Genomic DNA, 228,791 nt, shown 5'->3' on the forward strand with positions numbered 1-228,791 from the left:
TCCGTATTCCTAATGTATTCCACAAGTCTTTGTTGAAGGAATTTATTCCCCCTGTTCTGTCTCCCTTGCCCCCGCCTCCTCCGGTGTCTATTGAGGGAAGCTTAGAATATGAGGTACAAAAGATCATTGATTCCCATATGGTCCGGAATTCCCTTCAATATCTTGTACACTAGAAGGGGTATGGACCTGAAGAATGGTCCTGGGTTCCGGCTTATTCTGTGAGGGCTGATCGGTTGGTCCGGGCCTTTCATCTGCGGTTTCCTGGGAGACCTGGGGGTCCAGTGGCCCCCCCCCTTGAAGAGGGGGTACTGTCACGGTCTCCACACTTTCCTTGTCTGCTATGTTACTATTGTGTGGAGGCTGTCAGTCTGTTTTGGTTTTGCTGGGTTGTTTCTGCAATCATCTGTGTTCACTTCCCTTGATTAGTCTTCTACTTAAGCATGCTAGCTCCTTCACCCAGTGTCAATTGTACACTTGCTATTGCCTGCGTAGGACTGATCTCTCTGTGCTCTGTGCCTGACCCAGCCTGACTATTTTCCCTTACCTGGATTTTGACCATTTGCCTGTTATCTGACTACTCTTTTGTCTGCTCCCTTTGTACTGCACCATCTTCCTGGACTTGACTTTGGATTGTTTGACCTCCCTCTATTTATCCAGTAAGTAGCACTTATATAATATTTCTTTCAGTAATATTAGTCTCTTCTCTCCTCTTCTGAGACTGTTATTTCTGTAGTGACTCGCGTCACAACTGTTATGATCTGCAACATGAACTAAGGAAAGATAGGGGAAAGTTGTCCCTACAGTAAGACTAAGCTGAATCCCTACGATGTAGCGGGCTGCCTGTTCCTAGTGAACAGACCCGCCTTAGTCCTCGGCTAGTCTGAACGAAGACCTACAGTGCTGGCCAAAAGTATTGGCACCCCTGCAATTCTGTCAGATAATACTGTTTCTTCCTGAAAATGATTGCAATCACAAATTCTTTGGTATTATTCTCTTCATTTAATTTGCTTGCAAGGATTCAGGTCTGGACTCATTGCTGGCCACCTTAGAAGTCTCCAGTGCTTTCTCTCAAACCATTTTATAGTGCTTTTGCAAGTGTGTTTTGGGTCATTGTCCAGCTGGAAGACCCATGACCTCTGAGGGAGACCCAGCTTTCTCACACTGGGCCCTACATTATGCTGCAAAATTTGTTGGTAGTCTTCAGACTTCATAATGCCATGCACACGGTCAAGCAGTCCAGTGCCAGAGGCAGCAAAGCAACCCCAAAACATCAGGGAACCTCCGCCATGTTTGACTGTAGGGACCGTGTTCTAGGCCAGAGCAAGATACCAACCAGAAATCCGATGTATGTTTGCCATAAGTATTTGACTAATTCATGTTTATGGCTAGCTGCATTCTAAATTTTCTAAAGACTGATAGATGTACTGTGCTTCTGAATGTATCAAATCAGTGAACGCAACAAAAGCCCAATAGCCAGGCCGGCCCCGCTTCAGATGCACACTGATTCATAATGAATCATTTAGTGCAGTGGTCCCCAACCTTTTTTGCACCAGGGACCGGCTTGAAGCAAGATCATTTTTCCATGGCCCAGCAAGGAGGGGGTGGGGTGGGCGGGGCTTTGGTCATATGGGGGCGGGGTAATGGAGGGATTTGTAGTTTAGTGCATACTTATCATATAGTGTAGACCAGGTCCCCGCCAGGAGCTATGCCAGGAGCCCCACATAATGTGCTGTGCCAGGAGCCGCATCACTGAGGCCCCATCACGCCCTGCAGCAGGACAGGGCAGCTGTCCTGACAGCTGCTGTTCAGCTGCATTTACTTCATCCCAGGGGCGGACACAGACTGTAGTGGGCCCCTGTGCAAGAAATTTTTGGGGGCCCCCCCGCCCTTCATAAGGCAACAAAGTTATGTAAACATAACCCCCCCATGTGCATCTCTCACCCCCCCATGTGCAGCTCACCCCCGTGCATCTCTCATCCCCCTCCGTGCATCTCTCACCCCCCCGTGCATCTCTCATCTCTCCCCTCCCTCCCATGTGCATCTCTCATCTCTCCCCTCCCCCCATGTGCATCTCTCATCTCTCCCCTCCCTCCCATGTGCATCTCTCATCTCTCCCCTCCCCCCATGTGGATCTCTCATCTCTCCCCTCCCCCATGTGCATCTCTCATCTCTCCCCTCCCCCCCATGTGGATCTCTCATCTCTCCCCTCCCCCATGTGCATCTCTCATCTCTCCCCTCCCCCCCATGTGGATCTCTCATCTCTCCCCTCCCCCATGTGCATCTCTCATCTCTCCCCTCCCCCCATGTGCATCTCCCATTCCCCCCACTCCTAGTTAATTGTATTTAAAAAAAAATAAAACTTGTTATACTTACCCCCATGCGATCCCTGCAGAATCCTGGCGCTCGTCCAAATCGCTGACACCAGGTTCTCCTGACTTCCGGCCATGTGACGGCGCCGTCACATGACCGGAAGTCAGGGGAATCATGAAGGTGCTGCCGCAGCAGCGCAGCGCTAAGATGTCCCGGACCCGGCGCTTAGCATGCGGCCGGGGGCCCCATGAGGAGAGAGACGCACAAGAGGGGGGCTCCGAGGGGGCTCCTACCGGCCGGGCCCCATACTGGAGTCAGGGTAGTCATGCCCTGATGGCGGCCCTGCTGGAGGCTGGAGGGGCCCCCTCTCCCCGCGGACCGGCTGAAAAACCCCAACGGCCCGGTCCTGGTCCGCGGACCGGCGGTTGGGGACCTCTGATTTAGTGTACATAGGTTGCTGTTCTTCTCGGCAATGCAGGTCCTGCTTCTGCTGCAGAGAATGATGAACTTTTAGGTTATCCAAAAGATCATTTCACCCGACGAGCAAGCGTTTTGTTCGTTCTTCAGGGGATCCACAGCTTGTTTAAACTGCATTTTTATTTGGAAAAGAGAATTCCTATGAATGCCTGTTCCCGGTAATTGTGCACTGTAAATGCGCCTTAAGTGTTATTTTATTTGACTGCTGTTGTAATATACAGGTTATTATCTTTCTGCTTGTGCACAGTTAGTCTATGTTCACTTACAACAGATTTTTGCAGATATTCTTTTGACTTCCTCAGTCATTTTAATAGGGCTTAAATAAACCCATCTGCTTGCCATCAACACAACTGTATCCAAATTTTGGATAAAAAAATTTGGTGCATGTATAACAATATGTACAATTTAAATTTCATGCTCAGCACAATGATATTGTAGCGTTGATGCAGTCATTTTTAATTTGGCTTAATAATCATCAAAAATATTATATTTTAATTAATTTCATACATTAAAAATAGGATTTTTTTTAAATTAAAACCTGCTGCCAGATGTGAGTGGTGAGGAAATATGGAAGTATGCTACACAGTACAAACATTACAAACAGTCTAAACAAATTGGGCTTTCAGCATATTTTTGTTTTAGTCTATATTCCAAAGGGAAAAAAAACGTGTAAAAGAATCTGTGAATAAAAAAAACTGTACAAAAAATGCATGAAAAACATGCAAAAAAAACTGTGTGTGAAGGAAGCCATTGGGTGGTTTCACATAAAGTGATCTGTAAAAACACACCACAATTTTTGTGGCCGTTTTTCAGCCAAGGGCATGACTCAGGAGTGAATTGTAAAAGAATTCAGAATGCAAATTCCACTTCTGAATTTGCTTCAAAAACTGTAGTGTGTGTATTCATCTGCTGGTTTTGTTTTATTGCTGTGGTTTTTCCATAAATTAAATAAAGAAAGACAAAAAAGTGCAAGTGTGACTTAGTAAGTAATTTATGTCCTTTGCCGCATGGTGGTCTTTGGGGTGCATTTCAGTGGCAATCAGTAACAACTCCTTCATAACGGAAGAAATCTTGCTTACCTGGATGTTGTCTCTGCATTTAGTATTTTCCAGTAACCAATTTTCATTTTATTCTCCAGTCTTTATGCACATACCGACTTGCTTCTAATTACATCATGCTGTATGCAAACAAGATTAATATAATCTGACGTTTGTTTTGCAATTTCTTAGCACACCTGCCTTGTACAGGTGGTATAATGCAGAAAAAAGGATTAGAAAATGGTTCAGTAAGTAAGTAATTGTTCTAAGCAGTGCTGATGTTTAGAGATAAGCCACATACATGTGTTCAAGGTCCATGAAAATGCATTATTGGCTATACTTAAGCCACCAATGTGGATGGTGAAAATATTAAAGTGTAACTCCACCCTTGACTCACCTAGGCAATGTGAAAGGCAAATGTAAAAACTAAATTTTCTCACGCCTTCTATGTATGTGATATTCTGTTTTAATCATTGTATCTCTAAAGGAGCATTCCCATGACTATTTTTCTTCATTAATTGTGTGTATATGTGTATGTAATGTAGTGTGAGTGTATTATAGGGAACCTGTCGCCAGAAACAATGCTATTAACCTGGAGATATGGGGTTAATCTGCAAGATAATAGCGTTATTAACCTGCTCGGCGCTCGCTCTTAGCCGAACGCAGCCGAGAGAAAATGAACTTTATTCACCTGGCAGCGTTCCGGTTTCAGTCACAGGGTGGTGCCGACGCAGGTAATAGTGTTTTTTTCTGGTGACAGGTTCCCTTTAATATCTTCACTACTGCAACTTTCTTCAGTGTCCAGCGCCGTTCTTCTCCTCTTCTCAGTGACATTACCACAATTGCGACTACCCGGCTCACTTTATGCTCTATCTGTGAGCTGGAAGTCTCTTTTAGGCCTACTTCACATGTCCTGATATTTCCTGTACTGGAAAAAACAGTACCGGTGTTATCCGTGTCCTTATATACGTGTGCACATGAGTGTCGTCCGTGTGCACATACTGGAAAAAAAAGCAGAATAGAAATGATAGATGTTTAGGTGTTAAAGATGTGCAAAGATATAGTTAGATATGAGGTAAATAGATGATAGATATGGGGTAGATAGCTAGCTAGATATCCGTGAGATATATAATTCGTACCTTGCGTGTGTATTTTAGTGTACATGTACAGTCATGGCCAAAGTGTTGGCACCCTTAAAATTGTTCCAGAAAATTAAGTATTTCTCCCAGAAAATTATTGCAATTATGTAGCGCCGGCGTCCCTGCCCTCTGCTAGGCAGGGACGCTGTTCCCCTCACCTCCCTGCTCCGTGCCCGGCGTCCTCCTCCCGCTCCTTCCCGGCCACTGTGCTTAGGGCGCGCGCGCGCGCTCTCCCTCCCTCTTAAAGGGGCCGCGCGCGCCGTCCTAAGGAGTCCCCGGCCAATGGCCGGAGGACTTCACCATATATAAGGCACCTCCTCCAAAATGGAGGTGCCCGAGCAATGTTGTTGCACTGTTCACTACTCTGCTTCAGCCCTCAGGTCCCGTTGCCAGTTACCTGCCTGATTCCTGCCAGAGTCCTGCCAGTTTGCTGTCTGTTTCCTGCCTGATATTCCTGCTACCTGCTTGTTAGCCTGAGGTCCGACGGTCTGCCTTCCTACTCCTGTCAGTCTGTCTATGGACCAGCTTGCCCGCTCACCTGGGAGCGCTCCTCTGCTACCTGCCTGTTAGCCTGCCTGGAGGCTCCGCCGTCACGTGCTGTGACCACCTGCTATTCCAGAGACTCTTGCCCGTTCACCTGGGAGCGCTCCTCTGCTACCTGCCTGCTAGCCTGCCTGGAGGCTCCGCCGTCACGTGCTGTGACCACCTGCTATTCCAGAGACTCTTGCCCGCTCACCTGGGAGCGCTCCTCCGCTACCTGCCTGCTTGCCTACCAGGAGGCTCCGCCGTCACGTGCTGTGACCACCTGCTATTCCAGAGACTCTTGCCCGCTCACCTGGGAGCGCTCCTCCGCTACCTGCCTGCCTGCCTACCTGGAGGCTCTGCCGTCACGTGCTGTGACCACCTGCTTTTCCAGAGACTCTCGCCTGCTCACCTGGGAGCACTCATCTGTCATCCGCCTGCTAGCCTACCTGGAGGCTCAGCCGTCACAGGTCGTACCTACCCTATACTCAGAGACTGTCCCGGTCACTTGCTGTGACCTCCTGCCCGTTCACCCAGAGACTGCCCCGGTCACTTGCTGTGACCTCCTGCCCGTTCACCCAGAGACTGCCCCAGTCACTTGCTGTGACCTCCTGCCCATTCACCCAGAGACTGCCCCGGTCACTTGCTGTGACCTCCTGCCCGTTCACCCAGAGACTGCCCCGGTCACTTGCTGTGACCTCCTGCCCGTTTACCCAGAGACTGTCCCGGTCACTTGCCGTGACCTCCTGCCCGTTCACCCAGAGACTGTCCCGGTCACCTGCTGTGACTGCCTACCCGTCTTCCCTGGTCGCCACCCGCTCCCTTACAAGGACCGCCCCCTTGTATAGTAGCTCAGAGGTTCCGCCTCCCAGACCCGTTACAGTTTGCTCGGGCCATGGAACCCGGTGGCACCCAAGCTCCCTCGCTCTCGGACCTCTGTCATGAACTGTCCCGTCAGAGGTCCCAACAGGAGTCCATCCTGGGTCACCTGCGGAATGTCAATTCTCGCCTGGACACTCTGACTGCTCCACCAGCAACCACCGCCAGTGCCATGACTCGCAACCCGGCAGCTCCGCTGCCCACCAATACCATGGTATCCTACCCCGGACCCCGGCTTTCTGCACCTCCTCGCTTCGGAGGCGACTCCGCCCAGGCTCGGGGCTTCATTAATCAGTGCACCCTGCACTTTGAACTATTGTCCCACCAGTTTAACTCCGACCGGGCCAAAATTGCCTTCATCATGTCCCATCTCACCGGGGAGGCCCTGGCCTGGCTAAATCCTCTATGGGAGAGAGGAGACCCCCTGGTGTCCGACTTGCCTGCCTTCCTCACGGCTTTCCGGAAAGTCTTCGACGAACCCGGACGGAAGACCTCATCCGCATCATCTCTGCTACGCCTCCGTCAGGGAAGTCTCACCGTGGGCCAATATGCCATACGGTTCCGTACCCTTGCCTCGGAGCTGGCCTGGGATAACGACGCTCTGGTATCCGTCTTCTGGGAGGGTCTGTCCGGCCGTATTAAAGATGAACTTGCCGGTCGGGACGTTCCTACCACTCTCGATGACCTAATATCTCTTGCCACCCGGATTGACCTACGGTTCCAGGAGCGTGCCAAAGAGGTCACCCGTGAGAGGAGGTTTCCACGTCTAGCTCCTACTTTTCAGAAACCCGTCACTCCCTCCGTCTCTCCCCAGGTACACTCTCCTGAGCCTATGCAGGTCGACCAGACCAAGATGGTCAAAACCCGTCAGGACTTACGCCGTGCCGAGGGGAGCTGCTTCTACTGTGGCAGTAAGGAGCACCGGATCCGTGCCTGCCCAGAGAGGTCGGGAAACGCCTGTGTCTAGGTTCGCTCAGAGAGGTCGACCTAGGCAAGAATAAATCCTCTCCATCTCTGCTGCTGTCAGTTTCAATCGTCTGCGGGGAGAACCGTTATTTCGAACTAGCCCAACTGGACTCTGGAGCAGCCGGGAATCTTATTTCACAGTCCCTGGTAGAGAAATACCGCATCCCCACCAAACCTCTGGCTGTACCCTTGTCTGTTGCTGCCGTGGATGGGGGCCTCTTACCACGCCCCATCCAACTCATCACCGAATCCATTACTCTGCAGGTGGGAATGCTGCATTCTGAGAGTATCTCCTTTCATGTTCTGCCTGGACTCTCTCATGCCCTCTTGCTAGGTCTACCTTGGCTCCAGAGACATGCACCCGTGCTTGACTGGCAGACCGGAGAAGTCCTTCGCTGGGGACAGGACTGCCATAAGACCTGTCTGGTTCCCGTCCATCCCGTCCGTCCTTCTCCTACCCCAGCTAATCTACCTGGACTTCCGATTCCTTATTGGTCTTATGCTGATGTCTTTAATAAAAAGGAAGCAGAGACACTACCCCCTCATAGACCATACGACTGCCCTATCGACTTGTTACCCGGTACTACTCCTCCCCGTGGGCGTATTTATCCATTATCCGCTGCTGAGACCCGGTCAATGTCCGAATATATTGAGAAGAATCTGGCCAGGAGATTCATCCGGAAATCTACCTCCCCGGCGGGAGCAGGCTTCTTCTTCGTAAAAAAGAAGGACGGCTCTCTCCGTCCCTGTATAGACTATAGAGGCCTTAATCAGATCACGGTGAAGAATAAGTACCCCCTTCCGCTCATTCCGGAGTTATTTGATCGTCTGAGAGGGGCTAGAATCTTCACCAAACTGGACCTCCGTGGGGCGTACAACCTGGTTCGTATCCGTCAGGGGGATGAATGGAAGACGGCATTCAACACCCGGGACGGCCACTATGAATATCTGGTAATGCCCTTTGGTCTCTGTAACGCTCCTGCTGTCTTTCAAGAGTTGGTCAATGACATCTTCCGGGACCTTCTCTACTCCTGCGTAGTGGTGTACCTGGACGACATCTTGGTCTTCTCTCCGGATCTCCAGACTCACCGGAGGGACGTTCGTCAGGTCCTGCTCAGGCTCAGGCAGAATCACCTCTTCGCTAAATACGAGAAGTGCCTCTTTGAGCAGACCTCGCTTCCGTTTTTGGGCTACATTATTTCTCAGACCGGCCTACGAATGGATCCAGAGAAACTGTCTGCCATCGAGAAATGGCCTCGACCGGAGGGGTTGAAGGCCATTCAGCGGTTCCTGGGCTTCGCCAACTACTACCGCCTCTTCATACCACACTTCTCTTCCCGGACTGCCCCAATTTCCGCGCTCACCCGTAAGGGTACTAATCCCAAAGAGTGGCCGCCCGAAGCAGAGGAGGCCTTTCTTTCCTTAAAACAGGCCTTCTCTTCCGCCCCGGTGCTGCATCGCCCGGACGGCAACAAGCAGTTCTTCCTGGAAGTTGACGCCTCCTCCTCTGGAGCCGGAGCAGTACTTACTCAAAAATCATCTTCCGGGAGGATGGTAACTTGCGGCTTCTTCTCTAAACTCTTCTCCTCCTCAGAGCGCAATTATTCCATAGGAGACCGAGAGTTATTGGCCATCAAACTGGCATTGGAGGAGTGGCGTTACCTGCTCGAGGGGGCTCTTCACCCGGTAATAATTTACACTGACCACAAGAACTTGGCTTACCTCCAGCATGCCCAGAGACTTAACCTGCGCCAAGCCCGGTGGTCCTTGTTTTTTGCTCGCTTTGATTTTGTTCTTCATTTTCGCCCGGCTGACAAAAACGTCAAGGCGGACGCCCTGTCTCGATCCTTTCTGGTGTCTGATCTCGAGGAAGATCCGAAACACATCATCGATCCCGCCAGAGTAATGCAGGTGGCTCCCGTGAGTCTAAATCGTCTCCCTCCCGGAAAGACGTTCGTATCAGTACCTGATCGGGAGAAGATCCTTCACTGGGGTCACTCGTCTAAACTGGCTGGCCATGCCGGTCAGAAAAAGACCCTCCAGCTTATTACCCGGCACTACTGGTGGCCTACCCTGCACAAGGACGTAATAGACTTTGTTTCTGCCTGTGTGTCCTGCGCCCGCAACAAGGTTCCGAGACATCTGCCAGCCGGTCGCCTCCTTCCGCTCCCAGTACCTGCTGCCCCCTGGCAGCATATAGCTATGGACTTTATAACTGACCTCCCAGTCTCTGCCGGTTGTACGGTCATTTGGGTGGTTGCTGACCGCTTCTCCAAGATGGCTCATTTCGTTCCCCTGCCAGGCCTCCCGTCTGCACCCGAGCTAGCTAAAGACTTTATTCATCACATCTTTCGTCTTCATGGCCTGCCCCTCCATATCGTGTCGGATCGTGGGGTACAGTTCACCTCACGCTTCTGGAGAGCCACTTGTAAACTGCTAGATGTCACCCTGGACTTCTCTTCCGCTTACCACCCACAGTCCAATGGTCAAGTGGAGCGGATCAATCAGAACCTGACCAGTTACCTCCGGCACTTCGTTAATGCCCATCATTCAGACTGGGTGGATCTCCTACCATGGGCCGAGTTCTCTTATAACAATCACGAGAGCGAATCCTCCTCCAAATCCCCGTTTTTTGTAGTCTTCGGTCAGCATCCTCGGATTCCTTTTCCTGTCTCCACCTCTGTGGACAACCCGGCTGCGGAATCTCTCGTTAGCAAATTTTCCTCCATTTGGGAGAGTACCCGATCCGCACTCCTTCAGTCGTCTGAACGGATGAAAAGACACGCTGACAAAAAACGCCTGGATCCTCCACAATTTCGTCCCGGAGATAAAGTCTGGCTCTCATCTAAATATGTCCGACTCAAGATACCTTCTTACAAGTTAGGGCCTCGGTTCATCGGCCCCCTGGAGGTCATCAGCCAGATCAACCCGGTGGCCTATAAATTGAAACTCCCGGCCAACTTACGGATCCCTAACTCCTTCCATGTATCTCTCCTCAAACCTGTGGTACTTAACTCTTTTTCCAAGTCTACAGGTACGCCTCCTGCTCCGGTTTCTGCTGAGGACGAGTTTGAGGTAGAGAACATTCTTGCCACCAAAAGGGTAAGAGGAAAGACCTTTTTTCTAGTAGATTGGAAGGGGTTTGGTCCTGAGGAGAGAACGTGGGAGCCCCGGGAGAACATCCATGCCCCTCTTATCCTTGCTAAATTTCTGTCTGGCCTAAAAAAGGGGGGGCCTAAAGGGGGGGGTACTGTAGCGCCGGCGTCCCTGCCCTCTGCTAGGCAGGGACGCTGTTCCCCTCACCTCCCTGCTCCGTGCCCGGCGTCCTCCTCCCGCTCTGCTGGCAGCGCGCACTCCTTCCCGGCCACTGTGCTTAGGGCGCGCGCGCTCTCCCTCCCTCTTAAAGGGGCCGCGCGCGCCGTCCTAAGGAGTCCCCGGCCAATGGCCGGAGGACTTCACCATATATAAGGCACCTCCTCCAAAATGGAGGTGCCCGAGCAATGTTGTTGCACTGTTCACTACTCTGCTTCAGCCCTCAGGTCCCGTTGCCAGTTACCTGCCAGTTACCTGCCTGATTCCTGCCAGAGTCCTGCCAGTTTGCTGTCTGTTTCCTGCCTGATATTCCTGCTACCTGCTTGCTAGCCTGAGGTCCGACGGTCTGCCTTCCTACTCCTGTCAGTCTGTCTATGGACCAGCTTGCCCGCTCACCTGGGAGCGCTCCTCTGCTACCTGCCTGCTAGCCTGCCTGGAGGCTCCGCCGTCACATGCTGTGACCACCTGCTATTCCAGAGACTCTTGCCCGTTCACCTGGGAGCGCTCCTCTGCTACCTGCCTGCTAGCCTGCCTGGAGGCTCCGCCGTCACGTGCTGTGACCACCTGCTATTCCAGAGACTCTTGCCCGCTCACCTGGGAGCGCTCCTCCGCTACCTGCCTGCTTGCCTACCAGGAGGCTCCGCCGTCACGTGCTGTGACCACCTGCTATTCCAGAGACTCTTGCCCGCTCACCTGGGAGCGCTCCTCCGCTACCTGCCTGCCTGCCTACCTGGAGGCTCTGCCGTCACATGCTGTGACCACCTGCTTTTCCAGAGACTCTCGCCTGCTCACCTGGGAGCACTCATCTGTCATCCGCCTGCTAGCCTACCTGGAGGCTCAGCCGTCACAGGTCGTACCTACCCTATACTCAGAGACTGTCCCGGTCACTTGCTGTGACCTCCTGCCCGTTCACCCAGAGACTGCCCCGGTCACTTGCTGTGACCTCCTGCCCGTTCACCCAGAGACTGCCCCGGTCACTTGCTGTGACCTCCTGCCCGTTCACCCAGAGACTGCCCCAGTCACTTGCTGTGACCTCCTGCCCGTTTACCCAGAGACTGTCCCGGTCACTTGCCGTGACCTCCTGCCCGTTCACCCAGAGACTGTCCCGGTCACCTGCTGTGACTGCCTACCCGTCTTCCCTGGTCGCCACCCGCTCCCTTACAAGGACCGCCCCCTTGTATAGTAGCTCAGAGGTTCCGCCTCCCAGACCCGTTACAAATTACACATGTTTTGTTATACACATGTTTATTTCCTTTGTGTGTATTGGAACAACACACAAAAAAACCTGAGAAATTAAAGGCAAGTTGAACATAATTTCACAGAAAACCCAAAAATGAACAAAATTGTTGCTACCTTTCCAAAATTGTGGGTAAACAACTTTATTTCAAACATGTGATGCTCGTTCAAACTCACCTGTGGCAAATAACAGGTATGGGCAATATGAAAATCACACCTGAAACCAGATAAAAAGGGAAGAAGTTGACTCAATCTTTGCATTGTGTGTCTTTGTGTGCCAGACTAAGCATGGAGAACAGAAAGAGGAGAAGAGAACTGTCTGAGGAGAGGACTTGACAACCAAAATTTTTGAAAAATATTAACAATATCAAGGTTACAAGTCCATCTCCAGAGATCTTGATGATTGTTTGTCCATGGTGCGCAACATAATCAAGACGTTTACAACTAGTGTTGAGCGAATGTGCTCGGCATTTCAAATTCGGGTTCGTGTTCGGGGTTCCGGCTTGTTCGCGCAAAAAAATTGGCTCCGCCCACGAACATCCCTGATTTGGCACGCTGTCACCCAGATGTTAACTACGTGACACCGTGGCAAATCAGCGATGTTCGTGGGCGGAGCCAATTTTTTGGCACGAACAAGCCGGAACCCCGAACACGAACCTGAATTTGAAATGCCGAACAAATTCGCTCAACACCATTTACAACCCATGGCACAGTAACAAATCTCCCTGGATGTGGACGGCAGAGAAAAATTGCTGAAAGGTTGCAGCGCAGGATTGTCTGGATGGTACATAAGCAGCCCCAACCAAGTTCCATAGAAATTCAAGCTGTCCTACAGGCTCAGCATGCTTCTATGTCAGCGTGAACTATCTGTCGATATTTGAATGAAATGAAACGCTATGGCAGGAGACCCAGGAGGACCCCACAGCTGACAAGAGAGACATTAAAAAGCTAGACTGCAGTTTGACAAAATGTACGTGAGTAAAGCAAAATCCTTCTGGGAAAGCGTCTTGTGGACAGATGAGACCAAGATAGAGCTTTTTGGTAAAGCACATCATTCTACTGTTTACCGAAAATGTAATGAGGCCTACAAAGAAAAGAACACAGTACAGTCAAACATGGAGGAGGTTCAAAGATATTTTGGGGTTGTGTTGCTGCCTCTGGCACTGGGTGCCTTGGATTTGTGCAAGTCATAATGAAATCTGAAGATCACCAACGGATTTAGGGTCACAATGTAGTGCCCAGTGTCAGAAAGCTGGATTTGCGTCCTAGGTCATGGGTCTTCCAGCTGGTCAATGACCCTTAACATTCTTCAAGAAGTACCCAGAAATGGATGGAAGCAAAGCACTGGAGAGTTCTGAAGTGGCCATCAATGAGTCCGGATCTTAATCCCATTGAACACCTGTGGAGAGATCTTAAATATGCTGTTGGGAGAAGGCACCCTTCAAATATGAGAGACCTGGGACAGTTTTCAAAAGATGAGTGGTCCAAAATTCCAGTTGACAGGTGTAACAAGTTTGTTGATGGTTATAGGAAGCGATTGATTGCAGTTATTTATTCCAAAGGGTGTGCAACCAAATATTAAGTTGAGGGTTCCAAGAATTTACTCTGGCCCATTTTCGGGGTTTTGTGCGAAATGATGTCCAATTCGCCTTTATTCTCTGCTTTTTTTGTGTTGCTCCAATACACACAAAGGAAATAAATGTGTGTATAACAAAACGTGTACCGTATGTTTCGGACTATAAGATGCACAAAATTTTGGAGGAAAGTGGGGGGGGGTGTCTTATAGTCCGATATACATAAAATACTGTGGCTGTGGGGGATGTGGGGGAAGTGACAGTGGAGGAGTAGTGGTGCACAGGAGGCAGCAGCCGCCTGCTGCAGCCTACACTGTGCCTGCTACTAAAGAAAATGAGGCGGGCGTGGGGAGCAGTGAATATTAATTCTCCTTAATAACCGGCACAGAGTCCCAGCGTGGGGAGCAAAGACTATTCTGGCACAGAGCGTGACACAGTGCTGGAGGAGAGAGGAGGTGAGTATGAGTGTTTATTTTTTTTCTGTGCAGCGTGATTGGGATCAGGGGGTGCCAAGCATACCAGGATGAGGGGGCCATGCATTCAAGGATGAATGGAGGCCATACATACAGGGATAAGGCATGAGGGGGGCCATACATAAAGGGATGAAGCATGAGGGGGGCCATACATAACAGGATGAAGGGTGCCATACATAAAAGGAAGAGGGATGAGGGGGCTGTGCATACCAGGATGGGGAATTGGGGTGTCATGCATATCAGGATAGGGATGAGGGCCACGTATAACAGGAAAGAGGGGGCCATATATACCAGGATGGGGGATATTAACAGAATTAGGGGACATTACCTCTATAACAGTGTCAACAGCAGACCCCCTCCCCCTTAACAGGGCATCATGACCACATTTTTTGCTTAATTTTTTTTTCTATTTTCCTCCTCTAAAACCTAGGTGCGTCTTATGGTCCGGTGCGTCTTATTGTCTGAAAAATACGGTAATTGCAATAATTTTCTGGGAAAAATACTTCATTTTCTGGAACAATTTCAAGGGTGGCAATACTTTTGGCCATGACTTTATTAAGATAATAAATAAGTGAAAAAAATGATGTGAGGTCCCCCCTATTTTTGATATCCAGCAAAGGAAATGCAGACAGCTGTGAGCTGATATTATCAGGCTGGGAATGTCTATGGATATTTTGCCCTCCCCAGTCTAAAAATAACAGGCCGCACCTGCCCCAGGTTTGGCACATCACATTAGATGGCCTATTCTGGCTCTTTGCCTTCACTCTTCCTTATTGCTCTGGTGCGGTGGCAATCAGGATAATGATAGTTAGTGTTGATGTCAACTGTGATTTGTCCAAAAATACAGCTGGCATCAAGCTTTGGGAGTTAGTAATAGAGAGGTGTCTATCAGACACCTCCATTACTAACCCAGTAATCAAAAAAGAAACACATACACAAAAAAAATACTTTATTTGAAAAAAACAGTCACCCACACTTCCCTGGTTCACCAATTTATTTAAAAAAAAAAAAACCAATGCAGGTCTGACGTAGTCCTGGGAACCTGCTGTAGTTCACCGAATTCAACATAGTCCAAAAATGGATACCTGAAAAACATAAAAGGAAGGGAATAAAATCAATATACTGTCCCTCATTCACCAATTTATTTAAAAAAATGTTCCCACGCAGGTCCACCGAGTCCAGCGTTCCCTGAATCCAGCCCCGGCGACTGTGAATAGCAGTGATGTTACTGCTATGTCACTTGCCGGATACTGATGTCACCGCTCATCAGAGTCGCCGGCTCACGCTGCGCTCTGTGAGACCCTGCTGCTCTGAACAGCGGTGACATCAGTAACGATAACGCTCATCAGAGTCGCCGGGTCTGTGTGTATTTTTTTTAACATGCGTTTTAATCGCGTTTTTGACCCTGCGGTTTTTGTCTCTATTTGGTGTGTCATTCTTTAAATAAAGTTGGCTTGCTTTTTATACGTTCTGGTATTTTGATTTCACTGAACTTTATTGATATACTTAAGTGCGGATTACATGTGTTTTTGATGCGTTTCTGCCACAGAAATGCACTAAAAACGCATGTGCGTTTTTTACCTGCAGATTTTCCGCATCTAATGCAAGTTTATGGGAAAAATCTGCCTAGAAAACTCAGCATACCCCCAAGAGAGATGGACATGTTGCATATACAAAACATGCATCATAGATGAGTTTACTCAGTGTAAATAGGAAGCACAGTGAGTATGAGATTTGTATAAATCCCATCCACTTTACTGGAAGATGCTGCGTTTTTGATGTAGGGAAAACACGTAGCATCAAAAACGCAATAAAAGCTCATAGTGGGAACATAGCCTTAGTGCCAAAAGTTGCACGTTTCACAAAATGCTGCAAAAATTACACCAAACTACTGGCGTACTCAAAAATACACAGGGGAGGACTGGAGAGGACTTTTCACAAGTTTAGCCACTTTTTAAAAAGTCGCAGTTAATGAATCAGGCTAAAACATCGTTAACTACGCCCAGAAAGTGGAAAACGAAAAAAAATATGAGCACATATAAAATAGACTTTAAAAAAGATGCAAATACAATGATCAATGCAATAAAAAAATATGCAAAACACACAAAACTACACAATAAAACAGGCGTAAAGTCAATCATGAATTGGGTCCATATTATACTCGCCTCGCCGCTCATTTTTCTTGCCACCGCAGCTCTTTTCCTCTGTCCTCTGCTGACCTCAGATGGCTTTGGTCTCTCCATGTTCTGTCTTGACATTATGACATGCGCCCCATGAGGTCAGTGCATATTGAGGACAGATGTGGAACAGGACGTTGTCTGCCATGAAGACCAGAAGAGACGGAGTTGGTGGGAGCCGATGGAGAACCAGATGGTGGGTTGCGAGGAAAGGTGAGTATATAATTTTTTAGCTCCTTTCCTGACCACCATTTTGCTGTATTTGCATGAAGCTAATCACCAAAAAATCGGATTTGGGTGAATCCAAATTTTCTTTTTCTGTAAAATTCTTGCTGAATCTTCTCTAATTAGATAATACATGCAATGGATCTGTTGGCAAACAGTGATGAAATGTTGGATCTCCACCTGTTGTCCATAAGTGTAATTGCATCCCCACATTTTAGTAATTTATTTTTCAGTTTCCAATCATTCCTAATTATTATGAGAACAAAACAGCTCTGCATACTGGGCATGAAAGGCTTAAATGTGTTAAGGCAGGTTCGGCTTATGACATACAGCTAATTAGTTGAAAAAATACAAACCAGAATGTTTAACCTCTGACCCCATTACTGCTAAGTGCCAAACTAAGGTACACAATAGACAACTTATGAGGATGACATGAGTCATTCAGTCGGTCAATTCTAAAACAACATTAAAGGGAACCTGTCAGGATGATTTTACTACTGAAACTAGCCATTTGGCTAGCACAAAAATAAAAATGATACCAGTTTTGTAGTGCTACCACTGAGAAATCAAGCTTTGTGCCACATGCACATTAGCTTGGAAGTGCATTGGGAGCGTGATCATGCACTTCCAGGTTTTTGTTAATATTATACAATTGAGGTGAATTTCTATCTGAAAGTGCCAACATTTAGTGTGCAAGAACATGGGAATTAGTTCTGACTCCAAGCCGCTGTTTGTGGAACACTGACTCAGGAGGAGTGATCAGGAAGAGCAGCGGTTTGGACGCAGCTAACCTTCGCTGCATCCAAAACTCTGCGTTCTACATTGGAAGCACAGTAGATGGATTTATAGAAATCCCATGCTCCCTGTGCTTTTATTTATTGCTGCGTAAACTCACTCGCGGCGCAGTATTACGAGCCGCAGCATGTCAATTTCTGTTGCAAAGACGTTAGTCACTGCAACTGAAATTTCCCCATTAGAATGTATTGGATGCAGTAAATCTGCATTGTTTAACCCCTTAATAGCCTATGACGTATTAGTACGCTATAGGTTATTACCCCCGGGTCAGTGCGGGCTCCGGCGCTGAGCCCGCACTGAACTAGGTACATGTCAGCTGATTATTACAGCTGACATGTGTCCGCAACAGCCTCGGGTGGAATCGCAATCCACCTGCGGCTGTTAACCAGTTAAACGGCGCTGTCAATTTCTGACAGCGGCATTTAACAGCGCAACGCCAAAAGCGCGGCCTTAGCCCCGCCCATCGGTGACTCCATCACGTGATCGCGGGTCACCGATGGGTCGGCATGACAACCCAGTGTGTGCAGCAGACCCCTGTGGTTGTCATGCCTCACTAGCTATGAGCGCCACCTAGTAGTCGGCACTCATAGCACAGGAGCATTTCCCCTGCATACAGGCGATCTGCTCATCGCTTGTATGCAGTAGAAACGATCAGGAAACTGCAGATTCTAGTCTCCTATGGAGACTATTGAAGCATGCAGAAAGTGTAAAAAAAATGGTTTTAAAAATATAAGAAAAAAAATATATAAAAGTTTAAATCACCCCCCTTTCGCCCCAGTCAAAATAAAATAAAATAAAAAATTCCCACATACACATATTTGGTATCACCGCATTCAGAATCACCCGATCTATCAATATAAAAAAATAATTAATCCGATCGGTAAACGGCGTAACGAGAAAAAAATTCTAAACGCCAGGATTACCTTTTTTTTAGTCATCGCAACATTGCAATAAAATGCAATAACGGGCGATCAAAACATCCCAAACATTTATCCCTAAATGGTATCAATAAAAACATTAGCTCGGCACGCAAAAAATAAGCCCTCACCCAGCCCCCAGATCCCGAAAAATGGAGACGCTACGGATCTCGGAAAATGGCGCCATTTTTTTTTTTGTAGCAAATTTTGGATTTTTTTTTCACCACTTAAATAAAAAATAACCTATACATGTTTGGTGTCTACGAACTCGTAATGACCTGGAGAATAATAATGGCAGGTCAGTTTTAGCATTCAATGGACGTGGTAAAAAAAACAAGCAAAAAAAACAACTGTGGAATTGCATTTTTTTTTGCAATTTCACCGCACTTGGATTTTTTTTCCCATTTTCCAGTACACGATATGGTAAAACCAGTGATGGCATTTAAAAGTACCTCTCCTGGGAAAAAATACTGACTGAATACTGACTACATGCTGATAATAGGGCCGTGGCCTTAGAATACCCTTTTAACATGATGTGAAAGGGTCACTCAGTGGTAACTTAACCAACAGATATTTATTTGATTAAACACAGATATGTGATGCCTATGACACAATCAAAGGGTAAAGCAAATTGTGGAATTGCAGTAAATCATTATAGAGTGCGAATACAACAATTCGGCTATACTGGGTATTAAGACAATTCTATTAACACACTATTGTTCTGTTATTACAAGTAAAAAACTGTTATCGTTAGTGGTGTCTTGGACCTAACATCTCCACCCGAAGTGCATCACAGTACTATCGGGTCCGTCGCCGTCGTCAATGGGTCACTTTGCACACCCGTCACATTGGCCACCTTCATCCCCTGAAGCACAGCCCCAATCCCCTTTGTACTGTACATTTACACTGGAAGATACGGCTCACATGAACTTCCATCTTCTGCGGCCTGGTCGTGTCTCTCAGCCCTGGCCCTGTCTCTGCTCACTCAGCACCCAGCTCTGGTCTCCCATTTCCGGTTCTGGTCACTCTGCCTGGGATCTGGTTTCTTGGTTCTTCACTCTGGTCCTCACTCGGATCTGGTTACTCGATTCCTCACTCGGGTCTGGTTACTTGGTTAGTCACTCGGATCTGGTTACTTGGTTCTTCACTTGTAATGGCAGCTGTAAGCCAACTCCACTGCACCGCACGTCCGACCTGCCACAGGTCCAGGCGCCGACTCCCCCCCTTGCTGCCCTCCTGAGCCTTTTATAATTATTACATATGGCACCACAGCTATCACCTGACACGCTGTCTCCTCCAATCTCTTCCCTCAGGGAACATTCGCTTCACTCTTCAGTCCCTACTAATGTATTCCTCTCTGCTTTCTCTTTTCAGCAGATAGCGGTGCTTGCTTGCAGACACTCGATTTAGTCATTAATTGTGTGAATATTCTCTCTTGTCCATCTCCCTACAGGGCCACAACTGGGCCTAAGCAGGAGTGTGGCCCACCGACGCCAGCGCATATTTCAGCTGGATGTCTGTCCGAGGATGCACATTCATCTGAATGCATTGTGGTGAAGGGGATCCGCTGGCCAGTCAGAGGCCTGCAGCTGAGATCGGCGTGCAAGTTACTGGTGGCGCATGGCAGTGACGTCATGCGCTGCCTGTCGCTTGCACGCTGAAGTCAGATGCCGGATACAGAAGAGGACACCGCACTTTGTTGGAGTGGGAGAAGGTGAGTAGAATCGGGTTATTTTTTTATGAGTTAAAGAAAAGCAGCAGAATGGGGGACATATATACCAGGCAGGGAGACATATATACTAGGATGGGCCCAGGAACAAAGACATATATAACAGGATGGGGGACATATATACCAGGATGGAGGGTATATACTAGGAAGGGGCCTAGGATGTGGTACATATATAACAGGATAAGCTTAGGATGGGAGATATATATTCCAGAATGGGGGACATTACTACATAATAGGGATTGCGAGGGCGGGCAACATGTATGTCCTTATAGGATTTGGAACGCTACAAGGGTCCATACATCTGACCAACATTCAGGGGGTAAAGGGGGCAGGTCCAAATTTTGCACCAGGTCCCATTGAACTCTAATTACATCACTGGCTCTCCTATAGAAAGTACGGAAGTGCTCGGGTGTGCCAAGTGTCCCTGTGTACGGGGGAGATAGTTGCCCGTTGAACGATTGTTCGATCAACAGCTAGCTAATGTGTGTGTGGGCCTTAAAGGGGTAGTCTACTTAAGGCTATTTATCACCTATCCATGTCATAGGTCATAACTTTCTGATCAGTAAGTGTCCACTGCTAGGGCACGCACCAATCGGTAGACTGCCTGTCAGCAGCTCCACTCATTCTCCATGGGGAGGCCAGAAAAAGTTGAGCGCAGCACTCAACAGCCAAAGAGAGAATGATTGTAGCGCAGGTAGAGTATTTGCACTGCCGCTCCATTATTACCATGAACAAAATGCCCTGTTTTGCTAATTGATGCTGGTCCCACAGGTCAGATCCCCACCGAACTATAAGTCATCATCTATCCTATTAATAGGTGATAACTTGTTTTAATACAGCACTCTTAGAATATACAAGTGCTTTGATAAGATCATATTCTATAAGAATCAAGGGATGAAAGAATCTGGCACTCTATATAGATGCTGAAGATATTATTTATTCATCCCAATCAGTGTAATTGTGGCGCCCCTGAGGGTTCGGTCGCCACAGAGGTGTTGCATCTCAGCCAGAGATGTGGCATCTCACTCTCAGGTAAGGAAGGAGTACAGCTCAGGACCCTAACACCTGCATCCAGCACACACCACTCCAAGCAAGCAGGAGGGGCAAGATGCCTCTGATGCTTGCTGAGCCCCTTTCCTGGCTGGAGTGGGGGGAACCCAGAGAGGGGGGGACCATGTGGTGGGTGTGGGTGGAGGAAGTAGCTTAGGGGAGCACATGAGAGGAAGATATAAAATGGGAAGCCATCATAGAAAGTCAGATTAGTCAGAGGAGGAGAAGTGAAAGAAGCAGACGCTCTGCAGGAGCTCTGCTCCAGAGGCAGGCCTAGCTAGTGAGGGCCAAGTCTGAGAGTAAGGAGAGAAGAGAGGAGAGGGAGCAGAGAGGCTCCAGGAACAGAAGAAAGGACCCTAGGGGTATGGGCCGTGCAGAAGGCCACCCGTACGCCCACATCTGCCCCGTGGTGGAGGGGTCAGGCCATCTAAGGGGAACCGGTCCCTCAACTAGTAGAAGATTGCAAGTCTCAGCTAGAAACCGGAGGCTGCAGTACTTTTCTGTCGTGTAGCCACAAGTCTCACCGAGAAGGTAGCCATATAGGACCCAGGGGACGGAACAGACGTCGCCCGCCAAGGCCCGCGGGTACCGAATTGGAGATACTAGGTGTGAGGTGCAGGGAAAAGGCCAGGGAGAGGACACAGAAGGGGGTCCTGCTAAGTACTCCGGAGCTATCTGGGGGTGGACTGAACCCCTCACTGAGTAAGCACAGCACGACGAGGGAGATTACTTTGGTGCCTGTAATCTGGACTGCGTTAACTGTGAGTAAAGACCCTGGGACTGCACTTCCTTGTCTCTGTGTTTCTTGCTGCGCCATCAACCCCTGCACTACAGCGCCCAGCACAACCTGCAATATCCACACTGCCCTGGAGCTAGCTCTTCCTGTGGAGAGCCACACCATCCCTGCTGCAGCAACATCAGCTTCAGAGGACCTGCTACGCAGCGGCGGCTTCCTTTAGCCGCATTCCACAGGTGGCGTCACAAACTCTATAAAAACACTATAAATCCCCTATCCATAACTCCTTTTATTGACCGCCCTGGGTCACGGACCGTGTCACCGCCGCTGTGACATTCCCCAGCATCCACCGGCCCGGCACCAGGTACCCCACGGCCCAGGGGGCGCGTCATAATCACTTGATAACTTGCTTTAACCAGACAAGCTTTTTAGGTTCCATAACAAAGTACCATAGGAGCTGTTGCCATTACAGTGTGCATGAGGATGAACGTTGTGCTTACACCGCAGAAGAAAACAAGAGTTGAGCGCTTTGAGCATTTGAGCGTCCTTGTTATCATATATGTCAACAGATAATACCTACATCATATTACAGGCTCCCTGTGACATTGTATAGGATAAAGGAACACATCAGATCATTTATCTGAATAAATATTGTGTATTGTACATATAGTGGAGCCTGAAAAATCCAACCAATACCGCTCATTATTTGATCAGGTGTCTCAATATAAATGGCTTTGCGGTTTGCTATTATTATCGATGTCTTGTACATTTTGAGCATCATTTCCTGGAGGGCAGATGCAGACGCCAGAGCTTCAGATACATGGAGGATTGCCCTTGTTAAGAAGATATAAAATTCTTCAGAAGAGGAGGACTAGCAGCCAAAATTCATGTGAGTAACACAGAAAAGGATTGTTTAATGCCAAAGGCTCCTTCTGTTTTAGACATTATCTATTCTTCTAGTGTAGATGTTCCTCGGTGGGGTATGTATCTTAGAAGTGCCACAGTTTCAGCTACAATCAACAATGAATTGAAGTAGCTATCCCCTCTTATAGCGTCCCCCAAATTTTCAATTACTCACTTTCCCCCACCAAGGTGGAATGATTACAAGTTTTTTGTTGCATTTTCTTATTTTAACACTGTCCTAGTGAAATGCTCACTTGCAAATACATTTCTATATAGTTTTAGGGGATTTTGGGTTAATAGAAGGGTTTCCCGGTGACACGGACAACCCACTGATATGAATGGGCACAATGTAAATTCTGTATTTTCCCTGTGGTCGTGGTGCAATGAAATTCAACTTTTACTGTTGGGCTAAGTTCTCATGGTGCAGATTTGGTGCCTTTGAGATGCTGGATATGGAGCAGCACTTATGCACCGATTAGCTAATTTAGGCTATTTGTGGTTTTATTGTGTTTTTTTTAACATGCATTTTTATCCCATTTTCAGCTGTGGTGTTCATCTCTTAGGTCAAGTTTTAAATAAAACTAGTTTGTTTTGGAAACTTCCTGTTTGCTCAGTAACCTAGTTTTTATGAAACTTAATTGATAAAGTTATGTGCTGATCACATGCATTTTTACTCTGTTTCTACAGCAGTAACACTATAAGAACTATATGGGGTCAATTTATCAAATCTTTTATGCCCCTTTTGTGGCATAAAAGCTTTGAAAACTCACAATTTTTTTGCTTAACACGAAGTTGAGAAAATGAGAAAAAGTTTAGCAAATTTTCACACCAGTTTGTATCAGCTCTACCGAAATGGACGAAGATGGGAAGGAGCCGGAACGGGGCACAGCCACACTTGCCCATCCAAATCATCAAACCTGCCAGCACTTTGTACAGCAGAAATGTTACTCCAGTCCTTGACTGGAGTAGCATTTCTGGTGTGGCGCACGTGACCCAGAAGCAGCGCGGAATTCATTGATTGGCATGTACAGTACAGACCAAAAGTTTGGACACACCTTTTCATTTAAAGATTTTTCTGTATTTTCATGACTATGAAAATTGTACATTCACACTGAATGCATCAAAACTATGAATTAACACATGTGGAATTATATACTTAACAAAAAAGTGTGAAACAACTGAAAATATGTCTTATATTCTAGGTACTTCAAAGTAGCCACCTTTTGCTTTGATGACTGCTTTGCACACTCTTAGCATTCTCTTGATGAAGTTCAAGTGGTAGTCACCGGAAATGGTTTTCACTTCACAGGTGTGCCCTGTCAGGTTTAATAAGTGGGATTTCTTGCCTTATAAATGGGGTTAGGACCATCAGTTGTGTTGTGCAGAAGTCTGGTGGATACACAGCTGATAGTCCTACTGAATAGACTGTTAGAATTTGTATTATGGCAAGAAAAAAGCAGCTAAGTAAAGAAAAACGAGTGGCCATCATTACTTTAAGAAATGAAGGTCAGTCAGTCCGAAAAATTGGGCAAACTTTGAAAGTGTCCCCAAGTGCAGTTACAAAAGCCATCAAGCGCTACAAAGAAACTGGCTCACGTGAGGAACGCCCCAGGAAAGGAAGACCAAGAGTCACCTCTGCTTCTGAGGAAAAGTTTATCCGAGTCACCAGTCTCAGAAATCGCAGGTTAACAGCAGCTCAGATTAGAGACCAGGTCAATGCCACACAGAGTTCTAGCAGCAGACACATCTCTTCAACAACTGTTAAGAGGAGACTTTGTGCAGCAGGCCTTCATGGTAAAATAGCTGTTAGGAAACCACTGCTAAGGACAGGCAACAAGCAGAAGAGACTTGTTTGGGCTAAAGAACACAAGGAATGGACATTAGACCAGTGGAAATCTGTGCTTTGGTCTGATGAGTCAAAATTTGAGATCTTTGGTTCTAACCACCATGTCTTTGTGCGACGCAGAAAAGGTGAACGGATGGACTCTACATGCCTGGTTCCCACCTTGAAGCATGGAGGAGGAGGTGTGATGGTGTGGGGGTGCTTTGCTGGTGACACTGTTGGGGATTTATTCAAAATTGAAGGCATATTGAACCAACATGGCTACCACAGCATTTTGCAGCGGTATGCTATTACATCTGGTTTGCGTTTAGTTGGACCATCATTTATTTTTCAACAGGACAATGACCCCAAACATACCTCCAGGCTGTGTAAGGGCTATTTGACCAAGAAGGAGAGTGATGGGGTGCTACATCAGATGACCTGGCCTCCACAGTCAGCTGACCTGAACCCAATCGAGATGGTTTGGGGTGAGCTGGACCGCAGAGTGAAGGCAAAAGGGCCAACAAGTGCTAAGCATCTCTGGGAACTCCTTCAAGATTGTTGGAAGACCATTTCCGGTGACTACCACTTGAATCTCATCAAGAGAATGCCAAGAGTGTGCAAAGCAGTCATCAAAGCAAAAGGTGGCTACTTTGAAGAACCTAGAATATCAGACATATTTTCAGTTGTTTCACACTTTTTTGTTAAGTATATAATTCCACATGTGTTAATTCATAGTTTTGATGCCTTCAGTGTGAATGTACAATTTTCATAGTCATGAAAATACAGAAAAATCTTTAAATGAGAAGGTGTGTCCAAACTTTTGGTCTGTACTGTATGTCTCAATAAATTTGGCGCCTCTTGTACTCCATCAAGACTGGTGTAGTGTGAGTGTGCACTACGCCAGTCTTGATGAATCAGCTCCTATGTCTTTTTATCTGCATAAATTTTCACATCTCATTTAAGCCTATAGAAAACAAGTAAAACAATTGACTGTGTAGGAGATGCCCATCAGTTACGCCATATTCTCATATTTATACATATAAGTATAACCAGCATTGAAAAGAGAATGTTAAAATATAACTTTTAATAATAAGATAAGATCAATCAATATTACCAATATCCAGGTACACCCAGTACCATGGACAAAGGAATGAATTTGCTAAAAACAAGCGACCATTGGGTCGAGATACAAATAACACCTAAAAATTAGGATGTTAAACATCAGCCATAGATTTTGGAATGTCAGGGATGCTTAGTGACAGTGGTCACCTTAATATAGTAAACTTTAGGCAAACAGACTATATAATAGGAACAATCTCACCCATAGTCTTCAGTGTTGATGGGGGGCTCCTACCGGCCGGGCCCCATACTGGAGTCAGGGCAGTCATGCCCTGATGGCGGCCCTCGGGGCCCCCGTTCAATGAACCGGCTGCACGGGCGGTAGTTCCGCCCCTGCTTCATCCTGCTTCAAGACCTGTGGTGACATCACAGTTATGTACCTTGATGTCATCACAGGTCCTCTACAGGTCTACCCTGCGGGAGTCTAGAACAGCGGGCAGCATCCACCCCACACAGTGTGCTCTGAGCCACCGCAGACCAGAGCACACTGTCAATGTTTAGTGATTGTCTGTGGCGGTGCCGCGGACCGGCTGAAAAACCCCAACGGCCCGGTCCTGGTCCGCGGACCGGCGGTTGGGGACCTCTGCACTACATAGATGAAAAAGCAAACTTACACATGAATTGAGTCTTTACATAAAATTAATATATTTGTCAATAAAAGTGTAAAAATTTGTAATCGCACTTCAGTAACCATAAAAACATCTGACTGAAAGATTTATAAACACTGAAGCAGCAAACTTTATGAAAAACCAAAATTTGTGTTAGTCTCAAAACTATTGGCCATGAGTGTGTAACACTGCCGGCACCCACCGTGTACGGAGTAGGCTCAGCTTCAGAGACTGCCCCACATGCCAGCAACCAAGTTGTGACATATACAGTACAGACCAAAAGTTTGGACACACCTTCTCATTTAAAGATTTTTCTGTATTTTCATGACTTTGAAAATTGTACATTCACACTGAAGGCATCAAAACCATGAATTAACACATGTGGAATTATATACTTAACAAAAAAGTGTGAAACAACTGAAAATATGTCTTATATTCTTGGTTCTTCAAAGTATCCATCTTTTGCTTTGATGACTGCTTTGCACACTCTTGGCATTCTCTTGATGAGCTTCAAGAGGTAGTCACCGGAAATGGTTTTCACTTCACAGGTGTGCCCTGTCAGGTTTAATAAGTGGGATTTCTTGCCTTATAAATGGGGTTGGGACCATCAGTTGTGTTGTGCAGAAGTCTGGTGGATACACAGCTGATAGTCCTACTGAATAGACTGTTAGAATTTGTATTATGGCAAGAAAAAAGTAGCTAAGTAAAGAAAAACGAGTGGCCATCATTACTTTAAGAAATGAAGGTCAGTCAGTCTGAAAAATTGGGCAAACTTTGAAAGTGTCCCCAAGTGCAGTTACAAAAACCATCAAGCGCTACAAAGAAACTGGCTCACATGAGGACTGCCCCAGGAAAGGAAGACCAAGAGTCACCTCTGCTTCTGAGGATAAGTTTATCCGAGTCACCAGCCTCAGAAATTGCAGATTAACAACAGCAGCTCAAATTAGAGACCAGTTCAATGCCACACAGAGTTCTAGCAGCAGACACATCTCTTCAACAACTGTTAAGAGGAGACTTTGTGCAGCAGACCTTCATGGTAAAATAGCTGCTAGGAAACCACTGCTAAGGAGAGGAAACAAGCAGAAGAGACCTGTTTGGGCTAAAGAACACAAGGAATGGACATTAGACCAGTGGAAATCTGTGCTTTGGTCTGATGAGACAAAATTTGAGATCTTTGGTTCCAACCACGGTGTCTTTGTGCGACGCAGAAAAGGTGAACGGATGGACTCTACATTCCTGGTTCCCACCGTGAAGCATGGAGGAGGAGGTGTGATGGTGTGGGGGTGCTTTGCTGGTGACACTGTTGGGGATTTATTCAAAATTGAGGGCATATTGAACCAGCATGGCTACCACAGCATCTTGCTGCGGCATGCTATTCCATCCGGTTTGCGTTTAGTTGGACCATCATTTATATTTCAACAGGACAATGACCCCAAACACACCTCCAGGCTGTGTAAGGGCTATTTGACCAAGAAGGAGAGTGATGGGGTGCTGCGCCAGATGACCTGGCCTCCACAGTCACCAGACCTGAACCCAATTGAGATGGTTTGGGATGAGCTGGACCGCAGAGTGAAGGCAAAAGGGCCAACAAGTGCTAAGCATCTCTGGGAACTCCTTCAAGATTGTTGGAAGACCATTTCCGGTGACTACCTCTTGAAGCTCATCAAGAGAATGCCAAGAGTGTGCAAAGCAGTCATCAAAGCAAAAGGTGGCTACTTTGAAGAACCTAGAATATAAGACATATTTTCAGTTGTTTCACACTTTTTTGTTAAGTATATAATTCCACATGTGTTAATTCATAGTTTTGATACCATCAGTGTGAATGTACAATTTTCATAGTCATGAAAATACAGAAAAATCTTTAAATGAGAAGGTGTGTCCAAACTTTTGGTCTGTACTGTATATGCATCACGTGTCAGGATGGGGTGACTATAGTTCTTTTCCTTGTATCTAAACATTAATATCAGTCTTAAAGAGTAATTCTACATAAATTATCAGCTATTCACTGAATAGGTGATAATTGTTTGACTGTTGTGGACTCCGCTATTAAGACCCTCACTGATTGCCAGAAAGAGGGACTAATGTCCTCCGTACTCACCTGGTTTAACCCTTGCTACAATTGTTCGACTGTTGTGGACTCCACTATTAAGACCCTCACTGATTGCCAGAAAGAGGGACTAATGTCCTCTGTACTCACCTAGTTTAACTCTTGCTATGTGGCATAAACTTTGAAGGTAGAAGCTGGACGGATGTGCGACCAGCTGCTCCTTTCAGTTAATTTTAATCATGGTCAGAAGTCCCCATTCAAGCATTTATCATCAATTCAGTGAGTAGCTGATTATTTATCTAAACAGTAATACCCCTGTAAAGTTTATATGTGAGATTGAATCAGTATGTAAGATTTGTACAATATGAAATGCAATACCAACCTGCAGACATACAAAGAATCCATTTATGTGCAAACCTATTGTATAAGGAAAATCAGCGTAAACTGTACATGCAGTATCCATTCTAAGATGTTGTATAACGGTGTTATTTGCTGCGAACAATTAAAAGAGCACCACCCAGTAAGCAAACAATCATCTATCTGCTTGTATACAAGATACCTTTAGGAACAATGCCAAGTTAGTCCTAGGTAAGGTCATCCAGTGTACAAAATTTGGTGCACTCTTAACATGACTCACTAGCATTAGGCCATGTGCCCACGTAGCATTTTTGTAGCGTTCTTGTAGCGTTTTTACGGCCGCGAAAACGCTTGTAAAACCGTCTGCCATGCAAAGCAATCTGAATTCGGATGTGCTGTGCACATGATGCGCTAATTAGCATGCCAAATTTGCATTGCGTTGCAAAACGCAGCATGACCATTTCTACCGCGATTATGCTGCAAATTCGTGGCTATTGAGGAACATTGAAACGCAGCAAACCCGCAGGTATATGTGGATTTGCTGCGTTTCAATTAAATTCAATGGCCGCGAATTTTCAGCGTAATCGCGGTGTGTGTGGTACCCAGGATGAAGAGTAGACTACAACTCCTCTTCATCCAGGCTACCACGCGGTGAAAAAAAGAAATAAAAAAGTTAAAAATAAAAAAAAACCTGTATACTCACCTCTCCAGTTTGCTCCCGGCGGCGTCCTCTCTCCTCGGCGTCCCGTGGTGTACTTGCAGGACCTGCGGTGACGTCATTTAGTCAGCTGATGGTCACGCGACCACTAACGTCAGCGGTCAGGTGATGATCGCGTGACCATCAGCTGACTAAATGATGTCACCGCAGGTCCTGCAAGTACACCGCGGGTCGCCGAGGAGAGAGGATTGTCGCCGGGAGGAGACCGGAGAGGTGAGCATACAGGTTTTTTTTATTTTTAACTTTTTAATTCTTTTTTTTTTTTTACTATAGATGCTGCATTTAAAGCATCTAAGTTCGTCACACAATATAAATCCATGCCGGTTGCATGGATTTATATTGTTTGACCAACTTGTCAAGCACTTTTCCAAGTGTTGCTCAAAATCGCTTGAAAAAACGCATGTGAAAACGAATGTAAAAACGCTGAAAAAAATGCTTCTCTCTGGCAGAAAATACGCATGTAAATCTGCATGTGTTTTTTTCTGCCAGAGAGAGGCAAAAACGCACTGCATCAAATCTGCTACATGGGCACATAGCCTTAGAGTGGTTGCGACTATTTCCAAAGTAAAGTTGGTCAGATACATTAGAGCAGAGGTCCCCAACGTTTCTGACCTTGAGAGCCACATTCAGCTCCTGCCCCACTCACAGTAGTGACACCCAAAGCCCCCCATTACTGGTATAATGACAGCTTAAAAAGTTTCATAATAGTGTATTCAATTTATTTATACAAACAACTTAAAATTTAAGGGGTTTTCTGATACCAGGTAAAACAATTACGATACAGCACAACATGTAGCACCTTTTCTCCATTTACTCCAACTATATATTAGGATTGCAGTAAATACAATTCCACAGTGTCTTGAACACAAAGTGCCCAAGTCTTCTTTTTATTGCATGGAGTGGAGTCCTGCCTTAAAGGGAAATCTATTAGCAGGTTTTTACTTTGTATTATGGCTCTGTCACATATCAGTGTGTCCAGTACGTGTGGTGACAGTTTCCACATGAACTGGAGACACATACACACGTAGACCCATTTCAAATGAATGGGTCTGTGCACGTCAGTGTGTTTTCACATACCATGTGTCCATGTGCAAAACACGCTGACATGCCAGTTTTTTACCCGCAGCATAGGCCGCAAAACGTCCCTCACACGTGCACACTGATGACAAACGGTTGACATCCGTGTGTCATCCGTGCGACACTTACTAGTGCCTGGGAATCAGCGGTACTGTTCACGCTGTTCCCAAGCGCCTGGTGCTGCAGGCATCTGTCATCATTGTCTCCAGCCGGCACTGAGATCAGCACCAGCAAGGGACAATGTTGACAGTTTTCAGCCCCCACTGTGTCCAAAACCTGTAAAAATAAGAATAATAAAAAAAAATCCTTATACTCACCTGTCTTAAGCATCCTACGCTGTATTCCATCTGACCGCACATGCTGAGGGGCAGAGGAGAATGATTCGCTGTATCGAGCAGTCCCCTGAACTCCGCTGAGTTCAGTGACTGACAGGACACCGCTCGGTGAGCTCAGCGCAGGTCAGGGGCCCACTCGTCGCAGTGAGTCATTCTCTTCTGCTCCTCAGCATGTGTGGTCAGATGGATTAGAGCGTGTGTCAAGTGTATACTCCTTGAGGCTATGGAGACCGATGGCATGGGTCAGAGTGAAAACTGTTACGGATCCGGGTGGTGGAACCTCTGTGCTGCGGTGCTAGGAGGGACCAGAGGGGTGTGACTAAGTATCTACTCGGCCTGACCAAGGTTGCACGGCGGCTCAGTCGACTCCGTGAACCAGGGAGGGACCGAGCAGACGGACCAGGTGCCACTCTGGGACCGACCTTGTATGAGAGCAGGTGACTCCCACGGGTCAGAAGGCAGAAGCTAACTGGTACAGCGGAATGGTACGGCAGGCAGACTGATTCGGCTGGTAGCCAGACAGGCGCTCCGGGTAGGCAAGCTGGTGGGCACAACAGGTAACAGGCAGATGCTTCCAGGTAAGCAGGCGGGCTGGGCCCATTGACAGACTGGCGGGTAGGACTGTAGGCAGACTGTCGAGCTGGAGAGTAGTCCAAAGATCCGGAGCCCGGACTGGCTCCTTGTGGGGAGCAAGCCGCAATGGAGATAGATGCAGAGCAGATCAGAACAAGTTGAATCTTCAGATGAACGGTAGGTAAGTAGCAGATGGGGAACCCCGATGATGAGAAGAGGCAAGTCCTCCAAGCTTGGCAACAGGTGAAGCAAGAGATACACAAGCAAAGGTATAGTGGACGGAGTCCTTTTATATATATATGCAGCAAACAGGAAGCAGGAAATGTCAGACAGGAAACAAGATGGCCCCCGTGAAGCTGTCAACTCCATCTTGGATAAGGACAAAACCTGGCAGAACAGGTATATGGTTCAGATCCTTACATTACTCCCCCCTTAAAAGATGTCCTCCGGACGACCTCAGAGCTGGTTTATTGGGGTATTTGCTGTGGAACTGTTCGATCTGGCGGGTAGCGTGAATATTTTCCTGAGGCTCCCAGGAATTCTCCTCCGATGGGACGCACTCTGTGAATTGTTTTACGTGAATTTGGCCAACGGGAGTAAGTTCACCCAATCATCCTGTAAGTGGCATAAGTAACAACTGCTCCAAGGTCTGATTCGTCCGTTCAGTTTGGCCATTAGACTGCGGATGGAAAGCAGATGACAAATTTACCTTGATGTCTAGAGCAGCACAAAAGCTTTGCCAAAATCTCGAGGTAAATTGGACCCCTCGATCCGATACCACTTCATCAGGAACTCCATGTAGCCGAAAAACATTTTGTACGATAAGATCCGCTGTCTGTTTGGCTGTTGGTAAACCGGTACAGGGAATGAAATGAGCAGCCTTGGTTAACCGGTCGACTACAACTAGAATAGTGTTCTTTCCTTTTGACGTAGGCAACTCTATGATAAAATCCATTGAAATAGACCCCCAGTAATGAGATGGAATAGAAAGGGGTTGTAACAGTCCAGTAGGTGAGGAGCGGGGAACTTTTGATCTTGCACATACCTCACATGATGAAACGTAATGCTGAACGTCTTTCCGATAGGTCGGCCACAAAAAAAAAATGAGACATGAATTCCTGAGTCTTCTGGACACCTCTATGGCCAGCAATCTTAGAGTCATGTCATGCATTAATTTTAGCATATTTAATCTAACCGTTACCGGGATATACAGCCGCTGTCCCTGGAACCAAAGTCTATTTTTCAAGATTAGATTTACCTGACAGGGTGGTTGAATCAGAAATGGATCTGCAGCATATGCCTCCTTAATATCTGTTAGTAGATCTTGATTGTGTAACACGCCTATAAAGTTACTTTCCAAGAGTATGGTTCTCGGAGGTTAAGCCGGAGTTACATCAACAGAGTGAATTCTAGACAATGCATCGGCTTTCCCATTGCGAGAGCGCGGCCTATAGGAAATAATACAATTAAACTGATGGAGAAAGAGATTCCACCGGGCCTGTCTGGGTTTTATACACCTTGACGACCTCATGAATTCAAGATTACGGTGGTCTGTAAGTACGACAATCTGTTGGGACGCCCCCTGTAGCAGATGTCTCCATTCTTTGAATGCAGTTATAATGGCCAACAGCTCTTTGTTTCCAGTGTCATAATTTCTTTCCACAGGTGATAATTTCTGTGAAAGAAAAGCACAAGGATGTAAAAGCTCTTTTTCACCTGTTCTTTGCGAGAGTATGGCTCCTATAGTACAGTCTGAGGCGTCCACCTCCACTATGAAGGCCCGATCCGGGTGTATGAGAATAGGAGCAGACGTGAATTTAGATTTCAACCTGGAAAATGCTGTCTGCGCCTGTGGCGACCAGATAAACGGCGTCTTCTTCCGAGTCAGTTGAGTAATGGGTGTGACGATCTCCGAAAAAATTTTAATGAACCGTCTGTAAAAATTAGCGAATCCAATAAATCGTTGCACCTCCTTCACTGTCTTGTGTATTGGCCACTCCTGAATGGCTTGAGTCTTGCTTGCATCCATGCTGAGACCCTGGGGAGAGATAACATACCCCAAAAATGTGATTTCTGTCTTGTGGAACTCGTATTTCTCCAACTTGATGTACAACTGATTTTGCCGTAAAGGATCCAAGACTGTTCTCACATGCTGCTGATGGTCCTCGATGTTGCTGAAAAAAATTAAAATGTCACCCAAATAAACCACAACAAAAACATCGAGTATGTCTCTGAAAATATCATTCGCCAAGTGTTGAAACGTAGCCGGTACGTTATGAAGCCCGAAAGGCATAACGAGATACTCAAAATGTCCATAACGTGACCGGAAGGCTGCCTTCCATTCGTCACCAGGGCGAATCCGTACTCGATTATATGCTCCACGGATTATATGCTATAATCTTAGCATGTCGTACCCGCTGAAGTAATTCGGGAATTAGCGGAAGCGGATAAGAGTTTCTAATCGTAATTTTGTTGACCTCTCAGTAATCAATACATGGTCGAAGTGAATCGTCCTTCTTCTTCACGAAGAAGATTGGGGCACCTGCTGGGAAGGAAGATGGTCGTATAAATCCTTTGGCTAAGTTCTCATCAATATACTCTTTGAGGGCCTTGAATTCTGGTCCGGCCAAAGGATAAATATTACCGAACGGAATCGCGGCACCAGGTAGCAGTTCCACGGGACAGTCGTACGGCCGATGTGGTGGCAGCTTGTCTGCATTCTTTTTGCTACATACATCTACGAAATGTTGGTATTCTACTGGTAGATTTATGTCAACTGTGCGTGCAGACCTGGTTAAACTAGTTCTCCGCGTGGTATCTGTCTTCCTAGAAACTGTAGTTCCTTTGTCTCCCAGTTGATAGTAGGATTTTGCAGTTGTAGCCACAGTAACCCTAAGATTATGGGAAAGTGAGGAGAAGAAATCAACAAAAACGACAGTCTTTCTGAATGATCCGCCCCCATACGGACCTTCAATGATGTTGTTTCAAGATCTACCGGCCCGGATGCTAACGGGGACCCATCCATGGTCTCCATTAATACCGGTGAGATTCTCTTATGTGAACGTATACCGTGTTTTTAGCGAATGTAATGTCCATGAAATCACCGCTGGCTCCAGAGTCAACCATAGCTGAACTAGTAACCCAGCAGGATTGGATCCATATCTAAGATGGGGATATAACAATGTGAATCCTTCTTAGACCCATCCGAAGCCAAAGTAGTGGAACTTACTGAAAAAAACAGCTGCATTCACAGGTGAGGATGCTTCTGAAGTACAGTCGGAGAAGTTGTGATTCGTGTCGGTTACTTTATTCCCGGGAGAAATTGGGTGAGAAATTACTGAAGATACATCTGAAAAGTCGCATTCGATTACCGCAGCTGTAGCCCTGCGATTCTTACTGGGACAATTCGAAATATAGTGACCCGATTTTCACAAGTAGAAACATAGATTTTCTCTGAAACGATGTTCCTTGCGTGCGTCTGGGGGAGTTCTCCGAATTGCATCAACGTCCATAGGTTCTGACTCTGCCTGGAGAAAGGACTCATTTTGAACTTCCCTGGAGGGAGAAGGAAGGGATAACAAGTTGTTACGGTTAGAATCTGCCCATCTCTCTTGCCGACGTTCTGTGAGATGGATATCTATCCGGATACAATGATTTATGAAGTCACCCAGGGCAACAGGTGTCTTTCCTCGAGCCAGTTCGTCCTTAATTGCAGCGGATAAACCCCTCCTAAACACTGCGTACCTTGCCAAGTCGCACCATGTAGTGTCCAGCACCCACCTCCAAAATTCCATTGCGTATTCCACAACAGGACGCTTAACCTGCTGGAGTGACAGTAATGCGGTTTCTGCCATGACATTTCGATTGGGATCATCGAACATCTGACCCATTGCAACAATAAAGTCTTTTAGAGAATTTAAACATGCATCATTGGTTTCAAACAAAGGGTTTGCCCAGGCAAGAGCCTTGTTGGTTAACAGAATTATCATAGTTAATACCTTGTCTCGTTCTGTTAAAAACTGAGCCGCATGCGCTGCAAAATATAGTTGACACTGATTTAGGAACCCTCGGAATTTTTCTCGTTCACCACCAAACCTGAATGGCGGGAGCTTAGGGAAAGCCAGAACCGGAGCTGGAACCGACACTGGAACCAGGGCTACAGTCTTGAGAGGTGAGTAGCTAACGCCTGAATGGAAGTATCGGCCACATTAGCATTATGGTTAAGTTGCGACTCTAATGCCACCATTTTTGTTTTAGTAGCCTGAAGCTCCCCATGAAGTCCTGTGACGTATGTGCATATTTTTCTCAAATGCACCTCCACAGAATCTGACCCAGCGAACTCCATTCTTTTAAAGGCTTGTGTATCCTGTCAAGTGTATACTCCTTGAGGCTATGGAGACTGATGGCATGGGTCAGAGTGAAAACTGTTACGGATCCGGGTGGTGGAACCTCTGTGCTGCGGTGTTAGGAGGGACCAGAGGGGCGTGATTAAGTATCTACTCGGCCTGACCAAGGTCGCACGGTGGCTCAGTCGACTCCGTGAACCAGGGAGGGACCGAGCAGAGGGACCAGGTGGCACTCTGGGACCGACCTTGTATGAGAGCAGGTGACTCCCACAGGTCAGAAGACAGGAGCTGACCGGTACAGCGGAAGGGTACGACAAGCAGGCTGATTCGGCTGGTAGCCAGACAGGCGCTCCGGGTAGGCAAGCTGGCGGGCACAACAGGTAACAGGCAGGTGCTTGCAGGTAAGCAGGCGGGCAGGGCCCATAGACAGACTGGCGGGCAGGACTGTAGGCAGACTGTTGGGCTGGAGAGTAGTCCAAAGATCCGGAGCCTGGACTCGGCTCCTTGCGGGGAGCAAGCCGCAATGGAGATAGATGCAGAGCAGATCAGAGCGAGTTGAATCTTCAGACGAATGGTAGATAAGTAGCAGACGGGGAACCCCGATGATGAGAAGAGGCAAGTACAATACAAGTCCTCCAAGCTTGGCAACAGGTGAAGCACGAGATACACAAGCAAAGGTATAGTGGACGGAGTCCCTTTATATACGCAGCAAACAGGAAGCAGGAAATGTCAGACAGGAAACAAGATGGCCCCCGTGAAGCTGTCAACTCCATCTTGGATAAGGGCAAAACCAGGCAGAACAGGTATATGGTTCAGATCCTTACAGCGTGGAACACTTAGGACAGGTGAATATAATGATTTTTTTATTTTATTCTTATTTTTACAGGTTTTGGACACAGCTAGAACAGAATACTACTCCCAACATTGTCCCCTGCTGGCACTGATCGCAGCACCGACCGGAGACAATGATGAGGGCAGCGTTCAGCACCTGGCCCTTGGGAACAGTGCTAACTATACCGCTGATTCCCAGGCGCCGGTACAAGTGATACTGATGAAGCACAGGGGCTTCACATGGTTGCCACACGTAAGCCACACGTATCATACACACGGACACGGATACCTCTGGTACTGGTTTTTCCAGTATCGGAAATGTCCGGACGTGTGAAAGAGCCCTTAGACTGTGTGTTCCTGTTTCAATACAATGAGTGTTTTATCAGTAGGAGATTATCATTGCTGGATTGCTGCACACATGAGACCTGATCAAACTCCACCTCCAGCACAAAGAAAGCTGTGGTGTGGGTGGGGTTAGCTTTCTGAGCTACGGTACATGATACATCTAAAAACTCTGATTGTTTCACAACTGCTGCACCCAGTAAACTAAGTGTTACATTGCTGGAATCAGGGTCTCTTTTCCTGTATTATTCTGCTCTCAGATGAGGTAGCAAAAACCTGGTGACAGATTCCCTTTAAACACCCAACAGAAGCCAGTAGTGCTGTGTATCCAAACCTTTTGTGTACCTGTCTGAATTATCAATATTATACTACTGAAAAACCCCTTTATTTTTATATTGAGCAAAACTGTTTACTTCTAAGAACATTCAAAGGGTTAATAAAGCTAATAAAAGTGACCCTAGTCAGTTATTCCTTAATTTATGAAAGTGACTATTAAATGTTACTATTTGCAGTGTTAAAGTGACCCTCTGACTAAGCATAAAAATTAAAGAAGTTGTCCAAGCTTGGGGTTCAAGTCTGCAGTCACTCTATGTGAATGCAGACTTGTGAATCCTCACAGTTCGCATAGTGCCCCCTGTCAGGATTCTACGATGTCGGAAGCGGGTGGTCATGTGAGTGCAAGTATGCAATTTGCATCTTTCCGGCCACATTCCGACTGGATGTGTCCGGCTTCACTAAATACACATCTACTTAGCCACTCCCGGTGCTGGCCTGGAGGATTCTGACAGTTTGCATAGACACATAGAGTGACTGCAGACTTTAACCCCAACCTGGACAATCCCTTTAAAAATGGGAATGCTTATTAAAGCTACCTGGTGCCCTCTTTTTGCATGCTTCTGCCAAAATGATAGTAGGGCTTCTGAGACTTGCAGATTGGTCCACACTACTAATGTGAGTAGTCCTGGCCATTCTAAAATCAGGGTATGTGTCACAGTGAGATTTGGGTAGTCTGAGATGCTCTGTGGTAATGTTGGATGAAAGAAGTGGGTTATGGAAATTAGTGGCACAAGCATGCAAAAGGAGGACCCCAGATAGTTTTACTAACCAAATAATGTTAGATATTTATGTCAAACTGAAGGGTCGCTTTAGAGGGGTTATCCACTATCTGGTTAATCCCTTTTTAAATGCTGCAGTTTCCTTGTAAAATACTAACAGATACTTTCAACCTGTACTGGCACTGTGACAGCGATGTCAATGCTGGGTCCTGGGCTTGTGTGATATTGTTATGCTACGAGATGAATGCCAAGCATGCGAAAGTAGTCAGCCCAATATCAACTGCTGAATAACTGCAGGGATCACATGGCATAACAATGTCACACAAGCCCCGGCAGAACCTGTGCCGACATTGCTGGAATGGAGCTGGTGTGGGAGATGAGTGTCTGTTATTTTTATTTTACACAGAGGAGTATGTAATTTAAAAAGGGTTTGTCAAGGAAATGTACAACCCCTTTAAGGCATTCATTTTCAATCAGATTACCATTGCTTTCTGATTGACATAATTGTGTAGCATATTGTGCGTAAAGAAACTTAGGACTCAAACTTTCTACAACCTCAAGGCTGTACAGAATAATAATGTTGCACCCTGAAAGAATTGCTGCCTGATATGGCACATAGAGAGCTGTAGGAACTCCATCCCCAATTCATTAAAGTATATTCTCCAGATTTCTGGTGAAAAACACTTTGAAATGTTGCAAAAAATGTTAGTAACCTGAAATTGCAAAAAACATGACTTTATTAGTGATGAGCGAGCACTAAATTGCTCGGGTACTCGTTGCTCGGGTCGAGTAAATTGGAATACTCGGGTGCTCGACCCGAGCAACGAGCCCAATGTAAGTCTATGGGAAACTCGAGCATTTTTCAGGCGGCTCCCCCTCGGTGGTCTGCAGAGGGCCTAAAAATTGCCCTAATCGATGGGAACAGTGCTCAAATGACATGGGAACAGCATGGGGAAGACCCCTGGAAGCATTTCTGACTCCCAGGTCACTGATGTCAACAACGTTGTCAGAGTATTACGCCACTTTTACGGACTCAAAATAAAACATACAAAAACAAAACCAAAATGGATTTTCCTGGGAAATATATTAAGGAACATTCTTTCCAGGGTAATGACTTTTATATAAGGCAAAATAAATAACCAAAACCAAAAATACTCCTCCACATCTTGGGCTATGTTCACACGTAGCATTTTTGATGCGTTTTTGCACTTTTGCATTGCTTTCAACAAAGACAAATGCATTCACTGGGAAATGTCATTTTAACATTTTACAACCTTATCTGGCCATGTGGTGTGTGACACATCATCAGACACATGCATACAGTGCTGAAAAGACATGGGAACAGCATGGGGAAGACCTCTGGAAGCATTTCTGACTCCCAGGTCACTGCCTAAAAGTGTGCCCATCATAAGTGATCCTTGGCGCATGCGAAGATGCCTCCCGCCATGCACCTGTCGTTGCAGACTTGCAACAATCACCGTTCACGTCCTTGTCCCAGTGCAACGTTCAGTTGTCCCTACCCCATTCCTTGGAATGCAAGCGCAAGTATGCAGCCAGCCACCCACAGGCTGCAATAATATACTGCCAATTTTTTGACAGCTGCTTGCACTTGAAATGTGGCCTTTTAGGCTCGTGGAGGCGGAAGCTTTTCATAACCTCATGCCGGCGGCGGCCGGGTGTCCATACTCAGTCCCCAGCCGCCACTATTTCTCCCGGTATCGTCTCCGCCTTCCACAAGCACGGGTCCCACAACATTACCCGTGCCCTCCCCAGTGCACTTACTGGGAAGGACCGCCTAACCACAAACACGTGGACAGGTGAATGTGGCCAGGGACGGTACGGGTCCAGTCCACAGCTTTTTTTGCTGAGTTGTATTTCACCACAGCCATATTCTTTAGCTTGGTGAAAGGACTTGGGAAACCATATCTACCCAGCTGTCATTTCTCCCAGGAAGTCCTCTAAAGCTGCTTTCACTTGAAATGTGGCCTTTTAGGCTCGTGGAGGCGGAAGCTTTTCATAACCTCATGCCGGTGGCGGCCGGGTGTCCATACTCGGTCCCCAGCCGCCACTATTTCTCCCGGTATCGTCTCCGCCTTCCACAAGCACGGGTCCCACAACATTGCCCGTGCCCCCCCCATTGCACTTACTGGGAAGGCCCACCTAACCACAAACACATGGACAGGTGAATGTGGCCAGGGATGGTACAGAGCCAGTCCACAGCTTTTTTTGATGAGAGTTGTATTTAGCTCGGTGAAAGGACTGGCATAGAGGGAAACTCTATCTACCCTGGGTTGACAAGCGCTTCCCTAGCGATTTTAGCATCACTTGGAAAGTTCTTGTCAACTTCACACTATATAAATCCATGCAACCGGCATGGATTTATATAGTGTGTGAATGTCAAAAAATAAAAAAATAAAAATATACTACCCTCCGATGGCGCCCGGTGTCCTGCTTCCCTCCGTCCCGGCTGCTGGCAGTGGTACATTGAGGACCTGCCGACGTCAGCGTCACGTGACCCGTCACATGACTCTGATGTCAGCGTAGGTCCTTCATTCAACCGCGAAGTGCCCGGGAAGCCAGGAGGACGCAGCGCGGGACGCCAGAAGGTGAGTATATATATATTTTTTATTTTATTCTTTTTTTTTTAATGGTACCTGGGTCTGGATGGGAGTCCTCTCATTCACACCCGGGTACCATCCGCACATTAGAACGCATGGAATGCGCATCTACATATACAGTGATGCGGATTCCATGCGTTCTAATGCAAGTCAATGGCGGCGAAAAAGCAGTGTTTCCGCAAAATTAATGGACATGCTGCGGATTTTTGATCGCAGTGTTCATGGGCACAGCACATGCGGATTTCCATTGGGGAACATTGCTGTCCTTCTACCATGCGTTTTTAATGCGTTTCCGCGGCGTTTCTGCAGCTGCAAAAACGCAGCGGAAATGCATTAAAAACGCATCGTGTGCACACAGCCTAATGCAGCTTGTTGCAGAAGCAATGGCAGCCCGTCCAACATCGACTTGCACTTGTCGGTGGTACTTTGACACACAAACATCTTTCTTTGCGCATTTAATTTCATGAATACAGAGTTGGACAATGGCCTGATCTGCAATGCAGTTTACAAAATAACATGCATAAGCATGTCCGATCCACATTAAAAAAGCTGCCATAGAGTGTCCGGGAACCTTCCCCCACACTTTTCTTAGCCAGGGCTGCTTCTCGGCAGGGTTGGACTGGCCCACCAGAGAATCGGAGACTCCTCCGGTGGGCCCTGGTTCTCCTTCAGAAGAGTTCATAGTGCCGAGGTGAGGCCATGATGATGATAGAGGCCACCACCTGCTTAGTTTTCTGTTACTTGGAATGCAAGCGCAAGTATGCAGCCAGCCACCCACCCACAGGCCGCAACACTAAACTGCCAGATTTCTGGGCAGCTGCTTGCACTTGAAATATGGCCTTTTAGGTTCGTGGAGGCGGAAGCTTTTCACAACCTCATGCCGGTGTCCATACTTGGTCCCCAGCCGCCACTGTTTCTCCCGGTGTCGTCTCCGCCTTCCACAAGCATGGGTCCCACAACATTACCCGTGCCCTCCCCAGTGCACTTACTGGGAAGGACTGCCTAACCACAAACACGTGGACAGGTGAATGTGGCCAGGGATGGTACGGAGCCAGTCCACAGCTTTTTTTGCTGAGTTGTATTTCACCACAGCCATATTCTTTAGCTCAGTGAAAGGACTGGCATAGAGGGAAACCGCATCTACTCTGGGTGTCATTTCTCCGTCACCAGGTTCCGCCCATTGTCACACACGACCATGCCTGGCTGTATGCTCAGCGGTGAGAGCTGCAGATCAGGCTGCTGTGTTACAGCTTTCAACAACTCTGCAGCACTGGGCGGTTTGTCAATTAAGCATTAAGCATGTTATCTTCAGCACAGCCTGTTGCCGCTTGGCCAAGGCAGTGCTGCAGTGCTGTCAGCTTGTGACACCATTTCGGAGATGGAGGAGGAGGTGCAGGAGCTGAACAATGTGATTACATTGAGATTAAATTGGTGACGCTGTTTTTTATACTAAAGAAAGATCCTATTGTTTTGTTTTTTTACATTATTTTTTAAGACAAATGCATTCACCGGGAAATGTCATTTTAACATTTTACAACCTTATCTGGCAATGTGGTGTGTGACACATCATCAGCCACATCCTGTTTTATTTATGATGGAGGGACTCTGAAAGTCATAAAGCCTATTTTTATAGGGCCATCAGACGGCCCTTACTATTCTTAAAAGGCCAGCAGTCGGCCCTCGCTACTGTTAGAGAGCCATCAGCCAGCTATGCTTTGTTTTTCCCATTATTAACAAGTAGGTCTCCTATACTGTTATTGCGTATCCAGTGACTACCAAGGCTGCCAAAAATTTGGACGCAACCCAATGTCCCTTTGAAGAGACATAGAGGAGAGTCTCAGTAAAAAAATTTTTCCCATTATAAAGGAGCGGGTCTCCTATAGTGGTAATGCCCATGCTGTGACTGCAAGGGCTGCCAAAATTTGGGAAAAACCCCACTAAGAAGTTAAAGACACATAGAGCAGGGCCACAGTAACGACAAATTCCCATTAGAAAGGAGAGAGTCTGCTATACAGTTATAGGGTATGCAGTGAGTCCAACTGCTGACCAATTTTAGGAAAAACCCCACTAAGAATTTAAAGACACATAGAGCAGGGCCACAGAAACAAGTACGACATGTTCCCATTAGAAAGGAGAGGGTCTGCTATACAGTTATAGGGTATGCAGTGAGTCCAACGGCTGAACAATTTTAGGAAAAGCCCCACTAAGAATTTAAAGACTCATAAAGCAGGGCCACAGTAACAAGTACGACATGTTCTCATTAGAAAGGAGAGGGTCTGCTATACAGTTATAGGGTATGCAGTGAGTCCAACTTCTGACCAATTTTAGGAAAAACCCCACTAAGAATTTAAAGACACATAGAGCAGGGCCACAGTAACAAGTACGACATGTTCCCATTAGAAAGGAGAGGGTCTGCTATACAGTTATAGGGTATGCAGTGAGTCCAACGGCTGACCAATTTTAGGAAAAACCCCACTAAGAATTTAAAGACACATAGAGCAGGGCCACAGTAACGACAAATTCCCATTAGAAAGGAGAGAGTCTGCTATACAGTTATAGGGTATGCAATGAGTCCAACGGCTGACCAATTTTAGGAAAAACCCCACTAAGAATTTAAAGACACATATAGCAGGGCCACAGTAATGACAAATTCCCATTAGAAAGGAGAGAGTCTCCCATAGTGTTGGCCAATGCAGTGAATGCAAGGGCTGCCAAAAATTTGGAGGCACTTCAAATGCCCTTTGGAAGAAACGTGGAGGAGGGCCTCATAAAAAAATGTTCCCATTAGAAAGGAGCTTGCCTCCTATACTTGTAATGCCCATGCACAAGTGTATAGGCTGACAAACATTTACCCCTGGGGGGTATACATGAACATGCTGTATCAAAAAATTTTTTTACGGGCATCATAAACACCCTTAAAAAAATGTGGGTGTTGCATCACAGACCACGGTCACCCTGGTGATATGGTGGTGGAGGATGAGGAGGAGGAGGACAAGAGCAAATAGCCAAAATCAGGAAGCGTATACCCATGTGTGGGTGTGAAAAGGTGCATGGGAATATACCTTCCAAGAAAAGACACTGGATTTGAGTTTATGTTACGCTGCTATCATTCGGTGGTGTTGAGAAGTCTGGCCCAATCCAGCCCTTGTTCATTTTTATAAGAGTCAGCCTGTCAGCATTTTCAGTTGACAGGCGGATGCGCTTATCAGTTATAATTCCACCAGGGGCACTAAAAACCCGCTCTGATAAAACGCTGGCGGCAGGGCAGGCCAGGACCTCCAAGGCATAGAGAGACAGTTCATTCCACGTATCCAGCTTGGATACCCAATAATTATAAGGCAAAGAAGGAATCACGGAGGACATTGGTATGGTCGGCAAGGTACTCCCTCAGCATCTTCCAAAACTTTGCACTCCTTGTTAGAGTACCTCACGCCTCAGGGCCTGTGCGATGGGAGGGTCTGAAAAACTCTCCCAGAACTTTGACAGTGTTCCCCTGCCTCTGCTAGATTGAAGTTGTGTCTCTCTCGCCTGTACTCCTTGGTTGCCCAACAAAGTGTGCCCTCTGCCGCCAGCGTTTTCAGATGGGAATTTTTTTAATAGTTCTGCAACAAGGGCCTTCTGGTACAGCTCCATTTTTGTAGACTTGTTCGCCTCAGGAATAAGAGATATAAAGTTCTCCTTGTAGCGCGGGTCTAGGAGTGTCACCAACCAGTAATGACTGTCACCCAAAATTTTGAGAACACGAGTGTCATGGGAAAGGCAGCGTAACATAAACTCAACCATGCGTGCCAGACTACTAACAGGCAAGACTTCCGTGTCCTCACCAAGAGGATGACTGACCATGCTCTCCTCCTCCTCCTCTCTGTCCTCTGGCCATCCACACTGAACAGACAGTATGACAGCTGTGCAGGTAGTACCATCTATAGTGCATGAAACTAGCTCCTGTCCTTCCTCCTCCTCCTCCTCCTGTTCCTCATTGTCACCCAATCCACATTGGGATGAGATGAGGTTTAGCTGTGTGTAATCGCCCTGTATGGTTCCTTGCTCCATCTCATCATGCTCCGCCTGCAATGCATCTTCTTTGATTGTGAACAGAGAACGTTTCAGAAGACAGAGAAGCGGGATGGTGATGCTAATTATGGCGTCATCGCCGCTCACCATCTTGGTGGAGTCCTCAAAGTTTTGGAGGATGGTACATATGTCTGATATCCATGTCCACTCCTGAGGTCTTATGTGTGGAGTCTGAACTGAATACCGACGGCCTTGTTGATCCTGGTACTCAACAACTGCCCTCCTCTGCTCACAAATCCTTCCCAACATCTGCAGTGTAGGGTTCCAACACGTGGGGACATCACACACCAGTCTGTGAGCCGGAAGCTGCAAACGCTTCTGAAACACAGTAAGGGCGGCGGAAGCTGTGGCTGACTTTCTAAAATGGGCACACAGGCGGCGTACTTTAACAAGCAGATCCGGCAGCTCCTGGTAAGATGTGAGAAACCGCTGAACAACGAGGTTAAGCACATGGGCCAGGCATGGTACGTGTGTAAGGTCGCCTCGCCTCAGAGCCACCACCAGGTTCCGGCCATTGTCACACACGACTATGCGTGGCTGTAGGTTCAGCGGTGTGAGCCACAGATCTGCCTGCTCTTTCAGAGCTGTCCACAACTCTTCAGCATTGTGCGGTTTGTCACCTAAGCATATTAGCTTCAGCACAGCCTGTTGCCGCTTGGCCGAGGCAATGCTGCAGTGCTTCCAGCTTGTGACTGATGTGGTCATTTCGGAGATGGAGGCTGAAGAGGAGGAGGAGGCTGAGGAGGATGAGGTGCAGGAGCTGTAGACCGTGGGGGCAACCCTGATTGACCTAGGGCCCGCAATCATTGGCGTCGGGAGGACGTGTTCCGTCCCAAGGTCGGACTGGGTCCCGGCTTCCACTATGTTAACCCAGTGTGCCGTCAGCGAGATGTACCGTCCCTGCCCACAAGCACTTGTCCACGTGTCCGTGGTTAAGTGGACTTTCCCGGTAACTGCGTTGTTGTTGGCACGGCTAATGTTTTGGGACACGTGCTTGTGTAATGCGGGGACGGCACACTGGGAGAAATAGTGGCGGCTGGGGACCGAGTACCGAGGGACGGCTGCCGCCATCAGGTTGCGGAATGCTTCCGTCTCCACGAGCCTAAAAGGCAACATTTAGAGCGTAAGCAGTCGTGAAATGTGAGAATTTAGTAGCGTGGCCTGTGGGGCGTTGGCTGCGTATTTGTGCTTGCGTTCCAAGGACTGGGGTATGGACAACTGAAGGCTGCTCTGGAACAAGGACATGAACGTGCTTCCTGATGCTGCTACTTGAGCGTGTGTTCGCATGCACCATGGACAGGGGATTGGCTTGCATGCACAACAGCGGAAGAAGCAATGGTGCCACCTGCAGACACTGTTCCTGGACCCTGGGGTTCGGCCCACAAAGTTGGGTGCTTTGCTGCCATGTGCCTCATCATGCTGGTGTTGGTCAGGCTAGTCGTTTTGCAACCCCTGCTGATGCTGGCCTGGCAGGTGGTGCAAATGGAGATTTTTTTGGGGTTATCGGCAGAGTCTTTAAAAAACAACCAGACTCGGGAAGACCTACAAGTTGTACTGGCAACTTCCTTCGTGTTGGTGTTCCGTGGAACGGTTGCCTGCCCTTTGTCTGCGGCCACCACACTGCTTCTTCATGCCTGTTGGGGTGCTCTGCCTCCCTCCCCCTGTGTGCTGCTGTCCTCGCTCTGCATGTCCTGCTGCCAGGTTGGGTCAGTTACTATATCATCCACCACCTCGTCTTCCACTTCCGCACCCTGGTCCTCCTCCTGACTTTCTGGCAATTGTGTCTCATCATCGTCCACCTCTTGTGACACTTTCCCACGGTCGCCTTCCTGTGACCGTGGCTGCTCAAATATTTGGGCATCGCTACACGCAATCTCCTCTTGCTCCGCTTCAAGTGGACTGGGCGAGAGGCCCGAATCTATAAATGGAAAAGTGAACAGCTGTTCAGAGTGTCCAAGTGTGGAATCAGTTGTCTCTGGGTACTCGGCATGGTGGGAGGAAGGAGGATCAGGGTGAGGAATATGGGGTCCCGACTCATGGCTACTGAGACTTGACCGTGTGGAAGACAGGGTGGTGGTGGTGGTGGTGGCTAAGTGACTGGAAGCATTATCCGCTATCCAACCGACAACCTTTTGACTTCTCTGGGTTCAATAGTGGTGTACTGCAGTCCCCTAGAAATTGGGACAGGAAGGTCAGGCGAGAAGATGTGGGTGTTTGTTGTGGCACAATTTCAGCTTGACCACGGCCTTGTCCTCGGCCTCTGCATGCACCATTACCATCACGTCCAGTTCCCCATCCCTTGCCACGTGCCTTGCCCATTTAAAATGGAGGACAGTATCTTCCACGCTCACTACAAATGACTGAGTTTGAAGCGAACTTATATGTAATCCCTGTGACGGAGAAAACAGAGTTTTAAATACCAAAGCCTGTAGGTAAGTAGTTTGAACAGCAAACTGCTGTGAGTTACTTCACTGACACACTGAAAGAAATTTTTAATGGAGGCCAGAAATGGCAGTAATTTCTGACAACGTATATGTGATCCGTGTAATTTTCTAGCGCTGTAATATGGAAAGGACCTGGCTGTATTCTGCAGTGCCAACAAGCAAATTGTGCAGAAAAACGGTGTTCTCTGGATTGCTTTTTAAGCAAATAATGAGGATTAAGATCCAAAGAAAAGTATTCCTGGCCCCTGAGACCTGGGCCTTTGTATAGAAATATCTAACAGCAGCAGAAGGCAGAACTGGAATGGAGCCTCTTGTGCTAAATGCACTGCAGTCTGCTATATACCCTGCCTGCCTATATACACTGCCTGCCTGATATCTCTGCAGATGGATTAGTTAGTCCTCAAAAGGACTGTTTCTTAAGATGAATATGTGTAATGTACGGTTTTTCTCCCTACACTACCTAATACACAAGCAAATCTCTCCCTGACGCAGCAGCACCTCTCCCTACACAAGCAAATGGTGCAGAAAAACGGTGTTCTCTGGATTGCTTTTTAAGCAAATAATGAGGATTAAGATCCAAAGAAAAGTATTCCTGGCCCCTGAGACCTGGGCCTTTGTATAGAAATAGCAACAGCAACAGAAGGCAGAATTGGAATGGAGCCTCTTGTGCTATATACCCGGCCTGCCTGCCTATATACAATACGGTTTTTCTCCCTACACTACCTAATACACAAGCAAATCTCTCCCTGACACAGTAGCACCTCTCCCTACACTGTCTGATTCCGGAGTGACTGTGACGAGCATGGCGGCGCCAGGTCTGATATAGACCCGATGACGCTATGCGGCCAGCCAATCACTGTAATGCCACAACCAACATGGCTACGGCATTACAGTGAGTGGCAGGCAATCCCTGCATGTTCATTGGCTCTGTAAAGAGCGCCAAACATGCAGGGAGGAGACCCGAGCTCCCGCCGAGCAACCCTGGAAATACTCGGCGAGCACCGAGCATCTCGAGCAGTGAGATGCTCGGGCGAGTACCGAGCAGTGGCGAGCACGCTTGCTCATCACTAGACTTAATGCATTTTCATGGCAATCTCAGCCAGGTCCACCAAAGTGAGTGGACCGTGGGCGGGCCGGGGTGTGGTGATACCAACCTGACAAATTCTTCAAAGGTTATGCCACTTTAGCCATAAATGTACTCTTACTAAATTAAGAAGTAACATGTCTGGCAAGGTGTACAGAGGTGCACGTTAGTGATGAGGTGCTCTTAAATCAATAAATGGCATGTGCCTCTCAATGAATAAAATTAATCTTACTCTATCATGCTCCTTCATTAAGACTTGCGTGTACAATGCCAATCTTAATAAATTTTCCTTTTCTAAATGCAGCAATTGGAGAGAATTTCAGCATGTATTCATGACCAAGCTATCAGCTGCCCCAGGTCTATGGTTTTTTTTTGGTATGTTTATTTCCTACATCTCTAATTAGGATTATTGTATTCAGCATTGTGGAGAACAGAAGGCGCTGAGCAGACATACATATGCTTTATACAGTGGCATGTAAAAGTTTGGTCAAAATGACTGTTATTGTGAACAGCTGAGCAAGTTGAAGATGAAATGATTTCTAAAAGGCCTAAAGTTAAAGATGACACATTTCCTTTGTATTTTAGGAAAACAAATATATATATATTTTCATCTTTTACATTTTAAAAACTACAAAAACTAAAATGGGCCCATGCAAAAGTTTGGGCATCCTGCATGGTTAGTACCTAGTAGTACCCCCTTTTTAAAGTATCACAGCCAAGAGTCTTTCAATACTTATTTGAGGGATTATCATCCATTCTTCATTGAAAAATTCTTCCAGTTCTGTGAGACTCCAGGGTCATCTTGCATGCACTGCTATTTTGAGGTCTAGCCACATATTTGCAATGATACTCAGATCAGGACAGAAGAGATGACTCTTCCATGAAGGTCATATTTGTGCAGGTTCTGAACAGTAGAACAATGTACCACAATACCAGAGTCTGCTAAATCTTTCTGAAGGTCTTTTGCAGTCAAGCGGGGGTTCTGATTTCCCTCTCTAGCAATCCTACGAGCAGCTCTCACTGAAATTTTGCTTGGTCTTCCAGACCTTATCTTCACCTCCACTGTTCCTGTTAACTGCCATTTCTTAATTACATTTCGAACTGAGGAAAGGGCAACTTGAAAAGTTGTAGCTTTGCTATCTTCTTATAGCCATCTCCTGCTTTGTGGGCCTCCACCATTTTCATTTTCAGAGTGCTAGGCAGCTGCTTAGAAGAACCCATGGCTGCATTTTTTGGCACAAGGTTAGAGGAGGCTGGATTTTTATAAAGCTGGGAAATTTGCATCACCTGGCCTTTCCCAACGAATATAGTGAACAAGCCATAACCCTAATAGGCTAATTAAGGTCTGAAACCTTGGTCAAAGTTATCTGAGCACACAAATCTCCAAGGTTGCCCAAACTTTTGCATCGGCCCTTTTTCCTTTTTGTAATTTTTAAAATGTAAAAAATGACTATATATATTTTTTGCCTAAAAGACAAAGGAAATGTGTCATCTTTAATGGTAGGCCTTTTAGAGATCACTTCATCTTCAACTTGCTTAACTGTTCACAATAACAGTAATTTTGACATGGGGTGCCTAAACTTTTACATGCCACTGTATATAGTGTAGCAAAGCCAGGTAGGGTGGAGTTAAATCCTAGCTCTACAGGTTCTGACTAGATCAACTGGCTAGCCTGCATATAACCAGGCTAACTGTTCACCTTAGGCAGTCAGCTCAGGGAAGCTGACCAGACTGGATGTGTCTTGGACCTAAACAGGACAGGACAGAATCCCTCTCTGAGAAGAGTCTGCACAGGTCGTGTACAGAGAACCGCAAGTATCAGTGGTTGCTATGGACAGTAGCTGTTTTGTTTGACCGAGCTGGGGCTAGCTCAGCAGTGTATGAGTAGCCAGGGTTTGTTCTGTTTAGTTAGTGCCTGGACAAGTCTAGGGATTCATGTTTATGAGTTTGTTTTGGTGCTGTGAAACACATGGAAAGAAATAAAAACTGCATGTGTTTGGACCAAAGCTGCATTGCCTGTGTGAAGGCTACCTAAAGTCTAATGCCTCCCAGAGAGAGTGAACCCCTACAATTGGTGGATGAAATGCTGGTGTGATGTTCCAGAGAGCACAGGCGATTGCAGTGAAAAGATTGAATTTCCTGGGTAAAAGCAACTATAGCATTGCGAATAGTCTGAAAACATGGAGGAGCTTGTTAAGCAACTAGTCCAGGCCAATATGCAGCAGCGGCAGCAGCAGCAGTAGGACCAACGAGAAACCAACAAACTCCTGGTCCAGCAGTTGCAACAACAACAGCAGCACCAACAACAGCAGCAGCAGCAGATTGCTCTCCTGGCAGAAACTGTCCAGGACAGGGAGATGGCACAACCCACCAGCCAAAGTAAAGGGATCCGGGTGAGGCGAACGGTGCGGGAGGCCTTACAGAAGATGACTTTGGAGGACGATGTAGACGCTTTTCTGACTGTAGGAGTAGCCAGGGTCTGTTCTGTTTAGTTAGCGCCTGGACAAGGCTAGAGCTTTATGTTTATGATTTTGCTTTGGTGCTATGCAACCTGTGGAATGCAATAAAAACTGCACATGTTTGGACCAAAGCATAATTCCCTGTGTGAACGCTACCTAATGCCTACCAGAGAAAGTGAATGTGTATAATATACAGCGAGGAAAGGGGGAAAATAAGCATTTGATACACTGCCGATTTTGCACGTTTTCTCACCTACAAAGAATGGAGAGGTCTGTAATTTCTTCGTAGGTACACTTCAACCGTGAGAGACAAAATCTAAAAAAAAATCCAGAAAATCACATTGTATGATTTTTACATAATTAATTTGCATTTTATTGCATGAGTATTTGATACAATAGAAAAAAAGAACTTAATATTTGGTACAGAAACCTTTGTTTGCAATTACAGATGTCAGACATTTCCTGTAGTTCTTGACCAAGTTTGCTCACACTGCAGCAGGGATTTTCTTCCAGTCCTTCATACAGATCTTCAGCAGATCTTTCAGATTTCGGGGCTGTTGCTGGGCAACGCTGAGTTCCAGCTCCCTCCAAAGATTTTCTATTGTGTTCAGGTCTGGAGACTGGCTAGGCCACTCCAGGACTAGTGTTGAGCATTCCGATACTGAAAGATCGGGTATCGGCCGATATTCGCAGTATCGGAATTCCGATACTTAATTCCGATACTTTTGCAATATCGTATACCGGAATCGGAAGTTCCCATAATGCAATGAGCCATTTTCATTTTATTCAGCCAATGAGGATCCTAAGAAGTGTGGGCACATCCTGTTAGGCATGTAGGCATCTTAACTAATGGCATGGCTGTGATTGGCTGCTGAAATGATGTCATGATGCACTATAAAAGCCGCCGCCGCCATTTTGAGCTCACTCTGCTGTGAATTCAGTTAGGGATAGGACGCTGTTGTTCTGAGGGACAGTTTTAGCTACCTATTTGGTCTATTCTGCTTTACCCAAGCTACTTTATAAATCGCTGTGCCTTGCAGTGCTAGTGCACAGTTCTCTGTGCTGTTCACCGCTTTCTGCAAGGTCTCTGTGTGTGAGTGCAGCTCACCCTGTAGTGTGTGCTTCAACCACGTCTGGTTGTAGTGCACTCAGTGTGTGTCACTGCCTCATACATTGTCCTTTTTTGCCAATTCATAATTTTTCCTGATATCTCCTATTAGTGTGGTGGTTCCATCCGTATTCAGCTAAATTGGTTCCAAACACACTATATAGGAGTAGATAGAGAAATTTTTTTGGTCTTGCAGCGCTAGTGCACAGTGCTCTGCATCTGTACTGTTCACCGCTGTCTGCAAGGTCTGGTGTGTGAGTGCAGCTCACCCTATAGTGTGTGCTTCAACCCCGTCTGGTTGTAGTGCACTCAGTGTGTGTCACTGCCTCATACATTGTCCTTTATTGCCAATTCATAATTTTTCCTGATATCTCCTATTAGTGTGGTGGTTCCATCCGTATTCAGCTAAATTGGTTCCAAACACACTATATAGGAGTAGATAGAGGAGCCTTTCTGCAGCATTGGGCCCTGCAGCTCCAGCCAGATTAGTATTAGCCTATTTTTTGCAGCCTCATCTATTGCATTGTAGGTTACCTTCCTACATTGTAATAGCTACAAAAAGTTTGTGATACTATCGTTATTACATCTTTAGGCACATCCAGTGTCTTTTTGTGACAAAAAAAACCTAAATAAAGTTCACCAAACACTCCACTTTACAGTTGTGTAGGCCACATTAGCTCATATTAAAGTCTAGTCCACACTTTATATAAAATTAGTGTTTCTTATACCTGTTAGCAGCTGTTCAGGAATAAGCACACTAAGCCCTTAGTACTTTTCTGCCTATCTTTATCAGTCTACCAAGATGAAGAAGGCAGGGAGTAAGGCATGTGGTCGTGGGCGTGGGCGTGGAGTTTCTGCAGGGAGAGGACGTGAGGATTCTGTGCCTGCAGGGAGAGGACGTGGGGATTCTGTGCCTGCTGCGGGCACCAGTGACTCAGCATCCCCCAGTTTTACCAGGGAACAGTCCTTTATGCGCAGCTTTGTAGGAGCTAGCCGTACCCCACTGCTGCGCGAGGACCAAATTGAAGCCGTTGTTGGATGGATGGCAGCTAACGCATCGACTTCAATTAGTTCCAGATCCTCTCAGGTCCTGAGCACTGAAGAGCACCCATCTGTCTCTTCACCACCTGCCAAATTGCCCAGGCAGTCAGAGAGCCCTGGACAGGAGCCATCTCTACTTCTGTTCTCTGAATCTCTTGGCTTGGAAAGAGGGGGCCAGCCAAGCAGAATTCTAGAATTTGAAGAAGAGGTAGTATGCAGTGATGCGCAACCGTTTTGTCTCTCTGAATCTGAAGAGGGGGGTGGGCCAGTGCCTATGGTCAGCAGCACACCTCAGTACGCATCTGATGATGAGACTCAGGTGCCACTTTCTGGTGCGTACTGTGCTGTCGAGACTACCCAGGAGAAGCAGTTGTTTGAAGAGGGTGGTGTAGATGATGAGGTCCTTGACCCATCATGGCGTGAGGGACAGGAAGGTGGTGGGAGCAGCTCTGAGGAAGAGATTCCCCGAACGGCCCAAAAAGGAGGGAGAGGGAGGGGGCAGACTTGGTTGCCTCCACTTCGGCACCCATTAGGAGCATGGCTCTTCCAAAATCCAAAGCGGGCGCTCCCAAGACTTGCAGTGCCTGGTCCTTTTTTGACACAGTTGCAGATGACATTTGCTTTGTCAAATGCAAGCTGTGTAATCAGAAGGTGAAAAGAGGGAAAAGTGTCAGCAACCTCAATACCACAAATATGTGGAAACATGTGCGGACCAAGCACGTGGTGGAGTTACAAAAACACACTGAAGACCTAGGCCAACCTACAGCGCCACCTACCACCTCTTCAGCTCGTGTTGTAGCCTCTTCCTCCAGCTCACACACAGCTGGTTCGGCTTCCTCACAGGATCGCCATGGAAGAATCTCTGGCACTGTTGTACAGAGACACAGTGTAATTCCACCCACAGCACCACTTTCCCAGTCATCCTCACACTCCCAGGCCAGTCTACAGCCATCGTTAGCACAGGCATGGGAGAAAAGGCGCCCATACTCGGCAAACCACCCCCGAGCACAGGCTCTGAATGCTGGCATTGCTAAACTACTGGCCCTTGAAATGCTATCATTCAGGCTGGTGGAGACTGACACATTCCGTAACTTTATGGCATTGGCAGTCCCACAATACAACGTGCCCAGCCGCTTTTATTTCAGCAGGCAAGCCGTCCCTGCCCTGCAACATCATGTGGAGGGAAAAATTAAACATGCGCTACAAAACGCCGTCAGTAGCAAGGTCCACCTGACCACCGATGCGTGGACCAGTAAGCATGGACAGGGACGATACCTTTCCCTCACTGCCCATTGGGTAAATGTTGTGGAGCTGGGTACAAATCTTGAGAGTGGCGCTGTACGTGTTCTGCCAACTCCAAGGATTGCAGGAATCCAGTCTGTACACATTGACTCCTCCTCATACTCCAGTTCCTCTGAATCAGCGCTGCAGGAGCCGTCACGGTCTACCTCCACATCGACCCGTGAACGGTTACCTGTTATGATGACCGATATGAGCACAGCCGTGGCCAAACGTCAACAGGCCGTATTAAAATTAATTTCTTTGGGGAATCAAAGCCACACAGCGCAGGAGCTCTGGAATGCCATCAAGCAGCAGAGCGACGTGTGGTTTGTGCCAGCGAATCTCCAGCCAGGCATGGTAGTGTGTGACAATGGCCGAAATCTGGTGGCAGCTCTGGGCCTAGGCAACCTCACTCACATCCCATGTCTGGCACATGTGCTCAACTTGGTCGTGCAGAGTTTTTTGAGGGACTATCCGGATCTTGATGCACTGCTTCACAAGGTCCGCATAGAGTGCGCTCACTTGCGGCGTTCCAGCAATGCAAGATCACGCATTGCAGCTCTGCAGCGCCGATTACGTCTTCCGGAACATCGCATCATATGTGACCTACCCACCAGGTGGAATTCAACGTTACATATGTTGGAGAGGTTGTGTGAGCAGCAGGCAGCAGTAATGGAGTACCAGCTGCAGCAGGCGCAAACAAGTCGCAGTGCGCGCCGTTCACACTTCACCACCACTGAGTGGGCCTCTATGAAGGACATTTGCCACGTTTTGCGTGCCTTCGATTATTCCACGTGGATGGCGAGTGCAGATGATGCACTAGTCAGCATGACTATCCCCCTTATCTGCCTGCTTGAAAAAACACTGCAAGCACTAAGGGACGAGGTTTTGGAAGAGGTGGAGGATGAAGAGTCACAAATGCCATCTTCTTCTCTACAGTCTGCGCAACGTGGTTCCTCACAAAGGCCTAGGCAGGGGACACTTTGTGAGGAGGATGAGGAGGAGTCAATGGATGAGGAAGACATCTGTCCAGAGGAGGGAGGTACACAATGCTCTAGTAGTCAGTATCTAGAGCGAGGGTGGGGTGATGCAGAGCAGGCAGAGATCACGCCTCAAGCAGGGGACAGTGTTTCTTGGCCAGTTGGCAGTCTGCAGCACATGGTTGATTTCATGCTGCAGTGCCTGAGAAACGACCGCTGCATCGCCCACATTCTCAACACGGCTGATTATTGGGTGTCCACCCTCCTAGATCCTCGCTACCGGGACAACTTACAAAGCCTCATAACACCAATGAACCGGGAGCGTAATATGCGGGAGTACCAAGACGCACTGGTGCATTCCATCATGTTCTCCATTCCAACCGAGAGCAGTGCTGCTAGTGCTTTACAAAGCAGCTCAGTGCGTCGAGGCAGTGGAGGAAGCTCTGCACAAAGAGGGCGCAGAAGCAGCGCCTCAGCACAAGGCAAGACCAGTATGGCCGAAATGTGGCAAAGTTTTGTGTCCCCGCCGCCACAAATGTCTACACCATCACAGACGGCTCCAGTCAGCAGGAGGCAACGTTTCCGTCAGATGGTGACAGACTACATGTCTTGCCCTCTTAGTGTACTCCCAGACGGCTCTTCTCCCTTCAAGTTTTGGGTCTGTAAGCTGGATACATGGCCAGAACTTAGTCAGTATGCATTGGAGGTGCTAGCTTGCCCTGCTGCTAGTGTATTATCGGAACGCGTCTTTAGTGCCGCAGGTGGTGTACTAACAGACTGTCGCATGCGACTATCCTCCGATAACATTGACCGGCTTACTTTTCTCAAAATGAACAAGGCCTGGATCTCTCATGAATTTGCCAGTCCTCTTCCAGAATAAATAATTGGTTGGCAACAGTATCCAGGTCTCCTGTTCTGTTCATGTTTCTACCACCTGAACTGTAATCCCTGAGCTCCAACACCGCCAGTTGGCGCTCGGAAGTGCCGTCTGCACAGTCAACACTTGCTGCCGTGTTATTGGGGTTCAGTAACGTCAGCTGTTCCCCTGCTGTGCGGACGGCAATTTCTCCTGCTCTGTCCACATTCTCACTACTACAGATTTGAAAGTTTCTCCAATTACACCTCTGGCTCCTCTGTTTTCAGTATTATCCCTGAGCTCCAACACCGCCAGTTGGCGCTCGGAAGTGCCGTCTGCACAGTCAACACTTGCTGCCGTGTTATTGGGGTTCAGTAACGTCAGCTGTTCCCCTGCTGTGCGGACGGCAATTTCTCCTGCTCTGTTCACATTCTCACTACTACAAATTTGAAAGTTTCTCCAATTACACCTCTGGCTCCTCTGTTTTCAGTATTATCCCTGAGCTCCAACACCGCCAGTTGGCGCTCGGAAGTGCCGTCTGCACAGTCAACACTTGCTGCCGTGTTATTGGGGTTCAGTAATGTCAGCTGTTCCCCTGCTGTGCGGACGGCAATTTCTCCTGCTCTGTCCACATTCTCACTACTACAGATTTGAAAGTTTCTCCAATTACACCTCTGGCTCCTCTGTTTTCAGTATTATCCCTGAGCTCCAACACCGCCAGTTGGCGCTCGGAAGTGCCGTCTGCACAGTCAACACTTGCTGCCGTGTTATTGGGGTTCAGTAACGTCAGCTGATCCCCAGCTGTGTGTCCGGCAAATTCTCCTGCTTTGTCCACATTCTCACTACTACAGATTTGAAAGTTTCTCCAATTACACCTCTGGATCCTCTGTTTTCAGTATTATCCCTGAGCTCCAACACCGCCAGTTGGCGCTCGGAAGTGCCGTCTGCACAGTCAACACTTGCTGCCGTGTTATTGGGGTTCAGTAACGTCAGCTGATCCCCAGCTGTGTGTCCGGCAAATTCTCCTGCTTTGTCCACATTCTCACTACTACAGATTTGAAAGTTTCTCCAATTACACCTCTGGCTCCTCTGTTTTCAGTATTATCCCTGAGCTCCAACACCGCCAGTTGGCGCTCGGAAGTGCCGTCTGCACAGTCAACACTTGCTGCCGTGTTATTGGGGTTCAGTAATGTCAGCTGTTCCCCTGCTGTACGGACGGCAATTTCTCCTGCTCTGTCCACATTCTCACTACTACAGATTTGAAAGTTTCTCCAATTACACCTCTGGCTCCTCTGTTTTCAGTATTATCCCTGAGCTCCAACACCGCCAGTTGGCCCTCGGAAGTGCCGTCTGCACAGTCAACACTTGCTGCCGTGTTATTGGGGTTCAGTAACGTCAGCTGATCCCCAGCTGTGTGTCCGGCAAATTCTCCTGCTTTGTCCACATTCTCACTACTACAGATTTGAAAGTTTCTCCAATTACACCTCTGGATCCTCTGTTTTCAGTATTATCCCTGAGCTCCAACACCGCCAGTTGGCGCTCGGAAGTGCCGTCTGCACAGTCAACACTTGCTGCCGTGTTATTGGGGTTCAGTAACGTCAGCTGATCCCCAGCTGTGTGTCCGGCAAATTCTCCTGCTTTGTCCACATTCTCACTACTACAGATTTGAAAGTTTCTCCAATTACACCTCTGGATCCTCTGTTTTCAGTATTATCCCTGAGCTCCAACACCGCCAGTTGGCGCTCGGAAGTGCCGTCTGCACAGTCAACACTTGCTGCCGTGTTATTGGGGTTCAGTAACGTCAGCTGATCCCCAGCTGTGTGTCCGGCAAATTCTCCTGCTTTGTCCACATTCTCACTACTACAGATTTGAAAGTTTCTCCAATTACACCTCTGGCTCCTCTGTTTTCAGTATTATCCCTGAGCTCCAACACCGCCAGTTGGCGCTCGGAAGTGCCGTCTGCACAGTCAACACTTGCTGCCGTGTTATTGGGGTTCAGTAACGTCAGCTGATCCCCAGCTGTGTGTCCGGCAAATTCTCCTGCTTTGTCCACATCCACTGTACTACGGATTTAAAACCTCCTCCAAATACACCTCTGGCTCCTCCGTTTTTAGTATTTACCCTGGGCTCCAATACCGCTAGTTGCTGCTCAGAAGTGCCGTCTGCACAGTCAACGCTTGCTCCAGTGTTATTGGGGTTCAGTAACGTCAGCTAATCCCCAGCTGTGTGTCCGGCAAATTCTCCTGCTTTGTCCACATCCACTGTACTACGGATTTAAAACCTCCTCCAAATACACCTCTGGCTCCTCCGTTTTTAGTATTTACCCTGGGCTCCAATACCGCTAGTTGCTGCTCAGAAGTGCTGTCTGCACAGTCAACGCTTGCTCCAGTGTTATTGGGGTTCAGTAACGTCAGCTGATCCCCAGCTGTGTGTCCGGCAAATTCTCCTGCTTTGTCCACATCCACTGTACTACGGATTTAAAACCTCCTCCAAATACACCTCTGGCTCCTCTGTTTTTAGTATCTACCCTGGGCTCCAATACCGCTAGTTGCTGCTCAGAAGTGCCGTCTGCACAGTCAACGCTTGCTCCAGTGTTATTGGGGTTCAGTAACGTCAGCTGATCCCCAGCTGTGTGTCCGGCAAATTCTCCTGCTTTGTCCACATCCACTGTACTACGGATTTAAAACCTCCTCCAAATACACCTCTGGCTCCTCCGTTTTTAGTATTTACCCTGGGCTCCAATACCGCTAGTTGCTGCTCAGAAGTGCCGTCTGCACAGTCAACGCTTGCTCCAGTGTTATTGGGGTTCAGTAACGTCAGCTGATCCCCAGCTGTGTGTCCGGCAAATTCTCCTGCTTTGTCCACATCCACTGTACTACGGATTTAAAACCTCCTCCAAATACACCTCTGGCTCCTCCGTTTTTAGTATTTACCCTGGGTTCCAGCACCGCCAGCTGGTCCTCGGTAGTTCCATTTGCTCTTGTACCTTCTACTACCCATCCGGGTTCCAGTACCGTCAGCTGGTTCTCGGCAGTGACTTTGGCACGGGTACTCCCTCCTGCCCAGCCTGGTTCCAGCACGCCAGCTGTTTCCGGGTAGTGTCAACGTCACTTTGCCTCCAATGCGTTGTCCTGTCGTGTTGCGGTCGGGTTAGCCGACTCTATGGTGCCTGCAGTTTAGGTGACTCCTATGTGGGCTGCGGGATCTGGCAATGAAGGCTGGTTCCATAGTGCCAATAGGACAAGCACCCCCTGTAGGACTGTGGGTTTTGGTAACTGCGGCCGGCTCGCGGCCTTGAACTTTTTTTTACATGGGTACCTTCTGCTACCCATCCGGGTTCCAGTACCGTCAGCTGGTTCTCGGCAGTGCCTTTGGATTAGGTGCCTCCTTCTCGGTATCCAAGTTCCACCAACGTCTGCTGGTCCTTGGTAGTGCTTTCTGGCACAGGTACCTCCTGCTTAGTAACCGAGTTCCAGTACCGTCAGCTGGTGTTCGGCAGTTCCATTGGCTCTTGTACCTTCTGCTACCCATCCGGGTTCCAGTACCGTCAGCAGGTCCTCGGTAGTTCCATTTGCTCTTGTACCTTCTACTACCCATCCGGGTTCCAGTACCGTCAGCTGGTTCTCGGCAGTGACTTTGGCACGGGTACTCCCTCCTGCCCAGCCTGGTTCCAGCACGCCAGCTGTTTCCGGGTAGTATCAACGTCACTTTGCCTCCAATGCGTTGTCCTGTCGTGTTGCGGTCGGGTTAGCCGACTCTATGGTGCCTGCAGTTTAGGTGACTCCTATGTGGGCTGCGGGATCTGGCAATGAAGGCTGGTTCCATAGTGCCAATAGGACAAGCACCCCCTGTAGGACTGTGGGTTTTGGTAACTGCGGCCGGCTCGCGGCCTTGAACTTTTTTTTACATGGGTACCTTCTGCTACCCATCCGGGTTCCAGTACCGTCAGCTGGTTCTCGGCAGTGCCTTTGGATTAGGTGCCTCCTTCTCGGTATCCAAGTTCCACCAACGTCTGCTGGTCCTTGGTCGTGCTTTCTGGCACAGGTACCTCCTGCTTAGTAACCGAGTTCCAGTACCGTCAGCTGGTGTTCGGCAGTTCCATTGGCTCTTGTACCTTCTGCTACCCATCCGGGTTCCAGTACCGTCAGCTGGTCCTCGGTAGTTCCTCAGCTTTCTTGTACCTTCTGCTACATTTCCAAGTTCAAGCTTTTTGAAATGGTTCTTGGTAATCACTCTAGATCTCCCTGACGAGGACCCTGAAGACGAGGACCCTGAAGACCAACCCTAAGAAGACGAGGACCCCGAAGACGACGACCCTGAAGACGAGGACCCTGAAGACCACCCCGAAGAAGACGAGGACCCTGAAGACCACCCTGAAGAAGACGAGGACCCTGAAGACCACCCCGAAGAAGACGAGGACCCCGAAGACGAGGACCCAGAAGACCAACCCGAAGACGAGGACCCTGAAGACCACCCCGAAGAAGACCAAGAAGATGACCCTGAAGAAGTTGACCAAGAGGACAAAGAAGAGAAGACAAGCACCAAGATGCAGAAGAACAAGAGACAGAAAACCAAGAAGCAGAAATACAAGAAGCTGCAGAACAAAAAGCGGAAAAACATTAAGCATAAGACTAAAAATCAGAGCAAAAGATAATATCTAAATTATAAGCAGAAGATGACTAAGCAGTGTATGGGGGTGAGTCCGTTCCTCCTCGTGGTGCCCCTGGAAAAGACCTGCTGCTGCAGGCCAAACTGAACGCGGACAAATCCTGTTGTAAATCTTTTGTGACGGGCAGAACGAAAGGTGTAATGTCCAACCTTTTAGAGATAACAACTACAGGAATGCCTGCCACAAATAAGAATATGATGAAGAAGAAGAAGATGAAGAAGATGAAGAAGTAGAATATGAAGAATGTAAAAAAAAAGAATAATACGAAGAAGGTGAAGAAGAAAAAGAAGATGAAGAAGAAGTGGATGAAAAAGATGCTGATGCTGAGGATGATGAAGGAGAAAGTGTGGGAGAAGTAAAAAAGAAGGTGAAGAGCATGGAAGTAGTGAAACATAAATATCTGACAAAATATAAAAATACTTAACATAGTCAATATTTCCGTAACTCAGAACGTCTTAAAAAAAATATTAATTCCTGCTATTCCATTTGATTGGGCTAAACCTCTATGCCTTTATTGTCTCCCCCACCTCCCCCAATACATTCTACATTATTCTTAGTTGTTTTCCTTCATGTAGAATTAACCTAAAAGGAAAGAAAGGGTTTATTTTCATTCCGATATTTCTGTCCCATTGACTTGCATTGGTTTCCGGTATCGGAATCGGCGATATCCGATACTTTTTCGGTATCGGTCCGATCCAATCCGATCCGATATTTCCCGATATTGGAAGGTATCGCTCAACACTATCCAGGACCTTGAAATGCTTCTTACGGAGCCACTCATTAGTTGCCTGGCTGTCAGGTCATTGCCATGCTGAAAGACCCAGCCACGACCCATCTTCAATGTTCTTACTGAGGGAAGGAGGTTGTTGGCCAAAATCTCACAATACTTTACCCCATCCACCCTTCCTTCAATACGGTGCAGTTGTCCTGTCCCCTTTGCAGAAAAGTACCCCTAAAGTATGATTTTCCACCATCATGCCTCACAGTATTCTTGAGGTTGTACTCATCCATCTTCTTCCTCCAAACACGGTGAGTGGAGTTGATACCAAAAATTTCTATTTTGGTGTCATCTGACAACATTACCTTTTCCCATGCCTTCTCTGAATCATCCAGACAGTCATTGGCGCACTTCAAATGGGCCTGGACATGTGGATTTTAAACCATGACGCGTAGTGTCTTATTGTGAAGACTCGGCAGCTTCCGTGGGCGTTATACTATTCAGACAACACAGGGTGAGGGTAAAACAGCGTGGCAATACTTTATTGAACCACAAAACGGGCAATAAACAGATGGAACAGTCCCAGCAAATACCCAAGATGGTACAACAATACACAGTGTCCCCCTTCTGCTGTCGCGCCTGGGACAGAACATCTGCGACTTTGAGACTTCCAGGGCAAACTACCTGGAAGTCTCAAAGGCGAGATCTTGCATGGAGCCCCAGACTGAGAAAGATTGACAGTCATCTTGTTGTTGCCTTCTTAACAAGCTGCTTGCCTATTGTCATGCAGCCCATCACAGCCTTCTGCAGGTCTACAATTTTGTACCTGCTGTCCTTAGCTTTTTGGCCTCGGCCATGGTGGAGAGATTGGACTGTGATTGAGTGAGTGTGTGGACAGGTGTCTTTTATACAGGTAAGGAGTTCAAACAGGTGCAATTAATACAGGTAATGAGTGCAGAGTAGGAGGGCTTGTTAAAGAAAAACTAACAGGTCTGTGAGAATTCTTGCTGGCTTGTAGGTGATCAAATACTTATTTCATGCAATAAAATGCAATTTTACTAAAAATTACACACCTCTCCATTCTTTGTAGGTGGGAAAAGTTGCAAATTCGGCAGTGTATCAAATACTTATTAAAATACTTATCTCACTATATATATATATATATATATATATATATATATATATATATATATACAGTACAGACCAAAAGTTTGGACACACCTTCTCATTTAAAGATTTTTATGTATTTTCTTGACTATGAAAATTGTACATTCACACTGAAGGCATCAAAACTATGAATTAGCACATGTGGAATTATATACTTAACAAAAAAGTGTGAAACAACTGAAAATATGTCTTATATTCTAGGTTCTCCAAAGTAGCCACCTTTTGCTTTGATGACTGCTTTGCACACTCTTGGCATTCTCTTGATGAGCTTCAAGAGATAGTCAACGTAAATAGTCTTCCAACAATCTTGAAGGTGTTCCCAGAGAAGCTTAACACTTGTTGGCCCTTTTGCCTTCACTCTGCGGTCCAGCTCACCCCAAACCATCTCGATTGGGTTCAGGTCTGGTGACTGTGGAGGCCAGGTCATCTGGCTCAGCACCCCATCACTCTCCTTCTTGGTCAAATAGCCCTTACACGGCCTGGAGGTGTGTTTGGGGTCATTGTCCTGTTGAAAAATAAATTATGGTCCAACTACACGCAAACCGGATGGAATAGCATGCCGCTGCAAGATGCTGTGGTAGCCATGCTGGTTCAGTCTGCCTTCAATTTTGAATAAATCAATCCCCAACAGTGTCACCAGCAAAGCACCCCCACACCATCACACCTCCTCCTCCATGCTTCACGGTGGGAACCAGGCATGTAGAGTTCATCCGTTCACCTTTTCTGCGTCGCACAAAGACACGGTAGTTGGAACCAAGGATATGAAATTTTGACTCATCAGACCAAAGCACAGATTTCCACTGGTCTAATGTCCATTCCTTGTGTTCTTTAGCCCAAACAAGTCTCTTCTGCTTTTTGCCTGTCCTTAGCAGTGGTTTCCTAGCAGTTATTTTACCATGAAGGCCTGCTGCACAAAGTCTCCTCTTAACAGTTGTTGTAGAGATGTGTCTGCTGCTAGAACTCTGTGTGGCATTGACCTGGTCTCTAATCTGAGCTGCTGTTAACCTGCTATGTGACTCGGATAAACTTATCCTCAGAAGCAGAGCTGGCTCTTGGTCTTCCTTTCCTGGGGCGGTCCTCATGTGAGCCAGTTTCTTTGTAGCGCTTGATGGTTTTTGCAACTGCACTTGGGGACACTTTCAAAGTTTTCCCAATTTTTCAGACTGACTGATCTTCATTTCTTAATGTAATGATGGCCACTCGTTTTTCATTACTTAGCTGCATTTTTCTTGCCATAATACAAATTCTAACAGTCTATTCAGTAGGACTATCAGGTGTTTATCCACCAGACTTCTGCACAGCACAACTGATGGTCCCAACCCCATTTATAAGGCAAGAAATCCCACTTATTAAACCTGACAGGGCACACCTGTGAAGTGAAGACCATTTCCAGTGACTACCTCTTGAAGCTCATCAAGAGAATGCCAAGAGTGTGCAAAGCAGTCATCAAAGCAAAAGGTGGCTACTTTGAAAAACCTAGAATATAAGACATATTTTGAGTTGTTTCACACTTTTTTGTTAAGTATATAATTCCACATGTGTTAATTCATAGTTTTGATGCCTTCAGTGTGAATGTACAATTTTCATAGTCATGAAAATACAGAAAAATCTTTAAATGAGAAGGTGTGTCCAAACTTTTGGTCTGTACTGTGTGTGTGTATATATATATATATATATATATATATATATATATATATATATATATATTGTAGGGAAGCAGAACATGAGGTCCTGGATGATAGAATATGTGTTGGTAATATAAACTCTACCAGTAACACTAGGTTACTGAGAGGGTTTAACGTGACTGGATTTTGTGTTCAGGTATCTTGAGTAACCAAAAGAACCTGGCTGGGAAACAGGGTTTACAGGTCTCTTAACAGCAGCTGGGTTAGCTCGACAGTGTGGAGTGTGTTGAGACTGTAAAATGGCAGAGATGCTGGTTAGTCTGCTCTGCAAAGATAGATGTGCTGAAGCCAAATAGGTGTTTGTTTGGTGAACGCATTTAATACAAGTGTGATCTGCCTCTGGGAATACTGAGGTTGGTGTGGCTGCTACAGTCTTGTTCATGAGATGTTAAAGGGGTTTTCCCATGAACAAAGTTAATTTTAATTAATAGATCTTGGAATAAAAATAAGTTCCAAAATTGGATGTGTTAAAAAACTGTTCCTGTGCTGAGATAATCTTATAAATGTGCCTCTGCTGTGTACTGTGTAATGGCTGTGTCTGACCGTACAGAACACGGTCTGATCATATCACATCTCCTGGGCAGGGGGGGAAGCAAAATAGTATACAGACATTACAGCATGGAGATCGCAGCTGATTCTTTTTGTGAGGCTAAACAATTCACTGGCTGTATTTAAGCAATGTTTTACCTCAAAGGAAGAATGAGCTGCGATCCCGTACTGTCCTGCCTGTATACTCTCTTTTGCTTCTTACCCGGCCCAGGAGATGTGGTATGATCAGACCATGTTTTTTTTTAAAAAACACATCCAGTTGTGGAAATTATGATTCAAAGATCTATTCATTAAAATGATGATTAAAAATAACTTTGTTAGTGTGAAAACCCCTTTAAGATCTCTCATGCACACCCTGACTGAAAAAAAATATCTCCAGCAAACATAGAGCAGCTCTGTGTCACTGAATATTTCACCCCCGCAATGCAAATGGTGAAAAGTGTGGCATACCTGCACCATTTTCACAATGATATCAGCAGCTAGCGGAAATGCTGTAACACTGTGCATGCACCCTTACCATTCCAAAATTCAACTGGTTATAGACATTTGTTAAATCTGCCAACATACATCACCATGCATCTGATTATCCACAGGATTTTGTGCTGTTTATTGCTGTGTCTGAGATGGTTTATCTCCCTATAGAAATAAAAATACATACTTGCACATAAAAGCATTAATGTTTATTGAGGAGTCTATGGCAAACTATTGTTCATCTACAATATTTAGTTTAAATGAAAGATTAATGCATTGTATATAAATCCAGTTGATATGGTTTTTGTTCATCTGCATGACAAATTGCAATTTCAAAAGGATGGTACGAAATATTGTTACCAAGTCAGCAATAACCTTTTTCTATATCCTTGATTTTACACAGCTGGAACGTATTACCTTGTAAAGTCACGGTATTTGATAAGAACTACATCTAACCCCTGAAGCACGGAACTGTTCCAACATGAATAGTATTATCAGTTCCTGAGCGTGTAACAGCTGGAAATGTGACAAAATAGATGTGTAACTTGTTCAGACCAAGGTACAAGATGTACTGTCTTCCGTTACACTTAGGGTATGTGCACACGATGCAGAAATGCTCAGGATTTTTTCCTGAGCGTTTCTGCATCTCTCTGGCAGGAAAAAACGCATGCGGATTGTACATGCGGTTTCCTGCCAGGGACATGCGGAAATGAAGCGGTCTTCACTTTAATTTCCGCATGCGGGTTGACAAGCGCTTCCCAAGCGATTTTAGCATCACTTGGAAAGTGCTTGTCAACTTCACACTATATAAATCCATGCAACCGGCATGTATTTATATAGTGTGTGAATGTCAAAAAATAAAAAATATATATATACTTTACCCTCTGATGGCCCCCGGTGTCCTGCTTCATCGGTCCCGGCTGCCGGCAGTGAAGACCGTAGGACCTTCCGACGTCAGCGTCACGTGACCCGTCACATGACTCTGACGTCAGCGAAGGTCCTTCATTCAACCGCGATGTGCCCGGAAGCCGGCAGGACGCAGCGCGGGCCGTCAGAAGGTGAGAATATATATATTTTTTATTTTATTCTTTTTTTTTTTATGGTACCTGGGTCTGGATGAGAGTCCTCTCATCCACACCCGGGTACCATCCGCACATTAGACCGCATGAAAAGCGCATCAACATATACAGTGATGCGGATTCCATGCGGTCTAATGCAAGTCAATGGCGGCAAAAGAGCAGCGTTTCCGCAAAATTAATTGACATGCTGCGGATTTTTGACCGCAGCGTTCACGCTGCGGAAAAATCCGCATCATGGGCACAGCACATGCGGATTTCCATTGGGGAACATTGCTGCCCTTCTACCATGCGTTTTTCATGCATTTCCGCAACTGCAAAAACGCTGCGGAAACGCATGAAAAACGCATCGTGTGAACTCAGCCTTAAAGGGATTATCCAACCTTTAAAAAAAAAATAAAATTGTAAAAACAGCAGCCTATGTGATTACATAAACTATACTCCTCATTTCAGCCAGTGATTCAACTCTGCACATCCAGGGTCTTTGTTTACAAGCAGCCGGTATGTGACTACTACAGCCAATAAGCGGCTTCAGTGGTCATGTGCCTTCTAGTAGCATCACTGCTCAACAGGATCCACAATGCCAGATGCATGACATGTGAGTGCTGAGGTCACTGATTGGCAGCAGCGGTCACATTCTGCCCACTGCCTACCCAAGATATGGTCTCCCAAGATCTCAATCTGCGTATGTGCCGCCTCTGGCAGCCATTTTCCTGCAGCCCGCCGCAGGGAACTGAATGGGAAAGGGGACTCTGCTCACCAGCGCCGACATCTAATGAGCACCCAGGCAACGCAGCATCGCCCCATTCCTGCCGCTGGCCTTTTGAAGCAGCAACTTGGCCTCCTGTGATCTCTCTCCTCTGCCGCCGACCTCCCATGTAAGCTATCTTCGGATTATTATTATTATTTATTATTATAGTGCCATTTATTCCATGGCACTTTACATGTGAAAAAGGGGTATACATACAAGAACAATTACAATAATCTTGAACACAATGTGACGGCGACTGGTACAGGAGGAGCGAGGACCCTGCCCGTGAGGGCTCACAGTCTACAAGGGATGGGTGAGGATACAGTAGGTGAGGGTAGAGCTGGTCGTGCAGCGGTATTGGTGGAGTGGTGGTTACTGCAGGTTGTAGGCTGGTCGGAAGAGGTGGGTCTTCAGGCTCTTTTTGAAGGTTTCCACGGTCGACGAGAGTCTGATGTGTTTGGGTAGAGAGTTCCAGAGTAGGGGGGAAGAATGGGAGAAATCTTGTATGCGATTGTGGGAGGAGGAGATTAGAGGGGAGTAGAGAAGGAGATCTTGTGAGGATCGGAGGTTGCGTGAGGGTATGTAGCGGGAGACTAGGTCAGAGATATATGGAGGAGACAGGTTGTGAATGGCTTTATATGTCATGGTTAGGGTTTTGAACTGGAGTCTCTGGGCAATGGGGAGCCAGTGAAGGGATTGACAGAGAGGAGAGGCCGGGGAATAGCGGGGGGACAGGTGGATTAGTCGGGCAGCAGAGTTTAGGATGGATTGGAGGGGTGCAACAGTGTTGGAAGGTAGGCCACAGAGCAGGAGGTTGCAGTAGTCAAGGCGGGAGATGATGAGGGCGTGCACTAGTGTTTTTGCAGATTCATGGTTGAGGAATGTGCGGATCCGGGAGATATTTTTGAGTTGGAGTCGGCAGGAAGTGTAAAGGGCTTGGATATGTGGTTTGAAAGAGAGTTCAGAGTCCAGGGTTACCCCAAGGCAGCGAGCCTGAGGGACTGGGGAAAGTGGGCAGCCATTGACGTTGATAGATAGGTCAGTTGGGGGGGTTCAATGAGATGGCGGAAAGATGATGAATTCTGTTTTGTCCATGTTAAGTTTTAGAAATCTAGCAGAGAAGAAGGATGAAATAGCAGACAGATATTGTGGGATTTTGGTTAGTAAGGAGGTGATATTGGGTCCAGAGAGGTAGATCTGTGTGTCATCAGCATAGAGGTGATAATGAAAGCCATGAGACTCTATGAGCTGTCCCAAGCCTAAGGTGTAGATGGAGAAGAGCAGGGGTCCTAGAACAGAACCTTGGGGGACACCAACAAATGGGGGGCGAGATGAGGTGGTCTGTGAGTGGGAGACACTGAATGTCCTGTCTGTTAGGTATGAGGAGAGCCAGGATATGGCCAAGTCTGTGATGCCGAGAGATGAGAGAGTTTGTAGTAAGAGGAAATGGTCCACTGTGTCGAAGGCAGATGACAGGTCTAGGAGGAGGAGGACAGAGTAGTGTCGCTTAGATTTGGCGGCTAGTAGGTCGTTGGTGACTTTAGCCAGTGCAGTTTCAGTAGAATGGTGCGGTCGGAAACCAGATTGTAGGCGGTCGAAGAGGGAGCAGGAGGAGAGGTGGGAGGACAGCTCAGAATGGACGTGTTGTTCCAGTAGTTTTGAGGCATAGGGGAGAAGTGATATGGGGCGATAGCTAGACAGAGAGGATGGGTCAAGGGAGGGCTTTTTGAGGATTGGTGTGATTGAGGCATGTTTGAAGCATGAGGGGAAGACACCAGCTGTTAGTGACAGGTTGAAGAGGTGGGCTAGGGTTGGGATGAAGATAGTGGTAAGGTTTGGGATGAGGTGGGACGGGATTGGGTCAAGTTTACAGGTGGTGAGGTGTGATTTGGAGAGTAAAGAGGAAAGTTGATCTTCCATAATGGTGGAGAATGTGGTTTTGGAGGAGGAGGGTTGAGTAGGTGTGGGGAGGGGCTGTGGGGGCTTTAGGCAAAAGCTTTGTCTGATGGTGTCAATCTTCTGCTTGAAGAATGAGGCAAAGTCTTTGGCTGAAATAAGAGGAGAGGGAGGAGGCACTGGGGGACGGAGGAGAGAATTGAAGGTGTTGAATAGTTGTTTGGAGTTGTGAGATAGGGAGGATATGAGAGATGAGAAGTATGTTTGTTTTGCTGCAGTGAGTGTGGACTTGAAGGTAGTGAGGGATTGTTTGAATGCGATGAAGTGCTCACTGGAGTGAGCAACCCTGGAGTCCCGTCGCAGTTCTTTAGTTAGGCTGGTGTGCCAGGGTTGTCTGTTGATTGTGCGAGCTTTGGTATGTGTGAGGGGGGCGACTGAATCGAGAGCTGCATCTGTTGTGGTGTTGTATAAAGTGGCAGCAACATCTGCATCATGTAAGGAACTAATGTCTGTAAGAGGGAGAAGGGATTCAGAGAGTGAGTGTAGGTCAAGGTGTTTGAGATTTCTGCGAGGGTATTGAAGTTTGTGGAGTGGGGATTGTTGCCCTGGGGAGGAGAGGGTAGAGAATGTAAGTAGGTTGTGGTCAGAGAGAGGTGAGTTAAAGAGGTTAGATAGGGAACAGAGGCAGGTGAAGATGAGGTCTAGCGTGTGGCCGTCTTTGTGGGTGTGTGTGGAAGATCACTGGGTAAGACCGAAGGAGGAAGTGAGGGATAGAAGCTTAGAGGCAGCTGAGTGGGAAGTGTCAATGGGGATGTTAAAAAATTTAGAGGAAAAAAGTTTGTCTTATAATTGAAAAAATGTGTTTTTTTTAGGTATTTAAAAAGTTAGAGAGCTGTTCCAGCTCTTGTTCAATTGGAGCCATTTTCTTATTTTTATCCATTTTTTCTTCTCTCTTTATATAATTTACTGTTACTTGCATATATGTATGCACAAACTTTGCATTGTAATTTTGATCTGAATAACATTAGAGTTGTACAGTGCCTAAAAGTACAAAAAGTGTATATGGCCACACAATACATTTATTTGTATGCTTCTCATTTCATGTGTAGCTGTTCATTCAGTAGCTTTATTATGGAGAATATTTATTTATTTTACTGACTTATATAGCGCCATTAATTCCAAGGCGCTTTACAGACATTATTATCACTGTCCCCATTGGGGCTCACAATCTAAGTTCCCTATCAGTATGTCTTTGGAGTGTGGGAGGAAACCGGAGAACCCTAAGGAAACCCACGCAAACACAGAGAGAACATAAAATACAAACTCCTTGCAGATGTTGTCCTTGGTAGGATTTGAACCCGGAACCCCAGTGCTGCAAGGCTGCAGTGCTGCTAACCACTGAGCCACCTTGCTGCCCCATGATTATATTACAATCCATTATGGAAACATAATTCAACTGCATGTGCTCTTTTGAATACTATTTTTTCTGTATGTTCTAAATGGATTTAAAATTCAGTTGTAATTTCTCAGTGTTTTTGAACTCATTTCTAGCTTTATTTTTATGATACCAAGCTCCTGGCCCTTGTACAGTCAGAGACGTAACAGTTAACAAGATAGATAACTATAGTGTGCCACAGAAGAAAGTTTAGGAATGAATAGCATTCTGCTATGCATGATGACCTATCCTTGGAATAGGTCATCAATATAAGTTCGACAGAGGGGCCCAATGACCATTATAGGTTCTTCCTGTGTTCTATTATGTGGCAGTTTTAGTAGCGATACAGCAAAGGTAAATAAAACATAACTTTTACTTGTTAACCGTTTCCCGACCGCCCACTGTATATAAACGTCGGCGCTGCCTGGGCTCTGTGCAGCGCCGACGTTTAAAAACGGTGGGTGGTCCCGCAGCCCTCAGGACCCCCAGGGTCCTGCAAGTGCTGTGGTTGCGGTTCAGAGCGACAGCTCTGATAGGGGACATCATCGGGACCTGATTAGATCAGGTCCCAATGATGTTAACCCTTTCCTATCTTCTATATGCCGCGATCTATAGTGATCGCGGCATATAGAAGATAGTGAGAGGAGAGGGGGTCGTCTACTTACCTCTCCGACGACCCCTGATACCTTCCAGGACCTGGCGTTGTTATGGCAGCTGGAGGTCACATGACCGCCTCCAGATCTGCCATATATGGTGTCCTGCTAGGCTCAGCCTGCAAGCTGAGTCCAGCAGGAGACACAGTGTGAAACTGTCAGCAGTGGTCTCATACAATGTAATATATGTCTATTACATTACATGAGGTCAGTGATCAGAAAAGTAAAAATTAATGTCCCATACAGGGACTAAGTAAAAATGTAAAAAAAAAGTCAAAAATTTTTTTCAAACGGTTAAAAAAAATCACAAAATAAATAAAAATAGATAAATAAAATATTAAACCGATAAATCCGTATATTTATGCAAAAACAAAAAAAGTACACATATTTGGTATCGCCGCGTCCGAAACAACCCGAGCTATAAAACTGTCACACTAATTAACTCCTTCTGTGCACACCGTAATAAAAATAAATAAAAAACGGAGCAAAAAACTATGCGTTTTCCTCATATCGCCAAACAAAAAGTGGAAAAAAATGCGATCAAAAAGCAAAATGGAAATAAAAATGGTACCGCTGAAAACGTCATCTTGTTCCGCAAAAAAAAGCCGCCATACAGCTCCATCAGCCGAAAAATAAAAAAGTTATAGCTCAGAATAAAGTGATGCAAAAAAAATATTTTTTCTATAAAATTGTTTTATTGTGTAAAAGCGCCAAAACATAAAAAAATATGCAGTAAGTGTAGTATCGCTGTAAACGTACTGACCCAAAGAATAATGCTGCCTTATCACTTTTACCACACACAGAACGGCATAAAAAAAAACCTCAAAAAACAATTCCTGAATTGTTGGTTTTTGTTAATTTTACCTCCCAAAAAACGGAATAGAAAGCGATCAAAAAATGTCACGTACCCAAAAATGGTACAAATAAAAATGTCAACTCGTCCCGCAAAAAACAAGCCGTCACATGACTCTGTCGGCCGAAATATGGAAAAATTATAGCTCTCAAAATATGGCGATGCAAAAACTAGATTTTGCAAAAAAAAAGCGTCTTTTAGTGTGTGACAGCTGTCAGTCATAAAAACCCGATATAAATCTGGTATCTCTGTAATCACACCGACCCGAAGAATAAAGTAATCTCATCACTTATACCGCACGAGGAACGGCGTAAAAAATAAATAAAACCAATTCTTCACCTGCTACTGATTTGTTTATTATGTCTCCCAATATGCTCACCACACATCTAGATAAGTTCCCTAAGGGGTCTAGTTTACAAAATGGTGTCATTTGTGGGGGGTTTCCACTGTTTAGGCACATCAGGGGCTCCCCAAATGCAACATGGCGTCCGCTAATTATTCAAGCAAATTTTACATTCAAAAAGTCAAATGGCGCTCCTTCCCTTGCAAACCCTGCCGTGCGCCCAAACAGTGGTTTTTCCCACATATGGGGTATCGGCATACTCAGGAGAAATTGCACAACAAATTTCATGGTGCAATTTATCCTATTACCCTTATGATAATGCAAAATTAGGGGATGAAAAACATTTTTGTGGGAAAAATGTGAAAATTTTATTTTTACAGCTCAATATTATAAACTTCTGTGAAGCACCTTGGGGTTCAAGGTGCTCACCACACATCTAGATAAGTTCCCTAAGGGGTCTAGTTTCCAAAATGGTGTCACTTGTGGGGGGTTTCCACTGTTTAGGCACATCAGGAGCTCTCCAAACGCAACATGGCGTCTGCTAATTATTCAAACAAATTTTACATTCAAAAAGTCAAATGGCGCTCCTTCCCTTACGAACCCTGCAGTGCGCCCAAACAGTGGTTTTCCCTCACATATGGGGTATCAGCGCGCTCAAGAGAAATTGCACAAAAAAATTTGGGGTCCATTTTTTCCTGTTACCCCTGCGAAAATAAAAAAAATTGGGTCTAAAGTAACATTTTTGTGAAAAAAGTTAAATGTTAATTTTTTTCTTCCACATTCCAAAAATTCTTGTGAAGCACCTGAAGGGTTAATAAAGTTCTTGAATGTGGTTTTGAGCACCTTGAGGAGTACAGTTTTTAGAATGGTGTCACTTTTGGGCATTTTCTGTCATAAAGACCCCTCAAAGTGACTTCAAATATGATGTGGTCCCTAAAAAAATGTTTTTGTAAATTTTGTTGGAAAAATGAGAAATCACTGGTCAACTTTTAACCCTTATAGCTCCCTAACAAAAAAAATTTGGGTTCCAAAATTGTGCTGATGTAAAGTAGACATGTGGGAAATGTTATTTATTAACTATTTTGTGTGACATATCTCTCTGATTTAAGGGCATGAAAATTCAAAGTTTGAAAATTGCGAAATTTTCGCCAAATTTCCGATTTTTTTCACAAATAAACGCAAGTGATATCGAAGAAATGTTACCACTATCATGAAGTACAATATGTCACGAAAAAACAATCTCAGAATCAGGGGAACCCGTTGAAGCGTTCCAGAGTAATTACTTCATAAAGTGACAGTGGTCAGAATTGAAAAAATTGGCCCGGTCACGAAGGCAAAAACAGGCTCTGGCACGAAGTGGTTAAGTTAAAAGAGAAATATATGCACAAGATGAACACTTAAAATATAGTCATGTGTGGGGTGGTGCAGAACTATCTAACCAAGGGAGTAGCTCTAAATAGATTGGTACTGCAACAAAAACCACAAAGAGTCTCGGAGGTGAGACCCTATCAGGTACACAAAATCAAATCAAGATAAGGTCCAAATAGTAACTTAGTAACTCAATAACATATAAACATATCCATTGGACAAATGCATGGACGATCTCATATGTCTTGCCAGTGACGTTTCTGGTAAAATGTGTACCCGTCTTGAGATACCGACATGCCACACAGTTATAGCATTTAAAGCAGCCCTGTGATTAGACAACCAGGTAGGTATTTGCAGTGTACTGAAATGACTGTGAACCAGTCTGTCTTTGATTGACCTGCCTCTTTCATAAGTGACTTGTGGTCAGTCCGGTAACTGATTGCCAATGTCACTATCCATACAGAGGACTGACCAGTGCTTGGTGAGTATATCCCGAACTTGCTATGCTTCATTGTTGAAAGTGGTGGTAAACCTCGTGCAGTTCGTCTCTACAGGTCTCGTCTTTGGTCTGAGTAGCTCTGACCGATTCCTACTCTTGGCTTCCTTAAAGGCTTTTCTCAGTATGTAGTCTCGGTAACCTCTATCCCTAAAACTATTCCATAAGTCCATGGCCTGACTTTTGAAGATGCTGTCATCACTACAGTTGCTTCTTACTCTTAAGTACTGCCCTTTTGGAATCCCTTTTTTGAGGTGCATAGGGTGATTACTGTCCCAGCTCAGTAATGAGTTAGTCGCTGTCGGTTTTCTGAAGGTCTGTGTTGTTAGTTTGCCATTTGTTTAGTAATTAGGATGTCTAGAAAAGGTAATGAGGTTTTTCTAAGACAGAGGTAAAAAAACAGTCCGATGTCATTCCGATTGACTGCGCTCGCAAAGTTGTTGACTTTGGTTTGATCGCCCCTCCAAATCAGAAAGACATTGTCAATATAACGTTTCCATAGGTCCAGCTTTTCCGTGAATTCATCAATATCACCTCCAAATACCTTAGTAGCCTCCCACCAGCCCAGGAACAAATTTGCATAAGTAGGCTCGCATGGGCTCCCCATGGCGGTGTCCTGAGCTGGTGGTAGATCTTAAAGGTCGAACAGGAAGTAATTCTGTGTCAAACAGAACATTAACTTCAAAATGCACTCATTATGCGCCTGGTGTTGGCAGCCTCGCATACTGAGGAAATATTGCACCTCCAACAGGCCTTTCTCATGTGGTGTGGAGGAATATAGCCTCAACGTCGATACTACCTAGCATAACATTGGGATACATGGAAATATCCTCCAGTTTCAACAGATCGGGAGTGTCGCGTACAAAAGACTGCAAAGCTGTAACAAAAGGTTTAAGAACCTGATCAAGATAGATCCCACAATTAAAGGTTAGACCTTTAATCCCAGAGGCAATAGGTCTCCCTTTTAAGGGGGCTCAGCCCTTTATGAACTTTTGGCAGACAGTAGAAGGTGGCAGTAACCGCGTTTGTAGGTAGGAAGTAATAATACTCCGTTTTACTTATTACCTTGTTCTCCAAACCTTCATCTAGAATGTTTTTCAGTTCTAAGGTATACTTTTCCATGGGATTAACTGGTAACACCTCATATCCGTCTCTGTCACTCAAAAGATTTTCACAGATTTGTTTATAGTGGGGTATATCGAGGACAACTGTGTTGCTGCCCTTATCAGAGAGCTTCACGACAACGTGGTTGTCACTTTCAAACTTTTAAAATCTGTATTTGACTCGCCTTTTGTGATTTACCACAGGCGAGTCAAAATGTGTTGCCATACTAAATTAATGTAAAGGGTGCCAATACCAGTGACACTGCAAGGTTTAGGTTTATTTATTTTTCCCTCCCATTGTTTTTTGATTTAAATTGTTTGTTTATCATTTGCTCTTTTATATTTAACATGAGTGCGCTATACAAAAAAACTGTTTCACTTGATTCATTTTTTTCAGGAGATATTGCACATTATCTACTTTTATTTCATGGGTGCCAATTACGATGAGCAGGACTGAATTTCACTGCACCCCATAGTCACCCATAAAGTATAATGCACCCCATAGTCATCCATAAAGTATAATACACTGCATCCCATAGTCATCCATAAAGTATAATGCACCCCCATAGTCATCCATAAAGTATAATGCACCCCATAGTCATCCATAAAGTATAATTCACTGCAACCCATAGTCATCCATGTACTAGTATGGCCACTGGTTTAAATAAATACTCACCTTTCCTTCAATGCCCCACCACGCGCGTCCTCTTGTGAAGCCGGCAGCTGACTTCGGCGTGTAACGGGAGCGTATGACGTCACTGCCAAGGGCCCAGTCACGTGCACGCCCCTGGTGATAACCAATATAAAATGACATTGACCATGTTTATTAAGACAGTATTGTGAATGTACATACTGAAAGCACACCAATCTCCTTAGACATCGTTCACATAGAGCTGAAATGAAGTCGCAATTGGATGTGATATTTTAAATTAGGGGAATTATTATGTTATATCCAGGGGGTCCAGACCTTCTCAAAGATTATTTTATGTATGACTGTTAGTTTTTCGCAGATTATTCTATTACCATGTCAAGGGAGAGGAAGGATTTTCTCCAGTGCTGAGCTACATGTATATGGATTGCCATTATAATGTGTGGGAAGAGTATAAAAGCTGCGTTCAATAATTTTGAGAGGTTTGTCACCCAATAATAACATTGAATCTTTTAGATTATGAGAAGTACTTAAAGCGTAACAGTCGTTTTAATTGTTATTACATAAATCAACAGTACACGTGAAAATAAGCAACTTTGTAATATATCTTATCAGAGAAATCTTCAGTGAAGACAGACTTTCCCATTACTGACATAGGAGATGGCAGCTGCTAGTGATGAGATTCTATGTAGATAGGAGGGGGGTGGAGCTCTGCCTCTAGCTTCTCCCTCCTCCGGCATACATAGAATTGTATCTGTAGCAAGTGCCATCTCCTATCTCAGTAAAAGTCGACCAGATGTGACTATGTGTGCCTCTAGTAATGTAAGTCCTGAAACAAAGGTCCATGACCTCAGGATAGATTTTGTGAAGGTTAGCAGGAACTAGATACTCTCTATGTAGAAGTAGAGTTTTCAGTGAGTTTTCAGTTAGACTTGCCAGCTGCTTTTGCTTAGAAAAGTGCAATAATGCCGACATTGCTCTGCTGAGAGGGGGGTGTCCTAGATCAGACTCTCATTGTAGCATAAAAGTGAATTTGTCACTTTCCTTTAGGTCTTTCATAGAGTTGGGACAAAATTCCAGGGGCAGTTGGGTGGAATTTGCAAATAGACTACATAATATTAAGCTCTAGTTTTTCAGACTGGCTAACAATATTGGATAGGAAAAAGAAAATTTGCTGGGAGACCGAAATTTATTTACCACGTAGCAGGAAATTGTATAGTGTGCAAAAACCTGAACACAACCACCATTCAAAATGGAAAGCATCCTCGCTAGGTGGGAAGGCTGGGTTATGAAACATGGGTGTTAGCAAGGAGGGGTCAGAATACAAGGTGAGCTTTAATCTCGCCTGGTGCCACAATAATTTTGCGTAGTAAGCAAGTGGTGAGATTTGCTTATGTTATGGAAGGAGGGGGGGATTGAAGTCCACGCCAGATAAGGGGTGCATAAAGAGGCTTCCATGTGTACCTAAATTGAAGCGGTTTCCCGTTTGCATAGTGGCCAGTTAGGCGATTCTGGCACCCTTAAAATATTTGAAGAGATTAGGTACCTAAAGACCCCCCCTATTTATAGACCCATATGAACTGGGAAATTTGTTTTTGTACGGCTTCAATATCTTTTCTGGGACAAAAATCGTAAAGTTTCTAAATAAGTAGAGGTAGGGGATTCGAGGTAAAAGTATCATTTTCACTGAATGTATTCTGCTTATCCATGAAAGGAAAGGACATTTCCCATTTCTATAAGTCATTTTTAGCTGCTTAAGCATAGGGTGATAGTTATATTGGTAAAGTTTGTCAAGATGGTTGGTCAGCTTAGGGTTAGGCCTCTATGCTGTGTTACTTCAAGCAAAGGAGCCATCAGTCAAGCCAGGAGTAGGTGGTGCTGGGTGGGAAATAGAGCTGAAGTGATAGAGGCTTCAGACCTACAGCCTAATTTGCATATCAATTCAAAAGCTAATTTCTCAGCAATGGAGGAACGGACTGACTATGCAAAGGTATTGCTGGTCTTGTCTATGAAAGAACTACATGCATATATAGTTTGGGGTGTGAAATCCTACCAACAGATTCCCTTTAAAGGGGCGTGCTCATCTTATTTCTTTAGGTGCGCACTGCTGCTCTGCTTCTTGTATGCCAGCCCCTGGATATTGACCGTTCAGACCAATCGCATCACTGGTCTGAACAGTGCCCTCTCTGATGCTGCCAACTAGGGCAGCTTTGTCTCTGCAGCATCAATGGAGAAAATTACTGTGTAACCACATTATGACAAATAAAAATCATATATACCTGTTCTGATCCAGTGACCAGTCCTATACTTACCGCACATGGTAAGGACATGATTAGATGTTACCTTATGCATGTATTGGGGAGGATTCACATGCAGGTTTTGTGTCATCAGAAACTTTTGGAAAGTGGTTGTTTTTATGAGAAAACCCTCTTTGAATTGTATAAGTATTCTGTTTTCTAACAAATTTTGTCTTTTAAAAGGTATAAAGAAAATTTTGATTGGAAAAGACAGACGTGCGTTCCTAGCAATCTATTCTAAGTAATGGCATTAATGACAGAAAAAGATGGAGATCGAAAGTTACTGCACAAGAAGGTGTGAAAATAAATTCACAGATTGCTGAAATTGTGAGATCACTACTTGCCACTACTACATTCAACTTTTATCTACAGGATCATTTGACACTTATAATATATTTTTCTAATGTATTTATGTCCAAAAGACAGAACATAGTAAAATTAAAGGGGTACTTTGATTCCATCAAATAATCATTATATTGTATAGTGATAATTGTTAGTCCGGTGGGAAGGAGGACAACCAATGGAACACACGCCAGGGTGCACCATAACAATTGGAAAACATGTGTTTAGGATTTTAATTAACATGACTATATTTTACACATTATAAGAGTAAATTAATTTGTTAAGCAACCCCTTTATACTAATAATATTTTATAATCTTCTTTTCCAGTCAAGAACAATATGCTGTAGCTGTTGTGCCAGCTGCTGTTCCAACTGCATTCATTGCCTGAGTGGATTCATTTTACTTCTGGCAATAGCTGGTCTGGTTTTATGTGCAAGGTTTTTCTTGGGTATGTAGAAGATCTAAAACTTAAAAATGTACTAAAACAAATATACTATTGGCACTCTCTCTTTATCTACAGTACATTGAGTGGAAAAGGCCAAGAAAGTCGAAACATCTTACCAAGTTGCATTATGAACCATCCTTACTTATGAGCTAAATATCTCATGAATATTGATGAATTTATTGCACATAGCACCTTTTCATTTGTAATCCAATACAATTTATGAGCATTTATTGGAGTGTGCTGTGTTTTGGTTTTGACTATACTCTGTATGTTATGTTCACGTGTAAAATACTCACATAACGCCAATCCATTGCGTACTCCCTTTTTCTTGTTTAAAATCCGCATTGCTGGAAAGTAGAACACTAGCAATCTAAAGGCTAATTGCAAGGCCAATAATCTACAAAAAGGCATTTATAAGTGTACCCTTTGTTAAAGGAAATCTGTCAGCAGGGGTTTGCTATTTAAAGGGAATCTGTCAGCAGTTTTTTTCTACCCCACCTGAGATCAGCCTGATGTAGGCAAAGACACCCTGAATCCAATGATGTATCACTTAGATTAATGGATGCAGCGTTCTGACACAATCAGAGCTTTTAAATTTAGCATGAAGCAGAGCTGAGAAAGCTAACCCTGCCCACACCACAGTTAACCCCACCCATATCAGATTCTGTATGTACAAAGTTCATAGACAGTGAGTTGCTTATCACAAAAGGGGACGGAGTCGGACGATTGTCAGTATTTTACATCAGTATTGTAAGCCAAAACCAGGAGTGGGTGATAAATACAGAAGTGGTGACATGTTTCTATTATACTTTTCCTGATTGTTCCTCCCCTGATTTTGGCTTACAAATACTGGGGTAAAATACTGACCAAATACTGAACGTGTGAACGAGGCCTAACCCCTGACATCACATCACCTAGGGTGGCCATTTACCCTTTTTTACAGTTGCATGCAATAATAGTTTGTGCTGTCCGCACCAATATTGCATTGGGATCTTCTTAATTTCTAATTGAATTCTTACTTTCTCTGGGGCTCTGACAAACGTCAAAATATAAGACATTTTAAGGCATTTAAAATTAACATATTTTATCTCGCAGAGTTTCCAGTGATTTTGAATGGCTTCAGAAACACCTTGAATTACACTACAGAAACAGTTGATGCGTTGATCGCTGACTCAGGAACTAACCAATCTGCTTCCACCAAGACATGCAAAATGTTTGTGGGCTCCTTCACATTAACAAATGAAGTGTATCTACCCCCATATAATGATACATCATCTGCTGATTTCCAGAAGATTGCTCAGCGCCTACAAACTATGGTAAGGTGACCGTCCCCATGCTATTTGTACATGGACCCAATGTTGTATATACAAAAAGAAGGTGCAAGTAGTTAGCTCACTGCTATGTGCACAGAGGTATCAGAAATTTCCAAAAAAGAACCAATAATCAGAGACAGGTATTCAACAAGAGGTATCTGTTAAAAGCATTTCTTTCTTTATTATTTCATTCTGTGTGCTGGCTGTATGCAAAACGGGTAGTATATGGAGAGCACAAGGACCTATGCAAGTATATGTGGTTGTCCATCTGAACGTTTTTACACATAGGTCAATGGTCTGTGAGTAAATAAATCAAACTTGCCCATTATAAGGGGTGCGCCACAAAAAATGCAAGATATAAAGTTATCATCCATATTGTTTGCGTTTTTCAAAAATCCTTTTCAATTATTAAAGGAATCGTCCAGGTTTATCATGAAAGTGTGCAGTCACTCTACTTGTTTTACCTCTATCACCTACCCTCGCCCCATCTTCTTTGATTGACAGCTCTGGTTTTATAGAGGCAGAGATAAACGGAAGCAGGTGGGAAGGTGTATTTAAATCTTTAGCCACACCGAGGGTGCACCGAATGCCGGTGCTTGGTTTGAACAGTCATTCTGTGCTGGCAGACTCCATTTAATGAAGGCGTGTGGTAAGATGTGTTGAATTCATTAAGAGGTGCACTCCACTTAATGAATTTGGTGCATCTTCTCAGTGACATACACCTCAGTCATGGAATGGCACAAGTTACACCACTAATGTGGCATAATGTATGATGAATTTGGCACCCTTGCTCCGTCCATTTTGGCGAAGCTGGCTGGAACTGGTGTGAAAATGCCAAAAGTTTCTGCATTGCGAAAAAACTTTTGCAACTTTTCAGTGTGTGTTACACCATACTTTGATGAATCATCCTATAAAGGTGTGGTCTTTATAGGGCTATATCCTCTACAAGGCTATGTGCTTAGTTTATTCTGTCAGTTTTGGCTGACATAGTCCCTTTAACCCCTTTACAGCCCATGACGTATTAATACGCATCAGTGCCCTGGGCTTTAAGAGCCTGACCCGTATAAGTAAGTCATCGCGATCGCGCGAGCACACAGGCTGTGCGTGCGCGATCGCCGCCGGGTGTCAGCTGACTGTCACAGCTGACACCCGGTACTATGTGCAGGGAGCGGTCCCGCACCGCTCCCAGCACATTAACCCCCGCAATGCCGCGATCGAAGTCGATTTCAGCATTGCGGTGGCAAGGGGAGGTGATCGGTATACTCACCTCCTCTTCCGGCCTCCAGCGCTGTCTGCCGCGGCTTCCCGGGTGTTGCCATGACGACCTGATGTCGTCATGACAACATCCGGGTCCCCAGACAGCAGTAAGATTGTTTGGACATGAGCAGTGCATCTCCAAACTATCTTCTCCCTGTCCAGCGCTGACTGCCTGCATGGCACAGGGATGGTGCTGCATTCCTGTGCCATGCAGGCGATCAGAAAAAAAAAGTGAAAGTCCCATAGTGGGACAAAGTAAAAAAAGTAAAAAAAACTCCCAGAAAGTGAAAAAAAAATAAAAAATTTTTTGTAAAAATATTTAAAAAAAAATAAAAAAAATAATCCACTAAAAATAAAAATATAATGTACCCATCAATAAATATTAAGAAAAAAAAAACAAACAAACAATAAAAGTACACATATTTGGTATTGCCGCGTCCGTAACGACCTGGCCTATAAAACTGTTCCACTAGTTAACCCCTTCAGTGAACACGGTAAAAAAAATAAATAAAAAACAAAGCAAAAAACATTGCTTTATCATCATACTGCCAAACAAAAAATGGAATAACACGCGATCAAAAAGACGAATATAAGTAAAAATGGTATCGCTGAAAACGTCATCTCGTCCCGCAAAAAACAAGCCGCCATACAGCTTCATCATACGAAAAATCAAAAAGTTACAGCTCTCAGAATAAAGCGATGCAAAAAAATAATTTTTTCTATAAAATAGCTTTTATTGTGTAAAAGCGCCAAAACATAAAAAACTATATAAATGTGGTACCGCTGTAAACTGACCCGAAGAATAAAGCTACCTTATCAATTTTACCACACCCGGAGCAGAATAAAAAAATGTAAAAAAACACAATTCCTGAATTGTTGGTTTTTGTTTATTCTGCCTCCCAAAAGCTGGAATAGAAAGCGATCAAAAAATGTCACATGCCTGAAAATGGCACCAATAAAAACGTCAACTCATCCCGCAAAAAGCAAGCCGTCACATGACTCTGTCGGCCAAAATATGGCGATGCAAAAACTAGATTTTACAAAATATGTGTCTTTAAGCGTGTGACAGCTGTCAATCATAAAAACCCGATATGATTCTGGTATCGCTGTAATCGCACCGACCCGAAGAATAAAGTAATCTCATCACTTATACCGCAAGAGGAACGGCGTAAAAAATAAATGCTAGGGCTGGGGTTGGGGTTGTGCTAATATTAGGGTTAGGGTTGTTTTTTTTTTCAAAAGTAAAAAAGAAAAAGAAAAAGATGACGATATGGCAACTAGTGTTGAACGCAAGTGCTCGCTACTTGAGTTTGCATCGGGTGCTCGGGTATGCACTGAGTATCCGCCCCATATGCTTCGCGGCCAAAAAAACCTTGCGGGGATTGCCTGCCATGCACGAGCGATCCCCGCATGTTTTTTCTGGGGTGTCTAATAACCATGAAACATGCGGGCGGGGACTCAAGCATTTCACTTGAGCACCCATGATACATGGTGCATACCTGAGTACCCGATGCAAACTGAAGTAGCGAGCACTTGCGCTCAAGAGTAATGACAACTTATTCAATATGATGACCTAATGTTATCAAATTCTGTGTCGTACCTCTGGGTTCAAAATGTTCACTATACCCCTTAATAAAATCCTTGAGGGGTATAGTTTCCAAAATGGGGTCACTTGTGGGGGAGCTCCACTGTTTAGGCACATCAGAGGCTCTCCAAACGCGACATGGTGTCCGCTAACAAATTGAATGGAAAATCGGCTCAAATTGTTAACGGACACCATGTTGCGTTTGGAGAGCCCCTGTGTGCCTAAACATTGGAGCTCCCCCACAAGTGACCCCATTTTGGAAACTAGACCACCCAAGGCACCTATCTAGATGCATAGTGAGCACTTGGAGCCCCCAGGTGCTTCACAAATTGATTCGTAAAAATGAAAAAGTGAAAAAAAAAAATACTTTTTCATTTTTACAAATCAATTTGTGAAGCACCTAGGGGTTCCAAGTTCTCACTATGCATCTAGGTAGGTGCCTTGGGGGGGTCTAGTTTCCAAAATGGGGTCACTTGTGGGGGGTTTCCACTGTTTAGGCACATCAGGGGCTCTCCAAACGCAACATGGCATCCGCTAATTATTCAAGCAAATTTTACAATCAAAAAGTCAAATGGCGCTCCTTCCCTTCCGAGCCCTGCCGTGCGCCCAAACAGTGGTTTTTCCCCACATATGGGGTATCTGCGTGCCCAGGGGAAATTGCACAACAAATTTTGGGGTCCATTTTTTCTTGTTACCCCTGCGAAAATAAAAAAATTGGGTCTAAAGTAACATTTTTGTGAAAAAAGTTAAATGTTCATTTTTTTCTTCCACATTCCAAAAATTCCTGTGAAGCACCTGAAGGGTTAATAAAGTTCTTGAATGTGGTTTTGAGCACCTTGAGGGGTGCAGTTTTTAGAATGGTGTCACTTTTGGGTATTTTCTGTCATAAAGGCCTCTCAAAGTGACTTCAAATGTGATGTGGTCCCTAAAAAAATGGTTTTGTAAATTTTGTTGGAAAAATGAGAAATCGCTGGTCAACTTTTAACCCTTATAGCTCCCTAACAAAAAAAAATCTTGGTTCCAAAATTGTGCTGATGTAAAGTAGACATGTGGGAAATGTTATTTATTAACTCTTTTGTGTGACATATCTCTCTGATTTAAGGGCATAAAAATTAAAATTTTAAAAATTGGTAAATTTTCAAAATTTTCGCCAAATTTCCGTTTTTTTCACAAATAAACGCAAGTGATATCGAAGAAATTTTACCACAATCATGAAGTACAATATGTCACGAAAAAACAATGTCAGAATCAGGGGAATACGTTGAAGCGTTCCAGAGTTATTACCTCATAAAGTGACAGTGGTCAGAATTGTAAAAATTGGCCTGGTCATTAACGTGCAAACCACCCTCGGGGGTAAAGGGGTTAAGGTTTCAATTGGCAAGCTAAATGAAAACTGGATTTTTGGAGATGCAAATGCGCCTCCCAAAGTCTATAGAACTTATTCTGAATAGTCTGTATTTCCAAGTTAATAAATGTAAGATAAATAGACTATATTTACTTTGGTTTCATACATATTGGAGGCTGGAAAATTGCTGAATACAGAAAGAAAAATGCATCTTTTGTGTAGATTGCTGGAAATGAATACAGGATTGAAATGTTACCTGTCATGAGCTTTCAAGGCAGAACAAAAAGACTTGTCTGTGGAAATGGACTCGACTATGTGATACGGGCAGGTGCATTACATCCATGCGAGGTCAAAGTAATTACAGAGCTGTACCGAAGCTCAATCCTGGCTCTAATAATCCTATTCACCTATTACAAGCATTTACAGACAAAAAACTAAATGTACAATGAATGAGATCTGGTGTGTCTGGACCTTGTCACCTGGCAAATAGTGTAGCCTTATTATCATTATATTTATGTGTTCCATTTGTGTTCATTGTTTTATTATTGTAAAGTGCTGCAGAATATGTTGGAGCTATAGAACTAAAAATTATTATTATTTTTTTCAGATAAATACGTTATTAAATAATAGTACGCTGACAGTGAGCTACAGAAATGCATCAGTCTTCCTGCTAAGGTAGAGGTCCCAATATACACTATAAATAAGGACACCATCTTGGCTGCATGTACAAGCAGGCAGACTAGTGGGTGACGTGGCTGACAGGTGACGTGTGTTATGTGCGTTGTTTCAGACCTAACCCCACCACGGCATATTTCCAGCTGCTGTTCTGCAATGATAACGCTACAATCAGTGGGATTCAAGATGACAATGTGGTGCAGATTCTAAGAAATTACAGCAATGCCAATATATCGATGAAAGTGGACAGCATCGCAGTAGGAGGTAATAACCCATTTTAATAAAATAAGAATTGAAAAATAAGTAAGAGTCACCAAGACCAGTGCTGCTGACAGGTGATGTAGATCACACAGTGTATATCAGTGCGGTGGCACCTGATTGTCTGATGTGTTGGAAGCAGGATAAATGGGCAAGCAGAAAGGGCTCAGGGCCAAATTGTGATAGCTGGACAACTGGGTCAGAATATCTCCAAAACGACTGGTCTTGTGGGGTGATACTAGAATGCAGCTACAAAAAGTGGTCATGCTGAACCCTGTCCACCAAAATAAACGATAATGAGTGGGGAGAAATGGAAGAAGGTGGCCTACTCAGATGGATCACGTGTTCTTTCACATCATAGCTACAGATGGGTGTGTCACTTACCTGGGGTAAAGAAGGCACCATAACACACTATGGGACAAAAGCAAGCCAGTGGAGGGATGGGATGTTCATGTGGACATTATTTTGACACATGCCACCTACCTAAACATTGTTGCAGAGCAGCTACACACCTGTATGGCGACAGTATTTACTCCCCAGAATAATGTGTCATGCAGCAGAAGTTTAAAAGGGTTGTCCAGTGGAGAGACGTTATCATCTATTCAGAGGTTAGGTGATAACCTAAAGATCAGTGCGGGCCCTACTGCAGAGACCTCCACCAATTGGCAGGTAAGAGCACTTCTATACCCATAAAAATGGAGCACAAGTGTGTATGCCCAACTGCTGCTCCATTCATCCTCTGTTGGGCTGCTGAGCGCTGCACTCTGCTCTATCTAGCAGCCCCATTGACAATGAACGGAGCCTCAGTCAACATACGTACTGCTGCATGCTAATGGGGACGAAAGTATCCTGTTATGGCATTCGAAACCACAGTCAACAGCAAATGCAAAATCTAAGCCCTTCTAAACCCTCACACCCACAATATGATCACAAGGCGTTGATAGGTTGTCATAGCACTCAGGCTCCTATGTATGCCTTAGCTGTATGAGTCTAATCTAGAGTGATCATACAGTAGATACATTCAGACACTGACTTTTTCAGCCACAGATTTTGCTGCGGACTTCACCTCCTACAATGTGGCATGCATGCCATTTACTAGCATTGTACTTAATTTGCTGCAGATATTCTTCACGCAATTCACACCAAATATCTTCCACTGCTGAACATGGCTGATCAGCGGTATTATGGGATTGGATATCATCACCACATCTACACTCAACTCCTGAAATTGCAACACCAAGCAAAAAAAGTCATAGAACTATGGAAATTAGATAGATGTGTTAATAATATGCAAATGATGAAAAAATGAAAAAAAAACCCACGTATATTACTTACCGGTAATGTGTTTTTTCGGAACCCATGACGGCACAATGAGAGAGGGGATCCGCCCTTCAAGGACAGGAAACCTTCAAGATAAAAAGGGCGGCGCCTCTCTCCGCCTCAGTGGATTACAGAGCATGAGAGGACTCTCCGGTTAGAGCACATAATTTTATTAACCATAAACGAACTTCACCCATGTGAATACTAAACACCCACCAATCGGAAGGTGAACACCATAGTGATAGGGAGGGAATGTAAAGGTGTCGTCATGGGTTCCGAAAAAACACATTACCGGTAAGTAATATACGTGTTTTTCTGTCACCCATGACGTCACAACGAGAGAATTACAGAGAACTAAGTATGTAAGGGAGGGACCACGGCCTGCAGAACCCTTCTCCCAAATGTGAGATCAGAGGAGGCAGAAAGGTCAAGTCTATAGTGAATATAGAAAGTGGACGGAGATGACCACGTGGCACCCTTACATATTTGCTCAATGGGCACGTCCGCTCTTTCTGCCCAGGAAGCAGTCATGCCCCACGTAGAGTGGGCCTTCAGATTGTTGGAGGATCTCTGCCTGATCCCGTATAGGCCATCGTGATGGCTTCCCGGATCCACCTTGATAGAGTGTCTTTTGAGACCTTTGATCCCTTTCGGGAGCCCTGAAAGGAGACAAATAGAGCCCTATCCTTCCTCCATGAGCTTGTGGATGCTAAATAATGTATAAGGCATCTCCTGACATCCAAGGTATGAAATCTTTCCTCCTTGCTATTTTTTGGTTCAGGACAGAAGGAAGTTAGGGCTATCTCCTGAGACATATGAAATTTAGAAACAATTTTAGGAAGGAAAGCAGGGTCTGGTCTCAAAACTACCCTATCGTCTAGCACTAAGGTAAAAGGTGGATGTGCAGACAAAGCCTGTAACTCACTAACCCTCCGTGCTGATGTTAAGGCCACCAGAAGTATTGTTTTTAGGGTGAGTGATTTTATGGGGCTCAAAGGGAGAACCTGTTAACGCGTTTAGCACTAAGTTTAAATCCCAATTAACCCTTATTATAGGGGCTGGATTGGCTCTACTGCATGCCCTCATGAACCTGGAGATCCATTTGTTACCGGCCAGATTATAATTATACAAGGCCCCTAAGGTAGAGATTTGGACTTTTAAGGTGCTAGGCCATTCTCCAGCCCTTTTTGAAGAAATTCCAAAATGGCAGTTATGGGAACCGCCCCCCCCCAGGGAGAATCTGGTTTCCTACTACCTAGAAGAGTAGTCACTAGATTCGATGAGAAACCCCGACCCTCTAGCAATGACCTCTCAAGTTCCAGGCCGCTAAGTGCAATCCTTTCACCTGAGGATGGAATATAGGACCTTGAGCAAGAAGGTCGGGAATCTCTGGAAGAATCCAGGGGTTCGTGACTGACATGCTCCTTAGCCAAAAGAACCATGGTCTCTTGGGCCAGAAGGGGGCTATGAGGACCACTCGAGCCTGGTCCTCCCGGATCTTCCTCAGCACTGCTGGAATTAGGCACGTTGGGGGGAAAGGCATAGGCCAGACTGAAATCCCATCTGCACTGGAAGGCGTCTACTACCAAAGGGTTTTCCGTGGGATTCAGGGAGCAGAACTTTTTTAACTTGCTGTTCTGACGGGTCGCAAACAAGTCGACTTCTGGAGACCCCCACATGGCAATTAGCTGACGGAAGACTGAGTGATTTACAGCCCATTCTCCCTGCAATAATGGCCTGTGACTTAGAAAGTCTGCCTTTGTGTTGTCCTCTCCCCTGATATGAAGGGCCTTTAAAGAGAGAACTTTTCCTTCCACTAGAGAAAATATCCTCCAAGCAATCTGCATTAGTGATTTTGAGCGAGTTCCCCCCTGGTGGTCTACATATGCCACCGTGACCTGGTTGTCGGACAGAATTTTTATGTGATGTCCTCGCAGAAGGGGTAAGAAGCGGATTAGTGCCTTCTCTACTGCTCGTAATTCCCACATGTTGGAAGACTCCAAACTCTCCTCCTCTGACCAAGTACCCTGTATCGCGTGGTTGTCTAGGTGTGCCCCCCACCCCCTGGGGCTGGAGTCCGTAGTAATCAGTCTGGTAAATTGGGGAACCCAGGGGACGCCTGTCTGGAATGTGTTTGTCTCTAACCACCAGTACAGAGACTGAATTACATTTTCTGGGAGTGTCAACCTGCCCTCCAGATGTCCCCTGAGGATGATTTCATTCTTTAGGACGTCCCATTGCAATTCTCTTGAATGAAATTGGGCCCAGCATACCGCTGGGATGCAGGAGGTGAGGGGCCCCAACAGAGACATGGCCCCCCTGAGAGTCATTACTGGGTTTGTTATGGCTGTCAAGACTAAATTTTTTATTTTTTCTCTTTTCTGCTCGGGCAGACGGCATTCCTGTCGAACCGAATCCAGAGTAAGGCCTAAAAAGATTTGAGTTGTATGCAGGATCAGTTTTGATTTTTCTAGGTTTAAACACCATCCTAAGTTTTTTAAGATGGTGCACACCTGATCCACTTGGCCCAGGCAGTGATTGTAAGTTTTGCCCACTATTAGGAAGTCGTCCAGGTACGGAATGATCAATCTGTTCTCCTCCCTGAGATGAGCCGTAACCTCCGCTATATGTTTTGTGAATATGCGGGGTGCTACTGCTAGGCCGAAGGGAAGAGCTCTGTACTGGAAGTGCTTTACGACCCCCTGTACAGTTACGGCTACTCTGAGGTATTTTTGAAAGTCGTGATGGATTGGCACATGGTAATACGCATCCTTTAGGTTCAACACTGCCATGTAGCAGCCGGGGAACAGAAGGCTTATCGTTGATTTTATCGTTTCCATCTTGAATGATGGAATGTTCAGGAATTTGTTTAGGCCTTTCAAGTTGAGGATGACTCTGTATGAATTGTCCGGCTTCTTTATAAGGAACAAGGGGGAATAGAACCCTCTTCTTTCTTCTTGTGGTGATACCTCCAGCAAGACGTTCTTTTGCAGGAGACCTGAAATCTCTTCCTCCAGTGCCCGCTGTTCTGGTAGAGAGGATCTTAAGGCAGTTGGGATAAATTTCTCTGGTGGGTTCCTCATAAATTCCAGTTTTAAGCCTGATTTTACTAACTTGAGGATGCACTTGCTGGAAGAGATCCTTTCCCAGGCTGGGAGGAAGAGAGAGAGCCTCCCTCCCACCTGGGATAGAGTGTCATTTTGGCGGGTTTGCGACTATCCTGGGAGGGCCCGCCGAACAAAAACCCTTTCCCTTTCCTGGAACGATCCTCCCATCTAGATTGTTCTGTGAACGTCCTTCTGCGACCAAATTTCTTCCTCCGAAAGGACTGCTTAAAGATTGAGAAGGAAGGTTTAGGAAATCCTTTTTTGTTGTCACCTGCTTTCTCCAGAATTGTGTCAAGAGAGGCACCGAAAAGAAAATATCCCTCACACGGAAGAGAACATAGCTTTCCTTTCGTTTGTATGTCCCCCGGGCAACATTTTAACCAGACTGCTCTATGGCCAGCATTATACAGGGCCGCAGATCTTGCTGCTAATCTGGCCGAATCCGCAGAGGCATCCGATAAGAAGGCCGCTGCTCCTTTTAATACAGGTAGAGAGGCCAGAATGGAGTCCTGTGACTCGTTGTTCTTAACCTGGTCTTCTAACCTGTCCAACCAAATCATAAGGGATCTTGCGGTACAGGTTGCTGCTATGGCTGGTTTATCTACCTTTCGGTCCTGTGGGTCCTTCAGCATCCCTGTATCCTCAAAAGGGAGAGAAGATTTTCTAGAAGCTTTGGATACCGCAACATCCAGCTTCGGGGCTTTATTCCAGGAAGCGGTATCTTCCTCACTAAAGGGATATTTCCTTTTGAAGGAGGATGGAAGGGGACCCTTTTTTTCCGGCCTATCCCACTCCTTCTTGATAAGTCCCTGCACCTTATCATTAATCGGGAAAACTCTATGTTTTTTCTGATCCAAGGTGCCGAACATAATATCCTGTACCGATTTCTTTGACTTCTGGTCAACTAACCCCATTGTGGACCTCACGGCTTTTACTAAGCTATCCACACTTTCCAGGGGAAACACAATAACCTGTGACTGCCTCGCTATCCGAAGAGGAAGAGTCAGTGGAGTCATCCAGCATTCCCTCGCCGGATTCAGAGTCTGAAAGGGTGGGTGGGGTTTTTGCCCTATGGGCCTGGGATGCTTGGGAAAACGACCTAAATGATTTTTCTACCTCAGACCTAATAAGGGTTTTTAGATTTGAAGAAAAATCCGGGGTTCCCTCCGAAATTGTTTCCTCAATACATGGCTGGCATAATCTTTTGGGCCAGTCTTTAGTCAGACCCCGTTCACACAGGGCACATACTCTGTACTTGGATTTCTCCGTACATTTTTTAGGGATATCCTGACCATATAAGGGAGGAAGGAGAGGGAGAGAGAGAGACAAACAGAAAAAAGTCTACATCATTAATACGTCGACTTTCACGTAGCTCACTCACCACCCAGTAGATAAAAACAGGGTACCGGAACGGGAGGCAGGATGGTATCCGATACTTCTCCTCGGGAGACCGCGGAATCATCGATCCTGCAGGAGCTATGCCGGCTGGATCTTGAATCCCTGGTGCTGCGAGTCCCAGAACGCCCACTGCTTCTGCTCTGCGGTGGACGCTGCTCCTGGGTGCGCCTCTGGCGCCGAGGCTGTTCCATCTCCTTGGGCTGCTGCAGCATAGACTGCTGCTCTTGCTGCTGATGCGGAGGGGAGGGCTGCTGTGAGGCCATTTGCACTGCGCCCCTGCCTGGCCAGTGATCTACCATTAAGTACCCTTATTGTGCCAGGGAGATCACCGGCCGGCGTCCCCGCAGCTTCCGGTACCTCCCCCGAAATTTACATCAGGGGGTCAGAGGTCCTGGCGCGCGTCATCAGGGCGCGACTTCCGGTTTCGTCACTTCCGGTCGCGCCCCGTGACGTCACATCCGGGCCGCGGGGTTTGCCGGCTACCATGCTGTGTAGGTGCCGCAAACCCCTGCCCGCATGCAGGGAGACCACATGTCGGCGCCCCCCGTGGCGCTTCCGGAAACCACGGGACCGGCCGCAGCAGAGACTGTGCCCGGCCAGCACCGACCAGTCCCGTTAAGATTACTTGCTGCTGATGCTGCCGACGAGAAGGAAGGTCCCCCATCAAGGACAGGAAACCACTGATGCGAAGAGAGGCGCCGCCCTTTTTATCTTGAAGGTTTCCTGTCCTTGAATGGCGGATCCCCTCTCTCGTTGTGCCGTCATGGGTGACAGAAAAAAAAAAGGTAAAAACATCTTGTTTTATTTGGTATCAAGGGTGAGCACCATGTGTAGAAATACATTTACTCGCTTTGGCATGTTATCAATGAGGCTATTAGGGGTTGTCTGAGGAATGTTCTGCCATGGCGAATGCACTTGGGCACACAAATCATCATGATCCTCTGCTGGCAGCTCCCTTTGCAGTCGCCGACCAATAAGGTCCCAGATGTGCTCAATGGGAGACAAGTCTGGAGATGCTGCAGGCCATGATAGCAGATTTAGGCCACACAGGCTGCTCACAGTAAGACGAGCAACATCAGTCTTGGCGTTGTAGTGTTGAAAATGGTGTCTTTGGCCGCATGTTGCTCGTGCTACTGTGAGTAGCCTGTGTGGCCAAAACGTGTTACCATTGCCTAGACTTATCTCCCATTGAGCATATCTGGGATGTCATTGGTGGACAAAGTGAGCTGCCAGCAGTGAATCTAGATGGCAGCACATTCCTCAAACAATAACCTCACTGATAACATACCAAAGTGTGTAAGTACATGTATTGCTGTGCGTAGCGCTCGTACTCGATACTGAATAAACCAAGATATTTTGAAAATTTTGTTTCCAATTTTTCATCATTGGCATATCATTAACATGTCTATCCATCCACCGATTTCCATAATTCCACAACTTCTCCTTCAATGTTGAGGAGTGTTTATATAGGGCTCAACACAGCCATAATACGTATATGGCCAAGTTAACAATTACATTTACGCCATACAGTCAAAGAAGATTACCAGGATTTTGAAATCTCTTAATGTAGGCTAATTCGAAGAAGATAAACTCTGAGATCCCTCTGGGTTTGTGGCTTCTCTTTGACTGGTTTGCAGAATACAGCCTAAAGGAATTAGCATTTATGGGAGCATAATAGCAGTTTCATTAAGATATGGATAATTCAGGATAGCGTGCGCTCTGGTTGGTGCTGGTGTATTTGTAGCTTTTATTATTTATAGTGACAACCTGATAATAGGCAAATGCTGCAAATTGGAAAAAAAAGGCAGAAAAGTTCTGCAATGTACGCTTGATGCCTTGGCCCTTTCCCTTTTACACAGAGGTCAGAATAGGGTTTCCCTCAACTCGCATCCAATATTTCACGCAGTGCTCAGGCAGAAGGAAAAATACAATACAGTATAAAAAAGTCATGCTAATGTTTTTTGCAGATTTTTTTTTGTTTGGAAACATATTTCCCATTGCTGCAATGTTGAAAAAAAAAAGTTATGTCCAACCAAATACCAGGGACAGTAAAAATTTTACACATGTTGTAAAATGTATCTGGCATGATGCCAGTGTTCTATCCCCTGATGATGCCGCTTGCGCAGTGAAACATGTTGGGGGGTCGTGTGCTATAAACAATTGTCCTATTCAGCTGAATGTTGGGCCCCTATGGTGTCATCAGAATGACGTATAGTATAAAGCAATAATATAGGGAAATTAGGGACAATATTTTAATACCCTCTATACATTTTAATACAAATAAGATTAAAAGCTAAGTTTTATAGCCTAATAGAGAAGGATAATTATATGGGGTTTCCCCATCTGGATAATAATTGTATATACATCTCTCCAAAGCTATGTTTTGTCCTCCTTTGATTGTGTATTGAAGTGGTTTAATTCTGATTTAAAAAAAAAGATATGCAAAAAAAAAGTAAAAATGCAGTAAAGATAAAGGCCATTGTTTTTAAGTCTGCGGTGTGTGTATTACAGGGTGTACCCTACCCATCATGGCTGAGTAGTAGAGCCTGCGCTGATCCTGTTTAAGAAAAAACCTCGCTGTGCACTGCAGCCTCCATTAGACGTGTGTAGCCCGTTACTCGTACGCTGGAGAATGGAGGCAGAGAGCATTGGAGGGGCAAGAGGTGTGGTGAGAAATGTTATTGGCAGGTAGTGGTGGTGCCGATAAAGGGGACAAGTCCTTAGATGTCAGTAAACGGAGAGAAAGAGGGGCCTCTTATAGTGAGGAGGCTTTGTAGTTCATCAAACTAGGCAGGCTATTTAATCGAAGGGTCTATATATGTCGTTATGCTAGGATGAGGGTCTTATAATAGGGGGCCTATTATACTGAGAGGCTATGGAGGTCATTGTACTGAGTGGGGGGCCCATAAACTGAGGAGACTATAGATGTCATAATACTGGGGGCCTATTATTATGAGGGCGCTATGGATCTCACTATACTGGGGTGAGGGTCTTATAAATGAGGATGCTATAGATGCCGTTATACTAAGGGGCCTATTATAATGAGGGGATATGGAGGTCATTATATTGGGGGTCTTATAATGAGGACACTATGAATGTCAATATACTGGAGCCCATTATATTGCGGCGGCTATGGATGTTGCTATACTGGCGGGGTCTTATGAAGACGCTGTGGATGCCATTATGCTGGGGGACCTATTATAATGAGGGCATTATGGATGTCATTATACTGGGGTCCATTATATAGCAGAGACCATGGATGTTACTATACTGGCGGGGTCTTATAATGAGAGTGCCGAGGATGCCATTATACTGAGCAGGCCTATTATGAGGGCACTATGAATGTCATTATACTAGGTCCCTTATATTGAAGGGGTTAAGGTGACTTATCCTGCACTATGGATGTCATCACACTGGAGGGGTGGGCAGTATACTGGAGTCAGCAGGAGCATAGTTGCCTTTATACTGAGGATGCCATCACACAGTTTGGAAGTCTGACATACTCATGGGGATCCGGTCTGCCTCATATACATGGGGGTCTGAATCCAGTAAAGTTCTGGCCAGGAAACTGTATACAGGGACGGGGTCAGCAGTAAAAAGGGTTTGGCCTGGGGTCTGTTTTTGTTTTATTTACAATGTCTGATGTTTTATCTATTTTCATTTTGGGGTCATATATACTTTTGCCATAGATAGGAATGTATAAATAAGTAGGGCATTAAAACAAAAATTGTGCACAGTGCACTACAGGCAGCGATTTGCGTTCTCATTTGCCTCCAGTAGCCAGGTCATTGTACTGGAATGCATCTGTGGCTTACACAGTTGTACCTTTTTGTCACTAAGGGGTACTTGACTTGAAAATGTTGAGAAACACTGCTGTAGAGTTGGTAAACGGACAGTCTCATTTGTATTTTTAGTCACATACATTTAGGCCAGGTAGTGATTTTTCTAATAAAAGTGGAAGTGATAAGGAGGTGCTAGGTACTCGATAAGGGGTTAAATATGCTAACTACACCGTCAACTCAAGTAATAAAATTAGAGAAATAAAAGAGGAAGATAGAAACACCAAATCACATGTTCATGGACAAGTGTATAATACTACTATACTAGAACCGCTAATACCGCCATGCAGTGACCCTATAGTGGTCAGATACCAGGTGCTCTGCAGAGTAGTATCACGCTGCAGACTATAGAGAGTACAGTGATGATCGGACGCAGCCACAGGCAGAATACAGGACAATGACCGCCTGCACGCTTTTCTGGATGGTCTGTATTACGGCTCATTTCGACATCAGTATTTTCCATTGTGCAAGAAAAACGGACCGATTATTCTGATCAGAGTGTCATCAGTTTACCTTCTCCTATGTGATAGTCTGTGAAAATAGGACTGCACTCATGGACCTATAGACTTGTACTGAAGATTATGATTCAACCTTCAGTTCAAAATCAGACAAGTCTCCATTCTTTTTTAAACGGTCCGAGATAAAAATCTGACATGTGAACAGCCCCCTAGATTGTCATAGGTATGCGTGCAATCCATGGAAAAAACAGATGAAAAGAACCAATACAAGTCTATGAAAATCAGGGGCAGCACATGGAAGGCATCAGTGTCCAGTCCGAGCTTAACCTGGTAATGGACAGGAGAAGCTTTGGCATGTATCCATATGTGAAAATCACTGAGGAAACCGGAGCAGACGCCGAAAGCACGCGGGGCAGACGACGACGGCACGCGGGGCAGACGACGAACACACGGAGCAGACGACGAACACATGGAGCAGACGACGACGGCACGCGGGGCAGACGAACACGCGGAGCAGACGATGACGGCATGCAGGGCAGACGACGAACACACGGAGCAGACGACGAAGGCACGCGGGGCAGACGAACACGTGGAGCAGACGATGACGGCACGCGGGGCAGACGAACACGCGGAGCAGACGATGACGGCATGCAGGGCAGACGACGAACACACGGAGCAGACGACGAACACACGGAGCAGACGACGAACTCCGTAGAGCATAGCTATCACCGGCTGAGGAGCGGACTATGCCGCTTAACCGCCAGCCGCAGCCATCACATAATGTGCCTGCAATACGCAACGCGCTCACACCACAAGACGTGACAGACCGCGCGCCGCAGCGACGCCTAATCTCGGCCGACATCTTCATGACGTAACACTTCCGCACGCGTCGGTAGTACGTCTGCGCGCTCTACCTAACCTGCTGCTCTGCAGAAGAGAGTCCAAATAGCAGGCCGATCGGTTGGTGGGCGTGTCATATGCAGATTTATATGAAATGGTTTCTTCTTGCGTCGCAAAGCAGAACTGAATAATTTACAATTTGTTCATTTATAATCCAGTAATGAAAGCCACGACTGTGAGCAGTGATGGCGGGGCGGGCTGATATGCTGACTGAGCAGGAAGAGGCAAAATGTGTCTCCATGATGTGCAGTGGCAGTGAGCAGGGTGTGGAGCGTCATTGCAGCTAGTGGAAGGTTAAGACTATACTTTCAGGGATCATTTCTATAGTTTGTAACTTGAGAAATGTGCTCTAAAGTGTCCGAACTCCCCAACCACAAGGAGGAGCTGTAGTGATCTCTCCTGAGCGTGAAGTGAGCTCTCAGTTCTGCTTCATTGCAGGGGCTGATTGCTGGTGATGATCGTTCTCCTTCTCTGTTACAGAGAGGGTGGAGGGGGAGATCACAAGCTGAGTGGTGGGGGATATTTTTTAACAAAGTAAAAAATAGATTGAATTTGTTACCAGCTATCATGTGTTACAGCTGGATGTTATCAATGTGTAAGGCCAATTATTGAGATTTGATTATCAAGTCATCAAAGAATAAAAAAACATTTTCTATCTCCATTGACAAAATCAGACTGCTCTCAGATTACCTCTGAATGCAGTCTGATTTTTGCACACTGACACAATGGAGAACTGTTGTTCTATCTTCTCACAGTGTGTTCTCATCCTAGAGAAGATGCTGACACTCTGATCAAACTCTGATCACAATGTAAAAGCTTATCAACCCGAAACAAATTGGCGCATAAGTTAATAAATAAGCTTATTGCATTTTCTTTCTTTTAATTGAAGGGAACCTGTCACCTTGGAAAATGCTATTTACCTGAATATACAGGGTTAATCTGAAACCAACTACAGCCTCAGAACATATTGGCTTAATAGGCAGGGTTAATCTGCATGTAAATAGCATTACGTAACACGGCTGTCTTATTAAAAGAGCGGCTACCGAGAGCCATTGGCTTTTAGTAATATCGATGGCTTACATTAGCTGTGGCCATAGGCGGATTATAATGAGGACGATCTGGGCTACTGCCCGGGGCCCGAGGCCCCGTGGGGGGCCCATGGCCTGATCGCCCTCATTATAATGTTTTCTGCAGAGGCAGGGGCAGGGGGACCGCACTGTACCATTAGACGCTGGCCGGCCACATCAGGGATACAGACACGCCCCCTGCACGATGTGTGCTGCGTCTCCAGGACTGACGTCACACAGTGGCGCCTGGAGCTGCTTCTCTTCAGCTTGCCGGAGAGGAGCTCCTGCATCAGTGGATGGCGCTAAATAGTAAATACGAGGTCGGGCCTAGGGCAGGATGTCTGGAGTCACAGTGAGGAGGGGGCTGCAGGACGCTGTTCCCCTCCTGATCAGTTCACAGGAATCCCTTAGTGCAGGGGTCTCAAACTCAGCTGGGCATATGGGCCGCACACGGAAAAACATTTAATTTGGGGGGCCGCATTATTTGCATGACAAAGTGACATTTAGTGATACCATTTTATTTTCTATACACCTTTTGAACTGGTCCTCATCTTGCAGACACGGTCTCCCATCCAGGTCCACCATATTGCAGACATGGTCCCCCATCCAGGTCCCCCATATTGCAGACATGGTCCCCCATCCAGGTCCCCCATATTGCAGACATGGTCCCCCATCCAGGTCCCCCATATTGCAGACATGGTCTCCCATCCAGGTCCCCCACATTGCAGACATGGTCTCCCATCCAGGTCCCCCATATTGCAGACATGGTCCCCCATATTGCAGACATGGTCCCCCATCTTGCAGACATGGTCTTCAAATTGCAGACATGGTCCACCATCCAGGTCCCCCATATTGCAGACATGGTCCCCCATATTGCAGACATGGTCCCCCATCCTGGTCCTTATGCTGCGCTCAGGGTCCCCTTCCCCCCCATACTGCGCTCAGGGTCCCCGTTCCCCCCCATACTGCGCTTAGGGTCCCCCCCCATACTGCAGTCAGGGTCCCCGTTCCCCCCACATACTGCGCTCAGGGTCCCCCCCATACTGCGCTCAGGGTCCCCGTCCCCCCCATACTGCGCTCAGGGTCCCCGTCACCCCTCATACTGCGCTCAGGGTCCCCGTCCCCCCATACAGCGCTCAGGGTCCCCGTCCCCCCCATACAGCGCTCAGGGTCCCCGTCCCCCCATACTGCGCTCAGGGTCCCCGTTCCCCCCCCATACTGCGCTTAGGGTTCCCCCCCATACTGCGCCCAGGGTCCCCGTCCCCCCCACATACTGCGCTCAGGGTCCCCCCCCATACTGCGCTCAGGGTCCCCGTCCCCCCCCATACTGCGCTCAGGGTCCCCCCCCCCATACAGCGCTCAGGGTCCCCGCCCCCCCCATACAGCGGTCAGGGTCCCCGTCCCTCCATACTTCGCACAGGGTCCCCGTCCCCCCAATACTGCGCTCAGGGTCCCCGTCCCCCATACTGCGCACAGTGCCCCACCCCCACCCCATACTGAGCACAGGTCCCCTGTGCTGTATTTCACATGACAGAGAAAAAAAAAAAGATTCTCACCTGTCCTCCATTCCCTCGGCGTCCTTTCTGCACCTGTGGCCCGCAGGCACCATAGACCTCGATCACGGCCCAGTCCAGGAGCTGCCGGCAGCTGCGCTTCAGTTCAGTGTATTGCCGCGCAGAGACCGGCTCTCTGCACAGCAATACCAGTGTCAGCCGCCGGCCTATCAGAGGCCAGCTGCTGAAATCTGTGTCCCAGCGCAGCAGCGTATGACGTCACTGACATGCTGGAGAGAGCTGCTGGAGAGAGCCGCGATCGTTATGGGGTCTGTGCCTGCAGGCAGCAAGAAGCAGCCGGAGGGGCCGCATGCGGCCCGCGAGCCGCGTGTTTGAGACCCCTGCCTTAGTGTCAGGTCGGTGGCTGCTCTGCTGGGGCTCAGTGTGAGTTATTGCAGGAGTCTGATCTTTGCTGCAGATCAGGTCGCGCTGTCAGTGCCAGGTCATCGGCTCCAGTGTCACCAGATCTGCAGGAAAATTCACAGTCCTGCAATAAATCACACTGAGCCTCAGCAGAGACCACATACATCAGCAATGCATACAATACCCTGCACTGACTGATCAACCCTGAACCTGCAGGACGTCACAAACTATACTGCTGCATATATAATATGTGAGGTCCTGTGTGCAGGTCCAGGTGTGATCAGTACAGTGTATATACCTGTACAAAAAATGTCATCCAGTATACAGATTAATGTACGGTATACTGTGGTACAGACATCAGATGGGATATAACAATGTGTATAGTATATAACATCTGATATCTGTATCACAGTATTTCGTACTAGCTATTGAACCCGTTCTACGCCCGGGTGGCGAGCTTTTTTATTGGTATATTCTCTCCCATCCTGGCCCCATATCCTAGTATATGCTCCCCCATCCTGGTATATGCTCCCACATCCTGGTCCCCCATCCTGGTATATGCTCCCACATCCTGGTCCATGCCCCCCCCCCATCCTGGAATATGCTCCCCTATCCTGGTATATGCTCCCCCATCCTGGTCCCCTATCCTGGTATATGCTCCCCCATCCTGGTCCCCTATCCTGGTATATTATCCCCCATCCTGGTCCCCTATCCTGGTATATGCTCCCCCATCCTGGTCCCCTATCCTGGTCCCCTATCCTGGTATATTCTCCCCCCTCGCCCTGGTCCATGCTACCCATGTCCGCATAGCGCGATATCCAGTTTCATTTGAATGAATACAAATGTGCAGAGTGTTTTCAACAAAATGGCGCCAAAGTACGCGCATGCGGATACCACGCTGTCCATTTTGTCGAAGACACTGTTCATATTTGTCTTCACTAAAATAGCGCCGGAAATCGCAGTATGAGCAGGCGCCGATTCCGGCGTCACATTCCTCCCCCGGACTCTCCAGAGATGACAGGACCGAACAGGTATGTGTTTATGGTGCCGGAGATCGCAGTATGCGCTCAGTGCTTCTGCATACCGCGATCTCCAGCGCCACACTCCTCATCCCTGTCTGGGATGTGGATGTGTCTTTCTGTCTGCCGCCAGACTGTGCAGGTATTGCACTTACGCAGTCTATAGAGGCTTCTGACAGAAGGACACATCCCTGATTATACTATAGATACCGGTCATGTATTGTCATATAGACTGTACAGGGCCATACCTAGGGGAACCGGGGGGGGGGGGGGGGTATGTGACCGGGGTACAGCCGTCAGGGGGGTGCCTTCGGGCCACCTCATGCGGTGGTCAGAGGTGTCTCCCAGGTAGCTGCATTTTGCTTTCGACCATTCTCTGAGCTGGCTGTGGAACCGACAGTCGATCAGAGAAGGGAGCTATGTACGGGCTCATATTGTATATAGGGAGCTATGTTGGTGCTCATACTGTATCTAGGGAGCTATGTGGGGCTCATATTGTATATAAGGAGCTATGTACGGGCTCATACTGTATATAGGGGCTATGTACGGGCTCATACTGTATATAGGGAGCTATGTGGGGCTCATACTGTATCTAGAGAGTTATGTGGGGGCTCATACTGTATATAGGGGCTATGCGGGGGCTCATACTGTATCTAGGGAGCTATGCGGGGGCTCATACTGTATCTAGGGAGCTATGTGTGGGGCTCATACTATATCTAGGGAGCTATGTGCGGGCTCATACTGTATCTAGGGAGCTATGTGTGGGGCTCATACTATATCTAGGGAGCTATGTGCGGGCTCATACTGTATCTAGGGAGTTATGTGGGGGCTCATACTGTATATAGGGGCTATGCGGGGGCTCATACTGTATCTAGGGAGCTATGCGGGGGCTCATACTGTATCTAGGGAGCTATGTGTGGGGCTCATACTATATCTAGGGAGCTATGTGCGGGCTCATACTGTATCTAGGGAGTTATGTGGGGGCTCATACTGTATATAGGGGCTATGCGGGGGCTCATACTGTATCTAGGGAGCTATGCGGGGGCTCATACTGTATCTAGGGAGCTATGTGTGGGGCTCATACTATATCTAGGGAGCTATGTGCGGGCTCATACTGTATCTAAGGAGTTATGTGGGGGCTCATACTGTATATAGGGGGATGTCAGCATACTTAATTCTGCTCAATATTAAGTCATACAATTAATATTTTTTTTATTATTTTGTTAATATTTTTAATATTGAGCAGAATTAATTTCAGCCTATTGGTTCGGTTTCCACAACAGTCATGGTCTCTCATGTGGCCCCTCAAGGAAATGTTATGTATAGGGCTGTGTACATAATGGAAAAAGTTTCCATTATTTTCCGTCTACAGATGTGACCAAAGCATCTGTGTGTTACTCACATGACCAGTCACATGATCTATCAAAGGGGATCATGTGACATGTCACGTGATACATCGGGTACCTGTGGGGGGGGCCCACACTTTCTAAACTGCCCGGGGCCCTGACTACTCTTAATCCACCCCTGGCTGTGGCTGTAAGCACGCCATGGGACAGATGAATTGCAAAGCTGGCTGTCAATCAAAGTGCTGAGGCGTGATCACAGCCTCTCTGTACATGACCCAATGAATAAAAGGAGGCTCCAGGGATGAAATAGATTCATTTTCTCCCAGTAGACACTTTCAGTGCAGCAGCCGGACAGCATTGTCACACTGTGTGCCTGCAGAGTAACCCTATATCTGCTGGTATACAGCATTTTCCAAGGTGACATGTTCCTGGGACTCTTTCAACAGCAGAATACAGAGGCTCATTCAATGTGCTGTCCAACAATAACACTGCTCTTGTGAGTATGGATGTGGCTCCTCCTGCAGCTCAGCTATACCTTTGTTTTGCTGATCAGTGACCCCCATTGCTCATATGTTGATGGTGGTCTATCATCATGTCGAAGAATGCCATGGTGTCGCATCTGCCATGAGGTTATTAGCATCTTGTCTTATGCAGCGGTATGAGGTGTCTCCTATGTGCAGCTGCATTTGTGTCCTAAGTGCACAGATACCGCTGAATATAACAGTGGAGCTGGAAGCCTAAGGGGTCCTTCCCCCACCAATCAGTCTATGTAGAGACACCCACCAGGGTCTTTGGTAGATCTACATGTGGAAGTCTTAGGTCACCTGACTCACAGCTAGAAGAGGGAAAAGGAGCAGGACAAAAGTGTGTGTGTGCGTCAGAGCTGAGCGAGTATATAGCAGAGCTGTGCGTGTCAGAGCTGAGCGAGTATATAGCAGAGCTGTGTGTGTCAGAGCAGAGTGAGTACATAGCAGAGCTGTGTGTGTCAGAGCTGAGCGAGTATGCAGCAGAGCTGTGTCAGAGCTGAGCGAGTATATAGCAGAGCTGTGTGTGTCAGAGCAGAGTGAGTACATAGCAGAGCTGTGTGTGTCAGAGCTGAACGAGTATATAGCAGAGCTGTGTGTGTCAGAGCTGAGAGAGTATACAGCAGAGCTGTGTGTGTCAGAGCTGAGCGAGTATACAGCAGAGCTGTGTGTGTCAGAGCTGAGAGTATACGGCAGAGCTGTGTGTGTCAGAGCTGAGTGAGTATATAGCAGAGCTGTGTGGGTCAGAGCTGAGCGAGTATATAGCAGAGTGGTGTGTGTGTCAGAGCTGAGTGAGTACATTGTGTGCCGAATTATTAGGCAAATGAGTATTTTGATCACATGATACTTTTTATACATGTTGTCCTACTCCAAACTGCATAGGCTTGAGAGCCAACTACCAATTAAGTAAATCTGGTGATGTGCATCTCTGTAATGAGGAGGGGTGTTGACTAATGACATCAACACCCTATATAAGGTGTGCTTAATTATTAGGCAACTTTTTTTTCCTTTGGCAAAATGGGTCAGAAGAGAGATTTGCCGGGCTCTGAAAAGTCCAAAATTGTGAGATGTCTTGCAGAGGGATGCAGCAGTCTTGAAATTTCCAAACTTTTGAAGCGTGATCACCGAACAATCAAGCGTTTCATGGCAAATAGCCAACAGGGTCGCAAGAAGCGTGTTGGCCAAAAGAGGCGCAAAATAACTGCCCATGAATTGAGGAAAATCAAGCGTGAAGCTGCCAAGATGCCATTCGCCACCGGTTTTGCCATATTTCAGAGCTGCAACGTTACTGGAGTATCAAAAACCACAAGGTGTGCAATACTCAGGGACATGGCCAAGGTAAGGAAGGCTGAAAAACCACCACCTTTGAACAAGAAACATAAGATAAAACGTCAAGAATGGGCCAAGAAATATCTTAAGACTGATTTTTCAAAGGTTTTATGGACTGATGAAATGAGAGTGACTCTTGATGGGCCAGATGGATGGGCTAGAGGCTGGATCAGTAAAGGGCAGAGAGCTCCACTCCGACTCAGACGCCAGCAAGGTGGAGGTGGGGTACTGGAATGGGCTGGTATCATCAAAGATGAACTTGTGGGACCTTTTTGGGTTGAGGATGGAGTGAAGCTCAACTCCCAGACCTACTCCCAGTTTCTGGAAGACAACTTCTTCAAGCAGTGGTACAGGAAGAAGTTGGTATCGTTCAAGAAAAACATGATTTTCATGCAGGACAATGCTCCATCACATGCATCCAACCAGGGGCGTACATAGAAGTCATGGGGCCCCATAGCAGAAGCTCTAATTGCCCCCCCCCCCCACAAAAAAATAAATAAATATTTGTCTGTGTCACAGAAGAGCCGATCTCATAACTTTCCAGCCTTTACATAGAAATTTTCCTCCTTCTGAAGTCGTAGATTCCTCTTTCATTGCCCCATAAAGTATGATGCCAACAAAAGTGCCCCCCAAACAGTATGATACCCCTATGGTGCATTCCTCCACATGCACAGTATAATGACCCTATTGTACCCCACTTCATCTCCCACGGCAAAGTATGGTGACCCTAACGCAGTATAATCCCCCAACTGTGAACCCCACAGAGCCCTCCATACACTCTCATGGCCCCCACATAGCCCTCCAAACAGTATAATGGCCCCCACACAGCCCTCCAAACAGTATAATGGACCCCACACAAACCTTCACACTGTATAATTGCTTTCATACAGTATAATGGCCCCCCACATAGCCCTCAAATATTATAATGGCCCAACATAGCCTTCCATATAGTATAATACACCACCGATAATCTTCCATATAGTATAATGCGCCCCCATAATCCTCCATATAGTATAATGCTCCCCCATAATCCTCCATATAGTATAATGCGCCGCCATAATCCTCCATATAGTATAATGTGCCCCCCATAATCCTCCATTAGTATAATGAACTTCCCATGGTCCTCCATAGAATATAATGCACTCCCCATAGTCCTCCATACAGTATATTACACACCCCATAGGGTAAAATGCAGCCCCCATATAGTATAATGCACGCCACAGTCCTGCAGTATTATGGGCACCATGTACTCACTGATTTTAAAATACCGTATATTTTAAATAAACTGACCCGAATATAAGCCGAGGCCCCTAATTTTACCACATAAAAATGGGAAAACCTATTGACTTGAGTATAAGCCTAGGGTGGGAAATGCAGCAGCAGCTAAATTTCCCATCCTGGTATGTGTGGCCCCCTCAATCCCACAATCCCTGGTATCTGTGGCCCCCACAATCCCTGGTATGTGTAGCCTCCTCAATCCCCCAATCCCTGGTATGTGTGGCCCCCTCAATCCCACAATCCCTGGTATGTGTAGCCTCCTCAATCCCTCAATCCTGGTATGTGTGGCCTCCTCAATCCCCCAATCCTGGTATGTGTGGCCTCCTCAATCCCCCAATCCTGGTGTGGCCTCCTCAATCCCCAAATCCTGGTATGTGTGGCCTCCTCAATCCCCAAATCCTGGTATGTGTGGCCTCCTCAATCCCTAAATCCTGGTATGTGTGGCCTCCTCAATCCCCAAATCCTGGTATGTGTGGCCACCTCAATCCCCAAATCCTGGTATGTGTGGCCTCCTCAATCCCTCAATCCTGGTATGTGTGGCCTCCTCAACCCCTCAATCCTGGTATGTGTGGCCTCCTCAACCCCTCAATCCTGGTATGTGTGGCCTCCTCAATCCCCCAATCCTGGTAAGTGTGGCCTCCTCAATCCCCAAATCCTAGTATGTGTGGCCTCCTCAATCCTCAAATCCTGGTATGCGTGGCCTCCTCAATCCCCAAATCCTGGTATGTGTGGCCTCCTCAATCCCCCAATCCCTGGTAAGTGTGGCCTCCTCAATCCCCCAATCCCTGGTAAGTGTGGCCTCCTCAATCCCCCAATCCTGGTAAGTGTGGCCTCCTCAATCCCCCTATCCTGGTAAGTGTGGCCTCCTCAATCCCCAAATCCTGGTATGTGTGGCCTCCTCAACCCCCCATTCCTGGTATGTGTGGCCTCCTCAATCCAAGTATTTTGGTATGTGTGGCCTCCTTAATCCAAGTATCGTGGCATGTGTGGCCCCCTCATCCCCCAATCACTGCACACAAAACAATAAACACTTATACTCACCTTCCTTCCTCACCTCTCCTCCAGTGCTGAGTCCTGTCTGCAGCAGCTCATGTCGGCATCTGAGCAGCGCGCGCTCTCAGGCGCCGAGGTGAGCTGCTGCTGCTGCCGGCACATTCACTCCTCTCCATGCCGAGACTATGGGCGTGAAGAAGCGTGAATATGCTTTCTCTTTAGCAGCGGGCACTGACAGGAGCCGCGGCTCAGCGCTCCTCCGTGCCCACTGCTGAAGAGAATGAATATTCCCTCTTCTCCACGCCCATGGGAGTGGAGAAGAGGGAATATTCATGTCCCTTTAGCAGCGGGCACACATAGTAGCTGCGGCAGGGGCTACTGCGTGTGCCCCGCTCCTCCACTGCCGCAACCCGCTCCTCTGCCGCCGCAACCTCCTACTCACCTATCCTTCTCGTTCCCACGCTGCTTGGGGCCCTCCCGGCTCACGGGCCCCCTCCGGGCCACGGGCCCCATAGCAGTGGCGTGGTCTGCCGCCATTGGCGGTACGCCACTGCATCCAACTACTCCACAGCGTGGCTGGCCAGTAAAGGTCTGAAAGAAGAAAAAATAATGGCATGGCCCCCTTGTTCACCTGATCTGAACCCCATAGAGAACCTGTGGTCCATCATAAAATGTGAGATCTAGAGGGAGGGAAAACAGTACACCTCTCGGAGCAGTGTCTAGGAGGCTGTGGTGGCTGCTGCACGCAATGTTGATCGAAAACAGATCAAGCAACTGACAGAATCTATGGATGGAAGGCTGTTGAGTGTCATCATAAAGAAAGGTGGCTATATTGATCACTAATTTTTTGGGTTTTTGGTTTGGCATGTCAGAAATGTTTATTTCTAAATTTTGTGCACTGATATTGGTTTACCTGGTGAAAATAAACAAGTGAGATGGGATTATATTTGGTTTTTATTAAGTTGCCCAATAATTCTGCACAGTAATAGTTACCTGCACAAACACATATCCTCCTAAGATAGCCAAATCTGAAAAAAAACCACTCCAACTTCCAAAAATATTAAGCTTGGATATTTATGAGTCTTTTGGGTTGATTGAGAACATAGTTGTTGATCAATAATAAAAATAATCCTCTAAAATACAACTTGCCTAATAATTCTGCACACAGTGTATATAGCAGAGCTGTGTGTCAGAGCTGAGCGAGTATATAGCAGAGCTGTGTGTCAGAGCTGAGAGAGTATATAGCAGAGCTGTGTGTGTGTCAGAGCTGAGCGAGTATATAGCAGAGCTGTGTGTGTCAGAGCTGAGCGAGTATATAGCAGAGCTGTGTGTGTCAGAGCTGAGCGAGTATATAGCAGAGCTGTGTGTGTCAGAGCTGAGCGAGTATATAGCAGAGCTGTGTGTGTCAGACCTGAGCGAGTATACAGCAGAGCTGTGTGTGTCAGAGCTGAGCGAGAATACAGCAGAGCTGTGTGTGTCAGAGCTGAGCGAGTATACAGCAGAGCTGTGTGTGTCAGAGCTGAGCGACTATACAGCAGAGCTGAGTGTGTCAGAGCTGAGCGAGTATATAGCATAGCTATGTGTGTCAGAGCTGAGCGAGTATATAGCAGAGCTGTGTGTGTCAGAGCGGAGTGAGTACATAGCAGAGCTGTGTGCGTCAGAGCTGAACGAGTATATAGCAGAGCTGTGTGTGTCAGAGCTGAGAGAGTATATAGCAGAGCTGTGTGTGTCAGAGCTGATCGAGTATATAGCAGAGCTGTGTGTGTCAGAGCTGAGCGAGTATACAGCAGAGCTGTGTGTGTCAGAGCTGAGCGAGTATACAGCAGAGCTGTGTGTGTCAGAGCTGAGTGAGTATATAGCAGAGCTGTGTGTCAGAGCTGAGTGAGTATATAGCAGAGTGGTGTGTGTGTCAGAGCTGAGCGAGTTTATAGCAGAGCTGTGTGTCAGAGCTGAGCGAGTATATAGCAGAGCTGTGTGTCAGAGCTGAGGGAGTATATAGCAGAGCTGTGTGTCAGAGCTGAGAGAGTATATAGCAGAGCTGTGTGTGTGTCAGAGCTGAGTGAGTATATAGCAGAGCTGTGTGTGTCAGAGCTAAGCAAGTATATAGCAGAGCTGTGTGTGTCAGAGCTGAGTGAGTATATAGCAGAGCTGTGTGTGTCAGAGCGGAGTGAGTACATAGCAGAGCTGTGTGCGTCAGAGCTGAACGAGTATATAGCAGAGCTGTGTGTGTCAGAGCTGAGAGAGTATATAGCAGAGCTGTGTGTGTCAGAGCTGATCGAGTATATAGCAGAGCTGTGTGTGTCAGAGCTGAGCGAGTATACAGCAGAGCTGTGTGTGTCAGAGCTGAGCGAGTATACAGCAGAGCTGTGTGTGTCAGAGCTGAGTGAGTATATAGCAGAGCTGTGTGTGTCAGAGCTGAGTGAGTATATAGCAGAGTGGTGTGTGTGTCAGAGCTGAGCGAGTTTATAGCAGAGCTGTGTGTCAGAGCTGAGCGAGTATATAGCAGAGCTGTGTGTCAGAGCTGAGCGAGTATATAGCAGAGCTGTGAGTCAGAGCTGAGAGAGTATATAGCAGAGCTGTGTGTGTGTCAGAGCTGAGTGAGTATATAGCAGAGCTGTGTGTGTCAGAGCTAAGCAAGTATATAGCACAGCTGTGTGTGTCAGAGCTGAGCGAGTATATAGCAGAGCTGTGTGTGTCAGAGCTGAGCGAGTATATAGCAGAGCTGTGTGTGTCAGAGCTGAGAGAGTATATAGCAAAGCTGTGTGTGTCAGAGCTGAGCAAGTATATAGCAGAGCTCTGTGTGTCAGAGCTGAGCGAGCATATAGCAGAGCTGTGTGTGTCAGAGGTGTGCAAGTATATAGCAGAGCTGTGTGTCACAGCTGAGTGAGTATATAGCGGAGCTGTGTGTGTGTCAGAGCTGAGCGAGTATATAGCAGAGCTGTGTGTGTGTGTCAGAGCAAAGCGAGTATATAGCAGAGCTGTGTGTGTCAGAGCTGAGCAAGTATATAGCAGAGCTGTGTGTGTCAGAGCTTAGCGAGTAGCGAGTATATAGCAGAGCTGTGTGTGTCAGAGCTGAGCAAGTGTATAGCAGAGCTGTGGTGTGTGTGTCAGAGCTTAGCGAGTATATAGCAGAGCTGTGTGTGTGTCAGAGCTGAGCGAGTTATATCAGAGCTGTGTGTGTCAGAGCTGAGCGAGTATATAGCAGAGCTGTGTGTGTCAGAGCTGAGCGAGTATATAGCAGACCTGTGTGTGTCAGAGCTGAGCGAGTATATAGCAGAGCTGTGTGTGTCAGAGCTGAGCGAGTATATAGCAGAGCTGTGTGTGTCAGACCTGAGTGAGTATACAGCAGAGCTGTGTGTGTCAGAGCTGAGCGAGTATACAGCAGAGCTGTGTGTGTCAGAGCTGAGCGAGTATATAGCAGAGCTGTGTGTGTCAGAGCTGAGCGAGTATACAGCAGAGCTGTGTGTGTCAGAGCTGAGCGAGTATATAGCAGAGCTGTGTGTGTCAGAGCTAAGCGAGTATATAGCAGAGCTGTGTGTCAGAGCTGAGCGAGTATATAGCAGAGCTGTGTGTGTCAGAGCAGAGTGAGTACATAGCAGAGCTGTGTGTGTCAGAGCTGAGCGAGTATGCAGCAGAGCTGTGTCAGAGCTGAGCGAGTATATAGCAGAGCTGTGTGTGTCAGAGCAGAGTGAGTACATAGCAGAGCTGTGTGTGTCAGAGCTGAACGAGTATATAGCAGAGCTGTGTGTGTCAGAGCTGAGAGAGTATACAGCAGAGCTGTGTGTGTCAGAGCTGAGCGAGTATACAGCAGAGCTGTGTGTGTCAGAGCTGAGTGAGTATATAGCAGAGCTGTGTGTCAGAGCTGAGTGAGTATATAGCAGAGTGGTGTGTGTGTCAGAGCTGAGCGAGTTTATAGCAGAGCTGTGTGTCAGAGCTGAGCGAGTATATAGCAGAGCTGTGTGTCAGAGCTGAGGGAGTATATAGCAGAGCTGTGTGTCAGAGCTGAGAGAGTATATAGCAGAGCTGTGTGTGTGTCAGAGCTGAGTGAGTATATAGCAGAGCTGTGTGTGTCAGAGCTAAGCAAGTATATAGCAGAGCTGTGTGTGTCAGAGCTGAGTGAGTATATAGCAGAGCTGTGTGTGTCAGAGCGGAGTGAGTACATAGCAGAGCTGTGTGCGTCAGAGCTGAACGAGTATATAGCAGAGCTGTGTGTGTCAGAGCTGAGAGAGTATATAGCAGAGCTGTGTGTGTCAGAGCTGATCGAGTATATAGCAGAGCTGTGTGTGTCAGAGCTGAGCGAGTATACAGCAGAGCTGTGTGTGTCAGAGCTGAGCGAGTATACAGCAGAGCTGTGTGTGTCAGAGCTGAGTGAGTATATAGCAGAGCTGTGTGTGTCAGAGCTGAGTGAGTATATAGCAGAGTGGTGTGTGTGTCAGAGCTGAGCGAGTTTATAGCAGAGCTGTGTGTCAGAGCTGAGCGAGTATATAGCAGAGCTGTGTGTCAGAGCTGAGCGAGTATATAGCAGAGCTGTGAGTCAGAGCTGAGAGAGTATATAGCAGAGCTGTGTGTGTGTCAGAGCTGAGTGAGTATATAGCAGAGCTGTGTGTGTCAGAGCTAAGCAAGTATATAGCACAGCTGTGTGTGTCAGAGCTGAGCGAGTATATAGCAGAGCTGTGTGTGTCAGAGCTGAGCGAGTATATAGCAGAGCTGTGTGTGTCAGAGCTGAGAGAGTATATAGCAAAGCTGTGTGTGTCAGAGCTGAGCAAGTATATAGCAGAGCTCTGTGTGTCAGAGCTGAGCGAGCATATAGCAGAGCTGTGTGTGTCAGAGGTGTGCAAGTATATAGCAGAGCTGTGTGTCACAGCTGAGTGAGTATATAGCGGAGCTGTGTGTGTGTCAGAGCTGAGCGAGTATATAGCAGAGCTGTGTGTGTGTGTCAGAGCAAAGCGAGTATATAGCAGAGCTGTGTGTGTCAGAGCTGAGCAAGTATATAGCAGAGCTGTGTGTGTCAGAGCTTAGCGAGTAGCGAGTATATAGCAGAGCTGTGTGTGTCAGAGCTGAGCAAGTGTATAGCAGAGCTGTGGTGTGTGTGTCAGAGCTTAGCGAGTATATAGCAGAGCTGTGTGTGTGTCAGAGCTGAGCGAGTTATATCAGAGCTGTGTGTGTCAGAGCTGAGCGAGTATATAGCAGAGCTGTGTGTGTCAGAGCTGAGCGAGTATATAGCAGACCTGTGTGTGTCAGAGCTGAGCGAGTATATAGCAGAGCTGTGTGTGTCAGAGCTGAGCGAGTATATAGCAGAGCTGTGTGTGTCAGACCTGAGTGAGTATACAGCAGAGCTGTGTGTGTCAGAGCTGAGCGAGTATACAGCAGAGCTGTGTGTGTCAGAGCTGAGCGAGTATATAGCAGAGCTGTGTGTGTCAGAGCTGAGCGAGTATACAGCAGAGCTGTGTGTGTCAGAGCTGAGCGAGTATATAGCAGAGCTGTGTGTGTCAGAGCTGAGCGAGTATATAGCAGAGCTGTGTGTCAGAGCTGAGCAAGTATATAGCAGAGCTGTGTGTGTCAGAGCTGAGAGAGTATATAGCAGAGCTGTGTGTGTGTCAGAGCTGAGCGAGTATATAGCAGAGCTGTGTGTGTCAGAGCTGAGCAAGTATATAGCAGAGCTGTGTGTGTGTCAGAGCTTAGCGAGTAGCGAGTATATAGCAGAGCTGTGTGTGTCAGAGCTGAGCAAGTATATAGCAGAGCTCTGTGTGTGTCAGAGCTTAGCGAGTATATAGCAGAGCTGTGTGTGTGTCAGAGCTGAGCGAGTATATAGCAGAGTGGTATGTGTGTCAGAGCTGAGCGAATATATAGCAGAGCTGTGTGTGTCAGAGGTGAGCGAGTATATAGCAGAGCTGTGTGTCAGAGCTGAGTGAGTATGTAACAGCGGTGTGTGTGTCAGAGCTGAACGAGTATATAGCAGAGTGGTATGTGTGTCAGAGCTGAACGAGTATATAGCAGAGCTGTGTGTGTCAGAGCTGAGCGAGTATATAGCAGAGCTGTGTGTCAGAGCTGAGAGAGTATATAGCAGAGCTGTGTGTCAGAGCTGAGTGAGTATATAGCAGAGCGGTTTGTGTGTCAGAGCTGAACAAGTATATAGCAGATGTGAGTGAGATACAGAGGGGTTTTACTGGGGAGGGGTGATAATAGTGTGAGGGGACAGTATGTGGGGGAGGGTGAGTGTTAGGACTGGGCAGTGTGGGAGGACACAATATGTGGGGACAGTATGGGAGACAGTATAAAGAAGAGGCAGTGTTGATGGATAATTCACAATATGTAGGAAAGTATGCTGAGAGTGGGAAAGGTATAGATATTGGACAATATGGGGCAACAAAATGTGGAGAGTGGGCCCAGTATGGAAAGGGAGCAGCATGGGGACGACGACACTGAAAATATGGACAGTGCGGCATTCATAACTAATATCGGTAAACTGTGTAGCAGTTAGAGTTCAGAAGGGCGGATTGTGTGGCCTTTATAGTTTATATATGGGTATGCAGATATAACACTGCCGGGGGAAATAAAGTTCATTTTCTCCCTTCAGCATTCAGCTAAGTGCAGGCACCAGGGAGGTTAGTAATGCTATTAACCTGCAGATTAACCCCATATCGCAGGTTAATAGCGTTATTTCTGGTGACAGGTTCCCTTTAAGTCACTATATAGAGTGGTGTTATTCAGTATCTCTATGGCGGTATTATTTAGCGATAGTATGGTGGTATGATTTATTTTTGCTTGGGGACATGGCTGATTAATGTATACACATTCCCTATTTTGGTACAGAATAATATGTTCAGTTTTCCTTAAGAGAGCACATGAGTCTTAGGGAGCACAATCCACACCACTGAACACCGGCACCTAGCTGGGTAGGTGCTGCTAATATCTATTATTTTTTATGTCATCATTAATAACAAATGATACTTTAATCACTGATTCCTTCATTAACACTGGACAATCATCGTTATAATTACTCAGAAACGAGCAAATCCTCATGATATTTGGTAAGTGTAAATAGGCCTATAAGGCTGGGTTCACATGCCCTAGTGCGTTTGTTTTGCTGCCATCACGATAAAACCGCATTGTCTTTGTTGCAACTTTTAAAATCCTCTGAGAAGCCGTGCCTTTTACTGATATTGCAGCATTCATAATTGCGGGGAATAAAAACGCAACTTGATGGTAAATTATGAATGCATCCTAAATGTGCACAATATTAATAACGACATAACTTGTACATGTGAAGCTCATGGTTTTAATATGCTCTGTATGGACAAGTCGTGTGGTTAAAAAATACCGCAATGCAAAACGGCAGTAATTTGTGCTCACTTTTGGTTATTCTGTGTGGTTCCCAGCTACATGGCACACTACCAATCTGTGGCGGCATCGTGTACAGGCGCCATAATGGAGCTGTAAATCCTACCTTCAATAGTAAGATACATCGTTGTCCTCCTATGTGATGCCATCCTCGTGTGGCATTCCTGAAGCAAAGCTGAACGAGAGCCCCTTGCAGAAGTCACTGGAGGAGATCCCCTCCCAGACGCCCCAATGATCTTATAATGACATTGTGTTCTATGCTTGTTGTGTTTACAGGGGGGGCACCGTGCCCAATATTTTTGAATTCAAATCAGACTGGGCCTTGGCTCGTAATTCTGCAAGAAAACAAAATGACTTTGTGCACTGGCAGCTTATTAAATAGCTTCTGGATACTGAGCTCAGCGAACTGTCTTAAAAACAGGTGAGTTTATGTAGATTTTTGTATAGAACACTTAGATTACAAGCAGCAGTCCAAGGGTGAAAGTGACGGAAAAATGAAGTATAATTACCCAAACATATGAAGCCTTTAGGTCACACATATCAAACTCTGGCCCTCAGGGTAATTATATTTTGCCCTTGATACTTGGGAATAGGTGGGGCCATTATACTGTATGGAGGACTATGTGGGGGCCATTATACTGTATGGAGGACTATGTGGGGGCCATTATACTGTATGGAGGACTATGTGGGGCCCATTATTCTGTATGGAGGACTATGTGGGGCCATTATACTGTATGGAGGACTATGTGCGGCCATTATACTGTATGGAGGAGTATGTGGGGCCATTATACTGTATGGGGGACTATGTGGGGCCATTATACTGTATGGGGGACTATGTGGGGGCCATTATACTGTATGGAGGACTATGTGGGGCCCATTATTCTATATGGAGGACTATGTGGGGCCCATTATACTGTATGGAGGACTATGGAGGGCCCATTATACTGTATGGAGGACTATGTGGGGCTCATTATTCTGTATGGAGGACTATGTGGGGCTCATTATTCTGTATAGAGGATTATGTGGGGCCCATTATTCTGTATGGAGGACTGTGTGGGGCCCATTATTCTATATGGAGGACTATGGAGGGCCCATTATACTGTATGGAGGACTATGTGGGGCTCATTATTCTGTATGGAGGACTATGTGGGGCTCATTATTCTGTATAGAGGATTATGTGGGGCCCATTATTCTGTATGGAGGACTGTGTGGGGCCCATTATTCTATATGGAGGACTATGTGGGGCCCATTATTCTGTATGGAGGACTATGTGGGGCCCATTAATCTGTATGGAGGACTATGTGGAGCCCATTATACTGTATGGAGGACTATGTGGGGCCCATTATTCTGTATGGAGGACTATGTGGAGTCCATTATACTGTATGGAGGACTATGTGTGGCCCATTATTATGTATAGAGGACTATGTGTGGCCCATTATACTGTATGGAGGACTATGTGGGGCCCATTATTCTGTATGGAGGACTATGTGGGGCCCATTATTCTGTATGGAGGACTATGTGGAGCACATTAAACTGTATGGAGGACTATGTGTGGCCCATTATTATGTATAGAGGACTATGTGTGGCCCATTATACTGTATGGAGGACTATGTGGGGCCCATTATTCTGTATGGAGGACTATGTGGAGCACATTAAACTGTATGGAGGACTATGTGTGGCCCATTATTATGTATAGAGGACTATGTGTGGCCCATTATACTGTATGGAGGACTATGTGGGCCCATTATTCTGTATGAAGGATTATGTGGGGCCCATTATTCTGTATGGAGGACTATGTGGGGCCCATTTTTCTGTATGGAGGATTATGTGGGGCCTATTATTCTATATGGAGTACTATGTGGGGCCATTATACTGTATGGAAGACCATGTAAGGCCCATTATACTGTATGGAAGATTTTGGGAGACGCATTATACTGTGTGGAGGACTTTGTGGGGGCCATTATACTGTATGGAGAACTATGTGGGGCCCATTATTCCGTATGGAGGACTATGTGGGGCCATTATTCTATATGGAGAACTATGTGGGGCTCATTATTCTGTATGGAGAACTATGTGGGGCCCTTAATTCTGTATGGAGGACTATGTGAGGCCCATTATGCTGTGTGGAGGACTGTGTGGTGATGATAGCTGGGGCATCATATTGTGATGGGGCACCATAATTTACTGGGGGGTTACAGTAGAGTCTTAATACCGTGTGTCTGGAAGGTACTGTGGAGGAATTCACTGTGAGGGTAACATACTGTGTTTGGGGAGCACTTTTGTTGGCATCATACTTTATCTGTATTACTTATTAATTCAAGGTTTTTTATCCTTTGTTGTTACATATTTAAATTAGGCCATTGAGCCATATGCTTTTTACTGCTCTTACAGTGGGTACGGAAAGTATTCTGACCCCTTTACATTTTTCACTCTTTGTTTCATTGCAGCCATTTGGTAAATTCTAAAAAGTTCATTTTTTTCTCATTAAAGTACACTCTGCACCCCATCTTGACTGAAAAAAACAGAAATGTAGACATTTTTGCAAATTTATTAAAAAAGAAAAACTGAAATATCCCATGGTCATAAGTATTTAGACCCTTTGCTCAGACACTCATATTTAAGTCACATGCTGTCCATTTCCTTGTGATCCTCCTTGAGATGGTTCTACTCTGTCACTGGAGTCCAGCTGTGTTTAATTAAACTGATAGGACTTGATTTGGAAAGGCACACACATGTCTATATAAGACCTCACAGCTCACAGTGCATGTCAAACCAAATGAGAATCATGAGCTCAAAGGAACTGCCCAAGGAGCTCAGAGACAGAATTGTGACAAGGCACAAATCTGGCCAAGGTTACAAAATAATTTCTGCATTACTCAAGGTTCCTAAGAGCACAGTGGCCTCCATAATCCTTAAATGGAAGAAGTTTGAGACCACCAGAAGTCTTATTAGACCTGGCCGTCCAACCAAACTGAGCAATCATGGGAGAAGAGCCTTGGTGAGAGAAGTAAAGAAGAACCCCAAGATCACTGTGGCTGAGCTCCAGAGATGCAGTAGGGAGATGGAAGAAAGTTCCACAAAGTCAACTATCACTGCAGCCCTCCACCAGTCGGGCCTTTATGGCAGAGTGGCCCGACAGAAGCCTCTCCTCAGTGCAAGACATATGAAAGCCCACATAGAGTTTGCTCAAAAACACATGAAGGACTCCCAGACTATGAGAAATAAGATTCTCGGGTCTGATGAGATGAAGATAGAACTTTTTGGTGATAATTCTAAGCGGTATGTGTGGAGAAAACCAGGCACTGCTCATCATCTGCCCAATACAATCCCAACAGTGAAACATTGTGGTGGCAGCATCATGCTATGGGGGTGTTTTTCAGCTGCAGGGACAGGACGACTGGTTGCAATTGAGGAAACATAAATGCAGTCAAGTACAGAGATATCCTGGATGAAAAACTCTTCCAGAGTGCTCTGGACCTCAGGTTCACCTTCCAACAAGACAATGACCCTAAGCACACAGCTAAAATAACAAAGGGGTGGCTTCAGAACAACTCTGTGACCATTCTTGACTGGCCCAGCCACCTGACGTAAACCCAATTGAGCATCTCCGGAGAGACCTGAAAATGGCTGTCCACCAACGATCACCATCCAATCTGACGGAACTGGAGAGGATCTGCAAGGAAGCATGGCAGAGAATCCCCAAATCCAGGTGTGAAAAACTTGTTGCATCATTCCCAAGAAGACTCATGGCTGTACTAGCTCAAAAGGGGGCTTCTACTCAATACTGAGCAAAGGGTCTGAATACTTATAACCATGTGATATTTCAGTTTTACTTTTTTAATAAATTTGCAAAAATTTCTACATTTCTGGGTTTTTTTAAGTCAAGATGGGGTGCAGAGTGTACTTTAATGAGAAAAAAAAGAACTTTTTAGAATTTACCAAATGGCTGCAATGAAACAAAGAGTGAAAAATTGAAAGGGGTCTGAATACTTTCCGTACATAACATATATTATTCCAGTATGCTCCATTTGTGATTATGTTCTAATTTTATTCTAAGATCTATTGATAATATGTACTTTGTTCATGGGACAAAGCCCTTTAAAGGGGTATTCCCATCTCCAAGATCCTATCCCAATATGTAGTAGGTGTAATAATAATAATATTAGCAAATATCTCCAATTAGAAATGTAGTATCGTTTTTCTGATACGCTATGTCTCTTTCCTCATGTGCAGGCATTGCAGGACCTTAGGTATCCATGGTTACGTCCACTGATAAAGTGACAGTTAGTTAGCTACCTGCTAGTGGTCGTAACTGTGGATACCTAAGGTCCTGTATTGCCTGCACATGAGGAAAAAGACATAGCGAATCAGAAAAACTTTACTACATTTCTAATTGGAGATATTTGCTAATATTATTATACCTTCTACATACTGGGATAGGATCTTGGAGATGGGAATACCCCTTTAATTTTTTTCCACGTCAAAAGTTTCATCATTATATTTGATGATAAGGAAAAACTTTCTTAATTGTAGAAATGTTTTTAATAAATAGCAAGGTTGGCCCACGACTTTGTCCACGTTTTTAATTGTGGCCTTCTGTGTATTTGAGTTTGACATCCCTGCTTTAAGTTAAAGAGATTGGCCACTATTTTGTTATTGATGGTCTATCCTCAGGATAGATCTTCAATATTTGATCAGTGGGCATGCGACACCCGGCACCCCTGCCAATCAGCTGTTACTGGCAGTGGGTGCGCTGAATTTTATGTATGAATTTTCTCCATAGAATTGTGTTGATGCGAAAAATCTGCAGGTAAAAAATGCATATGCCTTTCTAGTGCACTTCCGCTGCAGAAACACATTAAAAACACATGTAATACACACATGACTATATCAATAAAATTTTGTCAAAGCCAAATACCAGGAAGTATCAAAAACAAAGCTGCTTTATTTGAAAAACAATATAAACAAGAGTTGTTTTAGCCATCTTGGATATGGGCAAAAGTTCTAAGTGCCAATTGTAGAGAAATGTATAGGAATTAAAGAAAAATGAATTCGCTGTGTTACACACACACAATAAGAAAATGGCGTGGCATACACCAAGATAACACAGATATGGAATGGTAAGTATCAGAGTGATATAATTCAGTATAGCATAAAAAATTGTTGAGGTCACAGAAGAGCAGATCTCACAACTTTAAAGCCTTTACATAGTAATTTTCCTCCTGCTGAAGTCCTAGATTCCTCTTTCATCGCCCCCATAAAGTATGATACCGACAGTGAATTCCTCCACAATACCCTCCACATACACAGTATAATGACCCTACTGTACCCCACCTCAACTGCCGACGCAAAGTATGGTGACCCCAACACAGTATGACTCCCCAACTGTGACCCCCACACAGCCCTACATGCAGTATAATGGGCCTACATACAGTATAATGGCCACACATAACCCTCTAAATATTAAAATGGCCTCACATAGCCTTATATATAGTATAATGCGCCTCCCATGGTCCTCCATGCAATATAATGCACCCCACGGTCCTCCACACAATATAATGCACCCCCATGGTCCTCCATATAGTATAATGCAGCCCCCATATGGCATAGTGCAGCCCCCATAGGGCATAGTTCATCCCCCATAGAGTATAGTGCTGCCCCCATGGAACTTAGTGCAGCCCCCATAGGGTATAATGGAGCCTCCATAGGGCTTAGTGCAGTCCCCATAGGGTATAGTGCAGCCCCCATTGGGTATAGTGCAGCCCCATAGGGCATAGTGCAGCCCCATAGGGCATAGTGCAGCCCCATAGGGCTTAGTGCAGCCCCCATAGGGTATAGTGCAGCCTGTATAGGGCTTAGTGCAGTTCCCATAGGGCATAGTGCAGCCCCCATAGGGCATAGTGCATCCCCCATAGGGCTTAGTGCATCCCCCATAGAGTATAGTGCAGCCCGCATGGAACTTAGTGCAGCCCCCATAGGGTATAGTGCAGCCCCATAGGGCATAGTGCAGCCCCCATAGGGTATAGTACAGCCCCCATAGGGTATAGTGCATACCCCATAGGGCATAGTGCATACCCCATAGGGCATAGTGCAGTCCCCATAGGGTATAGTGCAGCCCCCATAGGGTGTAGTACAGTCGCCATAGGGCGTAGTGCAGCCCCCATAGGGTATAGTGCAGCCTCCATAGGGCAAAATGCAGCCACATTAAATAAATAAATAAATACATACTTACAGCTCCTCGTTCCCCCGCTGCTTCGGTCTCTGCAATGCGTCTCATCAGCTCCACTGCTTGACCCAGCGTGACGTGATGAAGTGATGTAATTGCACCCGCTGCATCAGACGCAGAGGGGGAATGATGGGAGAGGGAGTGTCACATGACGCTCCCTCCTCCATCATTGCTTTCAACTGTATCGGCATCTACCGATACAGCTGAATGCGGGTCGGGGGATCGGCGCTGGCTGTCCAGAGGGCCCGATGCAGGGGGATCCCGATGCGGGAGGGGTCCAATGTGGGCGCTGACACCGGGCCCCCCGGCTCATGGGCCCCATAGCAGTAGCATGGCCTGTCGTCATTGGCGGTACACGGTGATGGGAAAATGAATTGTGTGAAGTGTTCTCATTTAATTTAAGCCATGAGACACTGATACAAAATGTATGATGGCCTAAACACCAGAAATGGGGAATAAACACAGTATTCACATCCCACAAACGAAAGTGAATATTAAATGTAAAGATCTTGATGTTTAGTGCCATGGATGATAAAATATGTAAAAGAAGCTGTACGGCCTGAAAGAATATTAAAGGGAATCAGTCACCACATTTGACCTATCTAAACTATTAATATGGATATACAGGTTTTAGACTGCTGAAAAAAAGTCCTACCTGTATGTCTCATATCAGATGCCTTGTTGTGGATAAATCAGCTTTTATCACTTTATATAAATGACCTCTTGCAGGCTCTGGGGAGGACGCTGCCTGGAAGATAACTCTGCCTCTAGAGCTTATTTTACATGAAGGGGAGTTACCAGTGTGAGACAAGTAATTAACACAGGACAGGAGAAATGAAGTTTGTCTTCTTGCAAACACATTTTTTGCAGCTCTCTGAGCTCTGCTGTATTGTAACAGTATTACAACCCTCTATGCCTGTGAGCTGGAAGCTAAGAGGAACCTGCAGATGTGTCAGTTATAATCACACACAGCTCTGCAGTGAGATCAGGAGAGCAGAGAGCGGCCATTACACATCACACTGGTAACTCCCCTTCATGTAAAATAATCTCTGGAGGCAGAGTTATCTTTCAGAGCCTGGAAGAGGTCATTTACTTAAAGTGATAAAAGATGATTTTTCCACAACAAGACATCTGATATGAGACATACAGGTGTATGATAATAATATACGATATACAGGAAGTTACGGCAGGTATACAGGAAGACATGGCAGATGCTGGCAGGCACGGCTGGTAAACAGGTAGGCAGTTGCAGGCAGGCACGGCTGGTATACAGGTAGACACGGCTGGTATACAGAAACGCATGGTAGATGCAAGCAGGCATAGCAGGTACTGGCAGGAACAGGCAGGTATACAAGAACAGGCAAGAACAGGGGACCTGACAACTAGCAAGCGTGCAGACAAACTGACAGCACAGGTTGCTCAGGTACCTCCCAACAGGTGGAGGTGCCTTAAATAATAAGTGTCTCCCAGCCATTGGCTGGGGACATTTTAGGATGGTGCACGCTGTCTCTTTAAGAGACTGGGAGCGCCCGTAAGCGCAGTGCCCAGGGATCTGCCAGAGGTGCGCAGACCCCGGGAGACTGCAGCAGCAGGAGGAAGCGTGGGCCAAGGGCCGGGGAGGTAAGTCTGCTTCCCTGCCAGGGGAGAGGTGGATGGGGATCACGCAGGGACGACGGCGCTACATACTGTTAGAAAATATGCCGCCTACTTCCTAAAGAGAAGAAAGATAGGTGCAGGGTAAAGAACATAAATAGCAAAAAGATAATCCCTAGCTGGTCTTTCTTTCACTGACTGGCTTAAACTACAGCAGTATGGCTGGACATCCAAATGAGACTATCATCAGCAGGAAATACCAGCATAGAGAAAGTAAATAAAGCCGCACCCGAAAGGTGAGAGGGCAGACAAATGAGTAAATAAAAACACCGGTTACCCTAAAAAAACTGAAGCAAGGATAACAGAAACTAAACACCCAAAGAAAAGGTGTATTTGCTGTGGCTTAGCGGACAGGACAGAGAAGCTGACCCCAATGCACAGGTTCAAGGGTTTGAACCCAGATGCATGACAGTATTCTAACTAGGAGTCAATGTGCTGGCAGCAATTTATTAATGGAAAACCTGATGATAGGTTCCCTTTAAGATCATTGATCATGTTCTGATGTCCAAATGTGATGGGGATAGTTTGGCTCTCCTGAAGAAAATGAAGCTTCAATGGATTTTATGAAAATTTAATAAACAAATGCATTTTCTTGAATACAACAAAAGTGTACTTACATTTCTTTGCTCCGGAGGTTGATGACTATACCTGATGAACTACTACAGTGGTTTTCATGCACTTTTATGAACTTGGGGCAAGAAAGCAAACTTCTTAACTGGCATGCCTATATATGTGAAATATCTGGAGTAAAAATACGAATAATTGACAATACAAGTGTGGTCAGGTTGTATTCTTGTCCAAACATATCTAGGGTGCGAAATCTGAAGATGTAACTGAACAATTGATGTGTCTTTTCTCAGGGATTTTTCCTTGCTGTCTATAAAGACGGGAGATGGACAAATATCTTTAAGAATAGAGTCAGTTATCCAACACCCCAACTTCACAACTTCACCCACATTAAGCAACTTCGCCTTGATTCGTCTTTCAACACCGATGTGGTTCACGTCATCCATGTTTCCCATCTGCCTCTCACAGATGTCACAGGACCCAACAATTGGAAGTGTGTGTAGCACCATAGTCTGGAATACCTTGACTAGTAAGTAATTTGACCTTCCTAGTATAACTATAACAACAAAGAAAACGTAAAAGGGTATTCCCATTTCCAATATCCTATCCCAATATGTAGTAGGTGTAGCAAATACATCCAATTAGAAATGTAGTACAGTTCTTCTGTTTCGCTATGTCGCTTATCCCATGTGCCGGGCATTGCAGTAGCTTAGGTATCCATGGTTACGACCACTGTTATAGTGAGAGTTAGTTAGTTGTTAGTGGTCATAACCATGGATACCTAAGCTTCTGCAATGCACTGCACATGGGGAAAGCGACAAAGCAAATCAGAAGAACTATACTACATTTCTAATTGGAGGTATGTGCTAATATTATTCTTGCACCTACTACATATTGGGATATGATTTTGGAGATGGGAATACCCCATTAATAGTATTTAACAATAACCTGCTAATTCTTGCTGCCCAAACCACGGGTATTTGTTTGGACACACAGTTTGTGTGCAGTCCATGTAATTCCTGATAGAACTGGGAGCATGTCCCATCAGTGGAAAGTAGTGAACCTATCCAAAAGGTTCCTATTAAACGGATATTCCCATCTCCAAGATCTTATCCTAATATGTAGTAGGTGTAATAATGGTAATATTACCAAATACCTCCAATAAGATATGTTGTACAGCTTTTTTTGATTCGCTATGTCTCTTTCCTCATGTGCAGGCATCGCAGGACCTTAGGTAGCCATGGCTATGTGGAGAAAAGCAGCAAATACGCTTTGATATCAAAAAAGAAGCCCCAAGGCTCAAAAAACAGCCAATAAATTTAGTAATGCAGCAAAAATAGCAGAATTAAAATATAACTTTTAATATGTTCTTTAAAAAGACTAAAACATATATATACACACACAAACAGACATATATTGAAATAGTCCTCGCCCAGCAAAGTAAGATAATATCCTTAATTTTGCAGTTTAAGGGCAACATCCGTTTATCAATTCACTTTTACCTAAACCACAGCATTGTGTGTGTAAAAAAGAGATAAAAAGTGAAGAGGCATACTTAGGGTCATTGTAGGGCTGACTAGTGACTGAGGGTCAGCTGTGGACTGCCCTTGTAAGGGCAGGAGTCTTGGGGTCCTAGGGCCAGCTTGTGCAATTAAGGGCATAATAGGGTCAGTCTTTGACGACTATCCAGATAGGTTTGGTGTTTCTGGATGGGGAGACCCGTGCTGCAGGACTGGTGAGACTGTTCCTTTTTCTTCACTTTTTATCTCTTTTTTACACACACAATACTATCTCCTAACAGGAGCTTCTTTGTGGTTTAGGTAAAAGTGAATTGATAAACGGATGTTGCCCTTGAACTGCAAAATTAAGGATATTATCTTACTTTGCTGGGCGAGGACTATTTCAATATATGTCTGTTTGTGTGTGTATATACAGTATATGTTTTAGTCTTTTTAAAGAACATATTAAAAGTTATATTTTAATCCATGGTTACGTCCACTGATAAAGTGACAAGTAGTTATCTAGCTGCTAGTGGTCGTAACCATGGATACCTAAGGTCCTGCAATGGCTGCTCATGAGGTTAGTGGCATAGCGAATCAAAAATACTATATTACATTTCTAACTGTAGGCATTTGCTAATATTATTATTACACCTACTACATATTGGGATAGGATCTTGGAGATGGGAATATCCCTTTAAGTATTAAAAGTATCCTATTAAGCTTTTGCTAGAATGTGGTCCTATTTTCGTCTGAAATGTACAGGCCACTCTTGGACTGAAAATAGGTCATCTGAATGTACCCAAAGTGTAAGGCTACACAGTGACTGATTTTTAAGTCACGTTTTTGTGTTACATGTATTTTGTCTACATTTTTTTTTCTTCCTATCGTGATCTGTATTAAAAAAAAAGAAAGCAAAAATAGCTAGGGATTTTTTAGATTCATATTTACTGTCCTTTCAGGAATTTTTCAGCAGGCTCATTACCATCAGAGGCAGAATTTCACTTTTAAAAACAGCTGATAAGAAAGGATCCACTAATATCAATAGGTGTTCATACCTGACTCTGCTTCCCTTCACAATGACTTTTGCACACATTCACTGGATGATTCAATATATGAGATAGGGTCGGACTCTGTTCATTGTGCCTAATTTACATGTATTATTTCCTGAAACAAGAGGAAGACGGAGTATAAAAAAGACCCAGTGTAAAAATGGCAACATTTCAGATTTAAAAAAAAAAAAACCCACAAAAAAAACAGGTCATGGTACATTACCAAAAAATGTGATTTAAACATTAGGTCATTTTCTAATAACATATTCCTTTTAAGATTGCAAATTTGCATTGATAAATTAAAACTAATGATAGTGAATATAGTCACATTGCTACCTCCAAGTTAACGTGACTGTGCCACAATAGTCAAATATAAGCCATTGCATGCACCTCTGGGAAATTAAATATGCAAATTGTCTTTTCAGATACAAAGAGGACTAGAACTCTAGTGCCACAAGTCCTCACTCTGACATGCCAGGCTTGGCTTTTCACTCTCCACAAGTAGAAATGTTACCCCTTGGATCCCAGTCCAGAGCCTCTCACCTAGCAATATCAGAGCTCATACTTTGCACTGATGAGGGGCAACACCCCAAAATACTGTGTCTGCAAATTGAGATTCTGGTTCGGCTATTATCCCAAGTCATGTGGCAAGGCTCGTTGAAGAGTCGATATTGACTTTTAGGATCGTTGCTTCCAATGGATGGCACTACAGTTCTAGTCCTCTTCTTGTCTTGGCTTATAAGTCTCCTCACTATCCACAAGGAGAAACGTTATCCCTTAGGCCACAATAGTCAAACTCTTAACCTGTGGATTTTACTGTGACTGCATTCCCTATCATTGCTTGCAATTTTATCAGCATAACATTGCTTATGTCATGTAGTCAAAGTCACCATGTAGCCCTTGTCTTATCCCAAGAGCTTCCATAGTAGTTCTCTGAAGAATGGTGCTATTTCATCTCTATGGCTTAATAAGTCAGGCTATATTTTGTTTTAGCTCACATGATAATCTGGCCATACAAATAAATGAAAGTCATCAAAAACAACAGATGATTTTGGCAAGATCATCTGTTGTGTTGGATGCATTTATGGAATGATTGGCTACTCATCACTTTACTTGAGTACGTTCTGTGTTTTTACCATTTTACTTTTTTTTTTTTAAATGATGCCCGTCATCTACCAGTTTGACATGATATCGGGAAGGGGGCTAGTATGAATAATTCAACTCACACACCCACATGTTGCGTTAACTCACGTGGCCCGATTTACAGGGTTGGGTTGGAAGTGAAGGGATGTCTCACTCATTCCTAAAGAGAAAATCATCATGAACTGCTTTTAGACAGGTTGCATAAAGGGAATGTACAGTATCCCACAAAAGTGAGTACACCTCTCACAATTTTGTAAATTTTTTATTATATTTTTTCATGGGACAACACTGAAGATGTGACACTTAGATACAATGTAAAGTAGTCAGTGTACAGCTTGTATAACAGTGTACATTTGGAGTGCCCTCTAAATAACTCAACACATAGCAGTTAATGTCTAAACCGCTGGCAACAAAAGTGAGTACACCCCTAAGTGAAAATAACCAAATTGTGCCAAAAGTGTCAATATTTTGTGGGGCCAGCATTATTTTCAAACACTGACTTAAAGGGGTATTCCTATCTCCATGATCCTATCCCAATATGTAGTAGGTGTAATAATAATATTAGCAAATGCCTCCAATTAGAAATGTAGTATAGTTCTTATGATTCGCTATGTCTTTCCTCATGTGCAGGCATTGCAGGACCTTAGGAATCCATGGTTACGACCACTGATATAGTGAGTTAGCTAGTTGCTAGTGGTCGTAACCATGGATTCCTAAGGTCCTGCAATGCCTGCATATGAAGAAAGAGACATAGCGAATTGAGAAAAACTATACTACATTTCTAATTGGAGGTATTTGGTAATATTAATAGTATTACACCTACCTCATATAGGGATAGTATCTTGGAGATGGGAATACCCTTTTAACTCTCCTGGGCATGGAGTTCACTAGAGCTTGACAGGTTGCCACTGGAATTCTCTTCCACTCCTCCATGATGACATCACGGAGCTGGTGGATGTCAGAGACCTTGCGCTCCTCTACCTTCTGTTTAAGGAAGCCCCACAGATGCTCAATAAGGTTTATGTCTGAAGACACCTTTACCCTCAGTTTCTTTAGCAAGGCAGTGGTCGTCTTGTAGGTGTGTTTGGGGTCATTATCATGTTGGAATATTGCCCTGCGGCCCAGTTTCTGAAGAGAGGGGATCATGCTCTGCTTCAGTGTGTCACGGTACATGTTGGCATTCATGGTTCCTTCAATGAACTGTAGCCTCCCACAGCCAGCAGCACTGCAGCACTCATGCCAGCATTAAACCATGACACTTCCACCACCATGCTTGACTGCAGGCAAGACACACTTGTCTTTGTACTCACCTGGTTGCTGCCACACGCGCCTGCCACAATCTGAACCAAGTACGTTTATGTTGGTCTCATCAGACCACAGGATATGATTCCAGTAATCCATGTTCTTAGTCCACTTGCTTTCAGCAAACGGTTTGCGGGCTTTCTTGTGCATCATCTTTAGAAGAGGTTTCCTTCTGGGACGACAGCCATGCTGACCAATTGGATGGAGTGTGCGACATACGGTCTGAGCACTGACAGGCTGATCCTCCACCCCTTTAACCTATGCAGCAATGCTGGCAGCACTCATACGTCTATTTTGAAAAGACAACCTCTGGATATGACACTGAGCACGTGCACTCAACTTCTTTGGCCTACCATGAGTGGAACCTGTCTTGTTAAACCGCTGTATGGTCTTGGCCACCATGCTGCAGCTCAGTTTCAGGGTGTTGGCAATCTTCTTATAGCCTAGGCCATCTTTATGTACAGCAACAATTCTTTTTTTCAGATGCTCAGAGAGTTCTTTGCCATGAGGTGCCATGTTGGACCAGTATGGCAGAGTGTGAGAGCGATAACACAAAATTTCACACACCTGCTCCCCATTCACACCTGAGACCTTGTAACAATAATGAGTCACATAGACCAGGGAGGGAAAATGGCAAATTGTGCACAATTTGGCCAATTTCACTTAGTGGTGTATTCACTTTTGTTGCCAGCGGTTAAGACATTATTGGTATGTTGAGTTATTTATAGGGCACACAAAATTTACAATGTTATACAAGCTGTATACTGACTACTTTACATTGTATCAAAGTGTCATATCTTCAGTGGTGTCCCATGAAAAGATATAAAATATTTACAAAAATCTGAGAGGTGTACTCACTTTTGTGAGATACTGTATCATCAGAAAATGAACTATTGTTTAAATCAGGATTTTATTAATCAGGCTTTTATTTTAGGTCTCTCCGCATACACGTAGGGAGAGCCCTGTCACTCCAAGGCAGTAGGTAGGGAGAAACCACCGAGGACTCTCATGTCCGACTAGACTCCCGTGTGACTCGGTCCCTCGTGACTATTAAACTATGTTTTTCTCTGAAACGTTGCAGCATTTTAGAATTAAACATAAATGGCTTAAATCATACAGTGTCTGACAAATGCAATAAAAAGTGATCAAAACGTGATATGAACCCCAAATTGGTATCTGCAAAAAAAAAATCGACTTAACGCAAATAATAAGTCCTCAATCAGCTCCATCAATTGAAAAATAAAAAAGTTACAGATTTCAGAGAATGGCGATACAAAGCAAAATTCTGCAAATAAAATATATTTTTTTAATCACTTAATTAGAAAAAACTTAATAAAAGTTTGATATTTTCAGAATTGCACTGACCTGGACAATCATGTTTCCTGGTAATTTATACCACACAATGAGAACCGTAAAATAAAACAATGGAAGAATTGAAAAATTCCCTGGTCATTAAAGGGTTTAACATTAGATCATTTTCTTATTACACGTTCCATTTAAATGCCCAGGTCTCTCCACAACCCACCATCACAATGAGTGTGAAATTATCATACGTTACTTACCAACAAGTGATTTGGTAAAACAAGAATGCGCCATTTGGGCACAGTTTACGTAACCCATCTCTATTCTCATTCGAACATGCCTGAATTTGTTAGGATTGTGTCACATATTTCGGGACTGTTGGCAAATATGGTGATATGGTATTGCAACCCCCTATGATGTCCTTAAAAAATCAAACCCAGCTACAGCAAGACAAAGTATACAACAACTGAAATCAATGTGTCAATGTGCAGTAAATTCATTCAGAGCCAAAAAGTAGTTTTAGATGAACAATTGCTTAGTCTAGGGTGAATAAAGCTGAAGCTTTTGCTTAACAGGTGGCTTCTCCGGTTCAGCTGGGACTGTGACATCGGAACTGACTTGCCTCAGTAAGACTCAGCCTGGGACTCTCTACTTCCAGCCGTCCATATCAAAAATGTCACTTAACCAGGTAAATAAGTCTGTTTTGGGGGTTGTTGGTAATTAGACTTGTCCAGAATGGAGCCGTTTCGGTTTTGTTGTTAATTCACCAAAATTTCTGTGACTCATGAGGTGACAGGAACAGGTATTGCACACATGTGATAATAGCAGCTGATCAGATCCTATTTTGGAGATTTAATGATTTTTTTGGATCAGATCTGTAGGATATGGCGCATGCAATCAGAATTTATATACTTTCTGCCATTTTTTCACAGGTTATTCCAGTCTACATAAATTGTCACCTCTCCGCTGGATAGGGCTTAATTTTCAAATTCTTCGTGGCTTTCACTCCTGGGAACCCGCACCAATCTCTGTATGATCCCCCACATAGCCCCCTATATACACTGTGTGCAGAATTATTAGGCAAGTTGTATTTTAGAGGATTATTTTAATTATTGATCAACAAATGTTCTCAATCAACCCAAAAGACTCAAATATCCAAGCTTAATATTTTTGGAAGTTGGAGTGTTTTTTTTTTTTTAGATTTGGCTATCTTAGGAGGATATCTCTTTGTGCAGGTAACTATTACTGTGCAGAATTATTAGGCAACTTAATAAAAACCAAATATAATCCCATCTCACTTGTTTATTTTCACTAGGTAAACCAATATCAGTGCACAAAATTTAGAAATAAACATTTCTGACATGCAAAAACGAAAAAAAAAATAGTGATCAATATAGCCACCTTTCTTTATGATGACACTCAACAGCCTTCCATCCATAGATTCTGTCAGTTGCTTGATCTGTTTTCGATCAACATTGCGTGCAGCAGCCACCACAGCCTCCCAGACACTGTTCCGAGAGGTGTACTGTTTTCCCTCCCTGTAGTTCTCACATTTTATGATGGACCACAGGTTCTCTATGGGGTTCAGATCAGGTGAACAAGGGGGCCATGTCATTATTTTTTTTTCTTTTAGACCTTTACTGGCCGGCCACGCTGTGGAGTAGTTGGATGCATGTGATGGAGCATTGTCCTGCATGAAAATCATGTTTTTCTTGAACGATACCGACTTCTTCCTGTTCCACTGCTTGAAGAAGTTGTCTTCCAGAGACTGGCAGTAGGTCTGGGAGTTGAGCTTCACTCCATCCTCAACCCAAAAAGGTCCCACAAGTTCATCTTTGATGATACCAGCCCATACCAGTACCCCACCTCCACCTTGCTGGCGTCTGAGTCGGAGTGGAGCTCTCTGCCCTTTACTGATCCAGCCTCTAGCCCATCCATCTGGCCCATCAAGAGTCACTCTCATTTCATCAATCCATAAAACCTTTGAAAAATCAGTCTTAAGATATTTCTTGGCCCATTCTTGACATTTTTTCTTAGGTTTCTTGTTCAAAGGTGGTGGTTTTTCAGCCTTCCTTACCTTGGCCATGTCCCTGAGTATCGCACACCTTGTGCTTTTTGATACTCCAGTAACGTTGCAGCTCTGAAATATGGCAAAACTGGTGGCGAATGGCATCTTGGCAGCTTCACACTTGATTTTCCTCAATTCATGGGCAGTTATTTTGCGCTTTTTTTGGCCAACACGCTTCTTGCGACCCTGTTGACTATTTGCCATGAAAGGCTTGATTGTTTGGTGATCACGCTTCAAAAGTTTGGAAATTTCAAGACTGCTGCATCCCTCTGCAAGACATCTCACAATTTTGGACTTTTCAGAGCCCGGCAAATCTCTCTTCTGACCCATTTTGTCAAAGGAAAGGAAGTTGCCTAATAATTAAGCACACCTTATATAGGGTGTTGATGTCATTAGACAACACCCCTCCTCATTACAGAGATGCACATCACCAGATTTACTTAATTGGTAGTTGGCTCTCAAGCCTATGCAGCTTGGAGTAGGACAACATGTATAAAAAGTATCATGTGATCAAAATACTAATTTGCCTAATAATTCTGCACACAGTGTACAGCGTCAGCCCCCACATAGCCTCCTATATACAGTATGAGCCACCACATAACCTCCTATATACAGTATGAGCCCTCACATAGCTGCTATATAGTGTGTCCCCATTTAGCCGCCTATATACTGTGTGAGCCCCCATATAGCCTCCTATAGGTAGTGTGAGCCCCCACATAGCCTCCTATATAGTGAGCCACCACCCAGCCTCCTATATACAGTATGAGCCTCCACATAGCCTCCTATATACTGTGTATGTATATAGGACGCCATCTTCTGAACTTACGATCATGCGCAGTGCGCCTCTGAAGCCAGGAAGCATACACCAGGGAGCAATAGATAGTGGGGCCGTGGCCAAAGCGTACAATCAGTATTTGGTCAGTATTTTTTCTCAGGAGTGGGAGCCAAAACCAGGTGAGGAACAATCATAGAAAAGATATAATAGAAACCAATTCTGCATTTTTCACCCACTCCTGGTTTTGGTTCCCACTCCTGAGAAAAAATACTGATGGAATACTGATAGTGGGGCCGTGGCCTTAGGGCACAAAGCTGCAGACTTGTGAATCCTCACAGTGCTGAGGATTCTATTGTGCCAGGAACAAGCAGTCATGTGATCACAAGTATGCAATTTGCATACTCCCGGTCACATTCTGACTAAACCAATCAGACTTCACTCAATACACTTGCATTCACCAGGCAGCACACGTCTAGTCGGCATGTGACTGCATGTATGCCCCCACTGCTGGTAGCGGAGAACCATCACAGTGCGCACGATGTGAGGCTTCACAAGTCTGCAGTCACAGAGCGACTGCAGACTTCTAACCTAAGGCAGGATAACCCCTTTAACAGTGGTTCTCCACATTGGACATTTCCTAATTGTTGGAAGGTTGCAGATCATTGTCCCAGCAATGAGTACATTGCTTTATCACTCACCGTTATAAAGTAAATTTCCTAATATGTCTTTGGAATGTGGGAGGAAGCCGTTGCAAACATGGGGAGAACATACAAACTCCTTGCAGATGTCGCCCTGGGTCAGATTTGAACTCAGGACCCCCGTGCTGCAAAGCAACAGTGCTAACCACTGAGCCACCTATTTAAAAACTGGTCTGAGGTGACTGGATGTTATATGTAATTTTAATGGAAAAATAGTGCTGCATGCTGTACTGTTATTTTTGGTGCATATTTGACAGTGTCTATGATGGAGGCTCTTGACACTTGACAAAGCCCTCAAATCAGATATGAGTAAACCTAAGTGCCCTAATGGATTGCTATTTCAGTAACTTTTTATAACCATGATATTAAAATGTATCAATGCCATCAAACGCTCTATAACACTAATGTGGGAACGTCTTGTTTCTTTTACAGACAGACACAGGGAACGCACTTGTGTGCATGAATACAGCAGATGCCACCGCTTACCTTCAAGGCATTTCAAGTCCGTCCAACAGCAGTGTCCTAGACAGCCCGTGTTTGAGCTTCACTAGTATTGGACAAACTACTAGTTGGATCAACTCTTACTTACTAACTTGATCGGTCTATATTCAGCAACAAGGCATTGTTCTGTAGCAATATTGTCCCATTCTTTAAAGGCAATCTTTAGATAAAAAGGAACCAGTCATCACCATTTTCCTCCCTAATCCACTATCAGCGCCTTATCTAGCTCTGTAACAGCACTCATTGGAAGGCTGTAGCATACAAACCAGTTTAATAATTTTGGCAAAAGAGAACACTAGTTTCCACCTCTACGAATAATGTAGGTGAGCTAATAAAAATGATAAGCCCATAATGTAGGAATGCTTTCAAGAGGGCAGATAAAGTGCTAGTGGTGCTATAAGGGGAGGAAATCCTGATCACTGGTTCCCTGAGGTTTTCTTTTTTTTTTTTTCATTAATTATGCTCATGTTAAAAATTATAAACTGGGCATTAAATAAACTCCTTCCTCTACTCTGGTCTTTGTTTGCTTTAAACTCTCATCCACATTGCTACTTTGGATTTTCTACGTGCAAATCTTGCATTTTTGAAATGTATGAACATAGTTTATTGCCCTTCACTTTTTAATTAGACCAGGTGAGTAGTACAAGAGGCAAATCCCCACGCCCTCAGCTATACTGGCATGTCTAACACCATGCACACATAGGGAGAGACCAGTCAGTCTGTGTGTGAAGCTGATGGGGACATACTTTGTGAATTACTAACCTAGTTCAAGGTTGCACTTTCAATGAGACATTTCTCTGTATATGTGTTTGTGATACAGGAACTGGTCTCCAATTCATGCTGCCCTTGGTATGGCAGCATGAATCAAGTGACAGGTTTAATGTTTATAATCATTCAGACCTGAAAAACGGTTGTTTGATATCAAAGGACTGTGCTAATTCTGGCCTAAAATAGCCCTTGTCACCAGATCCCTGGGCCTAAGATCCACACTGGGGGTGCATTTGTGACTGATTGATTGTGGCTAACAGCATCCAACATCTTATATCCAGCTTTACTGTACTTCATTGAATATGCTTTGAGAGATGAATAGTTGTATTACATAATCATTACCTTTGCCTGTAGACAGCTTTTGTGAACACAGAAATTTAATAAAGGAGGACAATCATGAAATACAGATTGTATTTTATTTTTAATAAAACATGGTATATAGTTGTCAACACATAAAAATAATGCTTTCCCTTATCCACCTGTGGTTTTCCTTTTCTTATATGAACATTGAAAGCAAAATGTACAGGAATTAATACATAATACACATACAGAGACTTTCTGAATCCACAGTGCCACCACTTGCAATACGTAGAGCACTTACAGTGTTTTTTTAACGGTAGGGGGCAACTTACTGTAAGATGCATTTGTTTAGATATCACAAAATAGGAAGAATATATTTTCTACTAATTACAACTTCTCAGATGGTGTAAATAAGCCAAGGGGGTCAGTAAAGTGCTCTGAGGAGCTCTATGGGGAGGTAATAGGTAAGCAGTCAGCTCCTATCAGTGTTCTGTGCAGCATTCACATTAACTACACAACTGTGAAATGCACAAAACACTGCTTAAATCACTGCAGACACACATAGCTCTGCTGCGTGCACAGCGAATACACGCATAGTTCTGCTTGATGCATAGTAAATACACACATAGCTCTGCTTGATACACAGTAAATACACACATAGCTCTGCTGCATACACACAATGCTGCTACATACATATACGCACACAGCTCTTTCGCATTTTTTTTTTTTGCATATACACACAGCTTTGCTGAATATGTACACATACCTACACCTCTGCTGCAGGCATCCTACAAAAAATTTAGAGGGGGGTGTCAGCTACTTAGATAATACCGTCTTAAATGTTGTTATCCCTGTGTAGAATATATATAAAAAAAACATTCAGATACTCAATTCCTACACAGGTGCCGTTCCAATGATGTCAGCACGGGTCTGCTGGTAGTCATGTGAGTGCTGCAGTCAATCAGCAGCCACTGATGGGCTGCAGCTCTTACCCCTCCTTCAGGGGTCAGATATTTGTCAGCGGGAAGTGTGAACGCTGCAGCCCATTAGCAGCCGGTGATTGGTTTGCCACCTGATTGCTGCAGTCTATGGCACCCGAGTGAAAGCTGACCAGATGCAGACATGGTTAGAAAGGTCCAGGTGTGGGAGGCTAAGTATGTTTTGCCGTTTTTTAATTTTACACTAGGGAATACAGAATTTAAGAAGGAATCGCCCAGTAGTAGATAACCCCTAAAATCATGAGTAGTTTAGTACCAGGTATAAAGTCTTTTAATATATTCCCATACTTTCTCATATGATCGCAGTCATATTTGGTGTCACAGTTCACCATTCCTCTACTTATCATTAGAAAAGCAGCAAAAATAAAAAAAACAAACAAATAAAACAATCAGACATGTGCTATGCTGCACTACTTTCATACCTTCATTCCCCATTCAGAAATGTGCGTCACAGTAAATATTCCCAGAACTATCATCTTCTCTTACTGGTTGGACAAACCAATATTCATTACTAATTTACACATAGTATTACTCTACAAAGTCAAATGTAATCACTTAAATAACAGGAGACAATTTAAGAAAATAGTAGAAAAATCTATCACAAGTACATTTTCAAGGCACATTGGCCGAAAAGGCTCCTGGAATCTGTCCAGCTCTCCGCACATGCGTAATTGGGATCTGTATCACACAAGTACTGAAAATGACCACCATTCATTTCCATGGGGGAAATGAATGTTTATTTTTATATCACAATGTTTTTATTTAATTAAAAAAAATTCAGCATACGCCATCAGATGCCTTGTATCGAACTATATTCTTAGTTTGGAAGATACTATGAATATAGTGCAATACACGGCACCAAATGTATACCAGTAAAGGTCACAAAAGTCTCTAATGTGGGTCAGTATACCCATCTTGAAGATTCACTCAACCTAGAAATGACTGAATGAAATAAGAAACACAAACCCTTTTCACAGTGGACTGAGCTCATACACAAGACTCCTATTTCTGATACAAAAGCAGTTGAAATATGTTGCCATAAGAGCCTTCATTGTGTTTCTGATTGGCCAAGAATGAACATGGCAAATTTATTACAGCATAATAATCGCTAGAATAAAAGGATGAGTCTGGTGACAGATATCCACTAAGAAAAAAAGACAGAACAAAAGGCAAATCCACAATATAAGAAGGCATAGTTAGTGCAGAAATCAAATAATCATTTGTCTTTACCAATGGGCAAAGTTTACATAATCAATAGAAAAATCAGCAGAAATCTATGTTGATTGTTACTTCTGAGAATACCAAAATGAAGGCATAAGTGGTGCTCCCTGGTATAAAAGAATAGGTTAATATTTGTACGTAATGACACTTCAATTCATCTTGAATAAGTAAAGGCCTGGTCACACTAAGCGACGCTACAGCGATCCCGACAACGATACGACCTGTCAGGGATCGTTGCTGCGTCGCTGTGTGGTCGCTGGTGAGATGTCAAACAGTCAGATCTTCCCAACGACGCAGCAACGATGCAGCGACCCGTAACGATCTGTATAACGATGCACGCCTATATGTTTCTGTGTCTGAGTCGTTAACAAGGTCGTTGGTAAGGTGTCAAACATACTGATGCATGCTACCCAGCGGGACCTCAACGATCAAAGAAATGTCCAGACCATTCCGACACGACCAGCGATCTCACAGCAGGGGCCTGGTCGCTGCTAAGTGTCAAACGTAGCTAGATCGCTACTGAGGTCACTGTTGCGTCACAAAACTTGTGACTCAGCAGCGATCTCGCTAGCGATCTCGCTTAGTGTGACGGGGGCTTTAGGCACCTAAGAATCTGCCCCCCATGATAATATATGTAAACTAGCAATCGTCCCAGATATCTTGCAGTTATTAAACTTGCCCTCTGTTTACTGTGTCTGGACTTGCTGTAATTCTGGTTGATCAGAAGAGATCCCCAAGTCTTTATGGGAATAGAAGTTTGTATGTGATAAAGATTCATTAGCATGGTTACTATGTGTGTCCCCTTCGGGGTGGCAATGGCTGTATGGTTGTCCAGAAGCCGCTCCTGTTGAGTACACTGAGGCACCAGTAGGTGGCCATGTCCCGGTTGGCTTCATGTGATGATATGGAGAGTAGACATCAGAAAGGCCTTGAGGTGGTGTATAATACTGCTGGGTCGGGTAAGATCCAGGAGGTGGGTTGATCCTTTAAGAGAGAAGAGAAATAAACAAAACTGATTAGAGGTCATAGATAAGAGTGATTGCTAGAAAATGACGAGAGGTCATTGATGCACATCATAAACGTTATACTGGGAAGGAGTGAGGGGTCTGGAAGCTGGGACTACTACAAATCCCATAAATATGCCAATTATTATGTGTGACCAGCTCATTCACAGATGTGTTAGAGATACTCTGCATTAGGGCCGGCTGTCAGTCAGGGCAGGGGGCACGGTTACAGCGGCCGCTCTGTATACTCAAAGCAATCACTGAACTGGCGCCGCCGCGACTGAAAGAAAATGCTGGCGGGGAATAAAGTTAATTTTCTCCCCACTGAGGTCGGCTGCGCGCAGGCGCTGGCCAGCATAATAACACTGTTAACCTTCAGGTTAACAGTGTTATTTCTGGTGACAGGCTCCATTTAAAGTAAGACCCCAATATCTTTGCATATAATGCCAATTCTTAACAATATTCCAGCAGTGTAATTTTTTTCCAGCCCAATTCAGTTGCCCCTATACATTTTCTCCCCTTTTAAAGGGCAGTTGAGCCATGTGATCTCCAGTCTGACAACCTGTCCAGTACATGCTTTCTTGTGTAGACAGGATGTCAGTCTTTGATTTCCTGCAAATTACATAATCAGCTATCAGGTCCCCCCTGACAGCTCTCTGGCACCTCCACTCCCCCCACCCAGCTCCATCCTACCTGTTCCTCTGTCTGTCCTCTCATACATCTGAAGATACTAGGGAAGGATTATGAAGCTGCCTAAAAGAAAAACTGGATTTGCTTCCCATCCTTTATTTTGTATTCTAAGCTTCAAAAATGAAAACTAGACTGTGATTGGTGGCTATGGGCAGTATTTATTCAAGACAGTTTTTTTTTTTTTTTTTTAACTGTCCCATTATTTCTGCTTTGCATAACTGATATAGTTGCTGAGACTCTGCTCTATATACAGTACATCACAAAGGTTACAGTGAATACTGCTTTATACACGTGTATACTGCTTTATACAGTACAGACCAAAAATTTGGACACACCTTCTCATTTAAAGCGTTTTCTGTATTTTCATGACTATGAAAATTGTACATTCACACTGAAGGCATCAAAACTATGAATTAACACATGTGGAATTATATACTTAACAAAAAAGTGTGAAACAACTGAAAATATGTCTTATATTCTAGGTTCTTCAAACTAGCCACCTTTTGCTTTGATGACTGCTTTGCACACTCTTGGCATTCTCTTGATGAGCTTCAAGAGGTAGTCACCGGAAATGGTCTTCCAACAATCTTGAAGGAGTTCCCAGAGCATCTCGATTGGGTTCAGGTCTGGTGACTGTGGAGGCCAGGTCATCTGGCATAGTACCCCATCACTCTCCTGCTTGGTCAAATAGCCCTTTCACAGCCTGGAGGTGTGTTTGGGGTCATTGTCCTGTTGAAAAATAAATGATGGTCCAACTAAACGCAAACAGGATGGAATAGCATGCCGCTGCAAGATGCTGTGGTAGCCATGCTGGTTCAGTATGCCTTCAATTTTGAATAAATCCCCAACAGTGTCACCAGCAAAGCACCCCCACACCATCACACCTCCTCCTCCATGCTTCACGGTGGGAACCAGGCATGTAGAGTCCATCCGTTCACCTTTTCTGCGTCTCACAAAGACACGGTGGTTGGAACCAAATATCTCAAATTTGGACTCATCAGACCAAAGCTCAGATTTCCACTGGTCTAATGTCCATTCCTTGTGTTCTTTAGTCCAAACAAGTATCTTCTGCTTGTTGCCTGTCCTTAGCAGTGGTTTCCTAGCAGCTATTTTACCATGAAGGCCTGCTGCACAAAGTCTCCTCTTAACAGTTGTTGAAGAGATGTGTCCGCTGTTAGAACTCTGTGTGGCATTGACCTGGTCTCTAATCTGAGCTGATGTTAACCTGCGATTTCTGAGGCTGGTGACTCGGATAAACTTATCCTCAGAAGCAGAGGTGACTCTTGTCTTCCTTTCCTGGGGCCGTCCTCATGTGAGCCAGTTTCTTGGTAGCGCTTGATGGTTTTTGCAACTGCACTTGGGGACACATTCAAAGTTTGCCCAATTTTTCGGACTGACTGACCTTCATTTCTTAAAGTAATGATGGCCACTCGTTTTTCTTTACTTAGAATTTGTATTATGGCAAGAAAAAAAAGCAGCTAACAGTCTATTCAGCAGGACTATCAGCTGTGTATCCACCAGACTTCTGCACAACACAACTGATGGTCCCAACCCCATTTATAAGGCAAGAAATTCCACTTATTAAACCTGACAGGGCACACCTGTGAAGTGAAAACCATTTCCGGTGACTACCTCTTGAAGCTCATCAAGAGAATGCCAAGAGTGTGCAAAGCAGTCATCAAAGAAAAAGGTGGCTACTTTGAATTACCTAGAATATAAGACATATTTGTAGTTGTTTCACAGTTTTTTGTTAAGTATATAATTCCACATGTGTTAATTCATAGTTTTGATGCCTTCAGTGTGAATGTACAATTTTCAAAGTCATGAAAATGCAGAAAAATCTTTAAATGAGGTGTGTCCAAACTTTTGGTCTGTACTGCTGTATACACATCACACAGGATATACTGAGACTGTTGTATATACTATATTACATAAGAGACACTGAGATTCAGCAAATCACATAGGAGACACTGAGATGATCCTATATATACACACAAGCATCTCATAAGATACATTGAGACTACTGTATATACAGAGCTCAGCATGAATGAGTATACCCCCTTCTCAATCCCCTTGTAAAATAACTGTACTTCGGTGCCAGAACCATTCCAGCGGTGTCGGCACTGGCTCTCCCAGAGATTGTATAACATTTTCATGTAACGTGATCCCTCCAGCCAGTTAGCGCTGGCTTCACTCTCCCTGCCTTTGGACAAATCATATACCGTACCTCCACAGAAAGTAAGAGCTGCTCTCTCATTTCCTCCATATGTATGTGATACATACATCATTGCTAGCTAAACAAAATGACATGAACACAGTGCAACTTACTTTCTGGTTTGAGAGGCATTCCTTTCTGTAGAAGTTGCAGGGATGTACCTCCAAATTTGTACCCTTTTTAATATTCTGAATGGTACCATCTGATCCATTCGTGAAAATAATGATTCTGAGGGGTCCAAGAAAAAGCAGCCACCCATACCATCTGTTTTTTAGTTAAAGAATATATAGCAGGTGTAAATCGTGCAGAACAGTATATTCACATCCATTTTTAATGCACTTGTTTTATTTAAAGAGGTTTTTCACTACAGGACAACCCTTTCAAAACTGCTAAAATGCCTCAGATTAAAAAATAAGAACCCATATTTGCCTCCCAGACTGGCACCGTACCTGCAATGTGAGTGTTCTGCTTTACACGTGTCTGATCTGAAGGAATAGTTAAAACTGTAGCTGATCAGCAGTCACTGATTGGCTGCAGCGGTCGGTCCCATGACAACACTGCCAGGAGAGACAGCAACAATATGGCAGGAGCGGCACAGGTCCAGGAGGTATTTTTTATTCTATGTAGAGCACTTTAGGTGTTGTTGTTCTATTGAGAAAAACAGATTATAATCTAACAGACATGTTACAGCAAGTATCCAAATCACATACATCCGGTCAAATGATCACTCAATCATGCTGCAAATACAGGGGAATTGTGAGAGTGCATGCTTTACTCGATCACAATTTGGCAGTCTGCAGTCACAGAGTAATTGCAAACTTTTCTTTTACGCCTGGAAAAGCCCTTTAAAGCTCCACTACAGTGTTTTTTTTATTTCAGCTCTGGAGTGGTGCTACTACCAGAAGTTACCTGACCCTGGTATTATACTTAGCAGCCTCCATCTTTAGCTCTTCTCAGTCCTGCGGCGCCATCTTGTGACCATAGTGTCTGACTGACCAGTTAACGGTCACAAGCTCTCAATGTAAGTCTATGGCAGCCTAGTTCTGACACTCATGAATTTACAATGAGTTGTGACTTCCGGATCGCCCAGCAAAAACTGGAGCGATCCGACAGATCACAAACTGTTGGAAACCGACTACAGTGGCGCTGAGAACAGAAGATGACTGTGGCTGATAAGTATGATACTAGGTGCAGAGAACTTACATTAGTAGCACCACCCCTGCACTGCAATGAAAAAAACACTGGAGTGGTGCTTTAAAGTTAGGAATACATAGCGATTGTAATTGGGAGTTTCAAAGTACACCTGCCTCAACAGGTCTAAGATCTATTCAATTTGTATGTAAAATCTAGGATTCAGATGTGATAGAATATTAGATCATTCTTTGCTGCAAAATAACCAAACAATAATTCACATGCAAATTTTGCTTCAGATTCCACAGTTTGTCTCAAACACACAAAGCTCACAATTTTCTCTACCACTTTAGCTCTGTCCTTTGTGGCAAAAATTGAAATTCATGATTGGGTAGGATTTCAGTCAACACGCCAAAATGTTTATTGGATAATGAAAGTTAAAGTGCACCTGTCAGCAGGATTGTGCTTAGTAAACCTCATACAATGTCAGGTGGGCGACATTACACTGAGTAAAATGATACCTTGGTTGATGAAATCTGTCCTGTGGTTCTTTTATAATCTTTATTTTCAGTTTTCAGTTAATGAGATGCTCATGCTTCGGGAAAGGGCTAGTTTGCCGAGATATGCTATTGCGCAAATGCTGCCGGCGGTGACATATTGCTGTAGGCAATTTTTTTTCCTCCTTCAAAATGGCGCCGATAGCATCTATCGGCAAACATTAGATGCTACTGTGAAGGCGCGGGCGCCATTTTGCTGCATGTAAATTTCAGGTTTGGAACACTAATTGCACATGCAGCATTTAAAATAGTAGGCAGGTCACTGAAGGCGCAGAAACCTCTCAGAAGGCAGAGATAGGAATACATGAGCAGAGTACCACATAAAGCCCCTCCGCGAAGCACGAGCATCTCATTATGTCAGAAATGAAAATAAAGATTATAAAAGAACCACAGGACAGATTTCATCAAACAAGATATCATATTAATCATTGTAACGGCGCCCACCTGACAATGTATATGGTTTACTAAGCACAATCCTGCTGACAGGTGCGCTTTAAGTTTTCAGTTTAGAAACAAATGCTAAGCTTTGGCAACTGTTCGAGCATGTGCACAATGAGTCTTTTTGCCAAGTTTTTAGAGTGGAAAGCGAGCGGTAACTCTCTAAGGGTATGTGTACACAATATAATATTCAGGCAAATTCTGCCTGGAACCATCCTGAAAAAGTGTCCCTAAACCGCAGCAGAAAATGAATATCCTGCACCACAATGTAAAAACAACAATGCTGTGCACTTGTTTAGTCTTTCATGAAATTAGTTAAAGTGCTTCAGGGATCGGAAACAGAAGTGGTTAAAAGTGGCCCCACTATCAGTATTTTTTCTCAGGAGTGGGAGCCAAAACCAGGTGAGGAACAATCATAGAAAAAGTATAATAAAAACAAGTCACCAATTCTGCATTTATCATCCACTCCTGGTTTTGGTTCCCATTCCTGAGAAAAAATACTGACCGAATACTGATAGTGGGGCCGTCACCTAAGAACGACTTCAGCTAGGGAGACACCCACTAGTTATAGTTTCATAGAAAATAAATAACCACCACTAAAGTGACGGCAAAGCCACTTCAGGAAAAGACCGCCAGCTTTTTTCTGAATCGGCTTTACCTAGGAAAATTAGGTTCACCACCGGATATAACATGTCGTGCGCACATATTCCCGAATCCTTCTTAAAAGAATCAAAACTCCTGAAAAACTTGAAATTTCTGCTCAGTTTATGCTAAAAAAAGCTCATCAAAAAGACACAGTGTGCACATACCCTTAGTATTAGCCAGGATGTCTAAGTGACTGACACGAAAATAAGGCCACTGGAAATTTTCCCCCTAGCCATACCCCTTCTACAAACTTCAACCTGTTCCTATATGTTGGACATTGAGGCAGAAGAACTATTTTCTGGAAGGCTTTGTAAAGCCTCAGAAATATGCCAATTATTCAGTCTGGAAGGTCTCAAATTTTTGTGGGAGCCACCCAAATGTTTCAGGAGAGTTGGCAAGTTTGAACTTTGGGTAGAGCCGAGCTTGATATTGTCAAAGATATTTGATGGACAGAAGCATAGTTTTTCTGAAAAACAAGTAATGACAAATACAACACCTACTATTGTAAAAGGATACAAATAACTCCCACCAGTATGCCACATACATTACTAAGGACGGTCGCATGTGGTATGAAGAAAGCAGGGATAAGGAACAACAGTGGAATCACTTTTGTGGGTACCATGAACCCAAAGAATATCAGTCGTCTCAAGCTGGTGCGTATTATAAAGACGCTGATCATTGAAAAGGCAACTGATGTAAATCCCTGGACCTTTCCGTCCACCTGAAGGCTGCTGCCTACGGCAATAACAACCAAGTAGAGAAGTCCATTCCATACAGCAAACAGAGGAGTGAGGAAGAAGAACTTCACTGTGCCAACATTCTCTTCAAAACCGCCACCAAAATACCAAACGATTAAGCAACTGCAGATTAACGTTGGGAGATCTTCATGGCAGTAAATATATGTGATCAACCTGTGGACTGAAAAATAAAAGATCTTGTGAACAAAAAGTGAAAAACCCAACAACACTCACGCTTACCCCAAAAGAGGAGAAACTCATATATGTACAAAGAAATACAGGCAAAAAATCTACTGCATCTAAAGGACATTGGAGGAGTTGTCTGCAGATTAGTCCACATGCACACATTCAGTATTTGGTTAGTATTTTACATCAGTATCTGTAAGCCAAAACCAGGAGGGAGTGGGTGATAAATACAGAAGTGGTGACATGTTTCTATTATACTTTTCCTTGGATTGTTAATACTAATGTAAAATACTGAACAAATAATGAACATGTGCATGTGACCTTAGGGTTAGGCTATGTACACACTGTGCATTTTTGCAGCGCTTTTTCCGCACGGAAATGGGCCAAAAATGCTAGGTAATCTGTGTGCCAGCTAATGCGATGACTATCCTGAAGTGCTGTGCACATGATCAGGAATTTTCCTGTCAGGATTGTCATTGTGTTTAAATCTGCAGCATGTCAATTCTCTGTGCGTTTTTGCCACATTTTTCACCCATTGACTTCAATTGAGTCAGTTAAATCCGCAGCAAAAACGCAGGTATGAAAATATTTGCGGATGTTTGCTGCGTATTTGACTTACTCAGTGAGTCAAAAAACAAGGCAAAAAAGCACAAAGAATTGCCAGCGGGCGACTACTCCTCCCATCATCCTACGGCCGCTCCCGCTGACAATAGCAGGAGCGGTTGAGGGGAGGAGTAGTCTCCAAAACTGGCGTCTGTGCGCAGTGTAAAAAAAAAAAAAGAAAAAAAAAAAAAGTTAAAATAAATTAAAAAACACCTTATTTTCACCTGTCCGCCGTTGTCACGGGTGTGTCGCCACGAAGATCGTCACGAGTACACAGCCTGACTTCTCGCAGCTGACTTGTTGGTGCTTTGTGTTTTTCGGCAGTGAGGGAGTTAATTCTCTCTCTCTCTGTGCTAGACGAGGTCCAGCCTCGCCCAGCTGCAATCAATACTGCTGTAGTGAGACTCCTTCAAATGCCTGCTGGTCTGTTTGGGAAGTGTCGGTGAAAGCATTTCATTCAGACTAACAGAGCGGATTGTGGTGTTTGGAGTTTCTGAGATAAGTGTATTTGGAGTGTTTTTTCCCTTCCTCGCTTTATCATTTATCTCCTTTCCCGTTGGTGTTCCCTCTGTTGTAGTTGTGTAGTTGTTGTATGCAAGGTGGTTTTGGTTTTTCCCTTGTACTGTCTCGTTTGTCTGAGTACTGTGTGTGGGCATATTATTACTTGTCCCCTTTTGTTGTGATCGGGGTCCTTCTCAGGACTAGATTACTTAGGTGCAGGGATCCTCAGGAGGTAGGGGTTACGCTGGCGGCCTGGACCTCTGTACCTTTAACAGTACCTCCAGGTTGAGGGACTAGTCAGGGCCCCAGCTTAGGGTCAGCTTAGGCCCCCTACCTCCAGTATACAGAGACAGTGTGACAGCCGTATCCTAAGGCTGCGTGCCCATCAAAAACGCATGGTAATCCGCACCCATGGTCCCCAATGGCATTCCGCAATGTCAATGCACATGCTGTGGATTTTTCCGCAGCGTTTCTGCAGCGCTCATAAATCCGCAGCATGTTCATTAATTTTGCGGAAGCGCAGCCATTGACTTGCATTGAGACGCATATAATCCGTGTCAGTACATTTGTACTCACAGATTATATGCGTTTCAATGTGCGGATGGTACCCAGTTCTGGAGGAGAGAAGACTCTCATCCAGACCTGGGTACCATTGTACCTGTGAAAAAAAGAATAAAATAATAAAGTTTATATTCACCTGTCCGGCGGCTTCTCTCTGCTTGCCGGCAGCGCTTATCTTCCAGGACCTGAGATGACGTCGCGGTCATGTGACCGCAGTCTGTCTCGTGAGAGCCCGGCAACCAGGAAGAAGCCAGGACGAGCGCGACAGCACACGCGGCAGGGGATCGGGGGTGAGTATAGCTTTATTTTTTTATTTTTACGGTCACACTATATAAATCCATGCCGGTTGCATGGATTTATACAGTGTGACCTAGTTGTCAAGCACTTTCCAAGTGATGCTATCGCCTGGAAAGTGCTTGTCAGTCCGCATGCGGAAACACATGCAATAACGCATGTGAATCCTCATGTATTCTGCAGGAAAAACGCATGCACAATCTGCATGTGGTTTTTCTGCCAGGGAGATGCAGAAATGCTGCAGAAATTTTCTGCTTCATTTCTGCATCATGGGCACATAGCCTTAGTGTCTCACAGCGATCCGATCACCTGGCAGCACTGTATACACAGACAGGAGCGCGATCGCTCCCGGTACTGTATAGCTGCGCTGCTGGGACTCAGTCTACTGGAGTTCATCAGCTGAAGATCAGCTGAGAGCTCCGGTGACCTTACTTACGGCATTGGTGATGCGTGAGAATTTTCCTACACAACACTGATGCAGTAAGTGAGGGCACCGGAGCTCTCAGCTGATGAACTCAAGTGACCTCAGTCCCTGCAGTGCAGCGCTATACACTGACAGGAGCGATTACACTCCTGTCAGTGTATAGAGTGCTGTCCTCTAGAGCAGTCACATCACTGATTGCTGGTGGGACAGTAGATTATGTCCTCACGGCGGAGAGGTGAGGGACATGGTTGTTTTTTATTTTTGTTTTTTTTACAGGAGACGAGAGCTTCGGGGATTAGGGGTTAGGTGAGTATACATAAAACTGTGTGAAATTTTATTTAAATAAAAGACATTATTCTGGCCGTGTCTTTATTTCAAAAACTTTACTACGAGTTTAGTAATGTGGGCATCTTATTGACGCCCTCAATTACTAACCTGGGCTTCATGTCAGCTGCCAATACAAGGCTGACATGAACCCCAACCTTATTACCCCACTTGCCACCGCACCAGGGCAAGAGGGAAGAGCGGAAACTAAGATGGATGCACCAGTTCTGGGGCTGCTGAGAGATGATATTATTAGCCTCAGATGGGGCCAGGAGCCACGGCCCCTTCCCTGGCTATTAATATGAGCCTGCAGCTGTCTGCCTAGCCTTTGATGGTTAAATTTTATAGGGGGACCCTACATCTATATTTAAAGGAGCTGTCCAGTTAAAACAAGTTGTCACTCACCTGCAGAACAAGAAGTGTTTGGCAGCCCCATAGATAAAGAATGGAGCAGTGGCCGTGCACACTGCTGCTCCATTATAACAGGGATGAAAGTTCCTTGGTCTGCCAATTGGTGTGGGTGTCAGCAGTTGGATATCCATCAAGCAACAAGTTACTATCCATCCTGTTGATAGGTGATACATTCTTTTAACTGGACAATCCCTTTAAAAGTGTTCTCCAGTGCTGTTCACTTCCACATTTGGAGGTGACTGTCGTCGTCGACGATGTGCACAATATCTACTTCGTTCTTGGAGATATGTGTAGACGTAATGTCATCAGAGCTGCTCAAGGTCCCGATGAAGAAGTGAGCTACGTCAGAGAACCCTTCAGCAGCCTGACTGAGCAAAGCTGTATGTTGTGGAAAGTGAGAATTCACCCAGCAGTTACGCCAAGATGTCAGCTAATTACAGACATATTATGGTCATGGAACCCGTCTAATGTTTTAGGCTATGTGCACACGATGCGTATTTTGTGCGGAAAATTCCGCAACGTAAACGCATGAATTACGCATGTTAGCCTTCTGCCATGGTCCCCTATGGCATTCCGCAATTGTAATGCCCACGATGCGGAATTTTCCGCAGCGTTTTGTTGTGCGGAAAATTCCGCAGCATGTCAATTCTTTGTGCGTTTACGCATGCGGAATTGCCATCTACAATGCAGTAGAAAAAGCAAGGCAATTCCGCATGTGCAAAACGCGCGAATTACGCGCGAAAAACGCATGCCAAATTCCGTATGCGTTTTCCAGGAAAAAGGACATGCGGAAATTTCCGCTTCAAATACGCATCGTGTGCACTTAGCCTTAAGGCTTTGTTCACACGATGCGTATTTAATGCGTTTCCGCAGCGTTTTTGCAGTTGCGTAAACGCCGCGGAAAAGCATTAAAAACGCATGGTAGAAGGGCAGCAATGTTCCCCAATTGAAATCCGCATGTGCTGTGCCCATGATGCGGATGTTTCCGCAGTGTAAACGCTGCGCTCAAAAATCCGCAGCATTGACTTGCATTAGAACGCGCCAATTCCGCAAGACTGCATTTGTACTTGCGCTATTGGCGCGTTCTAATGTGCGGATGGTACCCGGGTGTGGAGGAGAGGAGACTCTCATCCACACTCAGGTACCATTAAAAAAGCTGTAAAACAAGAATAAAATAAAAAATAAATGTATTCTTACCTTCTGTCGGCCCGCGCACCGCTCCTTCTTGGTTCCCGGCACTTGCAGTGAGTTGTAGGACCTGCGCTGACGTCAGAGTCATGTGACGGGTCACGTGACGCTGACGTCGGCAGGTCTTTCAATTCAAAGTTGCCGGCAGCCGGGAGAACGGAGTGTAAAGCAGGACAGCGCGGGCCATCGGAGGTAAGTATATACACTCTCTCGGGTCACACTGTATAAATCCATGCTGTTTGCATGGATTTATATAGTGTGACCTAGTTGTCAAGCACTTTCCAAGTGATGCTAAAATCGCCTGGAAAGCGCTTGTCAATCTGCATGCGGAAACGCATGTGAATCCGCATGTATTCTGCAGGAAAAACGCATGCACAATCTGCATGCGTTTTTTCTGCCAGGGAGATGCAGAAATGATGCAGAAATTTTCTGCTTCATTTCTGCATCGTGTGCACATACCCTAACCCCGTCTTTTGACTTTCTTAAACTGGTAATTAACCAAAAAAGGAGACAAAATAAAAAACTAACTCTAAGGCCATGGCCCCACTATCAGTATTTGGTCAGTATTCGGTCAGTATTTTTTCTCAGGAGTGGGAGCCAAAACCAGGTGAGGAACAATTAGAGAAAAGGTATAATAGAAACAATTAACCGATTTTGCATTTATCACCCACTCCTGAGAAAAATACTGACCGAATACTGACCAAGTACTGATAGTGGGGCCGTGGCCTTACAATGATTATGTAATACTGCCTTGATATTGGGTAAGAGAAAAACTATGGAATGGGCGGCCAAAATTCAGGAAAGCCCCTGTGCCCTCAGTGGATAGCTGAGAGTTGGGAACATTTTCCTTAGAAAAGCCAAGGCATTGCGCACATTCAGCCAATCACAGTGCGTCCATGCATCCTGTATCTCCATTTCCAAATTGCAGAAAAATATGATCTGTCCTGTGTAGCCAGTGATAGATAAAACATTTATATTATCAGACGGCTGTTTTTATCACGTACGCAATTTTTTTTAAAAAAAATATACGCAGATGGATTTTCATCAATGTGTTGGATCAGATTTTCATCGGTTTGTCAGTGCATCCATTTTTACCACAAAAAAATTAAATACAAAGCTTCTCCTACCCATTAGAATATTAATAAGGCCCACATGGATCACACACTCATACTATCCAAGTACTGTCCGTCATTTTCACAGACCCATAAACTTGTATGGAGCGTTTTGATCTGTGACTCGGATCCAAATTGGATATCTCCGTGTTTTTTCTGCAAACATACGGTGAGCAAAAAGCCTTGGCATGTGAGCCGCTCCATAGACTCTAATGGGTGTGTGTTCCACCTGTGAAAAGGGACTGTCTGAGCCTTCTGTATCTCATGATTGCACCCATTACACAGTACTGCTTACATCCAACTAAATCAAGTCATTGTAAGGCATTTTTAAAACAATGTCAATGTAGTTTAAAGGTTTTTTTTATGTCCATACACAGACTCCTGCAATGATGGCAGGGATCTGAGAAGTATTCAAGAAACAGGCATTACAGGGTTAAAGACAAAGTATAAACACCAGCGTGTGCCCATCCTGAGTGACTATTACAGCACCTCTATAACTGGACACTCCCAGACACTAAGAGGAAACTGCTAATATAACAATTCCCAATATTGGGTGTCACTGTAATCACTGCCCTTGGGTCAATCACTTCTGTAAACAAATGGAGATTGTTTATCTAAACCTGTACAATAGAAAAGTAAAATAGGCTATTACTATAGGAAGCTATCAGCTGCCAGCTTACATTACACAGAGGCTCTTTGGAGAAAGAGAGCAACAATGTAATTGGCTCTCACTGGTGACTACTTGGCTCTTCCTTGCTCCAATTTCAATAGGTGTTTCCTAACTTGTATGGCTGAGCGGACTGCGGCGGCCATACCTGAGGCGCTCTCCAGCACTCCAGCCTCCAGGTCCAGGCTCCTTACAACAGGTGTCTCCCTCTTCATTGCTGGAACCGATATTGCCAGAGACAGCACTATGGTAAGAGTACAACCAGGAGTGAAGCGCAGGTCCGGCAACCAGGACGCCAGAACTTTACTCCACGCCCGGCTCCCGGTCTGCGCGTCCTCCATTTTTTTGGAGACCAGTCAGTACAGTAACAACTTGTGGCTAAGGACCTTCCGAGTTGGGGTGTCACGTGGTGTGTGCGGTCACGTGGTGCTGTGGAGCGGAGCGATGTCGGCTGTGCGCATTGCTGGTGCTTGTGTTCTATGGCTGGAGCAGTTTTGTGAGAATAATAAGACTAAAAGCACAAAGCCGACGTGTCTGTGCTACAGATCCTCATCAGAATCCTCAAAAACTCTTGGAAAAGAGTGTCTTTTTTAGCCAGACTCCTTCTGGAATCCTTCTAAAAAGCGGAGCAAAAAATGAACATAATGCACAGCAAGGGAAAAACGGCACCACGATATTGGCACCGTATATTGTTACTTAACCGCCTCAGGGTCCGGAAATTGTGAAGCAGTTAAAAGAAGTAACATGTTCATTCTCCAGGCAGCTTCCGCTAGGAAACCTCTCAATAGATACAGTCTAAGGGCTCATACCGATGTGTGAAAAAAAACGTTCCGATATCGGGACCGAAAAAAACGGACGAGTGTCATGCGATTTTCAGTTGTTTCACACTTTGTTGTTAAGTATATAATTCCACATGTGTTAATCCATAGTTTTGATGCCTTCAGTGTGAATGTACAATTTTCATAGTCATGAAAATACAGAAAAATCTTTAAATGAGGTGTGTCCAAACTTTTGGTCTGTTCTGTATGTATGTGTATATATATATCGTCTGATGTCCCGATGCTCCAGTACGACCCTGAATGTAATATAGAAAGACTACATTCCCACCTGCACTTGGAGATCACATATGTCTGTTCTGTTTTTAGAAACAAACAGTATTAATATCTAAAATTACCCAAATGGAAACAGAAGGACCAAACTGATTACTATGGGAGGCATCTGGGTTTCGTTATGTCTCAGTTTCACGATGGAAAAAAATAAGGTTCTGTATGATGCGCTTTTTCTTCAGTTCTAAATATGTAAACATAGCGGGACCTAGATACTCCCCATTAACCCCTTCAGGACAATGACATACAGTTGTGCTCAAAAGTTTACATACCCCGGCAGAATTTTTCCTTTCTTGGCCTTGTCTCAGAGAATATGAATGATAACAAAAAAACATTTTCTCCACTCATGGTTATTGGTTGGGTGAAGCCATTTATTGTCAAACTACTGTGTTTTCTCGTTTTAAATCTTAATGACAACCAAAAACATCCAAATGACCCTGATCAAAAGTTCACATACCCTGGTGATTTTGGCCTGATAACATGCACAGAATTTGACACAAATGGGTTTGAATGGCTACACTCACCTGTAACCTGTTTTCTTCTAATCAGTGTGTGTGCATAAAAGCTGAGTGAGTTTCTGGGATCCAGACAGACTCTTGCATCTTTCATCCTGCCACTGGCGTTTCTGGATTGTGAGTCATGGAGAAAGAATTGTCAACGGATCTACGGGAAAAAGTAGTTGAACTGTATAACACAGGAAAGGGATACAAAAAAATATCCAAGGAATTGATAATGCCAGTCAGCAGCGTTTAAACTGTGATTAACAAATGGAAAAGCAGGGGCTCTGTAAAACCCAAACAACGGTCAGGAAGACCAACAGAAATATCGGCCACAACTGCCAGTAAAATTGTTCGGGATGCACAGAAGAACCCACAAAGAACACTAGCGAAATTCAGGACTCTCTGAAAACTAGCGGTGTGGCTGTTTCAAGATGCACTTGAAGAAAAATGGGCTGTATGGTCGACAAGCCTCAAAACTTCTGGAACAAGGTAATTTGGAGTGATGAAACCAAAATTTAACTTTTTGGCCACTACCATAAACGTTACATTTTGGAGAGAGGTCAACAAGGCCTATGATGAAAGGAACACCATTCCTACAGTAAAGCACAGAGGTGGATCGCTGATGTTTTGGGGATGTGTGAGCTACAAAGGCACAGGAAACTTGGTAAAAGTTGAAGGAAAGATGAATGCAGCACGTTCTCAGCAAATACTGGAGGCAAATTTGCACTCATCAACCGCATGGGACGTCCTTGGACGTTCCAACATGACAACGATCCAAAACACAAGGCCCAGTCAACCTGGCTACAGCAGAACCAATTGAAGGTTCTAAAGTGGCCATCTCAGTCTCCTGACCTCAATATCATTGAGACACTCTGGGGAGACAATATCATTGAGCCACTCTGGGGAGATCTCAAGCGAGCAATTCATGCTAGACAGCCCAGGAATTTACAGGAACTGGAGGCTTTTTGCCAAGAAAAATGGGCAGCTTTAGCATCTGAGAAAATAAAGAACCTCATCCACAACTGCCACAAAATACTTCAAGCTGTCATTGATGTTAGAGGGGGCAATACACGGTATTAAGAACTGGGGTATGTGAACTTTTGATCAGGGTCATTTGGATGTTTTTGGTTGTCATTAAGATTTAAAAAGAGAAAACACAGTAATTTGACAATAAATGGCTGCACCCAACGAATATCCATGAGTGGAGAAAAAGTTTTTCGGTTATCACTCATATTCTCTGAAACAAGGCCAAGAAAGGAAAAATTCTGCTGGGGTATGTAAACTTTTGAGCACAACTGTGCGTATATATATACATACACACACACACACACACACACACACACACACACACACACACACACACACACACACACATCCTTTATCTTATTCCTGCACTTGATGCGGGCTCCGGCGCTGAGCCTGCATCTTTCCCTGCACATGAAAGTTGATCTGATCAGCTGTCATGTGCCTCTAACTGCCACGGGTGGATCCGAGATCCATTCTTGGCTATTAACAAGTTCCCGACTGCTGAGCTACTGGGAACGTTACAGGAAGAGGGGGCTTTTGTATGTGAATAGCAGCCATAGATGGGAAAGTGCTAGATGGTTTTTCCCCTCTCTTCATGGCTGACATAGTTCTCTCCTCTTCCCAGTACTGTTTCTCCCCTCTTAGTAGTTTATCCACTCTTCTTAGTAGTTTCTCCCCTCTCCTCAGTAGTTTCTTCCTTCTCGTCAGCACTGTCTCATTCTCCTTACAAACCTGGCCCTGCTCACCTCTTCCCTTTCTCTCTTGCTGAAGCTAACACCCTGCAGTGCAGTCACTCTGCACATAGCCAGGGTAATCTCTTGTGACTGGTGCCGAAGAGGAAGATCAGGGAGTGAAGATGAGCTAATTGCACGCACCATGGAGGGCTGTGTTAGGCACATCTTGAATGGGTGCATGTCTTTGTTTACAAATAAAGCTTATGGAAAAAAACAAGTTAAACTGAGTTACTGAGAATCGGGGCACTGCACTTCTGATCCGGGGCCTAGGCTCCGGATCCAAGTGCCTAGCGACGCCTCTGGCTCCCAGTATATGATGCGGGCTCAGAAGCTGAGCCTGCATCATACCTGGAATATATAATCTGTTTTACATAACCAACATCTGCCTCTAACAACAGCTAGTGGAACTGACCCCTGATGTATAATTTTTGAAACGAGTGCCGGGTGTGTTTGGTGGGTGAGCCGCTATACACTGCTACCTTTGTGTGTATCCCTTTTACCTCTTCTTTCCTGGAATTACTGTTTTTTGGCACTCCAAGAATCCATGTTGTGTAACAAATTTTTCATTTATTAGTTTTTCATTCTGCTTTGTTGTACACATTACGGAGTTTTCTGTATTTTATGTTTAGGGCTCATACTCATCTACGTATAAATCAGACGAGTGCAATCCGCAAAAAAATCGGATTGCACTCTGACATGTTATTCACTGATTCAGTGTTCATCTGCGATTTTTTTTTTTCTCAGCTCGGATTGGACAGAGAAAAAAAATCACAGCATGCTGCGAGTGGAGTGGCCGCGTATATCGGACGAGAATCAACAATGCAAGTCAATGGATGTGAGGAAAAAAAAAAAAAATCGCACAGCACACAGACCATGCGTGTACTGTGCAATTTTAACACACTCATCCCATAGGAAACCCGACATTTCATGAGCCGAGTACAGTAAATTCACAGAGTGAACTGTCAGAATAGAATAGATATAATAGAAAGATATCAGAGATATATAATTATTGCAGTGCGTGTGTAGCTTACTGTATATGTATTTAGCTAATAAATAAATGAAAAAAATTGCGTGGGTCCCCCTTATTTTTATTAACCAGCTGAGGGAAAGCAGACAGGTGAGAGCTGGTCTTAATAGTCTGAGAAGGGGGCAATAAACATGGAGCTTCCCAGGCTATTAATATCATCTTACAGCTGTCTACTTAGCCTTTACTGGTTATTAAAAAGGGGGAACACACAAAAAAAATGATGTGTAATCAGTACCATTTATTCCTAACATGGTTTTCACTGTTGGCTCACCCACCACTTTGTCTTTGTGTCTATTGTATCGGATATATGTATTTTTTCTAACCTATATTTAGCAAAAATTATATTTTATTTATTTTTGCAACTACCCCCGCACGTAATTTAGTGTTGATTTTTGATTGGTGTTGTGCTTTGGGACTTCCCACTTTGCCTCAGGTCACACTTTTAGGTTTGTCACTCTGTAATCCACTTTATTGATGGAGATTGTAAAATATGAATGTCCTGCAGTTGTGTTTTTTTAAGAAACAACCTATCCAGACATCTACACGACACTGTAAAAGTTACATTTTGATTCCTCAATAAAGACTATGGGTATGTGCACACGATGCAGAAATGCTCAGGATTTTTTCCTGAGCGTTTCTGCATCTCTCTGGCAGGAAAAAACGCATGCGGATTGTACATGCGGTTTCCTGCCAGGGACATGCGGATGTGAAGCGGTCTTCACTTTCATTTCCGCATGCGGGTTGACAAGCGCTTCCCAAGCGATTTTAGCATCACTTGGAAAGTGCTTGTCAACTTCACACTATATAAATCCATGCAACCGGCATGTATTTATATAGTGTGTGAATGTCAAAAAATAAAAAATAAATCTATACTTTACCCTCTGATGGCCCCCGGTGTCCTGCTTCATCGGTCCCGGCTGCCGGCAGTGAAGACTTTAGGACCTTCCGACGTCAGCGTCACGTGACCCGTCACATGACTCTGACGTCAGCGAAGGTCCTTCTTCATTCAACCGCGAAGTGCCCGGGAAGCCAGCAGGACGCAGCGCGGGCCGTCAGAAGGTGAGAATGAATGTATTTTTTATTTTATTCTTTTTTTTTTTTAATGGTACCTGGGTCTGGATGAGAGTCCTCTCATCCACACCCGGGTACCATCCGCACATTAGACCGCATGAAAAGCGCATCAACATTATACAGTGATGCGGATTCCATGCGGTCTAATGCAAGTCAATGGCGGCAAAAGAGCAGCGTTTCCGCAAAATTAATTGACATGCTGCGGATTTTTGACCGCAGCGTTTACGCTGCGGAAAAATCCGCATCATGGGCACAGCACATGCGGATTTCCATTGGGGAACATTGCTGCCCTTCTACCATGCGTTTTTCATGCGTTTCCGCGGCGTTTATGCAACTGCAAAAACGCCGTGGAAACGCATGAAAAACGCATCGTGTGGACTCAGCCTATCACTAACTGGATACTATGGTTCCCTAGAAATCTTGAAAATAAAACTTTTCAAGATTTTTAGAAAGTAATGATCATTGAGCTCCTTAAATGGGTTGTACACTACTATTTAAAATATGCCTAAGCGTTTTTATGATGAAAAGCAACTTCTTAATAATTACCTCCTTCTGCCGTTTCTGCCTGTGAGCAGCGCTATCGGAGGCCACTCACAGGCATCACGTGACCCCGTGCTGACATCACGACAAGTGTGGCTGCTGGGTTGTGGGCGGGGTTACCCCACCGCGTCACACCCAGCATCCACCACGCGCTTTCCCAATGAATGGGGGGAGGCAGAGTGCGCAGTAGGTGCCGGGTGTGAAGCGGCTGGTAACCTCGCCCACAACCCAGCAGGCACCGTGGAACGTGGAAGAGAGAGACCCCTGGCCTGGACTTGTCGTGACGTCAGTGGATGTCAGAGCCGACTGCAGCCGGGGGTCACTTGCTGCCTGTGAGCGGCCACCAATAGTGCCGCTCACAGGCAGAAAAGGCAGAGGGAGGTAATTACAAAAGCTGCTTTTTATCATAAAAACGCTTTGGCATATTTTATATAGTAGTGGACAACCCCTCTAACACTTGAATGCCCTATTGCTCCTGCACCACCACTCCTATAGTCCCCAGTAAAATTCAATTCAACTCGAAATGATTTACTTCTCTCTAGCTGTGAGTTTTCACAGCTGACTTCACTGACACACAGGCAGAGCAGCTGGAAAGGGAGATAGGACATAAATCTATATGAGGCTATATTCTTGCGTTTTTGATGTTGCAGATTTTCTGAACCATTTATTCACACTAGTAAGATAGGTTTCTTGCATCTTTTCAAAAATATGCAGCGTAAAAAACTCACACAAAACTCATCCTGGGAACGTAGCCTAAGGCTTTATTCACATATCAGTATTTTTGATCAGTATTTCTATGCCGATATAGGGAAAATATATATTCTTGTACCGTGTTAGCCAGTAGATAGAAAAATATTTAGATTTGAGAGTCCTCAGTGGTTGATACCTTTTAATGCCTAACTGAAAAGATGGTAACAAATTGCAAGCTTTCGAGACTACACAGGTCTCTTCATCAGGCATAGTATAACACAAAATTTGAAGAGTCACATTTATACACAATAAGACATAAAAATAATGCAATAGGTAAGACAGGTGATGAAAAGCAGAGTTATTATGGAAGAGATAAACAGTTCTGGCTATAAATATTTTAGCAGTTAATAGATAAGGAGTGTGAAAGTTTTATTGTCCTGTGACTAGGTCCAGTGTTATGATGGCCTCACAGTCTGAGGGGCACATTCCTTAGCTGATGTAGAATGACATAAATCCATGCGTAAAAAAAATGTAAAACCTGTCCGTTTATAATGACCACAGAAAAGATAAAGATCCCCAATTCACATCAGGACTATAAGATCCCAGGTACTTTCCGCTGTATCACATCTAACGTAGTATACTTAATTATATGCACCAAATGTTCAGCTGGGGGTCTTTATGTAGGGGAGACAGGGCAAAAACTTAGGACAAGAATGAATCATCATCGCCACACAATTAACCCCTTTCCGACCTTGTCAGTAATAGTACGTAGCTGTGCCCTGGGAGTTATGGACCAGCTACGTATTATTACGTGCGCTGCGATCGCGCCCGCACACAAGCGGTGCGGGGCGATCGCCGCCGGGTGTCAGCTGATAGCACCGGGTGTCAGCTGTGACAATGTGCTGGGAGCGGTCCCGCACCGCTCCCGGCACATTAACCCCCGCAATGCTGCGATCGAAGTCGATCGCAGCATTGCGGTGGCAAGTGGGGAGGTGATCGGTATACTCACCTCTCCTGCCGGCGTCCAGTGATGTCTGCGGCGGCTTCCGGATGTTGCCATGACGACCCGATGTCGTCATGACAACATCCGGGTCACCAAGAGGCAGGGCGTTCCTTTGGTCATGCGCAGTGCGCGACCAAAGTAATGTCTCCCCTGTGTGCAGCGCTGACAGGCTGCATGACAAAGAGAGCTGCTGCTCTCTATGCCATGCAGCCGATCAGGCTGCAAAAAGTAAAAGTCCCATAGTAAAAAAAAAAAAAAAAAAAAAAGTAGAAAAGTGAAAAAAAAAATTGTAAAAAAATTGTAAATGAAAATATATTGAACCCATAATATTTATTTATTATGAAGCAAAAAGCAATAAAAGTACACATATTTGGTATCGCCGCGTCCGGAACGACCTGACCTATAAAACTGTCCTACTAGTTAACCCCTTTTAGTGAACACGGTAAAAAAAAAAAAAAAAAAAACCGAAGCAAAAAACATTGCTTTATCATCATACCGCCAAACAAAAAATGGAATAACACGCGATCAAAAAGACGAATGTAAATAAAAATGGTACCGCTAAAAACGTCATCTTGTCCCGCAAAAAACAAGCTCCCATACAGCTCCATCAGCCGAAAAATAAAAAAGTTATAGCTCTCAGAATAAAGCGATACAAAAAAAATATTTTTTTTGAAAATTGTTTTTATTGTGTAAAAGCGGCAAAACGTAAAAAAACGATATAAATGCGGTACCGCTGTAAATGCACTGACCCAAAGAATAACGCTGCATTATCAATTTTACCACACGCGGAACGGCATAAAAAAAACGCAAAAAAACAATTCCTGAATTGTTGTTTTTTGTTTATTCTGCCTCCCAAAAATCAGAATAGAAAGCGATCAAAAAAATGTCACATGCCCAAAAATGGTACCAATTTGCAATTTGTTACCATGTTTTCAGTTAGCCATTAAAAGGTATCAACCACTGAGGACTCTCAAATCTAAATATTTTTTATTTCTATGCCAAAACCAGATGTGTCTCCAAAACATAGAAAAGATGTCAATCTTTCAAGTTTTTCTCTCTAAGTTCCACTCCTGGTTTTGGCATACAAACACTGATGCAAAATACTGACGTGTCAATAAGGCCGTGTTCACACATAGTATAAATGCTGTGGTTTTTCTGCTGCTTTTTAACCGCATATTTTCTGCAAGTGTCCTCACCAAAATAACAACCTACTCTGACTATTGCATTTATGTGTTTTCCCCTTTATTTGATGCTTTTTAACTTTCATTTTGTTGCGTTTTTACTTGCATTTTTTATGCATTCATTTGAATGGGTTAAAAAAGCTGCAAAAATGTTGACACGCTTTAACAGTTAAAATACAAAATAAGAAGCATGTATATGAGATTTCAGAAATCTCATTCATTATGCAGGGATTTGACAGTACAGCGTTTTTTTGCGCACAGAAATAAAAGTGCTGCAAAAATGCAGCTAGTGAACGAGCCCTTAGGGCCTGTTCACATGCTGATTTTTTTGACACATTTTTCTGTGCACTTTTGCTACAGAAAAACACAGCATGTTATTATGCCAGCAAAGTGAATGAGATTTTGAAAACCTCATGCACATTCTGTGCGTGTATTTCATGCAGCGGTTTTCGTGAAACCAAAAAATCTGAAAATTGCAGCAGAAAAATCTGCTGCAAATACTCAACGTGTGCACCTAGCCTTACCAAGTTTAACAGATGGGTTAAGTAACTTTAGTTATGAAAGACCAGATTATTATGAATGCAGTTATTTGTTTAATGTCCTTATTTTTTATGGAGAAGACGGGTGATTTCAATTTTTAGGCTATGTGCCCACGATGCAGAAATGAATCAGAAAATTTCTGCAGCATTTCTGCATCTCCCTGGCAGAAAAAATGCATGCAGATTGTGCATGCGTTTTCCCTGCCAGGTAGAAGCGTTTGTGAAGCGTCATTCACATGCGTTTCTGCTTGCGGATTGACAAGCGCTTTCCAGGCGATTTTAGCATCACTTGGAATGTACTTGTCAACTAGGTCACACTATATAAATCCATGCAAACAGCATGGATTTATATAGTGTGACCGTAAGAATGTTTAAAAATAAAAAAATAAACCTATACTTACTACAGGTACAATGGTACCCAGGTCTGGATGAGAGTCTCCTCTCCTCCAGACTTTGGTACCATCCGCACATAGAGACGCATAGAATCTGCTTGTACAAATGTACTGACATGGATTATGTGCGTCTCAATGCAAGTCAATGGCGGCGATTACGCCGCGCTTCCACAAAATTAATGGACATGCTGCGGATTTTTGAGCGCAGCATAAACGCTGCGGAAAAATCCGCAGCATGGGCATAGAACATGCGGAATCCCCTTGGGGACCGTGGGGGGCGGATTACCTAGCGTTTAACAAGCGTTTACGCTGCGGAAATTCCACAGCATATACGCTTGAAAAACGCTACGTGGGCACTTAGCCTTATACTTTAAAAAAAAAATGTTTATTTTTTAGTTCCCTTAGGAGACTTGAACCTTCGAACATCCATTTGCTTATACTATATATCACAATACCACAGGCTACCAACTACCATGGTAACCCCACAGTGACCCACGATCACATCATGGGGGACTGATAGGAGCTGGTGCACACACAATTAAAAGCCGATGTCTGACTGACAGAGGCATTTAAATTGCCAACAATTATGATCAGAACTCAGCTCCAGCAGCTGCCAATCATAGATGCCGGCTATGTAATGCAGCCAGCATCTACCGTGTGTAACCACACCCCCTTGGGGAAACCACATCTATATACGTGGGGGTACCTCACCTGTGCAACAGTTTGGTAGCAACAAACAGCTCATATTTATGATGGATAAGAGTGTACTGCCAAATAACTAAGACAAAATGTAAATTTATGTGAAACTATAGATAGGTCCTGATATGGTCTCTGCCTGGTACTATTTTGTACACTGACCATTGTATCTACTGTCCTTTATTCATTTGACTTGTGCACTCACACCAATGTACTGATCTTTGATACTAAACATATGTACTGTGTAGTTGCTAAAACACTCTTTTTGTATTTGTCCTGCTTTTATTGTATCACTCTGTTTACTACATATGTAATTTCAATAACGTATACATTTTAGCTATAAAAAAACTCCTTTTATTCTTTTCTGTGTAAAGCCTATCTTTAGCTTTTCTCAACTAAACAACAATGGCTGAATTGGCTATTTGATAAAATGTACGAAGTGGACATATTTTGTTTAGCTACACTGAGCCCTGTATCTAATTCCATCATGTGATACACTACACTGAGCCCTGTATCTAATCCCAGCATGCAGGGGCGGACATACCGCTGGTGTAACTGCACCGGGGCCCGGAGGTGGAGAGGGGATTTTGAAGGGCAGCTAATAATGAGGGCAATCTGGCCTGCTTCTCGGAAACCGAAGCTGCGGGGGCCAAGGCCAGATAGCCTTCATAGTGTGCGGCGGGCAGGAAGCGATTCCTGCAGCTCCGCTGCCTACAGGAGAAAATGGCAGAGGGAAATTTAATATGCAAATTGCCTCTTCAGATCAAAAGAGGACTTGAACTCTATAGCGCCACCTATTGGAAGCAGCAATCCTACAAGTCACAATCAACTCTTTAACGAGACGTGCAATATGACTTAGGATAAGGATAAGCATGATACTGTGAGCAGCACCAACTAACAGCAGTCTGGTAAAACTGTCGACATGTCAGTATCACTTTGCAGTCACCAAAAAAATGGCTCCGCACTGTGATCCCAAACTTCATCCTCCCTTATCCTTTTGCAAACACCCAGAAGGAAAGGAGAGGTGTGACATTACACATACACACGTGGTCAAAATTGTGGGTACCCCTCGTTTAATGAAAGAAAAACCCACAATGGTCACAGAAATAACTTGAATCTGACAAAAGTAATAATAAATTAAAAATCTATGAAAATGAACAAATGAAAGTCAGACATTGATTTTCAACCCTGCTTCCACAGAATTTTAAAAGAAATTAAACTCATGAAATAGGCCTGGACAGAAATGATGGTACCCCTGAAAATGTGACAAAAGGGACATGTAAAATCAAGTTGTGTCCACTAATTAGCATCACAGGTGTCTACAATCTTGTAATCAGTCAGTGGGCCTGAATATAGGACTACAGATACTCCAGATACTCACTGTGCTGTTTGGTAACATGGACCAGAGGAAGCAAAGGAAAGAGTTGTCTCAGGAGATTAGAAAGAAAATTATAGACAAGCATGTTAAAGGTAAAGGTTGTAAGACCATCTCCAAGCAACTTTGATGTTCCTCTGACTACAGTTGCACATATTATTCAGAAATTTAAGATCCATGGGACTGTGTAGCCAACCTCCCTGGACGTGGCCGCAGGAGGAAAATTGATGACAAATCAATGAGACGGATAATACGAATGGTAACAAAAGAGCCCAGGATAACTTCTAAAGAGATTAAAGGTGAACTTCAAGCTCAAGGAACATCAGTGTAATATCACACCATCCGTCGTTATTTGATCCAAAGTGGACTTCATGGGAGACGACCAATGAGAACATCATTGTTTAAAAAAAAAAGATAAAAAAAGCCAGACTGGAATTTGCCAAACTACATGTTGACAAGCCACAAAGCTTCTGGGAGAATGTCTTATGGACAGATGTGCCTTGCCAAAAATTTCCATTTTTGTCTCATCAGCTCTATGTTCATAGATGGAAAAATTAAGCATATTAAGAAAAGAACACTGTCCCTACTGTGAAACATGGAGGAGGCTCTGTTATGTTCTGGGGCTGCTTTGCTGCATCTGGTACAGGGTGTCTTGAATCTGTGCAGGGTACAATGAAATCTCAAGACTATAAATGGATTCTACAGAGAAATGTGCTACCTAGTGTCAGAAAGCTTGGTCTCAGTCACAGGTCATGGGTTTTGCAACAGGATAATGACCCAAAACACACAGCTAAAAACACCCAAGAATGGCTAAGAGTAAAACATTGAACTATTCTGAAGTGGTCTTCTATGAGCCCTGACTTAAAGCCTAGTGAGCATGTTTGGAAAGAGCTGAAACATGTTGTCTGGAAAAGGCAACCTTCAAACACGAGACAACTGGAGCAGTTTGCTCATGAGGAGTGGGCCAAAATACCTGTCGAGAGGTGCAGAAGTCTCATTGACAGTTACAGGAATCTTTTGACTGCAGTGATTGCCTCAAAAGGTTGTTCAACAAAATATTAAGTTAAGAGTACCATCATTTTTGTCCAGGCCTATTTCATGAGTTTAATTTTTTTTTAAATTCTGTGGAAGCAGGGTTGAAAAGCAATGACTGACTTTCATTTGTTCATTTTCATAGATTTTTAATTTATTATTACTATTGTCAGATTCAAGTTATTTCTGTGACCATTGTGAGTTTTTTTTTTCATTAAACGAGGGGGACCAACAATTTTGACCACGTGTGTATGTTAGCAGATCCAGCCCACATTTTTCATGACAAATTTCAGCAGCTGTTCCCCCTAGTGTTTAGGAGTGGAAAATATCAAAACTTTTTACATTATTTTACTCCATTAAAAACAAACGTTAGTATTTAAAAAAACTAAAATTGGAAAAGTTTACATCATTTCAATCATTGAAAAACTTTTTTTTTATTGCACATTCCCTTTAATGAATTGGGTCCCTAATGTTCTGATATATTTAATGAAATTTCAACCCCTCTGTATGGAAAAGTAAAGCTGTGCCCCCCCAAATTATCTCCACAGCTTCATATTGTAAGCAGATTTATAGCATGCATATATGAAATAAGAGCATCTTGTCCCTTTAAATTCTGTGTGTTACATGACACTGGTCAGCAGCCAATAGGATCGCTTCATTTGAATTTGAACAAAAAGCAAACTGTCAATCATCCTCAGTCTTTTACAGGACAGTGAGCAGTGAAGATAGATATCGGTGAGTGCTCCCATCCCATCATCTGATGTAACTGACGCTGATTTATCTCATCTACCTGAAGCTTCATTCTTGTTATCTGGAATCCGCTGATGATTTTATCTTTTCACCTAAACTTAACATAGGAGAGAAACTGGACAGAGCAGGCAAATCTGTCACAACGGCTTTTGTCACCTGCCACTAGAGGGAGCTATCAGCATAATATATATCTACTGGTGCACTGTGCTCCCCCCTAGTGGCTGCAGTAAAGCAGAATTTTATCTTTAGGTTACACAGGACACTCTGCTGCCATTATTATTTATTGAGGGACATTTCTTGTCTCTAATGTCAATGGGATTAGTGTTCTGGCACTGTTAATGGGGGTCAGGCTTTATGCCCTGTCAATAAGGCCTATTTGGCTGTCATTTTTTAGGTCTTACCTGTATTTACTGGCATGGAGAGCATAGAAATACATGTATGCCATACATCTTTATTTAAAGGCTACCAGTACAATCCAGTGCACCATATATTTTGTATGTGGTGTTACCTATACTGGGGCCTCTTATGAGGAGACTCTACAAGCACTCAGTAAAGGCTTTGCTCCATGTGGTCATATTGCCTACATGTATGAGTGTAATGGTGGTCCGATACTGGGGGGATGTTCACTATGAATATGTGTGGAAAGCTGCAGTGTTTGTGACTTTGTCAGATCTGTGACTAAATCTTTTTTGAATTCACAGATTTTCCTAGGACTTCTACAGAAGAGGCGATAAACAGGATGGCAGCGAGCTGCAGATCTCTGGGGGTCAGCATCTTCATTATAACCGGACCCCTTGTCCCATTCTCTATCCCTGATGAGTGATAAGTGGATACTCACCGGATTCTGTTTTGTTTAGGACGTCTACCTCCGCCAGGAATGTGTCTTCGGATCTGGACACTTCTCATGTGAGATTATTTTTTAAATAAAAATATTTCCCAGTTAATCTGAAAATATAGTGACATTCCTTTAATCTAGCATTTGATAATCCAGAACATTATTAGTCCAGCACAGAATTGCGACACAATATAGATTGAGCAGAAAGTAAGTTACAAAATAGTTTGTATGCTTTACTATGGCAAACCTGCAAAGAACACTTCCAAGCAAAAATTCATTTAAATAATTAATCTTTATTTGTATACAAATTTTAAAAAACAAAAAAAAAACAAGTAAAAAAGATATACTGCAGAATGAAAACAGCTGGTATACAGAGCCTATGTGCGTCACATGCATAGAATAAATTCAGATTAAGTAACATAATTATGTTCACTTATATGCAGAGAGACACATATACACACACATGCCCCCTTGATATATACAGGTAAATATAAATAAACTAATATAAGTGCAGCATCAGTAGAAAAAGGCATGTATATTAATAAAAGTTATAACTCCGCTATGCAGAAGAAGGTCACTTAAATGTTTTGCCTGAATGTTTTAATTCAATAAACAAAAGTGCAAATATCAGTAAATTCTAAGGCAACCGTAAGTGCTTCTTGGAAAAGCAAATAAATATATGTACACATGTGAGGAGGTCCACACCATAGTTACCAGACATAGCCCTCTAACGTACGTTTCGCGTGTCTTGCTTCCTCAGAAAGGGCATATAAACTAGTTGTGGATCAGGTGGATTATATCTAGAATCACAGCCAATAGGCTGCGCATACCAGTCAAGCAGCTGTGTATTTCCCATCTCATTCAGTGCTATCACATGATAGCATCCAGGGTCATGTGATAAACACGCCCACTCTCACCGTGAAAAAACACAGTACCCAGAGGATGGGCAGTGCCAACACACAACCTGGAGGACAGAATATCCCAAAAGGCCAGGATTGCGTGAGAAGAGCATCCAGGAGGTCGAGTATAGCGCGCAAGCCGGATCAGTATGTAGCCGGAGGGACGCGTTCCCATGGTTGGACCCGGATCATGTGATATCGCGCCCAGCTGACCGGAAGTAGTCATTTGTTAAGGGCGCTAGGTAAGTATACGACCAAGCAGGGACGCGTTCTCATGGTTGCACCCAGATCATGTGACATCGCGCCCAGCTGACCAGAAGTAGTCATTTGTTAAGGGTGCTAGGTAAGTATACGACCAAGCAGGGACACGTTCCCATGGCTACACCTGAATCATATGATGCCGCACCAGCTGACCAGAAATGGTCATAGATGGAGACGCTAGGTAAGTATATAGCCAGAATAGGGACGCGTTCCCATGGCAATGCCAAAGCAATATAATACTGAGCGCTCTGATGCATGTCACTCTGAGGTCATATACCTAAGACTGGGTATAAATAGGCAAATTAAAATATATATACAGGTACATATATAATCTTTTTAAAGACAACCATAGAGACCAACAAGCCTTTTAGTCACCCAATAGGACATATATGCAGCAGGATAAGATATAAATCAGAACTGAATTTTTTTTCATAATTAGATCAAACATGCAACAACAGAATCCATCGTTAATCATATGTGACCAAACCCATAATTATATCCAAAACATTAATTAAAAAGTAATATCATTAGATATCTTTATAATAGAAACATAATTAGAGTACAATGAAAGAGCTTACCTATAATAAGTACACATGAATAAAAAGAAGAAAAGAAAAAACTGAGAGTGGCCACTCCCCAAAATTTTTTTTTTAAAAAAGAAAGAGAAAATACAAAAAATATACATGAGGGAAAATTATATATAAATAGGACCCATATATAGCATATAAATAAAATACCATAAGATCTAATTATAAACTGATTCTCCATAGTTGTATTGGACATAGCAGTCACCCATACATTTGTCCCTACAGCACCCACACATATCTCATATTCATCAAACACCTTTTTCTTTTTTTCAGATCAAAGAGGCAAAGCCAAGGAGAAGATGTGAAAAAATAAGGTAAGACCCCGTACCATTCAGGGATGGGTGAAAAACTAACCGTGAAGTGTGAACCAAAAATAGGTGAAAGGGTGCAACAGAAAAGTGACACATAAAAAAACAGAATTTTTTTTTATTAAAAAGTAATGAAAACATATTGATTAGATGCGTGACTAATGTATCATTAAAAGCATGTACATAATTTTAATTGTGATCAGTATAATGTACTAAAGTGACTGGTTCTGATGTAAGCCCTCATAGATACCCAAGAGCCGCACGTGCAGAAAATTACACTTGTACATTATATATATATATATATATATATATATATATATATATATATATATATATATATACACTCCTCACTAGTCCTTTAGAAGAACATACATATAATGCATAAAGAGTTGCATAAGTGCAACAGAATTGTGCAATAGTGCAAAAAGTGCTAATACTTTACCATTATTGATGGTCAGAAGCCACAGACATACGAAGAAGTCCTATAGAATATAATGGAAAACACATACAAGCAAAATAATAATAAAGAACATAAGATCTGGGGACATGACTTTATATCTCTCTCTCCATATAAGTGACAAGCAAGAACGTATTGTGAACAAGCATGAGCGTATTATCTCCATATAGGCAACAAGCATGAACGTATTATATAGAAGCCTATTCTGGGTTCCACATCCAGGTCCATACTGTTATTCCTCCCGGTCAAGATCATTCATCCTCGTCCAAAACTGCAATACCCAGACCGAATGGAAAATGTGTGAAAAAATTAAAAACACTTAAAACCACAACTAAAAAATATATATTATATACAGTACAGACCAAAAGTTTGGACACACCTTCTCATTTAAAGATTTTTCTGTATTTTCATGACTATGAAAATTGTACATTCACACTGAAGGCATCAAAACTATGAATTAAAACATGTGGAATTATATACTTAACAAAAAAGTGTGAAACAACTGAAAATATGTCTTATATTCTAGGTTCTCCAAAGTAGCCACCTTTTGCTTTGATGACTGCTTTGCACACTCTTGGCATTCTCTTGATGAGCTTCAAGAGGTAGTCACCGGAAATGGTCTTCCAACAATCTTGAAGGAGTTCCCAGAGATGCATAACACTTGTTGGCCCTTTTGCCTTCAATCTGCGGTCCAGCTCACCCCAAACCATCTCGATTGGGTTCAGGTCTGGTGACTATGGAGGCCAGGTCATCTGGCATAGTACCCCATCACTCTCCTTTTTGGTCAAATAGCCCTTACACAGCCTTGAGGTGTGTTTGGGGTCATTGTCCTGTTGAAAAATAAATGATGGTCCAACTAAACGCAAACCGGATGGAATAGCATGCCACTGCAAGACGCTGTGGTAGCCATGCTGGTTCAGTATGCCTTCAATTTTGAATAAATCCCCAACAGTCTTACCAGCAAAGCACCCCCACACCATCACACCTCCTCCTCCATGCTTCACGGTGGGAACCAGGCATGTAGAGTCCATCCGTTCACCTTTTCTGCGTCTCACAAAGACACGGTGGTTGGAACTAAAGATCTCAAATTTGGACTCATCAGACCAAAGCACACATTTACACTGGTCTAATGTCATTCCTTGTGTTCTTTAGCCCAAACAAGTCTCTTCTGCTTGTTGCCTGTCCTTAGCAGTGAAGGCCAGCTGCACAAAGTCTCCTAATTGTAGAGATGTGTCTGCTGCTAGAACTCTGTGTGGCATTAACCTGGTCTCTAATCTGAGCTGCTGTTAACCTGCGATTTCTGAGGCTGGTGACTCGGATAAACTTATCCTCAGAAGCAGAGGTGACTCTTGGTCTTCCTTTCCTGGGGCGGTCCTCATGTGAGCCAGTTTCTTTGTAGCGCTTGATGGTTTTTGCAACTGCACTTGGGGACACTTTCAAAGTTTTCCCAATTTTTCGGACTGACTGACCTTCATTTCTTAACCACTTCGCACCAGAGCCTGTTTTTGCCTTCGTAACCGGGCCAATTTTTTCAATTCTGACCACTGTCACTTTATGAAGTAATTACTCTGGAACGCTTCAACGTATTCCCCTGATTCTGAGATTGTTTTTTCGTGACATATTGTACTTCATGATAGTGGTAAAATTTCTTCGATATAACTTGCGTTTATTTGTGAAAAAATCGGAAATTTGGTGAAAATTTTGAAAATTTTTCAATTTTCTAACTTTGAATTTTCATGCCCTTAAATCAGAGAGATATGTCACACAAAAGAGTTAATAAATAACATTTCCCACATGTCTACTTTACATCAGCACAATTTTGGAACCAAAATTTTTTTTTGTTAGGGAGCTATAAGGGTTAAAAGTTGACCAGCGATTTCTCATTTTTGCAACAAAATTTACAAAAACATTTTTTTAGGGACCACATCATATTTGAAGTCACTTTGAGGGGTCTTTATAACAGAAAATACCAAAAAGTGACACCATTCTAAAAACTGCACCCCTCAAGGTGCTCAAAACCACATTCAAGAACTTTATTAACCCTTCAGGTGCTTCACAGGAATTTTTGGAATGTGGAAGAAAAAAATGAACATTTAACTTTTTTCACAAAAATGTTACTTTTAGACCCAATTTTTTCTATTTTCACAGGGGTAACAGGAAAAAATGGACCCCAAATTTTTTTGTGCAATTTCTCTTGAGCGTGCTGATACCCCATATGTGGAGGCAAACCACTGTTTGGGCGCACGGCAGGGTTTGAAAGGGAAGGAGCGCCATTTGACTTTTTGAATGTAAAATTTGTTTGAATAATTAGCGGACGCCATGTTGCATTTGGGGAGCCCCTGATGTGCCTAAACAGTGGAAACCCCCCACAAGTAACACCATTTTGGAAACTAGACCCCTTAGGGAACTTATCTAGATGTGTGGTGAGCACCTTGAACCCCAAGGTGCTTCACAGAAGTTTAGAATATTGAGCTGTAAAAATAAAATTTTCACATTTTTCCCACAAAAACGTTTTTCATCCCTTAATTTTGCATTATCATAAGGGTAATAGGAAAAATTGCACCATGAAATTTGTTGTGCAATTTCTCCTGAACACGCCGATACCCCATATGTGGGGGAAAACCACTGCTTTGGTGTACGGCAGGGTTCGGAAGAGAAAGGAGCGCTATGTTGGCTGGGATAGGTTGTCACCATGTCACATTTGAAGAGTCGCTGACATGCCGAAACAGCAGAAACCCCCACAAGTGACCACATTTTGTAAACTACACCTCTCAAGGAATTAATCTAGGGAAGTAGTGAGTATTTTTTAATTTTTAAATTTATACCATTGGACAGTGAAAAAAGCATAATTATATTTTTACCACAAAAAAATGTTTTACCCTCAGATTTTACATTTTCACACAGGGCAATGGGTAAAAATGGTGCCGAAATGTGTCACACAATTTCTTCTAAAAGTGGCAATACCCCATATGTGGCTGTATCGTACCGCTCAGCCATACGGCGAGATCTGGGGGGGGGACCGAGTGCTATTTGACAATTGGAGAACAAATTATTGTAGAATAGGCATTTGGATTTGGGAGCACAAAATTTTCTGAATTTCTTTTGGGGGGCAAGGGCCATTTCGCTTTTCCAGAGCCTTTCTGCTACCAGTAACTTGGAAGTCCCTTATATTTTTAACAGATGACGGACCTGAGTGGGGACTAGCTTTTTTTGAGGACTGAGTTGAAGCTTTTATTGGGAACATTTTATGGAACATTTATCCGGTGCTCTAGGCTGAGCACTTACATTGGGGTTTCCATCTAAATTTCCAAGTGATATAATTCAGATGAAACCCCTGCGGGATCCATTCACTGTAATGAGGCAGCAGAGTTACTCTGGACTCCGTCGGCCTCTGTTTAGCGGTGTCCTTTTTTTCAGAAGTGCACAAAACTGTGGCCAACCGCACTTTTATGCACGCCTAAAACAAATGACACCGTGGGATCCCAGGCTAGACGGCGTCCACAGTGGCCTATATCTGTCTCATTACAGGGAATCTTCCGTCATGGGTTCTGGCTGAATCACGTATTTCAGAGATTTACACGGAAACTCTGGTGTAAGTGCTCAGCGCAGAGCGCAGGATAAATGTGAGCAGAGCCTTACTGCGATCTTTCGGAGACATAATAAACAAATCAGTAGCAGGTGAAGAATTGGTTTTATTTATTTTTTACGCCGCTCCTCGTGCGGTATAAGTGATGAGATTACTTTATTCTTCGGGTCGGTGCGATTACAGAGATACCAGATTTATATCGGGTTTTTATGACTGACAGCTGTCACACACTAAAAGACGCTTTTTTTTGCAAAATCTAGTTTTTGCATCACCATATTTTGAGAGCTATAATTTTTCCATATTTCGGCCGACAGTCATGTGATGGCTTGTTTTTTGCGGGACGAGTTGACATTTTTATTGGTACCATTTTTGGGTACGTGACATTTTTTAATCGCTTTCTATTCCGTTTTTTGGGAGGTAAAATTAACAAAAACCAACAATTCAGGAATTGTTCTTTGAGGTTTTTTTTTTATGCCGTTCTGCGTGTGGTAAAAGTGATCAGGCAGAGTTATTCTTCGGGTCAGTACATTTACAGCGATACTACACTTACTGTATTTTTTTTTATGTTTTGGCGCTTTTACACAATAAAACAAATTTATAGAAAAAAATATTTTTTTTGCATTGCTTTATTCTGAGCACTATAACTTTTTTATTTTTCGGCTGATGGAGCTGTATGGCGGCTTGGTTTTTGCGTAACAAGATGACGTTTTCAGTGGTACCATTTTTATTTCTATTTTGCTTTTTGATCGCATTTTTTTCCACTTTTTGTTTGGCGATATGATGAAAAATGTAGCGTCGGCGTCCCTGCCTCCTGCTAGGCAGGGACGCCGTTCCCCTCACCTCTCCGCTCCGTGCCCGGCGTCTTCCTCCCGCTCTGCTGGCAGCACACGCTGCTTCCCGGCCTCTGTGCTTAGGGCGCGCGCGCTCGCGCTTCCCCTCTCTTAAAGGAGCCGCGCGCGCCGTCCTAAGGAGTCCCCGGCCAATGGCCGGAGGACCTCACCATATATAAGGCACCTCCTCCAAAATGGAGGTGCCCGAGCAATGTTGTTGCAAAGCCTTTCAACTCTGCTTCAGCCCTCAGGTCCCGTTACCAGTTACCTGCCAGATTCCTGCTTGATACCTGCCTGATACTTGCCTGATATCTGCTTACCTGCTTGCTATCCTGTGGTCCGACAGTCTGCCTACCAGCACCTGCCAATCTGTCTATGGATCAGTCCGCCTGCGGACCAGGAAGTACCTGCCTGATACCTGCCTGCCTGTCCAGAGACTCTTACTCGCTCACCTGGGAGCGTTCACCTGCTACCTGCCTGCTAGCCTACCTGGAGGCTTAGCCGTCACTTGCTGTGACCACCTGCCTGTCCAGAGACTCTTGCCCGCTCACCTGGGAGCGCTCACCTGCTACCTGCCTGCTAGCCTACCTGGAGGCTCTGCCGTCACTTGCCGTGACCACCTGCCTGTCCAGAGACTCTTGCCCGCTCACCTGGGAGCGCTCACCTGCTACCTGCCTGCTAGCCTACCTGGAGGCTCTGCCGTCACTTGCCGTGACCACCTGCCTGTCCAGAGACTCTTGCCCGCTCACCTGGGAGCGCTCACCTGCTACCTGCCTGCTAGCCTACCTGGAGGCTCTGCCGTCACTTGCCGTGACCACCTGCCTGTCCAGAGACTCTTGCCCGCTCACCTGGGAGCGCTCACCTGCTACCTGCCTCCTAGCCTACCTGGAGGCTCTTTCCCTGCTGTCACTTGCTGTGACCACCTGCCCATCTAGAGACTCTTTCCCTGCTGTCACTTGCCGTGACCACCTGCCCGTCTAGAGACTCTTTCCCTGCTGTCACTTGCCGTGACCATCCGCCTGTCAAGAGACTGTCCCCGTCACTTGCCGTGACCTCCTGCCCTTCTACCCAGAGACTGTCCCTTTCACTTGCCGTGACTACCTGCCCACCTTCCCTGGGAGCCACCCGCTTCCTTACAAGGACTGCCCCTTTGTATAGTTGCTCAGACGTTCCACCTCCCAGACCCGTTACAAAAAAGCATATTTTTTTGCTCCGTATTTTTATTTATTTTTATTACGGTGTGCACAGAAGGAGTTAATTAGTGTGACAGTTTTATAGCTCAGGTTGTTTTGGACGCGGCGATACCAAATATGTGTTCTTTTTTTGGTTTTGTAAAAATATACGGATTTATTGGTTTAATATTTTATTTATTTATTTTGTGATTTTTTTTTTAACAGTTTAAAACCTTTTTTTTACATTTTTACTTAGTCCCTGTATGGGACATTAATTTTTATTTTTCTGATCACTGATCTCATGTAATGTAATAGACATATATTACATTACATTACATGAGATCTTCCCTGACTGTTTCAGTCAGAGTCTCCTGTCTGGCTCAGCTGCAGGCTGAGCCAGACAGGACACCATATATGGCAGAGCTGGAGGCGGTCATGTGACCTCCAGCTGCCATAGCAACCCCAGGTCCTGGAAGGAATCGGAGGTCTTCGGAGAGGTAAGTAAGACGACCCCCTCTCCTCCTGCTGTCTCCTATATGCCGCGATCACTATAGATCGCAGCATATAGAAGACAGCAAAGGGTTAACATCACTGGGATCTGATCCAATCAGGTCTCGATGATGTTCCCTGTCAGAGCTAACGCTCTGCACCGGAATCGCAGCACTTGCAGGACCCTGGGGGTCCTGAGCGCTGCGAGACCACCCACCGTTTTTAAACGTCCGCGCTGCACAGAGCCCAGGCAGCGCGGACGTTTATATACAGTGGGCGTTCGGGAACCGGTTCAAGTAATGATGGCCACTCGTTTTTCTTTACTTAGCTGCTTTTTTCTTGCCATAATACAAATTCGAACAGTCTATTCAGTAGGACTATCAGCTGTGTATCCACCTGACTTCTGCACAACACAACTGATGGTCCCAACCCCATTTATAAGGCAAGAAATCCCACTTATTAAACCTGACAGGGCACACCTGTGAAGTGAAAACCATTTCCGGTGACTACCTCTTGAAGCTCATCAAGAGAATGCCAAGAGTGTGCAAAGCAGTCATCAAAGCAAAAGGTGGCTACTTTGAAGAACCTAGAATATCAGACATATTTTCAGTTGTTTCACACTTTTTTGTTAAGTATATAATTCCACATGTGTTAATTCATAGTTTTGATGCCTTCAGTGTGAATGTACAATTTTCATAGTCATGAAAATGCAGAAAAATCTTTAAATGAGAAGGTGTGTCCAAACTTTTGGTCAGTACTGTATATATACACACACAAATCTATAAGAAAGGGGCAAAACTCAGAATCTCATTGAGACCATCAGGACGCATGGTCTTCATTCGCCAAATCCACTTGGTTTCTAATTGTAACAATTGTCTCTTCAGATCACCACCTCTCAAATTTGTCAAGATGCGATCTATTCCAAACGCTTTAAGCAGAGTATGGTCACAGTTATGATAGTCTTTGAAATGATGGGGTATTGGCTTTAGCTGTGTGGGGTCCTCAATTTTATGCGAGTTCATGATGTCTAATACATGTTCTCGGATCCGGACTTTCAATTTTCTAGTGGTCATCCCTATATAACACGTTACAAGGGCAAACAATACAGTAGATTACTCCTTCGGTCTCACATGAAATATGATGAGTGATGGTGAATTTTACTTCACCATCACTAGAGGAGAAGGAAGTTGCCGTCTGCAAATTGGGGCAGATTATACTTGGATTTAAGTAGGTCTTTTCTAGGAGTATTACAAGCTCTATTCTTATCGTTCGTCGACTGTATCATCTCTCGCAAAATCTACAAGACGGATCTCTAGCCTAGAAATACATGATCTTCAGAGCAATTTCGTCATATCCGTAGAAATTGGCCAGTTGGAATCTTCTGAACCAATGATTTAGGGTGCGACGATTCTGCATACAATAAAGCATTAACTGCTGTGTCCTTACGAAATGTTTTTGTTTGAAGTAAGTTATGGTCATCCTTATAAATCGTAAGATCCAAAAAATCTATACTAACCTGACTTGAGTGACATGTGAGCTTGACGTTGATGTCATTATTTAAATGTTGTATGAAGGCCTTTAGATCCACTTCCGTCCCCTGCTAAATCAAGAAGATATCATCAATATATCTAGTCCATAAAAGGACTTTCTCAATTTGGGGCGTGTCATTAGTCATAAAGGTTTCCCTCTCCCACAGCCCCAGGAACAGGTTGGCATATGAGGGGGCGAAAGCTGCCCCCATAGCCGTCCCCTGGAGCTGCAGGAAGAGGTTATCCTTAAAGACAAAAAAAAATTATGACTGAGGACAAATTCCAAACCTTCCATCAAAAAGTTAATCATACTCGTATCCAGCATGCTGGTAGATAGAAAAACCTAGTCGCAGATAATCCATCGCTATGTTTGATCGAAGTGCACAACGCCTCCACATCTAGCTTGACCATCCACATGTCACTATCAAGATGTATACCCTCAATTTTGTGCAGTAAATCAGTCAAATCTCTCAAATAAGATGGCAACATTTCAACTATAGGCTTCAAAAAACCATCAATAAACTGACACAAAGGCTCACACATATTACCATTCCCTGAGATTATCGGTCTTCCTGGAGGTGTGTCACGGTTTTTGTGGATTTTTGGCAGAAGATAAAAACATGCCGTTCGAGGTGCTCAACATGAAGAAATTCTTTATCAGACTTTGAAATTACACCATTCACGAAGGCTTCTTCAATCAAATTCTGTAAAGATACATGAAAGTTGTTTGTGGGATTAAATGTCAAGCGCTTATAACAACTGGCGTTCTTTAACTGTCGAAAGGCTTCTTTTTCATACATTTCTACAGGCCAAATCACCACGTTACCACCCTTATCAGCTGGTTTAATAACCACGTCATTCAAATTCCTAAGCTCTTCCAGTGCTTTCTTTTGAGCAAAAGATAAATTACTGGCCCTGGGTTTTTTAGGGATCTTATAGAACTTATCTGAGACAAGCTTAACAAATGTCTCAATAATAGGGTAGCCATTCAGGGGGGGAAATTTGGTCGATTTTGGTTTAAATTTCATTAAATCCTTACCTGTGTCCATATCTGTCTCATCCGTACCCGCAAGTTCATTAAGAGTGGTAATAGCTCCAAGTTCCATCATATTCCATCTTTCATCTTGTGGTGTTGATTTATGAAAGATTTGTTTGAACATAAGCTTCCTAGCAAAAAGGTGAAGATCCTTTATCGCTGTAAAAGTGTTAAAATTGGCAGACGGACAAAAGGTTAGTCCCATACCCAGAACCTCCAGTTGTCTAACAGTTAACGGTTTTCTGGACAAATTTATTACCTGTAGTCTGGTAGTTGTTTGAACCTGTCTGAAACTCTTTTTGGTCCCCCCAAAAAATCCATCATGGTGACCACCTTTCCTTTTATTGTACCTGGAGGAATAGGGGTGTTGTACCTCCATTCCTTCAGAATTACTCTGTCCAGATGAGATCGATGAAACCGACGAGCTCCTATATATTCTGTAGGACTTCTTCGTATGTCTGTGGCTTTTGACCATTAATAATGGTAAAGTATTAGCACTTTTTTCACTATTGCACAATTCTGTTGCACTTATGCTACTCTTTATGCATTATATGTATGTTCTTCTAAAGGACTAGTGAGGAATGTGTGTGTATATATATATATATATATATATATATAATATATATATATATATATAATGTACAAGTGTAATTTTCTGCACGTGCGGCTCTTGGGTATCTATGAGGGCTTACATCAAAACCAGTCACTTTAGTGCATTATACTGATCACAATTAAAATTATGTACATGCTTTTAATGATACATTAGTCACGCATCTAATCAATATATTTTCATTACCTTTTAATAAAAAAAAATTCTGTTTTTTTATGTGTCACTTTTCTGTTGCACCCTTTCACCTATTTTTGGTTCACACTTCACGGTTAATTTTTCACCCATCCCTGAATGGTACGGGGTCTTACCTTATTTTTTCACATCTTCTCCTTGGCTTTGCCTCTTTGATCTGAAAAAAAGAAAAAGGTGTTTGATGAATATGAGATATGTGTGGGTGCTGTAGGGACAAATGTATGGGTGACTGCTATGTCCAATACAACTATGGAGAATCAGTTTATAATTAGATCTTATGGTATTTTATTTATATGCTATATATGGGTCCTATTTATATATAATTTTCCCTCATGTATATTTTTTGTATTTTCTCTTTCTTTTTTAAAAAAAAAAATTTTGGGGAGTGGCCACTCTCAGTTTTTTCTTTTCTTCTTTTTATTCATGTGTACTTATTATAGGTAAGCTCTTTCATTGTACTCTAATTATGTTTCTATTATAAAGATATCTAATGATATTACTTTTTAATTAATGTTTTGGATATAATTATGGGTTTGGTCACATATGATTAACGATGGATTCTGTTGTTGCATGTTTGATCTGATTATGAAAAAAAATTCAGTTCTGATTTATATCTTATCCTGCTGCATATATGTCCTATTGGGTGACTAAAAGGCTTGTTGGTCTCTATGGTTGTCTTTAAAAAGATTATATATGTACCTGTATATATATTTTAATTTGCCTATTTATACCCAGTCTTAGGTATATAACCTCAGAGTGACATGCATCAGAGCGCTCAGTATTATATTACTTGGGCGCGGCCATGGGAACGTGTCCCTATTCTGGCTATATACTTACCTAGCGTCTCCATCTATGACCATTTCTGGTCAGCTGGGGGCGGCATCATATGATTCAGGTGTAGCCATGGGAACGTGTCCCTGCTTGGTCGTATACTTACCTAGCACCCTTAACAAATGACTACTTCCGGTCAGCTGGGCGCGATGTCACATGATCTGGGTGCAACCATGGGAACGCGTCCCTGCTTGGCTGTATACTTACTCAGCGCCCTTAACAAATTACTATTTCCGGTCAGCTGGGCGCGATATCACATGATCCGGGTCCAACCATGGGAACGCGTCCCTCCGGCTACATACTGATCCGGCTTGCGCGCTATACTCGACCTCCTGGACGCTCTTTTCACGCAATCCTGGCCTTTTGGGATATTCTGTCCTCCTGGTTGTGTGTTGGCACTGCCCATCCTCTGGGTACTGTGTTTTTTCACGGTGAGAGTGGGCGTGTTTATCACATGACCCTGGATGCTATCATGTGATAGCACTGAATGAGATGGGAAATACACAGCTGCTTGACTGGTATGCGCAGCCTATTGGCTGTGATTCTAGATATAATCCACCTGATCCACAACTAGTTTATATGCCCTTTCTGAGGAAGCAAGACACGCGAAACGTACGTTAGAGGGCTATGTCTGGTAACTATGGTGTGGACCTCCTCACATTTGTACATATATTTATTTGCTTTTCCAAGAAGCACTTACGGTTGCCTTAGAATTTACTGATATTTGCACTTTTGTTTATTGAATTAAAACATTCAGGCAAAACGTTTAAGTGACCTTCTTCTGCATAGCGGAGTTATAACTTTTATTAATATATATGCCTTTTTCTACTGATGCTGCACTTATATTAGTTTATTTATATTTACCTGTATATATCAAGGGGGCGTGTGTATATATGTCTCTATGCATATAAGTGAACATAATTATGTTACTTAATTTGAATTTATTCTATGCATGTGACACACATAGGTTTTGTATACCAGCTGTTTTCATTCTGCAGTATATCTTTTTTTTTTAAAAAATTTTTGTATACAAATAAAGATTAATTATTTAAATGAATTTTTGCATGGAAGTGTTCTTTGTAGGTTTGCTGTACTTTGCGCTTCCAGCCAACATATGATCGCTTAGGTTTATCTGTATGCTTTACTATGCCTGGTATAATTCAGAATCTATCAGATCACGTTAATGTTATGTTAAAGGAATTTTTATGCTGTAATTTTAAGGATTTGATGCCTCTGGATATTGAATGATTGATCCTTCTTATCGGCTTGTGTTTTCTTTCCAGCTTATCCCAGCTCAAAGGAGGAGAGAGAACAACTACTTCACATCTATTTTACCAGATTCCTGCCATTACCAATCTTGAAGATGGAGGTCACTGATCATACCGCAGATTATGTCGTCCATGTTCTGTCCATAGGTGTAAAGAGACGTCTCAACAGACAAATGACTGAATCAATTCTTTTCTTAGCGCCTCATGCCGACCAAACGTGAAGCTCAGAAAAAATACCTACCATATCCTTTGGATGAAAAAAAACCTGAGCCAACATCAATGACACCAGAGGAGACAAAATAGGAAGAGATGAAGATGTCCAAGGAGGCATTGAAATATCGGGAGGTAAAAGAGCTTGAAGATGAGGTAGAAGACTCCGAAGGGAAAGAAGAAGATAACAAGGCATCAGAAGTCAAAGAAGTTGTGCAAAAGAACAGCAATTGGACCAGAAGAGTTCAGAACCAGCCTGCACGAAGACAGAAGATCTGCCAGCAGTCCATCCTCCGATATATCAACACCAACCTCAGAGGAAGGAGGAATATCATCTGGACCATCCTCCTCAAACCAATGAGACGCTGATGGACTCTATGGAATCAACATTCCATCTGCAGCAACGTCGACAGCTTCAAATCCAATACGAATTAGAAGGAATTTTTTCCCTGAGACACAAATTGGCTGAATGTGTCTGGTTTTTTTTTTGCCTTCTTCTGGATCAACAGATTTAGGAATAAGGACTTGGGTATTAGTAAGATTATAGCTGAATTAGCACTGGTGGAATAGTAATATAGTATAATGTGTAATATTAGTGATCAAAAAACAGTAATCATTTCACTAGTAAAGTAATAAAATGATACTATAATATTAGAAATAAAATATTAATAATATTTATTACAATTTGAATAGGTATTAAAGGATTTGATCCAGGGTTCTAGGACTGATCGCCTTTTCTTGCGGTTAAGAGGGAATTTCTCCCCCGTGACACGAATTGGCCTCATGTGTCCGGGGGTTTTTGCCTTCTTCCGGATCAACATCTTTAGTATATATTATTTAGTATATATAAATATTTAGTATTTATAATTTTAGTAAAATATTAATGCAAAATTTAGCAATAATGGTAATAATAAAATAGCAATAATTCAAAGATATCTAGAATAAACTATTTTTAACAGTAGAATATTAATAATGTAATAATATCAGTAAAATAGCAGCAAATTAAAAATAATATAAATAATAGTAATAATAAAACAACATCATCTAGGGTAATGATTATAATAATTAGTACATAATTAATATGTATTAGGGGATTTGATCCAGAGTTCTAGGACTGATCACCTTTTCCTGGGATCAAGAAGGATTTTTTTCCGTGACCTGAATTGGCCGAAAGTGTCTAGGTTTTTTTTTGCCTTCTTCTGGCTCAATAGCATTAGGAATAGGGATATAATTAATAGTAAATAGAGAAATAATAGAAATATTAGTAACAGTAAGTAAAAAAAATAGAAATAAATATAAAAAAAAGTGTCGAGAATAAAATAGCAATATAAATTATAATAGTATCGCATTATTAGAAATAGTATAATAATAGCATAGTACATTATTAGGCATCAGCAGGTTTGATCCAGGGTTTTAGGACTGATCGCCTTTTACCCTTGACACAAATTGGCTTAATGTGTCCAGGGGTTTTTGCCTTCTGCTGGATCAACAGCTTTATTCTAGAAATCCCATAGTACTATGCCAATAATAAGTATAATAATATTGTAATAGTAATGAAACTATTGTGATGATGATAATAAGAATAGTATAAACACAATAAATAGGTTAGTCTGTTAGTGTAGGGCCCCATCTGATGAGGTTGCCTTGTAGTTGGCAAATGGGCTTGCACAATTTGATCAAAATGTGCACTAAGAACCTCAAATTTATTAATATAGTAAATGCCCAATATTATAAATATAATTGTGCTGTCTCCTTTATTTTCCTGTAATAAAGAAAAACAGAAAATCCAACACATTTGGAAATATTTGTACATTTGTATCTCTATGTTGCAATCGTGTTAGGTTAAAATTGTAAGGCAACACCATAAGAAATCATTATATTCTATCTTGTAATGAGGCACACAATTTAATTGTAATTGTCACCTGACACATGCAGCCATATAACCCTAGCATATTATTGTATTACTGGTGGCCAATCAACCGCTAATTGTGAGCTATGAAAATAATTAATGAAATTGCACTGATTTGCATATATTCTTATAGGCAGTGGGAAGCACAGTACATTTACTATGGCTAATAGCGTCTGACAGTGGATCAGCTACATGCCAACCGATTGGTGGTTATTTAATAGCCTCTTTATACCGGCCGACCATTGCACATCCATGCCCACAGTATAGAAGTGATGTTCCTCGTTTAGCAGGACCCGATCCATCAGCCGTGTCTGCAGTATGTGGTGTTAGGACAGAAGTCCTGAGAACTGCCTTATCACACCAGGAATATGTGGCTCTTCTGAGTCACCGGTCAGGTACAACGTCATTGTTGTGGCATGATGTACATATGACATTGTGCCAGGGTGGCTAATAAAAAGCAGAGCAGCAGGTGTCGGGAGGTAGGAGGTGGTTTCTAGGGCTCCTGTCTGATGGCTACAGATTACTGACATTGCCTACTGGACTAACTCACAGAACAATCATCAATATAATCATTTTATGCACATACTGTAGAATATCATCGTCCGCGGCAGGAGGATCTTTAAATAACCTTCAAACCGTTGTGCTCTGGGTGATTTGCAGCCTATTGAGAACAGCCGATAATCAGGAAACAAGCTTTCCTAGGAATGCTCATTACAGATTCAGTCAGTGTAAATGGGCCTTAGTTTTATTTTAAGGTGTGAATACGTCACTTGCTTGGTGTCCCCATGCAGCTGCACAGGGTTCTTATTAGTGAGTCCTTTACGTTTCTTATTTTGGAGAATGTGTCATGTTTGTGCCCATTAGTTAACCAACCAGTAGGTCAAGGTGCCACACTCTCAGGCTTCCCTTATGTGGCTTCCAGGCTGTTTACACCTGTAGACACCATTGTGCTCTAGTGGAATTAACAAAAAAGGCAATATGGGTGTTGTGTTTTTTTTTTTTGAACGCTATAGAATAGTAGAAAAACACCTATAACAGTTAAATAACTTTTTATTCTGGAAAGATATGGAAACAAGCGATCATTTGTTCACAAACACACCCAGCAGTCGGCGCTCATAGCAAGTGAGTAAATCTGCTACCCACAGGCGATCTGATCATTGCCTGTGTGTAGTACAGAAGATCAGACAAGTGCAGCTTCTAGTCTCCCATGGTGACTATTGAAGCATGCAAAAAGTGTGAAAAAAAATGTTTTGAAAAATATAAAAAAAAATAAAAAAATATAAAAGTTTAAATCACCCCCCTTTTGCCCCATTCAAAATAAAACCGTAAAATAAAACCCACACATACACATATTTGGTATCGCCGAGTTCAGAATCGCCCAATCAATATAAAAAAAGAATTAATCCGATCGGTAAATGGTTTAACAATAAAAAAAAATTTAAAAGCCAGAATTACGTTTTTTGGTCGCCACAATATTGCAATAAAATGCAATAACAGGCGATCAAAACATCGGATCTACCCCAAAATAATATCAGCGGACAGTGGAGGGTACAGCGGACAGTGGAGGGTACAGCGGACAGTGGAGGGTTTGGGTCTGGCCCTGCAGTCTCGAGTGTATGCTGAATGCCCCTCTGACATCTCCTGCTGGGGGAGAAAGTAACGGTAAATAGGTGTGGAAACAGTCGGCTGTGGTGCACTCTACGGCCACATGATTTATATCTCTGTCTGTTCTGCTGTACAGCTCCTCTGACCCCCTACCGATTCGGTATGTATGGCCTATACATGTGCTGAGCCCGCCCATCCTTTAGGCTATTTGGGGGCGGGGCTGGGGAGCCCATACATTCCAGGCGCAGTCTCACTAAAGCGCTTTGCTTTTCTGCCCATGTGAACGGCATAAATCCGCTATGACACCCAGGAAACCATTTCCTCTCCATGTACAACCCGGCTCCATACAGACCATCTCTATAAAAATGTAAACCGCAAGTTATCCGATGTTAGTCTCGCTTTCTGTCACTTTACGACACTCTCAAAGAACTTAACCACGTGACCATTAACCTCGCGCGCTGGTTACGTCACTGGTTTGCTTCCGGGAGTTCTTTACGTGACAGTGCCGAGCCTCCTCGCGTGGGGACGCACGCTCATTTCGCGCCGTTCTTACGTTCTCTAGCGTGACGTGATTGTCGGAGCCGAGCGCAGGGCTGATCTTCTGCTGCTCCAGTGTCCTCCATATCGCCGCCATCATGTCTTCAGGTAGGAGCCGGTTCTGCCATGTGCCTCAGACGTGGCCCTGGGACCTGGCTGCGGAGTGACGCAGCAGTACATAGGAGGGCGGCGCACTGCGGGGCCTTCTGTACGGTCCGTATAATGGCGGTGGGATGAGCTCGTGTGTAGGACGAGAATCGCTTTCCGGCCGTGCCCGGAGGAGCTCCGCTCAGCACTGCACGAGACCATAGAGCTGGTACACTGTGTCCGGGGGTCCTGCTCTGCTCCGGGGGCTCCCACAGCTGCCCCACACCCACTGGCTTAGGTACTCCCTGTATGTGACCGAACCAGGGGGTTCTTGGTTCCCTCTTCTAAAGTCTTTTCCCTTCTTTGTACGTGGGGCCCAATTATATGTATATAATATTTATATTTTTGGGCTGATATATTTGGGGAACATAAACTAGTAGATGGAATCCCCCCTAATCAATGTAATAGCAATGGGGTCAGCATAAAACTTTAACTTATCAACTAGTTAAAAACCTAAATTAGAACACACAGCATAACCATACAACATATGAGATGTACTCAGATCAAGTCCTGCCATTTCCCCCAATAACCACACAGTCACCAGTGGGTGTACTGCGGGGAGAGTGGGAAATAGCACAGTATATAGTGGATCTATAAATAATAGGAACAACCTCACCAGTGGGCCCAGAAGGTCCTGTACTGTGCAGATGAAGGCTCCTTGTGTGTGTAAGGAAGGGGAGGTTACCCCGCACCATAACCATGGAGGGTCCGATTAGAGGTCTCCCTTGTGTTTCCTCACAAGTGAGAAGTTAAAGGGGCACTAGACAGCCCAGTCCATGGCTCCTGCAGTGCCAGACCACTCCAGGCACGAATCCCACCTTACACGATGGCGATCTATCCCAGCAAATGGTTCTGGAAGCTCCTCAAGTTGTGAAGAAACGCATATCAATACCTCTAATCGGACTCTATGGTTCTGGAGTGTGGGATAACCGCTTTCCCCCCTTCTACACACAAGGAGCCTCACCTTGCACAGTACTGGACCTTCTGGCAATTGATTGTTCCTATTATTTCTATATCTGTTGAATAGTCATGTCTTGATTTTTAATAAACCTAATATATGTTGTGTTTTTGTGTCCTAATTTTAGTTTTTAGCTCGTGTTTTATACCGACCCCTTTACTAAAATTAATATCAGAGGAAAATAAAAGGAAATTTGTCTTTTTACATTTTACTAACTTTAAGTCCACAAAGTGCAACAAATACATTTCTAGAGGGTTTTTTCTGTTTTGAAAAACCCCTCTTCCCCAGGATGAAATAAAACAAACATACTTTACTCGCCCTCCCAGTGTTCAGTGCAGAATTTCAACCACTTCTAGAGTCTGTTATGGACAGCGCCAATGTCGCGTTGATGGCGCTGCAGTCAATCACTGTGAGCTCCGTGGCTTGCTCCAAGTTGACGACTTGCATGAGCTCACTGGTTGGATGCCCTGTTGTCGATGGGACGGCAGCGCTGCACACTAACTGGCTCTGGGAGTAGCAGCAGAGGGTACGTAAGCTGCACCTGGTGGATAGGGGTCCAAAACTGGAAAACACCTTTTAAAGTTTTGTTTTCTATTAGAACTATTTTTACATATTGAATGCCTCTATTTCACTGTCGGTGGCTATTTTTTTTTTTTTTAACTATTTCACACATTGTGCCTTCTATAAGGGCATACAACGTCACACATTATTTTCCCCATAATTGGGATTGGCGTATGGACCCTGCTTACAGGAAATATTCATTCTTCTGCCTGCATAGCAGTGCCTACATGCCAGCCTTCAGCTAATCACATCTACATATAGAACAGCTCGCTGTTGAGTGCTTCTGCCATTTATTTATATCTTAGCATGAGACCCACAGCTCAATGAAAATGTCTGAAATGTCAAGGTTTTTTTTTTTTAGATCAATATTGCCTTTCAAAAGCCCAGGTAGTGATGGTGTCAACTGTTAAAGGGGTTGTCAGGGCGGAAAAAAAAAAAGTTTTCCCTGTGGCTCGGAAACAAAAATGAATAAACAAATTCATACTCCCTTGGAACCAGAGTAGGCGGCTCTGTGGCTTGTGCTGCTGACACAGAAGAGACGTCACCGTTCCATTAGCAATCAGCAGGACCTCTGCGTCAGAAGAGTATTCAACGTTGTGCTGCTTGTCACCTATTGCTGCTGCCAATGGCAGGCCATCGCAGTCCTGCCGGTGCCATTAGGGTATCTCCCCTTCCTGTGTCAGCCCAGACCACTCTTCGACCTGCGCTACATCCAGACAGGCGAGTATCAATTAGTTTGGGTATTTTTTTTTTTTGTTTTAACAGATCCAAGCCCTGGGAAATGTTTCCTTTTGCCTGAACAACCCCTTTAAAAGGGAATCTATCACCCGTTTGGGGTTATCAGACCTCTAATATGGGCATACAGGTTATAGAAATGTGAATCTATACTTACCTGTATGGCCCATATTACAGGTCTGATTGCAGAGAAATCTTTTTATTCAATACTTTTTTCTAGGCTTGGCGTCCGGGGGACGCCAAGAAATCACCACCTACCCAAAGGGGTGACAGATTCCCTTTAACTAATAGCCTTCCTTCTATGGGTGTAAATACATGGTCATTGAGTGGGACCACCCACTGGAGTCTTAAAACAATAGTCCCAAAGGACGCAGCAGTGTCAAAACATTACATTTTTTTTCTTAATTTTTGCGCATCTGTGTAACTTTTTTTCCAAGAGCCATAACTTTTTTTTATTTCCAGTGACAGCCACATTAGGGCTTGTTTTTTGCTAGACGATTTGTACTTATCAATGACCACATTTGTTTCAATGTGATGTAACTGAAATTGTGGGAAAAAAAAAAGTTATGCAATTCCACCATTTTTTTTTTCTTGTTTTGGTATTCATTGTGCAGTAAAAAAAATAGCCAGGCAGTATGATTCTCTGGGTCAGTACAATTCTGGCAATGGCAATTTTTTTTTTTTTTAGATTTAAAAATATTAGAAATTCATTCAATAAAAATTCTTCTCATTTTCCAAAGCCCATGACGTTTTCATTTTTCAGTCAATGGAGTTGTGTGCAGGCTTGTTTTTGTTTAGCGATCTGATGTTATATTTAATACCATTTTCATGTAGATATGATGCTTTGATAGTGTACTTTTGATTTTTAAGCTTTTTACAGGTTTTAGCGACTGTCTTAATTAAATTTGCGTTTTAATCTGACTTTTACTGATGTGGCAGTGCCAAATATTTTTTTTATATTTCTTTTGTTTTGGGGAAAGTGTGGTGATTAGAACTTCGTTTTTTTTTCTTAGTCCTTTAGGGGAGCTTGATCCTTCAATCATCTGATCACTTGTAGCATATACTGCAATACCACTGTGTTGCAGTTTATAATAAAAATCATGATCTCCTATTAATTCCAGCCTGTCTTCATAGGAGCATTGTGATGGCAGCTATGGGGGTAGCTGATTAGCTTTTGGAATGCTGTAGATGCTACTGTTGAAGATTGACAGTGGCATTTCACAGGTTAAGGCTATATTCACACGTTGCTTTTTTGCTGCTTTTTTTTTTTTCAGCAGCCAAAACATGCTCTCTTGGCTGTAGAAGTTCTGCTTACAAAAAGCAGATTTTGACTTATTTTTCCTTTGCATTTTTGCTGTGTTTCTACAGCAGATTGTAATTTGTCTACAGTACATGTTTAATAAAAATTAGTTTCATTCACCAAAAACACGTGATTGTGCTTTTTCTGAATTTTTGCACTCATTGCTTTTTATAAGTAAAAAACCATGGAAAAAACGCTGAAAGAATTGACATGCTGCAGTTTTTTTGAAAAAAGATGCAGTTTTCCAATTTAAGGCTGAGTTCACACGATGCGTTTTTCATGCGTTTCCGCGGCGTTTTTGCAGTTGCGGAAACGCCGCGGAAACGCATGAAAAGCGCATGGTAGAAGGGCAGCAATGTTCCCCAATGGAAATCCGCATGTGCTGTGCCCATAATGCGGATTTTTCCGCAGCGTAAACGCTGCGGTCAAAAATCCGCAGCATGTCAATTAATTTTGCGGAAACGCTGCTCTTTTGCCGCCATTGACTTGCATTAGACCGCATGGAATCCGCATCACTGTATATGTTGATGCGCTTTTCATGCGGTCTAATGTGTGGATGGTACCCGGGTGTGGATGAGAGGACTCTCATCCAGACCCAAGTACCATTAAAAAAAAAAGAATAAAATAAAAAATATATATATTCTCACCTTCTGACGGCCCGCGCTGCGTCCTGCCGGCTTCCCGCGCACTTCGCGGTTGAATGAAGGACCTTCGCTGACGTCAGAGTCATGTGACGGGTCACGTGACGCTGACGTCGGAAGGTCCTACAGTCTTCACTGCCGGCAGCCGGGACCGATGAAGCAGGACACCGAGGGCCATCAGAGGGTAAAGTATAGATTTATTTTTTATTTTTTGACATCACACACTATATAAATCCATGCCGGTTGCATGGATTTATATAGTGTGAAGTTGACAAGCACTTTCCAAGTGATGCTAAAATCGCTTGGGAAGCGCTTGTCAACCCGCATGCGGAAATGAAAGTGAAGACCGCTTCATTTCCGCATGTCCCTGGCAGGAAACCGCATGTACAATCCGCATGTACAATCCGCATGTACAATCCGCATGCGTTTTTTCCTGCCAGAGAGATGCAGAAACGCCCAGGAAAAAATCCTGAGCATTTCTGCATCGTGTGCACATACCCTAAGGGGAAAAAACAATTGTGTGCATTAGATTTCTGAAATCTCATAACTTTTGCTATTACTGTAAAAAGTAGCTTTAATCTGCATAAAAAAAGTGCAAAAACACCACAACATGTGAGCAGAGCTTGGCTCCACTTGTGGCTGTTAGAGACGGATGATGGTTGATTAGCAGTCATTATCTGCCAGGATTGTGGTGGCCTCAGCCATTGAACCTGCTCATACACTTCTGACAAGTGCTGTGCATGTACAACACTCGTCGTTAATGGGACTCTTGTCAGCACAGGATGACTGTTCAAAGCAAATACAGGCGCTTGGTGCATCATGGCGGGGCCCAGCATTTATATACAACTTCCCACTTGCTTGGTTTCCATTTGTTTCCACCCACCTCTGGCTCTATGATGCCAGAGCTGTCAATCAAAGAAGGGGGTAGAGACTGAGGGAAAACAAGCAGGTGGGAAGGTTTATATAAATGATTGGCCCTGCTGTGAAGCACCGAGCAGCGGGACTTACATCGAACAGTCATTTCGTGCTGGCAGTCCCTTTAAGCGGTTAATGGACTGAACTTCAGTACCAAACACAGCCATGAATGGTGGGGGTCAACATTTTGAAGGAGCTATTGTCTTCAGCAGTGTTCCCTTACTCTGGGACAAATGGTCTGTCATGTTAAAGGGGTTTTCACCTACTTTTATGTCAATATACCCGATTTTTGGGGGTGCCAGATGTCGGACCCCCAGCTAACATCAGCTCTTGCGGTGGCTGGCTGTGAACTGTACACGGAGCAGAAACACAGCTCCCAGCTGTATGGAGCAGAATTGGTGACTTGTTTCTATTATACCTTTTCTCTGATTGTTTCTCACTTGGTTTTGGCTCACACTCCTGAGAAAAAATACTGACCGAATACTGATAGTGGGGCCGTGGCTTTACAAGGAGTTCCTTTGCAGCATAAATTGACAGGCTGCCATTCGATTTATTTTTTTTTTCTTACCCCCTCCCCCACATTCACAGTGCTGCTACTGTAAAACACACGCTTTGGCACTCTGGGGACAAACCTTCAAAGTGGATTTTATAGTGTTCTTATCTTTCATGTCAGATTAAATCTGATTTTCGTATCTATGTAATTTATGTAGTTTGTTTTATTTTTTCAATGTTTGGAAGTGCAATTCATGATGTCAAATGTTTGAAGTAATGTGGTTTATTCTGTTTTCCTCCTGATTTTAGATCCTGGCAATTACGGCAGTTACGGAGGACAAAATCAACAAAGGTATGTATTAATATGGCACAAATCTGCTAGAACAGGTTATACCACAAGCTGCTTCTTTGATGACAAGCATTTATATATACAGGTGCTTCTCACAAAATTAGAATATCAGCAAAAAGTTAATTTATTTCAGTTCTTCAATACAAAAAGTGAAACTCATATTATAGTCATTACAAACAGTGATCTATTTCAAGTGTTTATTTCGATTAATGTTGATGATTATGGCTTACAGCCAATGAAAACACAAAAGTCATTATCTCAGTAAATTAAAATAATGAATAAAAAACACCTGCAAATGCGTGTTTAAAAAGGTCCCTTAGTCTGTTTCAATAGGCTCCGCAATCATGGGGAAGACTGCTGACTTGACAGATGTCCAGAAGGCAGTCATTGACACTCCACAAGGAGGGTAAGCCACAAAACGTCATTGCTAAAGAAGCTGGCTGTTCAGAGTGCTGTATCCAAGCATATTAATGGAAAGTTGAGTGGAAGGAAAAAGTGTGGTAGAAAAAGGTGCACAAGCAATCGGGATAATCGCAGCATTGAAAGGATTGTTAAGAAGAGGCTATTCAAAAATTTGAGGGAGATTCACAAGGAGTGTACTGCTGCTAGAGTCATTGCTTCAAGAGCCACCGCACACAGACGTATCCAGGACATGGTCTTCAAGTGTCACATTCCTTATGTCAAGCCACTCATGACCAATAGACAAGCCAGCGTCTTACCTGGGCCAAGGAGAAAAAGACCTGGACTGATGTTCAGTGGTCCAAGGTGTTATTTTCAGATGAAAGTAATTTTTCCCCTCCCCCATGACAGCACACCTTGAGAGAGGATCCGCCCCACCAAGGACAGGAAACCGTCTGAAATAAAAGGGCGGCACCTCTCCCTCGCTTCAGTTGGTTTCCTGTCCTTGATGGGGAACCTGTCTGGAAGAAAGAAGACTTACCTGGGGCTGTCCCGGTGTGGAAGAGCGGGCACTGGCCTGTGCACCGGGTTCAGTATCCCAGAAGCGCCGTCCGCAGCTTCCCCTGGGGTCTCTGCGCCGAGCGGGGCGCACGCGGTGAGGCAGGCTCTGTCCTCCCAGAGACCGCGGCGCCGTCCTCCCCCTGCAGTGTGGAACGCTTCTGGGTGTGACGCGCCTGACGTCACGGCGCAGGGCACGCTGGGAGCGGCGCACTGGGTGACGTCAGGAGGCGGCGCCGATCCAAGATGGCTGCGCCCATCGGACCGTCCCAGGCCGTTTTTTTTTTCAACGGAGCTCCGGCCTGAGGAAGGGGGAGGGCCCACAGACCGGAGGAGGCTGGATGGCCCTATATTTAAGGGGGGGGGAAGGGAGCTATCCTGGAAGCGTGGTGCGCTTCTGAGACATGGCTGATCCAGGGTTTCCTCCGTCTCTGATTCCTCCCAGTCCGAGGAGCAGTGGGATTCATCGTCCTCTTCCTCATCGGGGGGCGGTAGACCCTGCTTCCCCATTGGGAATACAGACAGACTGGTTAGGGCAGTAAGATCAACCATGGGTCTGGAGGAAGAGAGAGCATCTAAATCCCGGGAGGACATCATGTTTGCGGGCTTGGGAGAGAAGAAGAGACGCTCATTTCCGGTTAACAGTAAAATTCAGGGCCTCATTGACCGGGAGTGGAGGAGACCTGAGAGATCAGGGGCTTTACCCTCCTTCTCCAAAAGAAGGTATCCCTTCGAAGAGAAGGATGCGGAACCTTGGGATAAGATCCCCAAGGTGGACGGGACTGTGGCAAGGTCATCGAAAAGATCTTCCCTGCCCTTGGAGGACTCTGGCGTCCTAAAGGATGCACTGGATAAGAGCTGACTCCTTCCTGCGCCACACGTGGGAGGCGGCGGCAGGCGGCCTAAAACCAGCGGTGGCTAGCACCTGTGTGGCGAGGTCCTTGATGATGGTGTGGCTCCAACAGCTGGAAGACCAGCTTAAAGATAAAAAGGTCTCCAGACAGGCAATACTTGCAGAGCTACCTCTAATACAAACAGCATTGGCCTTCCTGGCCGACTCTTCAGCTGACTCTGTCAGACTGTCAGCTAGGGCAGCAGGACTATCCAACACAGCCAGGCGGGCCTTGTGGCTCAAAGGTTGCCCAGGCGACCTACCTTCGAAACAGAAACTGTGCTCCCTCCCGTGTGACGGTAGACTCCTGTTTGGCCAAAAGTTAGAAGACCTGTTAGAAAAAGCAGGCGATAAAAGCAAAGGGTTCCCGGGATTTTCGGGGGAACCAAGAAGATTTAGTTTTCGGAGGAGAAAATGTAACCGGGGTCGTCCTCCGGGAGACAGAGATGGGAAGCAAAGTCCAACAAAGAATCGGGCTACATGTTTGGAGGACCATCCTCGAGTTCGAAGAGATCCTCCCAATGACGCCAGGCTGGAAGTGGGTGGAAGGCTTTCCCACTTTTTTCCAGCTTGGGACGCGATAACAACAAACCCCTGGATTCTGAAAATTATCAGTGGGGACCTGAAGATCCGGTTCAGCCAGACCTCCTGGCGGACCTTTGTGGTTACCCCCCTACGAAAGGTCCAGGAAGAACAATTAGCCCTGGAAACAGAAGTGTTAGAGTTAGTAGGAAAGCAGGTCCTTCTCGAAGTACCAGCAACACAGAGAGGGAGGGGGTTCTATTCCCCACTATTCATGATAAAAAAAAACAAACTGGCCCTTAAGGATCATCATCAACCTCAGGAGTCTGAACCAAGTAGTAGAAAACCAGACTTTCAAGATGGAGTCAGTAAGCTCGGCAGCGAAGCTCTTACATCGCAACTGCTTTATAGCTGTAATAGACTTGAAGGACGCATATTATCACGTCCCAATCCATCCGGAGTATCAGAAGTATCTGAGAGTAGCCCTGTTTATTCAGGGGAAGCTGAGGCATTTTCAGTTTGCTGCCCTACCCTTTGGCCTCTCCATTGCCCCGAGAATATTTACGAAACTAATAGCAGAAGTGACAGCCTTCCTACGGATCAAGAATGTAGTGATCGTGCCATATTTAGACGACTTCTTGATAATAGGGAAAACAGAAGCCCACTGCTCCAGTCAGCTCCTAGTGGTCACGGAAGTGTTGCATCAGCTGGGGTGGTTAGTAAATTTCCAAAAATCAAGACTAACCCCCTCCAGGACTCAGACCTTTCTGGGTCTAATCCTAGACTCTCGTCGCCAAACCTGCTTCCTCCCAGAAGACAAAATCTGCAGGTTGATTGCATTAGTCTCGAAGGCCATTCAAGCTCCGGAGATGTCTCTGAGAGAGGCAATGTCCCTCCTGGGTTCTATGACGGCCTGTCTCCCAGCAGTAATGTGGGCCCAGGGGCATATGAGGCGGCTTCAGTGGGAGGTCCTGTCAGCACAGAGGTCCTGCAACGGGCATTTAGAAGGCTGGCTCTATCTCTCCCCAGAAGTAGTAGATTCCCTTTCGTGGTGGACAGTCAGGGGAAATCTGACCGCAGGCGTTCAATGGTCCAGACCAGTAGATCGGGTAATTACGACCGACGCAAGCAGTTCCGGATGGGGGGGGTCATCTGGCAGAACTCTTAATACAGGGTCACTGGGCTTACCACGAGAGGGGAGCATCCTCAAACTTAAAGGAGCTTTGGGCAGTAGAAAGATCCCTCAGGGGCTTCCTCCCTCACATCCAAAATCACCATGTCCAGGTCAGGTCCGACAACCGGACAGCAGTAGCCTGTGTGAATCACCAGGGAGGGACAAGGTCACGCCCTCTGATGGTGGTGGCAGACAGGATCCTTGGTCTAGCAGAGCAAAACGTCCTATCCCTCAGCGCCCTTCACATAAAGGGGGTAGAAAACGTGAAAGCAGATTTTCTAAGCCGCCATACTCTAAGACAGGGGGAGTGGGGGTTGAACCCGGAGGTCTTCCATCAGATTGTCCAGTTATGGGGGCAGCCGGACATAGACCTGTTCGCCACAAGGGCAAACAGAAAGGTGCAGAGATTTTACTCCCTAAATCCGGCAGAAAATCCCCATGCCGTAGATGCCCTCCAGATTCCTTGGGGGTTCAGGAAGGCCTATGCCTTTCCGCCATTAGTGATGATTCCAGTAGTGGTGAGGAAGATCCGGGAGGAAGGCGCCAGGGTGATTTTGATAGCCCCTTTTTGGCCCAAGAGGCCTTGGTTCTCTCTGCTTCGACTAATGTCTGTGTCAGATCCCTGGATTCTACCAGAGAGGCCGGACCTTCTCATGCAGGGACCAGTATTCCATGCCCAGGCCAGGGGGTTCCATCTTTCGGCATGGAATTTGAGAGGTCGCTATTGAGTAGCAAGGGGTTTTCACCAGGCTTAGTTTCTACTTTATTGGGGAGTAGAAAACCAATTACAACCAAGATTTATAGCAGAGTTTGGGGTAAATTCCTAGAGTTTATAGATATCCTGCTATCGAGCAAACCTCCGATCAGGGGGATCCTGGAATTTCTGCAAAAGGGGCAGGACCTGGGTCTAGCTACAGGGACCCTTAAGGTTCAAGTTTCAGCTTTGGAAGCACTCTACAATTGTAATCTGGCTGGGAATAGGTGGCTCTCGAGGTTTATCAAGTCCTGTGCCAGAGCAGGACCGGTTAGGTCCATGGGTGTTCCTCCTTGGGACCTGAATTTAGTCTTAAACGCTCTTACTAGTGAACCATTCGAACCCCTACACAAGGTTTCTCCAAAAATTCTCACCCTTAAGACCATCCTCCTAGTGGCCTTAACGTCAGCCCGTAGGGTGGGTGATCTGCAGGCCCTCTCGGTTAATCCTCCTTACACACAAATCTTTGAGGATAGGGTCACCTTGCGGCCAGATCCAGCGTACCTTCCCAAGGTGGTATCTAGATTTCACCGTAGTCAGGAGATTGTGCTACCCTCGTTCTGCAGCAATCCCAAGAACCCAGGGGAAGTCAGGTTCCATAGCCTAGATGTTAGGAGGTCCCTGCTACAGTACATTCACATGACTAGTCTGTGGAGGAAAGACTGTTCTCTGTTCCTGGCCTTTCAAGGGTGTAGGAAAGGTCACGGGGTGTCCAAGGGTACCATCTCTAGGTGGCTCAGGGAGGGCATTTGCTTAGCCTATACGTCCACAGGGGTTCCAGCCCCGGACAATGTGAGGGCTCATTCCACCAGAGCCGTTGCAACCTCCTGGGCAGAGAGAGCAGACGTCTCGATCGAGCAGATATGTAGGGCTGCTACTTGGTCTACACCATCCACCTGCTTTAAGCACTATCGGTTGGATCTGTCCTCTTCTGATCTCACCTTTGGGAGAAGGGTACTTCAGGCGGTGGTCCCTCCCTAGGGTGCTCATAAATTCTCCAAAATTCTCTCAAGGTGTGCGGTCATGGGGGAGGGGAAAACACCAAGGTTACTTACCGGTAGCCGGTTTTTCCTGAGCCCATGACAGCACCCGTAGTTTCCCCCCCTTATTTTTTCTATGTTTCTCACACCCTGGTGTGCACTGTTTGGGGTGGTGTGTATATGTATATTGTGGTGTTGGTTATGTGCCTAACCTGTTTAGGGAGGTCCTCTCAATGCTCTGTAAACAACTGAAGCGAGGGAGAGGTGCCGCCCTTTTATTTCAGACGGTTTCCTGTCCTTGGTGGGGCGGATCCTCTCTCAAGGTGTGCTGTCATGGGCTCAGGAAAAACCGGCTACCGGTAAGTAACCTTGGTGTTTTGCATTTAATTTGGAAATCAAGGTCCCAGAGTCTGGAGGAAGAGTGGAGAGGCCACAATCCAAGCTGCTTGAGGTCTACTGTGATATTTCCACAATCAGTGATGGTTTGGGGAGCCATGTCATCTGCTGGTGTAGGTGCACTGTGTTTTATCAAGACCAAAGTCAGCGCAGCCATCTACCAGGAAATTTTAGAGCACTTCATGCTTTCCTCTGCCGACAAGTTTTTTGGAGATGGAAATTTCATTCTCCAGCAGGACTTGGCACCTGTCCACACTGCCAAAAGTACCAATACCTGGTTTAAAAACAACTGTATCACTGTGCTTGATTGGCCAGAAAACTCGCCTGACCTTAACCCCATAGAGAATCTATGGGATATTGTCAAGAGGAAGATGAGAGACACCAGACCCAACAATGTAGACGAGCTGAAGGCTGCTATCAAAGCAACCTGGGGTTCCATAACACCTCAGCAGTGCCACAGGCTGATCGCCTCCATGCCACGCCACATTGATGCAGTAATTGATGCAAAAGGAGCCCCAACCAAGTATTGAGTGCATTTACTGGACATACATTTCAATAGGCCAACATTTCAGATTTTAAAAACCTTTTTCAAGCTGTTATAAAGTATTCTAATTTACTGAGATAATGACTTGTGTTTTCATTGGCTGTAAACCATAATCATCAAAATTAACTGAAATAAACACTTGAAATAGGTCACTCTGTTTGTAATGACTATATATAATGAGTTTCACTTTTTGTATTGAAGAACTGAAATTAACTTTTTGATATTCTAATTTTGTGAGAAGCACCTGTAGATCCTTTTTTAAAAGGCTTTTTTGACATGAGCACATCACTCCACAGCATCCCGGCTTCCAGTTTGTTTTGGGGCAGTGCGCTCCTGATTAATACTTTGGACCAGCGGCATGGTTGCTCTGAACTTTGCGCTCTCCAATGCTGCCATCAGATACATCTCTTCCTCTGCAGCCTCTGAGCAGCACAGTGATACTGTTTTGCTTGCCAGCACTGCTCTCCTTGCCTAGAAGATTGGCGATCGATGCAATCTTTTCCAGTAATCTGAGTAATGAACAGTAAACGATGAATTAAAATTTGCTTTGTTTTCGAGAACAGAGGATTTTTTAACCCCTTTACAGCCTGTGACGTATTAGTACGCACAGGCTGTAATCCCCCGGTTCAGTGAGGGCTCCGGCGGTGAGCCCGCACTGAACCGAGCACATGTCAGCTGATTATTACAGCTGACATGTGCCCGCAACAGCCGCGGGTGGAATCGCGATCCACCCGCGGCTGTTAACATGTTAAATGCTGCTGTCAATCTCTGACAGCGGCATTTAACGCGCGCTTCCGGGAAGAGCGTTCTAAGCCCCGCCCATCGGCGACCCCTGTCACGTGATCGTGGGTCACCGATGGGCGAGCATGACAACCCAGGGTCTGCAGCAGACGCCTGCGGTTGTCATGAGCTGGTCGCTATGAGCGTCACCTAGTGGTCGGCGCTCATAGCACAGGACCAATTCTGCTGCATGCAGGGGATCTGCTGGTCCCCTGTATGTAGCAGAGGCGATCGGACAGTTGCTGCTTCTAGTCTCCTATGGAGACTATAGAAGCATGCAAAAAGTGGGGGAAAAAAGTTTTTAAAAATATAAAAAAACTAAAAAAATAAGTTTAAATCACCCCCCTTTCGCCCCATTCAAAATAAAATAAAAAAAAACCTCTTACATATTTGGTATCGCTGCGTTCAGAATCGCCCGATCTATCAATATAAAAAAAAGAATTAATCCGATCGGTAAACGGCGTACCGAGAAAATTCTAAACGCCAGAATTACGTTTTTTGGTCGCCGAAAAATTGCAATAAAATGCAATAACGGGCGATCAAAACATCCGATCTACCCCAAAATGTTATCAATAAAAACGTCAGCCCGGCGCGCAGAAAATAAGCCCTCACCCAGCCCCAGATCCCGAAAAATGGAGACGCTACAGATCTCGGAAAATGGCGCTATTCTTTTTTTTTTTACCAAATTTTGGAATTTTTTTTCACCACTTAAATAAAGAACCTATACATGTTTGGTGTCTACGAACTCGTAATGACCTGGAGAATAAGAATGGCAGGTCAGTTTTAGCAATCAGTGAACGTGGTAAAAAAAAGAAATAAAAAAACTGTGGTATTGCACTTTTTTTGCAATTTCACCGCACTTGGAATTTTTTTCCCGTACACGATATGGTAAAACTAGTAATGGCTTTGAAAGTACAACTCGTCCCGCAAAAAATAAGCCCTCACATGACCATATTGATCAAAAAATAAAAACGCTATGGCTCTGGGAACCAGGGGAGCAAAAAACGAAAATGCAAAAACACAACCCAAGGTTGTGAAAGGGTTAAAATGGGTAAATTGCAAAGTTGCATGTTTTGAAATATTCCCCTTTAAAGATGAGGCATCCTCTTTTTATATGTGCTGCAGATAGGAGTTTGTAACGGCTCGCTCACACTCATGTATAACACGGCTGAGTTCTATCTGATGTTTTATTGAATAGCACTTGGCCCAATGTGCCAACTATCACTTTTTTTTATCATACTGATTTGGCATGGGATAACAATCACGGCATACTGCGAGTGCAACCAGTTATCTGATCACGTGCATCCATACAAGTCTTTGGGTGCGTGTGAAACCAAATCCGATTATCGCAAACATAACAATGGAGGAGATGGGGAACTATTCTTTCATGCGAGAGAATCAGATCTAATGACTGTTTGATCTGAGTGACTTTGGCATAATTGGCCCAATTCTCTTGCATAAGAGTCGACAGCCGTGTGACCCCAGCCTATCTGTTATCTATCTTCTCAGCTCTGATCAGCTGAACTTTCATGTGGTCCTAAATCAGCTGAGAGGCGCTCTGAAGAAGACCGTTACAAACTGATTGTCAGAACAAACTCCAAGATGGATTCTCATCTCAATCTGCAGCCAGCAATGTGCACGAAAACAAATGTCCTTCAAAAGCCATGCAATGCAAAACTGATTTTTAGACCGTTGTCTGGTATAGCATACCGTTCAATAATAATTTTCTTTATATAGCACCACGGTGTTCCGCAGCACTTTACAATTAAGCAGTCATGAGGAAGCTTATAGGATGACCTGAATCCCTTTCTTCTGGCAAACCTCTTGAATGCTGCTGTTGTCATTGACTGATGTTAAATTTCTAGAATTGGCGTTTTTGCCAATCTCCGCAGTTGTCAGAAGCAAGACTGTATGTTGCAGAATGAGAACTGGTACCTACCACGGATATGTATGACGACATTTTACTCAATAAAAAAAGAGAGCCAAGCGCACACATGATGATACAGTATAGGGTAGAGGAAGTTAGGGGGATGTGAGGGGGTGCTGACCAGGCTGTGTATGTCACAACCCCATTGTATGCCCGTAGAGTATACAGCTGTAGTCACACCCTCGGATAGCAGGAAATCTGCATACATATTGAGGAGTTATAGGTGATGGTTGACCCACTCCTGGTAAAGTAGTCGTTCCACACTGTGGTAGTGTTCAATAGTTTATTAAGTGTTTCAAGTTCTTACCAAACCCCTTTTTCATAATGTAGGTATGTAGTCTATTTTTGAAAAAGGGTTTAGTACGAATTTGAATTGACTAATAAGTCGGTTACATCCTACCACAGCGTGCAGTCAACCTGAAACGTCCATCTCCTTTTACTGCTCAATTTCATCATTATTTTACTTGCTTATATAGTGCATCAGTACTTTAGATATCATCATCACTGTTCCCATTGGGGCTCACAATCTAGATTCACTTGCAGTGTATCTCTGGAGTATAGGAGGAAACCAGAGAACTAAGGGGAAACACGGGAAACATACAAACTCTCTCTATCTATCTATGAGAGTTATAAAAATAAATGAAGTATATTTAATTTAAAATTGGTTTCAAATCCCACCTAGTGAAATATATATATATATATATATATATATATATATATATATATATATATATATATATATATATATATATATATATATAATATTATATATATTTTTTTTCTTTAATGTACATTTATTTTTTTTTAGTAGCTATACTCCATATGGAAATCCAGGGGGTCAAAGTGCTGCACCAGCCTCACAGGTAGGTGGTCAAAATGTAATTCTTTAAGAGTAAGTCAAGCTCATACAACTCATCCAGGCTGTAAACTGTGGTTTTTGGTTGGGTCTCGCTGCAGTTTGCCTGCACTGTGAGCTTTTGCATTAGCTTTCTCCTTTCAGTTGGCATTTGAGGCTAATGCCCAAGAATTCTACTACAGTTTGAGATGCATAGAATAGCATCAAATCTCAATTACATGCAGAAAAAAAAATTGTGATCAGTGTCTTGCGGAATTATTCACCCCCCCTTGCCATTTTTCGTGTTTTGCTACCTCACAACCTGGAATTTCACCGGTTTTTCTGAGTGTTTGCATCAATTCATGTAAAGAACATACCTACAACTGTGCAGCACATTTGGTTTTCTTTTTATTGTGAAGCAAACCACAAATAGGACAAAATAATTGAAAACTTTCAGTGTGCATAACCATTCCCCTGCCCCCCCCAAAGTTATTACTGTGTAGAGCCTCCTTTTGCGGCAATTACAGCTGCAAGTCGCCTTGGATAAGTCTCTATGAGCTTTCCACATCTTGCCACTGGGACTTTTGCCCATTCCTCAAGGCAAAACTGCTCCAGCTCCTTCAAGTTAGATAGTTTCCTCTGGTGAAGAGCAATCAAGTCTGACCACAGATTCTCAATTGGATTAAGGTCTGGGCTTTGACTAGGCCACTCCTAAAACATTTACACGTTTTCTTTTAAACCACTCAAGTGTTGCTTTAGCGGTATGGTTTGGGTCATTGTCTTGTTGAAAAGTGAACCTCTGTCCCAGTCTCAAATTATTGACAGACTGAAACAGGTTTTGCTCAAGGATATCCCTGTATTTTGCACCATCCATCTTCCCTTCGAGTCAGACCACTTTCCCTGTCCCTGCTGCCAAAAAAGAAACATCCCCACAGCATGATGCCACCACCACCATGATGTTTCATTGTGGTAATGTTGTACTTGGGGTGACGAGCTATGTTGTTTTGGTGCCAGATATGGCTTTTACCTAGGTGGCCAAACATTCAATTTTGGTCTCATCTGACCACCCCACTTTCCTCTATACATTTGGGGAGTTTCCCATATGTCTTTTGGCAAACTCAAAATGTGCCTTAAAATTTGTGTGAAAGTAGACATTTTTCTGCCTACTCTTCCATAAAGGCCCCCTCTATGGAGTACGGCTTATTGTGGTCATATGGACAGATACCCCAGTCTCTGCTTGGGAACTCTGCAGCTCCTTCAGGGATACCTTTGGTCTCTGTTCTGCTTCTTTGATTAATGCCCCCCTTGCCCGGGCTAAGATTTTGGTGGGCAGCCCTCTCTTGGCAGGTTTGTTGTGGTACCATGCTCTTTCCATTTGATGATGATGATGGATTTCATTGTGCTCCAGGGCATCATCAGAGATTGAGATATTTTTTTCTTATAACCTAACCCTGACTTGTACTTCTCAACAACTTTGTCATTGTCTTGTTTGGAGATCTCCATGGTCTTCATGGTGTTGTTTGTTAGTGATGCCTCTTGCTCAATGGTGTTGCAGCTTCTGTGGCCTTTCAGAAAAGGTGTGTACATATACTGACAGACCATGTGACACTTAGATTGCACACAGGTGGACTTCCTTTCACCAAGCATGTGACTTGTGAGGGTAATTGCTTGCACCCGAAATTTTTAGAGGCTTCATCGCAAAAGGAATGAAAACATATGCACATGCCAATTTTTAGTTATATGATCCCATAAATTTAATTTATAGCTATGTTTTTCTCACTTCATACACCAACTTAGACTATTTGTTGCTGATGCATCACACAAATCTGATTACAAAAATATTTAAACAGTCTGTAATGTAACAAAATGGGTAAAAAGCCAAGGAGGTGAATGCTTACGCAAGCCCACTCTATGTAAAGCCTCATTCACCTGTATTATTGTCCTTTTGTATATCATGCATGAATGTGGCCTCTGTATCAGTGAAACTTGACAGCCAGAGATGTGACATGGAATAAGGCCAGTCAGCATATCCATTCTCCATTGGTGACATGATGACATTGGATCATTTTAGTTTTTGACTGGTAAACATGTATTCTCAGGACTATTCTGGATATGGACAAGCACCAGAGGCATCGGCGTACGGACAGAGCTATGGAGCTTACAATCCTAGCTATGGTCAAAGTCAGACAGGTATTTTTTTTTTTTTTTTTTTAACAAGCAGATTGATGAGCTGTAGTCTTGTATCTCAATGATCGATGTATTTTATGATTGTGCAGGAAATTTGCTGCAAATGGACAAGCATTGTCTTCCCTTGAAAACCCCTTTAAACTCCTAAATGTAAAATACTTTCTTAGCTAATAATTACTGCTGCTTCTAGTTAAAGTTCACTTCATATATCTCCTATTGAATCCTATAATAATCCCATCTGCAATAAGCTTTCCATGGTGATTTTAATCATGTAATGTATACAAGAAAAGGGTCTGTGTATGAAAAATAGACCTCCAACCTTTAAAAATATCTATTAAATTAAAAATCTCAACAGAATTTTGGACCTAAAATAAAGGGCAATTCAAAATCTGAGCTTTAGGCCGCATTCACACATCCATTTGTCGCGTTCTGAGCCTCGGGTCTCCTGGCCCGCACTGAAATGCCTTGTAGGTGTATGAAAGTGTAATTTTTGTCAGAAGACTTGTGGTCAGTACCGTGATGTGTGTGAAATAGGCCTAACTTGCATCTTCGTAGAGCACCATTTACTTTGTTCACGACTCTTTTCTATAAGTGATTTAAAACCATATGTCTACTCAATAATCCCATAAAGTCACTTAAAAGGGACTGTGATGCATTTTATGGATATTGTATGCTCAGTAGAATTTATACTTTGTAATGTATATTGCATAGTGGTATTATACATTAGATACTGTATTTGTATTGTTTGTTTTCATATAAACATTTTGTAATTTTTTTTAGGTTATGGCCAGTCCTCTCATGCCCCCTATGAAAGTCAGCAGACCTATGGTAGCTATGGACAGACTTCTGAATCGACTGTAGGAGGGTAAGGGTTTTCGTTCATTTAAGCAAATTTTACACTACGTGTTTATTTTCAGAAAGTACCCTGACCAAATTTTGAGAACGGTTTGTTTAAAAGAAGTCCGGAATGGATGTTTAAGGGCTCATTCAGACGAGTTTTATTCGTACGTGTGCTGGCCATATGCAGCACGGAGCCACATGCCAGTGTGCAGGGCTTATAGCTGATTTTCTACACAGATCAATGGACTGTGTGGGAGAAAATAAGGCAGTGTTCACTATTCTTGTCCTTTTTATGGACCAGACTGGTGCATGTGAATACGGTCCTGTGAACATGGCGTTAGTCTCACAAATTTATGCAACAAATCTACCATTTGTGAACATATGCTAGTATAGCAACTTGTAGCACTCCAGCTATTTTGAATCTGTAACTTTCAACTTGTTGTTAAGGGGTTGGGTGCAGTAAGGGCCCAGGTACATATCGCCTTTTTGCCACTTGTTAGTGGCCCTGTGGGGGCTTTTGTCTGTAGCACTGAGGTCTGCGACTCAGGTGGATACGTTGACTGGGAGATTGACTTTAAGGAAGCAGACTGAATCACCCTGACCTCATTTTCGGCAGTGGCAACCTTTTTTTTAGAGGCGTGCACAAAAAACGCAGTCAACCACGTGTTTGTGTCCACCTTAGAAAGACGGACAGAGATTCTTTAAAGTCAATGGCCCTATTGATGGATCCACCTGAATCCTGTTTATCAGGCAGAAGCCCTGACAGTCACTGACGTGTGGCAAAATAGTGATGTGACCGTAACCTAATGGAAAGTTGTTTCAGCTGGAGGCCTTTACAGACTTGCTGGTTAGCGAAACCGCTAAAGCCATTCCTTCGGCACAACAGAAATTCCAGTATAGAGGTCTTTCTCATCCACTTGAAGAGTATTTCTTGATTTTTTGCAGTAATTGTACTTTCATGAGTTTGATTCTGAAAATGTTGATTTCCTAATATAGCAGCAGAGGTCCATCACAAGAAAACCAGTCCGGTAACAGCAGACCATCCTATCAGCAGCCCCAAGATTCCTCTGATCAGCAAGACTATGGGCAAAAGCCAAGGTCGTCCTATGGGCAACAGCAGAACCAAGGATCATATGAATCTTCAGGATATGGTGGACAACCTCAGTCTTATTCCTCCCGGAAAGAGGGTTTCAGTCAGTCCTCTCAGGGTGATGTACTATTATTATTCCTTTATGAGCAGACCCATAAATCTATGAAAATTGCTACCCTCAGCATAACTTAGTCTTCCCCAATTCATTTTTTTTTGTTTTAAACCAAAACCCTCTGAGAGCTGCAGCCATGGTTAAAGGAAGAGTGTTTAGGCCAGGTTTCAGTTTCGATGCAGTTTCACCTCCTCCCCTTCCCTCCTGGAGCCAGGAGGGAGGTTCTGAAAGTAGATAGTCTTAAGTATAGCTTACCCCTGTGTTTAGGATCCACTCTGTTTTAAAAAATTGTATTCACAATTGCAGTTTCTAAACAAAGCCCCAACAGAGCTGATTGTTTGGTACAATTGTACCCAGGAGCAATCCTGTAGGAGCCTTACACTGCCCAAGCTCCAGGACCAATCCAATCCCTTAACATATACCTTAATGGGTGGTACATTTTCTTGCAGGTATATCTGTGATTGTTTTGTGCTTGTGAATGGGGCCTGCAACGGGCTTGTTTTTTGCAGGACGAGTGTGATGAAATTGGGGGGTGGAGTGGAATTGTTTTTACGACGTACTTTGTGTGACAATAATGACTTGGCAATATTCTCCTCATCACTACGATTATGGGAATACCAAACTTGTACAGTGTTTATTTTTTTTCACACCAAAAAAAAAAAAAAACAAGTTTGTAAAATGAAAAACAAAATATATATATTTTTTGCTTGTGTTGCCATTTTCTAAGAACCGTTTTTCAGTCGATGGAACTGTGTGAGGGCTTATTTTTTAACTGCGGGTGAGACTTTTTTTTATTGATACCATTTTGGGATAGATATGACCTTTTGATCGCTTCTTATATCATTTTCTTCGCTGTGTTACGGCGTCACAAAAATGCAATTTTGCAGCCTAATTTTTTTCCTGTTTACGGTGTTTATTAGATTGAGAATTTTTATATATTTGGTCAGAATTTTATGCATGTGGCAATGACATGTATGTTTTTATTTTTAATGAGGGAAAATGGAGGTGATTTCAACTATTTTTTTTTTTAAGTTTAACTATTAGTCTGATTGCTTGTACTCTATACTACAATACCATAGTATTACTGCATATAGTAAAAAAATCAGTCTTCTCTGAAGTCCAGCCAAAAGCTGGGTTTCAATGGAGCAGCGTGATGACAGGCATTGGAGGTCTTTAACAGGCCACCTGCTATCATAGCAACTCATCAGAGCCCCTTGAATGTGTCACAGGAATGCCGATGGGCGCATATAATGACATGCCCCCATGCAGATGTGCTATTAGTTTGTCAGCGGCATTTAACAGGTAAACAGTGGTTGGAGCCCCGCTCCACTTGTGGCTGTTCGAGGCAGGTCCTGGCTGTGTGTCACATCCATTATTTGCTGGATCTGTGTCTAGCTCACCCAATGAATCCCGCTCAATACACCTGCTACCGACTTGCGCCGTACATGTACGGCGGATGTCTGTAAGGGGCTAATATGTTTGTCCAACGTGTTAAATACCTGGGCAACTGCTGGGATTCTTTTAAAATAACAGTGAGCCACACTCGCCCACTGTGTCCGTGAAGCCAGCTTGGGTTGCCCCAGTGGTTTGTTCCAATAGTGGACGCTTTCCGTTATTCACCTTACTGTTGATGCCTGTGATTGGCTGGACCCTGGAACAGCTTGTTCTAGGTCCGGAGGGGTAAAAAAGGCAAGTAGTGATTAGATATGCTTTTATGGTGATAATCCGTGTTTGCCCAGATTCTGTTCCCCTGGCACGTCTACTGTAAATTAAAAAAAAGCTTTACTCTCCCTTCCTGGGTCCAGTTCTGAATTTGCAGCACTGATGTCATGTCACGAATGTAAAGAAAAATAGACATGGATTTTTATCTTTTTTTACAACCTCAAATGAGCAACGTTGCTAAAAAAAAAAATGTTTTCAAATGTTTTGCCCTATGAGGGCAGGGCTATAAACGGCAATTAGACTTGGCTTTTTTTCCCCCCTCCCTTTCACTTTTAAATGTTCTATCCCTAAGAGGTTGGGATATTCATACTCCTGGCTGCATAGCAGAGCTGACTGGGTCTCCTGAGATCCAGCACCCCCCCCCCATCCTACACCTAGCGATTCATGATCAGTGGGTCCGAAGGCAGTAGCGCCATTATTACTTCCTAATTTCTATAGACAATGCTTTTTCAGTGTTATGTACACTGATCTGAAAGGCAAACATGATAAAAAATAATCACCTTTTCTGTGGGCTGTTGGCTGTGTCTGACAGCCTGCTTCCCGCCCCTATAGTTGCACAAACTCCTGTTTACTCTGTATTGATGTTTTAGAATGTTAGTTCTGAGTAAAGTGTGGACTGCCTGAATGTTTATAGTAAATGTGCGGTCAAGAAGTAGTTACAAAATAAATTGTGATTAGATGGCTATTTCTTTATCTGTTTAATTTAATATTTTGTTTCTGTGTACAGAAGATGACCGTCGGGATTACGGCAGGTATGGTGGTGGTGGTGATCGAGGATATGGTGGGTCTCAGAGTTTCGGTGGTGGCAGAGGTCGCGGAGGCTATGATTCAGACAGATCTTCTGGGATAAGGTTAGTTTAAATCTTATTTAGCTCTTTTGAATAAACTCAAATTTGTTTAATATTATATTGATTTTGTGCCTGAAACGTAAAGATTTATGGAATTTAATGTTCTGCTCAATTTTAACATTTCTCATGTATTCTCCTGGGCTGTGTGCATTCATTTTATTGCTTTTAAAGAGTAAGGGTCCGTTTACATCACTGTTTCCCAAACTCCAGTCCTCATGACCCCCAATATGTAATGTTTTCAGAATTTCCCTGGTATTGCACAGGTGATAAAATTATTATCAAAGCATCAGAAAATGCCACACGTTCTCACCTGTGCATTACTAAGGAAATCCTGAAAACACGGTGGTGTGAGCTGCAAGGACTGGAATTTGGGGGAAACTAGCTAACATGGACCGACCAGCTGTTGTTTAAATGCCTGTTTTCGCAAGCAGACCAAAGTAAACTATGCGCTCTGCTTGATCACAAATATAAATCACTCAATGCACATAAATATCGGTGGGTCTCTGCAGGACAATGCACCGCCTAGAACAACTAAACATTTGCACTAAGATTCTTTATATGTTTGTTCCTTTAATTGCATGCATATCGGTGGGGTCCAGGTCCTGAGACCCCATCGATTGCTCAAAAAGTGCAAACAGTTACTTACTTTTTAAAACGTTACCTACACTTTCAAAAGAGAATTGATCATAGTGCCAGACTTTGCTGTATAATCGTTGTTCTACATCACTCTATTACAGGTTTTTGCTGTTAATTTAAAGGACAGCCTAAAGTGCTGTGGCCTTCTTGTTGCTCTTAGCTACTGTTTTCAGTGTAGGAATGACCGCTGTATACCATGATGCTCACTACCAAGATGAAGACTATGGCTAAAAGTGACGGGCAGGACTACCTAGTATAGTGCAGTCCGTACTGTGTTTACAGCAAAAACGTCCTTTCATTTCAGTGGATTCTGTGTATCTGTGAGCATTCACCAAAGTTACCCCCACAATATTAGTTAATAGTGGCCATTTCAGCCCAAAGGCTTTTCTACGTGGATATGACAGCTGCCATTCCCATGCCCACCATATCTAACATCTAGCATCATGGATCCTTTTGATGTTTGTTTGGGTTTTCAGACTTTAGTTCGGGCATAGATTTAAGGCCTTAATAAGAATTCAGAAAATGGCTTATTTTGTGATATTGCCTTTGTCGAGGGGTTTGTCTGCAGTGGATAACATTTTTAAAGTACAGAGAATTTCTTAAAGATTATAATAGTGCACCAGGCACGTAATCATATCTTCACCAATGTTCTTGAATAAAGTCTTTCTCATTTTAATCGGCAAAAATATGTTCTCTGTATAGGACGATAATTTGGGTTATTGGAAGATAATCAAATATTATTGGAAGCTAATAATCAAATATTTTTGTAAGATAATTTTAGTTTTACTCTTAATGAAGGACGGATCTGTATGAAGGTTAACCTTTTATACATCTCCTCACATGTCAGATGATGTCCCTGTCGTGTAGATCTGTCCCATGACTCGCCATTTTCTAGATTTTACTCCTCAATGCTATTCCACATTTAGTTTGTGAATTGTGTTTTTATTTTGTGGTTTCTGTTCTATTACAGTGAGCTTTCTGTTCTCTGCAATGAAACTGAGTAATGTACATGCAGTCCCATGACAAAATTATGATAAATGAACTGGCTAGGTCACTGGAGATGAAAGATCAGAGGGATTCTGACATGATAGACTTGAATAGCTGCACTATACACAAGTCCATGAAGATAAAATAAATGCTAATGACTTAGACCCCCCTTCCCTCTGTCATTCTGCTTTGATACTTTTTTTTTTCTTATTACATATTGTTTAACTTGTTTCCAAGAAGTGTGGCCACCAGTGCCTAGCTTAGTGTGTGTGCAGCAGTTAAATTCCAATAGAGGAGGTAATGGGAATCTGTTAGTAGGATCCACCCTCCTATGCAGTCTATATGGGCATGTAGGTCATAGGAAGCTGAATATAATGATACATTTATATCTATGATCTGATGTCTTATTCCAGAGATCCACATTTTTCTCCCTGAGAATCTTCAAGAGCTTATTTTAATGATGTAATGACTGACAGTCTGCTCTCCTGATTTACATGTCTCACACTGGTAACGCCACCTATTTCTTTATCCGGTCTACAATGAAAATTCTGCAGTCACTCTGTGCACAATGCGTGCGCTGGGAGTATTCACAAGTCTGCAGTCACTCCGTGTCTGCAGACTTAAGAATTTTAGACCGGACAACCCCATTAAATAAAAGGTGGCGTTACCAGTGTGAGACATTGTAATGATTGACAGTCTGCTCTCCTGATTTACATGGCTTGCTCTGGTTACGCCCTCTTTAATTTAAAATGAGCCTTGGTGGCAGACTCATGCGGATCAGTGTCCGGCCCATAGATCACAGCTCTTTTACATATTAAGAAAACATGGATTTCTTTGGAGTAAGACATCTGTTCGCAAATATAAAGGTAACATTTTATTCAACCTTCTATGAACTATATTCCTATGTAGACTGTTTAGGGGAGGGTTTATCCTTCTGACTGATTCCCTTTAACGCTTAAGAACCCAGTCAACTCTCTCCAGACCATTGATATCTATAATAATTTTATAATTATACAGCAGTTAGTTTGCTCAACTCCCTCTCAGCTCCTCAACAAAGTGCTCTAATTAGTCACATAGAATCACCACCCACTAGACACCCAGCATTGTCAGTTTCCAGTTTAGTTTGCGTAATCTTGAAACTGGCTTCCCTGAGCTGTGTGCTTGTTCAAAGGCACAGTTTTCTATATGTAAATACAGTGATAACAGGGTAGACATCAAGGAGGAGTGCCTGCCCCCCAAGAACCAAGGAAGTGAGGAGACCTCATGGCTCTGAGCTGCTCACTACTTGAAAATAACCCTTTAAAGACTCCACATTGAAATGTTGTAGTATCCTGTTTTGTTTCTGCTCTTTGGGTTCTGATTTTTCAAATACAGGATTATTTTACCGTTGTCTTTCGCAAAGTACTGCCATACTACCAGATTTAATTGGATTAGGAATGAAAAAAATGTACTCATTGGTTTATGAAGGTTCTCTGGGGTCTTTAAAGAAGCACTCTCATGAATATTTTGTTCATTAAATGTGTGTGTATACGTAGTTTTAGTGTAGTGTGAGTTTATTAATATACTTCCCTACCGCCACTTTCTCCAGGATCCTTTGCCATCATTCTCCTCTTCCTAGTGATGTCACTGCTCTGCATACTGCCTGCGTCAAGCTGTGCTCTGCGTGACCCTAAATTGGCTTTTACAATGTAAGCTTATGTAGCATCAGAAGGAGGATCCATAGGCTTCCATTGTAAAAGAGACTTTCTGCTCACGCATAGTGAGCCGGATAGTCTGAAGAGCCGTGACATCACTGAGAAGAGGAGCGGGACGGCGCTGGATCCCGGAGAAACTGATGGTAGGTATACATGGAGTATACACACAAGTAGTTGAAAAAAAAAAGTGCTTTAATATTAAATCTCTTACCTATACCCACTAACAGCTGAAGGTGTGTTCCTACATCTTTGTATGTGTACACATTGTTGTGAGATGTGCTTGGACACACATCATAGAACTGAGGTCCGTTTTAACTTTCAATGCTGAGTATAATAACTGTGGATCCCTTAATGTCAAAAGGATTCCTTTTAAATAATTGGGAGAATGATCGGTTTGTTTGCTGCTCCTAAAGATGTCTGGCAGTGATGTATGCCCCATTGGGCTAAATCAGTATAAAGAGGGCAGAGTCGCACAGGAAGAACTACGAAGTTAAAACTTTTCATAGCAACAGGATCAAGTTACCTCTAACACTTGACATTCTATAATCAAAAAGGAACCCGGCAAACACAAAATGGATGCAAATGAAGAAAAAGTTTATTGTAGTAGAATCATGCAATCCACTGATAACTGTGACATTTCGGTCATGCAGTAGACCTTTTAGAGGCAAGCAAATTCAAGGTGGATGCACTACAACATTTACCTAAAGCACATTATGTTATTTAATACTTAATAATCGAAAAAAGGGTAATGGAGAACATAATTCATAATGCACAGTGCAAATATTTTGTGTCCACTTTCCACTCCTGTTAGTATCATTTTGAATTAAAAGTACATCAAGTTTGGATTGAAAATGCTAAAAAAAACAAACAAAAAAAACTCTGGTCAACATTTTATCACCCATATATTTTTTGTGCTATTTTACTTGTATTTTCCCCCATTCAATTGAATAGGTTAAAAGTAAACCTGCTGCAGGTTTTAAATACTGCTTTGATGGTTCAAATTTGCAAAGAAAAAAAAAAATCATGTGCAGGAAGTTTCAGGAACCTCATTCATTTTGCTGGAACTGTTGTAAAACGCTGCTTGTTTTTTTTTGTTTGCGTTTTTGCCATGGACCAAAAAAGAGTGTGGACAAGCCCTAAGTAATCTCCAGACAAAATATTTTTTTGTATAGATAGCTCTCAAAGCAATTAATGACTCTTTATGTGCATGCGTATGAGTGTCATGCAATTGTGTAATGATCAATGGGTGGATCTAATGATATACTAGAAAGGTTTGTTTTTTAAGAAAAAAAAAAAAGAAACATGCGTAAAATTCTTGTTTTGAGAAGTCTGACCAAACAGAGTAATCATTGTGTTATGAAAACTTGCACAACCTATTAAAGGGAACCAAAAAGGGTAGCATTAATCAGAGATCTAGCTCCATTATTGCAGATGTGTTCTCCTCTAAACGGCCAATTGCACACGTTCAGGATTTGGTTCGTATTTTAAATCAGTATTTGTATGCAAAAATCAGGAGTGAGGGGAAAAATGCACAAGTGGTCCATGTGTTTCTATTATACTTTTTCCTCTGATTGTTCCCCTTCTGATTTTGGCTTACAAATACGGATGTAAAATACTGAATGTGTGAACGTGGCCAAAGGCTGCGTCGTTTCAGTAAGAAATGCTTTAAATGCCGGTTAGGAATGAGGTGCCTGGGATAACTAGTCTTGGGCATGTCCTGTCTGGCTTCTGCCTGCACCACTCCCCTCTACTGACAGGGCTGCCCTTATGTGTTTTGTAGGAAAGCCAGGTAAGACTGGGTTAAATCCTAGCACTACAGGTCTTGATTAGATTAGATGCACCGGACTAGCTTTGACTAAGAACAAAGTCATTTGTTCACTTGAGCTCTGTCTGCTGGGATGTTGAGCAGAGTGTGTTGAAGCTAGTGAGTGACCAGCCAAAAAATGTGAGCAGTAGCTGGGAGAGATGAGCCAGAGTCTCTCTCTGAATTTAGACTGCATGTGGCAGCTAGGGAAGTTGAGCAGTCTGTGTTGGAGCTGCAGAGTAACTTGTGGAAGCTGTAGCCTTTTCAGTGTGAACTGTTCACGGAGTAGAACACTTCTGTTTGGCGCTGGAAGCTGCTGGAGCTCAGGCTGAAGGGGATACCAAGACTAGTAGGACCATATCTCTTCTGTGTGTAAAGTTTGGTCCAGGAGAAAGGACTGTAATCTGTTCGGGTGAGCCTGCACTGACACACATCTGCCTGCTGAATGAACAGTTTATTCGCGGTTATACCTTTTTATGCCAAGAGAAGGCGGTTTTGGTTATGAATCCCTTGGGGTTTTATGAAGGCAATAAAACTTCACATATTTGGACCAAACCGCATTGCATGTGTGAATGCTACCTACTGCTGATTGTGAATCCCTACATTGTGTACAGAAAGAGACCAGTTGGTCTGGGGATCTGGCAGGGAGAAGCCAGCTAGGACATATATCTGTGACTAGTCATCCAAGATGTATAGTCCCTGGCTGGCTTTTTCAGTATGGTGGCCTTTCAGAGTAGAACATACATGTCTGCAATGATTAAGTTGGTCTCTGATTCATTTTGATAGCGTTTTAGGTGGCATGAATCAGCTGAGTTTCCCTTTAATCCAGTTTTTCACTTCCTTATTGTTTTCCATAACCCTGCTTCCCATAAGTGAATAACATTAGTGACAAATGCTACATAAAAGGTAAGGATGTGGTTAGGCCCGAAGTATAAGCAAAACTGGTTCCATTCATGAACAGTCATGATCATGAAAATAATCTTGAAAATGATGAGGTGACCTATAAGGTATCTTAAAAATGTGACTAGATTTTCCTTTATACAGTGCTTTATTTACACATGACTGGCCACAGTTTCCAGAGTTTGGAAGGTGGTAATCGTTTTTTGTTAACTTTTCAGCCCTTAAAGATATTCTCCAGTGTATGTCATTCAGTAGGGGTCTTGAGAGAGACGGAAGGAAAAAAAAAAGTGATTAATGACTGAAAATGTGTTTAACAACTCCCACTGGTCCTGAAGCGCTTGTCATTTCCATAATTTACCTGTCACAGGACATGCATGCAAACATGACTGCTGCGGCCAGTGATTGCTTGCACATGTCACGTCATCGCTACAGGAGCAGCCCGAGGATTGAACAAGTAATTATTTTATCACATTTCCATCTGTTATTGAAAATAAAATCCACACCACCCTTATATGCTCAGAGTTCTGGCTAGCTAAAATATCAAGTTTTAATAACTTGATCACTTGTGCGCACACCCTTTTAAAATAGCGAATTAAGATCTCTGCCACTTAAATTTTCCTGCAACATTAAGTTTACGTCCCCACGAGATGTATATGAAACGGATTTTGTGCTATGAAAATCCACAGTTTAAATTGACCTGTGCTGCAGATGCAGAATTACAATTGACAGCATGTAAAACTATACTGCACATGTTGCCGCAGATTGCACCATGTGCATTGTAAAACGTATGGTCAATCTGCCAAAAATCCATTGGGTACGTAACCTTTGCAGGTGATTGTGCAGAATTCATTAATCCTGGAGAACTTCTTTAAAAATGGTATAGTCTTTGTTTTTCCATAAACGTGTATATGGGGTTTTAAAAGGGAAGCTACACTGGTCTTGACAGCAGCTTGGGGTTTCTGAGTTCAACAGCCCTTTGTGGTGAAGGGGGGCAAAAAAAATCATGTCTCCACTTTTTCCTCCGCAGCGGTGGCGACCGAGGTGGCTTCAAAAATTTTGGTGGTAAGTGCCAAGAAAATAGATCCTTTCGGTGGAATTCCTGTTGCATTGAACAGGACTCCTCAGCTTGTTTCAGGCCAGTAATAAATACTGTCTTATATGTGTGCAAAGATACATTCAAAAGGCAAGTGTGCTGATTGCTTCTATGGTAAGGACTATGAAGAAACACTTCCAACACTCAGATATAGCAAGTTTTTCTCACTGCTCTTAATCTGCTGCTGCTTAAAGTCCCTGCCGGATCATTTGCTCATTATATTGTTGTGGCAAATTGTCACTGAACTTAATAGGAGAGAGAAAAAAATCCTAATTTCTATACAAGGATACCATGGTGGTTTGCTTCTGTGTGTCTAACCCATTAAAATGACAGACCATATGCTTCCTAATTTGAGCTTTTTGCCACATAAATTAAAAAGAAAAACTTGCTGTGTGGAAAACCATGATACTTTTGTTATATCTTTTGAGTTGTAGGTTGTTTCTATAAAATGTAGCATCTGACCTGAAATTTTCACATATTGCTCAAAAAGGCAGTGTACATGCACTGGAAGGGGCACACGCAGCGGATTCTCCACTTGTCCACACATGGAAAATTCACAGCAAAATATAGTGGCCGTGCTGATTTGAGATTTTAAGAAATTCCGCTACTAATCTGAAGAATTTCTTCAGTGTAAATTGACCCTTCTATGACTTTGAAACGGTATGTCAATTTATACTGCAGATTGATTATTTTCAGAGCACCATTGGTTCCATGGTGCTGTACTTGAGAAGGGATTTCATACAAAACACAAATATAAATTATAAATGACCAAACAGTGACAGACTGTTAGAGGGGAGAGGACACTCAATATGCGACTATAATTCAATTGCACTGTCCTTATTCAAATATGTTGCGATGCTTACTGGATCAGAGGTCATCCATTATTAACCCCTTAGTGATCGGACCAATTTTTTTTAAATCTGACCAGTGTCAGTTTATGTAGTAATAACTCTGGAATGCTTCAACATATCCCATTGATTTCGAGACGGTGTTTTTTTTGTGAAACGTGATATTTTATAATAATGGTAAACTTAGGTTGATATTTTTATAAATAAATCGCAAAAACATATCAGAAATTTGACACGTTTTAAAAATTGCAATTTTTACATTTTCAAACTTTGAATGACTATCCCTTTAATCCCAAGTCACCCCACACAAAAACATTAAAAAATAACATTTTCCTCGTGTCTGCTTTACATCAGCACCAGTTGTAAAGTGTTTTATTTTTTTCAGCATTTTAGAAGGTTTAAAAATGTAGCAGTAATTTCATTTTTTTCAAGGAAATTTACAAAAAAATTTATAGGGACCTGTTCAGTTTTGAAGTGACTTTGGGGGTGCTATATGTTGGAAACCACCCAAGTGATACCATTTTAAAATCCGCACCCCTCAATGTATTTAAAATTGCTTTCAGGTAGTTCATTAACCCTTCTGGCTCTTTTCAGAAAGTGATGGAAAGTGGCATTACAAGAATGAAAGTTTATTTTTACCACCTAAATTTTGATAACTTCTGAACTGGCCGCTATAGCCGGCAGACTCTAAGGCAGTTATTTGGCCATTACCTGCCACACAATCAAGATGTCAGGGTGCTGATGAGGTTAAAGAGGGAGCCCCACACTCTGTTAACTATTTAGATTCTGTAGTCACTGTTGACAGCAGAATCTAAGGGGTTAAACGTCCATGGTCGGTGCCAACACTGATTGTGGCTGATGCAGCAAGTTGTCAGCCAGTGTACAGGTGACAGTTATAGGATAGTCACCTGTCGGGGAACGCTAGTCTCTTCTACCACAGGTCAGTAAAAATGTCTATTGGTCACTAAGGGGTTAAGGAGAAGATTGTTTCTCTTTTAGTAGAAATTGATTGCAGTACACATGCAATGACAGCCAGTGACCATGTGCTATAATGCACTGCTATGGCAGCCATTTAGTAAGCTGAATGTTCATTGCTTACTAGTCATCAGAATATGCAGCCATAATCACACTGCTACTTCAGAGAACCCTGTGAAGTTGATTCATATGTACACTTTGGTTGCCCATGACTGATCTATGATTCATAAAGGTTTTTCAGTCATGAATGGAAAAAAAAAAAAATACGAAAAATAAAAGCTGTATTGGTAAGCTGCGTGCATGGCTTTGAGATGTTTTGTAGTGGTGAGCTTGATAGGTCACAACTACTAGTTTGTGAGAGTTGGTAGGCCGAGATCCCCCACTGATTGACAGAATAGGATGTACTGTTAACGTCTCAATTCAGTGTTTATCAGGTACTATGAAAAATGAAATAAAAATAAAGTACATTTAAATCTCATTTTACTAAATACCTTTTATTTAGCAAAAAGGTCATCTTTAGTTAGTGCACTATCAGGATTTTAAATGTCAGCTCCTACCAGTTTTCCAGCTTTGAGGTTATAGGATGGGTTGCGTAAAGATGACTATTTGAGACCAGGGCTCTGGAGTCTAAGACAAACCTCTAACTCCCTCATACATGGCTCATGTTTAAGTGATACATTTACTGTAGCACAGATACATCTCAGCTAAAAGTGTAGACCCTTAGATCAGGAATAGGACAGACATTTATAGGACATTTCATAACTTTCCCAAATTCTTATGAAAAAATATTCCCCCACAAACTGCATTGAACTACTGTACCCAATTTATTATATATTTTAGGAGACTGAGTTGGTCCATTTTATACCGACTCCGACGCCACCAAAATGGGCTCCGACTCCACAGCCCTGCTCGAGACAGACATCCGGTGAGGGCAGCCTCACACACAAGTGACAGCATATACAGTATTGCATACATTTTTTACTCCAGATAGGCTGAAGACAGTTTGTATCGTTTATACCAGCAGCTCCACAGACTTCTCCTGCCCTCCAATAAACTTGTCAGGCTGAGATAAATGTTGAATCTGTCAGCTAGAAAGGTCATCTCCTCCTTTAGTCCTCTGCTTGTCCTGTCAGGTTTGGTGAACAGAGGAATACGTGTTCACGATGGGTCGCTGCCCTCACCCGATGTCTGTCTCGAGCAGATGTCTTTACGCAGTCCATCCTACAACCTCATATTTAAAATCCTGATTGTGCACTAATTAAAGATGACCTTTTTGCTAAATAAAAGGTATTTAGTAAAATTTGAAGTATTTTAATGTGCTCTTTTTAATTTATTCTTGTTACATTTCTCAGAGTACCCCTTTAATGAAGTGACAGCTTTACTTGGTTATCCCTGGCAGTCCCATCGACAAGTCTTCTGTTCTGGGAATGAGTAGGGGTCTCTGAGGTTTGCCTCAAGACACCCCCCCCCCCCCCCCTTCCTCCATTGACCTAGTAATTATCACCCTTCCTGTATGTAGGTAATATATTGTTATAACCAAAGTATCCATTTTTGCGCCTTTTTTGTGTAGACTGCAGGAAGACACGGGGTCTGTTTACACAGATCGAACGGTGGCACGATACAACTGCAGGTTGGTAAACTTTTACCAATCGGCAGTCGTTTGAATGCGTGTTTTCACAAACAAATCAAAGTCAATGATGCGCACGAGCGATTTATACTAGATTGCTTAGTGTACATAGACTGACTTTGCTTTTGGCAATGCGAGTCCTGTTTACACAGGACAATGCACCGCCGAGAACGATGTTCTTTTATGCTGCATAAAAGATTTCACATGATGAATAAGCATTTTGCTTGTCCATCAGGTAATTGGCAGCATGTTTAAATGACAATTTAATTGTGGATTTCGCTTTTTAATTGTTCATTTACAATAATTTTGTAGTGTTAATGCCCCGTGGGTTATATTTTTTGTATATATTGGGGCAATTTTTCCCAACCAGGGTAACCTAATACACAACAGTGAGAACTGTCACTTTCACAGCAGAAATGCTTAACCAGGCAGGCATATTTGCTAAATCAGAATCTAGTTTAGAAGAGGATTATAGAATGCTTTACTTGTTCCTATATGTAGCAATTTTATGATAGAAAAGAACAAAGGAGTGAAAAATGTTGAGCCAGGGGGTTCTTTCATAGTTAACAGATTAAGAATTACAGATATTAGGCAACTACAAATGCATGAATGTTTACCACGAAGTGACTCTCAGAAATGTTTTGCCTACTTGCTGCTGTAAAATGTTCCAAATACCTTGTTTTGTACTTTTTTAGGATCTAGAGATTATGGTAATAAGCCTGAGTCAGGTAAGACTATTTTATATACATGGGGAGATGGGGCGTAATTTCCCACGAGTGGTATTAATGTAGTTGTGTTTTCATGTTCTAGACGATCAGGACAATTCTGACAATAACACAATATTTGTGCAAGGACTTGGTGAGGATGTTTCTCCAGATCAAGTGGCAGACTACTTCAAACAAATTGGCATTATAAAGGTAAGCGTGTGAAATCCACTGTTGTGTTATACGGATCCACATATTGATAACTTTATAAAGGGGTTGTTTACTAATAAAGCTTCATCACTGCATAGTTGAATGTTATCAAATCAATTTATTCAAAACTGAAGCTCAAAGGGTGAAGGTTTAAAGATTGCTGAATTACACGCACTATTTTTGCAGATTAATAAGAAGACTGGAAAGCCGATGATAAATCTTTATACGGACAAGGAAACTGGCAAGTCTAAAGGAGAAGCGACTGTTTCATTTGATGACCCTCCTTCAGCCAAAGCAGCCATTGACTGGTTTGATGGTAAGATACATTTTGCTTATTCTTGCCAATATTTTCTCTCTGCAAATGTAATATGTACACCTATATCTGGATCGCGCAGCCTCTGAATTGTAAGCTAAGGTGGTTTACTACACTCTTCACACAGGAAAAGAATTTATGGGTAATTCGATCAAAGTCTCCTTTGCTACTCGGCGTCCTGAATTTATGAGAGGAGGAGGAGCTGGTGGTGGTGGCGGTGGTGGAGGTGGTCGAAGAGGAGGTGGTAAGTAAGCGTGTGGTATATAAATCTCACTTTCCCTTCTAGTTCTTGCTTTTAAGTGGACTACATATTAGCCATAGGAAGGTTCACAGGGCTCCTGTACAGCACCTGGCCGATGGTCTAGGGTCCTGCAATCGATTCGCTCATCTTTACGTTGCACATCTGCTAGTAATGTTTTATTCTATTAAAGTGTATAAATATAAGTTTTTCCCACAGGTCATAGAGGTGGTGGTGGTTTTGGTGGAGGCCGTGGCTCTTTCAGAGGGGGTAGTGGTGGACCACAAGGTGGAGACTGGCTGTGCCCAAATCCGTAAGCCTTTTGTAGTATTAAAGAATATATCACACATTTATTTATTTTTAAATTTGTATGTTAAAAAGCAATTTGTCTTTGGTAATCCCAGGTCTTGTGGAAATATGAACTTTGCCAGAAGAGATTCTTGTAACCAATGCAGTGAGCCTAGACCAGAAGATTCTAGACAAGGCGGAGGTTAGTAGTTCTTGCATAAAAAGTGTAAAATAGAAGTAAACATGGACGCTTGTTATTTTATGCACATGTTGCAGTCATGTCACATTCTTTATGGCAATCTTCACAAAATGGCTGCAAAAACTAATGACTGACGTTTGAATACATCCTGGCAGACAATAGATAATGTTTAGGCATTTTTTATGCAATTATATTCAATACACTGTGAAATCAGCTTTTGCAAGCCATAAGCAAAGTTTTCCATCATATTATACATTCGAAAAAATATTTTATGCTCCTTGTTTGCCAAATGTCAAAGCGGTATTTTTAATGTTTTTAATAAAACTTGTAAAATCTGTTTTTCTTGTTCCACAGATCGTGGAAGAGGTGGGTACGGTGGAGATCGAGGTGGATATGGAGGAGACAGAGGCTACAGAGGACGTGGAAGGGGAGGTGACAGAGGAGGCTATGGAGGCAAGATGGGTGGCAGGTGATTATTCCAGTTTATGTATCAATTTTGATCCTCCTGTTGAATCTCATTGTCTGAATATATGGGAGGCTAGCAATAATTCTGTCATCTGAGACCTCCTTCAAATGAGTTCTTATTTTTTATTTTTCAAATCAGATTTTACGGTCATATTTTCTCGAATACAAAAAAATAATTGAAGTTTCATAGCTTGTACTATCAGTCAGTGACAGCACATAGGATGGGCATTTGTATTGCCTCTGACTTTTTTTTTTTTTAAATTTAATCATCCTTTTCCGGGTCTGCAGTGACATATTTTGATGTGGATGCATTAAGTTCCTGAAATCTAGCAGAAGACTGTCTAGTCCTTGACTTTCAGAGACATCAGGGGACCTTAAGGAAATGACAGAAGCAATTTCTCACTGCTCCTGATTTCTCTTTAGGTTGCACAATGTAGTGAGACTAAGCATTTCTGGGTGTCTGCAAGTGACTTGTGGCACAGCAGATGGAAGTTGTTGTTTTTTTTTTTTTCCCCGACAACTATTAGAAATGTAATATAATGCAATTTAACAAAAGCACCCCTTAAATAAAAAATAGCATTGAGAATTGCATATACCGCACAAAAACTATACATGTTAAAGGGGTATTCCCATCTCCAAGATCCTATCCCAATGTGTAGTAGTAATATTAGCAAATACTTCCAATTAGAAATGTAGTATAGTTTTGCTGATTCGCTATGTCTCTTTCCTCATGGGCAGGCATTGCAGGATCTTAGGTATCCATTGTTACGACCACTGATATAGTGACAGTAAGCTTGTTGCTAGTGGTCGTAACCATGAATACCTAAGGTCCTGCAATACCTGCCTATGAGGAAAGAGATATAGCAAATCAGAAAAACTATATTAGATTTATAATTGGAGGTATTTGCTAATATTATTATTACACATATTACACATTGGGATAGGATCTTGGAGATGGGAATACATTTTTAAGTATCCACATAACCCTAATAACCTTAAGAATGACTTCATACGGTTATTTACTGTGAAATGCTTAAAGGGGTTGTCCCTTGATCACTCATCAGGAACTTCTCTTCTTCTTGCTTGCCGGGTGCTACGCTGTGCTCTTAAAGATATACAGTTCGGATCGGCGGCATGTTTGACGTCCCGGTACTCACTCTCTAATACTGCAAACAGATGTGTCTCTGCTCCTGCAGCATCGGAGGAGCACAAGCTCTCAAGATGGCTGAATCGAGCAATCCAACCAGCCTCAAAGCTGCAATTTCAAGCACGCTTCTTACAAGAAGACCTGCTACCACTGATGAACTGCAAAAAACTAAAAAAAAATTCCCTCCATTCTTGATAATTGAGAGAATTTTTTAGATGGGTTAAATGGCAGTTTTGCTTGTTTTTACGAGCACTTTGTAAATTTACCCATTTAACAAGATGAAAAACTTTGAATAGCTGATCGTAGGTTCCTTCATGTGCAGTAGTTTACTTGGTACCTTTTAGACCGGAGCTAATAGCACATGGTTTATATAAAGTTGAAGTATATAATATTTTTAAAACCGGATAGGCTGTATAAAGGCAGTTTTGGCTCACAAATGTAGTAAAGCCAATATTAGTGTAACGTATCGCAATAATGTTAATGGTCTTAAAAATGAATGCATATCAGATCTTCACATTACATTGACAAACCTTACCATTTTATGTTCTTCTCATTTTAGGAATGACTTTAGAAATGACCAGCGTAACAGGCCTTACTAGCTTGAAGTTACTTTCCGGTCTTCTGCTTTACATGGCATCAGAGTGCTTAGAATTAAGTCACTTGTTTCTTATTTGATTTTTGTTTTATTCTTTCCCAGAAATGTGAGTTTTTTTTTTGTTCCTAAAAATTAATGAAATTACTGAACGCTGCCCCGGTTTCTTCAATTTGACAAAAGATATTCTAAACTATTGCCAAATATGTGTTTTTGTAATACAATAAAAGGACTTCTTTTTAGGTGTTTGTGGTTTTTCTCTCCTTAAAGGAAAAAAAATATGAAGATTTATTCCCATGAAATCACATTGTGCGATTGTCTCAAAGCTATTTTTTTGTAAATAGTGACAAAAAGAAAAAAATGGCAGCTATGTAAAACGTCCGGTGATTTCTAGTTAAGACCATTCGTGCAAAATAACAATACAGGCTAATATAATGTTAACATGAGGTTAATAAACACACACAACCAAGGATTAGCCAGCTTGTTCACAGCCAGTAAGTCCAAAGGTTTTATGGTTGGTGATGGTATCCAGAGTTTGTAATCCGCTGTATAAATCTACGGAATGTATGTGGATGATGCCCTGGCTGGTAGCACCTTCCACAAATGTTGTGTTTTCAGAATTTCAGAAATGGAGCTGTCTATTCTTATGATGTCACAACAATCCCGGTATGTAGCATGCACCAAAAACCAACACCTTTCTGAGCAGCTCGCTTAGTCAGGGATAGCGCATATAATATCCACCTACTCCATTTATAGGCATAGCACCTCTGAAATTGGCAGATTTTCGTAATTGGAGTAAATATGAAAATGACAAAATACCTAAAAAATCAACTGCCATTGAATGCAGACAATTCTCTCTCATGGTTTCAATTCATGTTGGTACAGTATTCTCAAAACCTAGAAAAGGACACATCAACTGCATAATTAGATCATAAAATATCACAATTTATTGAATCATAGAATTAAAAACAAGATTAAGGGGAAGGGGGGATCCAAAAATGGAAAGAGGGGGTATATAAATAATAATGGTAAATAGCTCAATATGACCACACAACAATTTACGACTGCAACAGGGAAAAATTATATACACTGCTCAAAAAAATAAAGGGAACACTTAAACAACAGAATATAACTCCAAGTAAATCAAACTTCTGTGAAATCAAACTGTCCACTTAGGAAGCAACACTGATTGACAATCAATTTCACATGCTGTTGTGCGAATGGAATAGACAATAGATGGAAATTATTGGCAATTATCAAGACACTCTCAATAAAGGAGTGGTTCTGCAGGTGGGGACCACAGACCACATCTCGGTACCAATGCTTTCTGGCTGATGTTTTGGTCACTTTTGAATGTGGGTTGTGCTTTCACACTCGTGGTAGCATGAGACGGACTCTACAACCCACAGAAGTTGCTCAGGTAGTGCTGCTCATCCAGGATGGCACATCAATGCGAGCTGTGGCAAGAAGGTTTGCGGTGTCTGTCAGCGTAGTGTCCAGAGGCTGGAGGCACTACCAGGAGACAGGCCAGTACACCAGGAGACGTGGAGGGGGCCGGAGGAGGGCAACAACCCAGCAGCAGGACCGCTACCTCTGCCTATATGTGCAAGGAGGAACAGGAGCAGCACTGCCAGAGCCCTGCAAAATGACCTCCAACAGGCCACAAATGTGCATGTGTCTGCACAAACGGTTAGAAACCGACTCCATGAGGGTGGTATGAGGGCCCAATGTCCACAGGTGGGGGTTGTGCTCACAGCACAACACCGTGCAGGACTCTTGGCATTTGCCACAGAACACCAGAATTGGCAAAGTCGCCACAGGCGCCCTGTGCTCTTCACAGATGAAAGCAGGTTCACACTGAGCACATGTGACAGAGTCTGGAGATGCCATGGAGAGCGATCTGCTGCCTGCAACATCCTTCAGCATGACTGGTTTGGCAGTGGGTCAGTAATGGTGTGGGGTGGCATTTCTTTGGAGGGCCGCACAGCCCTCCATGTGCTTGCCAGAGGTAGCCTGACTGGCATTAGGTACCGAGATGTGATCCTCAGACCCCTTGTGAGACCATATGCTGGTGCAGTTGGCCCTGGGTTCCTCCTAATGCAGGACAATGCCAGACCTCATGTGGCTGGAGTGTGTCAGCAGTTCCTGCAAGATGAAGGCATTTAAGCTATGGACTGGCCCGCCTGTTCCCCAGACCTGAATCCAATTGAGCACATCTGGGACATCATGTCTCGCTCCATCCACCAACGTCATGTTGCACCACAGACTGTCCAGGAGTTGGCGGATGATTTAGTCCAGGTCTGAGAGGAGACCCACAGGAGACTGTCTGATACCTCATCAGGAGCATGCCCAGGCGTTGTAGGGAGGTCATACAGGCATGTGGAAGCCACACACAATACTGAGCCTCATTTTGACTTGTTTTAAGGACATTATATCAAAGTTGGATCAGCCTGTAGTATGTTTTTCCACTTTAATTTTGGGGATGGCTCCAAATCCAGGCCTCCATTGGTTAATAAATTTGATTTCCATTGATGATTTTTGTGTGATTTTGTTGTCTGCACATTCAACTTTGTACAGGACAAAGAATTCAATGAGAATATTTCATTCATTCAGATCTAGGATGTGTTATTTGAGTGTTCCCTTTATTTTTTTGAGCAGTGTATATGTTAGTTACAGATCACCACAGTTATAATAGGGGCAAATAAAGTGCACAGTGCCATAATAACACCCCTGTCTAAATACTCAGGAGATCTGTAGACGGCAAAATGTACTCCTGTTAAATGCGTGAAATGGGAATAGTAGTGAAGCAGACATAAGCTGAAAGTTCAATAAGCATGATACTAGCCCCCTGGAAGCCACACCTCACATCCGATGCGCGTTTCGCCAATGCTTTGTCAAGAATGTAGGTAAATGTTATAGTCCGTGTATATATGGGTCCGGTAATCTGTTTATAAAGTGTGGACAGGTGACACAGAACCAGGAACGCCATGCATGGCAATCCCGGCGTCACATCCTGCCCGGCAGACGTGTCTTCATGGAGCACGGCCGCCCGGGGGGGAAGTGACGTCAGCGTGCGTGTCAGAGTGGACCGCACAGAGGGAATCCCAGAAGTGACCGTGTTTGAAGCTCGGAGCGAGCCTTAAAGGTATGTATAAAGATGCTGTGCACACCGAATAGAGCGCATGTAAGGTAACTAAATATGAAGAATCAGATAAGAAAACCAATGCGACATAAATAAATTAGTTACATAGTACCCCATCTGCAAACTTAATGAAATCTTTACATATGGTACCAAAAAGTAAAATTACAATAACATTACATAATATAATATGAGATATAAGATACAAACAATATATATAAAATATGAAGTGAAAAATAGAGATTCATGTGATTAGTTACAAGACATATGTAAATAAAAGCCATAACCGTAGAACCAACCACATTCAGATACATAAATGTACAAGTATGCATAGACCCGTGCCAAGATAAAGTGCCATGTGCAACATGAAAATTCTTCCTCTAAATATAAATATTCTGTAGCCATGAGTAGGCTTGGGCGTTCCATAAATACTGCTCAGAGTCCATTGGAAAGAGATGACCAGTCACATCATGGGTGAAGATCAATGGGTGAAAGAACTAGGGAAAATAAGAAAACTAATTAAAATCCAATAAAAACATGTTAAAAACAAGCAAAAGTAGGGACCAAGAATAACATCTGTTTTTATTGGATTTTAAGTAGTTTTCATGTTGTGACTGGTCGTTTCTATCCAATGGACTCTGAGCAGTATTTATGGAACGCCTAAGCCTACTCATGGCTACCGAATATACATATATCAAAAAGTTAATTTATTTCCGTTCTTCAATACAAAAAGTGAAGCTCATATAGAGTCATTACAAACAGTGATCTATTTCAAGTGTTTATTTCTGTTAATGTTGATGATTATGGTTTACAGCCAATGAAAACACAAAAGTCATTATCTCAGTAAATTAGAATAGTTTATAACAACAGCTTGAAAAATGTTTTTAAAATCCGATATATTGGCCTACTGAAATGTATGTTCAGTAAATGCACTCAATACTTCTTCGTTTTGCATCAACTACTGCATCAATGCGGCGTGGCCTGGAGGCGATCAGCCTGTGGCACTGCTGAGGTGTTATGGAAGCCCAGGTTGCTTTGATAGAAGCCTTCAGCTCATCTGCATTGTTGGGTCTGGTGTCTCTCATCTTCCTCTTGACAATACCCCATAGATTCTCTTTGCTGGCCAATCAAGCACAGTGATACTGTTGTTTTTAAACCAGGTATTGGTACTTTTGGCAGTGTGGACAGGTGCCAAGTCCTGCTGGAGAATGAAATTTCCATCTCCAAAAAGCTTGTCGGCAGAGGGAAGCATGAAGTGCTCCAAAATTTCCTGGTAGATGGCTGCGCTGACTTTGGTCTTGATAAAACACAGTGGACCTACACCAGCAGATGACATGGCTCCCCAAACCATCACTGATTGTGGAAACTTCACACTAGACCTCAAGCACCTTGGATTGTGGCCTCTCCACTCTTCCTCCAGACTCTGGGACCTTGTGGAGTGTGTCAATGTCTGCCTTCTGGACATCTGTCAAGTCAGCAGTATTTCCCATGATCATGGAGCCTACTGAAACAGACTAAGGGACATTTTAAATGCTTAGGAAGCCTTTGCAGGTGTTTTTTGTTAACTATTTTAATTTACTGAGATAATGACTTTTGTGTTTTCATTGGCTATAAGTCATAATCATCAACATTAACAGAAATAAACACTTGAAATAGATCACTCTGTTTGTAATGAGTCTATATAATATGAATTTCACATTTTGTATTGAAGAACTGAAATAAATTAACTTTTTGATGATATTCTAATTTAATGAGATGCACTTGTATATACACCCTGCTTGTATACATACAGACACAAGGGAGAGCCGTGCTTGCCCCAGCATGCATGGGGCAGTGTGAGCTCTACTGAATGAAGGTCTGCCCATCCTCAGAAAGCCACACCCACCTATTAGACCAATGCAAATCTGGAAAAGCAGTTACGAGTAATAACATCATCCATACCATCTAACATCACAGCGGCACCAAAGAGATTAGGGGTGAGTTAATTAAATGTCTGTCCAAATATAGCTGAGTAATTTTGTGCGGACCCCGAAGGATATAAATATCCAAATGGCCCTTGGCAGAAAAAGGTTTCCCCACCCCTGGTTTAGCATATTCAGAGAGTAAGCGGACTAAAACTCTATAGCGCCACCTGTTGGAAGCAGCGATCCTAAAAGTCGCCATCAAAATATTTGCCTATTTTCACAGAGGAGCATGCATGGCGTATAAGTCTCCTTACATTGTCACGCCAGGGCCGGCATGTCACTCTCTGAAAGGAGAAACGTTACTCCTTAGACCTTTAGCACATGCCTAACATCACTTTGTAGCCATTTCCTATCTGAACCTGTGCTTTCAAAGGTTTTCTCACCTCCTCAATTTCTCTTGTGCTGCACACATTTTCTTGGAATAACTTTTGTTGAACTCCCAAGTCTGTGGCATATTACACTGGTTAGCAGGTTTAAAATTAAAAAGGCCATCACATTTGCCAAGATTGTAAGGTGTTTGTTATAACTGACTGATACTCCTTTATAATTTCCATTATCTGGCATATAGTAATATCCTCCACTGATGGGATGTTTTTTTTCTCCATATTAGTATAATATATTTGTTATTTATCCATTTTTTTTTAGACATGGGCATACTGGAGATGGCAAAAATAAGTGTGTAATGTAATGAGCTAAATGCTGCACTTAGAAAGATATACGGTAATTATATCTATTCTTATAAATATATTTTAATTGACCAGTGGGTGGCAGTATGAGAATTAGTTTATGTTAGAAGTCTGCCATTCAGTTTCCTAATGCAATGAATGTTTTCTTGTGGTGGCTCTCTTTTATGTACCCATAATTGAAAAAAAAAATACACTACTGGGCAAAAGTTTTAGACAGGTGTGTGAAAAATATTGCAAGGTAAGAATGTTTTTAAAATTGGAAGTGTTAGTAGTTTATTTTTATCAATGACCAAAATGCAAATCAAAATCAAATCAATATTTGGTGTGACCACTCTTTGCCTTCTAAATAGCATCAGTTCTTCTATGTAGACTTATACACAGGTTTTGAAGGAACTCAGCTGGCTAATTGTTCCAAATATTTCGGAGAACTAACTACAGATCTTCTAAGCATGGAAGCTTGTACAAATCCTTTGTCTCTAATTTTAGACAGACTCATTGCTGTTGATATCAGGGCTCTTTGGGGGCTATATTATAATTTCCAGGAATGCTAGTTCTTTATTACACTGAAGATAGTTATCATTCACATTGCCGGTATGTTTGGTGTCATTGTCTCTCTGCAGAATAAATTTGAAGCCAATCAGACACCTCCCTGATGGTATTGCACGATGGATAAGATTCTGTCTATATTTCTCAGCATAGAGTACACCATTAATCTTTACCAAATCCCCAATTCCATTTTCAGAAATGCAGCCTTCAACTTTAAAGGAAACTCCACCAGGCTTCACTGTTGGCTGCAGACACTCATTATTGTACTGTTCTTCACTCCTTCTGTGAACAAACTGCCTCTGTTACAGCCAAATATTTCACATTTTGACGTATCAGTCCAGATCATCTGCCATTATTCTGCTCCTCAGTTCCTGTGTTTTCATAGATAGTTGAATCACTTGTAGTTGTTTCCATGTCACAGGTATGGCATAATTTTTTTCATGAAGACCATTTCTGGCTAAACTTCTCCAAACAGTAGATGGGTGTAGCTGGGTCCCACTGGTTGCTGTCAGTTCTCAGCTGATCGCACTTATCGACATCTTCCATTTTCAAAGAAAAGTAAGCATGATGTGTCTTTCATCTGCTGTACTAACTTTCCTTGGCTGACCACTGTGTTTGCAATCAACGTTGCCCATTTCTTGGTGACCTCAAAGCTGAGAAATACTACAGGTAGATAAATACTTATCTATCTTGCAATATTATCTGAGAAGTGTCCAAATTTATTCTGCAGCAGGACAATGACCCCGAAACTTACAGCAAATGTTATTAAGAACTATCTGCAGCATAAAGAAGAACAAGGAGGCCTGAAAGTGATGCTATGCCCACCGCAGAGCCCTGATCTCAACATGTAGTCTGTGTGGTATTACATGAAGAGACAGAAGGATTTGCGCAAGACTACATCCACAGAAGATCTGTTGTTGTTGCTCCAAGATGTTTGGAACAACCTGTCTGCTGAGTTCCTTCAAAAACTGTGTGAAAGTGTACCTAGAAGAAATGATGCTGTTTTGAATAATAACAGTGGTCACACCAAATATTGATTTGATTTTGATATCTTTTTCATTTACTATGAATTTTATTAATTGATTAAAAATATACAATTGATACTTCTATTTTTTAGCATTGTAACATTGCAGCAGTTTTTACACACCTGACTAAAACTTTTGCACAGTACTTTATACACACAAATGCTTGGCTGAATGTTTGTGTATGAGAACCTTACGTCTAAAGCAGGGGTGTCAAACTAATTTTCACATCTGCATTATGGTTAACTTTAAATGGCTCCTTGTAATTGTAAGGGCTCATGCAGACATCCGTGCAACATGGTTCAAGCACGGACTGCAATGCACAGACTGGCCAAGGGCTATAAGAGAGCCATCTCTGGGTAGTAGACAGTACCTCCTTGGTTTAAAATCTCAGTAGTGACCTGTCATTCACAGATAGGAGGCAGGCGGAGGGGCTGGGAAATCACAGAGGGAGAAGACCTGGGGCATAGTCCGGTCCATGTGTACCCGGCAGCCATGGTAAGGCGATTCTCATTGCTGGGAACCAATATAGTGTGAATCCTCTTTTAGACTGAAGCCTATATGTACATGGGAAGGTAGGATCCTGCTATAATTAAAACCTCCTGAGGCTGAGGGGTGGAGTGCTCAGTCAGAAAGCCTATGCATACAAATATCAAAAAACAGTCTAAGGGCAGAGACACACTGCTGTATAACTTGTGTGATGATCGCACTGAACTGACTGGCCAGCACCTGTCCTGACCTGAGCTTGACAGCATGATGGATTTCTATGCAGCTGTCAAGCTCATGTCAGGAGAGATGCCGGCCAGTATGAGGTTTACTATGCGATCCTCACACAAGAAATACGGCCGTCTGACTCCGCCCTAAGAGAGAATTCACACTAGATAGGTTCCCAGCAACGAGGATCGCCTTACCGTAGCTGCCGGGTACATATGAATTGGCCAATTTATGCGCTCAGTATTCTCAATTGTTCCTATTTTCTAGAGCAGTAATGCAAGTCAACTTTCATACATTTCATGTTTGCATATTATAGCACTACAGAGTGCTGCTTTATTTGTTAGCTGTATTACAGCACAATTACAGCCATGTCTTTACAATTCAGTATCATCCTGACAGGTTCTCTTTAACAGAATCTGAGCATAATCTATAGTTAAAACACTTCACAATTCATCCTGTTACTTTTCTTACATCTTAACTATTGGCACCAAATTTCTGTCTCTGTGTACTGGCAGGCCAGATGGGATTTTTAGTTAAGTAATTAAACATTGTAAGGGAGGGTCACACAGCCTTAGATTCTCTTATCCAAGAGAATCGGGCCGGTTATGCAAATGACACTCTGATCAGAGTTTCAGCATATTGTGATTGTGAGTTATGTCTCACAAAATAGTTAATAAATAACATTTCTCACATGTCTACTTTACATCAGCACAATTTTTGAAACATAATTTTAGTTAGGAAGTTAGAAGGGTTAAATGTTGATCAGCAATTTCTAATTTTTCCAACAAAATTCACAAAACCTTTTTTTTAGGGACCACAACACATTTGAAGTGACTTTGGGGTGCCCATATGATAGAAAATACCCCAAAGTGACACCCATTCTAAAAACTGCACCTCTCAAAGTCCTCAAAACCACATTCCAGAAGTTTATTAACCCTTCAGGTGCTTCACATGAATTAATGCAACTTTTCACAAAAATTTTAATTCAGCCCCAAATTTTTTATTTTCACAATGGTAACAGAAGAAAATGAACCACAAAATTTGTTGTATTTTAATTAGGGTAACAGGAGAAATTGCACCAGACCAATTGTTGTGCAATTTCTTCTGAGTAAGCCGATGACCCATATGTGGGAGAAAACCACTGTTTGGGCGCACGGCAGTGCTCGGAAGGGAAGGAGCGCCATATGACTTTTTGAATGTAAAATTTGCTTGAATAATTAGCGGATACCATGTTGCGTTTGGGGAGCCCCTAATGTGCCTAAACAGTGGAACCGACCCACAAGGGACAACATTTTGGAAACTAGACCCCTCAGGGAACTTATCTAGATGTGTGGTGAGAACCCTAAACCCCCAGGTACATCACAGAAGTTTATAACATTGAGCCGTAAAAATAAAATTTTCACATTTTTCACACAAAAATGTTTTTCAGCCCCCAATTTTGCACTTTCATAAGGGTAACAGAAGAAATTGCACCATACCATTTGTTGTGCAATTTATCCTGAGTACGCCGATACCCCATATGTGGGGAACAACTACTGTTTGGGCGCATAGCAAGGCTTGGAAGGGAAGGTGCGCCATTTGACTTTTGGAGCAGAAAATTGTCTGGAATCGTTAGCGGACGCCATGTCACGTTTGGAAAGCCCCTGATGTGCCTGAACAGTGGGAACTCCCCATAAGTGACCCCATTTTGGAAACTAGACCCCTCAAGGAATGTATCTAGATGTGTAATGAGCACCTTGAACCCCCAGGTGCTTCACAGAAGTTTTAACATAGAGCCGTGAAAATAAAAAAATCACATTTTTCCCACAAAAATGTTCTTTTAGCCCCAAATTTTTTATTTTCACAAGGGTAACAGGAAAAAATGCACCGTACAATCTTTTGTGCAATTTCTCCTGAGTGCG

At 43.9% G+C, this 228,791-nt stretch overlaps 3 protein-coding genes, 1 long non-coding RNA gene and 1 other non-coding gene across 8 annotated transcripts; 4 read left to right on the top strand and 1 right to left on the bottom strand.

Moving 5' to 3' along the window:
• The first annotated feature begins 22,309 nt into the window (after positions 1–22,309).
• Positions 22,310–132,810, top strand: LOC141214508 (transmembrane protease serine 11D-like). The gene is made up of 10 exons (XM_073665447.1): positions 22,310–22,443; positions 77,995–78,106; positions 78,482–78,602; positions 79,695–79,915; positions 84,707–84,774; positions 84,890–85,038; positions 113,144–113,288; positions 121,607–121,842; positions 128,187–128,299; positions 131,585–132,810. The coding sequence occupies exons 2-10, from the start codon at positions 78,056–78,058 to the stop codon at positions 131,747–131,749; spliced, it is 1,269 nt and encodes a 422-aa protein (XP_073521548.1). The 5' UTR covers positions 22,310–22,443; positions 77,995–78,055; the 3' UTR covers positions 131,750–132,810.
• On the top strand, positions 96,351–96,568 carry LOC141256319 (small nucleolar RNA U3). Its single transcript, XR_012317282.1, has one exon. It is a non-coding gene; the product is annotated as a small nucleolar RNA U3 (small nucleolar RNA).
• Positions 132,811–134,259: 1,449 nt separating the features above from the next.
• On the bottom strand, positions 134,260–149,051 carry RHBDD2 (rhomboid domain containing 2). Its single transcript, XM_073665448.1, has 4 exons — positions 148,777–149,051; positions 142,137–142,538; positions 138,963–139,113; positions 134,260–135,924 (listed from the first exon to the last, which is right to left on the bottom strand). Exons 1-4 carry the CDS (start codon positions 148,967–148,969, stop codon positions 135,627–135,629), a joined length of 1,044 nt encoding a protein of 347 aa, XP_073521549.1. The 5' UTR covers positions 148,970–149,051; the 3' UTR covers positions 134,260–135,626.
• LOC141214540 (uncharacterized) lies at positions 148,731–179,109 on the top strand. Of its 2 annotated transcripts, XR_012283754.1 has the most exons (4): positions 148,731–148,877; positions 162,992–163,056; positions 163,148–163,196; positions 177,196–179,109. It is a non-coding gene; the product is annotated as an uncharacterized lncRNA (long non-coding RNA). The 2 variants fall into 2 exon arrangements; XR_012283748.1 differs by having other exon boundaries at positions 162,992–163,196.
• A 2,255-nt stretch (positions 179,110–181,364) lies between these two features.
• TAF15 (TATA-box binding protein associated factor 15) lies at positions 181,365–219,061 on the top strand. 3 transcript variants are annotated; one of them, XM_073665450.1, is made up of 16 exons: positions 181,365–181,549; positions 187,500–187,542; positions 197,274–197,328; positions 199,400–199,490; positions 200,268–200,352; positions 201,324–201,535; positions 203,982–204,102; positions 211,148–211,182; positions 215,359–215,391; positions 215,474–215,580; positions 215,764–215,893; positions 216,018–216,134; positions 216,348–216,441; positions 216,533–216,618; positions 216,970–217,084; positions 218,787–219,061. In XM_073665450.1, exons 1-16 carry the CDS (start codon positions 181,540–181,542, stop codon positions 218,824–218,826), a joined length of 1,374 nt encoding a protein of 457 aa, XP_073521551.1. In that variant the 5' UTR covers positions 181,365–181,539; the 3' UTR covers positions 218,827–219,061. The 3 variants fall into 3 exon arrangements, with proteins under 3 accessions (XP_073521551.1, XP_073521552.1, XP_073521550.1); XM_073665451.1 differs by having other exon boundaries at positions 197,277–197,328; positions 203,979–204,102; XM_073665449.1 differs by having other exon boundaries at positions 181,366–181,549; positions 203,979–204,102.
• Positions 219,062–228,791: the final 9,730 nt, after the last annotated feature.

Source organism: Phyllobates terribilis, unplaced genomic scaffold, assembly GCF_046119375.1.
Source record: "Phyllobates terribilis strain yellow unplaced genomic scaffold, ASM4611937v1 Scaffold_2__4_contigs__length_985480577, whole genome shotgun sequence".
NCBI lineage: Eukaryota > Metazoa > Chordata > Amphibia > Anura > Dendrobatidae > Phyllobates > Phyllobates terribilis.

Bases quoted from the DNA above. Each gene is read 5' to 3' on its own strand.
- LOC141214508 (XM_073665447.1), top strand. From the start codon at position 78,056: ATGGCATTAATGACAGAAAAAGATGGAGATCGAAAGTTACTGCACAAG. The intron at 78,107-78,481 runs GTGTGAAAATAA...CTTCTTTTCCAG, and splicing joins GAAAGTTACTGCACAAGAAG to TCAAGAACAATATGCTGTAG. The intron at 78,603-79,694 runs GTATGTAGAAGA...TTTATCTCGCAG, and splicing joins ATGTGCAAGGTTTTTCTTGG to AGTTTCCAGTGATTTTGAAT.
- RHBDD2 (XM_073665448.1), bottom strand. From the start codon at position 148,969: ATGGAGGACGCGCAGACCGGGAGCCGGGCGTGGAGTAAAGTTCTGGCG. The intron at 139,114-142,136 runs GTATCCTTTTAC...ACTAAAAAACAG, and splicing joins CATACTGGTGGGAGTTATTT to ATGGTATGGGTGGCTGCTTT. The intron at 135,925-138,962 runs GTAAGTTGCACT...TCTCTCTTAAAG, and splicing joins AATGCCTCTCAAACCAGAAA to GATCAACCCACCTCCTGGAT.
- TAF15 (XM_073665449.1), top strand. The intron at 211,183-215,358 runs GTAAGTGCCAAG...GTACTTTTTTAG, and splicing joins TGGCTTCAAAAATTTTGGTG to GATCTAGAGATTATGGTAAT. The intron at 216,442-216,532 runs GTAAGCCTTTTG...TGGTAATCCCAG, and splicing joins GACTGGCTGTGCCCAAATCC to GTCTTGTGGAAATATGAACT.